Here is a 285,530-nt window from a genome sequence, read left to right as displayed (position 1 = left end):
TCTGTGTAGTACTGCTGTCCTGTACTCAGCTGGCCTTGAACTCACAGAGACCCACCTGCATCTGCCTCCCCAGTGCTGGAATTACAGGTGTCTGCCACCAAGCCTGGAAAACAAAAAAATTTTTAATATTAATTTAATTATTTATTTATTTTGAGACACGATCTTAGCATATGGTCCTGGCTGGCCTGGAAACTCACAATATAGAGCAGGCTGGTCACAGAGATTTGCCTGCCTCTGCCTTCCTGGCGGTGAGATTAAAGGTGTGCGCCATCGTGTGTAGCTAGGTTTATTTTATTTTTAAGTGTGTGTATGTGAATCCAGGTTTCTAGAGTCTGAAGAAGGTTGTTGCTCTCCTAGGGCTGGAGTTACAGGTGACTCTGAGCTGCCAGGTGCTGGTGCTGGGAATTGGACTCAGCTGTACTGTGAGAGCAACACACGATCTTAGCTGCTCCAGCCCCAAAGACCAATTAAATGCACAGTGAAACTTACCGAAACTCTAGCTTGGTGCATTATTTGTGGGTAAGTTTTAATTATTGCTTAACTTTCTTACATCCTAAAGACGCATTATGTACGTATCTGCTTGGGCCTACTTGCTAAATTATTTTTCCTATGATTGCCCTTCTTGTCAACATTTTCAGATTTATTACCATACGCCTTTAACTTCCAGTGTTCTCAATGTTTTAATGTCAGCACCAGACTTTGCCCTGTTGCTCAGTGTTGTTTATGTACGGCGCTTCTTTTCCCGAGGTCAAACTTGCTCATTTTACATCTTTAAATTCTAGGGTTGGGGTGTGACTATTTTCTCTGTCATCTGGTTGTTTTCTGTCTCTGCTGTTACTTTATTATTTCCTTTCTTCCCTTTAACTCAGTAGGAAGCCTGTGATGAAGCTTCTTTCCCAGTGTAAAAAAGAGGGCAAGTGCAACATTTTGGCTTAAGTGCTGTCCTAGCTGGACACAGTTATCTTATTTCATTACGTTCCAAGTTCCACTATTTCTATTGAATTCTCATTGGCCTGAGTTAGTGCCTGGTTCTGAGAGTCAGAGCTGGGGCCCACGCATACCCAACACACCAATTAAACAAACAACAGTGAAATGCAGAGAAAGACTATTCGTTCAAATAGTGAGGACCAGTGACCCCACACCCCTCACTCTGTCTTCCCAAGGTGCTGGCAGGAGGTTTAGATTGAAATGAGGGCAGTAACTAAGCAGCCTGGTAATGGTGTGGTCTTGCCCATCACTGGCCCATCATTGTTTAGGCTCCGTTTCCCTGCGAGGTTCTGACATGTTATCAGGACCCTAAAAGCTCTTCCTGCCTCCTCTGGCTGCTACTCTTAAAATTCATGGAGGTAGCCTGGCATGGTGGCGCCCGCCTTTAATCCCAGCACTCGGAAGGCAGAGGCAGGTGGAGCGCTGTGAGTTCGAGGCTAGCCTGATCTACAAAGCGAGTCCAGGACAGCCAAGGCTACACAGAGAAACCCTGTCTAGAGAGAGAGAGAGAGAGAGAGAGAGAGAGAGAGAGAGAGAGAGAGAGGTGCCGAGGGGTGCAGGACACTGACTCCCACTGTTTGCCATCTTCCCAAGGCAGCTGCAGGTTCTGCGCTGAGAGCCCCTAGTCCACCATGGCTCCAGTTTTCAGAGCAGAGACAAGGGGTGCGCCCCTGGCTCTCCTGGACCTACCTTGCACCATGGCAACACTTTCTACAGGATGCACTTTTACACATAGCATTTCCTGGCCTGTTCCCATGACAGCCACTCCTCTTTCCTATTTAAGTCGTTATTCCAAAGGTTGCTTTGTGATATCATTGTCCTTATTTTGGGACGAGGTCTCACCGTGGTTGGCCTTGAACTCAGAGATTCTTCTGAGTGCTGGAGTTAAAGGCACACGCCACTACACCACACCCAGTTGCTTTGCTATTTATTGATGCACGGATAGTTGGGCATGGCAACGCAGGCCTCTAATCCCAGCACTCCATAGGCAGAGACAGGAAGACCAAGAGTTTGAGGTTAGCCGGGCGTGGTGGCGCACGCCTCTGATTCCAGCACTCGGGGACACAGAAGGAGGCAGATCTCTGTGAGTTAGAGGCTAGCCTGGTCTACAGAGCAAGTCTAGGACAGCCAGGGCTACACAGCGAGACCCAACAACAACCCCCCCAAAAGACATTGAGGTTATCCTGGGCTACATAAGTGAGTTCAAGGACACAACACACAGAATTTGGGAATATGGCTCACATCTACAATCCCAGCACTCGGGAGGCTAACACAGGAGGACTGCTATGAGTCTGATGGCTACTCATGAATTCCAGTCCAGCCTGGGCTACAGAATAGGCTTTATTCTGGCTCACAGTTCATGGGTACACACCATCATAGCAGAGGTGTCACGGTGGCAAGAGCTTGAGGTGACTAGTCACATTGCATCCAGTCAGGTAGCAGAGAGCACCCCAAAATTATTACAACTAGCATGGCGGCACATGCCTTTAATCCCAGCAGTTGGGAGGCAGGGACAGGCAGATCTGAGTTTGAGGCCAGGCTGGTCCACACAGTGTTCCAGGCCATCCAGGGCTATACAGTGAGAGCCTGTCTGAAAGAAAATTGTTTTAATTTTATTCCTGTCTGTGAACGTGAGTGTATGCACGTGTGTGCATGTGCCTGCTGAGGAGGCCATCCACTCCCTCAGAGACGGTGTTGCTGTGCTTGTGGGTGCCCAGCTTCTTACACGGGTGCTTGAATCCGAACTTCTGTTCTCTTGACGTGTCACCTAGGGCTTGGTTTTGTTTTTCTTTTTCTTTTTTGAGACAGGGTTTCTCTGTATAGCCTTGGCTGTCCTGGACTCACTTTGTAGACCAGGCTGGCCTCAAACTCACAGCAATTCACCTGCCTCTGCCTCCCGAGTGCTGGGATTAAAAGCGTGCGCTGCCACGCCCAGCTCTAACCTAGGGCTCTAACCACTGAGCCATCTCTGCAGCTCCCATTTGATAACACTCATGGTTAATCTGCTAATGTTTCCTTTGTTGTTGTTTCTATTCAAAAGGAAGGTTGGTGCACTGCTTTTTAATGCAATACTTAAAGCCTTGAATGACTCGGAGTGGCCGCACAGCTTTAAACAATAGGAACAATTAATTATTTGTGCCTTGATGGTTAGCTTTGCTTTATTAATAACACATGCTTGTTGGTGAACCTTGGTTAATCTCAACTTCCTTTTATGACTTGATCGCAGAAACAGAGGGTTGGCTGCTGTTTGTGTCAGGCCTGTTCTAGTTACTAATCACACAGCAGCAGGGGAGGGACGTGACCACAAACAGAAGCAAGGATTGAGGGGCACGAGGAGAGTGGGGTGAGCTGTCCTCGGAGGTGAGGAGTGGGCTCCGAGGTTCCGTTTGCACAGAAGAAAGATGACCCCAGGATGACGGAACAGGCGTTGCCTAAGGCAAGGGCACCGAGGACAGAGGGTTGCGTGTGGGTGAAGGAGCCTGTTCTGATTAAGTGTCAGCTACAGAAGAACGAAGTGACAATCTGTCAGATCAGCATGGCGTCAAGATACTTTAAAGAGCTCTGACTTTCCAAGAGAGATTATCTAGGTCATTTTTTTTTTTTTTTTTTTTTTTTTTTTGAGGGGTGGAGGGTATTTTTGCTTTTTTTTTTTTGAGATGGCTAGTGTCCCTAGGTAGCCTTGGCTGTCCTGAAACTCACTATGTAGCCCAGGCTGGCCTTAAACTATGGCAATCCTTCTGCCTCTGCCTCCCCAGTCCTGGGATTACAGATATAACATAAATCCCAGCTTCTGCTTGATTCTTCAACAGAGAATCATGTCATACTCTCAAGTCTTAAGGCTCCATTCTGTGATCTCTAAAACAGACAGACAAACAGACAGACAGATAGAAAGATAATGATAAATAGATGATAGATAGATGGATAGATAGATAGATAGATAGATAGATGGAATAATAGATAGGAAGGATAGATACCCATATATATTTGTTTGTTTGTTGTTTTTTTGAGACAGGGTTTCTCTGTGTAGCCCTGGCTGTCCTGGACTCCCTTTGTAGACCAGACTGGCCTCGAACTCACATCGATCGTCCGGCCTCTGCCTCCCGAGTGCTGGGATTAAAGGTGTGCGCCACCAAGCCTGTGCAGTTTTGCATATATTTAATGTCATCAAGGTTAGAGCTGGCTGATGAAAGGAATTCTACGACGCCGAGCTGTAAGATGCTATGGGTTTCGGTTGCTGAAGTGCAGGCATCCCGTGAGCAGACAGCATGGCGGATCTAGCGGTTTCTACACAGGCAGCAAGTCCTAAGGGGCAACAACTTTTACAAGATTCTTCCCAAGCTTTCCCTACACGCTCTGGTTGGTGCTGCACATCAGTTCCTCGCATTGTCATGATCTCTCCCGTGCCTGCACACACCTTTAGGATGATGTTATTTTTCTGTCTTGTTTCTTTTGCTCCTTCCAGCTCTTGAGTTTTGTGTGTGCCAATTCCCTGATCAAATCATTCTTTTTTTTTTTTTTTTTTTTTTTTTGAGACAGGATTTCTCTGTGTAGCCTTGGCTGTTCTGGAACTCGCTTTGTAGACCAGGTAGACCTCGAACTCACATCGATCCGCCTGCCTCTGCCCCCCTAGTGCTGGGATTAAAGGCGTGTGCCAGCACGCCTGGCTAAATCACTCATTCTTCTAATTTCTTTTTTCTTTTTAATTTTATTTATTTTGTGTATGGGTGCCCCATCTACATACACACCTGTATGCTAGAAGAGGGCATCAGACTCCAGTATAGATGGTTGTGAGCCAGCATGTGGTTGCGGGAGATTGAACTCAGGACCTCTGGAACAGCAGACAGTGCTCTTATCTGCTGAGCCACCTTTCCAGCCCTGTAGGTCTCATTTTCATGGCTATATTCCTTTGAACCTACCGTATTAGTAGTTTGGTACAATTCAAAATGGTAGGACGGGAGTTACCCACACACAGCCTAGGCTTGCTGTGTGAATTGGATGTGGTCTGGGCCCACCCTGCTTTGTACTACTGCTTAGTTTTCCTGTCAAGATGTCTGAGGAAGCGAGGCAGTGGTGGTGCACGCCTTTAATCCCAGCACTGGGGAAGCAGAGGCAGGTGGATCTTTGTGAGTTCAAGGCCAGCCTGGTCTACAAAGTGAGTCCAGGACAGTCAAGGCTACACAAAGAAACCCTGTCTGGGGGGGGGGGGAGGACTTCTCACACACAGTCACTTGGCTTATTTTTTAAAAAGTATCTAGTCAGAAGGTTGGTGTTAGTGAAAGCAAGCTGCCAGAACATTCTTAGTACACACAGAATGGCACGCCAGGACTCCTGGAGATAGAGACTCTTAGTACACACAGAATGGCATGCCAGGACTCCAGGAGACAGAGACATGAGTTAATTATGTCCAGTTTATCACTATATCCTCTCACAAAGAATGGCATGCCAAGACTGCTGGAGATAGAGACATGAGTTAATTATGTCCAGTTTATCACTATATCCTCTGAAAGGATCCACTCTTACTGAGAGGCTCTTAAAAAGCATGATTGTGAAGACGAGCCCTGGCTGCTTTTGCAGAGGACCTGGTTTCAGCTTCCAGAACCTACATGGTGGCTCACGGCCATTTGAAACTCCAGTTCTTATCTGATGCCTTTTTCTGCTCTCTGGGGGCACTAGGCACACACATGGTATATAGACATGTGTGAAGGCAAACACATAAAATTCAGCCGGGCCTGGCAGCACACGCCTTTAATCCCAGCACTTGGGAGGCAGAGGCAGGCAGATCGCTGTGAGCTCAAGGCCAGCCTGGTCTACAGAGTGAGTCCAGGACAGCCAAGGCTACACAGAGAAACCCTGTCTTGAAAAACCAAAATAAACAAATAAATAAAAATCATTATAAAAAACTATCATCTTCAAGACCCTAATGACTGTTGTCAGGAATGGCAGTAAAAGATGGTTCACTGTGAAACAGCCTAGATTCAACTGAGTGGTGGGGGAAGCAGAGCAACGGGAGACATGACAAAACTCCACAAACAAGAATGTTCTATTGATGGGTTTTAAGATTTAATAATAAATGACTGTCACAATGTGTTATAACAACAACAAAAAGAAAACCAATGTTTCTATGCTTAACCAGTAAGTTGTTATAACTTTTGTAACTTGGGCTAATTCTGAAGGGAAGGATTGTCAGAAATGCTCTACTTTTCTTGCGGGCTCTTCAGAACCTCAGACTGCACAACAGCACACAGGGAGGTCCAGAAGCGGGATGGGCAGCCCAGCGGCACATGTGATGCGAACAGCAAACTCAAGTAAGCTGGAGAGCACTGTGGAGTGACGGATGTGTGCACTGGCACCCAGCCTGTGTGTGAATGCATACGTATTAATGCATAGTGTTACCGAGTGACAGATGTGTGTACTGGCACACAGCATGTGTGTGCATAGAAACACTGATGCATAGGGCAAGCACACTGCTCGAAATACAACAAAGATTACTTGGTAAGATCAGAAATGGGCTGGAGACGCGGTTCGGAGGCAAGAGTGAAAGCGCTTGCTGCTTCTGCAGAGGTCCAGGCTTAAGGCCCCAGCACCCACACTTTGGTGCACAAACATCGGCAACTCGTTCCTCTTCTGACCTGAGGGCACAGAGCATGTACACGCTGCACACATACAGTGCAAGCAAAACATGACATGAACAAGCCTAATAACAGTTTAAAACATCAGAAGTACTTCAGGTACAGGAAATGTGAAAGAATCAACAAGTCACGAAACAGACCTCACTATGAATGAATGTAAGTTAAGAATATGGGTAAAGTAGGTTAAAGTTATTCCAACATGGCTCAGGGTGAGAAACTCTCACAGCAGGAATTCCCTGGACTGTAAAGATGTCTTTGTCAAAGCAAAAGTAGAAAGAAGCTAATGTTCGACACGCTGGAAGAAGACAGCTTTCCACAGATGGCTGGCGGTCTACTTTTCCTATCTGCTCTACATGTTCCTTAAAACACTCTCAAAACTTCTGCTCAAAGTACAAATGTTATGGTGCCACCTTTGAAGAGGCAGGACACACATCTGAACTGAGAAGGCCCACACCGCTGCCTTCACCTTCTGACCTGTGGAGGGCTACAGTGACAGCACAAGTCAGACTTAAGGGAGGTGTGGCCTGGTGGCAAAGTGCTTACCTAGCAAGCACAAGATTGACCCGGTCTGGGTTCCATTTCCACACTGCACAAAAAAAGAACAAAAGCCACACACACAAAGCAACAGAGAGCTTTATTGTGTATGTGTTTCCTTACATCATGAACATTAGTGCAGTGTGTACCAGGTAAGACACGATGCATCACGATGTTTCCAAAGGATTCAACTGCAATTTACAGATTTTCACTTATCGAGTGAAACAGAAAACAAAGCTAGCTGCAAGGTAACATGGTCACAGCAGACGGCGCTCTGCAGCCGCTGGTGGGCTTCCATGCCTATCTGATGCAGCACCCTCCGTGCCACCCACAGTCTCTTCTCAGTCACATGCCGGCTGCTGATGCTACGAGTCTACAAGAGGATGGCTGTGGGTGACACTCCTGGTCTTGAGCTGTGATTGTGCGATGTCGGCAAGTGCACTTTGGATCTTTTCCAGAAGCATGTCTCCCCGGTAGACAACATCCTCCAGGCACGTGGCAGCTTCGTGGTTCTCCTCTTCCAGCTTATATAAGCTGGCGGCCTGTACAGGACACGGAGGTTAATACATCAGAGGTGACGCGGACAAAAATAAAGTGTTGTGTTTTGTCTTAAGTAGCAGATATTCTAAACAGCAACTTAATTTTTTCTCTGTATGCGTTGTTAGAAGACTAATCAGTATACATACACGTATGAGTGTGCGTATGTCTCTGTGTGTGTGTGTGTGTGCGTGCACACTGCTTGGCTCCACACTCAGAATGCCATTCTTCACGCACTCTTTGCTAGTTAGACAAAAGGGCGTGAGGTAGGAGGCTTCTGCCGAAGATGAAATTGCTCAATGTTGACACCACCTTGAACACACCTAATCTTGTCTTTTAAGTCAAAGCTGGATAACCACCAGCACAATCTCCTCAAGGTGGTGCTAGTTCAGTCAGCAAACCTCCCAGGTAAGGCTGGGTTCAGCTCAGAGGTAGAGTTTGCCTAGGGGCGAAACCCTGGATTTGACATGAAAAAACCAAGCCAAACTATGTAGCTGGGTGTGGTGGCACACGCCTTTAATCCCAGCACTCAGGGAGGCAAAGGCAAGAGAATCTCTGTGAGTTCAAGGCCAGCCTGGTCTTCAAAGTGAGTCCAGGGTAGCCAAGGCTACACAGAGAAGTAGAGAAGTCCTGTTTCAAAAAAACAAAACAAAAAAACAACATAAAAACCCCACCTTAATATTGAATTGAATGCTATAGTCTCCTTTAAGTCAACAGTCTCTACTACTGGTAGTTTTAGCAAAAGAAAAGTCTTTACCTGTAAAGCAGCTGTGGACTCTTCGCTGGGTAAAGAATCTATCAAAACATCAATATCTTTTGCTGTTCGTGCAATCAGTGCTGCAAAAAGCTGGGCGTACTCTGAAGGAAACATTAAGTTAGATTATCAGAGTCTTACATTATCATAAGCAGATTATAAAATTAGTAAAGATAGAAAAGCTCAGCTAACTTTCTATACAATAACTCTAACGCGGAAAGCAGTTTTAGCCTGTCACCAGTACTATTTATATATTTAATATTGATTCAAATTCGGAATTAGTGCAATGTCACTTTATTTACTAGGACAACATTTTGCTAACTTCAGCAAAAGAATCATAAATGAGATACTTTTCTCCCCACCCCCTCCTTTTTTTTTTTTTTTGGTTTTTAGAGTCAGGGTTTCTCTGTGCAGCCTTAGCTATTCTGGAACTCACTATGTGGACCAGCCTGGCCTTAAAAACTCAGAGATTCATCTGCCTCTGCCTCCCAAGTGCTGGGATTGAGGTATGAGGCCCCCCGACCCCTGACGCTTTTCTTTTCTTTTTAATTATTTTTGTATTTATTATTTATACAGTGCTCTGCCTGCATGTAGGCCTGCAGGCCAGAAGAAGGCATTAGATCACATTATAGATGGTTATGAGCCACCATGTGGCTGCCGGAAATTGAACTCATGACCTCTGGAAGAGCAGTCAGTGCTCTTAACCTCTGAGCCACCTCTCTAGGCCCTGCTTTTCTTATTAAGGTCATACAAGCAAAATCCAGCTCAACTCATACAAGTTTTCCTCTAAGAGAGTAACAATCTCTATTGGACAGAACAGAATTATGAGGCATAGGAACTGAGCTGACAAAGTCTTTCCTGGGCCACTGAGATAGCTCCGCAGATAAAGGGCATTTGCCACCAAGTCTAAGGACCTGAATTTGATTCCCCAGAACCCACATGATGGAAGGAGAGAACAGCTCCAGAGCCTTCAACCTCTTGAGTGCGTGCCATGTGGCAGACACACCCAAATATACACCACAGTTATTTACAAAGAAGCTATAAACTGTAGAAGAAATGTCAGTCAAACCAAGCAGGCCTCACCTTCCGTAGGATTGGCTGGCTGGTCTTTACTAACTGCTGTCTGAATGTTACTGAAAGAGGCAGGAGGGCCGCACTGCTGTAACACTCCAATGGCATTGCAAAACTGGTCTGCAAGCTGAAGCAAAAGGAAAACATAGCAACGTTACAAAGAGTTGTCAATTTTAAGGATTTTATGAGAAATGGCAACAACTTCTTGATAATGATGATCTCTAAGCAAACTCCTCAGACAAAGGAATATTTTTAGATAAAGTGAGCCAGTCCTACTGACAATGACCGACTCTGTGCAACTAAACAGTCACCCTTCCAGGCGTCTATTTAGATCTAGTTTGGATTAAATGGTGTAATCATACAAAGAAACTAAGTTTGGTATCAATCTAGATAAAATTAAATTTGGTATCAATCCAGCCTAAAGAATTGATTCAAGGGCTGGGTGTGGTGGCACACACGCGCGCCTTTAATCCCAGCACTGGGGAGCAGACACAGGCAGATCGCTGTGAGTTCGAGGCCAGCCTGGCCTACAAAGCGAGTCCAGGACAGCCAAGGCTACACAGAGAAACCTTGTCTTGAAAAACGAAGATACATGAAAGCCAGGCAGTGGTGGCATTTGCCTTTAATCCCAGTACTCAGGAGGCAGAGGCAGGTGGATCTGAATTAGAGGCCAGCCTGGCCTACAGTGAGATTTCCAGGACAGCCTGAGATACACAGAGAAACCCTGTCTTGAGGAAAGGGGGGGGGGGGGGGGAAGAGGCAAGAAAGGAAAGGAGGAGAGAGAAGAAAGATGAGGAGGAAAAGAAGCAAGAATGAAAAAACAAGAAGAATGGGTCTGGAGAGATGGCTCAGAGGTTAAGAGCACTGTCTGCTCCTCCAAAGGTCCCCGAGTTCAATTCCCAGTAACCACATGGTGGCTCACAACCATCTACAGTGAAATCTGGTGCAGGTACACATGCAGGCACAAATATACGAATAAATCTTAAAAGAAAGAAGATGATGATGATGATTTGACAGAGAAAGCTGAAGACTGAGCTGTAAGTGATTTTTTTTTTCCTCTTTGTGGCTGTGGAGACTGAGCTCCCCAGAGAAGCTGCTCACAAATAATGCCAGATCCCCATCCCACCAGATGCATAGATTGCAATAGGGAAACAGACACTAAGAGGGTAAGAGCACTGGCTGCTTTTGCAGAGGATCTGGGCTTAATTCCTAGGACCCACATGGCAGCTCATAACCTTAACTCTAATTCCAGGGGACCTGATATTCTCTTCTGGCCTCTATGGGCACCAGGTGCCCACATGGTGCACAGGCATACATGAAGCACACACGTATGGAGTTCAGTTGGTCGGGTGTTTCATAGCATACATGAAGCCCTGGGTCTCACCCACAGCACTGCTTAAACAGCACATGGTAGTTAGTACACACCTATAATCCCAGCGCTTGGAGGCAGGAGGATGAGAATTTCAAGGATATCCTCAGAGCTGTGTTTTGAGGACAACGTGGGCTACACAAAACCCAATCTCAATAAAACAAAAAACAAACAAAATAATCTTTCTTTTCTTTTTGTTAAGTATTGAGATATATATGCCAAAACTTACTCCAAGCAAAGTAAGTACTTTTGTTTCTTGGGACAGGGTTTTTGTGTGTAGCCCTGGCTGTCCTGGAATTTGTTCTGTAGACCAGGCTGACCATAACCATTATATATGAACATGACAGAGCTTCTGTACGCATATACTACTCAGCCCTCACCAGCTGAACACCATTCTCTCCAGCCATGCCTGGCTTACATCATCTGTCTCTTGAGTTTATGACATCGTTTTAGGCTCCTTGAGGAGTAGTTCCTTGGTTGCCTATAGACACAGTAGGATCCATATAATCCAAATCATCAGCACTCCTAAGATGAGTCAGGACCATATTGTATCCTCACCATCCTACCTACAGGGCCTTCATGAATATGCATATTGTTCTGAGATAAAGTCCTACACCACACTGTTAACATTTGTAAAACCTCAAAGGAGTATTTTCTTGGAAGAGGTTGGCTGGCGGCCCAGGGAATCTTTACAAAGCAGAATTTACCTCGGTGAATTCATCAACATTTAAGGGATAGCCCCTAACTTAAAAACTGATTTATTCCCACAAGTAGACTCACAATCTCAAAGCAACATATTACCAAGAAGCCAAGTTACAACCTTCCTGTAAGAAAAACCCTGGCCAGGGGACCAGGTCTTTGTTTAGTTTTCCCAGCAGGCACACACTCTGTAGGCCCTTTCCTAGAACATCCAACTACAATCAGCTCGGCACCACCATGGGAAACTGCTGCACTGTTAATGCAAATAGGCATAAGTACTTTTTACTTTTGCTTGAGGCAGGGCCTCTACACAGCCCTGGCTGTCCAGGAATTCACTTTGCAACTGGCCTCAAACTCACAGCGATCCGCCTGCCTCTGCCTCCTGAGAGCTGGGATTAATGGTGTGTGTCACCACCACCGCCATGAGGCAGGGCCTCTTTACACAGCCCTGGCTGTACTAGAATTCACTTTGCGGCTGGCCTCAAACTCGGAGATCTGTCTGCCTCTGCCTCTCGAGTGCTGGAATTAAAGGTGTGTGTCACCACGCCTGCTCACTATTTTCTGGCTCCGGTATATTCCCATCCACGTATATTAAGCAAGAACTAACAGCCAGAAAGGGTAAAGTTGGCAAAGCCAGCAGTCTCCAGGAGCTTTTGTTACTGTAGATATTATGATTCCCATGTTGGTTTTTGTTGTAACTGACAACCTGGTCCCCACAGTGCGTTCCAAGTGAGCCAGGGCTACAGAGTGAGACGAGTCAAAACAAAACAATTCCCCTTGTGTACACTCACTTTTTTTTTTTTTTTAAAAACTTGATCGTCGCCTTTTAGGACGATCCTAAAGCGAACTTAGACAAAAAGAAACCAGGAACCGGGATCAAGGCTCTAGCAGCTGTTACTCTCCAGTGACTGGTGTCAGGGCGGCAGAGATGCAGGGTTATGGTATAGAGAAGCCGAGGCAAGCTCGCATCCCGGCCACTCCTGCACCAACCTACAAACACTCGGACACCGAACACTTTATTGTGGTCGTTCGCGTTTTGTTCTCTGAGATGGGATATCACACTAAAGCTCAGGATAGGCCGGAGCTCGCAGCAATTCTCCTGCCTCAGCCTCCTGAGTGCACAGATCACAGGTGGGATCCTCTTGGCAAGTTAAACTTGAAACCGGAGGACTAAACACAAAAGTGCTTAGGCCTGTCCCGCCCCAGGAAGGAGGTTCCAGAAGGGCCCCTGGGACCTGAGCACACACGTTCCCCGTTACCTGGCCGCGCACCTACAGCCACCCCGCCCAGCAGAGGCCACCCGGTACCCCCTCAGGAAGGGCCTCCGGGTCCCCGCTCGGGAAGGGCCTCCGGGTCTCCCCCTCGGGCCAGGCCTCCGGGTCCCCAGGTCCCCGCCTCCGGGACGGGCCTCCGGGTCACCCCTCGGGACGGGCCAGGCCTCCGGGTCCCCAGGTCCCTCCCTCCGGGCCAGGTCTCCGGGTCCCCGGGTCCCCCCTCGGGACGGGCCAGGCCTCCGGGTCCCCGGTCCCCCCCTCCGAGCCAGGCCTCCGGGTCCCCGGTCCCCTCCTCCGAGCCAGGCCTCCGGGTCCCTCCCTCCGGGCCAGGCCTCCGGTCTCATCAGACCCCGCCCCTCCTTCTCCGTGAGACCCCGGCCTGCCGAGCGCGCCCTCCGCGGTGTCCTCACTCTGCTTCCCGCGGCGGCAGAGCCTCGTCCCCCCTCCCTCTCTTCCCGTCAGGAAAGAAAAGCAGACGACTAGAAGGAAAGCCTCACCGAGTTCACCGCATCCTGCAGCTGCGTGAGCCGATCCGCCATGTTGCTGCGCACGCGAAGTGACGCCAAAGCGCCCCGCTCGGGCGCGATTGGGCCGTTTATGGCAAGCCTGGGCCAATCACAGGGCTCCTTCCCGAGGGGGCGGGGCCAAGGGAGCACGCTGCCCGGGGGCGGGGCTAATCAGCCGCTGAGGTCCGTGGGGCGGGGCCCGGGGCGTGCTGGGGAGACCGAGCGGAGTGCGGAGGAGGGGGGGCGGGGACTCAGGGTTAGCGGGTGGGGAGGAGGGGGGTCTAGGGCGGGTCTGCGTCCACGCTGGACGGATCACCGAGGCGTGGGGCTCCCTCTCGCCGGTCTTGGTTTCAAGCAGCGACACTGTGTAGTCCTGGCTGGCCTGGAAGCTGTTCTGTTTGTAAGGAGTTTTTTTTGGTTTTTGTTTCGTTTTCATTATCTGGAATACGTGCTCTCTTTTACTTTTACTTTCCAGGTTGACCACAAAACATGCACACACAGCAAGCCATTCACAAACACGTGTGGTTCCAACATTAACATCCAAAAAATTAACATTCGCCAGGATGTCAAAATGGTAAAAGAGGGTGTCCTGTTAGTTTACAGCAGGAGGTGCTCGCCCGACTGCAATTCTGCCTAGGGGTTAGGATAAGGGGGGCGAGGAAACCAAGCCTTAAACAGCACTGTGCTGAGGAGCCAATGACCGGTAAAGGTGAAAAGGAAGGAGAAGGACATTTGAGGGTAAGAGGTAGGTTGTCAGCACAGGTAACTAACATATTTTATGTGGCTGTGAGGAAGAGAATTATTCAGAGAAAAGGAAGGACTCTGTGATCAGAAGAGAGGTTCCAGGAAAAATAGGCAAGTTAGGAGGCCCAGCCTTAAGAAAATCGGCATCAAAATTTAGATTTAGAATTGGGACCTCAAGGCGGAAAGGTTATTTCTGTTAGCCTGGGATAGCCTGGTGGGAAATAAGCCAGGAATCTGCAAGTGCCTGTCTTGTGGACCTCTGACAAACGCTATCCTAGTCCGTGATGTTGGGAGTGGGTGGATAAGTTAGCCTGTTTTCTCTTGATGTACCCAATAGCACAGACAGGTAATTCCAAAGAACACTTACTTCAGTGTTCTGGAGGCTGACATCTTGAGGAGCCTTCTCAGAGAATCCTACCAGAGCAGGGCACAGCACGGTGAGGCTCAGTCATGGTTTAAGCCAATAGTGTTTACTAGCCAGCCAGTGACTCTCCTGGATATTCAGGGTCCCACCGTAGCCCTGAGCCTTCCTCGGAGTGCAGTTTCAAGCACAAAACAAAAATGTATCCTGGGTTGAAATACTTCAATTAACAAGAACAGTTAGCCAGATGCCTAACTACAGAAGCCAAAAAACAATGTTGGTGCATTAGAGACTTTTTGAGAACAATGGGTTTTAATGGATTAGGCCTTTGTTTTCATTTTGGCAGGTGGTGCTGTCTGTGTGCGGAGTTCTATGGCCTGGATGGCACTTCCATCTTGGAGTCAGTTGTGCTAAGGTCTGGGGCTTGTTACAAGGCAGAACGAGAGAGCCCAAGAGAGCACACTGTAATAGCTCAGTGATACGTGAATAGGCCTTTAAGGGCTCTGAAGATCCAAGCTACAGAGTCCTTGGGACCCAGTCACCTTCCAGAGATCTCTCCTCTCAAATCTTGTTAACATATGATTTGGAGGGTTTAAAATTCTAACCGTTTGAAGGGTATTTTGAAATCATATCAAGGAAATAGTTTTTGAGGATCCCAGCTTCTGGAATTTTCCCCACCCAAGTCTGGGAAGTTCCACAGGTCTGTTCACTCCCATCAACAGTCTAATATTATGGTCACGCCAGGGACCTCCACAGGTGTTGCACTTCCTCCTATAAATGAAATTAACAGCTAGTTGCGGTAGGGCTTCCCTTTAACCCCAGTACTTGGGTCTCTGAGTTCAAATCCAGTATGGTGTACATACCAGGTTCCAGGCCAGCCAGAGCTACATAGTGAGACCATGTCTAAAAAAACCCAAGAAGCTGGGTGTGGCAGCACACATCTTATCCCAGCACTCAGGAGACAGATCTCCGAGTCTGAGGCCACACAAGCACACAGACAAAACTCTACTACATATAAAATAAATTTTACAAAAATTTAACTACACAGAAACAAACAAACAAACAAAAAAAAGAGTGGACAAAAATGAAACATTTTGAAGTTACTTATTATTGTGTGTGTGTACTGTGTGTGTGTGTGTGTGCTGTGCATGTGTGTATATACCACAACATGCATGTAGAGGTTGAAGAACAGTCGGGAGCAGTTCTCTGTTTTAGGTGAGGCCTAGGAATTAAACTCAGGCTGCCAGACTGGTCCAGCAAACGCCTTTGCATGCTGAGCCATCTATTTTGTTGTTTGTTTTTTGTTTTGTTTTGTGTTTTGTTTTTCAAGACAGGGTCTCTCCCTGTAGCCTTGACTGTCCTGGACTCACTTTGTAGACCAGGCTGGCCTTGAACTCACAACAATCCGCCTGCCTCTGCCTCCCTAGTGCTGGGATAAAAGGTGTGCGCCACCACGCCGGGCTGTGTGGGGCTAATCTCGACAGCTTGGCTAACCATTTCCAGAAGAGCACTTAAACCAGAAGGCAACGGATAGGCTGCAGCTCATCCCAGTCAGTAAAGAGTTGTGAGGTGTTCAGCGGGCAGAAGAGAACCGAGTGCAGCACAGGGGACCGTCTCAAGACCACCGCGTTGCACTGGCCGAGACTCTGTGCCAACGCTTAGCCACACACAGGAGCCCTCTGCTAGGCACCTGCTGCTGGCTTTCCTGCCTTTCTTAGTTTGTCTGTGGACTATTTGGAGAGTCCTGTCAAGGCTATGGGTCAAGGCTATGGGTCAAGGCTATGGGTCAAGGCTATGGGTCAAGGCTATGGGTCAAGGCTATGGGTCAAGGCTATGGGTCAAGGCTATGGGTCGGTGTTGGGTTTTGATGCTGTAATAGATAATCAGTCAACAAGATATCTTACTGGGCGTTTTCCAGGCTGCAGCTGCTGCTGATTGGTTACTCTGGGCAGTGGCAGCAGATCATGGTGGTGGGACCCACTTTATGGCCAGGACACGAAAGGAGAGAGAGAAGAGAACAGACCAGGACCCCATTATCCCCTTCGGGGCCACCCCAGTCACCTAAGGTGGCCCTTCCTAGGACATCCCTCTTTAAAGCTCTTGTCACCTTCCAGTAGTAAATTCTGAGGAACAAGTCTGCAGAATGAGCCAGGTGTGGTGGCGCACGCCTTTGATCCCAGCACTCAGGGAGGCAGAGGCAGACAGATATTTGTGAGTTCAAGGCCATCCTGGTCTACAAAGTGACTACAAGACAGCTAAGGCTACACAGAGAAACCCTGGAGAGAGAGAGAGAGAGAGAGAGAGAGAGAGAGAGAGAGAGAGAGAGAGAGAAATCAAAACTTAAAAACCAGCATGGACTCCTGAGAATCAGCATATAAGATTTGCCTCTGGCATCCATGCACACATGCACCCATACACAGTGTACCCACACACACAGTGCACCCACACACACATGCATACACACAGTGCATCCACACAGTGCACCCACACATGTGCACCCACACACATGCATACACACAGTGCACCCACACACAGTGCACCCACACTCAGTGCACCCATACACACAGTGCACTCACACACAGTGCACCCACACACAGTGCACCCACACTCAGTGCACCCACACACACAGTGCACTCACACACAGTGCACCCACACACACACAGTGCACACACACATAGTGCACACACACATACAGTGCACCCACACACGTGAACCCACACACATATGCACACACACAGTGCACCCACACTCACAGTGCACACACAGTATACCCACACACACAGTGCACCCACACACATGTGCACCCACACTCACAGTGCACCCACACACAGTGCACCCACACACACAGTGCACCCATACACTGCACCCATGCACACACAGATGTGCACCCACACACGTGCACCCACACACAGTGCACCCACACACAGTGCACCCACACTCAGTGCACCCACACACAGTGCACCCACACACAGTGCACTCACACACAGTGCACCCACACACAGTGTACCCACACACAGTGCACCCACACTCAGTGCACCCACACTCAGTGCACCCACACACAGTGCACCCACACACACACAGTGCACACACACATACAGTGCACCCACACACGTGAACCCACACACATATGCACACACACAGTACACCCACACTCACAGTGCACACACAGTGTACCCACACACACAGTGCACCCACACACATGTGCACCCACACACACAGTGCACCCACACACATGTGCACCCACACTCACAGTGCACCCACACACAGTGCACCCACACACACAGTGCACCCATACACTGCACCCATGCACACACAGATGTGCACCCACACACGTGCACCCACACACAGTGCACCCACACACATGTGCACCCACACATGCTCACAGTTGGAAAAGCATCTTTATACAAGGACATGGGCCCAGAAACTGCTGTACCTCAGAATGACACTTCCAACAGCTACCCTCTTTTTATTAACCGTTATGACCAAGAGCTACTGTTTCAAAATTTCTGATGACAGCCTCCTAACGCCACCTCTAACAACTTCCCGTTGCCTCAGCCTTGGTTTTCCGTGGCTCGCTCAGTGTTCTGCTCCCACGGGATGCACCATTCAACAAGCAGAGTAGCCGTCTGTGGAGAATCCCTGATCTTGGTTAGGTTGGCAATGGCTTGTCACAAGAAAGCTTTAAAAGTTGTACATGTCTCTTAAAAATCTCAACAGACATATCCTAAATTTAGCATTTTACTATTTAGCATTTTATTATAGGAATATGGAAGAGGATCATTAATTCAACTACTTGTTAGTATTTTAAGCATGGCTTACGTATGGTAGACGTACATCTATACCTTTCAGTGAACTTAACAATAAATACATATTTTAAAGGAAAAAAAAACACCTCATATGTACATTGCTTCACAAATTGCCTTTCCCTAAACATTTCATGTGAGTCAGTTACTTTCTGAAACATCACTAAGTGTCTCATAGGACTCTGCTGGCCGGCTACGACAGGCCCTCTGGTCAGGACTCTGCTGGCCGGCTACGACAGGCCCTCTGGTCAGGACTCTGCTGGCCGGCTACGACAGGCCCTCTGGTCAGGACTCTGCTGGCCGGCTACGACAGGCCCTCTGGTCAGGACTCTGCTGGCCGGCTACGACAGGCCCTCTGGTCAGGACTCTGCTGGCCGGCTACGACAGGCCCTCTGCTCAGGACTCTGCTGGCCGGCTACGACAGGCCCTCTGCTCAGGACTCTGCTGGCCGGCTGCGACAGGCCCTCTGGTCAGTGCCTGATGCCAAGCATGCGCCCTTTGTTAGAACAACACCTTGAACATTCTTCGTACTGATTTAAACTTTTTTGTTGTTGTTGTTGCTTTTGTTTGGTTTGGTTTGGTTTTTCGAGACAGGGTTTCTCTGTGTAGCCTTGGCTGTCCTGGACTCACTTTGTAGACCAGGCTGGCCTCGAACTCACATTGATCCGCCTGCCTCTGCCTCCCAAGTGCTGGGATTAAAGGCGTGCACCACCGCCCTGCCTGATTTAAATTTTTATTTTTATATTTTATTTATTAATTTGCTGTGTGTGTGTGTGTGTGTGTGTGTGTGTGTGTGTGCATGCACGCATGCATGTGTGCCTGAGTGAGTGCACATACCACAGCAGAAGTCAGAAGGCGACCTGACTCCTGGCTCAGGATCCCAGGATTCAGATGGAAGTCCTCAGTCCTGGCAGCTGGTGCCTTTAACCACCGAGCCATTTCACCCTCCCAGTTTTTGAAGTTAATTTTTTATTATTGTTGTTTTTTTCAAGACAGGGTTTCTCTGTGTAGCCCTGGCTGTCTTGGAACTCACTCTGTAGACCTTGCTGGCCTCAAACTCAGAGATCGGCCTGCTTCTGTCTCCTGAGTGCTGGTAAAGGTGTGCACAACCACCACTGCCGCCACCACTGCCGCCACCACTGCCACTACCACTGCCACCACCACTGCCACCACCACCCAGATTGAGGCTAATTTTTCTATCTACCTAGGTATATACTTAAAAGTGGAATTATTACATTAAACTTCAGTAAATAAGATTTCGTAAGGGTTTTTTGTTTGTTTGTTTGTTTTTGGCTGAGGGGAAAGGAAGTGGTTGGTTAAAAAGATTTTTAAATACAATTTATTTAAAGCACCGTGTAATGTTAGAACACTGTCTTCTATTTAAAAAATACTTACAACTTTGCTCTTTTTTCTCATTTGTTTGTTTGTTTGCCTCTTATTTATTTGAGATATGGGCTAACTACTTAACCCAGACTTTGAGCTCCTGGGAATCCTCTTCTATCAGCCTCCCATGAGCTAGAACTATGGGCAGAAGCCTGGAAGCCTGACTTGTTAATTTGATGGTTTTGTTCATTAATAAGGATTGGTGTAGTTATTATGATTATTGGCCCTTAGTATGTATGACTGTTACTCTTTTTGTAAGATCCCCCTTCTGCGCTTTGAGAGCTCACACTTCTGCATGTGCTCGCCTTTGAGAGCTCACACTTCTGCATGTGCTCGCCTTTGAGAGCTCACACTTCTGCATGTGCTCGCCTTTTCATGTGGTCAGTGGTGGGTTTGGTTTCAATGCTCGTGGGCTCATTTGTGCAGCCAATTCTATCAGCCTTTTCCTTTAGGTTGCCTTCCTTCACTTTTTGCTCAGCAATTCTTTCTATTCTTTCTTTTTTTTAAAAAAACTTATTATTATATTTTAAATTTTAGTAAATGTCTCAGATCTCTTTCATAACTCCTGTTTCCTTTTCTTTCTTTCTTTTTCTTTTTCTTTTTTCTTTTTTTTTTCAGAGCTGAGGACTGAACCCAGGGCCTTTTGCTTACTAGGCAAGTGCTTACCACTGAGCTAAATCCCCACACTCTATTAAAACTTATTTTTATTATTTTAATTATTTGTCTGTGGGGGTGGGGTATGTGCACATTAGTGCAAGTGCCCACAGAGGTCAGAGGCCCACAGAGGTCAGAGGCCCACAGAGGTCAGAGGTCCACCGAGGTCAGAGGCCCACAGAAGTCAGAGGTCCATAGAGGCCAGAGGCCCACGGAGGTCAGAGGTCCACTGAGGTCAGAGGCCCGCAGAGGTCAGAGGTGTGAGATCACTCAGGAGCTAGGGTTACAGGCAGTTGTAAGCACCTGACGTAGGTGCTGGGAATCGAACTTAGGTCCTCAGGAAGAGCACTGTGTGTCTCCACTTAACCACTTAGCCATGTCCCCAGCCTGTTCCTCTTGTCCCTGCCCAGGTGACATCCAGTGTATTCCTCAGTCACAGGGTTTTTTACTGAACTTGGAGCTAGAGATGGGCTCAGCGGTACAGGCCGCCCGCCAGCCCCAAGGCTCCTCCTGTCTGTTTTCAGTGCTGGGCTACCGTGTGCTCCATCACACTGCCCTACAGATGACTTCCGGGAAGCACACTCAGGCCCTCACTGCTTTTGTGGCATCTTGTTAACTGAACCATCTCCGTTCTCCCTCTACTGCACTCACACTGTTAAAAAAAAAATTATGGACTGTAGAGATGACTCAGCTGTTAAGAGCACTGACTGCTCTTGCAGAGGGCCTGGGTTCAATTCCCAGCACCCACGGGGCAGCTCACAGCCATCTGTAACTCTAATTCCAGAGGCTTCTAAGCCATCGTCTGGCCTCCTCAGGCACTGCGTGCACATGGTGAACAAATACACCTTCAGACAAAACACCTTCGCACTTGAAGTCAATAGACACCAGGCAAGGCGGCCGCCCAGACCAGTTCATAAAGGAACGCCTTGTGTGACGTCTATCTGTGGATGCTGTCTCTTCGACAGCACACGGTCGAGGCTGAGTTTTCAAGGATAATTTTGCTTAGAGGAAACAAACACTTATTTATTGAATTTATCTTGCCCTGGTGCTCAGGACTAACTCAGCAAACACTTCAGAAACAGTGAAGGAAGGCAACCTAAAGGAAAAAAAAATTTTTCCAAAAGGCTGTTAAACACAAGCAGGTGTTCTCAGCCCTCAACAGAAAGTTACTTTGCAGCAGGACAATCTGGTGGTTGGGGCCAGCCTGGGCTACATAATGAATTCTAGGCTATCCTGAGCTACCAATGACAGGCCCAAGGTAGAATCTCACAAAACCAAAGGGGGGGAAAAAAAGAAAGGAAAGAAAAAGAGAGACTCACAGGATAAGGAGCACAACTGAGTGTAGCTGCGGCTGGAGAGAAAGACACATTTGGTTCTGTGTGTGTGACGTCACAGTCGTTTGTTTTCCTTTATTCTTCCTGACATGATGGACATCTCAGAGCACACCAAGGACACAAGAATGCTTTAAGTCAGCTCTCCCCAACCTGTGGGTCATAACCCCTCTGAGGGAGTTGAACAATTCTTTCAAAGGGGTCACCTAAATTCATCAGAAAACACAGATATTTACATTATGACACATAACAGTGACAAAATTAGTTATGAAGTAGCAGTGTGATAATTCTGTGGCCGGGGGTCACCACAACATGAGGACCTGCATTAAAGGCTCCCAGCTTCATCTGCTGTGGGTGGCCTTGTGTAGGAATGAATCCATTACTGCCTGTTACATTAATTTGCTTACTGAGGTGGAACACTGTCGTCAGTTCCAGGCCAACACAAGTTTATCTTCCCAGGGTAAATATAACTTTTATTTACCAGATGTAATAACCTTCTCGGAGGCTTACTGCCTCAGCCTGCCAACCTAGGCCTTGTCCTGGAAGCTTCTAGCCTCTGTACAATCTCACCTAAGCTTAGAATGTTTTCTGCCTCTGAGACTTATAGCTGAATAAGCTCGCCCTTTCTAGCTCTTTCTGAGCTCTGGGCTGGCTGGTTCAACTCAGCTGTTCTGGCTCAAGCTCCTCTCCTGAGCTGCTCTGTTTGGCCTCAAACTAACTCCAGCAATCTGTTCTAACCTTCTGGCTCCTTCTCATTCTCTGGCTCGGTCTGTCTTCGCCTGTGTCTACTTGTTCTCCCTGCAACCTGCCTCTGTAAAACACTGCTGGTAAAACTCTGCCTGTCTCGCTCCCCCACCCCTGGGCTGCTCCCTTTTAAGTCTCCTTTTTCATTGAGATTAAAGGCGTGTGCCACCACCACTTTCAAACATGGCTGTTTCCTTCTACCAACTAACTTTGGGATTACAGGTGTGCCCTAGGGGCGTGTCTGTATCCCAGGCAGAGTAGCCTTGCTGCTGGATTAAAATCCCTCTACGACACAGCCCTTGGGAGGAAGAAGCCATGGTCGGAAATTCAAGGTCATCTCAACTGCATAGCTGTTGGAGGCGATTCCCGGGCTATGTGAGACCTGGTCTCAGAGGAGAAAAAGAAGAAAGCTACTTTGCACTGCTAGGATGGCACAAGAGTAGCTAGGCGGCGGTGGCGCAAGAGCATGCTTTTAATCCCAGAAGAGGAAGGCAGATCTCTGAGTCCGAGGCCAGCCTGGTCTACAGAGTGAGCTCCGGCACAGCCAGGGCTACACAGAGAGACCCTGTCTTGAACCTTCCCCCTCTGCCCCTCATAAAAAGGAAAGATAAAAAAAGAAAGGAAGGAGAGACAGAGACACAGACAGAGACAGAAACAGAGACAGACAGAGAGATAGAAACAGACGGAGAGAGAGAGACAGAGACAGAAAGGAGAGAGGGGAAGACACAACAAAAGCTGGACCAGGCCTGGCCCGGGAGCCCCGGCAGCAGGCGCGCGCCCGCAGGGGCCGTCAGGGGGCGCGCGCGGCCGTGCGTCCGGAAGAGCGCGCCTGGCGGGGCTGGGCGGCATGTGCGCGCGCGCGGGACAGGCTAGCAGCGGGCGATGTACGCGGGTGAGGCGGGCTAGCACCGGGCCCACGCCCCCGGTCCGCGGCACAGATGTGGCGGCTGCAGCTGCTGGTGCTGGCGGCCCTGGCGGCGGGTTCCGCCGAGGCCCAGGCGAACTCCAGCGACGGTGAGCTTCCCGAGCTTCCTCTGCTCGGCAGCAAGGCCGCAGGCCGCCCGGGTCCGCGCGCCTCTCTCCGGGCTGCAGGCGCACGCTCGGCTTGGCTCCGCGGGTTCGGGACCGGGTCCCTCCTGTGGGCGCCTCGTTGGGGCTGGGAACCGGGAAGAGATAAGTAGCCCCTGTTCAGACTTTCTTCCCGGGATGGAGCAGCCATGTTTGTAGCTTTGACTGGGAGCATTGAAACGGCCCTTTGAGCTGAGTTTCTCGGGGAGCTCGCCTGTAAGCGCAGCACCCCGCGGAGGCTGCGGCAGGAGGATTATGAGTTCGAGACCAGTCTGGAGAGTGAGAGTCAGGGCCAAACAAACTAAAACCAAACCCGTCGGCTACGGGGCAGCAAACTCTGTCGAGGAACTAAGGCATTCCACGCAGCAGCTGGCGGTGACACTCCCAAATCTAGACGCTCTTCAAATGGGTGAAATTTTGAGGGGAAAACGAGACAGCGATGGGACTTGAGACCCTTAGGTCACGTGTTGAGTGAGAAGGGTTTAGCGGCTGCTGGGAGAGGGGCGGGAGCGTTAATGGGAAATGTGAAAAGCACTAATTGTGCCAAGCTGGTGATCACGTGCTTTTTCTGGTGACGTTAAATGCATTCCTTGTTTTGAGCTTGAGACAAGCAGCAAATGCAACAGTTTTCTGAACGACGGGATCGGTTTCTTATATGCTTGTCTCAGAAAAGTCCCGCGTAGAGCCGCATTTTAGGGTCTTTGCGTACAACTAAGGTCAGCGATGCAAAGTACAAACGTGTGTGTTGAGTGTACACACGCACAACGGTCTATTTTCTTGAAGACAACTCTGGCTCACGGTCGAGGGCCAGCTTTCGCCTCCGGCGCTATGCTCGGTGCTTTTCCTGGCAGCTCTAAGTGTCAAAGCCCCAGGAGATAACGACCGCCCCCTGGAGGCTCAAGATGCTCATTACACAAAGGAACCGCTGGTAGCTTTGTGTAGTGGACCCTGTGTGGCGGTGCGTGCCTGGAAACCCAGCGTTCTGAAGGTGGGACAGGAGGATCAAGAGCCCAAAATCAGATTCGGTGACCTAAGGGTTTTGAGGCCTGCCTGGGCTACATGAGACCCTATCTTTAAAAAAAAAAATCACAGCACGAGGCTTTGGATTTAATTTACCAATCTTTGAAACAGCCTTCTGGCCGGGCGTGGTGGGGACACACCTTTAATCCCAGCACTCTGGAGGCAGAGGCAGGGGTGAGGTGGGAGTGGTAAGAAACAGCCTTCTGAGGAAGGTGGGTAAGTGAAGAGCCTGAGTTTAGGCTTGATATGGAAGAGCGCCTGAGTCTGGAGGGCTAGGAGGCAGGCCTTTCTATGTCCGGCTTGAAGTTTCAGGACTTATTATCTAGAACTTTTCACAAAAGTTGAGAAAGAAAAGTAGTAAGTGGTGAATTGGTACTTTTTTTTTTTTTTTTTAACATTGTCACATCTGCTGCTGCCGGTGCCGTTCTCTGTCTTATGTATCAGCATAGTTTTGTGCCGGAGATGATAGGGCTCGTGTTAAGACGCAGACATTCCCCACGTCTGGATGGTGAAAGCAGCATAGACTTAGCGGAAGGATGAGCCTCCTGTGGAGCGCTGTGTTGTGATACAAGTGGCAGGTGTTGCCCGGACTCAGCAGGACCAGGGCACTGAGGCAGGATACTCAGTGATTCTGGGTGCTTCCTCTGACCAGCTGCGTCCCGGGGCTGCGTCCCGGGGCTGGTCTTGTCCTCCTCGGAGTCCCGGTCTCTGCTGGCCTGGATGCCTTCAGTTTGGCTTTAGGTTCATACCCAGTTTTCCACCTGGAAGCCTGTCCTATAAGAGCCCGCTGGGGGGTGGGGGGTGGGGCATCCACATTTCCCACGTTGGAACGGCTCTGACTAGGGCCATGGGCCCCTGTGTAGACAGATGCCTGTGACTGCTTCATTCCAAACTTGAAAAGTCGTGTGTCCTCTGTGGTGTGCACGTCCTGTTGGCTTTATGCATTTACTTTGTGGAGCTGAGGATCGGCCCCTGGCCCTTGCACATACTGGACAGGCAGCCCACACTGAACTAGAGCCTCAATCCTTGCCATTAGAAGATGAAAAACTCGGTGGCTGAGCATAGTGCACACCTGTCATTCTGAGCACCTCTAAGTCTGTGGCAGGAGGATTGCCTCCAGTTCAGGACCTGTGTTGGCTGCACAGCAATACCTTACCTCAAAATGAACAAACAACCCACAGACAAGTAAAAGTTGTAAGGGACACTTGAGTGGCCACCAGCTCCAGTAGCTGGGCCGTCCTTCTCTGAGTCTGTGGACTAGGGAGACTTAGGAGGGCTACGCTTTGTCAGCTCTCCTGAGGTTGGCGGCTGTGTGTTAGCACAGCGGAGGGAAGTCTGAGGTGCATTTCAGTAATAGCCAAAGGAGGGGTTGGGTCATTTTAAGATAGGGATCTCATTGGGAAAGAGGAAGCGATTAGGAGTAGAAGGTCTTTCTAGAATGGAGTTAGTGGAAGGAAAACATGACTCTGGCTGGGTAAGACTGGAAAATGCCTACGAAAATAGAAACACAGTCCCTTCTGTTCAGATGGCAGTTTGGGTCCTTTCCCCTCCCCCGCCCCCAGACAGGATTTCTCTGTGTAGCCCTGGCTGTCCTGGACTCACTTTGTAGACCAGGCTGGCCTCGAACTCACAGTGATCCACCTGCCTCTGCCTCCCAAGTGCTGGGATTAAAGGCGTGCGCCACCACCGCCTGGCCTTGGGTCCATTTTTTAAAATGTCAGATAAAACAGAGCCATAGCTCTCCCGAGTACCGTGTGAGCAAGCACGCCATCTTGCCTGGGCTGCCCACTCTGCTACCTCCTTTGATGTGCTGTCTTCTTCCCACACCCCAGTCATAAGACCTAATTATGCCTGTCAAATGTTTCTGGTGACTCTTTCTCCAGTCAGCTTGGAGGTGAAGTTAAGCTCCTATTAACTTCTGTAGGATGTATTTGGGTATTTCTCTTGCCAAGTCTCTTCTGTGAGTAGAAATTAAATACAGTTTCTAGCCAGGCGGATGTCTGAGGCTTGTCATGACTTAGCTAGCTGTTTGGGAAGTTGAGGCAGAGGGATTGCAATCTCAAGGCCGTTTTGGGCTAGAGCATAAGTTCAAAGGCAGCGTGGGCAAGTTAGACTATGCCTTGAAATATAAATATTAAGGAAGAACCAGGCATGTGGTTGAGTGGTGGACTGCTTGCTTAGTGCACTACAGGGCCTGGCTTCATGCCTCAGGACAGAAAACAACCAGATAGTAATAACAAAACCAAACGAAGGAAATTAAATCCAGTTTTTATCGTGTATGTGGTAAAAGCTGTTTTGTCTTTCAGCCCTCTCTCTCTCTGTGTGTTCTGCCCAGAGCCCTTTATACCTTAGTACATGCAGTTTTCTCCCAGCCCCACCTCCCTTTTTTTCTCTCTCGTTTCTGGATTCTTTTTGGTGGTGCTGTGGATTAAACCCAGAGTCCTGTGCAAGCATCTACCACTAAGCTCCATAGCCCCTAGGCCCCCGCCTTGAGTGCCTTTCGTTGTGTCTCTGTGGAAGTCCCCTTGTTGCTGCTTATGGTAGGCAGAGCATCTCTCTGAACGAATTCCCACTAGTGTCTTTGTAGGGCCAATCTGAGAATGCCTGGACGTTTTCTGGTTTCTCTTTTAACTCGAGGAGCTGTATCTCCAAGGCACCATGAGCCACAAAGCTCAGGATGCTCGCTGTGCGGCATCTGATGGCTGAAAACTGTCCTCCCGTTTGTTGGGTGCTTTCTGTAGCATGGCTACCTCACTTTTACTGTGAGAGGACAGAGGCCCAGAGGAAATGAATGCTTTGCCTCAAGTCACACGGTTCAGTCACTGTTGAACAGGCATTTACTGCCAGGCTAGGCAGGAGCCAGACCCTGGATCATTGGATATGACAAAGCCTGCGTAGCCGGGAGGGAAACCGCAGGAGCGTGGTTAGGGTGTAATCATCTGTGCAGATTGTGCAATGGCTCTTGGATGGCGGATCATTCCCACACAGGGGCCGGCTCAGGTAAGAGCAGAGGGATGTGAGCCTCCCTCTCTTATTCACAGAACTTGGTGTTTGCGGTGGTTAGTTGCCCAGAGCACTTTGTTTCGTTTTTTTTTTTAGACAGGGTTAGGCAGGTCTTGAACTACCCATGTAGCCAAGGATGATTTCAACATCTGATCCTCCTGCCTCCACCCCTGTCCACAGTGTTGGGATCACAGCACCAAACACCTGCTTATGCATGGCCGGTGCTCAAACCCAGGGCTCTGCACATGAAGACAGCAAGAACCTGTTTACTGTCTTCATAGAAACCACAGAAAGTGCGATCGATAAGGAGCTGTGTTGGAAAAAGAAAAATGTTTTAAGGTACCTGTTCTTAACGTTACTGGTGTTAAAACAGCAGGCCCAGGTTTGACACTGTCTCCTGCTCAATCCCCTTTCACTGTCTTCCGCCTGGTTCCTGCTGCAGGCCTGTGGGGTGGGGCTTCTGTGGAGCACCCCCATGTGGGGTGGGGCTTCTGTGGAGCTCCCCCCATGTGGGGTGGGGCTTCTGTGGAGCTCCCCCCATGTGGGGTGGGGCTTCTGTGGAGCTCCCCCCATGTGGGGTGGGGCTTCTGTGGAGCATCCCCATGTGGGGTTGGGCTTCTGTGGAACACCCCCATGTGGGGTGGGGCTTCTGTGGAGCACCCCCATGTGGGGTGGGGCTTCTGTGGAGCACTCCCAAGCAAGAGTTCTTCCTGAAGTCAGCAGCTCAGGCTTTAATTCACCTTGAACTTCACTCCTGCTCCCCGGGTCGTGTCTCCGCTCTTAGTTCTCAGAGTTTTTAGATAGGAATATGACTTAGGCACTGTTTAACCAAAAGGACAAAGGTCATCTGTCACACCATGGCATCAGAAATCTCATGTAAGTTAATCATCTGACCTTTGTGCTTTCTAGAACACTCTCCTGCAAAACAGAAGTATTTTATTTTAATTTGGGGAATTTTTGAGATAGTCTTATATAGTCCAGGCTGGCTTCACACTCACTATCTAGCTGAGGCTAACCTTGACCGCTGGACTTCCTGTCTCTGCCCCTGTGGGGATCTGAATAGGTATAACCCCCATACACTCCTGTGGTGAATGCTTGGCTCATAGGGAGCGGCAGTATTAGGAGGTGTGGCCTTGCTAGGGTAGGTGTGGCCTTGCTAGGGTAGGTGTGGCCTTGCTAGGGTAGGTGTGGCCTTGCTAGGGTAGGTGTGGCTTTGTAAGAGGAAGTGTGTCACTAGGGGGCAGGCTTTGAGGTCTCAGAAGCTCAAGTCAGTTCTTTTCTGCTGCCTGTGGATCCAGATGTAGAACTCTCAGCTCCTTCTCCAGCACCGTGTCTGCCTGCGTGCTGCCGTGCTTCCTGCCATGATGATAATGGACTAAACCTCTGAACTGTGAGCCAGCCCAAGTTCCATGCTTTCCTGTATAAGAGTTGCGTGGTCACGGTGTCTCTTCATAGCAATAGAAACCGTAAGTAATAAAACTCTGAGTGTTAGCACTCAGGGAGACAGAGGCAGGAGGATCACTGTGAGTTCGAGGCTAGCCTGGTCTACAAATTGAGTCCAGGACAGCTAAGGCTACACAGAGAAACCCTGTCTCAAGAGGGGGGAAAAAAGAGCCAAGCTACCTCCCCCACCCACCACAGTACCGGTAGGGAGCCCAGCCTCACACGTGCTACACAAATGCTCTCTCACTGAGCCACAGCTTCAGCCCTGAGGTATCAGCACTGATACAGACAGATGCCGGAGTCCGAGTGAGTGATCTGCACCAAACGCTATACACCTTTTTTCTTCTTCTCCTCTGCTGGGATTAAAGGCACGTGTCACCACCATGTTCTCTTCACCATTTTCAAACTGCATACATTGTGTGTGTGTGTGTGTGTGTGTGTGTGTGTAGTCTCTCGCTGACCCTGGGGCTACACTTATTAGAAAGCCCCAGTGGTCTTCCTATCTCTGCTCTCCATAGCACAGAAGACACAGGGTATGTGGCTGTGCCTGGCTTTTTATGAGGGTACTGGGATTTGAACTCAGGTCCCCCATGCTCTTACTCACTGAGCCATCTCTTCGTCTCCTCCTATATGTACGGTGTTATATGAGGCATGGGCAGGGGTTGGCAGTCTGAAGAGTTTGGGGCCTGTATCCTATGGATGCTGAGGGATGATGGTGCCTGCACCAGAATGTCAGCTGTGGGGATGTGTGTGCTAGGGGAAGCAATGGGCAGGGGTTGACAGCGTCCCCATATTGTTTAATGTCTTTTTTCCTTCTAAGTGCTGAGAATTGGACATAGCTTTTTTTTTGGTAGGGTGCGTTTTGTTGCCATTTTCACAGATTTAAAATGTAGATTCAAGGCAGAGCTTAAACCTTGAGGCCATCAAAGCTGGAAACTTTTGCTAAATCAAGAAATTTCTGATAAGAACACTAGAAACTTGAAAAAGAGTGTGTGTAAAGCCAAGCCACTTGACATGTACGCCCAGCGGTTCTTGCTCGCTCACTTGTTACTGGTCAGTTGCTGTTTAATCGTTTTGATGACTGTGGCCCTATGTCTCTTTCCTAAAGAGTCATCTTATTTATTTTATGTGTATAGATGTGCATGCATGTTCTGTGTGTGTGCACATCTGTGCACTACATGTGTGCCTGCTGCCTGAGGTGGCCAGAAGAGGGCACTTGATGCCCTGGAACTGGATATGGGCGGTTGTGAGCTGCCATGTCGGTGGTGGGAACCAGCCTGAGTCCTGTGCAAGAGCAGCCGGTGCCCTCAGCTGCTGAGCGTTGGTCTTGTGCTTTCCTGGTGTGTTGGTGCCTTGGAGATTGGCTCTCGCTTCTGGGTTGAAGAGAGGCCGAGGAGGGTTGGCCACGCACATATCTCTAGAGATGGTTTCGGTCTTTCCCAGGCCTTCTGAGCTGGTCTGGCTCTAGAGTCTGTGTCATGGCAAAAAACAGTCACCAGAACACCGTGTAGAGTGCATTGGAGGGAAGGAAGCCCACGAGATGACGGAGGTGGCTCGGATGCATGGGCTGTGCAGATTTTATAAGTACTTGCTGATTGCTTCTGGCGTATACAGTGCTCTATCTGCCTGTACAACCTGCATGTCAGAAGAGGGCATCCGATCAAATTATGTGAGCCACCCTGTGGGTGCTGGGAATTGAACTCAGTACCTCTGGAAGAGCAGCAGGCAGTGCTCTTAACCGCTGAGCCATCTCTCCAGCCCCAGCTTGCTGACTCTTAATAAATGGAGAAAATGAGGTGAAAAGTGTGTGTGTGTCGGGGGGTGGGGGGGACAGAAAAAATGAAACCAGGAGACGAAGGACAGAAACAAGCTGAGAGCCCCTTGCACAGTGAAAAAGTTAGTGGCCCCTCAGTGCCGGGAAAACTGGCCCCACCACGGCTGACAGGCCAGAAGGTGTATTTGTGTTGTTTTTTTAGACAGTGTCATTAGACAAAGTAAATTGTTTGCCACTTTTACACATGGGTTTGGGATTGCCTGTTGGAGACTGGTGGGCTCAATCGGGGGTGCACAACTAAACACAGTGACCCCCATAGAATCTGTGGTAGTCGTCGTTCAGCAGGAGGGGTGGGCCCACAGCCCTGTGCTCAGGATGGATTGTTCACAGGGCTAGCTTTTGCAGGCCTGGCAGGTAACCATAGCTACTGTGAGTTCAGTGTTGCAAGGGCTTCTTCTTAGCACACCCAGCCTCAGCTTTAGAGTTACCCTCGTCTTCACATGCAAACACCAACAGGGTCTTGATCTGTCGCCCAGGCTGGCCTTGAACTCACACAGATCCCGTTCAGTGCGTTAGCCTCCTGAGTGCTGAGATAACAGCTGTGCGCCACCATACCTGGCCCTTGGGGCTTTCGGGCGGGTTAAATTAGCATTGTACACTTGTTTATGAATGAAATCGACACTAGAGGCACCACATTGTAACGAGGAACTTTTCTCATTTGTTGTAGGTCTCCTTGAATTTTCTGTGGGGAAGTTTACATACTTGGTGCTCAGCGGGCCCTTTCCACGGGAGGCCATTCTGCGCCATGTTTCAAGCAACGTGACCTTTCTTCTCTTCCAAATACACTCACAGTATCAGAACGCCACCGTGTCGTTTACTAAGGTGGGTACAGAGGGTGATTTCCATGAGAAGATCATCTCTACAATGTTACCGTCTTGTGTGTTAGACTTTGGTGTCTGTTTCTGTGTGGGCCTGCCCCCCCCCCCCCCCCCCCCCCCGCCCCAGCAAGGTCTCCAGCATCTTTAGTTACAAGATCTCACTCCTGGGCAGTCCTCGGTGCCTCGGTTCCCTTGACCAGACTCCTTAGAGGAACAGAACTATAGAGGGTTCTAGAACTGACCGTGAAGAGCAGTGCTCTTTCTTCCATCCTTGGCTAGCGGCATTCTTGGTGGTCTGGTTTTTTTGGTCGCCACGGCAACGCGTTCTCTGAAGCCACCTGCTCTACTTTGAGGCTTGCGACAGTGAAACTCATCAGCTATGTTTCTCCTTCTCATTCTCTTGGCTTAAGATAACATTCTGATCCTCAAGGCAGGAGCATTAGGAGTCACAGGCCAGCTTCCGCTGCACAGTGAAGCCAAGACCAGCTGGCCGTCCAGCAGAGTGGATCAGTGGCTAAGGCACACTGGCTGCTCTTACAGAAGTCCTGAGTTTGTTTCCCGGCATGGCACTCACACAGCAGCTCACAGCTGTCCCTAACTCCAGTGCCAGAGGCTCTGATGCCCTTCTCTGGCTTCCACAGGTGCCAGGCGTGCATATGGTGTGCCGGCATGCATATGGGCAAAAATATTCATACACATAAAATAAAAATAAGTAACTAATCAAATAAACCTAAAACATATGCTTTCCATGAACTGGACTCTTTGGGGCCAGAGTTCCTGTTTTGTCTTCTCGGTCTCAGAACCTGATAGAATAAATCTCAACCCAGTTAACTGTAGTGAATTGAAAATTTTAATGTGCAACACCTAGCATTTTCTTTCTGCCCTCCCTCCCTCCCTCCCTCTCTCCCTCCCTCCCTTTCCTAATCTCTTTCCCAGTATCAAGATGGAAATTAAATCCAGGCCATCACCCTTGATAACAAGTGTTTTACCACTGTTTTACAGCCTGATCCCCAGTGTCTGGGTATTAAGAAATGGACACTGAGGGCTGAGGAGATGGCTCACAGTCTATAGGACATGAGTCAACCCCTAAAGCCCTCCGAAAAGCCAGCCAGGCCTGCTGTGGGTTTGCTACCCTGCTCGGAAAGTGGAAACAGGGCTCTCCTGGCTGGTCTGTCTAGCCAGTCAGTGAGCTGCAGGTTCAGCAAGAAACTGTGTTTAAAAAAAATAATCTGGAAAGGTTACATGCCTGGTGCATGCTTGTAATCCCAGCACTCAGGAGGCAGAGGCAGGTGGATCTCTGTGAGTTTGAGGCCAGGCTGGTCTACAGAGTGAGTTTGAGGCCAGGCTGGTTTACAGAGTGAGTCCACGACAGCCAGGGCCACACGGAGAGACCCTGTCTGGAAGAATAAAAACAACAAAACAAAATCTGCAGGGGATGGAAAGATGGGTCAGTGGTTAAGAGCACTTGCTGTTCTTGGGGCGGACCTGGGTGCAGTTCCCAGCATCCACATGGCAGCTCACAACCATCTATAACTCCAGTTCCAGAGTCTGACCTTCAAGGGCACCAGGCATGCAAGGGTGTACATGCACACATGCAGGCAAACCACACACACACACACACACACACACACACACACACACACACACACACACAGCCAGTGCTCTTGACTGCCACCTCTCTAGCCCGCAGTGACGGTGTGACTTAGCGTCCCCTGTGTGAAGGTGTGGCTATAGGAACATCGAGAAGGAAACTCTGTAAGGAGGGTTTTCCTTTTGTTCTGAGGGGATTTGGAACATCGAGAAGGAAACTCTGTAAGGAGGGTTTTCCTTTTGTTCTGAGGGGATTTGGAACATCGAGAAGGAAACTCTGTAAGGAGGGTTTTCCTTTTGTTCTGAGGGGATTTGGAACATCGAGAAGGAAACTCTGTAAGGAGGGTTTTCCTTTTGTTCTGAGGGGATTTGGAACATCGAGAAGGAAACTCTGTAAGGAGGTTTTCCTTTTGTTCTGAGGGGATTTGGAACATCGAGAAGGAAACTCTGTAAGGAGGGTTTTCCTTTTGTTCTGAGGGGATTTGGAACATCGAGAAGGAAACTCTGTAAGGAGGTTTTTCCTTTTGTTCTGAGGGGATTTGGAACATCGAGAAGGAAACTCTGTAAGGAGGTTTTTTCTTTTGTTCTGAGGGGATTTGGAACATCGAGAAGGAAACTCTGTAAGGAGGGTTTTCCTTTTGTTCTGAGGGGATTTGGAACATCGAGAAGGAAACTCTGTAAGGAGGGTTTTCCTTTTGTTCTGAGGGGATTTGGAACATCGAGAAGGAAACTCTGTAAGGAGGGTTTTCCTTTTGTTCTGAGGGGATTTGGAACATCGAGAAGGAAACTCTGTAAGGAGGTTTTTCCTTTTGTTCTGAGGGGATTTGGAACATCGAGAAGGAAACTCTGTAAGGAGGTTTTTCCTTTTGTTCTGAGGGGATTTGGAACATCGAGAAGGAAACTCTGTAAGGAGGGTTTTCCTTTTGTTCTGAGGGGATTTGGAACATCGAGAAGGAAACTCTGTAAGGAGGTTTTTCCTTTTGTTCTGAGGGGATTTGGAACATCGAGAAGGAAACTCTGTAAGGAGGTTTTTCCTTTTGTTCTGAGGGGATTTGGAGAGAGCTGTGAACACTGGGTGGCTCTGCGGAGGATGTTATTTCTCAGTTCTGTTTTCATGGTGGCTTTGCTTCCCCAACGCAGACGCTCCTTCCTGGTGCCTCAGGGACAGGCAACGACAGAGGGCTGGTTTCCATCCTCAGGCCCGGGCAGACTACGTGCACTTGGTACTTGGAGACAAAAGATACGAAGCCTGTCCAAAGCGTGGCCATTCCGCTGTCCTACTCAGAAAGAGGTAATTTCCTATCCCAGTTCATGTGTGGATATGAGCTTCCATGTGGAACCCTAAGGGGAAATCTTCCTGGTAGATTGTCTATTAGGGGTGCAGTTTATTTGATCAAGTGTTTGAGTGTAAGAGCAACAGAGAGCTGGTGTGACTGGAAGCTTGGGTCATGGCTGGGAGAGCGTATCCTTTCGTTAAACAAACAAACAAACAAACAAAACCAACCAAACCATCCATCGAGCCCTTGGAAGAGCAACAGGAGACCCCGTCCTTTGCAGCTCCATGTTATCAAGGGCAGAGGAGGCATAGGCTTATCCTAGGGGAGGCGCAGGCAGGGTCTGGAGAGCAACGGCTGTGCCTGGAGTCCGAGAGCAAAGAGCCATGGACAGTGGGCACAGCTTGCTAAGGTGGATTCAGAGGAAGCATAGAGAGTTTGGGCAGAGGCATGAAATAGTCCACTTCATCTTCAGAGAGCTGAGTACAGAGGAGCTGGTGCCATAGCTTGGTTGATCAGTGCTTGCCCAGCATGCACGGCACCCTGGGTGCTGTCTCCAGCACTGTATAAAACTGGCCTTTGTGGCACATGCCTGCGATCCAGCGCGAAGAAGTGGAGGCCAGAGGACCAACAGGCCAGAGTCAGCTCCATGGCAAGTTGAAGGCTAGCCTGAGCTACATGAAGAAGAAAGAACAGAGCTGTGAGCACAGCAAGTGAAATGTGGGGCCGGAAAGCAGGTTCTGAGCCTGGGAGAGGGAACCGGAAAGGCACAGTGGCTACGCGTTATCAGAGGGGAGCCTCGGCCTCCTGCGTGGACTGATTGGAGATTGTGCTACACAGCAGGGTTAGGTGTCGGGTGGGCTGGAGGCAGTCGTGACTTCTGTAAGGGGCACGGTGAGTCTGAGATGCTTGTGGGATGTCTGACTGGGAGCACACAGTTGGCAGCTAGAGTGCTGGCCTGCAGTAAAGGAGTGATTTTGGAAGGCCCCTGCCCCTGCTGTTTGAGGTCGCAGTTAGGTGCAGGACTCCGTCTCCTCCGGCTCTCTGCCTGACTCCATCTGGATGGTGTCTTTAGACATAGATGCTCCTAACCACATTTGATATATGGCCCTTGACACAGCTCCCTGCTAGCTCTGCCCTCCCTGTGCCTGTAGGATAACTAGGTGCTGTGTTCCTGTTCATGTGATAGGATTGTGCTGCCAAATGCGAAACAAGCATCCTTAAAGTGCCTGGTTCAACCAATTACGGACACCTGTCCTGGAAGCCACCACCCACCTCCCAAGGGAGTGTTCTCCCTGGGTAAAGTTAATGAGCTCCTGAAGTGGTTCTGGAGTGTTCGATCTCCAGCATGGTTACAGCCTTCCAGGCCCTAGGTCTCGGCTTCTGTTCCTCTGGCCATCAGCCCCTAGGAAAGAGGAAAACCACAGAATGAGATTAGACAGGCAGTTGGCTTTAAGGCCAAGGCTATACGGGAGAGTGTAGCTGCCTGGGGGAGTTCTCTTATTTCCTCGTGTTGAGCTTGTCGACGGCACCTGATAACCACAGTGCTGAGGAGACATCTGAGGTCAGAGGAGTGCCTGGAATTTGTGCCTGAGCCAGGAGTGGTAAATAGTACATTCCAGAAAAATCCAAAGTCAGCAGTGTCTGACTGAAAGAGCAGGGGCGTCCTTTAATGGGAGCTCTTTAGAGAGCTTACAGTGACGGCTAAGTGAAGGTTGGTGGAGACAGGCAGACCATTGAAGTTTGGGGACAGACCTGGGGAACGGCTCAGGGTGATGTACACAGAGCCCTGGGGTTGAAAGAGACAGTTTGGGGGGACAGGGAGTGAGGGAACTGTAGACATCCTAACTCTGTGATGACACAGCAGATGCTGGCCTTCTGTGCTGATGTACTGCTGCCTGGGATGTTCTCGTGGTGGCTGTGGGTGCCCTGGAGCACAAAGAGGGTTCTTGGGGTACTAATCTCACCGTTTCCCCCCCAGATCCCATTCCTGGAGGCTGTAATTTGGAGTTTGATTTAGATATTGATCCCAACATTTACTTGGACTATAATTTTTTTGAAACAACTATCAAGTTTGCACCAGCAAACCTAGGCTATGCAAGGTATGATGGACGACATCCTCCGCCGAAACTGCTCTCTGGACACTCAGGACTGTAGAGCAGGCCCAGCAGGCCGACTCAGCCCATCACTTCCTATAGTAAACTTGAATTGCTTCGTACTTGGGACTGGCACAGTTTAAACTTCGGTGCTAATATTTGAGCTATTGTTTATGCTGAGTAGTCTCCTGAATCCTTTTGAATTCTTTATCTGAAGAGACAGGTGGGATGTGAGCCTGTTTTGCGCTTGGAAGTGCACCTTAATTTCCTATTTTTAAAGATTTATTTTATTATTCATAAGTGTGTGTATATGGGTGTGCACATGAGCACAGGAGCCTGTAAAGGCTGGAGGAGCTGGAGTTACAGGTGGTTGTGAGCTGCCTGGATTTATTTGCTATTTTTTGGCATTTATTTATTTTCTTACTTGTGTTCCTGGCTGGTTTGGAAGTTTCTGTGTAGACCAGGCTGGCCTTGAACTTGCATTTATCCTCCTCCTGCCTTCCAAGGTCTAGGGCAATTCCCTTCTCTCCTTTTTGGAGGCAGTGAGGCTCTGGCAGGGGCCTCCTGTAGGTTGCAGACTCCTTTTTAGAAGGGGAGAGTGCCTGGGAGCTGGCTGGTGCCACTTATGTAAGGGCGCCAGTCCCACTCAGGAGGGCTCCCCCTCGGGACCTAATTATCTCCCAAAGCCACCTTCCAGTACAATCACGTGGGAGGCAGGGGCTTCCGGTGGGAGGCAGGGGCTTCCGGGTGAAGCTCAGTCCATGACTGTGTGCCGCTTGTATCGCGCACTCCACAGCTGTAGAGTTGGGGTTGCGCCTGAAAACAAACAGCTCTAACCCCCTTTCCCGGACGGGGCTTGAGCCACAAGAGACTGACGCTCAGCTTTGTTTTTAGAGCTGCGGAGCCTCCACCGTGTGACGTGGGCACCGGCCCGGAGTCTCGGTGGAGACTGCGCTATGACGTATATCAGTACTTTCTGCCTGAGGGTGACCTCACCGAGGCCTCACTGCTCCGGCATCTTCAGAGCATGGCCCAGGTGCCCCAGGTGAAGGCCAGCGCGGCCAAGGTGAGTCTGGTTTTTATGGCCCATGTGGAGGGGTTGGGTCGTCTGAACCGACATTGGCCTTTGGGGAGAGGCAAGTCAGCTGTGTTTTGATTGCAGCCATGTCTTTGATGTTACCATCCTGAGGTACGGCGAGAAGTAGGCGAGACTTGTCTGTATACTTCAGCAACGTAGATAAACACTGAGAAACTGCTGAAGGACGTACATGAGACATGGAGCCGGAGAGCTGGCAAAGGTGGAAAGGGCAGAATTTTCTAGAACTTGTAGGCACTCCCCAAAGGAGCTTGGCCAAAACCCGCATATCTTGAAATCAGTCATCAGGGGACTCAGGTTGTATTAATATTTTAACAATTCCTGGAGAATTTCACACATACGTGCTGTGTATTTTCATAATATTCACCCCCAACCCTTTTCTCTAACTCCAACCAGATCTACATCTCCAAGCTCCCTCCCCACTTCCTGTAGAGTGCTGGGATTGCAGGCATGCGCCACTGTGCCCAAATCAGGGCCTAGGCTCTTAAAGAAAGCTGGCCCTTGGGTTGGAGAGATGGCTCAGTGGTTAGGAGTACTATCTGCTCTTCCAGAGGACCCAGGTTCAATTCCCATCACCCACACGGCAGCTCACACCTATCTGTAACTCCAGTTCCAAAGGATCTGATACGTTCACGCTAACGTACATAAAAGTAAATAAATTATTAAAAAAAAAGAAAAAAAGAAAGAAAGAAAGAAAGAAAAAGAAAGCTGTCTCAGGCCTGGGGAGGTGGCTCAGCTGTTGAGAACATTTGCTGCTCTTGCAGAGGACGTCAGTTCCCAGCATCCTCTTCAGGCCACTCACAACTGCCTGATCTGACACCCTCTTCTGGATGCCATGGGTCTCTATACTCACAAGTTCACATCCATACACATAATTGTCAGTAGCTCCTGGGGATTCCATACTGGGCTGATGACTGGCTTGGCTTCATGCAGGTCTTGTGCAGGTATCCACAGCCTTTAAAAAGCCATGTAAACACGACTTGTTATGTTTGGCCTTAGGTGGTTACCCTAACAGCTGATGATAAAACAGCTGTGTCCTTCTCTTCCCTCCCCGGACAAGGAGTCATTTATAATGTCATCGTTTGGGATCCGTCCTTCAACACATCCGCTGCTTACGTTCCTGTGCACACGTATGCCTGCAGCTTTGAGTCACTGGATGGTAACTGTGTCTCTCCTGGTGAGTGTGTGGACTTCAACCTGGACAGAGTCTTCCTTGGCTTTGCAGATCATTTTCCACTAGTGAAGAGTTTAAGATTGTTCAAAAATGCTTTGTCCGGGGCTGGAGAGATGGCTCAGAGGTTAAGGGCACTGGCTGCTCTTCCAGAGGTCCTGACTCAATTTCCAGCAGCCACTTGGTGGCTCATAACCATCTATGATGTGATCTGATGCCCTCTCTAGCATGCAGTTGTATATGCAGGCACAGCACTGTATACTTAATAATAAATAAATAAATCTTAAAAGAGAGGGGGGGGGGAGAACTTGTTGCAAAGGACCCAGGTTCAGTTCAGCACTCACATGGCAGCTCAAACCATCCATGACTCCAGTTCCTGGGATGATGCCCTCTGCTGGCCTGTAAGGACACCAGGCATGCACATGGTACACAGACATACATGCAAGCAAAATACCCATGCACATAAAATAAAATAAATAAATATGAAAAAAAAAAGCCACATTACTGTACTCCATACAAGGCAATAGAGTGCATAGAACCAGGGCATTGGACAAAACCAGACAAAAGTCCAGAGCATTGAACATTTAGTCCCACCATATATAATATAAACACATATATAATAAGGGAAATAAGAAGATATGTTTATAAAATACATAACATTGGGAAACTAATGGACACCAGGAAGAAAAACAGAGCAGGTAGAGGAGTGGCCACATGTGTGTGAGAGGAAACACTGAGGTGGCTGGTGGCAACCTTATAAGCAGGAGCAGTGCAAGTAGCAATGGTAACCAGAGGAGAGGAGCCATGAAGCCAGAGGTGCAGGGTGGTGGCTCAGGCCTGGCCTTGTGGATCAGAGTGGGCTCTAGTTAGAAAGCACTGGGAGGTGCTGGCCAAAGGGCATCCTGACCGTAGACTCTGATGGCATCACTGGTGCCTGTGGAGAAAAGACAGATGGGAGCAGAATCAGCCACGTGGGTCAGGAGACTCCGGAAGTGAGGGGAGCTGTGGTTTAGAATGTCAGCAGAGAGGCGGTAAGTGTGTGTGTGGGGGAGGGGCAGGGATCACCACAGAGGGCTGCTGTGACAGGCAGGGATCACCACAGAGGGCTGCTATGACAGGCAGGGATCACCACAGAGGGCTGGTGTGACAGGCAGGGATCACAGAGGGCTGCTGTGACAGGCAGGGATCACCACAAAGGGCTGCTGTGACAGGCAGGGATCACAGAGGGCTGCTGTGACAGGCATGCATCACCAACAGTGTGCTGGTGTGGCAGGCAAGGATCACCACAGAGGGCTGCTGTGACAGGCAGGGATCACCACAGAGGGCTGCTGGGATCACCACAGAGGGCTTCTGTGACAGGCATGCATCACCACAGAGGGCTTCTGTGACAGCAGGGATCACCACAGAGGGCTACTGTGACAGGCAGGGATCACTACAGAGGGCTGCTGTGACAGGCAGGGATCACCACAGAGGGCTGGTGTGACAGGCAGGGATCACCACAGAGGGCTGGTGTGACAGGCAGGGATCACAGAGGGCTACTGTGACAGGCAGGGATCACTACAGAGGGCTGGTGTGACAGGCAGGGATCACCACAGAGGGCTGGTGTGACAGGCAGAGATCACCACAGAGGGCTGGTGTGACAGGCAGGGATCACAGAGGGCTGCTGTGACAGGCAGGGATTACCACAGAGAGCTGCTGTGACAGGCAGGGATCACCACAGAGGGCTGGTGTGACAGGCAGGGATCACAGAGGGCTGCTGTGACAGGCAGGGATCACCACAGAGGGCTGCTGTGACAGGCAGGGATCACCACAGAGGGCTGGTGTGACAGGCAGGGATCACCACAGAGGGCTGGTGTGACAGGCAGGGATCACAGAGGGCTGCTGTGACAGGCAGGGATCACCAGAGGGCTGCTGTGACAGGCATGCGTCACTACAGAGGGCTGTGACAGGCAGATGAGATCTATGTTTGGTTCAAATGTCTCATGAATTTCCTTTAACCAACTTGGCCCACCTTTTCTCCTTGCAGTTTATTTTGTGAAGAACCAGGCTTGTTTTGGGCACACGTTCTGCCACACCCTTACTAAAGAAACACCGTGGGGGGTGCAGCGGGCCTTTGTCAGGAGCACTCATCTGGTTCTCTGTTATAAAGAGCAGCCATTGGTAGTGACTGCCTGCATAGAGAGCTCGTTAGGGGAACAAGGCTATGTCTATGTGCAGCAAATGAGTCTCAAGCAGTTCACCTCTGTTCTCCCCTGCTTTGCTTGTTAAGTAATACACATGCATTTATCCACTAATCTTTATTTATTCTATTTTTAAGGAAGAGTATCTACCAAAGTGTTCTCCACTCTGTCTGCCATGCTTGGGCTCTTCGTTTGTTTCTTTGGACACAGATTCTGGAAAACAGGTACTGTTTCCCACATAGCCCCTTATTCTGCACCTTATGCTGTGTCCCCTGCTGCTGGTCTGTGAGAGTGTCCCTGCTCTTCACAGATTTCTGTGGCTGAGTTTTCTCCCGATCTCAGCAGCAGAGTGCAGCGTGGGTTGTATGGCGGAGCTCAGATTGTTCCATCTGCTAGCCAACTGGAGATGGCTGATTAGTGACAGCTGGACAGCTGTCTGGGTTTGGAGACAGCAGTAGGCTCGATCTCGTTGAAACCAGGCCGGCCTTGTGGTGAGCAGTGATCTGGAACTTGTTCAGCATGGAGCGCTGTAGCCTGAGAAGGGAATAGGCGCCTGGGGCAGTGAGTGGGTGGGACTTCCGCACTGCCTCTTATGTAATGCTTCCACTTACCCCTCGCTGAAGCCCCAGGTTGTGAGGCTGAGCTCTGCGGCTGCCTGGGAGCCCGCTCTGACGGGGCTGGAAGTTTCAGCTTTCCCCCTTTTCTTTTCACATGATCTTTCTTCTTGCTTAATTGGTAAGAAAGAATTGTGGGAGGAGTCAGTCGTCAGTGATTACAAACTGGGGGTCCAATTGCTATCTTGTGGGAAGTCTTCAAACTGTTTCCATGTTGAGATACAGTGTTCTGTAACAGCTGGGGAGAATTCGAGAAAATGGCAGAGCTGCGTCCACCTCATCAAGGTTAGATTTGCTTTTGGGAAACAAGGTTATCTGTGGGCTCAGGCCACAAAGACTTCAGTGGCTGAAGGGACTATAGGAAAGCCACGTTTCACTTTCTCCTCATCTCCTCACCTCCTCATCTCTCAGCTTTGTTTTTGTTTATCTGACCATTGTTATTTAGTGCCTCCTTTCAGAGTAGACACAAGTTTTTCAAGTAGAAAATAGAGGCCTGGGGACAGCGGAGGGTGGAGTGTTTGGCAGTATATGCAAAGGGAAAACAAAGGGCTGGGGATATGGCTGTGTGTGAGGACCTGAGTTCAAACCCCAGGGCCCGTGTAGTGATAGTGGGTGTGGTAGGGTGTGTCCATGAGACAAGGTAGGATGTGAGAAAGGAGAAGGTCAGCAGCTCTGGGGCCGGCTAAGCAGCCTCACAAGCACACCCCTATTGTCTCTGGCCTCACAAGCACACCCCTATTGTCTCTGGCCTCACAAGCACACCCCTATTGTCTCTGGCCTCACAAGCACACCCCCATTAAACACACAACAACAAAGGTATGTTGTGGCCTCACAAGCTCACCCCCATTAAACAAAACAAAACAAAACAAAAACCAAGGCATGTTGTAGTGGCACAGCCCTGTAATCCCAGACTTTGGAAAGCTGAGGCAGAAGGATCATGAGTCTGAGGCTAGCCTGGACTACGTAAAGAAAGGAGAGCCTTTCTCGAAGGAGGAGGAGGGGGAGGAGGAAGAAGAAGAAGAAGAAGAAGAAGAAGAAGAAGAAGAAGAAGAAGAAGAAGAAGAAGAAGAAGAAGAAGAAGAAGAAGAAGAAGAAGAAGAAGAAGAAGAAGAAGAAGAAAGAAAGCCTAGTATAGGAATTATGAAATTAGCACGTAACCATTACATTATGTAACAGGTACAGCACAGGCAAGTGCAGTCAGTACCTAATGCTGCAGCCAAGTAATTCATTATTTGTTACGCCCGACTCTTGGGGTTTCCCTGCCTTACAGATAACCATTCCTTCTGGGAACAGCCATGCTGTATGAGTTCTAGGCGCTCCAGCACAGACTTGTAAATTAGATGCCTCTGTTGCTTAGTGCAGATGCCTGACATAGGTTTTCATCTGTTTCCTTCTAGAATTATTCTTCATTGGCTTCATCTTCCTGGGGTTCTTCTTCTACATCCTGATCACCAGACTGACGTCGGTTAGGTATGACGGTGAGTGTAGATGATGGTGTAGCTGGGTGTGCAGACAGTGGTATGACAGCACACAGGCTGAGCTTAGGTTGTAACCTGCTGCTGTGTTGTCTCCCTTGTGCAGTTCGCCTGGTCCTCACAGCTGTAGCCGGCAGCGTCGGTGGAGCCCTCCTGGTGGCCTCGTGGTGGCGATTTGGGATCCTCACGCTCTGCATGCTGTGTGTTGGACTCGTTCTGGGGTTCCTCGTCTCTTCTGCAGCTTTCTTCAGCCCTCTGGGTAGGAGACGCTGACTCACGCTGTGTGAGGGCTTTAGTTAGGCTTCTGAGGCTGTGGGATCCAGGTCCCGCAGTGTGCTGCTTATCTCTGCCTTCTGAAGAGCCACGGCACTTGCGGAGATGGCCTGACACTGAAGAGAAGGCCTGGGCAGAGCCCCGCCTAGGGGAATTTGGCATGTCCCCAGGGCCAGCTTTCGGGGCTTCTGTTACAGTGAAGGTAGGTGTCGGGCCATAGGGCACAGCAGTGGCCGCGTGTTGTAAGGAGCCATGTGCACTTCATGATGATAAAGGGCTACATTTCTGCATGTGACCTATAGAGCAACCCAAGAGCAGCATGGCTCTCGGCAAATGTGGTGTCCCCAGTCTGAGCCTCTCTCCAGGATGCACCCGTGCTCAGGTGTGGGAGCCCCGCTCATGAATGCCAGCATTAAATGGGCATATGTTCTTGGCTTGCTCTAAAAATACTGTCAACTACTTAATTTAGTGTGTGTTTAAGAGTATGGCGGTGGAGGTGCTGGAGGTCACAAATAACTTCCTGAGTCAGTTTTCTTCTATGGTGTGGTGTGGACCCCAGTCATCAGGCCGGTGGCTGGATGCTCAGCTTTCTCAACGCCACAGCTCCTTTTAAAATTTTAACTATTTTACTTTTTTTTTTTTGAGACAGAGTCTCACTGTGTAGTTCTGGTAGCTTGGACTCATTGAGTAGACCGAGCTGGCCTCAAATTCAGAGATTCTCTTCCCTCAGCCTCCCAATTATCTAGGAGAACAGGCATCTGTACCTTACAAAGCTAGTTTATAGAGAAGACCTCACTCACATAGCTCCGGGTCACCCACGTGTGTTGTCCGCTGATCTGTAGTCGCCGAGAGTGCACAAGCGAGTAAACTCGCTCTGCTCCATCTTGTATGTCTTCATGGCAGGAATTGGGTTAGGGGTTCAAATCTTCTCAGATTGAGCTTGCTGCTTAACTCTGAGTATCTATCGCCTGTGGGGGTCCCCCACTACAGATCCTGAAGGTTTAGAGCTAGAGGGCTGAGTGGGAGCCGCCACACAGTGGTCCACCCACCCCCTCACCCCCCACCCCGGTCGTCTTCCTGCTTAGAGGGTAAGGGTCAGGCCAGAGCCAGCCTAGGGCAGCCTCTCCACCTTACCCTCTAGGTCCCTCACGCCTTCTGCAAAATGCCCTTAAAAAGGGATCATGTTAGCCGGACGTGGCTGCACACATTTTTTTTCTTTTTTTTTTTTTAATTCTCCAGTGCCTGCCTCTTCACAGTAACTGCAGAAAGCCACATAACCATTCCTTCCTTTCTATTTTAAGGCATTAAAGTCCATGAAAATTTGCCCCTGAATTCATTAGAAGTTCCTGACACTTGTAGCAACTCCCTTAAAGAAAACTGAAACAGTTTTCTGGTTTGGGTCCTGGACTCTCCACACACAAAAGCAGCTCTGATTCTTGTTGATTGCTGGATCTGGATGACAGATGTCCCTGCCATAGGGACACTAGCTGCACACATTTTTAATCCCAGGAGAGGCAGGCAGATCTCTGAGTCTGAGGCCGGCCTGGTCTGCAGAGTGAGTTTCAGGACAGCCAGGGCTACACAGAAAAAACCTGTCTTGGAAAAATAAACAAGCAAAAGCAGATGTGTGAACTATTTTGACCATTAACTGACAACAAGAGCGTGGGTCTAGCTGCCAGCGTATTCCCTGGATGTCGCTTAAAGCCTCGTGAGTGTCTGTGTCCAGACATTGGGACAGTGAAAGTTAGCGTGTGAACATCTTGTTCCTTTGTCATTTCTCTGCTTTCCTAGGAAACCTAAGTGCGTTTCGTGACGATGGAGTGTTCTGGGTGACGTTCTCTTGCATCGACTTGATAGTTCCAGTCATGTTCATGGGATGCCTGAGAATAGTGAGTGTGCTTCCCTGCGGTGGGCTCTCCCGCTCGCACAGCCTCCCAGCCCCCAGGAAGCAGCACCGAGTCCTTTCTGTGGGCTATTCACCAGGGAGGCGCTGTGGCCACCAAGTGACCTTGTTCTCCTTCAGAGCTGTAACCTAGGGGCTCTCAGGTCAGGTCTGCTTCCTCCAACGATGAAAGAAAGCAAGTTTTATTGAGAGTGAAAGTGCGTACAGACCCCACACAAAGACACCGACACCCCAGTGTGGATGGGAAACTGAGCCCATCTGAGTTCCGGAGGGCTGGGGGTCCCCTTCCCTGATCTGAGTTCCGGAGGGCTGGGGTTCCCTTCCCTGATCTCAGTTCCGGAGGGCTGAGGGTCCCCTTCCCTGATCTGAGTTCTGGAGGGCTGGGGTCCCTTCCCTGATCTGAGTTCCGGAGGGCTGGGGGTCCCCTTCCCTGATCTGAGTTCTGGAGGGCTGGGGGTCCCCTTCCCTGATCTGAGTTCCAGAGGGCTGGGGGTCCCCTTCCCTGATCTGAGTTCTGGAGGGCTGGGGGTCCCCTTCCTTGATCTGAGTTCCGGAGGGCTGGGGTCCCCTTTCTTAATTTTGGACTGATCAACTTAAACAAAGAAAGGGGAGCTATAGGCCATAGCTTCAGGTAAGCATGCTCTGACCAGCCTAGACTGGTCAGCCAGAAGGGGGCCACGTTGAGGGAGAAAAAGACTGCAGGCCATCCTCATTTTGTCGGTGGGCCCTTCCCCTATCCCTTGCCTGTCAGGGATCTGTGTAGCCCCCAGGCCCTCAGAGTGTCAGCACCGCCTAGCAGTGGGAGCTGAGCCACACTCTAAGGAGGCTGTGTATCTCCTGCATTCCTGGTACCCTTAGAGGCCAGAAGAGGGTGTCAGACCCCCTAGAGCTATAGGGAAGGACGGCTGTGAATGCCCATGTGGGCGCTGGGTCCCCTGCAAGAGCAGGAAGTGCTCTGAACCACTAGCCACCGTGTTTTGACAGCTTGAACAGTGTGGCAGGAACTGTGGTGTGTGTAGGGGCAGTCAGGAGGCACTGGAGGTCAAGAAGAAATATGATGAAAAGATACCGTGGAATTCTCAAGGGACAGAAAAGAGCTCATTACAGATGTGGAAGGCCATCTCGCCCTAGCTTCTCAGTGGCCCTTGTCGGTGCAGAGGCACAAGGCTGCCCTGAGGGCTGGAGGCTCTGTGGGTGACACCTGCCCGCTCTGCCCTCTCACAGCTGAACATCCTGGCTTGTGGGATCGTGGGCGCCTACTCTGTGGTGCTGGCTATTGACAGTTACCTCGCCACGACCCTCTCCTACATCACTCTGAACGTCCTCAGAAGAGCTCTCAACACAGATTTCCGTGGGGCCTTCATCAGAGCCCCTCTCCAGACCAACGGTAAGACTCGAGTCAAACGGGTAGGCTGCCTACCCACCCTGACAGGGGCACATACGCATCACCCGGGGCTGCCTACCCACCCTGACAGGGGCACATACGCATCACCCGGGGCTGCCTACCCACCCTGACAGGGGCACATACGCATCACCCGGGGCTGCCTACCCACCCTGACAGGGGCACATACGCATCACCCGGGGCTGCCTACCCACCCTGACAGGGGCACATACGCATCACCCGGGGCTGCCTACCCACCCTGACAGGGGCACATATGCATCACTTGGGGGCTGAAAGAGGAACTGGTACCGATGCCATGAGAGTGCTCTGCCAATAAGCAGAGGCCTCAGATGTCTCAGTGCTGGGCATTCATCCTTCTAAGGCTGAGGCTCTGTAGGGCAGCCGCGTCTGTGGGCGCCGCACACGTAAGGCTGCGGCTCCGGGGAACCACACAGGCAACTTTCACCACCCGCTTCAACTTTCCGGATGCCTGGAGTGGGTCTGCGTCAACACCAGGACTGTGGTGTCTCCTCACCGTGGCTTGAGTGAGGGAGTTCACGTTTGGATGTATGTCCAGAATTGGAAAGGAAGACTTGGGGTTAGCCTGTGAAGGGAAGGGCTGCTGTTCACTAAACGGTTCAGCGCCAGCTGTGTTCGTACACCGCTGCACTCCTAGTGTCCGGCGATCTGAAGCCGGAGGATTGCCATGACTTCGAGGCCAGCATGAGCTTATAGTGAGTTCCAGGTCAGGCCGTCTCTAAAGACTGCCATATTTAAAAACATAGGAAAAAGGAATAAAAGGGGGAGGGAGGGAAAAGAGAAAAGGAAAGAGGAGAACTTGGGGCCGGGAAGCGATCCGTGTGTAAAGTGCTTGCTCGGCATCACGAGGACCTGAGCTCAGATCCCTGGAAGCCATGTGAAGGGCAGACATGACAGCACGCATCCGTGACTCCGTGAGTGGGGCCTGCTGGCCGGCTCTCTAGCAAATCAGGTTTAATGGGGAGGCTGTCAGAACAGTAAGGTGGAGACACCTGCCGCCCACTGCAGCCTCCACACACAGCAATCTGCACACACCACATACACAGTTTAAAAATACATAAAAATAAGAGGTGTGGTGACTCATGCCCATAGTCTTGAAACTCAGGAGGGCAAGGCAAGAGGATTGCCGTAAGGTTAGGGCTAGTCTGGGCTATAGCTTGAGGCATTCTCAGAAACAAACAACCCACAACACAAAACCCTGTGAGTACAAAGGGCACTTCTCCCCTTCAGACTTCATCATCCTGGCTGTGTGGGGGATGCTGGCGGTCAGTGGCATCACACTGCAGATTCGGAGAGAGAGGGGACAGCCGCCTTTCCCACCCCATCCCTACAAGCTGTGGAAGCAAGAGAGAGAACGCAGAGTGACCAACATTCTGGACCCCAGCCATCACCTCCCGCCCCTGAGGGAGAGGCTTTATGGCCAGATCGCTGGGATCACAGAGCTCTTCCAGAAGGCACAGCCTGCTGGGGAGCGGACGCCCCTGCTTCTCTAGCGGGCTGAGGGCTTGGTGGGTGTGTCTGGCCTGGAGCTCTGCTGCACCACCCAGCTGTCCAGTCGGGGTCAGCGGGGGTCAGGGATAGGGGGGCGCCCTGATACACAGCAGTGGAGAAGGACGACTCTAAGCGACAGGGTGCGAAAAATCACCAAAAGCTTGGTTGTAGATGTTTCCCCTCATTTTCTACAGTCTGGAGACGTTCCCTTTTGATTTATAAATGGATGTGTTTTATAAAATACACCAAAATTAAAAGTGTTGGTTCTCTTTAAAGCCTTGGTGTTTTTCTCGTGGCTTCTTGAATAGTTCTGACTCTGAACCTGAGGAGGGGAGGCAGGCGGTGGGACTTCCTTGCTTTGCGCAGAGATTAGGGATAGGGCCGGGCCTGACTCAGGGAAAGTTAACGTACTCGTATCTCAGACCAGAACCTTTTCATTTTTTTCAGTATTTAAACAACTTATTTTAAAAACAATGCCAGGGCTGGAGAGATGGCTCAGAGGTTAAGAGTGCTGCTGTCTGCTCTTCCAGAAGTTCTGAGTTCAATCCCCAGCAACCACATGGTGGCTCACAACCATCTAGAATGAGATCTGGTGCCCTCTTCTGGCCTGCAGGCATACACACAGCAAACACTATATATGTAATACATGAAAATAAGTAAGTAAAAACAATGACAAACTATCCTAAAATGTATCAATATGGATTCTGTATTGTTTTGCCCGTTAGTGCTTAAAGCGGTAATTTAAATAATTTCTGCAATTGAAAATAGCTGTTTATTAAAGATACTAAGAACTTTTCTGAGTAAGTTATTTACAGTCCAAATGGTGGCTGTTTTATCTTGGGGCCAGTTAAAGCAGCGTTGACTCATGATGACTGGACTGTATTTTGTCAGAGACAAGTTGATTGCTGCCTCACTCTGTAGTGTCCTTTTCCTTCCTGGCACTCTGTCAAGTTGTTGCTAATAATTTTGAGTAACCAACACGCCTGTGCCCCAGAGCTGCTCCTCCTCGGGCTGCGCAGCTCCCTCTGAGCACCAGGTTGTGCTCCTTTAGTGAGGGGGCCACTTACTGGATGATGCTTTTGGTCTCTTTACAGTGCAATCAGCTATTGAAATTTCAGGTCATGGGTGGTCTCCTCAGTTTTGGCTTTGCAAAATGTTTTGAAGATAAAACATACTGAAAAAAATTATAAAATGAACTACATTTGTTTCAGAAAATTCTTATTGTTGTTAGTTTAACTTTAGAAGTGAATTAAAAAAAAAATCCTTATAGGGACTCTGGCGTCTATCACATGCTTGTATTTCAGTTGTGTGGTGGTATGGTGGAAATACTGCCTTTCAGAGCTGTAAAAGGCAAAATACGCTTTCTTGGAAGAATACACATTATTTTTAAATTTTCATAAATTTTGTAATAAACCCCATACTTTGAAAACAATGCTTATGTCTTCCTTATGATGTGTCCAGAAGTTTATACTGGTTATGTTTGTACTTAAACAATCAAAATTAAAATACAGTTTTAGAAACTCCATTTGAGGATAACAGGAAGTGAAGGAAATACAGGGCGGTATGTTAGAGTTTACATGTATGTATGTTTAAATGCTCATCTTTTGAGACTGGTTTCATGTGGCCCAAGCCAGCCTTGAGTGTGCTATGTTGCTGAGGTTTGAGACTAGCTTGGTATAAGCACCAGAGGTCAGTAGGGGGTCACAGTTTGATTAAAGTGTGGGGGGCTTTGCATTTATTTACTTATCCCTTTTTGGCCTTTTGTCTTGACAGCAGGTGTTAACATTAGTCCCCTCCTAGAGGAAGTGGGTATTTGAGAAACTGAGCCTTGGGCCAGATTCCTGGTGGATTTGAGACTGGGAACTGGTAAGATACCCTCAACTGTAAAGGAGTCAAAACCAGAAATTGCTAATCCCATGGTCATGCCCTTTGTAGGTAGGGAGCCTGGATCGCAAGCAACGTGCTTTCTGTGGCTGTACTCAAAGTTCCCCTGCGCTCTTCCACACATGCTCCCCAGGGAATGGCTGGCTGCCTCGGGGCGAGCAGTTCCAGCGTTGAGTACAGGGTTTACTGCTGGTGCTTGCTGAAGAAGTAGCTAGTGACTTACTCTGTGGCATGGAAAGAGATAGCAAGGGAGAAAAAACTCCAAGCCAAGAACCCCGTGGAGAGCTTATGTGGCCCACGGGTACAGGCGCTCCACACTCAAGCCTGGAGGGAAAGGACCAACGCCACACGCGGGTCACAGCTGTGCTCCACATGCATATACAGTTATATATAGACAACCCCAGTGTACAGGAAAATCTCAGCTGTTTGTAATACACCTTTTAAAATAACCAGATAGGTTTTCTTGACGCTCAGGAAACACATAGTAGGTTTGGGGCTGTGTATGTGGGGTGAGGCTGCGGGACAGACTGACCGGGGGGGGGCGGGGGGGGGGAGTTGAGGCTGTGGGACAGACTGACGTCGTTTGCTGCTGCATGTTTGCCTTTCTCTAAAGATTAAAGGGCAAAGGTGAGCGTGGCCTGTGGTGGAGACTGTGCAAGGCTCTGCTCAGCTCAATCCCAAGTGCCTTCTCCTGATAAGAACACCTAGTCCATGTCTAGTGACTCCCAGTACGTAAGAAGTGTCTATTTAATGCCTACCACAGCTGTTTCTGCTTTTTAAAATCTCTGTGCTTGAGTATCCACAAAGAAGGGAAGCTCAGGAGGCCCAGCTTAAAGCAAGCATCAGGACCCAGGATGGCTAAGCACACGGCTTGCTTTCCTCAACAGAGGAAATGAATGGTGCCTGGTCATGGGCAAGCAGGAGTGTCCCCAAGACCCTGGGAATTTTAAGGCCCTAATCCTGGGCTTTGTCATCACTGCCACATGCTGTCTCTCACATCAGTCCTGCACAGGCCTTTATGCCTGCAGAGCAAGCACTCTATTAACTGAGCCATCACCCTACCTGTAGCTGTAACTTAGTCCTTTATTGTGTGTCTTAAGACAGAGTATATAATAAAGCACACCAAGCATGTCCTGGAAATGACTTCTTACGGTTTCTCTGTGTAACACCCATCTGTCCTAGAACTCATTTTGTAGACCAAGCTACTCTCAAACTCACTGAGATCAGCCTGCTTCTGCCACCAGAGTGCTGGGATCAAAGGTGTGCACCACCACCCACAGCCTGAGGTTGAGTGTTACTCACTCTTCTGTGACTTGGACTGGGGCCAGCAGGTATGTTCCTAAATACACAGCCAGCAGGACTTGCTAACAAATTCAGTGCAAGACAAAAGAAACTATGGTCTAACATGCTACCATCTTTTGCCCTGCATTTGCCCTTGCAAGGATGTAAAGACTACAGAGGGTTGGGGATGCACAGTTTGGCTTTGGGGCAGTTTGGGTCTGAAATTTCTCTATGGCAGCCACAGACAGATTAATGTGGAGGTTGAGAGCTCTGAGAGTCTCAGGGCATTGGGTAAGAACTGAGGGGAGTTACACACTATACAGGAATAAGGCGTGTACGTATACAAATACACACACGTTGTGTGCAAGCACGGATGCACACACCACATTATGCCTAACGGTATACAAAATATATAAACTTCTGAGTCCAAACCCCACCACCACCCACCCCTCCAGCAAAGAGAATGAATAAGCTTCAAAAAAAAAAAACCCAAAAACAGTGTATTTAAGAAATGTTGTAAGCTCTGTTTTCAAATTAAGCCTGAGACCATACCAGTTTTAAACACTCATCTTTATTGACAAAATAGGCTCCTCCTCAGCACACTCTCAGATGTAAGTGTAAAGGTTTTCTGGGGGGGTGAGGTGGGTGGAGAGGATGGAAAACTGTTGCTAAAAACAAAGCAAATGTCTTTCAGTATTCACAACCTTAAAATTATATCCAAGAAGACAAAGGATAAATAATTTTTATAAAAATAATTACTTCTCAAATAACATTTTATAATAGAGCTACTCAATGCATTGCCTCTGACTTATTTCAACTGTGCAGACTTTCTTTTTAAAATTCTGGCCTAGGACAAAACTACATGAAAGAATGAATCATTAAATTAAGGGATGCTCTCCAAAAACCAACAGAAAATCTTAAAAATAAATTCACTTGTATAAAATATTAAGGCCTCTGCATGACAACTGTCTACCATCTGGCCACTAGCCCTTTGCTAACGGCCCTACGACCCCGTTCACCTCAAACTTTTGACTGAATTTCTCAAGTGAAGTCCTTTGAAACTTTTGCCAATACATGAAATTACATGTAACATTACAATCAAAGTAATATTTACTTACAAATGTTTTACTTGATGTTCTATTTGTGCTAATTGCAGTATGTACTTCACATACAAGTATATTTTTAGCCACCCTTTACCCTGCTAGCTACAAAATAACAACTTAGGTTTCAATTGGTGTTAAAGCACACGCCTGTATCCTGCGGCCTTAAAAAGCTTTACATAGCGTAACTATGATTTTTTTTTTTTAATTTGGTTTTTTGAGACAGGGTTTCTCTGTGTAGCCATTGCTGTCCTGGGGACTCGCTTTGTAGACCAGGCTGGCCTCGAAATCACAGTGATCCACCTGCCTCTGCCTCCCAAGGGCTGAGATAAAAGGCGTGCATCACCATGCCCGGCCCAAATATGGTATTTTTTAAGTGCAATGGAAAATGCCTATGGCTCCACATTCGGCTGGCGTTTTCTGAGTCATAGGCTGTAAGAACCAAATGGAGCTTAGTAGACTTGGACCCAGAACATTGTTTTTGGAACTTGCATCTACTTGTTAAGTATTTGAAGAGTAATTTCTTAAACAACAACAAAAGAATCTCAAATTTGCCCGGAGATGAACGTGCCTATCTTGTGACATCACATCAACTCTGTCCACGGTGGAAGGTCTGACCTTAAACACCAAGTGGAGAGGAGGAAAAGCCGGCCTCATTGTTAACCGAGAAAAGCAATCTTTCAAAGTAGTTTAACCTACTAAGTGTGTCTACACACGCCTGTCTTTCTTAGAAAGTAATATTCCTTCCCTTTCCTTCCTGAGATGGTACTGCACACTCAAGCAAGCCATGGTAACTGCTAGCTAAGAGTTGTGGGAACTAGGTGTAAGCATTTTCCTTCTGTTTGTGGTGCAAGTGACATTCCTATTAGAGCCTTTAACCTTGAACTGTCTGACAGACTGAATAAATGGGAAGGCTGACAGGCAAGCACTAAGGCAGAAGCCTCATGGTACATAAACTGTGTTGACTCTGACACTGAGCAGGAAGGATAAGACTTGGAACAATGTCTTCCACTTAGAAAACCACAGCAGAATTTATGTTTGAATCTGGGATACTGTAGGATTTCCAATGCTTATTGGAATATTCAGGGTAACCTATGTGTCATCCAGGAAGCCAACAGCACTTCTGAAACTGTAGTGCTCCGCAGCACTGTGAAGACTGACTGTTCACTCAGTGGTGCGGCGTCTAGTTTATGAGCAGCCATTGTCCACTCTTGTGCTGCCTCTGCCAGTGTACCTGTGCATACTGTAGAGGGGAAAGGCTGACTCAAGCCGGGTTTCATGGTCATTCCTCCACTCACTTCTGGGCTCGTCCTGGTGACCATGTAGAAGGTCCCTCAGCTCTTCCTCAGACTCAGGTCGCTGTTAGTCACTAATGCAGACAGAGATGTACTCTCTGATGCATCATCCTTCCGAAGGTTCAAAAAGGATTCTCGAGTTATCTGAAGGATTTCTCTCAAGCCTTTGTTTTCTTGCTGTAAGGAGACAAGCAAAACCCAAGATGGTTTATACCTTATGCAAACAGGAGAGCACTACATGTGCACAGACAGTTCTTGTTTGGTTATCCATCCCTAAAAGATTCCTACAAGGCGCTTCTAAGAGGGACACATTTTATTTTATTTACTTTTTAAAAAATTTATTATGTATACAATGTTCTGCATGCATGTACACCCACATGATAGATGAGGGCACCAGATCTCACCACAGATGGTTGTGAGCCACCATGTGGTTGCTGGGATTTGAACTCATGACCTCTGGAAGAGCAGCCAGTGCTCTTAACTACTGAGCCATCTCTCCAGCCCGAGGGACACGTTTTAAAAGCCCAGCTAGCTGTATGAAGCTGCAGCATAAAAAGCAGGTTCTGCAGCCACACAAATGGATGGATGTACTATGTGCTGTAAGCAGCTTACAAACCTGAATCTAAGCAGATTTCAGAGCTGGGTGTGGTGACACCCACCTTAAGCCCAGCAGTTGGGAGGCAAGGGCAGGGGGTGTCTATGAGTTTGAGGTCGTCCTAGCCTACACAGGGAGTTCTAGGCCAGCTAGGGTTACAAGTGAGACTTTGTCTCAAAAATAAAAACAAAAGACAAAACCAGATTTCAAATGGTGTTAAAGATGCAGGGTTGGCGCTCAGCCTCCCTCCCCAGCGCTGCATGTCTCATGGTGTGTGCATGAGACAGGCGAGGGGCAGAAATCAGCTCGGTTTACAACAGATTGGAGATTGTGTACATATACGTGTACACACACACACACACACACACACACACACACACACACACACACACACGCTCGTGCTAATTATAAATTTCAATGACTAATACCTTGAGGTAGATTTCATCACTCAGTAGTAGTTAGTATATGTTTCCTTCAGCAAAATTTGAGACCAAGACCCATTGAAACAGAAATATAAATGATTATTTGGCATTGAAACCGATTTTGTCATTCTATAACCCTGTTTCTACAGCTGGCCTTACTTTCCGAGTCTCAATGGTCTGGCCTGGGGGCTGTTTCTGAGCACAGTCCTGACTTTCTCCTTTTATTTGTGGCTGCTTTTGCATCACCACAATGAAGCTGAGCAGATAAAAACTATCCAGTTTGCAAAATGCAAAATATTTCTGGTCCCTTGCTAAGAAAGCTGACCTACCCATTTATTACACAACTGGGAGAATACTATATACTCAGAGACAGAACTGGTTTTATGGCCAATCATTAAGACATTTCCTTATCACGCATCTAAGAAAAATATTTTAAATTAAATTTTTGGGTGTATGCGTTATGTGTGTGTACACGTGAAGGCCAGGAGCTGAGGCCGCTAGTCTCCTCTGTTGCAATCCACTTTACTTTTTGAGGTAGGGTCTTACTGAACTTGGAGCACTGCGGTGGCCACTCACTGTCCTGACCTTTACACGGGCACTGGGGTCAGGGCCTTTGACTCACAGTCAGCGCTTACCCCCTGGAGAGCTGAGGATGGCCTCAAGGTCCCAGGAGCTAGGACTAAGGGAGCACCACACCTGCATCGTTTGCGCATCGCAAGACCTTTTTATAGTGTTAGGTCTCTAGCACAAAGAATGAGCTTTAAAACCATGAATTTCTTCAATTTCATAATTTTAAAACTCAGTACACACACACACACACACACACACACACACACACACACACACACACACGTATATTAAAACAATACAGAATCAAAACCCAACTTCTTCTTTCCTTTTTAAGATAGGGTCTGTGTAGCTCTGTCTGTGTGAGAATTCACTCTGTAGACCAGGCTGGTCTTGAACTCAGAGACCAAGTACAAGTCTCTGGCTCTTGAGTGCTGGGATTGAAGGCGAGTACCACCAAGCCTGGTTTAAAATTCCGCATGAGTCACTGAGGATCCCAGACCCTCAAGTACCCAGCGGCCTACCCCAATATCGCCAGAGTCGGAGCTCACAGCCACCGACTCAAGAGCACCGCGGGTGTTAAGATCAGGTGTTCTTGGTTGGAGTGTTTGCAGGGACACTGTCGACTTGTATTTGAAGTTTAAAACTCACTTCGAGTTGAAATATTCGCTCCTGTTCCTTGCAACCCTGCTGTTCGTCAATTTCAATAGCTTTTCTCATCACTGCTGCCATCTCGGTAATCTGGTCAACATGTGCTTGCAGTTCCTGGAATAAGGGTGGAGGTGGAAGTAAGAGGAAGACTTTACTAGTGACATTTTAATTGTCTTTTGATAGAAACACAGTGTGATATCGCTATGTGGCCTCAACATGAATCGTAAGAAACTGGGTGGAGATCAGGTGTTCAGATTAGAATTAAAGCTACAGATCACAGTCTCACTCAGCCCTACTCAAAATACTTGTTTATTTCACATCTATTGCAATGACCAGAAAAGTTTCCTTTTTCACATCTGCACGTACCATTGTCAAAGTTATGGGAAATATAGAAATTGTTGGCACATGCAATCTCTTTCCTTCTCTGAAGCCTACAGGATCCTGTCTCCTCTGATCCTAATCAACCTAATCCCCTCTAGACCATACTCCTCTCGAGAGCAGGAAGTATAGGCCTGTTATTTACTTAGTGTTTGTTGTCTGAGAGTTATTAAGCAAAATCAACAAATTGCTATGGAGCATTAAAACATGAACTGTCTTTTCTTTGTGCCTGATGAAAATGGGGCTGTGAGTATAACACAGATAGCCGTGTTGATCAGTCTTGGTCCTTACTGCACATTTATAATAAGCCAGGTAAGCAAAGTGCAATTCCTCCTGAGACACCTCGCCACCCTTAGGAGCTTTGCTCAGTGACCAGTCAAGGTGGTGAGGAACGGACAGAAGCCTGAGAACAACTGTTTCTTGATAAACAGTTTCTATTGACAATAGAACTTACTATATTACGGCAAAAGTTAACCATCAACGTCAGTGAAAAAAAAAAATCTCCCAATGAATTTTCTGCAGTTGAACGGCTGTAGAAAGGATTTAGTCAAGACCGTAGAGAACCCACTTAACTCCTGAGCTGGAGGAGATGGCCCAGGACCTTTGGAATAGGCAAGCATTGCATCACTGACCCACACTGCAGCCCCATTTTAATCATCTTAAAGAAAAGGAGCAGGCCTTACACAGTTTTGGTTTAGAAGACTGACTCTCAGGCTACATCCTTAAACCTTTGTCTTAACGGAGAAATCCTTGTAGCCTAAGCACTTAGAAGACACCACAGAGAACTCACCCGCTGCCTAGTGCAACAGTTAGGATTAAAACTGAGTGTTAACAATTAGCCAGTGTCTCTCACTTGTAGGAGTCAGACTTTTAAGAGCTCAGTGGGCTCTGTAGCTACGTGCCTTCCCCATGACGCACAGACACAGAATGCTCAGAAAGGCCGCCTGGTAGCCTTGGGCTAGTTACGCTTGTGCGGCCAAGCACAACCAAAGCACATGGCTGCCATTCTCTGCAGCACGGCAGCCACTAAGATGCCTGTTGTGGCGAAGACAAGTACAGAGAACCGAGAAGCCGACTGTGGTAACAGGAAGCCAATAATCTCGCCTTTAAAATGAAGAAAAAAGGTGTTGACTTTTCAGGCAGTCTGTTTTAACAAGACCATAAGGAAGAAACAAAGCAATATTTAGCCCAGGCAAGGACTCACTCACTGTAAGGGTCACACTGCTTTTAAGGGACACAAAACAGGACTGTGGTTCTAAAGCCTAAGTGTCAGTGCAGCACCCTTGAGCTGCCTTGACATGCTGCCCACCTGAGTGTGAGCTTTTTTCTACTCTGCAGCAGCGGCCCAGCATGTCAACACTTAAGACACAAGCATCACTATGTACTGCTTTGTCATCTGTGCAAAAGGCATTCCTATTTGTGAACCCAAACAAAGGGGTTACAGATAAAGATCTAAATAAAAAATTGTAAGTTTGATGGAGGACCAGCTCTTTTATACTAACAGGCTGAAGTTAATATCAAGAAAACAGTTTTCTTTTTTCAGACAGGATCTCACTGCCTAACTCTGGGTAGCCTGGAACCTGCTATGTAGACCAATCTCACCTCACACTCTCAGAGATCTCTCTGCCTCTGCCTCCTGAGAAAGAAAATATTTAATGTCTAGAAATACACTGTTTCATAACAGCAAAAACTGCAGTACCATCTAGCAAGAGCAAACAAAAGATAGTGGGTAAACATCTCTAAAGTTTCTGTCACATTATTTATATATATAATATAGACATATATATTTACGTTTACTTATATCCTGTGCATGACACACAGAGAACTAGGACAAACTTAAGGAGCTTTAGACTCAGCAGCATGGCCATGAAAAGCACACCGTTCGATTGATTTCATTTATTTGCTGATCTATTCTGGGAGAGCAATTCAAAGTAAAACAACTTTTTAAAGGGACCCCACTTGCATCCACCCCGAAGTTGACTGTTTGGTTTAGTGTACATTCTGATTTGCTTCCAAGTGCCTCCTCTCCAGGCCATGCTGAGGTGCTTCAAGGACGAGCCGAGGTGCATCAAGGAAGAGTCCTTCGCAGGGGTTACGAGGCACCATGTCAATCTGTAGCACAGAGTCATTATAATGTTAATACGGACCTCATCCGTAATTTAAAAACTGAATGAGTGTTAGTTCATGCGTGTTAGCCAACTGTTGGAATGTTTGTTTTTTTAAGATTTCCAAAAAGGCATCTGTTAGAAAATAATGTAAAAATAAGTGTTTAGATGAAACTGAGTTTGCTATTGATTTCAATTATGGACTCAGAGAACTGTTGGTGAGTGAGAAATTCTGCATTACTACAACCTCAAGTGGGAATTAGGGTCCCAGTGCAGCTACCCTTGCGGTGACCCGCTAAGTGTGTCACATAATTACTTGTAGGTTTAGGCATATTAGAGCACTGGTGCCTAAGGAGTTCTAGAATCCTCCACTTCGGTGCCTTCATCTATGCATACCCCGCTCCTATCGTTAACTCGAGGATAGGTTACAGGATCTGCCTTCTTTCAGACTTTGCTGATGGACGCCAAGCCTGCTCCTCCTATTACACCAGCGCTCACGGTCACCGCGGTCGGCCCCTCGGTCGCAGAATGTGTTCCTTCATTTACCCTGCTCTGGCCGACGACAACTAATTCAATGCAGGGTGTTAATAAATGTGTTACTTACTAGGCCAAAGTGTCTCCTTTTTGGGAAAAGTCAAAACCACAAACATTAATACGTATTAGTTAGAATTAATAGCAAATAACTCAACAGTCACTTTATGGATGGCAAGATCAGCACTTAGATGAACTCAATCTATACAATAAAAACGGAAAGCTTGGGGCTAGTTAGGAAGTGTTTAAATTAACAGGACACATCGCTGAATGGTACACCAATGGGTTTTGTTTATTTTTGGTGAACACAGGGCGTCAGGCACTGAGCACATGCTCTACCACAGAGCTCTGCTCCTACCTCCTCACGTGTTTCAGAAAACATCGCTGCCCCAGTGCTCCTGCCCCAGTGCTCCTGCCCCAGCGCTCCTGCCCGGGCTCACAGGCTGCAGATCTTACTCCCCGCCTGCCTCCTTTCAAAACTTCAAAATTCTGTTTTTCAAATTGTAAAACCTGAGGGCCTTTTGGAATTTTAAAACTATCCATCAAATCTTCTTTATTCTTAAAGAAACCCTCTTAGTCACACATTTACTTATTTTTTGAGAAAGTAGAATTAAAACAGGATCTCATGTAGTCCAGGCTGGCCTCGAATCTGACCTTTCTGCCTCTATCTCACACGTAGGGGACTAAAGGCTGTGTCGCCATACTTGGCTTAGGTTTGCACTGAAATGCTCCAGCCAAATACCAAGAACTTCCATTTCATCAGGGCATGACTATTACATTAGATAACATTAAATCTTTATTCTCCTACTAATTGACACAAGAGATAGCTATTACATTTCCTAATATGTAAATGTGTCACCCAAAGAATACTATTAGTTAATTCTGATAGAATAATTAAAAAATACAACAGACACCAATATGTTAGAAATATTTTAAAGAATCCAAAATATGTGTCAGCAATTGAGGACTGTATGTATCCCATAAGCACTGCTACTTCTTAAGCAGTATTCGTTGTGAGCAGGCTACGTCACCATTATCCCACACAGCGAAGAGCCAGCCATCCCATCTGGTCTAACATCTTTACTTCACACTGGCAGTTAAAACACAGTTTAATGTGAATAGCAGCAGTCTCATTCTGTTTGTTGTGAGAGCAGCTGCCCCCACGTGACCCCAAGTAGACGATGTTCATGTCAGCTACATGCTGCCCTGGTCCCTTCCTTCCCCAGCCCCAAGGTCCCTCACTCAGACTAGACTCTACAGGAAAACAATCCACACTCAGCTGCTGGCAGGCTTGAAAAGCATTTTTGCTTTAAACTGAATGCACCTTTATTTTTAAAAATAGTTTATTTTTGAACTAGTACACACACTCCCCCCCCCCAAGTCACTAAGGACAGCAATCCCGAGGCAGAGGCAGGAGGTCTCTGAAGGCTAGCCTGGTCTACCAAGTGAGCTCCTGGACAACCAGAGGCTGCATAGTGAGACCTGTTACTGAGGGGTAAAGGGAGTTAGAAACAGAAGCCAAGTAGAAAACAATATAGAACAAGAAATGGAGGGATGGTGACAGACGACGTCAACTACAGTGTGAGGTGCTGTATGTACCACAGCAGCAGTGATGCGCACTGTCCCGTGGGCTCCCCAGCAGCCCCAGCTCTGCCTTCAAGGCAGTTTTGTAGGGCGGGTTACCTTTGAGTGCTGCTCCTTTAACTTCAGGATGACACCTGGGTCGTCTTTTTTGCTAGCCATCAGCAGTCTGAACATTTGCTCTCGGTACTTGCTCATTATCAGCTCCAAGGCAGACTGGTGCTCTTCCAAAGATGTTCGCAGTTCTGTCAAAAACAATGTGCTTTATTCAAACGAGTTAAGATTGCGTAAATTCCGCTCTTCCATATAGTATTTATCAAAACGCTGAGATATAGGATATTTTAAAAAAGAAAACATGCAACAAATAAGTACTCCCTGCTTTTTTTTTTTTTGGCTTTTCAAAATAGGGTTTCTCTGTCTAACCTTGGCTGTCCTGGACTCCACCACCACACCCAGCAAGTCCCTCATTTTTTTTTCTCCTCACTTTTTATTGAATAAAGTTTTGTGTGTGCACACATGCCACAGCACAGGCACAGAGGTCAGAGGACAACCTACCATTGACTTTCACTTATACCATGTGGATTCCAGGGATAGAACTCAGGCTGTCAGGCTTGGTGGCAAGTGTCCCTGATCCTCCGTCAAGCCATCTCTCAGTTTTTAAAAAGTGTTTATTTAAAACTCATTTCTTTCCTTTTTTTGTTTTTTTGAGACAGGGTTTCTCTGTGTAGCCTTGGCTGTCGAAGACTGGCCTCTGCCTCCCTGAGTGCTGGGATTAAAGGTGTGCGCCACCACACCTGGCTTAAAAGTCATTTGAGTTGTGAGGCCGGACTGAACAATGCACAGAAGCACAGTGCTGTGGTGGACTGCAGCTCTCATGTGCAACACGGAAGGAACAAGGATAAAAATACTAGTCAAAAAATTAAACAAAAGCAAATGGCCATATTATTCTGGGAAGTTCAGTCTAATGCTTGTGTTGAAGGATGGCGGGACAGCACGGCAGGGATTATGAACACCCAGGATGTTGAGGAGAAGCATCTAAGCTGGTGCTGAGCTGGGCAGAAGCTCGCAGAGGTCTGGGCAGAGCAGCACTGAGTGTCACTCGGGGCAGATTAGATACTCAAGAGTGACTTCAGTGGACTATCTCCCTGCTAAGAAAGAGCACTCTGTTTATTTCACGTGTGTATGTGAGTGCCTGGTGCCCCATGGGAGGATATCCGGTCCTCTGGAGAGGGAGCTACAGAGGCTGCGCCATCTCTCTGGCCCCTCCCCAACTTGTGAATACACTAACTAGTCTCAACCAACACCACAATGGAAGATTAGAGTTCACTTTAGTGACGGTGCCTCTTGCCTTTGTTCTCTTGTTGTAGTTCTCTGATCTGTCTGTTCTCTTGCTGGATTCCCATAACTAGCGTGGACCGTGGCCGGTGTCTTGCAACTTCATTAAGTTCTTGGATTTCTTCCTGATACTAAGGAAAAGATTAAAGAACAACATATGCAAAGGCAGAACTCCACTATCCTATCTGACACGTGAACATAAGCGAGCAGACCCTGCAGCAGCTGAGCAGAGGGCCACACGACCCGACACTCCATTCCCGAAGACGAGAAAAGGGAACGCTCACAGTGCTATTCCTCACAGTAAGGAAAACAGAGACCAGTCCAGCCACCTGTTCAGTGAGGAGAGGACAGACAGGATGCCCTGTGTCCCCGTGCGGTGCAGCTCCACTGGGCAATGAACAGAAGAAAAGAGCCTGCCACCTACTACACCCTGATGAATTCTAAAATGCAGTAAAAGGCCAATCACAAAAGCAGGTGCCTCCACCTGACTCACTGCAGTGTCTAGAGCAGTGTCTCTCTCTGTGAGAGAATTTGCGGTTTCCAAGGTTGAGAGGGTAGGAAGCCAGAAGACACTGGTGTGTGTATAATTTGTTTAGTACGAGCAAGGCCCCAGGTTCCATCCCCAGCACCACAAAAAAGGGGGCGGACAAACTCTGTCTATTATATAGCTTTGGCTGTCCTGGAACTCACTCTGTAAAACCAGGCAGGCCTCAAACTCAGAGATCCACCTGCTTCTGCCTCCCAAGTGGTGGGATTAAAGCTATGCACCACCATGCCTGGTTGGATTTTGTATTTTTCTAAAAATGAGAATCCAATTTTAGAATTTCACCCATTCTTCTTGAGGCATTCTTACTGGGTAACTATCAATGAATTCATAATAACTTTGGTGGTTTGAAAGAAAATGGCCCCCGTAGGCCCATAGGGAGTGGCACTGCTAGGAGGTGTGGCCTTGGTGGGGTGGGTGTGGCTTCACTGGAGGAGGTGCACTCTTGACTCAAGGGTGGGCCTTGATGTCTCACAAACACAAGCCAGTTCTCTCTCTGAGGCCAGTGGATCAAGATATAGGACTCTCAGCTTCTCCGCCATGCTCCCTGCCAGGCTGATAACGGACTAAACCTCTGTGTCTGTAAGTCAGCCCCAATGAAATGTTTTCCTTTGTAAGAGTTGTGTGGTCAGTGTCTCTTCACAGCCATGAAGCTCTACCCAGCAGCATTCCTGGTTCTTAAGTCCAGGACTCAACTCCTTTTTCAGGCACATTCATGACAGAGGTCTATGCTTGCTGGAGCACCTGGGTCAGGCTGACATCAAGGAGTGGGTGGCTTTAGGGTGACACAGATGCAAATCAGAGTGAGGGAACTTGCTACACTATTTCTGGTGGCAGAGAAAAGCAGACTGTTTTTCTCTGTGTAGCCCTGGCTGTCTTGGAACTTGACCAGAGATCCACCTGCCTCCCAAGTGCTGGGACTAAAGGCATGTGTCACCACTGTCTGATAAGGGTGGCTTTAAAACAAATTTATTTACGTATGTATATGAGCACTCTGCCTTCATGTACACCACAAGAAGACATGGGATTCCATTACAGATGGCTGTAAGACGCCATGTGGGTGCTGAGAACTGAACTCAGGACCTCTGGAAGAGCAGCCAGCCCTCCAGCCCCAAGGGCTGCTTTTTTAAAAGCTGCAAGTCTTTATGGGTGGATGGCTTACACAGTAGCTGAATTTGATCGTCTACTCAAAGAGTCTTGCTATTAGCAAGAAGCAAAACCTACTTAATTTCTACTGTAAATGACAGATTTAAAACATGCTAGAAAAAAATGAATTTGAAAAATGAATTTCCAAAAATGACTTGGTTATTAAATAAATGCAAGCACTTTTATAAGTAAAAGTATAAACATCCTGACATTAGGGAACTATGTTATCAAATGTATGGACGTAACAATTTCACTTATTATTTGACTCAAATGTACATTCCTGTCAGAAAAGGCATGAAATTTATAGGTTTTAAATAAACCTACTGTCTTAGTCAGGGTTTCCACTGCTGCAACAAAACACCATGACCAAAAGGCAAGCAGGGGAGGAAAGGGTTCATTTGGCTTATACGTCCACGTCACTGTTCACACTGAGGGAAGTAAGGGAGGGAACTCAAGCAGGGCAGGAGCCTGGAGGCAGGAGCGGATGCGGAGGACATGGAGGAGGGCTGCTTACTGGCTTGCTCAGCATGGTACCTTAGAGAACCCAGGAGCACCAGGATGGCTGTACGCACCATGGGCTGGCCTTCTCCCATTGATCCTAACTGAGAAAATGCCTTACAGCTGGATCTCATGGAGGCGTTTTCTCAACGGAGGCTCCTTCCTCTCTGATGACTAGCTTGTGTCAACCTAGCTATATAAATGCCACTACAACATAATATCCCCTATTCCAAAGTAAAATAAACGTACAAGGGAGGCTACCTGAAAACTTCAATTAGAAATTATTTGATTAGGTAGTAGTTTATTGTGGTTTGAATGAAAATGGCTCCCACTGCCTCATAGATTTGAAGCTGTGGCCACCAAGGAGTGGCACCACTTGACACCTACTGGAGAAAGCGTGTCACTGGGGGTGGCCTTTGAGGTTTCAAAAAACCCATTCCATGCCGAGTCTCTCTCCCTGCTGTGTGCAGATCCAGATGCGGAGCTCTCAGCTCCAGCACCATGCTGCCTGCTGCCAACACGCTTCTCCCCGTGACATCGGACTGGACTTTAACACTGGAACAAGCCCCAAATACATGTTTTCCTTTATAAGAGTTGCTGTGGTCAAGGCATCTTTTCACAGCAACAGAACACAGACATTTTTTCTTTAATATTACTTAATCAAGTATTAGTGAACTTGGTTAAATGGAGTCAGCAAGGGGCAGTCAGACCTGCTTCATTGCTTCCACTCGCTTGCTGAGGGCCGTGGTCTGCTCGATCAGAGACTCTGCTGCATCATCATGGTCTCTCAGCCTTTCCACAAGGGCTTTAGCGTCAGCAAGTGCCTTCTCAATTGTGCAGCTCATTTCTGAAAGAATACCAACAGACACATTTAAGGTCAGGACTTAGTCGATGCACCACCTCACCCTCAGTTGCTGGTTAAGCTTCAGCTTCTAAGGCTTCACTCGTTAGAGAGGAAAGCTGTTAGGAATATCACGCACCTCGACTGGGGTAGTATCGTAAATGCACATCTGACTGTAAGAACTCTCCTTAACCCCCCCTCCCACACTCACACTCACAACTGAACAGCCAAGCTGGCCTCTGTGTGCTTTTCTATGTCACAGTCTCAACTTCGCTTTGAAAGAGCTTCTGCTTCTTATGTAAAGTGACATTAAAGTCCCAATTCCTGCATTTTCTTAGCGGCACCGTTAGCTAATACAGGCAACTCTCACTGTTTCAGGAGAAGCTGAGGGGATTTTGAGATGGCAACAGAGGCCAGCACTCTCCTCTCTCCAGCACAGGGAACAGGCAGCAGGTGTGCAGCTGCCTTCTGAAGGCGATGTCAGGGAACACTCAACAACAGCAGGACATCTGCTGCAAGGGTGCCATGGCCGGAGGGGGCAAGCCTCCCCTCGGCAAAGTGGGAGTGAACAAGAGATAGATACCACGAGAGATATAATAACTAAGTCAAGAGCAAATGAAGAGCCGCAGGTGGAAGCCACAACTGCAATCCCAGTGCCGAGAGTCTGCAGCAGGGGATCAAGACAAGGAGTCCAACTGGGTCCCACGTCTGTCTCAACCCAGTCCCTGAGAGAACAGAGAGGTCCTTGCAGAGGCAGATTTCACTGTAGACACAGTGAGCTGAACCACACATGTCATACACACAAACCAGCAATTCAGAGCAGACCAACGGGCCCCGCCAGCCCACAAAGGACAAGCAATAGTCCTGTATCTACTACAGCCACTGGAGACCGTTACATAACCACACTCCCACAGATATTCTCTAACAAGCCTAACTAGTAGAGAATTTGGAGTTAAAAATAACTTGCAAAAGAAGCTCCACACCCAGGGAGCTTCAGTAGCAAGTTCTAGAACTTATGAGCTCCATGGGCTCTAAGCACACACTAGGAGCACGCGCGCGCGCGCGCGCGCACACACACACACACACACACACACACACACACACACACAGGCAAAAGGTATGTGACGGAGTTAAAGACTCAATATAACTGTTTTCAGTTGACAGTCTGACACAGCCAGAAACTGACAAGCTGATTTTCTAACGCTACAGAAAGCTAGGGAAGCAGAACCACGGAAGCCATCTTGTGAAGATCTGAGACTCTACACAGAGCTGTGACAACAAGGCTGCTCTGATGCGCTGAGACACAGGCCCGCAAAAGTGTGGCCAGCTTATTTCTGAAAGTGTGCAAAGGGAGCTGGGCATGCTGCTCACACTCCTGCAGTTCAAGCATAGAGAAGGCTGAGGCAGGAGGGTCACTGCAAGTGTGGGGTTAGCTACTACGTAGTGAATTCAAGGCCATCTTTGGCTATACAAAGTAAAAAAAGGGTGTGTGAGTGCAAAGGCAAGTCAAAGAGTACGAGAGGCTGGAAGGATGGTTCAGTGGTTAACAGTGCTGGTGCTCAGCTATGAGGACGAGAGTTCAGACCCCAAGACCCACGTCAGTGAGCTCACAAACGCCACCAGCTCCACCTTCAATCCAAAGTGCTGCACTGGCCTTCAAGGGCATGCACCCATACCACAAATACACACACACACACACACACACACACACACACACACACACACACACTCCCCCTCCCTCACACAGGGTCTCTCTGTGTAGCCTTGGCTGTCCTGCACTCACTTTGTAGACCACGATGGCCTCAAACTCACAGTGATCCACCTGCCTCTGTCTCCCAAGTGCTGAGATTAAAGGCGTGCACCACCACACCTGGCACACTTTTCTTAAAGAGAAAGATCAGTGTTTTTTCGACAAGTAGCACTGGAAGAACTCAACACCTATATACCTGAAAGTAATCTCAATAAAATTTTTATTTGGTTTTTATAAAGCTCTGTAGTTTAAAGCTTTTCTCAAAATGGAGCACAAACTTTAAAATGGTAATACTATAAGGGGGAAAAAGGCAAAGAAAATCTCTGTAATCTGGAGATAGTCAGACTTTTAAGTTATGATACCAAAGGCATAAAAAACAAAAACTGTAAAAACCACTGATAAACCCAGTGTCACTGGATGATAAACTGGACAGTTACACAAACCTGAAGAACACCACCTTATTTTGCCCTTTAGACAAAGGACAAGTGCGACTCCTTTATTCCATCGAGAAAACAGACTCAAGAATTCCAAATACAGGAGCTGAGTGGCAGTCCAGCTAGTGCCGGCCTGGAATTCTGCAACAGAGCTGGACCGAGGGCCCTGTCTCCTTTTTCCTATGTAACAACTACCCAACCTCCTAAGATAGAAAGAACAAAATTCTCTGACTCTACAAAGTGGAACCCCTAAAAGATTTAATTTTTTTTATTTTGAGTCAACCAATAGAAATATTAATGAACAACTTTAAATGACAAAATCTTAAATAATGTTTTTATATAACTATAAAAATTTAGCAACTGTTTTAAGTATACATAAAAATTAAGCAGTGAATATGGTGGCCTTTAAAAAAAACAGCTACTTTAAAAAATGATCTCTAGGCTGCACAGAGACTAACAAAATGAACTATATTTTATATTTTAAAGTATAAAAGCTTATCTAACAGAAGGAATTATAAACAGATTAACAAATACTAATTTTATTAACATTTCAGAAAAACAGTGACACAGCTTCTGAAAAATCTGTGTACTCATTTCCTGTTTGCAAAACCTCAAAATAGCTTAAAGTAATTTATAACGAGAATCTGCCTTGCCACCTTTTTGAGGATGCTTTCTTCCCCATTTGGCTCCTAAAAGACACTGTTTTCCCCATTCTGTTACCAAAAACAAAAACAAATCGAAAACCAAACCTCCAATTTAAGAAAGGAAAACTTCAATTTATCAACCTATTTTTTTCAGTGCTTGTCTTAATAAGTCATGATATACTTAAATTGTTTTAAACAGGGAGGCTTAAATCACAGGAGAACATTTTTAAGAAACAGGTTTTCTTTCTTCTTTTGCTTCCAGCTTTAGCCACATTTTCACCCACTCTACCATGAAGATACTTGCAGTCAGATTCTTACAGATGGTCAAGAACATTCTGTTGCTGATTAAAGAGAAACCACCACCTGCCCATGGCAGCAACGGCCAGCTGTTTACTTTTAGCTTTTAGTTAAGAAAAATCTAAAGAAATTCAAGTAACTCTTCTTTCTCTTATAAACAAATCTACTAATTATCCAAATTTCTGGAGATCCACAAACATGGTGTGATATGTCAGATGTGTTTTTAAAATGTCAAAAGTTTAGTTTAAAATTTGTTATTGCTCAGGTGGGCATCTTTAATGTTACTACTTAATTAGATAGCATTATATTAACAGGCACATGGAAATAGCAAGATAAAATATGTTTCGTTTCAAGTCTTTCAGAGAAATATTTGAATAGGTCAAGAATGTTTATAGCTAGAAATGGTGACACAGAACTTTAATGCCAGCACTAGGGAGGCAAGAGGAGAGGTTATCTCTGCACTCAAGGACAGCCTGGTCTACATGGTGAGTTAGTTCTAGGATAGCCAGGGCTATGTAGAAAGACTCAATCTTTGAAAAAAAAAAGTATATAGAAAACACATAAAGTGAACATTTAACTAGGTGGTGGTGGCCCCGAGGCAGAAGCAGGAGGACCTCTGAGTTCCAGTATAGTCAGGGCTACACAGAGAAACCCTGAGAGAAGGGGGGTGGGGAGGCATCTGGTGCAGACATAAATTATTTCAAAGTACAGACAATTTCTACTCTTTTTGAAAAATGAATGACTTGGAGCTTTATGAAGAAAAGCAACTCTTAAGAGTTGAAAGGAACACAATTTGAGAGGAAATGCTCTGGTAATCAAAACCAACGTACACACTCCCTACAACTGTGGCCATGTTGTGTGTGTGCTTAGATGAACAACCCAGAGGAGAGCTAAGCTAACCTCAGCCAGCTACTCCTAACCTGGGCCAAGGAGTCAGGCGATGTTTGCATGAGAGCACGTATGCTGAGCATTAGCAACAACACTTGCATCACATTTGAAATGCTAGTATCCGATGGCATCTGAGTGCATAGGGTGAGCGCATGCACATGTGCTTGCTAACACTGACAATTTCTATTAACTAAGACAAAGTACAATTACGTGTGCGTTAGGAAGACAAGACTGCTCATATTCAGAACAGCTAAGGGCATTTACCCTAAAATTAAAAAGTTCCTTTGGATTCTAATATTCTGATTTTTAAGGGACTAAGAATTTTTATAGCAAATCCTTTAGAACAGTTACATTATAGATATGTATGTATGAATAATGCTTGCTATGTGCCAACACTAAATTAGCTTTTTTTCCCTCTTTCTCTTATTTTATTTTTTTACATTTATTTATTTACTCTTTAAATTTTATGTGCATTGTATGTCTATGGGTGTCAGATTTTGGAGTTACAGACAGTTGTGAGCTGCCATGTGGGTGCTGGGAATCGAACCCGGGTCCTCTGGAAGAACAGTCAGTGCTCCCAACCGCTGAGCCATCTCTCCAGCCCGAATTAGCTTTTATTTCAAACATGAATGAGACATGACTCTGGACTCAAGTTCAAGCTGGCAGGAGAGACAAGTAATCGAACAAATAATTCACCGCAATACATGCTGCAGAGCTGTGTCAAGGGCTCTGGAAGCTCACTGTATTGTCAACGTCACCCAAGTGAGTCTAACAAGAATGATCTATGAACTGGGTTTTGATAGATGGTGAAACAGAGGGAAAAGCAAGCATCCCAGCGGACTGCACAAAGGCACGTGAGGCACATCTGGGGAAACAGCCAACAACCTGGAACGGGAGGATGGTAGAGAACTAGGGGCAGCAACGAGATGACATTAAAAAGGCAAAATAAGATTTGAGATAGGACGGGAAAAGCCCTGACAAATCGATATGCTTAAATTAGAACTTGAAAAAGTTTCAGGAAAGATGATGCATTTCCCAGTAACTATGGAAGGCTGCCGCGGGGACACGAGCTTGGGGCGGAGGAAGGCAACTGTAATGCTCACGGCGAGAGAAGAAATAACCTGGCGCGGTGTGAGTGAACACAGACCCGTAGACAATTCTGAGGTCCGTGGTCTGCAAAGGAGGATGGTCATCAGGGACGGGAAGCAGAGTCGTGCGGAGCAGACTTACACGACGGTAGCTGACCATGGAGGCAGCGAAATAAAAAATGCGTCTTTCAAAAAAAAAAAACCTCAGGATGGGATAAAGACGACTGCGTGCGGGTCACACATGTAAACAAGCACCCCGTCCACACCCACACCCCGCCTGAGAGCAAGAGATCTGCGCTGCTCTCGAAAAGGGTGACACGCACACACTTATGAAACAGCTTTCTGAAGAAACACCAGCTTTTGAACTTGGAACAGAATTTGGAAAGGCGCCGCCGCCGCAGCAGGACTAAAACAATTCCAGCTTCTGCCTCAGGACTGTGGCTAAGTCCAAGCCGCAAACACCGTGTCCAGTGCGCGGAGGGAGGAAAGTCAGGTGGGACGAGTCCCTCCAGCCACCGCCCACGGAGCTCCCGAGTAGCTGGGGCCCGGCGGAAACAAACCCGGAAGGGGTGTCCTGCGGGGCGCAGGCTCGGGGTCTCCGTGGAACTTTCCGTACCTCGGGTCCCGGCAGGGGCTCGGCGAGAGCACGGGGAGAGGGAGCCCGGCTCTGGGGCTCGCCCACGCGTGTGTTAGTCCACTCACTCGGCTTCCGACACGGCGGCGCCCCGCGAGATCGAGGCGCTCGGGGGCAGTCTCCGCGCCAGCTCAGCGAGCGTGGGACGCGCAGCCCCGCACGGACAGCGGCGGGACGCACCGGCAGGCTGCGCGCCTCCGCCCCATCCCCGGCTGCACCAGACCCTCCGCCACCGGCAGCCGCGGAGCGACAAGTCTCGCGAGACTTCCCTCCGCGCGGTACCGAGCCCTCCCGGCCCCCGCCCCCCGCGGGCGGCTCGCCGCTGATTGGAAGAAAGGGTAGTGGCGGCCCCGCCCTCCTCGCCTGGTCTCGCGTGTTTTCCGACGGGCTACCGGCCTGGCTTGAAGGCGGAGGAGCGGAGGCTGAGCGGGTGCAGAGCCGAGGCTGGTTCAGCCCGGGCCGCGGCCGGTGCTCCGCGTGGGGGCTTCACTCAGGTCGCCCTGACCATTCTCCTCCCAACGGTTGACTGGGAACAACCGTTGAGGGCGTTGTTTCCTCCCCCTCCTCCTCACTTGCTCCGCCCTCTTCCGGTTCGGCCTCTGGTGGGTTGCCCTCTAAGGGGAAAAGGGAAGATGGCGGGGCTGTGCGGGAGCGCCGTGCGCACGCGCGAGCCCGAGCGTGCGCTTGTGCGGGCACGCGCATGCGCGCGCTCCTGCGTTTAGGAAGCCGGTGTGTTGGGAGATGAGCCGGGTAGCCCCTGTCCTTAGCGTGTGGTCCCAGACTCTGGCTGCGCGCCGGCTCCCCACCCACCCTCGGCTGCCGTCTGCCTCAGCCTCCGTCCGTTCATCACTGCAGGACCGGGCACGAAAGTAAGCGAACCCCGATGCCCAGGGCTTCCCTGTCCGCTCACCTTGTCCGCCCCCCCCCCACCTTGCAGCCAGGTGTGTGCAGAAGGTTGCTGAGAGCGAGTTTTGCGGGGAGGGGCGGCGCGCTCGAGAGCCGCGGAAGATAATAGCGGGACCGTAGCTCGCTTCCTTACCTTACCGCGAGCACTCCCGCTCTCCTTCCCATGTGCATGTAGAATATAGGGTGGTTTTTTTTTTTTCCTGTGTAAGATTTTATGAGCGAAGCAGGGGAGCGCACCACCTGTTCTCTCTGTTTATAAGTTAAAGTTTTAGAAGTATTTCCTCCTCACCGGTATGGGAAGGCATCTGTTCTGGACTACGTGGTGAATTACGGTAGTGTATTGCAGGTTGACGGGGAGGATTAGAGGTAAGGCTCCTTGGGCAGACCCAGTATGCAGTTACCTCAGGAGATGTGTATCTTTTGGTTGTATTTTTTGCTGTCAGTCTTTTCATGTGGTTTTCCCCCCTCAGCCCCCAGCAAGGATCATCATAAAGAAGAATAGAGCTGTGGTTCATAGGTGTAGGAATCAAATGCAAATGATGTGTACAGGTTCCCCCCCCCCCATTTTCCGTGTTTTGTAAAAGAAAAAAAAAGAGGCGTGGCCTCATTCTGTACGATAATTGACCGCGAAGCGTGAAGTAGCTCATGCCCTGCACTGGCACCACTGCCTTGCCCTTCGTTGCACAAAATTCTCAGAACTTAGGCTCCCCACCGGATCTTGTAGAAAACACCTAGAAGTTAGAACTCACTTGAGGCAAGTGTTATGAGTCAACATTTGGTTGGTATGTTTGTCCTTTTATAGGTAAAAACAAAATGAAGGTTTTTTCTGAATCTCACAAAACAGTCTTTGTTGTGGATCACTGCCCGTACATGGCGGAGTCGTGCCGGCAGCACGTGGAGTTTGACATGCTGGTAAAGAACAGGGCCCAAGGGGTCATCCCTTTGGCTCCCATCTCCAAGTCCCTGTGGACTTGCTCCGTCGAATCTTCCATGGAATATTGTAGAATAATGTATGACATCTTCCCTTTCAGAAAGCTGGTGAGTGTTGTGAACAAAGTTATGGCTTGGAATGCACTCGACGGTGTGAATAGCTGTTAGGTGAATTTGCTGTACATTTGTAACTGTGGAGTTAAAGATGCGCGCAGAGCTGCCCTTTATGACTAATTCAGCACTTGTATTTAATTATGGCCAGCAGTAATAGGTTGATGGACCCTGAGCACTTACAAGTTCCAGGGCGTTCCAAAGTGCTCTATCCTTACTGCTTCTCTAGGAGCCTGTGAGGTGAGCACTGTGCACGTTAGGCACGCACAAAGCCTGTCACAGGTGTGGGGTGAGGCGAGCACTGCACGTTAGGCACGCACAAAGCCTGTCACAGATGTGGGGTGAGGTGAGCACTGTGCACGTTAGGCACGCACAAAGCCTGTCACAGGTGTGGGGTGAGGCGAGCACTGTGCACGTTAGGCACGCACAAAGCCTGTCACAGGTGTGGGGTGAGGCGAGCACTGTGCACGTTAGGCACGCACAAAGCCTGTCACAGGTGTGGGGTGAGGCGAGCACTGTGCACGTTAGGCACGCACAAAGCCTGTCACAGGTGTGGGGTGAGGCGAGCACTGTGCACGTTAGGCACGCACAAAGCCTGTCACAGGTGTGGGGCAGCAGCTGAGCTTGCAGAACAACTGGTGTCCCAAGTGGAATGAATGTCGAGAGGTTTTGCTTTGTAGCCCTGGCTGTCCTGCAACTCACTATGTGACCCAGCTGGCCTCAGATTCACAGAGATACACCTTCTGTCTCAAATGCTGGGTTAAAGACATGAGCCACCTTCCCAGCACCTAACAGCAAAGTTTTTGTTGTTGGTGGTGATAGTGGTAGTGTTTTGTTGTAGCTCCCATCAGTAAGAGGAGACAGTAAGAGGAATTGGATAGCAATTCCAATGTGAAGCTCCCTTAGGTCTCAGGGTAGCTGTGTCAGGACTAACTGCAAGTAGTGGCATCTGCAGCAGCCTAAGCTAGGCCTAGCAGGTCAGAGCCTTATCACCTCACCTGCTGGGGTTTAGGGTTGTGGTGCTAAGAGCAAACCCAGCACTGCATGCTAGGCAGGCACTATACCACTTTCATCCCTTATAGTATTTTAATGTGTTTTACTGAGAAAAAAAAGAGTGTATGTAATTGATGCCCGTTATTTGGCTGTCAGCGCCTTGTATGGCTTTCATGTCTTGAAAGCCTGTTTCTTCAGGCTTAGGTCCAATCCCTCTGCTTGTTCTGGACTTTGCCTTTGGAGAGTACTTTTAAATTAAAGGCCTTTGCATCTGCTGTCTGCTGTGCTGGGAGTTACCTACTCCGGCTCGGTTGGTGGCTGGTTCAGCAGTCAGTTTGGAGTCCTCTCAGTTGCTACATCTCGAGAGCCTGTGTGTCCTCACCTGGGCTTATGTGGCTAACCGAGGTGTTTGTCGTAGTGTTCATCATCAACTGAAATTGCCCTGCTCTTTTCTCCACTTGTGTTCACCATAAACTGCTAAAGTACATCTTCACCATAGACGCTGCCCACATAGTGACCCTGCACTCCGGTGTACTTGGCGCTGGAGGGCAGCTGCATGCACTGGGCATTTACGCTTATAGACGGATGAGTCAGGTGGCTGCCAGGGTTAGGAATTGGGTGTTATTTTACAGTGTTGTGAGGAGTGAGTGAAATTAGAGTTGAATATTAATTGTTTCTTTGGCATCTATTAGGTGAATTTCATTGTGAGTGACTCAGGAGCACATGTTTTAAATTCTTGGACTCAAGAAGACCAAAACTTACAGGAGGTATGCTTAGCATATGAAAATTATCTGAACGTGGTAAAAACTTTCTAAGAATTATTAATTTTAAAAATATTCCTGTATCTTTGCAGAGTTTTAATTTTTTTGCAGACTTAAAATCCTGTTATATTAAGAGAAAACCCAAGCCAATCTCAGCTATAGAGTCTTTTTTCTTACTTGCTACATAACACATTTTATTTATTGGGTTCTTAATTTAAACTTTATCGTGATTGTTAGTGGGGAGATTGTTAGTGGGGGGTACTGTGTGTGTGTTCACAGGTAGAAGGAACTGGTTTTTCCTCCGTCTTGCTGGCTCGGCTCTCGGTTTTTATCGGGTGCTCACAAGCTAACCTTACAGCTTCATGAATGCAAGCACCCACACGCCTGGCTGCTGCCCTTGTTCCAGTCCTACCCACACTGTTTTAATAACTGCTGCACTGTATGATTTTTAAATTAGTTACTATTTGTTTTCTTACTTTGTTCTTTAACATGATTTAGCTGTTGTGGATTCCTTGCAGAATCAGCTTGGTGTCAGCTGAGACTGACAGGAGCTACACTGAAACTGTAGGTCCATTTGGGGACTGTTGCATCTTAGCGGTATAGAGATTTCCAGTCCATCAGCACAGGACATTATTTAGATCTTTAATTTCTTTAGTTAATAATTTGTAGTTTTCATTTATTTTGTTAAATTTATTCCTCAGTATTTCTTCTTTTTAAGAGTTATTGTACGCTGATTTTCCCCCTTAATTTTCTTTTTGGATCATTCATTCTAAGTGTGTAGAAATATAATTAACTTTGTGTATTGATCATACTGCAACCTTGATGAATTAATAAATCAATTGATAGTACTTGGGATTGAACCTATGACTTCATGCATGCTAGGTGAGGGTTCTACCACTAAGCTACAGCTGCAGTCTTGTGCTTACTAATTCTAGTAGCTTTTGAGTGGATTCCTTAAGGTTTTCTACAGATAAGATGATGGCACTTCCAGCATAGGGAAAGTTCTGCTTCTTGTCTTCCTGTCTGGATCACCACATTCCTTTTCTTTCTTAATTGTACTGACTAGAACCTCTGTACAGTGTTGTATAAAATGGTGAGAGGGATATTCTGGTTTGTGTCTGCCACTGGGTAAATGCATGTAGTCCCTTCAGTGTGATGCCCTCACAGGGTTTTCAGGGGTTCCCTTACCTACACGAGGAAACTCCTCTCTGTCCCAGTTCATTGATTTTTTTTTTTGTATTTTGTAAAAAAAAAACAAAAACTAATAATATTTCTGGGTTTATGTAGAGTGTTGGTGTGGTTTGGGTTTTGTTTGTTTGTTTGTTTTGTGGTTATGTCTTGCATTAACTTTTGATGCTAAGTTAACTTTATTTTCTTTTTTTATTAAAAGTTTTTAAATTTTAAGTAGATGCTGACTATATTCAACCCCTTCCTCAAGTCCTCTTCTCTACCCACCCAACTTCTAATTCTTTCTCAAAAATCCAAAGCCAGACCCAACAAACTTCCTCAAAACCAGGAAGATAAAGTAAAACACCACCCAAAATCAATAACAACAGCAAAAACCCACCAAACTGTAACCAGATAAAAGTGTGAAGTCATTATATGTTGGTCAGCTGGTTACTCCTCATCATGTGGCCTGTCCTAAGCGACAGTTCAGTTGTTGCCCTTTACCCTAGTGAGTAGGCTTCCCTTCATTCATTCATTCATTGGAAAATAGAACAGAATAAAATACAGTAAGATAAAACAAGAGCCATCACTCCAAAGTTGGACAAGACAAACTAACAGAAGGAAAAGAGCTCAAGAGAAAGCACAAGCATCAGACCTGCTCATTTACACACTCAGCTGGAAGCCATAGTGTAAGCACAGAGGACCTGGGACAGACGCCTGCAGGCCCTGTGCGTGCTGCCTGTCTCTGAGCTCAGTGAGCTTGGCTGACTTGGAGGGCCTTGCTTTCTTGTGTTATCCAGCCCTTGCGGCTCTTTAACTTTTCACTTCTTCCAAGGGGTTCCTTGGCCTTTGAGGGGAAAGATTTTATGGAAACATCCCCTTTATGGCTCAATGTTTGTCTTAGTTAGAGTTTTATTGCTGTAAGAGACACCACGACCATGGCAACTCTCACAAAGGAGAGCGTTGAACTGAGGCTGGCTCACAGTGCAGAGGTTTAGTCCATCATGGCAGGAAGCATGGTGGCATGCAGACAGATGTGGTGCTGGAGGGGGAGCTGAGAGTTCCACATCTGCATCAGCAGGCAGCAGGGAGAGACAAGGAACCACTAGGCCTGGCTTGAGCTTCTGAGACCTCAGGCCACTGAGCTGTCTCACTCTCTGCATACTGTCTGGCTGTGGGTCTCTGTATTTGTTCCCTTCTTCCAGAGTGTGCTGCTTTGATGATGATGGCTGAACAAGGCCATCATCTGATCCATGAGGATAACAGAGTATCGTAATGAGTCATTTCATCACATTTTCTAGACCCTAGGTATTTGGTTTTACCCTAGGTCCCTGGGATTTCTAATCTCAGGTTCTTGGCCACACAAGCAGTGTGGGGTATGGGCTCCATTTCATGGAGTAGGCCTTAAGTCGAATCAGTTATTGATAGGTTACTCCTGCAAGCTTTGTGTCACTGTTACCTCTCATAGATACGCCAATGTACACCATTGTAGATAAAGGGTCTTGGTGTTTTGAGAGCACGCATAGTACCTTCCTGTACCAAAGACGTTCAGATGTAGGGATGAAGCTCTGTAGGCACCAGCTCGACATGTCCGTGCTCAGTGAGCTGTGTAGGTGTTGTCTGCAGCAGTGGGGCCTGACTGTCATTTATGGATAGCTACCTACAGTATTGGCAACAGCCTGGGCTGTTTGGGGATTCCAATTGGGCCCATTAGGTTAACAACTCAATTCTGGTACTGGAAACTTGATTTGGTGACAAGAGGTGGCTATTGGGGACTCTGTCGCCCCCGTTATTTTGCAATTCCACTTAGATTACCTTCATATTTGTATATTTTACAGAGTTTCTACTGTATTAGGTTTCCATATTACCCTTCAAATATGCCTTAATTTTAGCTGTCTCTCCCAATATTCTTTCCCATAATCCTCTTTCTCTCCACTTGATACTGAGTTAACTTTTATTCTTGACAGAAATCCTCCATGGTCATGGTGTATAATTTTTTTTGTGTTGCTAGATTTGGCTTGCTAATATTTCATTAAGGGATAATATGTATGTGTGTATCACAAACTACAAATGGATACAAACTCCCTATACAAAATACTAGCAAACCATATGGTTAATTTATTTTTATTTTATGTGTATTGGTGGTTTTGCTTGCATGTATGTCTGTGTGAAGGTGTCAGATCCCCTGAAACTAGAGTGACAGACAGTTGGGAGCTGCCACATGGGTGCTGGGGATTGAGCCTGTGTCCTTTGGGAGAGCAGTCGTGCTCTTAATTGCTGAGCTATCTGTCTAGCCCCTTGTTAGCTTTTGTTTTTGTTTTGTTTTGTGTTGTGTTGGTTTTTGAGATAGAATTTCTCTGTGTTGCTCTGCCTGTCTTTGAACTCACTCTGTAGACCAGGCTAGCCTCAAACTCACAGAGAGATCCACCTCACTCTGCCTCCCAGAGTACTGGGATTAAAAGTGTAGGCCACCACCACTCCATGTCCAAATTTTTAAAAAAAATATTTCTTAATTTTTTAACGTATACATTTATATTATTTATACATATATAAAATAAACTATACACAACAAGAAGAACCACGAAACAATCACGAATTATATCAATGTTACATTCATAGTGTTTTGACTATTTGTATTTGGCAACCTTGAAGAAAACATCTTTCCTATCTTGGTTAGTATAAAATTCTGAATGTAAATCAATATATTTCATCTCTATCAACTTAAAACATCTATCTAGACCCAAAATCATCTTAACCCCTAAACAACTAAGCTTAATTGTAAAACTAAACTATCTGGTCTTCAACTCCATCAGCGACTTGAGAAGGAATAAAATTAATTACTTGAATAAACAGGAAATAAGGTTAGCAGATTCCAACGTGGGGAAAAAAAAAATGACAGAGACAGTTTGTTGCCTGAACAGTTACCCAAAACTCTATAACATTGGAGCATCAACTCCAGCTTTTTGGCCCAGTACATCTGACAGACATATTTGTGAGGCAGGAACTATTGAGGACTTGCTTACCCTCTCTTGGCAGAGTTTGGCCATTGACTCTGCCTGCATCCAAGCTTGCCCATTTGTAGGCAGAATTCTGTCAGTGGCCGAAATGACATTTTGCCCAGTAGCTGGTTTGCCACATTTGAAACCTTGTCCAAATTTTTCTGAAGCATCGGTCTGTAGTTTTCTTAGGGTGTCTTTGTTAACATAGCTGTTTCTCCTCTTAGCTGATGGCAGCACTAGCCACTGTGGGGCCTCCTAACCCTCGGGCAGATCCCGAGTGCTGCAGCATTCTGCATGGACTTGTTGCTGCAGTGGAGACCCTTTGCAAAATTACCGAATATCAACACGAGGCTCGCACTTTACTCATGGAGAATGCAGAAAGAGTTGGGAATAGAGGACGGATAATCTGCATTACAAATGCAAAAAGGTAGGCTGTTAGTCACAGTGGTTCTTTCCTGAGAGAATTGTAATTACCATTAGGTTTTTATCTTACAAAGTGTGGATAGCCTGTAAATACACCAGGATGTGCACGTGGATTCTCTGGTTTATTTACTTGCCTTTAATGTTGAGACTGAACTCATTCGGTTCTAAATAAAGATCTATCTTGATAAGACGTACGTGCCCTTGCGCCTGCTATCCTAGTGCTTGGGAAGGCAGGGCCAGGACATTGCCCTGAGTTTGAAGCCGTTCTGGACTACAGAGCAAAACTGTCTCAACAGCAGCATCTTGGTGAAAACTGTTTAGATTATCATGTAAGTTGATAAGGCTGTTTTCTTCACTGATTTTATTTTTTTTTTTAGCTAGTGATTTTATATTATGAATGAATATGCTTGATAGTCTTTGTTGAAGTAATTTTTGAAAACCTATTATTTTTATTTTTTATGTGTGTGGGTTTGTGCACATGAGTATAGGTGCTGCAGAGGCTAGAAGGCAACTCCCATCCCTGCAGCTGGAGTTACAGGCAGTTGTGAGCTGCCAGACTGGGGTGCTGGGAACCAAGCTGAGGTCCTCTGCAAGAGCAGCACTTGCTCTAACCCTTGAGCACTCCCTCCAGCCCCTCCCTGCTGAGGGAATTGTAGATGCAGTGTGGGCATCTACAGTGCAAAGTGGCTTTGACTGTTTTCTTACTGTTTGTGCATTTAAGTTGTCTCTCTCTCTTTTTTTTTTAATACCATAGTGATAGTCACGTGCGGATGCTTGAAGACTGTGTCCAGGAAACAATTCATGAGCACAACAAGCTCGCTGCAAACTCAGATCAGTGAGTACAACAGCTCAGAGACGAGGGAACTGTTTCTAGCTCCCAGGATGTGTGCTTCGTACTCATTTGCTATAGTTTTTAGTATGTTTGGTAGCATTTCCTTCATTTTTTTTTTTCCTACTTAGTGAATTAGCCTAAAGCTATAAGTTTCATCACAGTGTTTTTCATTTCCCTTACATTTAGAATATTACTTTCTTCTCACAGAAAAGGCGTTCAGAATGATAAACTAATACATAAATCTATAATGAGCTGGTAGCTCATTATCATCCCTGCTAGAAATTTATAAATTATGCAAATGTGGTTGTCATTATTCATTATCTACTAGTTCAGAATATAACAACTCATTGCTTTGTGTGAATTTATTTTTAAGTAGTAGCAATTGAAAAAAATAATCATTGCGATATTTAGGGATGATCAAAAAGTGTCGTTTTGTTTGTTTGTTTTAATAGACCAAACAATTGTGCCGCTGTATGAACACCCTCTGGGTGCCCTGTAATTCATTACGACACTAACTCTTTGCACCTAGTGCAGCCCCCACAGACGAAGAGCTCAGCTTCTCAGACATCGGTGTCAGTCTGACTTGCTGGCACCGTCATGTTTGGCTCTTTGTTGTGAACACTAGTGTGCTAACGTGATACAAAGGGCACAGGTGAAGCAGGTGAAGCAGCACAGAGCAAGTGTGGGAGGGTTTACCCCTTGAGGAGAACGTGTGGATGTGTCCCTGTCAGGATCTCTGAGCCCTTTGTCTCCGGGATTTTTATGGAGATGTCACACAGGCCTAACTAATTATTTCTTCTCTGTCCTCTTTCCTTCCTAAAGGAAGGCAGAGTAGGGCTCAAAGCTTCTAAGCATTGTCTTTCTGTAATATTTTTCCATCTAGAAGGTGTGGAGAATCCCAAGAGTTAGGTAATTAGCACAGTTGGACAAGCACTCAGGACATTCCCAGAGATTTAGGAACCAAGTGTCAATCTAGATGCAAGGTGAAATAGTAGAGAGCGGAAGTCCTGTCGGTACCCACAGTACTGAGGACCATAGACCAAATGTAGACCTGTTACATCACAGCTAATAAGGGCGTGTTCATGGCACTTGTACTGGGCTGCAGCTCAGAGTGAGCACTTACTAATCATCTTACATGGAATAGGCGCACTAGAAGTGGAACTATCCTTAGTAGATGGGTCCTCAAGTGTTCAGGAATGTCCTTTACAGTTTACTTGAGAATGGCTCAGTAAGAATCAGTCGCACCTCTATTCAGAGTCAGAAAGAACACAAATGCACTAACGGTGAGTGTGTGTAATGTACAGCTAGAATATATGGATTTTCGTTGAATACACTATTGACAGCTTTTCTTCAGAATACAAGGTTAGGTAGGGAAGGGCTGGTGAGATGTTCCCAGTCAGACAACGTGAATTCAGAACCTGTTTGGTGGAAAGAGAGACTCCCACATCACCCTGTGACCCCCATACATGTGCTGGGCACTCCCTGCATAAATAAGTAAAACTGTAATAATGCTTGTATTCTTAGAAGTGATCATTTGCAGGTAGTTATTGCCTGATTTTTTTTGTCCTTAAAAGAAAAAAAAAGTCAATATACAGATAACTTATTTTCTTTGTGATAATTATAGAAAATTATAAGACCTTTCTCACTTTTTAACTTTAAACAGATTTTTATTTTCCAGAGATTGTCACATAATTGGATATGCTCTGCTTCGTACTGTCTCTTATTCTCCACAGAATGGCATCTTGTAAACATCCCATCTGCTAGTGGCAGCTGGAGTGGGCTGCCTCAGTGGTCAGTTGAGACCAGGGAGCTGTGCATGGCTCTGCTCTGGCACCCACTGCCAGTGTTTTTATAATTTAAATACACAGAGGTTTTGCATTTCATTTAGATGTATGTAATTATTTATTAGATATTTATACAAACATAGCACTGATATACTGTGTCACTGTTTAGAGCATCTGGTTATAGTCATACACTATTTATTGTGATAAAGTTGAAGTTGTTTGTTTGCTTTCCTTAATTCTTTACAGTAGCTATTCTAATATTTTAAGTGAAAGTTTTTTTTTTTTTTAAAGTCTCATGCAGATTCAAAAATGTGAGTTGGTATTGATCCATACCTACCCCGTTGGTGAAGACAGTCTTGTTTCTGATCGTCCTAAAAAAGAGGTGAGTGCAGAAGTGCCACAGGAAGCCGTGGTTGTGCGTCGGAGCTCAGCATTGCTGAGAACAGTAGCATTAAACTGATGACGTTGCTGTTCTTTTCTACCAAGAAAGTGTTTGAAAGACTGAAAACAGCACCTGTATGTCAAGCACCTAAGTGGTCAGGATAGGCTGTGATTGTAAACTTACATGGTGCCCATTTTGCTTCATTATTAGCATTTAGTTTAGTAAAATGTGTTATAAATCCATACCACATTTATGAATTTTAGTTACTTCAGTAACTTTATATTTTTCCCCATTTTGTGAAAAGCAGTACATTCTAATAAAATACCCCTCTGATGACGAAGAAATCAACTTAAATGTTCAGGAAAACCTACTTCTCAACTTTTATTTAAAAAAGAAAGAAAAGAAAAGAAAAATGTATATGAAAAGATGGTTTTGCCGGTTAGTAGGTATCTTCACATCACATCTTTACTGGTAGTCTATGTTTAGAAATAGAAATCTATCCATTTATGTAGTTATAGTAAATGCACTATAGCATAATAATTTTAAATTTTATTTTAATTTATTCACTTATTACTTTAGTGTATGAATTTTTGTATTTAGGTGGTACTTTCAAGTTGTTGTCCTTGTCATATTTTTAGGTGGCTTCTTGATTATCTTATGCCTCTTTTAATGATACAACGTGTTGGTTTTACTTTTTGGTAACTAAAAAAATTAATTATGCTATTATTGTCTTGGAATGAGTAAAATTTTGTTAGTTTACTATGTTTTCTGCTACCTTACCTCAAGTCAAATGTATGTAGTGATTTCCATGTTCCTCCTTAATTTTTATCTGCAGTTTTGTTCTTTATAAAATGAATTATTTTTCCTCAATATTTTTATATGACTTGTAGTCTATTTTCATACTGATAAGCAAAGTTAAAAACTATAACGTCTTTAGTGAATGGTTCCAGCCTAGGTTTTAAGAGGAGAGTGACTGTCTGTTCTGTGGCCGTACCTTATGGCTCACATAGTTCCTGGCCTGTAGATAATATATGGATTGCACATGTAACTGATAAAACTTCACTGATGAAATAATTATCCTGGCCAGCTTTTACATTCCCCTCCCCAAAGTAAAGAGCCCCTGGATACTTAATGGTCTGCAGTAAAACACTAAGAAATAACAGTCTGTGGATTCTCTTTCTTGGGTCCTTTCCTGCAGCTGTCCCCGGTTTTGACCAGTGAAGTCCACAGTGTCCGAGCTGGGCGGCATCTTGCTACCAAGTTGAATGTTCTAGTGCAGCAACATTTTGACTTGGCGTCCACGACCATCACTAACATTCCTATGAAGGTACGCCCTGCTGAGAGCGCTTCCTGTGCGTTTTGATTGTTTGCTTGACATGCCTTATTCACTTTAATTGAACCTTTACTTTTTCTCCCCATATCATATTTTGTTTTGCTAGCCTACATTCAGTGTCTTTGAACAGGTCAGTAAATACTGAAAATCAGAAAGAAAGGATCACAGAACAAAATGTATTGTTACTGTTTCTAATAAGAACATGCCATACGAGATTTTTAAGAACTATGTTCTTATCTTGTTTATCAAAATCTATATTTTAAATTACTTCTCTGTGATTCTTTTCCTGAGAACTGTGTAATTAGATTTTACTTTGTATATTTTGAGTGGATCTTTTATTTCCTGTGCTTTCATTCTTATGCACCCAAGTGTAAAGATATTGATAAGTAATAGGTCTGATGAACGAAAAACAACCCATGGCTTCCAGTTGATTTGGCTCTTGAGGTAGACAGCCGTGGGAGGAGTCGGTGGTCTCACCAGTGGGCTTTTCTCAGAAGTCTGTCCCTCTCTCTTCGTAGTGTCATTAAGTTGTCAGGACCAGCAAAGGGCTTGGTCCACAGTAAGCGTTAAGTGAGTCGTTCCTAACACCGAGTCCACACAGTGACTGTTCTTACCTAAAAATTCAGGGGGACTGTGTCGGAATCCAGTTCTAATTTTTTTCGTTTTTGTTTCTTACTGTAGAGACAACATTTCACTTTATAGTTTATGCTGACTTGAAACATAAACCTCCTGCCTCAGCCTCCCTAGTGCTGGGATCACAAATGTGAATCATAGTACCCAGCCTTGTTTTTAGGTTTTGGGTTTTGTTTTGGTTTGGCTTTGCCATTATCCCATAGATAGTAAGTTGCATGAGAAGTCTTAGATTTTCTTTTTTATGTCCTCCCAATTTTATTGGGTGGTTCTTTACTGTTCTAGGAGACCCTGTGGAATGGATCTGATAAGAGGCAGTGGAAGTAAAACATTGTAGCAAACCCCAACTCATCTCTGAGAGAAGTGCTGGGAAGGCAGCAGGCAGCTTGCTTGTTGGACCTGACACTGTGTGCATCTGTCGTCTGTGTTCGTTCTGTTAATAGATAATACCAAAAACAAGTTACTAAAGCTTGTTTATTAGTATTTACTATGTTAAATAACTGGTGTTCATTAATTCACTGCAGGTATTTAAAGATGCTATTGTCTATTTTTAACAATTTAAGTTCAACTTACATATATTATTTCAATGATAGTATAGTTGAGTTTAGAAACTATTGGCAAGAAAATACATTTGTAGTAAAACAAATTCAAAATTTCTGGAAGAGTCATTTTTGTTAATCCTGACACGTTTGAAGTTCTTACCTTAGTGCTTGTGTTCAGCTAACGGTTCTACAGTAGAGTTCAATACACTCTGAAAAGGGTTGCATCTTTAAATAAATGACTGAGCAAACCATTCTCTTACTTAGCTAACTGTGGCAGAATGCCACTTCAAGCAAAAGGCGAACTGAGTGATTTACTTCATTTTGAAAGCAGACCCAAGTTATTTAAGCTGTCTTACCCTTTGCTTAAGGAGGAGCAGCACGCCAACACCTCCGCCAACTACGATGTGGAGCTGCTTCACCACAAGGGTGCGCACGTGGATTTCCTGAGAAGTGGTAAGAGGGCTGCCAAGGGCTCACGAGCACACAGACTGAGCTCGTCTGCATCTAGTGTCGCCATCATAGTGTTTGCCACCTTGACACAAATCAGATCCGTCTGGGAAGAGGGAATCTTAACTGGAAAATTGCTCTCATCAGATTGGCTTGTGGCTGTGTTTGTGGGGCCTTTTCCTAGCTGCCAGGTGCTGGAGGAGGGTCCAGCCCACCGTAGGCAGTGTCACCCCTCCGCAGGTGGTCTGGGGTGTATTCTAGAAAGGTAGCTGAGCAAACCTGGGGAAACGAGCTGGTTCCTCCGTGGCCTCAGGGTTGTTCCTGACTGGAGCTGCTGCTGTGGTCTCCCATGGTGGCAGACTACGTGAAAAGCTGAGGTAACCCTTTCCTCCCCCAATTGCTTTTGTTTATGGTGTTTATCACAGCAACAGAAAACAACTAGGACAGGTTCCATGGAACTGATATTCCGTAGAGTTTACCTTCATCTCCAAGCTGTGGCTTCCATCCCTCGTGCCGTAGGGTAGCAAGGTTTTGTCACCACAGCAGCTCTGGGTTTCAGATGCTGTAGCAGGGTAAATCATACCAGGTTGTTCACTCCTGAAATTGAGGGCGCTGTAAGGTTTGAAGACCACTTCTATTCCTGAGGCTTTCCTCTGCAGTTGCTGCTGACCGAATGACAGGACTGGTGTTGAGCATGCTCTGTGCATTATTTTGAAGCATAGTTGTGAGCTAGTTAGGGAGATGGTTACGTGCCTAAGGGGTCTTGGGATTCACTGACTGAATTACTAGCAGGAGAAAGCTACTGTGAAAATGTATCTACTGGTGTTTAGTGAAGGAACATAGAAGACTTGATTTTGAAAATGTAACTCGTGGACATTGCTAAGAACCCATTAAGATGATGTCAGTTTTTAAGAGGATTTATTTATTTATTTATTTATTTATTTATTTATTTATTTATTTATTTATTTTAACTTAAAAGATTGTATAAAATTACCTTGGCTATGAAAGTATTTCTTGTCTGTGGAGATGGCAAGGACCCGAGTTCGAGTCTCTAGTACCTATGTAAAAGCCTGTAAAGCTCCATGCCTATACATGACACACATGTATACATGAGTAAATAAAGCCTGAATGCCGTTGTAAAGTGCTCCTATAGGTAAGCTTACCGAGGAGGGACATCAGGGGGGGGTCTCAGGTAGTAGTAGGCCTGTACTTTAGCCCAAGCACCTCCTCATGTCAGGCCTCCGTTGAAAACCCAGCACTCCCAGAACAACTGGTGAGCTTTGTGACCAAGACTTAGCACTAGACAGAGACCTCAAAATCATCTTTGAAATGCCTCTCTGATACTTTTTATATCACTGTTATCATTACATTTTCTTGATTTCACCTTCTGTCCCTCAAACACAACCATGTCTGCATCTCTGCTACCTCTAACTGTTTTCTCAGTGGAGCCCATTTATTTCCTCACCTAGCATTCCAATGAGACTCCTAATGTAGCCACTGTCGGTCCTTTAGCCAGGCAAACTAGGACGCAGCCACTGTGCTCTATGGCTGTGCTGCCTCAGGGCCACATTGCCTGGCTGTCCTCCCTGTTGCCTCCCTGCTCACTGCTACCAACATCTTGACACGTGCTCTTCTTGCTCCCGAATACATTTCCTCCATTTCTTTCATTTCTACAGCATTTCTACAGCATTCTCTAAGAACTTAAGCCAGTCTTGTCAGGAAAAGAAGCTTTTCCAGGGTCTTAGAATGAGACAGAGCTCCCCATCGGAGGCTCTCACGGCATCTTCTTTAACACTTCATCAACTTTGTAATGTCACATTGTTCCACTATAGGATGGACACGTGTGCTCTGTGCCTCTGCAGGTCCCATGAGGGCAAAGGTGCTGCTCTGCCTCTGCACATACTTACTCCAGAACCTTCGTGCTGCTTCTAGAGAAACACTAAGCTTCAGTTGTGCATTTTAGCCTCTTAGTTCCTTTATCATTTATTGGACTGGGCAGGGAGCGACCAGTATGATAATCTGAGGTCTGTAAAAGTTTCATTTTTGGCTATGAAGGCAGCGACCCAAATTCATTAAATTAGTGAATGAAAAAATAAGAAATGTGAAGGGAAATTGCTTACTGCATAGTTGATATCCATCTGCTATTGGCCTGCCTGCCCCCCCCCCCCCCCCCCCCCCCCCCGCTCCCTGCCCCGAGACTGTAAAAAGAGTGTTCTCACAGCGCCCTTCTCTCTTCCAGAGCTTACGTAGCGATCCATCTTTGAAGCTGGTGACCTTTTTAGTAAAGTTAGTGTTTCTGACCTTTCTAAAGGTGACGGCCACTCAGGCAGCAGCAGTAGAGAAGGCCCATTTAAAGAGACAGTGACCCTGAAGTGGTGCACACCCAGGACCAACAGCATTGGTGAGTAGGCCTGCGAGAGCAAGGGCACGCCAAAGGTCTTCGTCAGTGTGATATTGGACCTTGAGGTTGGTTTTGACCTTTGTTTGTCATTGCCTAGGCAAATTGTATTTACGTGTAGGGTGTTTCCTTGTGTTCCCTTACATCAGTGTCTCTTTATTTCAGAATTACACTACTGCACCGGAGCTTACCGCATCTCCCCTGTAGATGTGAACAGCAGACCTTCTTCCTGCCTCACTAATTTTCTCCTCAATGGTAACGTTGATCACGTAATGGCTTGGCTTCAGTTATTGCTAAGAGGAGTCAGTAGTATCACTATAGCATATTTGCCAAAATCATTTTTAAACTTAACATAGTGGTAAGTAGCCTTTAACGGTTTTGCTGAGGGTCAGAAAATTACTTTCTTTCTGACTTGTAAGTATGTCTAAGTAAGTTTTAGCTAACATAGTTTTAAGAATTTTTATTAAATTTTTGGTCTTTAGAATCTGATTTGACACTTTATTTTGTTTTGTTTTTCCGAGACAGGGTTTCTCTGTGTAGCCTTGCCTGTCCTTGACTCTGTAGACCAAGATGTCTTCAATCTTAGAGAGATCTACTTACCTCTGCCTCCTGAGTGCTGGGATTACAGGCGGGTGCCACCACCGCTGGCTGATTTAACATATTTTTGGAAGCTGGAATAATAGCCCTTGACCTTGGCCCACTGTGTTAAATGTTATCTGTGGACTGAGTTTTCTTTGCATACTTAACCATATATAGATATTATTATTTTCAGTGTCTCACCATATGATTCTTACCTGTGAGCTGAAATTTGTAGTTGTCTTTACTTACTTATTTTATGTCTCAATTACTGACTTCCATCTTCTAAATTTAAATTTTAAAAGCTCTTCTGGTAACTTAGGATAATCTTAAGTTGTAGAACTATTGATTTTAAAAGTCTTTGTTTTTTTTTTAAGGTTATTTTCATTATTAAGTACAGAGTAATAAAATCTAAATTCGATGGCGTTTGGCATGTGAAATAAAAACAATTATTCCAGAAAGATGGCATTGTGGGTGGGGATTAAGACTGTGCCTTTTCCTCAGATGCTTTGTAGCATCAGTGACTTGAGAAGTTCTCAGTTTAATATTCACTTTGAATGTCTAGGAGTAAATTTTTATGTGAACTTGAAATTGAATATAAAGTATACAAACCTGCCATTATAATTGCTTTTGGAAAACTGGCCATATAGCTGTAAACTTTAAAGAGACTGAGAGAAGCTGAACATTAAGAGCAGAAGTGTAGATATATAGCTTAGCAGCTAAGACATGAGCTGTGTGAGCTTCGTCACTGATAGCTTGGTCTTGCTTCTCACAGGTCGGTCTGTATTGTTGGAACAGCCACGAAAGTCAGGTTCTAAAGTCGTCAGCCACATGCTTAGCAGCCACGGAGGAGAGATCTTTTTGCATGTCCTTAGCAGTTCTCGGTCCATTCTAGAAGATCCGCCTTCAATTAGTGAAGGCTGTGGAGGAAGAGTCACAGACTACCGGATTACAGTGAGACTTTTTATAAACTGTTTATGCGTATAAGTGTGTTGCCTGTGTGTGTGTCTGTGCAGCATGTGCGTGTGAATGCCTGGTGCCCTTGGCGGCCAGCAGGGGGTGCTGGAGCCTCCAGACCTGAGTTATAGTTGTTAGCCACTGTGTGGTGCTGAGAGTCTAACCTGCGTCCTCTGCAAGAGCAGCCAGTGCGTCTGACCACTGAGCCGTCTCTCCAGCCCTGCCATAAAATGTATTATCTGTAGAATTTAATCAATTAGCAAGAGTTCTTGTTTATGTTAACGTTATGGGGAAGTGAGTTGTTCCAGTAACCATCATCATTGCACACTCTGCCACGTGTCTGGAGCTGTGGAGAAGATAGGGTTAACTAGAGCTTTCCTTGGCATATGTGGTTATTTCAGGGCCACTTTTTTGCGACGGTTGTGGGACTTAAATGTGGATTTATGTGTATGTCTACTCTTCATAAACTACCAAGTATTATGTAATTTACTTTTATTAGGCTTTCTTTGGTAATTATTTTAATAAGGGGTTGAAAGCCAATCAGTATACATTATGGAAAACTGAGCCCAACAAACATCAGAAAACCAACCAACAGACACCCTAACTTACCTACAATTCCATTATTCAAAGAGTAACAGTCATCATTTTGATGTTCTGTCAAAGCAGCTGTTCATAAGAGAGCACTTGAACTGCAGGGGGAAGTGGGGCACCCTTCGTTTCCACTGTATAAATGTTGATCCGTTCAGCTTCGAAAGGGGGGGCAAGCAGTGAGGTGGGTCGCTGTTGGAGAAAGGGCTTTGCTGACAGTCACAGGACAGGACATGAGAGAAATGGACTGTCAGATGTAGCCCATGCTGGAACTTCAGACTAGTTTCTAATTGTGTCTTATCTGGTTACCATTAGGATTTTGGTGAATTTATGAGGGAAAACAGGTTAACTCCTTTTCTAGACCCCAGATATAAAATCGATGCAAGTCTAGAGATCCCGTTGGAACGTGCAAAGGATCAGTTAGAAAAGCACACCCGCTACTGGCCCATGATTATCTCGCAAACCACCATTTTCAACATGCAAGCGGTGAGTGAGTCTCCTCCTATTTTGGGGGGGATTAGTGTGTATTTGTAATTATATTTGTAGGGACAAATTTTTAAATTTGTAATTGTGTCATTTCTCAAGCAAGAAAGGAAATGTGAGTTTGTTGTGGCTGAAGACTTAGTGACTGAGGACAGAGGCAGCAGCTACAGGTTCCCTCCCTGTGGCCATCGTTAAAGTCAGCTTTAAACCATGTTCTTCCTTAATTCTTTGATGCTTGTTTTTGAAGATGGATTTTCTTTTTCTTTTTTTTCTTTCATTTTTTAACCTAACAGGTAGTTCCATTAGCCAGTGTTATTGTGAAAGAGTCTTTGACAGAAGAGGATGTGTTAAACTGTCAAAAAACTATATACAACTTAGTTGACATGGAACGGAAAAATGATCCTCTTCCTATTTCTACAGTTGGTACCCGAGGAAAGGGCCCTAAAAGGTAGTGCTGTTTTCTTTACTTGTTCACACATCAGGGTTACTTACTGGACATGACTTTGTGAGATAACGTTGTCATCTGTAAATTCTCTGAGGGACGAATGTGTGCATGACGCAGGCAAGATGGTGGGCGTTGCTGCAGGGCGACTTGGGGGGGAAGAGAACACACACGTTTCTGTCTGTGTTTGCTTTACCACAGCAAGTGGGTTCAGTAGTTCTCAGTGCCTAGATGTCTTAACAAGGAGCATTTCTGAGGATGCGTGATCTCTACCCCAGAGATGAACAGTACCGTATCATGTGGAATGAGCTAGAGACTCTGGTCAGAGCCCATATCAACAACTCTGAGAAGCACCAGAAAGTCCTGGAGTGTCTGACGGCGTGTCGCAGCAAACCCCCAGAAGAGGAGGAGCGGAAGAAGCGAGGGAGGAAGAGGGAGGACAGAGAGGACAAGTCAGAGCAAGCAGTGAAGGAGCACGGGCCAGACAGGCCCCGGGCAGACCCTGACAGGTGACCTGGTCTCTCTTGGTGCACGTGCGGCCTGTGCCTTATGCTTGTGCTTGTCTGCTCCGTAACTGCACCTTTAGTCACACCATCTTTATTTGCTGTAAAAAGGAATGAGTTTTTACTATTAGGGCAAAAATGTTTAATTTTTCCTAACCAGCCTTTGGTTATCATGATGTTTGATGGCTGTATGCACTTTGAATATTATAAAATTCAAAAAACATGTTTATGTTGAGTGAGTGATTTGCCAGGCTTTTGTCTCAAGATCCTGAAAGAGCACTCTGCCTTATGTTGGAGATAGGCCAACGGTCAGTGATGACAGCAGGGTGTGGACAGCGCTGTCTTGCTTGAGTTAGCCGTTTGGAGCAGACAGCATGCCATAAGTCTGACATCATCCCCGAGCAGCGCGCTGCTTCCCCCTAGTGGTATCAAGGTTGAATTTGTAAAACCACATAAATACAAGTTAACAGTGTGGGCCAGCAAGATGGCTCACAGAGTAAAAGCTTGAGGCCACACTTACTACTGAGCTGGAGCCCTGGGACCACCACGGTGAGGGAGAGAACTGACCCCAGCATAGTTCCTCGCACACACGCCATAGTGCCTGGCTTGTCATCCCCTCCTCTCCCATTTAACTAGTTTTAAAAGCCAGTGGAAATCTCAGTGTCTCACCAAGGAGTTGCCACAAATCAGGCAAAACAGCTGGGTTTGCCTTAGTGGTATTGGGATACGTCCCTAAAAGCAGCAGGACTTTTCATTATGGAAAATTGCAATCACTCACAACTGAGTAACAAATAGCCTCTGCCCTCACAGTCGCCAGTTCATGTCTGCTCCCTTCAGCCGTGGTCTGTAGGACTGTCGGCAGTGATTCTGGAAGGGCCTGTCCATTTCTAGATAGGTAGGACACTCTGCTTCTCGGTAGTTTAAGCCATGCACTCTTTGCTGCTGACTGTAGAACACAGAGAGAAAGCTGCTTCAGCTCCAGCCCTCTGCGTGTAGAAGTGTTCCTCTTACGGAGGGAGTCTGCTAAAAGGCTGGACTAGGGCCTGGAGGCCTAGGAAGAGGCACTGGCTCTCTGAGCTTGAGGTCAGCCGAGACTCCAGTGAGACACCGTCTCAAGGAAAACTTTAGAGTGAGGCTCCCAACTGATGAAACTCAACACATTCCTTATTACGTAGACCGCACCGCACATGACAATAAAGCTATAATCTTGATTGTAATTTGGAATAGATTTATTTTTCTTTATTTCTAAAATGTGAAATGTCTGATGGGTATTACATTGTCTATAACCTTTTAACTATAATCTTGTTTCCCTCTGGTTTGGTTTTTCCCTCTACATCTGACTAATCCCTGAACTGTTATTACTATAATATAAAGGGAGGTAAAGTTGTGTTGAATTGACGAGATTCTTTTATATGACTTTTAGAACCTTTTGTAAGATCAACTATGTAATATGAAAACTGATAATAATATACAGATAGTGTAGCTACTGGGCCATCTTTTAGACTTGTAAATTAAACTCGGCTTTATTATTTGTTCCTCTACAAGACTGAAAGGGATTTTAGAACGAGGGAAAGAAGAGCTGTCTGAAGCAGAGGTCATAAAGGACTCACCTGACTCCCCAGAACCTCCAAACAAAAAGCCCCTTGTTGAAACGGACGAGACGCCACACATGGAAAAGTCTAAAGGTGAGGACAACCCTGGGTGTGGCCACGGGGGCTCAGCTGCTGCACATGCATCTGTGACAAGGAGCTCCTCACAGCTGGGTGTCAGACAGGAGACACTGGTCACAGCCTTGGAAATGAAGATGCTTTCAACATTTAAAAAAAAAGTAGCAGTGTACCTCTATTAGTGAAGGCTTTGAAAAATATAAAGTCTATAAGAAATTGTCAATTAGAAGCTGAAATCTAATTATGCTCCTGGAACTACTAACTGCAGGCTTACAGAAGACAGGCTCTTCCCTAAGCCCCTTTATCATTGCTCATTTTTTTTTTCAATTAACAAGCAAAGTAATTGGTTTATTGTGACATTTTCATTGAGTACATCATGGAGTGTTAACTGTAGTCCCCTCGTATGAGATGCTTTCCTGTCCCTGATCTCTCTCAGCAGCCCCCTCTTCTCCTAAGTACCCACCCCCCCTCACTTTGTTATGTACGTGTGCAAAGTGTAGTAAAATCTACACTCCGCATGTGAGGTAGAGACAAGTGTAGAGACCCCTTCCCCCCAACTCTTGGATGATACTTACTGAGTAGGAAAGTATGGTGTGACCATGTTTTCACCATGAGACCTTTATTCTTATTTATAGGCTGAGAAGCTTAGTTTCTTCTTAAAGTAATTCTAGGTCTAAGAGATGGGATTTGGACTCAAGTTCCTGATGTCATTCTGGGCCTTACTATTCTTGGAGGTCACTGGGTTCAATCCCCTTGGATACGGGGGACATCATCAGACTAGCTGGTACCTTACACTTGTGTCTTGTAGACCTTGAGAGCAGGGCGGGGCAGCTTGCTGCTGTCAGCGGGTCATCCTCTGAGCAGGCAGGCTAGCCTGCTCCTTAGAGCTCTGGGACACACTCATTCTTCAGGTCACTAATCTTGCGGTTGAGGAAGCAGGGGTCACTTTGAGATGGTCTTCTGGTATCTGCCTCTCAGGCCGTTGCGGAGCTAGAGGTGATAGGATATAAATCTGTCTACTGAAAAGTATATACCTCACATGCTGGGTATACCACTGTGGGTTACAGTAAGAGTTTAGGCCTACCTTAAAGATTTTTTATTCTTTGCAAATTCATACACGTACATGTGTATTCGAAGCATCCGCACTCTGGTTCCTGCTTCCCTCTTCCCTAGGTGTCCCCTCCCACAGTCCTGTCTCTCACTGTTTTACCAGCTATATCGTTGTGTGTCTTCTGGTCAGCAGCATCCCTTATTCCTGTTCCATCTGCTTTGGAAAAGACTTCCCACCCTCAAAGCCAGTTGTATGGCTGATGTCTGCATGGCCCTAAAGGCTGGTTCTTCTAAGTGTGCCTTGCGGATTTGCTGAAAATCTATTCCGCTTTCTTGGCCTGGTGCAGGGCCTGAATAGTCCAGAGTGAACAACAGAAGTGAGGGTTAAGTTTGTTGCATTTCTAAGACTTGAAGTAATATTTTTTCTGCTTTTCCTCTTTCTGCTCCGACACCAGGGCCAGTGTCCTTACTGTCCTTGTGGAGTAACAGGATCAACACTGCCAACTCCAGGAAGCACCAGGAGTTTGCCGGGCGTTTGAACTCTGTCAATAACAGAGCTGAGCTATACCAACACCTTAAGGAGGAGAATGGGTTTGTGTAACTTCCTGTGGAAACTGCTTTGTTGATTGTGTAGTCCTGTCATGAAGCTGCTGGCTTGTGGTCAGCAGTTTTGTACTGGTATTCTGAGCTGAATACACGGCCTCTGAGGAGGAAGATATTAACCTTTTAGACACTTGAAGCTCATAAAAAGCCCAGTTTACTGATTGTACTGTGAAACTGTCTGCTACCTGCAGCTTTGTGTTTTCAGGGAGTAAAATCACACACTGAGTCCATGGAACGTTAAAGCATTAGAATAGAATAGAACACATCTCAGACACGATGATTTTAATCAGTTGTTTTAAGAAATCCTTCTGCAGGCCGGGCATGGTGGCGCACGCCTTCAATCCCAGCACTCGGGAGGCAGAGGCAGGCGGATCACTGTGAGTTCGAGGCCAGCCTGGTCTACAAAGAGAGTTCCAGGACAGCCAAGGCTACAGAGAGAAACCCTGTCTGGAAAAACAAAAACAAAACAACAAAAAAAAATTCCCTCCTACAGTACATTGTCAAAGGGATTCCTTTTGTAGAAATCTTCGGCTAAGTGGAGGAGACTTCCCTTCTGTGCTTGGAGAAGGGGGAGTGGGACAGGGAGGGGCCTAGGGACGTGCCCTGATCTTCACAGGCTCACTTTTCTCTCATGTGCACAGTGAGGAGGTTGGACTGGCTGGAGGACCCCGAACTTCAATCCCTTTCTTAAAGTGCTCACATTCTCCTGTTGTGAATAGGTTAGATTTTAGTTCCAATGGGTAAAAGTAGATACAAATATGGATTGCTGGTAAGTGCTCTAATTTACCATCTCATTTGCCCCTTCTGATCTTTTCAGGATGGAGACAACAGAAAATGGAAAAGCCAGCCGCCAGTGAAGAATGACTGGGGAAACTAAGCTTAGTTATTGCAAAAAAAATATTTTGGGCAGAATTTGATATAAGTACTTTTACAGCAAGATTGTATAGCTATGTTGCCTGGACTGGTTTTTACATTTTTAAAGAATTTCAACAAATTATCTTTTTGTACTAATTCTAAGATTGGCAGAGTCAAAATATATACATTTGAGATTTGTCCTCCCAAATCACACAGTTTATTTTACGGTAAAAGGTGTTCCCTCTGGAAATGTTTTTTATAAAAAAAAAAAAAGAAATCTTAGGCTTCTCTTTGCCAAATAAAACTACTAAATGTATGAAATGCAAAGTATTGGACTGTTACTTTTTAAAAAGATATTTGGGGCTGGAGAGATGGCTCAGAGGTTAAGAGCACTGCCTGCTCTTCCAGAGGTCCTGAGTTCAATTCCCAGCAACCACATGGTGGCTCACAACCATCTGTAATGTGATCTGGTGCTCTCTCCTGGCCTGCAGGTGTACATGCAGGCAGAGCACTGTGTACATGCAGGCAGAGCACTGTGTACATAATAAATAAGTAAATCTTTTAAAAAGAAAAGAAATGGAAAAAGATATTTATAAAGCTTGGTCAGAACTTAAGTAATATTTGTAGTAGTTAATACAAGACTATATCTGTCTGCATGGTGTATAGTGAGCGCCTTTCCAAGGAAGACTGCTGGCTTGGTTTTATTTTTAAGGCTTTGCCTTTGTGAGGACATGTGTTTGTCTGCTACCCATTTAAGCCAGAATTTTGAAGTAGTTAGTGTGACCTTACCTTTGTTAGTTTGATATACTACTGCCTTCTTTTTACTCTTAAAATGTTTACTGTCCACTAACTTTTTGTGTTGATGGAGAAGTATACAGGAAACAACCTCACAAAAGAGGAAGAGGCGCTGAGGTGGCTTTCACCCCTCGTAGGGTTCTGGTTCCTTTGTCTTTGGAAGCACCATGGCTTGTTGCATGCTCTGTTAGCGTCCTTTCCGTGCTGTTTGCTTGGAATCTCATAGGGTGGTGTAAGAGACATGTTATCTCAGGGTTAAACAGTTTCTAGGGTTGGCCTACATTTTCTTGAGCTTACTGGGGAGGAGTCATTTGTATCACTCATCTTTCTGGGGTTTTGAGTCCAGGAGACACTGACTGTAAGGCTCTAAGTGGGCAGCATGAGGGACAGCTACACTCCAGTCACCAAGTCACCCACTAGATGCTAATTTGTCTTTGACATTACAGCTTAAGCGAAAGCCAAGCAGTCCTATGTCACAGGGTGCAATTTAGAGTAGTGTACACAATGTATAAAAACTGTAAGGTTTGTGTTTGATTGTCCAAAATTGTCATATGACCATGGCCAATCATTACAGTATTAAGACACAGATTTATTGGCATGGAGGCTTCATGTAAATACTAAGAATTGACCTGAACAATACATGGCTGGCTTTGGAGGACTGCCCCCAGGTGTCTCAGTGTTGCTTGGGTGCCCTTGGTTCAGATCAAAACCGTCTGGATGAGGTATGAGTTGCTTGCTTTCTCATTTCTGCCACAAGACTGCTAAACCATTAGTGTAATTGTATACAGATCTAAAAGTGCACAAATCTAGAAATTTCCATAGAATCATAAAGACTTAAAGTGCTAGACTTAATTCAGAAGGTTGTATCATCTAGACTGACACTTACGATTTTTTACTCTCTTGGTGACTTGAAGCAACACATTAGATTGAGCTGTATGAAATTATCACTTTGAAGCTGGGCAGCACTCGGGAGGCAGAGACAGGCGGAACTCTTGAGTTCGAGGCCAGCCTGGTCTTGAACAGAGTGGGTTCCAGGACAGCCAGAGCTACACAGAGAAACCCTGACCTGGGGTGAGGAGGACAATGACAAATTTTACTACTTTATATACAATATATATATTTGCCTTGCTATACTGTCTCAATACACAGTTGGAACTACATATTAGCTTGGATATTTTGAGATAAGTTCATCATATAGAAAGGTGCTAATTTTGTGTCTGAGAAGTTTTCTTTTATCTAGCACAGTGGCACAGCCTGTAATCCCACCACTTGGAGGCAGAGGCAGGTGGGTCTCTATGAGATGGAGACCAGCCTGGTCTACAGAGTGAGTCCAGGACAGCCAAGGCTACCCAGAGAAACCCTATCTTAAAAAAAACAAAAAAAAAACAAACACTTTCTGTTTTTGTTTTTTGTTTTAAGATTTTTTTATTTTATGTGCATTTCCTGTTTTGCCTGTATGTAGGCCTGAGCACCACATGTGTGCCTGGCGCCCACGGAGACCAAAAGAGACCATTGGATCTTGTGGAACTGGAGTTAAAACAGTCAGGAGCCACCATGTGAGTGCAGGTGTAGGCTCAATTTTCTTAACCAATATATTTTATTACAACTTATTAACCGAGCATACGTCACTTGTAACCCAGCTAGCCAAAACAATAGGAAAAGAATTTAAGAACACACTAACAAAACCGTAAGGATATCAGTTCCGAGGAACAATTCTCCTGGCGTAAACTGCAGGATTTCTTCTGCTGGGACCTGGAGTAACCAGAACCTGGAACCTCAGCAGGAGCCGGAGCCCCAAAGCCTTCTCTCCAGCGGTTGGGTGTCTTGAAGTGCAGCAATGAACAGCCAAAACTATCCCATCTCCAAAAACCCTGCCTCCAGTCCTGGGCTCATTTACATATCTCCTCCCAGAGTCTGTTCACAGGATCTTTTCAACTGGCAACAATCAAGCTCCCACACACACGGGGTGGTTGGTCTTCAAGTGGATTAACCTCACCTGTTCTCTCACAAGACCGTTCCAATCCCACACTTGGGAAATAGGTTCATCTCTCCTTCATGCAGGGAGTTGAAACCAGGTCCTTTGTAAGAGTAGACTGTGCACTTACTGAGCCATTTTTCCAGTGCTGAGTGTTTTTTATTTTTGTTTTTTTGTAACATTTTTAAAGCATTCTGCAACTGTTATGGATCAGAAGATAAAAGACCCATGGAGAGAAGGTGATGGCTGCTTTCTTGGTAAGAATAAGGCAATACATAGTAAACTATTTGGACTAGAACTTAATGACATTCTGTTCCTTTTCTCCTTTTCCTTAGTGCAGGCCCATGGCGTAGTGCCATACCCTTCTTTTGGCATCCAGTGAGCTGTTGGGGAAGTAAGGAAAACAGATTTGGCTTGATTTTGTGCCTGTTTTGTTTGGCCCAGCTGAAGCTCCATTAGCCCTGCGCTCACTCCCTTGGGGTGCCTTTGGGAATTTTGAAATGGTCTCCGGCTTTCCATCTCACACCCTACAGTTCAGGTGTTATGTACAGCAGGAACTTGCTGCGGCAAGTCATGCTGTGGGCCACACAGGGTAACCTGGTGACGTGGTAACAAGCCTGCCATCTCTGCCCACCCTGGAATGGGCTCCCCCTCACTAAAGAAGGGTCCAGGAGGAAGTGGTCTGCCAGCCTTTGTATCGCTCCTCGGCTGGGTTGTTGAGGAGAGGCAACTAGAATGAAAGCTCTCAGGTCCTCGGCTACTGTGGAGATGAGCTCTAATGCCAAGCTAGGCATGGTGATGCACATTGCACATTTGTAATTCCAACACTGGAGAATCTGAGGCAGGAGAATGACTAGTTTGAATCCAGCCTGGGCAACGTTGTAAAAACCTGACATTAAACCAGCTTTTGCCAACACCTTCCTAAATAGTGTTAAAACCGTGAATTCGGCTTCCAGAGCTTGTTCGCGCCCACTAACATGAGTCATTGCACTGTTGCTCCTTGTATTTTGTATCTTTGTATAATTTGCTGGTGTATTAGCTGTGGGCTCTTCTCAGTGGCTACTTCATATTAACTCCTAGACCAGAACCTGCTAAGTAGACGACACATTCTTATCAAAGAGACACTAAATGGAGACATGCGGAAAGAAAAAAGATGCTTGCAGTGATATGTGGGGGGAAATTGGCTGGCTTTGTCTTTTTATAACCACATTGAGATTGTTTCAGGAGCCAAAGGCCATTTCTAGGGCATGTCTCCAGAGTTTTAGATTGAGCTAGAAAAAACAGCAAACGACAGTTATCTCTACTTACAAGTTACCCGAAGAAGGGCTGGGAGCCTGGCTGCAGTGCCATAAGAACCTGCGGCTGAGCCCAGCACCCACGTAACAGCTGGGCGTGGCAGTGAGCAGTCCCCACACTGGAGGCAGAGGCGGGACCTCAAGGACTCACTGGCCAGCCCATCTAGATAAAATGGCAATAAACTGGCTCAGTAAGAAATGTCTCAAAAACCAACCAACCAACCAAACCAACAAACAAACAAAAAAAATGAGTTAACCCTGCATGGTGGCACATGTCCTCAATCCCAGTGCTAAGGCAGGCAGTTCAAGGGCAGCCAAGGCTACATAGAAAGGCCAGTGTCAAAAAATAAAAATAATGTGGGCATGATAAAGGATGACACCCAAAGTTCAACTTTTGGTACCCACACATAGACATGCAGCTGAGTACACCTGCACACATGAAAGTAGGGGGAACACCTGCACACACACACATAAGGAAGTAGTGGGAACACCTGCACACACACACACATACGAAAGTAGGGGGAACACTTGCACATAAATATGAATGTAACAAGGGGGACTTGTTGAAAACGGTCAGTGGGAGGAAAGGTTGGATGCATGAAATAGTGGACAAATAACATTTTAAAACAAGGCTATAAAAATAATAGAAGAAAAATCTATATGACCTTGGGTTATGCAAACTATTCTTAGGATGTAAGAATCGAAAGATGACTACAATGGTTCATGCTGGCAGGAAAACCAGGACATTCATGCACAGTTAATAAGGTGTCATAAAAAATAAAAAAAAATTAAAAAAAAAATAAATAAGGTGTCATAAGAAGCAATTGGTCATTAATGGAATGAAACACTGGATTTCCTCTGAATATTCTGGTTTAAGAATTGGCAAAGACAGGCAGATTGATACGAGTTCATGGCCAGCCTGGTCTACAAAGTGAGTCCAGGACAGCCAAGGCTACACAGAGAAACCCTGTCTTGAAAAACAAAAAACAAACAAAAAAATTGGCAAAGAAATATACATTTATATTATTACACATGAATAAAAGAAACTACATACAGCAGGAAGAACCACGGGACAATCAGGAATTATACAAATGTTACGTTCATAGTGATTGAGCTATTTATAGTTGGCAAACTTGAAGTAAACATCTTTCCTATCTTGTTGGGTCTAAATTTCTGAATGAAAATCAATACCTATCATATCTCATCTCTATTAAAACATCTATCTGGATTTAAAAACATCTTAACCAAAAACAAACAAACATCTTAACCCCTAACCAACTAAGCTTAATTGTAAGACTAAACTATCTGGTTTTCAAACCCATCAGAGAGTTGAGAAGGAATGAAACTTAAATGTCTGAGTGAACGGAAGTGTAGGTTAGCAGCTTCCAAAATGGAAAAATGACTGAGACAGTTTACTGCTTGAACAGTCACCTAGCACAATAACATTGTTGCATCATCATAGTTTATTTTATTCATGTGTAATAATATAAATATATGTTTAAAAAAACATAATAAAAAATCAGGAAAAAAGAAAAAAAAAAGAATTGGCAAAGAAAAGGTGGTCCCTCCGTCACTGTCAACAGTCTTTAGGAGCCCTTTGTATGCACTGTAACAAGTTGCTAAAGCACAGGAGCCATCCTGTTTCTCTACAGCCAGGCCTGACAGAGAAGCCAAGACAGTGCAGGTTAAGAGGCACAGGCACAACCTAGCATTTGGGAAGCTGACGCAGGAAGACAGTGAATTGGAAGCTAGCCTGGCCTAGCACAAGACTTTTTCTTCTTCTGTTTTTCTTACTTTGAGAACAGCTTAAAATAGCTGAATTAAAAAACCAAAAACTGTTAACATTTGCTGTTGATTTGCATTGAGGTGCTGGAGTGAAGACCGAGGACGGTGCATTTGTATCAAGCCCTCAGTGTTGGGTCCCTCCTTCCTGCTTCATTTGCTTCTGCTGCTGTGGCTTGTCTTGTTTTGCTTTTGAGATAGAGTTTTAAGGTCTGGCTGACTTTGAACTTCTGACCTTTGATGCCAGCTCACAAGTGCTGGAATTGCAGAGCTGTGCTACCATGCCTGGCTTCTTGCTTTCTAACGGGAAAATTCCTCCTTTTAAGGTGCTTATCCCGCTCCCCCCCCCCCCACCACCACCCCAGATATTTTGTTCTAGCGTAGAAAGAAACATGACTAATACCACTAATACCAGCTGTTATCTTAATAGGTACCATTTCCTCCTTATTCCTTTACGTCATTGCCTGGACCTTACTGTTTTGTGCTTGTTTGCATGAGCCATGCCTCACATGTGGAGGTCAGGGGTCAGTGTGTAGGAGTCAGTTCTCCCCTCCCACAGTGTGGGTTCCAGAATGAGCTCGGTCATCAGGCCTGGTGCTGAGCCGTCGTGCTGGCTCTAGACCTCAGTCTTTCAACTTTTGTTCTGTATTTTCATCTCTATTTGGGATATGCTCAGAATCCCTTCGTGTCTGTCTTCCCATTTGCAAATTCTTTCTTCAGCTGTAGACATTTCTTCTGTGATCACTCCTGTCTGCTCATTCTTTTGTCTGACTTCTAAACATACTGCTTCGTTACTTTAAAAAAAAAGTTTTAATGTTTGGGATGCCTTGTATTATTTTACTTTAGGTTGCCTTACATCATGTGAGGAACAATCCCAATATACTTATTTTGAGTCTTTTCCTATTTGTTCTGCCAGAGCGTCCAGGGCACATTGTTTCTCTGTGGATTTGGTGATATTCAATTTAATCTCCATTTGGGATTATTATCGACTGGTCTCAAACTTACCACCACACCAGGCTTGGGAAGCCTTGTTCCTGTTTTCAGGTTTGTTTTTACTTGTGTATGTCTGTGTAAATATGTGCATGTGAGTCCTGGAACTCACTAAGGCCGGAAGACCAGGTGGGCGTGTGTGTGAGTGGGCCCTCTGCAGCTGGAGTCCCACGCAGTCGTAAAGTCCGTCCACGCTTGGGTTGCCTGCAGAAGCTGCTTTTAAGAGCTGGCCCTCTCCAGCCAGAGTTGGGACTCCTGGGTTCCTCATTGTGACCTACCTGCCACCAAGCATTTGTAGAGCAATATTACTACTTTAAACAAAGTTATTTTATAGGCTAATAAAGTTGTTTTAAAATTTGATATTGCCATGCCTAAGAACTGTGCAACTAGGTTATAAAAAATAATTGCCAAAAGAAAAATATTTCATAATTCTTTATAGTTTAAAGTTTTTTTTAATTTTATGTGCATTGGTGTTTTGCCTACACCAATGAGGTATATAAGGGTGTTGGAATTAGAGACAGTTGAGAACTGCCATGTGGTTACTCAGAATTTATCACTGCTGGGCAAGAGAAGAAGGGTTTACAAGCCAAATGGGACTGTGGCTCTAAAGAGTTCCCTTAGAATTTTATGGTGCATATTGCCAGTGGAACATGACCCCTCATGGGGCTACATAGCAAGGTCCAGGCTAGCCAGGGCTACAGCGTGAGACCTTACCTCAAAAACCAAAACAGCCGCAGCAGCAACAAACCAACCCCAGAGAAGCCTCCCTGTCTTCAGCTTCCTGTCTGTCACACAGCCATGCTGTTTCTTCAGGATTGAAGTAGTATCACCCTGGTGTGTGGGAGGCTCGGCACCTCATGGACAGAACTCACTGCAGACTGCTGATGGACAGCCCTGCTCTGTGTGGGGAGCAGCGAGCTGCTTGTGGATGCTCTGGAGAGCGGTGCATGGCCAGCGAGGGGCCTTCCCCTGCCCCACAGGTCCTGCTCCGTCAGGCCCTCTGGAATGTTGGCCAGAAAGAGATGGGTAAGAGCTCACACACAGCCCCTGGCCCAGTCCTGTGAAAGTCTGTGCTAAGGGTGCTGTAGCATTTTCCTAACTGATGGAGACATAAGGAAACAGGGTAGTCTCTCACCCACATGGTCCTGGAGGAGAAGGGCTGCTTAGGGTTAGAATGTAGTGGGTGCCAGTTACATCCACAAATACTGGGGTTCAGTTAGTCACTCCAAGGGGGTTTTAAGTTTTCATGCCCCTCAAACGGAATTGGACAGAATGACCAGCAAATAAAATAAGTAAGTAAATTAATAAGTGAAATGAAAAATTAATTAAAGCATCAGAAAGTTAATGAATTTAAGAAAAGAAAAATATGTCAAAGCATTTATCTACAATTCACTAATTTGGGTGTAGAGAAACTTGCTTGGCAAAGTTAGGGGGCTGGCCAGGAAGTGTTCTGTGAGTATTCAAATAAGCTTGGAAACTATGACTGAGGGTTATCTAGGCAAAATTGCTGCGCACCTTCTCCGAAGCCTAAATGACCATGCAACATTAGGTTTGCAAATAAGAATAGGACCTTGAGCCCCTACTTTTTCACATGTGCACACGCACAGACCCCATTCTCCATGCCTGCTGTTTCAAGCCAACTGGAAGTGGGTGGGGCCTGGCCACTTAGCTGTGATTCTTCTTGCAGTTGACATTGCTTACTTTCCTTTCCCAGCCCTGTCTGTTTTCCTCCTGTCTGTCTGTCTGTCTCCACCACCCCCCTTCCTTCTTCTGCCTTCCTTGGCCACAGTTAGCTTTTTTCGGGGGAAGGAGCTTTGAACAGAAGCAGGGCCTTTCATGACAGAACCGTTAATCACGTGCATGATAAAAGTGTCCACTTCACTTCTGAGGGGATGTCTCCCATGATGCTCTCCAGGCCTCAGCAGAGAGTAGAGTATTATTTTAAGATGAGAGCTCCCAATGTTCTTAGGAAAGCTCTAGTTTTACTCAGTATGGAAACTCACATCAGTGAGTCACCTCAATTCATTGAGCTTACATCATGGACAGAGGGGATACCTTGTTTTGTCCTCTGACCTCCACAAGTAAGCTGTGACACATACATGCCCACTCTGCCCCAATAAACAGATGAATGCAAGTAAATATTAAGATTTGTTTTTATTTTATGTGTATGGGTGTTTTATGTTGTCTATATGTATGTCTATGTAATGTTTGTTCAGAGCCCACAGAGGCCTGAAGAGGACATCAGATCTCCTGCAACCAGAGTTAAAGAGCCACCAAGTGGATGCTGGGAATTGAACCCTCGTCCTCTGCAAGAGCAACCAGTGCTCTTGACCCCTGAGCCATCTCAGTGGACTCCTAAGGAGAGTTGGCACCGCTGACAGATTTGCAGGCATGATTTCACGTAACACGTGTAGCTGCTGTGCAGCAGGGGCTGCTAGTGCATTTCCTTTACAGTTGAGAACAAAGGAGCTTAATGAAATAACACTGCCCGTGCTTAAAGAGCTCTGTACCAGCAACACTGCAGTCTGAGCCCCTACTGGTCTCACCTGATTGAGACAGGGTCTGGTATAGCCCAGGCTGGCCTAGAACTCACTATGTAGCTGAGGATGACCTTGACCTTCCGATCCTCTTGCCTCAACCTCTTCTAGTCTTCATCCAAGCCTTGTTGCTATCTCCATGGAGGGAGGTAGATGAGGCCTGCAGATGCCCAAGACTTTCTAGAAACCAGGCCATCACTATCCTTGGCAACCTCAGTCCTGTCTTTCAGGATGGGTGGGGAAGGCACCTAGGGCAGCTGTAATTATAATCAGCTTGCACCCTCTGCTGCTCTGAGGCCTGCTGAGGTTTCCACTTATTTAATCCTCACTGGAGCCCCATGACATGCGCCAGAGTGGAGAAATGTAGGACGGTTTGCAGTGTAGGAGCCTTGAGCAGGTCTGTCATGGACGAGGAAGTTTCCAGAAAACCATCAGTGGTGAGCAGCTCATCTGGCCACATGCAGAAGGGCACGCTGAGATGGGATAACAGAGCCCCATAAGCAAGCATGATGGGAGTGTTCAAAGTGAGTGTTCAAAGTGTTTAAAGTGAGGCAGAGGAGGCAGGCTGCAAATGAGGTATGGGGAGATGCTCCTGTTGGCCTGTGGTCAAGGAAATCAGTCTGGTTGGTAAAAGCTTGACGTATTTCCCCACAGGGCTAGGCATAGGGAACAAACACAGAGACTAATCACCACACTGAGTCAGGCCGTGGCGGCCAAGCATGGAGCCCCACATCACCAGGAAGTGTCAGGGATGGAGCAGAGGGCGATTGTCTAGAACACAGAGCACAGTCTGGAGAAATAAAATATTTGAATAAGCTGTTTTCATGTCAAAGATGTGAAGTTCTAAATGGCTGACATTCAAGGCTTAAGACTTGACTTGTAATCAGTGTGGCTTGATGTAATTAGTATTATTAACCATCACCCTTACTGAGCACACTTTAAATGTTACCCTGACAACAGTTGCACAAAGAGCAGGTGTGAGGCTGGGCAGGAGGGAAGAGCCCCAACAAGATAAATTATTAGGTACAAAGGAAGGAAAAACAACAACAAAGTTTGTGTAGTTTAGTGGTAAAACTGTGTCAGATGTACCAACTGATGAAGGGGGCCCAGCAGCCCAGGATGCAGGGCACTGCCCAGACTCAGTGAAATGTTCTCTGTGCAATCAAGCAGTGGGCTGGGGTGGGAGGTGGGGGTAGGTAGGTGTGTGGGTGTGTGTGCGCGCGCGTGTGCGCACAGACACTTCTTCCTGCCACAGCTTTCTTTTCTCTCCCAAGATTTGTTAATGGCAATAATTTTTACTTGTCACAAATATGGAACACAACATTTTAATTGGGCTTTAAAAAAAAGAAATTAGCAATTTTTAGGCTTTTATTAATAATATTTATTGCAGTCTAGAGTGGTCCATAATAACAGCACTGAGATAGTGGAGGCAGTAGGTTTAGGAGGTCAGGGTCATCCTCTGGTACATAATTAATTTCAGGCTAGCCTGGAATATATGAGGCCTTGACTCAAAGACATCATCAACAAAAAAAACAAACAAAAGCCTTATTATGTAGTAGGGCTTCAGAGTACATATATTTTTGTTTTGTTTTTTTGAGACATAGTTTCTCTGTGTAGCCTTAGCTGTCCTGGACTCACTTTGTAGACCAGGCTGGCCTTGAACTCACAGAGATCCACCTGCCTCTGCCTCCCTGAGTGCTGGGATTACAGGTGTGTGCCAATGTGCCTGTCTCAGAGTAAGTATTTTATATCTCAAGCCACAAATACTGGAAAACTACTATATATAAAAATAGCCATATGGATCTGGGGAGATGGCTCAGCTGCTAAAGTGCTTGTCTTATAAACTTGAGGACCCAAGTTCAATCCTTAGAATGCACATAAGAATGTGAGGCATTGGAGGTGCAGGGTTATAATTCGAGAGCTGAGAAACAGAGACAGGTGGGTCTCAGTGGCCCTGCAGCAGCTGGCCTGGCTTCATCAGGCTCCCAGTTGCTGAGAGACTCTACCTCAAAAATAAAAAGTAGAGTGACACAAGAGATTGACTCTGGCCTATGCCCTCTCACCCTCACACACATATGCACACTTGCCCATATGCATATATGCACCCCAGCATGCAAATAGATGAAAATATAGATATATGGAAGATGTGTTCTCCCACTCCCTATACTCACCAGCTGATCTGAAGCCCTCCTCCAGCTGCGCCTGTGCCCGCGGTCTGTCTACCCCTCTTCATCCTTGACACCCTTCCAGGCAGCGATAACTGCCCTCTTATTCTCCACTTCCCTGACATCAGCCTTCAGCATCCATTTGTGAGCATGCTGTTTTCAGCCCTGGCTTAGCTCACTTGGTGTTAATGTCCTCCAGTTCTGTCTGTGTCACTCTGAATGACAGAAACTTAACAATGACCTTCCTTGAACATGTTTTCAACCTACTATTTTGAAAGTTCCCTATGTATTTTACATATTTTTATATACACTTTAACATTTCTCTAACTGTGGTAGTATGCAGCCTAGTTCAAGGCTGCCTGGACTGGGGCTGAGTCATCAGTGTCACCAGAGAGCGAGCACGCACTGCAGAGAAGCTTCCAGCTTAAGCATGGTTACCAGATGCAGGTTAGACAGAGCACTAACATGTAAGAGCAAAGGCTTTGTCAGTTAGCTTCACGGAAACTCAGCATTTGGCCTGGGAAGATGGCTGGGGGTACAGTACTCACTACTAAGCCTAATGACATAAGTGTGATCTCCAGGGTCCACATGGTGGCAGAAGGGGAGAAGAGACTCTTAAATGTTGTCCTCAGAATTCTGCGTGGTTGCTGTGACCTGCCTTCCCAGCGCCCAGTAAGTGACCCGCCTCCCCAGTGTCCAGTAAGTGACCTGTCTCCCCAGCACCCAGTGAGTGACACGCCTCCCCAGCACCCAGTGAGTGACCAGCCTCCCCAGCACCCAGTGAGTGACCAGCCTCCCCAGCACCCAGTGAGTGACCAGCCTCCCCAGCACCCAGTGACTTTTATGATTAGTAATTAAGGCAGTAAGATATAAGATACCAGATGCCAGATATTATGTTGTATTAAATAAGCCTGGGAAGAGAAGGAAAGTGAGGAGGGGTATCCCAGAGAGAGAGACAGAGACAGGAAGAGGAAGAAGAAGAGGAAGAAGAAGAAGAAGAAGAAGAAGAAGAAGAAGAAGAAGAAGAAGAAGAAGAAGAAGAAGAAAAGAGGTAGAGGGAGAGAGGAAGAGGAAGAGAGAGGGGTGAGGTAGGATGGTCCTTTTACATAGCCCTGGGCAGGGCCACGCCCCTGTGGCAGTTAGCTAATGACATCCCAGATAGGCGGACAGAGGCAGAACCCTAACACAGACTATCTCATGGGGCTCAGCTGTGATTTACACGAGGAAGGTGTTTACCTAACTAATAGGAGAAACATGCTCCCGGTTTTTGTTCTAACACAGGCATGTGATTGTGTGGCCTGAAGGGACATAGTTCTCTGGTTCTGGTAGCTGCTCCCAGTCCCTGCCGTGACCTCCCAGCTCGGCTCCTGCTGTCACAGCTGACAGTGACAGGCTGCCTTCTTAGAGACCTCTCATGATTACTGTGGGCCCTCTCAGCCAATCCAGGCCCACGTTCCCTTCTCAGGACCCTTGCCTTGTGTCTGCAGAGTCTTGTCTGACACTCAGAGGAACATCGCTCCAGGGCTTAGCATTTCTTTGAAGAACCACGGTTCAGTCTGTACAAAGAGCTGGCACCAGGAGGTCACTGCTAACAGACAAGGGCTCACTGGGTACATTAACATCGTAAAGAAAGATTGCTTGATAGTGCCCACTAAATAAATTAGAAAAAAAAAAAAAAAAAAAAGGTTTATTATGTACATAGTGCTCTGTCTGCATGTACACATACATGCCAGAAGAGGGCACCAGATCTCATTATAGATGGTTGTGAGCCACCATGTGGTAACTGGGGATTGAATTTAGGACCTCTGGAAGAGCAGGTGGCACTCTTAACCACTAAGCCATCTCTCCAGCCCGATAAATCAAATTTTAATCAGCAATAAGTATAACATTACCAAAGTGTAGTAGTCCAAATGATGATTCTCTGGGTGTCCCCCTAAGCTCCCCAAATAACTGTGCCCCATCCTCGGAGTCACATTTTCCAATATAACCAGACGTGGACGCAGTCAAATACTTTGGAAGGAGGGAATGCAATATGGAACTGGGGATGTTTGCCGCAGGAAAAAGTCAGGAGGCGGGTGCTAGCTGTCTTCCCTCTTTGAAGGGACAACAGAAAGGAGAACGGAGAGCTAGAAAGAACAGGGAGCGGAGGGAGGTAGTGTTGTCTGCTGCGTGGGTGCCCTTCAGAGCTACGGGTTCTCTCTCTGTCACCAGACACTTGGCACATGAAGCGCTGTGCTTCACACGCACTCTGAGCAGCTGGAAGCCACGCCCACCTCTCCTCACACTCCCCAGCGGAGGAGAGGACCGGCCACTGCACCCAGCCAGCAGCAGATAAGGCCTTTGTAAGTACAGGAGCTGGCTCTCTCCCCCGCTGACAGATTTATGGAGGGCCATTTCCTCTGTTTGTCTCCTGGCCAGCTTGTGTACTTTGGGTCTGCAAAGGCCTCTTGGGCCTAAGCTCAGATCCAGACAGATTTCAAAGAAAGGAAATGGTGTCACTGAAGTGACAATTAGCAGAATTCCTGCTGATTAATTTTTCCTTATTGTTTCCACCAAAGACAGCAAGTACCTATTTATTTGGGGGCAATAAATCTCATCTTATCGTTTCAAGATAAAGGTTCACGGTCATTTTATATGTACATAGTATATGATTTCCGCAACACCCTACAATATGCAGAGCCTTTTATTTTGAGTGAAAATGAGAATGGAATTTGATGCTTGCTACCCAGCTAATACCCAGCCCCACCCCCCCCCCCCCTCCCCACCCCAGCACGGGCTGCTTTCTGAAGAAAGTGCTTAACCCGTTACTTTTCTGTTTAAAAAAAAAGGGGGGGGGCTTTTCTCCTGCCACTCAGCTCTCTCTCCATAGTCACTTTGCATATTTTCTTTCCTGTAGACTTCCTCTTCTTCCTTTTTGTGGCACTGGGGGTTACACTCCAGGCTTAGTGCGTGCCCGCTGACCTGGAGCCCCACCCCTTTCTGTGTTTTCACTGTGAAGCTGGATCTCACTGGGCTGCCTAGGAGGCCCAAACTCACCCTGTAGCCCATTGGAGTCTTGAATTTGGGAACTTCCTGTCTCAGCCCCCTGTCTCTCATCTCTCTCTCTCTCTCTCTCTCTCTCTCTCTCTCTCTCTCTCATCACCTCTCTCTCTCCTCGTCTCTCTCTCTCTCTCTCTCTCTCTCTCTCTCTCTCTCTCTCTCTCACGCGCGCGCGCGCACACACACACACACACCTTGGTTTATTGAGTTAAACAAGGCAACAGCCCTACCCCCTCTCCTCTCCACAGAGCCCATGGACACGCCCCTACCTACTGTCAGTGAAACAGTTAACCTACTGCAACAGTCGACTTTAATGTTGGCTTGACTAGATTTCAAATCGCCCAGGAGACATGTCCACTGGTGTTTCCAGGGTGGTGTCCCCAGCCTGCTGACTCTGTGATAGGAGCAGCTGCCACATGTATCTCCTCCAGCTGTGAGCACAAATACAGCAAATAACTTCTCCATAGGTTTGCTCTTTTCAGGCATCTAGTCAGCAACAAGAGGAGGGACTGATATATCTGCCTTGCTGGCCGCCCCCCCCTCTCTTCCCCCTTCCCCCCCCCCCCCCCCCCGACCTTGGTCTCAGCAAAGCTGTCCTTGCCAAACACACTAATGACATTCAAATGGTTTCACTTTAAGTCACATTTCAAAGCTGAGATGCAGGGCACTGGGGATGCACACAGTCCTAAGGCTGATCTGCAGCAAAAGGGGGTGGGGCACACACTCCCACACCATCCCACCCCACTTTATTACTCTGTGACACTTGATTAGTTTTGTATTTTAAAAAGATCTATTCTTTAAATTTCATCCATGTATTTTGCCTGTGTATATAAGTGTATACCATATGCGCGCAGTGCCCATAGAGGCCAGAAGAGGGTCTCAGATCCTCTGGAACTGGAATTAACAGGCGATTTCAAACTTTCATGTAGGTGCTGGGAACCAGACCAAACCTGGGTACTCTGCAAGAGTAACTGCTAAGCCAACTTCCCCAGCCCACTCCCCAGTTTCATATTTTACATCAGGTCCTGTGTTGTAAATTTCAGTTTCTTACATCTAAATTAATTTGCTTCACCAACTAGATACATCAAGCACCTGGAACTTAGATAGAGCAAAATGAACGTTACCTCCGCAGATCTCTGAAACACCCAGGCTAGCCTCCCTCCTGCCCCACAGCACGTCGGGCAGCCTTACCTCGTCCCCTGTTGTCCATCCTGCAGGACTCACTTTGCTCACTTTTCTTTTTCTCTCCTCCCAGCCAACGATCACAAGTCTGTTGCATCTACTTTATCTCTACACCAACCTCCCGAGTTTCTGACACTGCTGTTTTTTACCTACACTGCACTAGTTCCACCTGTCCACTTTTCTTTTCTTTCTTTCTTTCTTTCTTTCTTTCTTTCTTTCTTTCTTTCTTTCTTTCTTTCTTTTTTTTTTGAGACAGGGTTTCTCTGTGTAGCCTTGGCTGTCCTGGACTCGCTTTGTAGACCAGACTGGCCTCAAACTCACAGTGATCCACCTGCCTCTGCCTCCCGAGTGCTGGGATTAAAGGCGTGCGCCACCACTGGCCAGCCCACTTTTCTTTAAGCAGCCAAACATGCATTTGTTCAAGGCTGTCATCTTGTGAAGATGTATTGTGATGCCTTTGTTGCTGCCACCATCACTGAGGTGTGCTTGTTCTGAGATCTGCCTGGGGTGGCCTGTGAGTGGTGCCGTACCGTCTTCATGTCACTTTTGAAATCAGGTATGCCTTAGACTGGAGATGCTATTCCGTTTATTCTCCTACTGTTTTAGAGAGATAGGAAGAAGGGCTCCTAATTGTAAACCAAGAGAATAAATTAAGCTGGCTCCCGACTTTGTACAATGCATATTCCGAAGGAGCAGTCTGTGTACGTTCTGTCCCTTACCTCCTCTTTTTCTCAGCATCGACAAAGGGAAACAAGGCGCCCACCTCCCTTGCTTCCCTTGGGAATGGTCATCCACTGCTAGGCTGTGTCCATCTTAGCCCTCCTTCCTCTAACCCTATAGCCATCAGTGTTGCCAATCACCCAGCACACGCCATCCAGCCCCCAGCTTCTGCTACTTTAAAGTTCTGTTCCAGAGATGTACACATTAAATAAATAATTAAAATGCAGTAACTGCCACACGTGGGGTAATACTAGATGTCAACAGAATACAAAATCCATATATACATGTATACATACATACATACACATAAACAGATATGTATACTATCCATATGCACATATTTTTCTAAGTGCTCCCCAAACAGACAGGATGAAGTAAAGCAAAGCTGAATACTTTGTTATCCAATGAAGATTTATTTCTCCAAATATAGTCAGATTCAACCGAACCTCGTAAAGCCCTTCTTGTTAAATTGGAGATGACTACATGTCCTACAGCTTGACAGGTCAGAGGCTCCCTATTTCTGCCCATGGTCAGACTCCAAGTCTAGTTAAATCATGGTGAACAGTCTGTCACATCATGTTCCCTCTCCTGCTCCTCCCTCCAACCCCTCTCATACACCTCTCCTCGCTCTCTGCCAAATTCATGGCCTCTTTTTTCAAGAATTGTTTTACATGCACACACACACACACACACACACACACACACACACACACACACACTACTAAATACATAAATATAACCTGATCAATCAGTATAATGTTACTTGTATGTACATGTTTTCGAGTCTGATCATTTGATATTTGTAGGCATACTTTTTAACTCTATTTTATTTTGGTTTCTTATGCCTCTATTTTCCTTCCACCAACCTTCCAACATTATGTAGGAAAGAAAGAAAGTTAGAAGGGAAAGGGGGCTGTTAAAGTTATTTATTTTTATTTATTTAGATTTTTCAAGACAGGGTTTTCTCTGTGTCGCCTTGGCTGTCCTGGACTCACTCTGTAAACCAAGCTGGCCTCGAACTCACAGAGATCTGCCTGCTTCATAAAACTGTTTGCTTCTCTGTTTCTCTTAACCTAGCTATCACACAAATAACTTAGACTCTATTATATTATTTAAACAAGCTTCACAGAACAAGAACTCAGCAGTTATTACTCTATTCTTAACCTTCTAAGTTAATTTGGCTTCCTCCCAGCTGATATTCCAGAGATACTTGTGCTTTGAGGCTCTCCCTGCTCTGGCTCCTGAAGTCTCCTGGACCTCTGCCCCTGGCTGAATCCCCTACTCCCTCTCCCTGCTCTGGCTCCCCTCCTGAAGTCTCCTGGACATCTGCCCCGGTTAATCCCCTACTCCCTCTCCCTGCTCTGGCTCCCCTCCTGAAGTCTCCTGGACCTCTGCCCCCGGCTGAATCCCCTACTCCCTCTCCCTGCTCTGGCTCCCCTCCTGAAGGCTCCTGGACCTCTGCCTCCGGCTGAATCCCCTACTCCCTCTCCCTGCTCTGGCTCCCCTCCTGAAGGCTCCTGGACCTCTGCCCCCGGCTGAATCCCCTACTCCCTCTCCCTGCTCTGGCTCCCCTCCTGAAGTCTCCTGGACCTCTGCCCCCGGCTGAATCCCCTACTCCCTCTCCCTGCTCTGGCTCCCCTCCTGAAGGCTCCTGGACCTCTGCCCCCGGCTGAATCCCCTACTCCCTCTCCCTGCTCTGGCTCCTGAAGGCTCCTGGACCTCTGCCCCTGGCTGAATCCCCTACTCCCTCTCCTGCTCTGGCTCCCCTGAAGGCTCCTGGACCTCTGCCCCTGGCTGAATCCCCTACTCCCTCTCCCTGCTCTGGCTCCCCTCCTGAAGGCTCCTGGACCTCTGCCCCCGGCTGAATCCCCTACCCTCCCCTGCCCTGGCTCCTGAAGGCTCCTGGACCTCTGCCCCTGGCTGCAATCCCCTACTCCCTCTCCCTGCTCTGGCTCCTGAAGGCTCCTGGACCTCTGCCCCTGGGACTGAATCCCCTACTCCCTCTCCCTGCTCTGGCTTCCCCTCCTGAAGGCTCCTGGACCTCTGCCCCTGGCTGAATCCCCTACTCCCTCTCCCTGCTCTGGCTCCCCTCCTGAAGGCTCCTGGACCTCTGCCCCCGGCTGAATCCCCTACTCCCTCTCCCTGCTCTGGCTCCTGAAGGCTCCTGGACCTCTGCCCCTGGCTGAATCCCCTACTCCCTCTCCCTGCTCTGGCTCCTGAAGGCTCCTGGACCTCTGCCCCTGGCTGAATCCCCTACTCCCTCTCCCTGCTCTGGCTCCCCTCCTGAAGGCTCCTGGACCTCTGCCCCCGGCTGAATCCCCTACTCCCTCTCCCTGCTCTGGCTCCCCTCCTGAAGGCTCCTGGACCTCTGCCCCTGGCTGAATCCCCTACTCCCTCTCCCAGCTCCTTCTCCCTTGGCTGGCAGGAAGTCCAGCCCTATTCTCTCACCTGCTCAGTGACTGGCTGAAAGCTGTTTTATTGGCATACAAGGGGACAATTGGGGAGCAGTGTTTACACAACACTGAGACAGGAGATTCTCAAAACAAGGATTGCAACCAGATACAGAGGTGTGGGAGGGTACAGAAGTCAGCATCTGAATTACGTAGTAACCTCATGACTACAGGAGGCAGAGTGTTCTTTAGCTACTTCCAGCTGTTTAGGGTCATGAGGTTCCTTGGAGAAGCACCAATCTCAGCTCTCAGGAGACCCAGCAGCCCATCAAACAGCAGGCCCAGCAGCAGCCTTCTTCCTCCTCAGGGCATCTCTCTCTCTGGGCTCTGATATTCATACCCTCGCCGAGTCCTCAGAATTTCACTAACTGAAGCTGGCCAAGACCACACTCCTTTATGAGCAGCACAAGGCAACTATCAGCTGAGGGACAAACTGAAAGTAGCTCCAATCCCACACTTGGGATTATAACAAAAATTTGTTTATATAACATAACTGAGTTTTTAAGAAACCAAAACTTCTACTACATGTCCCCTGTTTTGTTTTGTTTTGAAATGGCTTTTTCTCTAATATTAATAAACTACATACAATAAGATTAACTATTATAATTATCAGGTAAGAATTACATTTACAATGTCCAGTCCATTTGTATTTGGTACCCTTGGAAAAAATATTCCACTATTGTATCTTGGTGAGTCCAAAGTTCTCTATCTAAACTGCTTTCTTGTAACTTGCATTTATCAACCTAGAAACATCTTTTTAGACCTAAAACATTGACTTAGTTCCTAAACAACTAAACTTAATTGTGGTAAGACTATGACTATCTGTTCTTCAACATTGTCAGAGACTTGAGAAGGAAATAATATTACCTAAGTATGTAGAAAGTATAGAGCAAGCATCTCCCAGAACTATAGAAGTGATAGAGACAGTTGACTGCCTGGACAGTCACCAGAGGTTTCTTTGGGTCATTGGGACATCCAGTCTTCAGACTTCTGTCCCATAATATCTAATAGACTTTTCTGTGAAGAACTGGGCTACTAAGTCTCTGCAAAGTTGGACAGGCAATTTCCCAGTGTCTTGCTTGTCAAAAATTTGGACAGCTTGCAGTCAACAGTTGAAGAAAGGATTTATTTTGTCCAGTGGCTGTCTTGCTACATTTGTTTCTTTGATGCCCATCATCTTCTTTGAAGTAGATTAGGGGTGCTTCCAGGAGCAGATATGTCTCTCTGTCAGAAAAACATTTTATTATTAAAACACTTTTAAATGTCATATTCTGTAGTTCTCTGAACTGTTTGAAGACCACCTATCTATCTCTGTATATCTAAATACACAAACACTTGTTTCTATCTATTTACTATCTGTTTAACCTTGAAAATATATACAAGAGACTAAAATAAAGCTTATTTCTATAATTAACTAAACTAATACCTAACAAGATTACAAGTAAGATTATTTCTAGGTGACTAACTACTAATTTGCATCTCCAATCATCCTGGATAGTTTGCAATAGTTAGTTTTCATAAGACTAGAAATTTACATCATATTTTCTTTTTTTTTAAAAGTTTATTTTATTAATTTTTTTTTTGATTTTTCGGGACAGGGTTTCTCTGTGTAGCCTTGGCCATCCTGGACTCACTTTGTAGACCAGGCTGGCCTCGAACTCACAGCGATCCACCTGCCTCTGCCTCCCGAATGCTGGGATTAAAGGCGTGCGCCACTACGCCTGGCTTTTTTTTTTTTTTTTAAGATTTATTTATTTATTATGTATACAGTATTCTACCTGCAAGCCAGAAGAGGGCATCAGGTCACATTATAGATGGCTGTGAGCCACCATGTGGTTGCTGGGAATTGAACTCCTGACCTTTGGAAGAGCAGTCAGTGCTCTTAACCTCTGAGCCATCTCTTCAGCCCTAATTTATTCTTATTACATCTCAATGGTTATCCCATCCCTTGTATCCTCCCATTCCTCCCTCCTTCCCCTTTTCCCCTTGCTCCCCTCCCCTATGACTGTGACAGGGTATCAAGTCTCTTCTTGGTAGCCAGTTATCCTTCCTCTGAGTACCACCAGGCCTCCCCATCCAGGGGATGTGGTCAAATATGAGGCACCAGAGTACGTATGAAAGTCTACATCATATTTTCAAATGAGGTGCATATGTACAATACATTAAGTAAAAGTTGAACAAAATAACCTTATATTCCTATCAATATACAATGAGTTGCATATGTGCAATATATTAATCAAGAGTTGAACAAAGTAATCTTAAATTTCTATCAATATACAATAACCTATGTCAATGTAAAGCATTTGACACTAATAGATTTAGTAATCCCACCTTTTATCCTGTATCTCACCATTTTTCTGTCATCATTCCTCCTTTCCCTACTTTCCCCTAACACTAGATTGGAGAGAAAAATGAGAGGAAAAGAAGGATAGAGCAGAGAAAGAAACAGACCCCTGATTCTAACCTTTATTTTGTTTCCTCCCTGACCATGACCAATAAAAACTTATAACCAACCCCCTTGACAACAACAAACATCCATAAGCCAACAAAAACCACCCACCCCACCTCTTGGGAATGGGGATGTCATGTTCTTAACATTGCTTCTTGCTCTCTGGGGGCAAAGACATATTTTGGGTACCTTAAGAAAATATGGGATATTGGCAAAGTTCTGGAAGAGCTAGCATTTTTTTTCTGTCCAGTCTCTGTGAGATGACCTGGGCTAGCCCTTTTGAAGTTGACTTGGATGCAAATTCTTGAGGAAGCAGTAACTAAGGCTTCTGTGAGGCTGAACCACCTGGGCTACTTGCTTTGTCTTCATTGTTATCTGGCCTTTTACTCTGAAAAGAAACAAACTTTTATAGGTGCATGGAACATGCAAGGTGCACAAATTAGCTAAAGATAATTCCCTGCTCTGTGTTTGAGCAGGTAAAAGGCACCTATCAACCTTATAAGTCTGTTTGGACTGAAGTATAAATCTCCATTTACGCTAGATGAAAGGATGGTATGTCATGAGGACCAGGTAGCCAATAAGATTCATTTGCCATGCCAAGACATTCATGTTTCAGCCAATAGGATGCCATCTCTGGTCCTTTATATAATCTTTATAAGTTTTGTTGTTAACCATATTTTTTCATTCCTTGTGGGTACATAAGCAAAACCACATCCCTATCTCAAAACTATTGCAGATTTCCATTGCGTTGTCAATGGATCCTTATAGTAAATTGGTTGTCCTAGTTTTTCCAGGTTTTTCTATAACCCAGTGTTTTTCGGCTGCTGTTGTTCTTTTTTCACTAACATTAAGAAAATTTAAAGTCAACAAAGCATTATTTAATCTGTCCCTGGGGAACTTTATCCTTCCCTCTTGTTTAATAAGCATCTCTTTTAAGGTGTGATTAGTTCTTTCTACAACTGCTTGTCCTGTAGGATTGTGTGGTATACCAGTAATGTGCTTTATATTATAATGTGTGAAGAATTGTTTATAACTTACTTGATACATATGTGGTAGCATTATCAGTCTTATTTTGAACAGATATTCCCATTATTTCCACTGTTTCCAATAAATGTGCAATTACACAATCAGCCTTCTCAGAACTTAAAGCAGCTGCCCATTGACACACTGAATATGTATCAATGGTATGGTGTACATATCTTTGTTTTCCAAATTTTGCAGAATGAGACACATCCATCTGCCAGATTTTTATTTCTTTTGGTATGCCTAGGGATACTTCCAGCAGGTAATGGGGTTTGGTTATATAGAGAACAAGTAGGATATTTTAAAAATTATTTCTTTGGCTTGTTGACAAGTGATAGAATTTTTTTTACTGTTAACATGATGGTTTTTATTGTTTTTGTTTTGTGAAAATTTGAGGCTTCTAACACATTTTCTATTAGTAATTGGTCAATTTCCTCATGTTCTTGTGCCAATAGACCTGGCAGACCTGTATGGGCCTGAATATGGTGATAATATAGTGGGTAGTTTCTACTTCTGGTGGCTTGTTGCAACTGTATAAATAACAAAGCCAATGCTGAGTTATCAGGAGCAAATTCAGCAGTTTCTACATGCAGAACAATTCTTTCTGCATATGAAGAGTCAGGAGTCACATTAAGAGATTTGGGGAAATCTAATGATATCATAGGATTGCATACACAATTCTGGTGTTTGAACTGAAGAATACGGGCTTTGAATAATATTGCTTATTTTGTCTGATTTATAACCTACCATTCCTGTCTTGTTTGCGTCAGTATAGAATGTATGTGCCTCTGGAATTGGTGTTCCCTTTACAATACATGGAAGAATCCAATTTGTTCTTTTTATAAAGTGTAACCACTTGCTTTTAGGATATTCATTATTAATTTCTCCCAAGTGGTTACTACAAGCTCTTTGCCAATCTTCATTGATTATACACAATGATGTAGTCTCAGCATTAATAAGAGGCACTACAATTTTAGGCAGATGTTTTTCTGATGATTGATGTAGTCTAAACCTTTTCTATGTTTGTCTTCAAATTTTTACTTTGTTTATGCACTAACAAAATCCATTTCATAATACAGTCTTTGCTTTGTGTAATGAGACCAGTAGGAGAATGAGTTGAAGGCAAAATAACCAAAATTCAATCAGGTTTAAGATCAATTTGATCCACATACGCATTTTTGCCATCTTTGTCCTATCAGAGTTAACTCCCTTTCTGCTTCAGCTGTTAAATATCATGGCCTGTTCAAATCTGAATCTCCTTGTAATCTTTGAAACAAATTACTTAACATTTAAGTAGTTAATACAATTGTAGGCCTCAACCAGTTAATATCTCCAATCAATTTTTGAAAGTCATTGAGAGTTTGCAACTGACCTCTACGTTTTGTGGTTGAATTTTTTGTTGACTTATTTCATAACTCAAATAGCTAATTGAATCTCCTCTTTGTATTTTTTTCTGGAGTAATATGTCACCCCCAGCTGGGTAGAATTCTTTGTGTTTCCTTAAACATGTTCTCTTAAGTATCTTTGTCAGAATCAGTCAACAAAATATCATCCATGAAATGATAAATAATAGATTGAAATAAAAATTGCCTACAAATTATTTCTAGTGCTTTTTGCACAAAATATTGACATAAAGTTGGACTATTTAATATTTCCTGTGGAAGCCAGGTGGTGGTGGTGCACACTTTTAATCCCAGCACTTGGGAGGCAGAGGCAGGTGAATCTCTGTGAGTTTGAGGCCAGCCTGGTCTACAAAGCGAGTCCAGGACAGCAAAGGCTACATAGAGAAACCCTGTCTCAGAAAAAAAAAAAAATCTCGGTGGAAGCACTTTTTAATGGTATGTCTTTTTTGGACCACTGTTGTTCTAAGTAGGTATTGAGAAAGCAGACCTTTCCCTACCCTGCTCATGCAAGGGAATTGTGAAAAGCAGTCTTTTACATCAATTACTATTATAGGGCGTGGCTTTGTTTTCTTTCTTTCTTTTTTTACGCGCTGGTAGACTTTTCTGTATGTTGAGTCTCCAACTGCTCTTTACCATTTGTCCATGTGCCGCAGTTTTCCCTTTGTTATTGGTCACTGTTCCTTCCACACAGATCTGTTTGATATGCATTTTAGGGGCAAGGCTGTTGGTATGTCAGCAGTGGCTCCTCTTACACTTTGGAAACTCAATCCCTATTGTGTCTGGACAATGGGAACAGCTTGTGGTTGTTTGTGATGACACATACCAATGCCTTCTCCAGGAGCATCTACCATTTCACCCCTAATCTCATCATTTGTGGTCTCTGGGATTGCAGGACTATTAATCTGAGTACCCCATTGTTATAAAAGATCCCTTCCCATAAATTTATGGGTATGTCAGCCACATGAGGTCTCAACTTCCCTGTTTGCCCTTATGGTCCCACACAATTAATCCATCTGACACTTTGGTTATTTGAGATAATTTACCAACTCCTATAAACTGTGTATAAACCTTCTGAAGTTTATACGCTTCCAAGACTTTTGGGAAAGGATAGTGACATCAGCTCTTGTATCCACCAAACCTTCTGTTACAACACCATTCATTTGTAATATTAATTTGGGTCTCTGATCTTTAACCACTGTTTGCCAGAACACACATTTTCCAGTACTCCTAAATGTCCTCATTCTTTTTTTTTTTTTTTTTTTTAAGATTTATTACTTATTTATTATCATGTATACAGTGCTCTGCCTGCATGTACACCTGCAGGCCAGAAGAGGGCATCAGATCACATTATATAGATGGTTGTGAGCCACCATGTGGTTGCTGGGAATTGAACTCAGGACCTCTGGAGGAGTAGTCGGTGCCCTTAACCTCTGAGCCGTCTCTCCAGCCCAAAGCCCTCATTCTTTCTATCAGAACAGCTTTGCCCTTGGTATAGGGAAACCATAACAGCTGAACAATTCTATCCCCTGCATTAATTTGCATCTCCTGTTTTAATTTTTCCTTGCAATCCCTATCTACAATACCTGGATGCACAGTAAATACTTGAGAAGTTAACCCACTTCTTCCCAAGATTATTCCTACTGTCCCTGAAGGCAAAGGACCATAAACACCATTGGTTATTTTGTAACACTCAACTCTTGGGGCTTGAGTAAGAGGTTTATCTGTGGCCAGATCCTAAGCTGCTCTCCCTTCTGTGGCCTGCATTAGATCAGCGATACTTAGTTTCAGTTTCCCTGTCTGCTCATTACCTCCCGGCTGACCAAAGGAAAATGGCCCCCCTTTTTTTTTTTTTTTTTTTTTTTTTGCTGCAGGACCTCGTGATGACAGGCCCCTCAGTTCATTTCCTGATGGCAAAGGTTGCCTTGTGTGCCTCTCCTGGATCTGTACTCATTACTCCAATGCTTTCCTTTTTATCCCGCCTACAAACCCTGTGAAACCTGGGCATTCCCTTGCTGTCAGAAACTGCTTGTTAGTGTCTACAAATGAAAGTTTGATACTCCCTGGAGTTAACACAGTTTCCATTTTGAGCTCTGAAGCTATTAACCTTACAACTTCTTTCTAGATGGCCAAATTCACTGCAATTAAAGCACTGGGTGCTTTGATATCTATTCTCTCTAGCTACGGCTTGTCTTATGATATTGACGTGATGCTCGTGAGAGCCAATATTGTGTCTCTTATCCCTTCATATGGGTGCTGCTCATGCCTTTAATGGTCTAATTACTCTCTTACATTCAGTATTTGCATTTTCAAATGCCAGGGTGTCTATCTACACCTGTCTGGCATCAGGGTCTTACATGGCTCTATTTGCAGCTGAAGCCAAACTCTGTAAGATGTCAGTGAAGGCTTCGACAGAGCCACACGTCATCTTAGAAACGAGGTGGATCTTTCCCCAGGCTCATCAAAGTTCTCAAAGTTGCTACATGACACTGTTGTGTAATGACGTCATCGGATTGAATTTGTTCCTGTAGGTCAGCATAACACCCTTCACCAAGCAATTGATCTTCAACAGCATTTATTCCCCTTACTATATTTCATTGTTCTATTTTTGTAGCTTTGTCCCTTCACCATGACAACCACTGTAACCTCTGACCAATGTAAGCATTTTTTAAAAATTATTATTTTAATATTTATTTGTTTGTTTTACATATGCAAGTGCTCTGTTTTCATGCATTCCAGAAGAAGAAATCAGATCTCGTTACAGATGGTTGTGAGCCACCATGTGGTTGCAGGGAATTGAACTCAGGACCTCTGAAAGAACAGCCAGTGCTGTTAACCATGAAGCCATCTCTCCAGCTCAATCTTTTTTTTTTTTTTTAGACCACATCTATGTGTGGGGTGTGTGCATGAGTGAGTGTGAGCACGCGGAAGTCAGAGGACATCCCATGGGAGTTGGTTCCTCATCCCCCCATGTAGATCCCAGGACTCAGGCCATCAGGCCTGCTGGTGTAGACCTTTGCCTGCTGAACCTCTCACAGGCCTGATGGCTGTCTTCTTGTTCTGCCTCACTAGTGCTGGGATTACAGATGTGTCACAGCAGTCAGTTAGAAAACGTCTTGAGAGCTAATGTACCGAGAGGATGGGACTGCTTCCCAGAGAAAGTCAGGGAAACCAGCGGAGATTAAGATACTGGCAGCACATACTGACTGAGCAGAAAAGAAGCCAGGCTCCCTTATTGGGTCATGTATGCCTATCCTCACTGTCTCAGTTTCTTTTCCTGTTGCTGTGATAAAACATTCTGACTAAAACAGCTTAAGGGAGAGGCTGTATTTGTGCTCACAGTTACAGTCTGTCGTGTTGGGAACTTATAGCCCCAGAAGCGTAAAGGAGCTGGTCACATACCACATCTCAGTCCGAAGCAGAGAGCAGCGAGTGCGTGCAAGCTGGTTAGCTCGGCTAGGCTTCTCTGCTCGCACACATCCCAGGACCCCGGCTCAGGCTGAGAACCAGTGGGGTCTAAAACAACTGCTCTGACTCTCAGGAGGCTCCACCTCCCAAGTGGCCCATTTGAGCTCTTCCCAGGGGAAAACTTGATGCAGTTAGCAAACCTTAAGCAAACTCTTCAGGTAAGCACTGAGACCTTTGGGGCAAGAGTCTCTTGACAGGATGTGGCTTGTACCTTGTGGCTTTGAGAGAACAGGGTCCTCAGCTCTCTGTGGGGTTGTTCTGCGCCCTGTGTTGGGTTTCTGTGGCAGTGTCCCTTCCATGCCAGGTGGCTGCTGGCTCCACCCACCCTTTTGGCTGACATGTGACTTGACTCCTAGTGAGCTGAGCCTGCTGCTGTCCCTGACTAACCTGACAGAGCCTCACTGCTCCAGTCCCCTCAGAGTTCCTCCTCCCCTGTTGTCTACCTGGCCTCTGGCCTAGCAGGTGATGAGGACATTTTGTCCTTCATTGCGGTTGGAGAAGATCTGCTCACAGTGGGTCTCAGTCCTTGGCTTTCACAGTCTTACCCTTGTCGCCAACACTCTGTTCCCACCACAACAGGAGAGGATGCTTCAGGCACCGGTCTATGCCGTCTTCCTCTATCTAGGCCATCCCATTTCCTTTCCACCATCTCTCAAGCATGGAGATTGCTTGAGAGGTCACCTCCTTTTACAACCTCTACATCTTAACTGGAAGCAGGGCCTCTACTTCCCCCAAATCAGCTTCAGCTCGCAACATCCAGCCCATGTTGAAATCTCTCAAGCCGAATCTTACAATCCATGTCACAGGGGATGTAAAGATGGCTCAGAAAGTTAGAGTAAATACTGCTCTTCCAAAGGGCCCAAGTTCAGTTCCTGCACCCACATCATGCAGTTCACGACCACCTGCTACTTCAGTTCCAGAGGGTTCGTGTGACACTGTTTCTGAGGAGTCATGAACAAGTATCTACTCACCCGAAATAGGAAACCAGCAGCAGACAGTTCAAAGTAAGGATACCATTAAGTCCAACATGGATAACCAATGAGTTTCACTGGGGTTCCTTTCAGAGGTATGGGTGAGGAGTTACAGGAGCAGAAATAGTTAGCATACTACCCAGTCTGCCTAGAAACATATGGCATTATTACCTACTTGCTACTGGGCGTGCCCCTACCCAGTATATAAAGGGACAAATCCACCCTTCCTGCCCCTTCTCACACCTTTCTCCTTTCCAGCTGTCTATGGGAGACACAAGGACAAGTCGTTGAAGCATTGCTTGACAACGTTCCAAAGACCTCTGACTTTACAGCATCAGCATGATCTCTAGACATCCAGAACATCTGTTGAGGCTTTGCTTGACAAAGTTGCAAAGATTTCCCGCTGATTACCACTGCCCACCAATATTATGTATGGTCCAGGTGTAACTGTCTGAAAATTACTTTGAAATCTACCTTTTCTCCTAAAACCGTCTTTTTCTCTTTATTTTTCAGCTCTAATGAAATCTACACTGGAAAACTTTTTTTCCACAGAGAATGGTGAAAGAGGGATCTGGCCAAAGGCTTGAGAAAATGAGAGAGTTTTTGTCTCTGACTGTGAGCATGCAAGCAGAAACTGTTTGAAAGAAAGTTAGGACCTTGACATAGCAGTGCCTGACTAGATACTGTGAGCTATAGCAAAGTTTCTTTAGAATCTGCTTTGAGAGCAATAGAAGGTGGGTTTGGAATGTCATACTTTACAGATATTTTATAATAGAGGAACCCTTGGCAGTTAGCTTAGGCTTAGATGGCACACGTGTTGGTTTGAGACTGGGAATAAGTCATTTTGTCTTTGTTAGAGAACATTTAGCTCAAGTTATGTTGCTATGACAATCATGTAAACACAATGGCTTTAGCCTGGGGAAATTTATGATTAAACTTTCCCAAGTATTCTTTAAAAAATAATAATCAGGTTATGCAGATCATTGCTTGGAAGTTAATTGATTCTTTTTTTTTTTTTTTTTTTTTTTTTTTTTTTTTTGGTTTTTCGAGACAGGGTTTCTCTGTGTAGCCTTGGCCATCCTGGACTCACTTTGTAGACCAGGCTGGCCTTGAACTCACAACGATCTGCCTGCCTCTACCTCCCGAGTGCTGAGATTAAAGGCGTGCACCACCACACCCGGCTTAGTTAATTGATTCTTTTGCTGTAAACTTTATTATAGGTTATACAGAGTTGTTTGTATTTCCTTGTTAGACTGTTCTGGTTTTTGTTTGTTTGTTTGTTTGTTTGTTTTTGAGACAGGGTTTTTCTGTGTAGCCTTGGTTGACCTGAACTTGCTTTGTAGACCAGACTGGCCTTGAACTCAAGCAATCCACCTGCCTCTGCCTTCTGAGTGCTGGGATTAAAGGCCTGCGCCACCACCACCCGGCCTTAGACTGTTGCTCCATAGATTTTAAAATATTCTGTTGATTGTAAAAGATGAGAAAAATAATGATATACTCTGTAATGAGAAAAATTGAAGCCAAGGAGTAACAGAGAGCAAAACAGAGAGACAAAAAAATAAAGTGCTCCTGGGCCATAAGATCTTTCAGTTTGCATTGCAACTTATGTCTGGGCTAGTATTTATTTTTTCCTCCGTTCCTCAACCTCTCCTCAATAACTAGTTCCTCTAGCTAGTTGTTCACCAACAGTTGGTTTTCCTTAACTAGCTGTTCATCACCTGCTCAATTCTTCCTACCTGGGATCCACCAAGACTTTCTCTTCTCTCCTCTTCACTGGTTCCTGGAGCTGATCTGCAGGAGCTGTCTCTTTCTCTCACATGCTCTTATAATAAATGCTTCCTGCCAACCTACATCCGAACCCTTCGTCTAGGACCTTCTCCCTTGGGTAAGATCTCCCTCTGCTAGCACGGTCCCATCTTCTTCTCTTCTTGTTCATGACTGAAACCCTAGTGCTGGGTAACCGTGTCTGTTCTTGGCCTATGCCCTTGGTCTCTGACGAGCTGCTGGAACAGATTGTACCAATCTCATTGAGTTAAACCTCGCTCAGGGGACGCCCTGACAGGCCACTGACTCCTACTCTCCCCATGGGAACAATCCATTCACTGTCCCTTCAGGCTTCCCTCTGGGATGCCTTCTAGAGAATTTCAAATCCCTGTGCCCACATTAAGGGCTGCTAATCTTATACACCTCTGCAACCAAACTTGGACCTTTTTCATGACTGCCAGCAATCATGTCAGATGGAAGGAGGCTCCCCTGTTCAAACCTTTTCTCTTCTTTGCCTTCCCAGGAATTTCAAATATGCAAGTAAGGTAAAATGAGGCTCCCTATATTTAAATCTTTCCTCTTCTTTGCCTTCCCCAAAATTTCAAATATTCATCTAAAGTAAAATAAAAGGAAGCCCCTTACATTTAAGCTTTTCTTTTCTTTACTCCAAAACTTCTGTCTCTGCTTACTCTCCCAAGAGTTTCAAATGTATACCTAAAGGGAATTTTCTCCCTAACCTACTAACCTTGTCTTACACACACACACACACACACACACACACACACACACACACACACATGTTCCAGTGTCCTGCCAGATTTCCTACATCCAGGACAGCACTAAAGCATCTATCCACAGGCATTCCAGTCCAACTGCATGGATCTGTGTCAGCTGGATGCAGATTGCCTCTCCTGGCCTCTGTTCTTCTCAGACCCTGGACAGTGAATGCAACAGCCTGCTCTTCCTGGACTTGGCCAACATTTCAGCCTTTTAACCCCTGAAATTGCCCCATTGTCAGCAGGAAGCAGTCAAGGACATTGATTTCTTCACCCTTTATCCATTTCCAAAGGGCTGAAATGCTGTGCTTTAGTCCTGGGACAAACAGTTCCAGGTTCTCCCAACACTCCTCGGTCCCTATCTGCTGCAGGACATGGCTGGCATACCCTGCTCCCTACCCGAACTCTCCAGGGCAGAGCGTTTCCTTCCCCTTCACCATATAAGCTGGACATTTTGTTACTCTTGCTTCTTTTTCTTCTTCTCCTCCTCCCCCCACCCTCCTCCTCCTCCTCCTCCTTCTTCTTCTCTCTCTCTCTCTCTCCCTCTCTCTCTCTCCCTCTCTCTCTCTCTCCCTCTCTCTCTCCCCCCTCTCTCTCTGTCTCTCTCTCTCCCTCTCTCTCTCTCTCCCTCTCTCTCCTCTCTCTCTCTCTCCCTCTCTCTCCTCCCCTCTCTCTCTCTCCCTTCTGTCCTCTCTCTCCTCCCCTCTCTCTCTCCCCTCTCTCTCTCTCTCCCTCTCTCTCCCTCTCTCTCTCTCTCTCTCTCTCTCTCTCTCTCTCTCCCTCTCTCTCCCTCTCTCTCCCTCTCTCTCTCTCCCTCTCTCTCTCTCTCTCTCTCTCTCTCTCTCTCTCTCTCTCTCTCTCTCCATGGCACCCAAGAGCTACTTCCAATGAGCCTACATGTATCTACTTTAACCTGCCTTACATAAAAGACAATCCAGCCAGGTGTGGCAGCGCACGCCTTTAATCCCAGCACTCGGGAGGCAGAGGCAGGAGGATCGCAGTGAGTTTGAGACCAGCCTGGTCTACAAAGGGAGTCTAGGACAGCAAGGGCTACACAGAGAAACTTTGTTTCAAAAAACCAAAGAGAAGAAGAAGAAGAAGAAGAAGAAGAAGAAGAAGAAGAAGAAGAAGAAGAAGAAGAAGAAGAAGGACAATCCAATGTCCTCATTTTTTTATTTATAGGAAAAGGGAGGAATGTTAGCACACTGCCTCAGTCTGCCTAGCAACCTATGACATCATTATCTATCTGCCACTGGGCTGCTTCCACCAAGTATATACAAGGACACCCCCCCCCCGCCCCGTCCTTCTCTCTTTCCTTTCTCCTTTCTTGCTGTCTCTGTTTCTCCGTCTCTTTCCTTCAGGGGTGCCCCTCCCACGTCCCTGCTCTCCATTCTCTTATGATAAATTTCTCCAGCTCGTATCAGTTGCCTGGCATTCTATGTTTTAATCATTACAGAAATGAATCAAAGGCAGCTACACTACCATAAGCTCACCCCAGTGTGGGTGACGTCATAAAAGCTGGACGCCTGGAGTGTACTGCACAGCCCACAGGCAGATGAGTAGCTGCAGAGTTTTTGCCAGGCAGCTCAGTTGGTCTGGGCCTCCTCTCAAGGGTCCTTAACGCTCATAAACACTTGGGGGAAGGAGGCGCCTAGTGAGTCTTGTCGGGTTTAGGAACTTCTTGAAGCTCCTGAGTTGTTTACTTTCTAAGCTTTTTGAACGTCCCTTCAGGATGCAATGTTTCACTTTCCTTTAGAACAATGGTTCTCAACCTGTGGGACCTGACCCTTCTGGCAAATTCCTACATCCCTAAAATATTTACATTACAATTCATAACAGCAGCCAAGTTACAGATATGAAGTAGCAACAGGAATAATCTTGTGGGTTAAGGTCACCACAACATAAGGAACTATATTAAAGGCTCACAACATTAGGGAAGCTAAGAACGATTGCTTTAGAACCTCTGGTGCCTTAGCAAGTTTCCCTCTAAGAAGGAAGGGTTTATTTGGGAGCAAACTGTAACAAAACCAGGGGATCCGATACCCTCTTCTGCTGACAAGAAAGTCCATGTTACATTAATAAGTAGATTTCCTTTCTCTCTTACTGGTCATCTTAGTCCATTTCTAATGTGACAATAGAAGAATAGAGTAGAATAGAATAGAATATACTTGGTATTCATAAAGAAAAAGAGGTCTGTTAAGGTCACAGTTTTGGAGATACAGACCCCAGTGGCTGCTGGTGAGAGTCACTGCTGCTCCAGGCGCAGTAACAAATGGGAGCATAAGCAGGCATACAGCAAAATTAGGGAAGGAAAGAGATGCCCTTGAGAAGAGCAATCCACTCCTATGAGGGACAAATGTCCAGGAGCCAAGTGCCCTCCAGAGACTCCTCACCTTGGAGCACCGCTATACTGGCAAACAAACTACAAAATAAGTTCACTAGGGACAAACCACGTGCTGGTGTGAAGATGAATTAATTCACAGATAAGAATAGCTGAAACTCCAATAAACATGGAATGTCCAGGCTGGTAACCGTGATTAAGCCTACAGACCTGAGTTCAGTCCCTGAATCCCACGGAGTGTGCACTGGTTACTTGTTTTTATGAACTTGACACACTAGAGTCACCTGAGAACCCGAAGTGTCGATGGAGGGCTTGCCTCCCTTAGACTGGCCTCTGGGCGTATCTATAAGAACTTGTTTTGATTGCTGGTTGATGTGGGAGGGCCCAGCCCACTGTGGGTGGTACCATTCCTGACAGCCCCGCCCACTGTGGACGGCACCATTCCTGGTGGCCACGCCCACTGTGGGAGACACCATTCCTGGCAGTCCCGCCCACTGTGGGTGGCACCATTCCTGGCGGCCCCGCCCACAGTGGATGGTACCATTCCTAGCAGGTGGTCTGGTCCCTTTGAGGAAGCTAGCTGAGCACAGGCTGGAGTGAGAGGGAGCGTGACAGTAGTGTGTATTCCTCCTCAGTTTCTGTTTCAGTTCCTTTGTGAGCTCTGATCTGACTTCCCTTCAGGATGGACTGTGATCTGGAAGTATAAGCCAAATAACCCCTTTCCTCCCAAGGTGCTTTTGCTTATGGTATTTTTCACAGCCACAAAGCAAACTAGGACACGATGGAAGGTAAGAACAGACGACCCTGAGTTGTCTGCTAACCTCCACATGTGTGTCATGGCATGTGCCTACCCCACATGTACATGCCGACACTACATAAGTAAGTGAATGGCAGCATTTCTGCACGTCTACTGTACCTCAATGTTATACCCTTCACTCCAGCACTCGGGAGGCAGAGGCAGGCGGATGGATCATTGTGAGTTTGAGGCCAGCCTGGTCTACAAAGCAAGTCTAGGACAGGCCAAGGCTAAACAGAGAAACTCTGTCTCGAAAAATTTTTTTAAAAAAGTTTCTGTTTAGTTCTGAAAAAATTAAAATTTTCTTTGACAAATATATTCTGCACGAATAGTGAGCACTACAGAGACCCATGAGGGTGGTGACAGCACCCGCTCCCTAAGGCCATGGTGTTTTCCTATTGTCAGTCATTATTTTCTATTGCAATATGACTTATTTGTATGCTACCAGAAGTTAGGCATAATTATCACAAGCAGGACTATGTAGGCCCTCTTAATTGGTGGGGCATGTGATCCAAAGACCCTGTAACTGAGGGCACTGCAGAACCCAATGTCAGCTTGTGTGTGTGTGTGAGTTTTTTTTTTTTTTTTTACATACATACCCAGACAGAGCTTAATCCATAAACTAGGCAGAGTAAGAGATTAACATTATGACCAAATAAGAATGTTGTAGCAGTGTCCTGGAATAGATGTTTCTGCTTATTGTTTTCAGAGACTGATGCACCTTTGGTAACTGGTCTTGCCGCAGACCTCCGGTAAAGGGAAATGTCTGTGCTCAGAAGTAGGCTGACATCTGACGCAACAGGGAGAAGAGTGGGTGAGGAGGCTAGGGTTCATGGGTGAGCCATCTCATTACACGGTCTCTGTTTTCTCTATTTGTCAAAAATGGAAAAGAGTGATATCCATCTAGGCGTGGAGATGCCACCCAGCTGGGGAGTGTTCTGTTTGCAAAATCACTAAGAAAATGGAGTTCAAAACAAAACAGCAAAACAGAAATATAAAAACAGACCACAAAGTTTAAACCTGAGAGTGCGGCTATTTCCGGGTGTCACAAATCACCCAGAAAGTGTTTCCCATTTTCCAGCTCATTTGGTAAACATGAAGAGAAACATCCGAATGGTTGTAGATTTTACTTTCTTCATATATGAAATTATTTAAAATATTAAAATACATTAAAATATTAAAAATTAGGTACAGAAATACGTATCATATCATTGCGATGGTGTGGACATTTTATTGAGTGAGTCCTTTTTTTGCCCCCAAGACAGGGTTTCTCTGTGTAGCTTTGGCTGTCCTGGACTCACTTTGTAGACCAGGCTGGCCTCGAACTCACAGAGATCCGGCCACCTCTGCCTCCCGGGTGCTGGGACTAGGGGCATGGAGCACCACGCCAGGCTGAAGGAGATGCTTCTTAAGCAGAGTTGAGGTAGATGAAGTTCTTGATCATCTCTTCCTTCGTTAGCTCAAAGACACGACTCTCAAATGTGAGCACGCTAGGTCTGCAACTGCAGTGTGTTAGGGGGCTTTACCGCTAACATGGAGAGATGGGTAATAAGTGAGGGAGTGCAGTTTATTTTTACGTTTTGAGAACTGTCCCTGTAGACATAAATTCTAGATGCAATAACACACATCATATACTGTTTTTAGCTGATTTAGTCAGAACTCCCCTCGCCACGGTAGCTACTCGAATGCAGTTCTGCTGAATGTAAAAATAATCCTGAAAACTCTAAAACACACATGTGACGAGTGACAGAGCTGTTCTATGTGTCCCTGTTACGGCCTATACTTAATATTAACTTAATCGGAGAGTTAGGGTTTTCTCTGAAGACTTTGTCAGGTGCAGGAACAAGTTAGCTGAAAATTGCCAATGAGGGCTGGAGAGGGAGGCTCAGTGGTGAAGAGCGCTGGCTGCTCCTGCAGAGGACCTGGGTTCGATTCCCAGGGCCCACAGGGCAGCTCATAACCACCTGCAACTCCAGCTCAGGGGACACAACCCTCCTCTTCTGGCCTCTGTACACACACACACACACACACACACACACACACACACACACAAACGTGCACACACATGCATGTACATAAATAAAAATAAATCTGAGCTAGGTGTGGTGGTGCACACCTTTAATCCCAGCACTCTGAGAAGGAGAGGCAGGTGGATCTTTGTGAGTTCAAGCCTGGTTTACGAAGTGAGTCCACAACAGCCAAGGCTACACAGAAAAACCCGGTCTCAAAATACAGCAGCAACTACAACGTCTACAAACTGTTATGAGCAGTCCATAGCTGACAATGGGTGAAGCTTGTCAATTTGATAATTACTGTCATTTCCTGTTTTGTAAGGGCCTCATAAACACAGTCTTGTCCAAATTAACAGCTGCTGTCCTTAAAAAGCAGGAAAGTCCAGTGAACTGTGTGCTTTCAGTGGCAAGTATTGAAAATGTGTGACTAAAACCAAAATACAAAGTGAAAAATTTAAACATTCTTTTTCTTTCTTTTGTTTTGCCTTTTCATTTGAGACAGGGTCTCATGTAGTGGGACTTTTCTCAAAGTGTGAAGCCCAAGCCTTGAACTCACATCCTTCCGTCTTCACTCCCCACCCGAGTCCTGGGATGACCGCTTCTATGGCTTTAAATGTTTCATAATGTTGTCTTTTTAGAAGTCGTAAAATATATTTCTTAAGGATGCCTAACGAAAATAATATATTGATTATAAAAATTTACACATACATGAATAAAACAGTAAGCACTCATTTGACTTTGGGATAAACAGTGGAAACAAATAAGTAGGTTATATTTTTGTAAGTAAAATGCTATTTGTGGAAATGCTGAACCTTTTGTGTTTCACTAGTATTTCATATTTTTAGTGTGAAAATATTTGACAGCCTTGGATTATAACGAAAACAGTAAAGACGCCTTCCTATGTTTGACCATCTATGTAGTTGGCACATACTTCTCCCCCCAAACTATGTTCACTAATTACGTTTTTTTTTAATCAAAAAATTCAAAATAGAGAAAACTACAAAGTACAAAGTGGTTCCTGATGCTTTTCATGATCGTGGACCATGGCACCTGTGATGCGTGGAGCGCAATGACGTCAGAAGGGAGAAGAGTGACGCTGGGGAAGCCTGGCAGCCGGTTCACTTCTCTCCTCCTGTCCTTCTCATTTGGAGCAGGATCAGCATGAGCTGAGCTTCCGGAAGAGCGGGACAAAATCTAAGAAGGGGTCAGTGCCACGCCAGGCGCAATCCTTGCCTCCATCTTCAGCCTTTCTAACAATGAGCTGAGTACCAAAAAGGACAAAGCCGCCCGTGACCAGCAGCCCCACACACGGGTTCCTGGAACAGCCAAATGGATGAAAAGAAAAGGTTCCCCAGTGAGGACGAGAGCATGAGGTTCGTGGCTGACATCGTAATGCCTCCCCAGAAGAGCTAGCTCCGGCACCTGGGGTAGAGGGAGCTCAAGGCGGTGCCAGTGAAGGCCGTGGGGAGGATGCTGGGATTGATAGCAAAGCACAGCTCCAAACCAGGGCCCAGGCCTACTCCTGTCAGGAAAGCAAAGCCAGCGAGAAGTCACAATCTCTTTTGCTCAGTCTCATGGCTGTGAGGTGTTGCCAGCAGGCATATAACCAAGCCCAGGGCACCCGAGGCAGAGAGGAAGCCAGCCTGAGTGAAGTGTGTGACCACATGGACATAGGCCCCTGCCGCCACCACAAACATACAGAGTGCAAAACTGGCACAGACCTTCTTTCGGTACTGCTGTGTCGTGGGAATTATGTGGGAAACGTCTAAGAGGGCATCAAAGCGCCATCAAATAGTTCATGGCTCCAAAGTCTGTCCAGCACAGCCTCCACTTCTCAGGCCGCTTTCCCGAGCTTCTCAGCTCGGCTGAGACAGGATGTGCTCTGGCTCTGTCACTCGACCATGCCTGCAGAAGGGAGCAATACTGGCCTCCTGTGTTGTTTGGAACAGGGCTTATCTCGTGCACTTGGCCTTTTCTGTGTCAGTCCTGCTTTTCTTTCCAGTTCTCTGTCATGCTGCGATGCAGACAAACCTGCCCTTTCGAGAGGCCAGACAGACGGAGCCATCGGATCTTGAATCTTTCACTTCAAGAGTGTTAGCTAGCTAGATCTCTCTTTGTCATGAAGTACTCAGCATCACGCACTTTGTCATAGCCGCGCACAGTGGAGTAAACAGTAAGTCTGTTCAGTAAGTCCTGTCCTTTGGCGGACAGGACTCACACTTACAGCAATGATAGGAATATGGGAAGTCCAGGGGCTCAATAGTTCTTGTGAAACCAGAAGAGTCAAACTTAGAGTTTAACATTTTGTTTAAATAATAAAGAGGAGACTACTAATGTTAGCACGGGGGAAGCTAGTGTAGCTCCTGCTTTAGGGGCACTACACCTTTAAGAGTATATCGTATGCTTCTTCGTGCAAGTCTACTGAGTATGGCACACAATGGTAATGTTCCTTTCCTACAATTTCCAACTGTGTATAGCTCCCCAAAATGCCTTTTCCCTAGGAGTTACTTAGGCCAAGCTCCTCGTAAGCACGAATGTCCCTTAGGGTGCTTGGCACATGCCAGATGCTCAGACAATATTTGCTAAGTGAGTACGCTGACCACGGTTCATCCGTTTTTTAAATAACCAGCGACAGCTTAAAGCATTCAAACAGCTCTTATTTGCTTGCTTTACAAGAGTGCGTTGGATAGATGACAGCATCTTTAGTTTTGTTTCTAGGTCAAGCACTCACTGGCTACCAACCAATTCAGTCATAGATGAAAAGGAGAAACAAACAACTAACGCTAAGAGTGATATCAGGAAGGCTCTGTGGCTATCTTCTTGTCATTGAGACAGAATAACCAGCAAAGACAGCTTGGGGGGAAGAGTCCGCTGGACTCATGGTTTTCAGGTGTTAGAATCCATCAGAGCAGAGGCCTTGCCAGGGAACACAGCTATGTCTTGATGGACCAGAAGTTAGAGAGGAGATTGGAAGCCCACAAGGCTATAAATGGCAAGGCTGGCCCAAGACACCCACTTCTACTCCTGGACCCCACTTTCTCCCTGAAGAGTACTGCTGGAGACTAAATGTTCAAACACATGGGGTGGTAGGGATGGTTTGCATTCACACTGTGACATTTAGTTAGGGGCTCAGGAGAGAGAACGGGGGGAGGGGGGGAAAACGAGAAGGTATTCAGAAGTGGAGGATGTGACTGGACCGGGTGCGACCGGGTGAGTGAGGTAGGCACTGGCTGGTGCAGTTCGGTGGATGTGTGGCCGGCAGGGGTGAGGGGTGGAGAGCCACATCACAGAGATGCCTTTTCCTGTCTTCTCATCTTTTGCCTGGGAATAGGCTGACAAGAGTATTGCAAGGGAAGAAACTCAGCTCAGTGTTGCTAGAAGGAAATGCTAACAACGGAAGACCGAACGATCATAAACTGCTAGGATACCACGCAACTCTGCGCAGGTCAGGAAGATGGCTGCGAGAAACCAACATGGTAGGTCTCTACACAAATATGTGTGTACGCCTATATGTGGAGAGGATGGAAAATAGAAACACTTTTTCTTTTTATAACCATCACAGCGATGTCATTTTGTTAATTGAAATTTTTACTGCACTTGTTTGTCTGTGTGTGCACGCCATGGTGTGCATTTGGAGGCCAGAGGACAGCTTGTCAGTTCTCTCTTTCCATACCATGGGTCCTGGGGCGAACTTGGTCATCAGGCTTGATGCCAAGTGCCTACCGAGCCACCTCACAGGCCCCTCAACAGTTCCTTGTGTCAGAAATAAGAGGAAATGGTAGAATGACTTAGGACGTTGAGGAGGTTAATACGGATTGTCAACTTGACAGGGCCTAGAATTGCCGAAGTTCTGGACGTTTCTACATTAGGTTGTCTGAGAGGGGAAGACTGCCTTAAACATGAGCACCACCATGCACCGACTGAGGAGGGCGGTTCCCTAGCGGAGAAGAGAGGAAGCTGAGGATGAGAGTTCTCTCTGCTGTGTTTCAGCGCCACCAGTGCTTTGCCTCTGGCCACTGTGTCTTCTCCACCACTGCGCCCTCCGACCAGGAACCCAGTTAGACCCTTCTACCCTCAAACTGCATTTGTCAGCTGTTTTGTCAAGCAACAAGACAACGATAAAGAGGCGACTTTTCGAGTGACATGATTTTCTGGAGAATGCTCTCCACTCTCCCTCGCCCACCTATGTCTTTACTCCTCACAAGGCTGTTTCTGCTGTGCCTCAGCAGTTCTGCCACACAAAGGCAGGCTCCTCAGTGGACCAGGAGGAAGTGTGTGTGTGTGTGTATTAAAAACCCGGTGTCCTGTTGTCTCGGTACAGACAACTCGGTGGAAGTGACATCTGAGGCAGGTGTTTTCCCCTTTGGAGAAATGAAAGTCTGTGTGAATTGGTTGTGAAAACGTAACTTCCTAAGGGAGATTTTGTTTTCTCCCTGTGGACCTCTTTTAACAGGAAAAACATCAGGCAAGATTCGCACACGTCTTGAGACACTCATTGTTGGTAGTAGATGGGTGGGTTTGGGAGCATTTGGGAAGCTGAGATGGGCCCGCCATCTGTAGACAATTCCCATTTAAAAGGTCAGCATATATCTCTCTGTCATTTATCACTAGGATTGTTCAATACAATATCTGCTCTACTCTGATAAGTTGACATTATAATATGAAGGAAGCTGAGTCTCTGCTTAGTCTCACGCCCATAAACTAAGGCCAAAACCTTAGTTCAGCAGCAGCACTCTCCTGGAACGTGGTACCTAGAAATAAGCAGACCGCAAACACTGATAAGGTTGTCATGGAGAGCTGCATTCCAACCTTAACTCAGCTTCTGCGAAGATGGATGGATTCCAATTCTAACAGGCGTCATGAATTTCTATGTACACTTTTTCCATTGAGACGCCCTGAAAGATGAGCTTCTGGCTCAGCAGGGTGAGTGAGCCAGAAGCTGTGTGTGTACAGTATTGCTTTTAAAAATTATCTGTATTACCAGTAGGCCCGGCTATCAATCAACCAAGACACAGACACTTGTTATATTTTAAAATAGCCTTAGTTAACCTGGGGCAGGGCAGATATCAATCCTCTAAACTACTTCCCATAGTGGGGCAGACATGGGATCCCTGCCCCAATCCCATGCCATCTGCTTCCAATAACTTCTATCAAGCTACCTCCCATCCATAATCCCAAATGCTTGCTCATGTTCTTCATCTGGGCCGGATTCTCCATCCACGCCAGCCACGTGTTTCTCCTCCATCTAACCCATGGCAGTCTTCCTCTCTTCCCTACAGTTCTCTCTCCTTTCTCCTCCTGGTGGTCTTTTCTTCTTCCCAGAATTCCTCTCTCTCCTAGCCCCACCTATCTCCTTTTCCCTGAGCAGGTGGGATGGCTTTTTATTAAGCAAAAGGTGGGTCACACAGAGAGCAAGCAGTAATTAGCATCAAAATACATCAGACCATCCCCAACAGTACAGGCTGTGCTGTGTTTCACTGTGGAGAACAGGAGAGGTTTTCATCTCCTCTCCTGCTCGTTCTTTGTTGAGACAGGTTCTCACAGAGCTAAGGCTGCCTTCGAACCTGCTCTGTAGCAGAGGGTCACCTGGAACCTCTGCCCCTGCTGCCCCTGCTTCCTGAGTGCTGGGATTACAGGTGTGCACCACTGCACCCAGTCTCATGTAGCACTGGGGGCTGCAGTGAGGTTTCTTCGTGTGTTCATCTGCCCCTTCTGAGAAGGGTGAGAAGTCTTGGCTGTGGACATCGGTGTTCTCGCGTGGCATCTGTTGGTGGTTCTGCCGCCATATGCTGGAAATTTAGCAACCGTGTGTGTGTGTGTGTGTGTGTGTGTGTGTGTGTGTATGTGTGTGTGTGTGTGTGTGTGTGTGTGTGTTGGGGTGGCAATTCTCCTTTGTTATGTCTGCCATTTCCTTGTTTAAGAAATTGATCTTTTTGAATTTATTGAAAGAGTTCAGACGTCCATGAGAGAACCGAAACGCCAACAGTCAGCAGTGCTTGCTAGTGTTCACAGACGGGTCTGCTGACCGTGCGGAAGAGCTGGTGACAAAGTGACTGGAGAAGCTTCTGTCAGGACCTTGGGCACCAGTCACCTTTTACTCTGGTTGTGACATCCAGTTTTGTGTTTTCTGTGACGCCCAGTGTTGCTTGTCTCATAATCACGATGCTGGGCATTTATTTGAGCACCAGCATTGTGCCAGGCTCTGCCACGCCAAGGCCATTACACGTATTTTCTAATGGAGACCATGTGAGATAGATGTCATTGTGCCCACCTTACAGATAAGGAAAAAGAGGTTCCAGGGTTCATTATTTTTATAAATATTGGCAAAGAGTTAACTTGTGAACTGTTGCTCCCTTCTTTAGTATATATTTTTAACTCTTTATTGATTCCTTGTGAATTTGTGAAGTGTGAGTCATGCGTCCCAATCCCATTTATCCCGCTGTCCCCCCATATCCACCCTCCACACTTGCAACCTTCAAAAAACTGAAAGAAAATAAAGCAAAACAAATAAACCAAACCAAAACCCTAAAACATCTCACGACGGATGTTGCAGTGTGTCGCACAGGACACCTGTTTGTCCAAACACCTTTCCTTGCAAATGTTCACTGCAGTGAGGCAGTGGTCTGGCTCGAGGCCTCTGGCTTCTGCTTCCCTATCAGTACTGGATCCTCACTGGGACGCCTCTGTCGTTGTCCTGTGTAATGCAGATCCTGTAACTTTGGTTCTGCAGAAGCAGCCATTTCATGCACTCAAGCCGTTCATAGCTGGGGTAGAGGTTGGGGTGGGCCAATGCAAAGCCCTGGATCTGGGCCTGGGTGCTAGCTGATTGGTCAGCCAGCCAGCTTTCTTGCATTGGTACCACCAGGGCCAGCTGTCCCACTTTGCCCAGGTGAGGGGCGGGGGCGGGGGGCAGTTCTTCTGTCTGCAGCAGCTGGCTAGGGGCGGGAAGGACTCTCCCTCGCTCTTTCCACTGGAGCCAGCTCTCCTGAGTGCCACGGCTGGTGAGGCACAGCTCTGGGTGGGAGGGCAGGTGGCAGCCCACACCAACGATGTCTGCACAGCCTTTGGTGGTAACATGGGCCGTGGACAATGACACAGACCCCTTCTGCTGCAGGGCCAGACCCAGACACGGTCCTAGGGAGCAGCACAGGCCAGGACACCACCATGACCTCAGGCGGCAGTGCAGGCTGCTCACAGTAGGGCTGTTCACAGTAGGTTGCTCACAGTAGGGCTGTTCACAGTAGGCTGCTCACAGTAGGGCTGCACACAGTAGGGCTGCACACAGTAGGCTGCTCACAGTAGGTTGCTCACAGTAGGCTGCTCACAGTGCAGGCTGCTCACAGTAGGGCTGCTCCTCTCCACCCTCCAGTTCTGCCTCTCTTCACAGGGCACTAACCACTCTGCTGCTCCTTTGCATCCATCTCTCCACCACATACTTGTTCATCCTAGTGGCGCCGCCGGCCTGGCCCAGCTGCACACCTGAAATGTGTGGCAGCAGGCAGGGGCCTCCCTTTCTTTAATATTTTGGTGAATCTCAATTCTGATTGGCTCTTTTCCTCCTCTTCCCCCTCCTCCTCCTCCCCTTTCTCCCCCTCTTCCTCTCTTCCTTCTTCTGGTGTGGAGATCAAAACCAAGGCTAAGCAAATGCTGCACCACTGAGCTCTACATACCTCAAGCCCTGATCATGATTCTTTAAAATACTTTTAAAATTGATGATGTGTTAACATAGCACTTCTGGTGGCAACACCCCATCTCACTTGCATTTGCTAGGCCTTGTGGGCTGGGGTGCCAGGGTCTGACGAAAGCACAGCTGGTGTTAGCATGTCTAGAACGGTGAGCCTACAAAATAGGTGAGAGCATATTTCTCACCATTAAAAGTTAATGCTTTAGGGTGTTGTATAAAGCAATGGTTTCATCATGGTGATGGCATACGTTTACGTCATTACATTCTGTTCTCATTCAGAGCCCCGCCCCCTCCCATGCCTGGTTCCTCTGCTGCAGACTGTCTCCTCCTTTCACAGAGGTCAGAGGTCATTCCATTGCCATTTCTATTTCCTGTCTCCTTTGCGATCTCTTCCTTCTCTCCCATGAGCCCCTCCTAATGTCATCACTCACACACACACACACACACACACACACACCAAACACAGACACACACACCACACGCGCACACCACACATGCGCGTGCACACACACACCACACATTCCACACACTACACACATACACACACACACACACACACACACCACACATATACATGTATAATTTTCTGTGTTCTGGGGGATGGACCAGTGGTTAAGAACACTTTGTGTACCGTCTTGAGGATACAGTTTGTATCCCAGCACCCACACAACAAGACAGGCTTCCTGCACACACCTATAATAGCAGCTCTGGGTGGAGACAGGAACATTGCTGAGTCTTGCTGCATTCTAGCCTAGCCAAGAACATGGGCGCTCCAGGCTCGAAGAGAGTTCACCTAAGAGAAACAGATAACGGGCAGTCAAGGAGGAAACCTGCCACAGCCTTCTGAGTATCATGTGTAGGCACAGACACTGGCGTACACACACAGACACATACACAATAAACAAGTGTCTTACATCTAGGTTATGCATGTGAGGGAAACATGTAGTGTTCATCTGAGTCTGGTTTATTTCACTTAACATGGTGCTGCCCAGTCCCACCCACTCCCTGTGTGTGCCCTGATTCCATGCTTCTTTACAGCTGAATTTAGCTCTAGTGCGTGCACATGCCATACTTTCTTTTTTCATCTACTCATTGGTGGACAGGCAGGCAGATTGGATTTTGTAGCTTTTGGTAAAATGATTATTAATAATAGTGTATGCAGGAAATTATTACAGTAGCAGTTTTCTTTAACCAGATAGCTTCCCAATGATTGACAGAGAGACTATGATTTATTATTAAGCGGTAAGCACTATGCTGGGCAGGCTCTGAGCTATTCTAATCCTGCTACCCCTAAAACCCATGTAAACCCTTGTCACTTGCTAATGTGATGGCTCCCCTGTGGCTTCTGCTTCACCAGTGTGTCCTCATGGGGCACTTCCCACGTGCTTCTAGGCCAACCCGTCCAATTGCAGAGCTCCTTCCTTCGCCCTCTTCTCTCTCCTCCTTCAGGCTCATGGTCCCTCTGAGACCCCCAACCCTGGGACCTAGGCCCCACCTACCTCTTTTGAGAACAGGCTTCAGCGACATTATTACCAAATTATCTTTTTATTAGGTAGAGCAAAGTTGACACAACCAAGACCAGTGTGTGTGAGGATGTACTCCATACTGAAACCAGACCTGGGGGCCAGTGATCAGCATTAGAGCACACAGCACCAGACTAACCCCACAGCTTTAGTGGGCAGCTGTATCAGTGACCAGACACGCACCATGCTCTGTAGTAGGTTGGCTTTTGCATTCTTTAAGTGTACACCTAATTGTGCAGCTGGGTCGTATGTTGCATCTATTTTAATTTTTAAAAAGTAATTATTGGGGGCTGGAGAGATGGCTCAGAGGTTAAGAGCACTGTCTGATCTTCCTGAGGTCCTGAGTTCAATTCCCAGCACCCACATGGTGACTTACAACCACCATCTGTAATGTGATCTGATGCCCTCTTCTGGCCTGCAGGTGTACATGCAGGCAGAGCACTGTGTACATAAAAATGAATATTAGAAAAAGTAATTATTTAATTATTTTTATCAGTGTGGGGCGGGTCACCTGGTGCACATGTGGCGGTCAGAAGACAACTTTTGGGAGTGTGGTCCAGGGATCAAGCTCAGGTTGTCCCTCAGGCACGTGTAGCAAGCAAGTGGCCCTCTGAGCTGTCCCACTCCTCCCTGCTTTCAGCCTTGTGAGGAAACTCCATAGTGGCCCCATCATTTTACACTCTCACCAGCAGGAGGCAACGGTCCCTTTTCTCTATGGCCAGCCGCCAACCTGCACTTCCTTGCTGGCTGAGCTTTTTGACCGCCTTTAAAAATGTTTGCTGTATTTCTTTTGCCAAGCGCTGCCCATTCTGTCCCTCAGCCACTTGCTGAGAGGATTGTTTGGCCCTGATCTTTACTCTTCGCATTCTTTATCTATTCTAGATGTATATGTATCTGTTGTGTAGTCGGCAAAGATGTTTTAATACCGACATGTGTATCCCAGAGATAAGTAACAGCTGGATCAAGGTTCTTAACCCAGTCATTTAGTTGTGTCTTCACAGTGAGCTGAGGCCGTCTGAACTTAAAGTTCATGCTGACAGGTGTCCACTGACTGCTGCAGTGCTGGTTGCTTTCTGATCTGCTGTTTGTTGTTTCCATCTGCTGTTCCTCTGTTTCCATCTAGGCTTTGCTGGCTTGTGTCCTGCTGTGTTGGGCACAGGGTGCTCTGTTCGGACGCTCCATCCTCTGGCTCTTCCTTTTGTTTTGATAGGATATTAAATGGGGGAGCTTACTCGGAGGCAGCTATGAACAGCAAATAAATACACAATGTCTCTATTCTTCGAGCCATTTGTTTTGAGGTAGATTTTTCACACTGTATCCCAAGAGACTTTGAACGCTTGTAATTCTTCTGCCGGGGCTATAGACTACCTTGTCAGGTAACATGCAGATCCTCAAAGGATGTATTCAAACATCAAGGATATGATGGTCAAGGGGTTGGACAGACGGCTCTGTAGTTAAGGACACTGGCTGCTCTTCCAGAGGGCTTGGGTTTAGTTCCCAGCACCCACATGGTGGCTCACAACTGTCTTTAACTCCAGTTGCAGGGTACCCAATGCCCTCCTCTGGCCTCTGTGGGCACCAGGTCTGCATGTAGTGCACAGTCATACAACAGGCAAAGCATTCATTCACATAAAATGAAACATGTTTTTAAAAAATATATACTCAGGAGGCAGAGGCAGGTGGATTGCTGTGAGTTCGAGGCCAGTCTGGTCTACAAAGTGAGTCCAGGACAGCCTAGGCTACACAGAGAAAGCCTGTCTTGAAAAAAAAAAGTTTTAAATCTTTTTTCTGGGTAGAGAGTGTGTGCATTTGCACATGTGTGCATGCATGTGCGTAGCAGTGTTCAACTTTCACTCTGAGTCTTATGCAAAGCACTGCAGATGCTCCACTGGGAAAGCCCGCTATTGGGCATTCTAGACAGGAGATCAGACTGATGCCGAGTGCTGGCTATGGAAACAGAGGTTATAAGTCAGGAGATAGTGTAGATAGCATTTTTGGCAGGAAAAAAAAATCAGAATTTCTGCTCTCTTGTGATTGGCCTTTATTTCTGGAGTTCTCCCCAGGTAAATAGATTGCTTCTTATAGGCCGCTTTACGAGAGTTCTAGCTTTGGACTGTGTACCAGACAACACTCCAACAAAGAGCAAAGCTGACGTCATTCACATGTGTGTCCCTGAGGTTACTTGTATAGCATTCTGGTTACATTTTTTTTTAAAACCTGATCCAATTGGGGAAAATACCAGGTAAAAAGATTGACGGGTAGCCTAAGGAATAAATGACATGTATTCTTCAAGTATGAAAATGTTACAGAGGACACCATAGAGCTGAGGATTGAGGATTGCCATGGGTTAAAAGAGCCTAAGGACACATGAATGCCACATGTGCTCCTGGACAGGAATCTCCCCCGCACTGGAGATGCCTCAGAATCAAGTGTTGGACAACTGGTCACACTGGAATGCAGACAGGTGAGGCAGAAATTTAGACTGGTACCCAATTACTCAAAAATACTTGGATTTTGTTCCTTCTTACTGCATGTAAGACAGCACTGAAAGGTAAGTGGTCCCGGTATATGTTATCCGTATAAAAAGATCCCGAAGACGTGTGTGTATGTGTGTGTGTGTGTGTGTGTGTGTGTGTAGACAGCCATAAAACTGAGGTAACAAATTATACAAATTGGTGAACTTGATGTATTATTAAAACAACAACAACCAGATGAACCATGAACAAGGAATTTCTTCAGTGAAGCCTTTGCTGAGGTTTGCTTGTGCCCCGTGTGTGTCCCAGGTGCTGCCTACATATACCATGTGCTGAATTTTCATTGTCAAGTTGACTGCATCTGGAGTTGCCTAGGAGACACAGCCCTGGGCATGTGTGAGGTGTTACCAGATTAGATTAACTGTGCAGGGAAGACCCACTATGAAGGTGGCTGTTCTGTGGGATGGGTCTCACAATGAATAAAAAGGGGGAAAATGAGACAGATGCTTTAACACTGGAAGTCAGAAGGAGACAACTGTCATCGGTATCCACAGAAGTGGGTGTAGACCCAAGAGAAAAGGACAGAGAGGAAAGGAAGGGAGACAGAGGTCCCTAGATAAAGCCAGGGGCTAGAAAGGAGGTGACGGTACCATTAGACTACGTCCCACTGACCAGGGCCACTGAGCTCCTTGGACAAGTTTCATCTTTGCTGTCAGAACAGCTAATTTCTTCTTTGCATATAATTCCTAACAAACCACAAACAACAGCAACCAACAACTAGCCAATCACCCACCTGAATGACCAATGCACACTCACCTCACCCACGGGGCCCTAGCATTTATATACCCTGTGAAAAGCCCCCAGAATTTCAGATATCGCACAACCACAGAAACTATCCGTAGCTGGCAAAACCCCACCATAGTCAGCTGCTGAGAAGCAGCCCCACAGCTGGGGTTAAAGTGAAAATCTATTCCTACAATATTTCTGTGTTTATAAAGAAACCCAATTCCAGAATTCTCACTACACACGAGTGTGCAGGTGTGAGAGTGTGCATCCTTCCTTTCTTTCTGAGAGTGGTGGCAAGTCCTCACGATGCAGCACAGGCTGGCTTGGAACTTCAGATCCCCCTGCCTCATCCTCCAAAGTCCTGGGATTGCAGGTGTGTGTCGGGATGCCTGTGCCTGCATGTGTGTGATGTGCATCCCTGTATTTCATCATAAGAGTGCAAGTGTACAGTGTGTACATATAAATGTGTGTTTATGCATATGTAAGCCAGAGGCCAATGTAAACCATCTTTGATTGCTCTTCTCTCTCTCTCTCCCCCTCCCCCCGCCCTCTCTGAGACAGGTCTCTTACTGCACACTAGACATGTGCCACTAGCTGGCCAACTGGTCTGAGATCTTCCCCTCTTTGTCTCTTCCCCAATGTAGGTGTGTGTTGCCACACCTGGGTTTATGTGGGTGCTGGGGATCCAGTGTTGGCACACCTGGGTTATGTGGGCGCTGGGGATCCAGTGTTGGCACACCTGGGTTATGTGGGCGCTGGGGATCCAGTGTTGGCACACCTGGGTTATGTGGGATCCAGACCCTCTTCCTTATGCTTGTCTGGTAGTCTGTTCACCAGCTGAGCCACCTCCTCCACTCCTAGTGTGCGTCTTAGTAAGAAGAAGCTGAGAAGGCCAAGGGCGGCACAGCATTGTTGAAAGAGAATGATTTTTTTTAATCTTAGACTTTATCTCATAAGTCAGACTACGCAATAAGCCAACTGTGTTTTTCAAATTATATTCATTGCAAGAGAATGAAGAGAGGAAAGCAAATCAGGATACATTCACTGACAGAGAAGAGCTTGCAAACTCTTTGTTTTGGGTAGCCATTGGTAGCTCTGTCCAACTGACCACTGGATCTAGACCCTTTACTGGAAGTTCGTTTTTTGTTTTTTTAAAGATTCATTTATTATGTATACAATGTTCTGTCTGCATGTACACCTGCACGCCAGAAGAGGGCATCAGATCTCATTATAGATGGTTGTGAGCCACCATGTGGTTGCTGAGAATTGAACTCAGGACCTCTGGAAGAGCAGGCAGTGCTCTTAACCTCTGAGCCATCTCTCCAGCCCCTGGAAGTTCGTTTTTAATACATTCGATCTTTCAGAATACATGGTCCTGATGTTAGACTCTGCATGAGTTACTGTCTCTCTATATGTTTAGGGTGATGGCTGCCACTTCTGTGATATGCTTCAGGCTCAGTGGCTCAGGAGATGCTGATTATTATTTGGTTAACCTGGTATTCACAACATCTAGTCCTCACTCGAGATAATAAACATAAAAATGTTTATAACGCTATTATTCTGTTATTTAAATCATTTTGTAGTACTGGAGATAGAAGCCAGGCCTTGTGCATGCTTGGTCAGTGTTCTGTCACTCAGCAATCCCCCTCCCCAACCCCAAGCCCTCAGGACCCATGAAAGGTGAGACACGTCAGACTGTGATCACACACTCAGGATGTTACTAGTGAGCGTCAGCCCGCAGTGTTCTGGATGGTTCTGTGGGTGAAGGACTTGCTGTGGAAGCAGGAGGAACTGAGGCCCAGGGCCAGGACTCACACAGAAGCTGGGCACTATGGCGGACACAGCTCTGACCCCAGTGCTGGGGCTTGGATACGTGAGGGCCCTCAACACTCACTGGCCAATTAGTTACCTGACCGTAAGCTTCAGGTTCAGTGAGAGACCCTGCCTCAGGCAACAAACACACACAAACACGCCCAAACTTTCCCACAGCAACAAAACAGCAAAGTGGCAAAGCAACCCAGGAAGACATCCTGATGCTGAACTCTGATTACTACCATAGTATGAACAGGTCAGTACATCTGCACACATCTGTACAGCCGTGTACACACAACACACACACAGAGATACACACACACACAGACACAGACAGATACACACACAGGCACACACACAGATATAGATACACACACAGACACAGAAAGATACACACAGACACACACACAGATATAGATACACACACAGACACACACACAGAGACACAGACACACACACACAGACATACACAGGCAGACACATGGGCACACACAGACACACAGAGATAAACGTACACAGACAGACACACAGACACAGAGACAGACACACACAGAGATACTCACAGACAGACACAGAGACACATACACACACAGACAAATACACAGAGACATAGAGACACAGACACAGACACATACAGACAGACACACAGACACATACACACAGAGGCACACTCACAGACATAGACATACACACACAGAGTGCAGAAATAACAAAAGACAGGGTGGAAGGTGTTGAGAGGTGCCTCTGGATGGTGGGGTCTTACCCTAGGTAACTGGGCTTCTGTCCTGGGGCTCTTGGTGTTACGAGACCCTGCTCCAGGGTGAGTCTGGTCTCATGAGGACCCAGAAGTTGGGAACCCAGCTTGACGGTTCATCTGTTTGTCAGCAGAAATTCTTACACGCTCGTTTTATTTGGGTTGCCCCGATATAGGCCAGAGACTGGTGAGCGGAGCATCCGCTGGATGTTAGCAAGGAGCATTGCAGAACACATTTACATCCCCTGGATAGCAGACACCTCCACCCCAGGGTGCTCATCCTGGTTCAGCTAAGTCTTCATAACCCAGGGCCTGTGAACAGGTCGGCTCCCGTCAGCCAACAGGCACTCCTATCGTACTAAACTACTGTTTTCTGTGAGCAACACAGAAACCCAATCTGTGGGCAGGGATATGCCTCAGTTGGTAGCGGGAAGAGGGAGACTGGAAGGAGGAGAGGCCCTGGGAGTGAGAATACACTGTACTCTACAAGACGTGGAGTTTGCTCCACACCAACGCTGCACTGGCATTTCCTGTCTGGTCTTTGCTATCTAAGCATCTTCTCACCCCAACCATCTTTTTAACTGTAAGGCAAAATGACACTGCTAAACTCCGCACTTTGGTCAGCTGCAGTTTGGCCTATGTCCCTGCCCAGCCTCTCTCTGCTCTCCCACAGACCTTGCTCTGTGCCCATTGCCCGGCCAGTATTTTTAATTTTTTAGTGAGTGACTAGCATGACAGTAACCACTGTGTTTGCCTTTCTGTGTCTTCCACAGGGTAGGACCAAACACAGCTAAAGGAGACACACACGGGGGAGGGGGGGCCGGGGAAGGGGCACGACTCGAGTCCTGCCTCCAGTTTTATATATTATAATCCCGGGGCTGCAAAGGCTGTCACTTGCTCCCGGAGATAGAACCCACAGTTACCTTCCCTTGTAATTAAAGAGCTCAGCCCTGCCCTTTTACCCAGCCAGGATCTTGAGCAAAACAGGCCCCAAGAACACACTCCACAGGAGCCCTCCCTCCCTTCCTCTTCCCTTCGTGTGTGTCTTCCTCAACCCTCTCCTTCCCCTCAGTCGACAACTTTCCTATCCAAAGGTGCATCCACCTGGACTGGAGCTTTTCACCGTCAAGGGTCTCCAGGCCGCTGCATCGCACACTGGCCACTATCTCCATCCCCACCGCACCCCCACCGCAGCGCCTGCGGGCTCCTGCTCCCAGCGGGACTGTCTTGGGCGCTCAGGTCCCACCCCAAGCAGAATGGCAGCTCCGCACCCTCTTCCCAGTCTGCGTCCTCAACGCCGGTTCCACCTGAGCCCTCCTGTGGACAGTTCTCGAAGTCCCTGGAAGTCCCTTTCCTTTTGCAAACAGGGATTGTCGCTGTGCCTCCGGGTCCTTCCTTCTATCCAGGTTGCATCGTACCCCTTCCCGGCCAGCGTCTCGAAAGACCTGGGTCTTTCTTGTGCCCTTTGGATCGTCTTCCTTCTCCTCCCCTCTAGACTGTTGCAGCTCACCCCGGGGCCGCCCCCCACCCCCACCCCAAGATCTTCCGGAGACCAGAGTTTGTGTTCCTGGCCGTGTCCAAGTCGCCCCAGCAGCGCCGCCCAGCGTGGCTCCCACGCCTCCGCCGGGACGGCTTCAGAGTGGCCCGTCCCCCGGGAGCTGGCCCCGCCCCGGTCCCGCTCCGCCCCCGGGTGCTTGTGCTTGATTGGCCGCGCGCCCCCCTCCCCGGGGCTCCTCCCCGCCTCCTCGGTCCCTGGGCACCGCCACCTGGTCCAGGGAGTCCCGCGAGGGGACCCGGAGGCTCCGCTCGGGCCGGGCGCACACTGTGGGGACGCGGAGGGAGCACGAGGCAAGGAGGAGGAGCGAAGGTGTTGGACAGAACTTCGCCAGGAACAGGAAACCTACGGCGGGGCAGGGGCGGCGACAGCGGAGCGGGGCCATCGCGGTGTCTCCAGCGGTGGCCTCGCTGCCGCGTGCCAAGACTGAGCCTCTGGGACCCCTAGGACCCCGCTGGCCTGAGCTCACCCTTGCGCCCAGCGGAGGCAGCGGTACAGCCACAGGAGCGTGAAGCAGTATGTCTGACAAAATGTCCAGCTTCCTCTACATTGGGGACATCGTGTCCCTGTACGCGGAGGGCTCGGTCAACGGCTTCATCAGCACCCTGGGGTAAGCAGGACACGCACTGGGTAGCGCCAGTCAGTTAGGGTCCCTGTCCCTCCCGCGCAGCGTGCCGGGGATCTGCGCCTGGGACAACCCCGGGTCCCCTAGGTCCCCAAGTAGGAAGCCACGAGCGCTTCTCAGCAACTTCGTAATCTCCAGCCGAGACACATCCGAGAAGAGGAAGTGGTTCGCATGCCCCAGACAGGCCCTGCGAGACTGCCTTTCCCGGCGTCTCCCGCCTTGTTTTGATTAAAATGTGTCTCTTCTTCTAGACTTCCCCAGGGTCCTTCTTACATGCTCAGCTGGAAAGGGCGGTGGGTTGAGGTCCCTGGCTTTGGCCATGAAAGTAGACGATATGTACAGCGCAAATGTAGCTTTGTCCTGCTTGAGGAGATCACCAGCCTCTCTTCGCTGAAGTAATTTCCTTTTGGCCTTGCCAAAGGAGGACTCGCTCCTCAGGCTTTGCCAAAACTGGCCTTGTGGGCAGCCAGGGTTCTAGAATTCGGATCTTCTCTTTTCCTGTCAGTCCCCTTGGCCCAGCGAACTGAGCCCAGCCTATAGCAAAGCCCTTGTGATTCAGTGTATGAACTGTGGGAAATGCAGATATATATCCCACAGAAAAGCAGCGTGCTAGTTAGGTGGCACCTTTTCTAATTTCTAGAAATTTCCTTTATGGCACGTATGCCAATGCACAGGCGTTTTTTGGTTACTTCGTGGGCCCTGGCTCAGACTGTGTAATCTGGGAGAGCTGAGGCTGGTGACTACTCTCAGCTGTTAGTTTTGGGAGTCCTATACCCCCAGCTGTGAGGGAGAGCTTTTCCGTGACAGTGTTGCCTGCCTGCCTGCCCAGTGCCACCTCTGGAAGTCATGGCTGGCTCCACAGTTCCCGTTCTTTCTGCATTTTCCCACAGCCTGTGGGGAGCATGGTCCATTTGATTGCGTATCTTTCCCATCAGTGTGGAAGAAGTACTTAGTCCAAGTGTTTCCGATGTGTCCAGTTGTTCCTGAGGGAATTCAGCCCAAGTCCAGTCTGGGTTCAGGGTGGTGCTTTGCTGATGAATTCTGTCAAGCTTGCACTGAGCCTTGGTAGACATTGGAGGTGTCAATGTTTAGCAGTGTTTAGCAGTGTGTGTGGGGGTGTGGGGTGTGGTGTGGGGTGTGGTGGGGGTGGGGGAAGGCTAGACACAGGAGCTTTGGGCTGGTATCCCCACCCTTTGACTTGCAAACGTCGTGACCCTGGCCAGGTTACTCAATCTATCTGGGCTCCCATCTCCTGACTTTAAAACTGGGACTCCGTGGTTTCTTCCTAGGGGGTGTGGGGGAGGAAAGAGGTAAGAGAGGTAAAGTGCTTCACATGGCAAAGCCACAACCACTGCGTCCACAAGCTGCTTAGTGGAGACAGTAATTATCACCACCTAGACTAGGCAAGAGTTCAAGGGCTAAGAGGACCCTGTTTCTGTGGGGTCACTCTTCAAGGTCGAATGTGCGTACTGAATGAAGCAAATACTGGAAGGGCTGAGGTGGCCAGCTTCCATGCTTGTGGACTTGTCACTAAGCACTGTTGAGACCAGGAGATGGAGACCAAGAGAAGAGACCGGACTCAAGAAACAGCAGGCTTTTGTGTCCAAAGCCAGAACTCTACTCCTACCTGTGACTCCCAGCCATGTGTGCGTAACCCTGCTTTCAATGACTGCTGTAGACACAGAAGCCGGCACGCACGGCTGTGGCTGTGGCTGTGGCTGTGGGCTGTGGCTGTGGCTGTGGCTTGCTCAGTGACATCAATGTGCTTTCTCCTTCAGTGTTTCTTGCCGGAGACTTGAGAGTAGAGTTTCCTTAGGACGTGACTACAGACTATACCATTCTCTGTCCATGAAATAATAGAGATGACTGGCCAGGCAGAGTCCAAGTTGAAGAGAATCTTGACCGCTCTGCCCTGGGTGGAGCTTGGCGCTTTGATTGGATGCTGCCATATCAACAAGTTTTCAAAGGGCAGCTACAGAAGTTACTGCTGACATCCCCTAGAGAGTTTTCTGGCCTGTGGTGAATGATGTTCAGAGGGCCCTGCAGGGCAGCCCAGTGACATGGACGTCAGTGTGTTCTACAAGAGTTTACATTTTATGAAGTAAGACAGACTGTAAAGGTCCTGTGACAAATGCTGAGTCCTTATGTCTGTGACGTAGTACTGTCTTTCTGCTTGGAAATTCATGCCATTGACTTCACATTTGGGAAATGTAAGTGTTCAACATGAAATAACTAACTATCGATGGCTTTTCCAAACAACGCTGCATGTGAGGTTGTCGAGCAGTGCCGCAGAAACTTTGAAGATGCTTCTGAAATACGCCTGGCACTTCCGACGAGGCTTCACTTATAAAGCAAAGCGTCTTGTTGATTTTTATTAATATGTAGTTTCAGAACTAGGGATTCTGTCTTATAATTTCTTTTTCAAAATTCAGGAGTGAAAAGTTTCAGCTATTTGAGAAATAATTACATTTACTTTTGTAATAACGTTTTAATTAAGGCCTGTTTTTCAGTATTATAACAAAATATCTGAGACACCCAGTTTACAAGGAGAAAGGCTTTTGGGGGCATACTTTACAGTCTAATTCTGTTGCTTTGGGACAATAGTGGCAAGGTGTAGATGGCAGGTGCTTATTGGGGTGGGGGGTGGGGGAAGGGCTAGGGCATGCTCCTGGTGACTCGATTCCACTCTTTCTGTGGAATGAGTGTGTGTGAGAATGTGTGTATCCGTGTGTCTGTGTGTGTCTGCATGTGCAAATGTGTATGTCTGTGTGTGTCTGCCTCTGTTAGTGTCTGTAGTGTGTGTGTATCTATGTGTGAGTGTATCTGTGTGGGTAATTGTGTGCTTGTGTATATGCATGTGTGTATCTGTGTGTGAGTGTGTGTCTCTGTATGAGTGTGTGTGTGCATGTGTGTGAGAGTGTGTCTGTCTCTGTGTGTTTGTATGTGCGCATGTATGTATCTGTGTGTGTGTCTCTGTATGTCTGTGTCTATGTGTCTGTGTGTCTGTGTGTGTGTCTATGTATCTGTGTGTGTGTATGAGTGTGTGTGTCTGTGTGTGTGTCTGTATGTCTGTCTATGTGTCTGTGTGTGTGTCTCTGTGTGTCTTTCTGTGTGTCTGTGTGTGCTGCTCATGTGGAGATCAGAGACTGTGTTGTTAGCATTTGTCAACAAGTCAAACTATAGTCACCTAGCAAAAGGCACTCTCCACTGAGGAATCGCTTCCATCAGATTGGTCTGTGGACACGTCTGTGGGGCATTTGCTTGGTTAACGATTTAAGTGGGAAGGCCCAGCACACTGTGGGTGGTGCCATGCCCAGGCAGGTGGTCCTGGGTGGGTTAGAAGGCAGGCTGAGCAAGCCATGGAGAACACGCCAGTGTGCAGCATTTCTCAGGCTCCGCTTCAGTTCCTGCCCCCAGGCTTCTGCCCTGAGCTCTTGCCCTGACTCCCACGGACAACACACTGTAACCTGTAAGCCAAATAAATGCAAGTAGCTTTTTGGTTAGTGTTTTATCAGTACTAGAAAAGCCAGCCAGGACAGAGGCCTTGCACCGAGGCCTTTCCTCGGTGGTTTTGTTGTGTCCATCCTGCCCAATAGTGACTGAGGACTGCCCCTGTAACAGCCGGGCCTTTGAGAACACTTATGTTGACTTTTATCCTGAGGAGTCGGGACAATTATTATTTTGCAGGTTCCTTTTAGTGTTTGTTTGTGGCTATGCATGGTTCATTTTTTAAAAGAGAGTTTTTTCTCATTTTTAGCTTTTAAAAAATTAGGCCTCATTAGGGCATTTCCCAAACTTCGTTTTCCTTCCCTGCTCTTTCGTTTCCCCTCCCTTCCCTGTGCCCTTCCAAACCCTTTCATGCTACACATGATCTTTTCATGCATAGCTTCAAAGTGTAGGGTTTTATTTAGCTGGAGAAACCAGAAGGGTTTTTTTTTTTTAAAGTATTTTATTTTATTGTTTTATGTGTGTGGGTGTTTGCCTGTATTTTTGTCAGTGTAGCACATGTGTGCAGTGTCTGCAGAGGTCAGAGGAGGCTGTTGGACCCCCTAGAACTGGAGTTTTAGATGGCTGTGAGCCACCATATAGGTGCTGGGACTCAAATCCCTCGCTTCTGCAAGAGCAGGCGTTTAACCAGACCCTGGAAACGCGTGAGTTTGGCTTGGTAGAGTGTCCCCTCCAGCTACAGTGTCATTGTTAGGGCTGTGATCCCTCCTGTTACAGTGTCATTGTTAGGGCTGTGATCCCTCCTGCTACAGTGTCATTGTTAGGGCTGTGATCCCTCCTGCTACAGTGTCATTGTTAGGGCTGTGATCCCTCCTGCTACAGTGTCATTGTTAGGGCTGTGATCCCTCCTGTTACAGTGTCATTGTTAGGGTTGTGATCCCTCCTGCTACAGTGTCATTGTTAGGGCTGTGATCCCTCCTGTTACAGTGTCATTGTTAGGGCTGTGATCCCTCCTGCTACAGTGTCATTGTTAGAGCTGTGATCCCTCCTGCTACAGTGTCATTGTTAGGGCTGTGATCCCTCCTGTTACAGTGTCATTGTTAGGGCTGTGATCCCTCCTGTTACAGTGTCATTGTTAGGGCTGTGATCCCTCCTGCTACAGTGTCATTGTTAGGGCTGTGATTCCTCCTGCTACAGTGTCATTGTTAGAGCTGTGATCCCTCCTGCTACAGTGTCATTGTTAGGGCTGTGATCCCTCCAGCTACAGTGTCATTGTTAGGGCTGTGATCCCTCCTGCTACAGTGTCATTGTTAGGGCTGTGATCCCTCCTGTTACAGTGTCATTGTTAGGGCTGTGATTTCTCCTGTTACAGTGTCATTGTTAGGGCTGTGATCCCTCCTGCTACAGTGTCATTGTTAGGGCTGTGATCCCTCCAGCTACAGTGTCATTGTTAGGGCTGTGATTTCTCCTGTTACAGTGTCATTGTTAGGGTTGTGATCCCTCCTGTTACAGTGTCATTGTTAGGGCTGTGATCCCTCCAGCTACAGTGTCATTGTTAGGGCTGTGATCCCTCCTGCTACAGTGTCATTGTTAGGGCTGTGATCCCTCCTGTTACAGTGTCATTGTTAGGGCTGTGATCCCTCCTGCTACAGTGTCATTGTTAGGGCTGTGATCCCTCCTGCTACAGTGTCATTGTTAGGGCTGTGATCCCTCCTGTTACAGTGTCATTGTTAGGGCTGTGATCCCTCCTGTTACAGTGTCATTGTTAGGGCTGTGATCCCTCCTGCTACAGTGTCATTGTTAGGGCTGTGATCCCTCCTGCTACAGTGTCATTGTTAGGGCTGTGATCCCTCCAGCTACAGTGTCATTGTTAGCGCTGTGATTTCTCCTGTTACAGTGTCATTGTTAGGGCTGTGATCCCTCCAGCTACAGTGTCATTGTTAGGGCTGTGATCCCTCCAGCTACAGTGTCATTGTTAGGGCTGTGATCCCTCCTGTTACAGTGTCATTGTTAGGGCTGTGATCCCTCCTGTTACAGTGTCATTGTTAGGGCTGTGATCCCTCCAGCTACAGTTGTCATTTGTTAGGGCTGTGATCCCTCCTGTTACAGTGTCATTGTTAGGGCTGTGATCCCTCCTGTTACAGTGTCATTGTTAGGGCTGTGACCCCTCCTGTTACAGTGTCATTGTTAGGGCTGTGATCCCTCCTGCTACAGTGTCATTGTTAGGGCTGTGATCCCTCCTGCTACAGTGTCATTGTTAGGGCTGTGATCCCTCCAGCTACAGTGTCATTGTTAGGGCTGTGATCCCTCCTGCTACAGTGTCATTGTTAGGGCTGTGATCCCTCCAGCTACAGTGTCATTGTTAGGGCTGTGATCCCTCCAGCTACAGTGTCATTGTTAGGGCTGTGATCCCTCCTGCTACAGTGTCATTGTTAGGGCTGTGATCCCTCCAGCTACAGTGTCATTGTTAGGGCTGTGATCCTCCAGCTACAGTGTCATTGTTAGGGCTGTGATCCCTCCTGCTACAGTGTCATTGTTAGGGCTGTGATCCCTCCAGCTACAGTGTCATTGTTAGGGCTGTGATCCCTCCTGCTACAGTGTCATTGTTAGGGCTGTGATCCCTCCTGTTACAGTGTCATTGTTAGGGCTGTGATCCCTCCTGCTACAGTGTCATTGTTAGGGCTGTGATCCCTCCTGTTACAGTGTCATTGTTAGGGCTGTGATCCCTCCAGCTACAGTGTCATTGTTAGGGCTGTGATCCCTCCTGCTACAGTGTCATTGTTAGGGCTGTGATCCCTCCTGCTACAGTGTCATTGTTAGGGCTTGTGATCCCTCCTGCTACAGTGTCATTGTTAGGGCTGTGATCCCTCCAGCTACAGTGTCATTGTTAGGGCTGTGATCCCTCCTGTTACAGTGTCATTGTTAGGGCTGTGATCCCTCCTGTTACAGTGTCATTGTTAGGGCTGTGATCCCTCCTGCTACAGTGTCATTGTTAGGGCTGTGATCCCTCCAGCTACAGTGTCATTGTTAGGGCTGTGATTTCTCCTGTTACAGTGTCATTGTTAGGGCTGTGATCCCTCCAGCTACAGTGTCATTGTTAGGGCTGTGATCCCTCCTGTTACAGTGTCATTGTTAGGGCTGTGATCCCTCCAGCTACAGTGTCATTGTTAGGGCTGTGATCCCTCCTGCTACAGTGTCATTGTTAGGGCTGTGATCCCTCCTGTTACAGTGTCATTGTTAGGGCTGTGATCCCTCCTGTTACAGTGTCATTGTTAGGGCTGTGATCCCTCCAGCTACAGTGTCATTGTTAGGGCTGTGATTTCTCCTGTTACAGTGTCATTGTTAGGGCTGTGATCCTCCAGCTACAGTGTCATTGTTAGGGCTGTGATCCCTCCAGCTACAGTGTCATTGTTAGGGCTGTGATCCCTCCAGCTACAGTGTCATTGTTAGGGCTGTGATCCCTCCTGTTACAGTGTCATTGTTAGGGCTGTGATCCCTCCTGTTACAGTGTCATTGTTAGGGCTGTGATCCCTCCTGCTACAGTGTCATTGTTAGGGCTGTGATCCCTCCAGCTACAGTGTCATTGTTAGGGCTGTGATCTCTCCTGTTACAGTGTCATTGTTAGGGCTGTGATCCTCCAGCTACAGTGTCATTGTTAGGGCTGTGATCCCTCCAGCTACAGTGTCATTGTTAGGGCTGTGATCCCTCCTGTTACAGTGTCATTGTTAGGGCTGTGATCCCTCCAGCTACAGTGTCATTGTTAGGGCTGTGATTTCTCCTGTTACAGTGTCATTGTTAGGGCTGTGATCCCTCCAGCTACAGTGTCATTGTTAGGGCTGTGATCCCTCCAGCTACAGTGTCATTGTTAGGGCTGTGATCCCTCCTGTTACAGTGTCATTGTTAGGGCTGTGATCCCTCCTGTTACAGTGTCATTGTTAGAGCTGTGATCCCTCCTGTTACAGTGTCATTGTTAGGGCTGTGATCCCTCCTGTTACAGTGTCATTGTTAGGGCTGTGATCCCTCCTGCTACAGTGTCATTGTTAGGGCTGTGATCCCTCCTGTTACAGTGTCATTGTTAGGGCTGTGATCCCTCCTGTTACAGTGTCATTGTTAGGGCTGTGATCCCTCCTGCTACAGTGTCATTGTTAGGGCTGTGATCCCTCCTGTTACAGTGTCATTGTTAGGGCTGTGATCCCTCCTGTTACAGTGTCATTGTTAGGGCTGTGATCCCTCCTGTTACAGTGTCATTGTTAGGGCTGTGATCCCTCCTGTTACAGTGTCATTGTTAGGGCTGTGATCCCTCCTGTTACAGTGTCATTGTTAGGGCTGTGATCCCTCCTGTTACAGTGTCATTGTTAGGGGCTGTGATCCCTCCTGTTACAGTGTCATTGTTAGGGCTGTGATCCCTCCTGTTACAGTGTCATTGTTAGAGCTGTGATCCCTCCTGTTACAGTGTCACTGTTAGGGCTGTGAGGTCAGAGCAGAGCAACAACTACGGCTCCCTTCACTTCTTCATGAAGTTCCTTGCTCTTCTGCCCCTTGTATCTGTTGTCTTGTGTCTGATGCTAATTGGTACATGATCTGCTCATATGATGTATCTCTTTGCATGTCAGCCTCAGTGTTCTTGTCTTGGAGACTAAAGATAGTGGATCTTGTCCTCCTTCTCCTAGGACAAAATTGATAAAATTATGCACAAGAGACAAATGAAAATTTGGTAAAATAAATCTATGGGGAAAGTCGGTTATATTTCCATATATACAATTACACAATTTCTCCAGAGGCTAAAAAAAAACCTGCTGTGGTGAACTGGACAAGAGTTCTAGTTCAATAGTCACAGTGTTGAACATGTTTAGTTAAACACGTTTGTTCTGCTGTAATATTACAAATGCCAGGGAGCAGCTGAAAATTCGACAGGAGAGTCTCTGGCTTCTGTTTCAGCTCTTCTCCCTCTGTCACTTTCAGAAGCATGGTGGCATTACCGATTGAAACCAGGAGGGCAGTTGATGACAGCCGAAACTGCACAGCACAGATCTTTGTTTGCAAATAAAATTTGCTTATTTTTAATATTTTATGGTGTAAAGAAGTTGTAAGGGTGTTGTTTTGCAGGTGTTTGCAGTGGGGTTTCACTGTTTGTTTAGTTTACCAGGCTCCTCACAGCAGCAGATGACAAAATGAGTCTCAGCAGTTTTATAGTGTGATAAACTCTCTCTCTCTCTCTCTCTCTCTCTCTCTGTTTGTGTGTGTGTGTGTATACGCACATGCTGGCATGAGTGCCACGGCACATGTGTGGGGGTTGAAGGTCAACTTTTGGGATTTAGTTTACATTTTTCTTCCGGTATTGGACCCAGGGATGGACGCTGGTCTCAGTGCTATGAGTGTTTTTAGCCATCGCACTGGGATTAAAGGCAAGTACCACCACACACAGCTGATGCTTCTTAATATGTTTTATTTTTTATTTTATGTACGTTGGTGCTTTGCCTGCATCTATATCTGTATGAGGGGGGTCGTATCCCTTGGAACTGGGCTTACAGAAAGTTGTGGGCTGCCACGTGGGTGCTGGGATTTGAACCCGGGACCTCTAGACGAGCACTCAGTGCTCTTAACCTCTGAGCCATCTCTCCAGCCCCTCTTAATATGTTTTAATCTAAAGATCTGTATAGGACACCCTTGTGTTGACATGTGGAAGAATCAACACACCCTACCTTACACCCTAAAAGATGTGCATATTTTGAATGAGCTGTTTCTTTTCTAGTGATCTGTCTTAGAGTTAGCACTGTCTCTTTGTTTCTTGTCTTTTCTTTCCAGGAAGGAGGGATTGAGGATGCACTGTGTAGTTTCCAATGCGGATTAATTGGTCCTCTGCTCTTTCCTTTTTTTTTTCCTAGTTTAAGCTCCCTTCCCCCCATGTTGATGCCACGGCTCTTAGCAGATGTTCATGTTTCTGGGTGGATTCACAGTGAGGTGCTTCAAAGGTGGGGGCTGATAGGAAAGGGTGGTGGGGTGGTGGGGTGCTTGGGTGGTGGGGTGCTGGGGTGGTGGGTACTGGGGTGGTGGAGTGCTTGGGTGGTGGGGTGGTGGGGTGCTTGGGTGGTGAGGTGCTTGGGTGGTGGGGTGCTGGGGTGGTGGGGTGCTTGGGTGGTGGAGTGCTTGGGTGGTGGGGTGCTGGGTGGTGGGGTATTGGGGTGGTGGAGTGCTTGGGTGGTGGAGTGCTTGGGTGGTGGGGGTGCTTGGGTGGTGGGGTGCTGGGGGGTGGTGGGGTATGGGGTGGTGGAGTGCTTGGGTGGTGGAGTGCTTGGGTGGTGGGGTGCTTGGGTGGTGGGGTGCTGGGGTGGTGGAGTGCTTGGGTGGTGGGGTGCTTGGGTGGTGGGGTGCTTGGGTGGTGGGGTGCTTGGGTGGTGGGGTGCTGGGGTGGTGGGGTATTGGGGTGGTGGAGTGCTTGGGTGGTGGAGTGCTTGGGTGGTGGGGTGCTTGGGTGGTGGGGTGCTGGGGTGGTGGAGTGCTTGGGTGGTGGAGTGCTTGGGTGGTGGGGTGCTTGGGTGCTTGGGTGGTGGGGTACTGGGGTGGTGGAGTGCTTGGGTGGTGGGGTGCTGGGGTGCTTGGGTGCTGGGGTGGTGGGGTGGTGGAGTGCTTGGGTGGTGGGGTGCTGGGGTGCTTGGGTGCTGGGGTGCTTGGGTGGTGGAGTGCTTGGGTGGTGGGGTGCTTGGGTGCTTGGGTGCTGGGGTGGTGGGGTGGTGGAGTGCTTGGGTGGTGGGGTGCTGGGGTGCTTGGGTGCTGGGGTGCTGGGGTGGTGGGGTGCTGGGGTGGTGGGGTGCTTGGGTGCTGGGGTGGTGGGGTGGTGGGGTGGTGGAGTGCTTGGGTGGTGGGGTACTGGGGTGGTGGAGTGCTTGGGTGGTGGGGTGCTGGGGTGCTTGGGTGCTGGGGTGGTGGGGTGGTGGAGTGCTTGGGTGGTGGGGTGCTGGGGTGCTTGGGTGCTGGGGTGCTGGGGTGCTGGGGTGCTTGGGTGGTGGAGTGCTTGGGTGGTGGGGTGCTTGGGTGGTGGGGTGCTTGGGTGGTGGGGTGCTGGGGTGGTGGGGTGCTGGGGTGGTGGGGTGCTTGGGTGGTAGGGTACTGGGGTGGTGGAGTGCTTGGGTGCTGGGGTGCTTGGGTGCTTGGGTGCTGGGGTGGTGGGGTGGTGGGGTGCTGGGGTGCTTGGGTGCTGGGGTGCTGGGGTGCTGGGGTGGTGGGGTGCTGGGGTGCTGGGGTGCTTGGGTGCTTGGGTGCTGGGGTGCTGGGGTGCTGGGGTGGTGGGGTGCTGGGGTGCTGGGGTGCTGGGGTGGTGGGGTGGTGGGGTGCTGGGGTGGTGGGGTGCTGGGGTGGTAGAACCTGTAGCAGGTGGTCCTGCTCATTCATGTGGTTTCTGATCAGTAAGTGAAAAGTGTGTGTGTGTGTGCGCGCGCGACCACGCTTGTGCTCTCACACGTGCGTGTTTGTATGTGTGTGTTTCAGCCATTGCTATCCTACTGAATTTAGAATACATGATTGGTCACGGGAACAGTTGATAACCACACGCTCAGGTCTTAGCAAGCTGCCGAGTGGCCATCGGTTGGCTGTCTGATCTCAGGCCATCCTAGTGTCTCTCAGAGTGACAAAAAACAAGGATCCTTATTTTTACCTCCTACTTGGTTTTGGCCAAGTCAGCTAACACTTCTGTTGACCCATTTCCTGTTGAGTGGTGGTCATGAGATGGTCATAGTGGTTCTAACTCTGACTCCTCCAAGAATGGGCTTGAAAACGTGGGTTATGGTGCTCCAACCATGGCTGCTTCAACATCTGTTTTTCAGTTTAATATTTTGGATTGCTGTTTTGTTTTTCATGCTGTAGAGAAGGCTCTTTCACTCTGCTGTCTCAGGCTGGCCTCTCACTTGACAGACATTCTCCAATCTCTGTCTCCCAAGAGCCAGGGCAGAAGCAAGATATAGCTTATCCCACCTGATTCCTGACTTTTTTCCCTTCCTCTGAAACATTTTTTTCTATTTAAATATGTGTAATTTGATTTTTTAAAAGGAATTTATTTAACCATTATTCTCATAATGGTAAAAATCTCTGCTACAGATGCATAGATAAATACACCTTTAAAGATTAAAATAATTTTATATTTATTTATTTTATATATATGCTATGCGTGTGTGCCTGTATGTGTGTCTGTGCACCACGCGCATGTCTGGTGCCAGTGGAGACCAAAAGAGGGCGTCAGATCTCCAGGAACTGGAGTTAGAAGTGTCTGTAAACCACCATGTGGGTGCTGGAACTGAACCAGGATCCTCTGGAAGAGCAGCCAGTGCTCTTAATCACTGAGCCATCTCTTCAGCCCTGGGTGCTGTCTTACCCAGAGGTCTCGTCTTCCAGACTCTCACTTGCAGCAGGCGCTCAGTCAGTGAGTGGCCATCCCTTCCCGTGTGCCCGGCACTGTAAGAGAGCCTGGGAGCTGTGTAGTTCTTTGTGTGTTCTCTCCCTTTGCACTGTGCTTGTACAACTGGTAAGGAAATAACAGAGCTAACATAAACAGAAGACTGCGGACCTAAACTCACACACCACATCCCAGGTACAGGGCATGTCATCATAGACAGACACGGAGGGAACAGCCATGACGGCTTTACAGGGCAATAACTGTAAATTTTACTTAGTCAATTATTAATTTGAGACAAGCCCTGTACAGTCTTTAAGGATTGTTTATTTTCTTATTACTCTTGATAATCAGTCCTTATTCTGAGAAGTATAAATAAAGCATTTTCCCAGTCACTGTCAGTGGAGGGAACACAGCCTCTGTTGCTGTTCAAGGCTTGGATCCTAGCTGCTGTTAGTGTTTTGAAGTGTAGTGTGGAAAATGTGTGTCTGGCCAGCAGCGCTGAGCAGGTATGAGATCTGACTTACTGTGTTAAGGTGAACGTGCAGTCTGCCTTGTTTTTAAAGCCTGTTCCAGCAGGAGAGACCTATACACTTGGACATGGCCCGGGCTTTGTTAGCAACCTTCATGCTGAGGGCCAGCCTGCTGATCACTGCCTACAGCCTCAGTTTGTGGGGGATGTTTTGTTGAAATAAACCAGGAGTGTTTTAGTTGGCTGTTTTTGAAATGGAGGAATGAGCTTTCTTCAAATTATAATCAATAATTGGTTAAGAATTGTTACATAGATAGTGCATTAGCAAGCTGTTCAGAATAAAAAATCTTTAATAGTGAAATTGAAAATGTAGGTGGGCTGGGCATGGTGGTGCACACCTTTAATCCCAGCACTTGGGAGGCAGAGGTGGGTGGATCACTGTGAGTTTGAGGCTAGCCTGGTCTACAAAGTGAGTTCAGGACAGCCAAGGCTGTCGAGAAATCATCTCAAAAAACAAAAACAAAAAACAAAAAACAAACAAAAACAAAAAACAAGAAAGAAAGAAAGAAAACATAGCCAGGCATAGTAGTATGCACTTGTAATCCCAGCACTCAGCAGGCAGATCTCTATAAGTTCGAGGCCAGCCTGGTCTACAAAGAGAGTCCAGGACAGTTAAGGCTGCTACACAGAGAAACCCTGTCTTGAAAAAAGGAAGGAAGGAATTGAAAAAGTGCTGTCAAGAATCGAGTCCTTGTGACGTGATAAGGTGCTTTGTTGCTGGAGGCCTCTGTGGATTGGTCGGCACCACTCGCCTGTTCTTTCATTGCCCTTGAGCCTTTATGGTGAGCCAGGCTTCCATACTGAAGAGATGGTGTAAATCCTCATTTCAAAAGCTGACTCGCCTTTGAGAGCTTGTAGTTTGACATTTGATGGCATCTGTGTTGACACAAACACACCCAACACATTTTGCTCTCAGGACTGGAAACCACCAGGTAGTTTTTGTGCCTTTTGAGTTCTTTTGTGCCCAACACCAAACAGTTTCTGAGACAGAGATGAAACTCCATGAAGCCCAGTAGGTGTTTCATGAGTAGCTGTGGAATGGGTTTAGTAATTCACAACGGAGATGAGGTGTGAGCGAGAGCGGTGCCTTTGGAATGCCTCAAGGAGCTTGGGGACTACGCCGCAGGGAAGAGCCGCGTGTCTGCTGCTGCTGCTCTGACCTGGCTGAAGGTGGCTTCAGGGAGGAGGCAGAGAGTGAGCTCAACTTTGTGGGCTCATTGGCGTGGGTTGACATTTGCTTCACCCACAGTCAATGGCACATTCTTGACCTTGTTTTGTTTCTTTTTTCCAAAATCACTGAAAATTTGCTATCCGTTTTAACAGCTCTGAAACTCCCAGGGCGGAGAGTCTGCTGCTGTTGAGAGCAGCAGAGAGAAAAGGAGACTCTGAGAACTGTTTTTAGGCTTCAGCCAATAGAGAGGGTTGGGCTTGGGTGCGAGCGGCTGGGACTGCCTCGGGGCTTCCAGACGTTGATGTGTACGCTGGGTTTACAGAGATCTGAGGTGATGATGTGGGGTCCTGAAAGGCTCCTCAGGAAGGAAGGTGCTGCAATCTGGGGGGGGCATGGGGGGGCATTCAGTCAGCACCAGCCTTTGTACTTGGTCCCCTCGGCTTTCCATCTCCAAGGTTGTGTGGTTCTTGTTTTCTGTATAAATTGTCTCCAGCTTCTGTAGAAGCTTTGGAAATAAGGAAAAATTTCATCTAAGTTTTTTTTTTTTTAGGTAGAATCTCACTCACTTTGTAGGTTGGCCCCAAATTTGTAGTCTTCCTCCTGGATGCTGGAATTACAGGTGTGTACTAGCACACCTGACTTAAAGTCATCTGTAATTATTTTTAACTCACAGTTTCCCCCACCCCTCTCCTTCCTACTTGGTTTTACTGTCTCAAAGAGTGACAAAGGTCATACATGATCCGCATGAATGCGGGAGAGGGCGAGGGAAGTCGACACGGTGTAATCTAAGCCCCTATCTAAATTCTTAGAATTCAGACACACGTTACTGAGGTTCTATCTGAGGTAAGATGTTCACCACTGTTAAAATATCACCGGAAACTCTCTCCCTGTGCTGACGATCAAGGGCAGCACGTTTGTTTCATACAGTTGTCACCTAATTCAGCGAATCCACAGTGGAGCTGCAGAGAAGTCTGTACCTGAGACCTTCTGGCTCCTACAAAGCCATCGCCAAGAGCTTCCCCTGCACAGCAGCTCCTGCTGAAAAGAGGACCAGATGCTGTGTGCTGAGAGCATATGGATCCTCAGGAGGCCAAAGGACCAATCAAATAAACGAATCTAAGAAAAGACCACACCGGAATCCCTTGGCCTGGATAGACCATCACACGGAAGCGTCTCATTGCCAGGGTGGCTGTGAGGTGACCTCCAATTACTGCTCAATTACTTTTAGTTACGTCGTTGGCAAACCTTGCAGTGATACCTGGTGAAGCAGTTGGCAGGGATCCCGTTCACCTGGGTTCCGGTTGTCTGATCGTCAAAGAGCCGAAGGAGCCTGTCTGTCACGCGGCTTTGTTGTCCACCTGGGTGAGGTCAGAGCTCGGAATGGCTGGCTTGCTTTAATAAGGCTCTCTGTAATAAACAAAAGACGCCATCCAGGCCAGCTCAAGAGCAGGAAGTGCCTTCAGGGACATTTAAGAAACTCAAGACAACTGGGCGTGGTGGCGTATGCCTTTAATCCCAGTACTCAGCAGACAGAGGCAGGCGGATGGCTGTGAGTTCGAGGCCAGCCTGGTCTACAAAGCGAGTCCAGGAGAGCCAAGGCTACACAGAGAAACTCTGTCACGAAAAACCAAAAACAGCAAAACAAAACAAAAAAGACTCACATGGCGCCTTAGGACCTTCTCGTTGGCCAGCGTTGTGAACATGGACACCATCCAGCAGTGCCTGTACTCTGCCTGTCTGTCTTGTTAATTTTTTTTACAGCACGGACTGGAAGAATTCACTCCTCCTTGGATTACGAGTCGTTACTTCGGTGGCTAATCTTGGTTGTCAGTTTGACACACCTGAGAAGATTGGCTTGTGGGCGTGAAAACCGGGCAGGGGGGTGGGGGGGTTCTGTTTTGATTGATGATTGACGTAGGAATGCCCAGCCCACTGTGGGCGGTGCCATCTCGGGCTCTGCTCCAAGCGCCTGCCTCTGCGCTCCTGCCCAGAGCTCCGTTGCCCACAGACAGTAAACCCTTTCCTCCTCCAGTCGCTTATCACAACAGAAAAAGCTAGCTAAAACATTATCCATGCCCAGGAAGGCAAGTAACGAGGCCCAGATCTGCCTGGCAGGGATCACTGAGTTAAGCTGAGCTTTCTGCTCTTTCTGGACAGGGTGGTGTGGCCCATGGCAGGCAAGGAGCTTCGCCCCAGTGAAACGCCACAGCTTGTGGCAAGGGAAGCCATGGTAACGGTTGGTGCCTTTAGAAGTAAACTGTGGTATAGCACACACACTGCACCGTTCACTAGCTTGCCTGCATTAAGTGTGTAAACTCAAGGGCAGCAAATACATGGTGGTGCGAGCAACCAGGGCTTCTTCACGGCAGGAACTTAGTACCATTCAAACGCAAGTTTGCACCCTCGTCAGGGTTTGTGGTAACTTGTGGACTCCTTCCTGGAGCTGTGAATTTGCCTGTTCTGGGTACCTCATGGGGTGAATCACGCAGCAGCCCTTTAGTGCCTGGCTTATTTCATGTCATAATGTCACTTACTGAACACGTATGTTACTTTGGGACAGGTGTGCTGTAAGAGAGCTAAGTGGCAGCCGGGCGTGGTGGCGCTCGCCTGTAATCCCAGCACCCAGGGAGGCAGAGGCAGGTGGATCACTGTGAGTTCGAGGCCAGCCTGGTTTACAAAGAGAGTCCAGGACACCCAAAGCTACACAGAGAAACCCTGTCTCGAAACGAAGGGGGGAAAAAAATAGCTAAGTGGCTATCAGCAGCAACTTCTTCCTGGGAAGGACATCGGTGTGACTGTCTGAAGTCTTTGAGGCCCTCAGGGGAGTTCTCACACGATCTGGGGCCATTCAATCTTACTGTTAGAGGCTCTTTAAAAAGCCAACACATGACAAAACTCACATCAGAAAAAGCAATGCACATGACCTTTCTTCAGTGGTTTCTATGCTGTAGCCACTGGAAAGAAAAGTTGGCATTTTGTATGTTTAGTTTTGTGTTTTACAAACTCAGAGGGTGAATTTATAAGCACCTCCAGGACTATTTCTTAGCTGAGACTAGCCTTTTGTCTCGGTGGACAGTGCACAAGTCGCCCAGGGATGGACTTTGTGCCTGAGCTTGACTTCCTGCTGTCACACCGAGAGAACAGCTCAACTGTTAAGGTGCCGTTTACTTTAGGGAAACACAGTAGGATGTGTTTCACTTTGTAAACTTTATTTTTAATATTCAAGAGTAAATGGTGAGAGAGATGCTTAAATAATCACTAAAGAGAACAAAAAGTATTTTAATTTAATTTGCTTTTTTAACTTTTGATGTATCTATTGATGTGTTTGACCAATGTCTAAGAATTTGAAATTCACTAGCAGTACACTGATTCATGTTCTAGAAGCTTCTTGAGCTCAACACACAGATGAGTTACTACATACATGTAAAACAGAACAGAAGGAGATGTGGATATACACAAACTTCAAAGTGGTTTGAAAACCAAAGCAATATAATTTCCTAGTTCTAGCATGCTCTAATCCTCCATGGTAGACATTTTTTAAATGTCTTAATGTCAGAAATGTAGGTTTCACTTGCCAGGTGTGGTGATGTCTTTAATCCTAACAGTTGGGAGGCAGAGACAGGAGAATCTCTGTGAGTTTGAGGACAGCCTGGTCCACTACATAATGAGTTTCAGGACAGCCAAGGCTACATAGAGAAACCCCATCTCAAACAAACAAAGAAACAAACTAAGTTAGAAATGAAAGACATTAATATTATAGAGTTTGTTACATTTCTGGGACAGTCGAGCGTGGTTTATGAGTATTGTACCTTGTAAAGGCAGCAACTTAAAAAAAAAAAAAAGATCAGCTACCCAGATCTCCAAGTGCAGAGCAGCAATCCAAAGTAAGTTAATGATTTAGAGATTGGTCTCTTGTGTTTGGAGAGCCTTCAAGGTCATTGCTAATATCAGGGACATGACCACTTAAACATTTACACTGCAGGCAGACTTTTGGCTTTGGCTGTGTTTCCTACGAGGGCGATCTCGGGTCTGGTTCTTTGCGGTAGGTAGAGAAGCAGTGTTAAGGATTTCATCATTCGTAAGTCACAGAGACATTCATTTAAAATCAAACCAAGAGTCACAACACTCAATGAAAGTGTCAGTGAGTGTGTCCAGGGTTAACAAGAAAGGGCGTTGTCTCTCTTCTGCTCCCTGCCACTTGTGACTGTCCGCCTCATCCCTGTGTGAGTCCTTGTTATCTGTGGGGGGAAAGCAAAGAGCTTGCCTCTCGGTCTCAGCCCCGGAGGCCTCTCAGGCCTTTAAAGCATCGCCACATTGTTGGAGAAGAGAGTACTCTGCTGGCTATTGAGGCTCAGAGTTGGCAGCTGTTTAGGTCAAGTGTCATGGAGGAATTTTGACAGGCGGTAGGTAATTAAATTCTTGGGCAGTGGACACCCATGAGGTTAGTGCATAAACACTTTCTGAAGGATGTGCCATACCCTAGGTTTGATTGTCAGCACTGGAAAAAGAAAAAGACAAAGAGGAGAATAATTTAGCAACTCTCAGATATGTCTTCTCCAAAGTAGGAGCTATAACACTTGTCCTCATTTTCAGTTGTTAAACCACCACCCGTGTGTGTGTGTGTGTGTGTGTGTGTGTGTGTGTGTGTGTGTGTGTGTGTGTATACACGTTTGGGAGTGTGCGCCTGTGCACATGCACGAGCATGTTGGTGTGGAGGCCAGAGGTCAACCTCAAATGTGTTGTCAACCTTGTCTCTGGAGCCTGGGGCTTGCTGACTAGGCTTTGACTGGCTGTCTTGCTTTGAACTCAGGTCCTGACACCTGTGTGACAAGAACTTGCTCACTGAGCTATTTATCCAGCCTTATTCTAAGAGATTCTCAAGAAGTTTCAACAGCATCATATAATTTGAAGCCTATGTTACAAAATGCATGTTAATATCAGACACATCTGGGTATTGCTACAATTTCTTTTTTCCCCTTCTTTCTTACTAGCAGAGGACTTGGATTTGTAGGTGTACAGGATAAAGACCACATTTCCTGCTCCTCCTCCTCCCCCCCTTGCTCTCCTCCTTTCAGCCCACTGTGGTCACACATTACACTTTGGAGGAAGAGGAAGACCCATAAGGAAGGTTTAGCGCCTAGCTCTGAACAGGTATTTGGAACAAGGGTGTGGGAAGAAGGCATCTTGGGCCACATAGATGAGGCCACAGGGCTAGAAATGCTAACAAGGCACCAGGAAGTGAACGTGTTCTCTAGACAAGACACCAAGTCCTGTCTGTCCCCTGTTCACCCAAGAAAAGGTGGTAGTCAAGGGCCAGAGTGCGCTTTCTCTATCAGCTATAGACAGTTTTTAAGCAGGAGAGTGAGAGTTTGGCTTAGAACAGTTGGGTCTGCTCTAGAACAGTTGGGTTTGCCCTACAACAGTCGGGTCTGCTCTAGAACAGCCGAGCCCTCTCTAGAACAGCCAGGATTACTCTAGAACAGTTGGTTGCTCTATAACAGTCAGGATTTGCTCTGTAACAGTTGGGTTTGCTCTAGTGGCAAAGAGGGCTGGGATCGCAGGAGAGTAGGACACGGGTATGTAACATTGCAACTTTAAATTACTTAATATATATATATTTTTTTTACCAATAAGAAGCCTGGAGGCATAAAGTAAGGAAAAACCTGGTAGCTCAACAAAGTAACTTTCTTTTCTGATCTATATACAAACTATGTGTTTACAAGCCTGATTCTACAGCTAAACTGCTAGCTCTTTAGAAATCTCTTTCCATCTGTGTCATTCCGCCAAGTTGGTCGGCCTTTCTCTTGAGCTCCTCAAACCCAAGAGGGCTCCTTGGCTCTCTTTCCTAGGATTCTGTTTTACCTGTGTCCTGCCTGCTGTTTCTCTGTTGTTCCTATGAGTCCAAAGAAAGGATCTCTGTATCCTACCCAGAGCTCCTTCCATAAAGGCTCTTCCAAGCTGAGAGAGAGAGAGAGAGAGAGAGAGAGAGAGAGAGAGAGAGAGAGAGAGAGAGAGAGAGAGAGAGAGAGAGAGAGAGAGAGTGTGTGTGTGTGTGTGTGTGTGTGTGTCTGGCTGCTCCTCCCCCATACCCTTAGCAGGCTGGGCCACTGTCACCATCCTGGTGTGTGTGTGTGTGTGTGTGTGTGTGTGTGTGTGTGTGTTTCTCCAAGCCAAGTCAGTAGGGGCCAAACCATTTTACCTTTACTGTGGGGCAGCTCAAGGCCACCCAGCTGACTTTGCCTCAGGTCACAGAGCAAAGACCACAAGGCCTCTCCCAAGCAACTCTCCTTAAAAACTTTCAGGAACTTTCCGTTCTTTAGCATTCTTGTCTATGGAGGCTTTCAGAGGCACGCCCAAGCTGCACGTCTTCAGGACACACCTAGCTGCCTCTGACAAATGCAATATCTATTTAGACTTTTACATTCTGCCGCCCATTAGGTTCTCTGTGCACAATAGGGAAATATCCTGAAACAGAACGTGACTGTAGCTGTAGTGGGGACAGAAGCCGCTTGCCACAGGGGCATTGATGGGACCCTGCCTCTGTTCTGTGTTTCACTTTGGATCTAGAAAAAATGTAGGAATTCGAACACCCACCTCTGTTTCCAAGGCTTTAGTACTCCGAAAACTAAACATACAGATTTGAATGAAATTTAAATATCTAGATTAAATGCCCCCGGTTCTCAGTTTGACTCTGGCTTCCCATGTTCCGTGCTCTAGCGCTCACTCAGGCACAGCACCTGCTTTTTTTTCCCCCCCCCCCACAGGATGTTTTCCCCCATAGCCCCTCCCCCACTGTCTGTTCAGTTTCTTTTCTTACCTGCATGGCCTGTCTTCTGTTCCACATTCAGATGTCAGATGTGACTTGTTTCTCATCTCTAGACTGTATGAGGACCGTTTATGAGTTATCGACTTTCATGGCAGGCTCTAAATGTACCACCGTTGTAGTTTTAATTTTGATTCTTTTTCTTCCTTTTTGAGGTATGGTGTATGCACGTGTACATGTGTGTGCACCTGTGTGCAAGAGGTGTGAGGGCGTGTATTTGTGTGGAGGCCAGAGGTGGATGTCAGGGCCTCTCCATCTTGCTTTCGGAGATGCACACAGTCTTTCACGGCAGATGGAGGTTGGTGATTGACTAGACCAGCTGCCCAGTGAATTCCAGGCTTCGTCCTGCCTCTGCCTCCCTAGTGCTGGGATCACAGGTGCTTGCTGTTCTCCCTGGCTTTTTGTGTCGGTTCCAGGGCCCCTGAGTGTGCAGGGCAGGTGCTTTACCTGCAGGGCCATCTTCTCAGCCCTGGTTCTCTATCTGTGAGTCCTGGTTTGTCCTTATTCCTCCTTTTAGACCTAATCAAAAGGGCCGAGGCTAAGTGTGTTTTGTCCATAGCTATGCTGCCAGGGCCTGGTACAGCATCCCTCAGAGCATATCCAAGAAATGCATTAAACCAATGCCCTAGGGCTGTAGCATATGGCCGAGACTTTAGCCTTCGACACATCTGCTTTCAAACAGTGTGATCCCCAGAAGTTATTTAACCCTGCCACCTAGATTTCCTTAACTATAAAACAGAGGCTTGTCCTGCCAGGAGGTCAGCGTCTAGTCCTGCTATGAGGTGGGTGATGACCAACACACATAACAAGTGGTTGGGACCAGGCCGCTGAGCGTGAGGTAAGAGCCAGCTATCACCCTTCAGTCTCTGTAATGTCACTCATTATCAGGTCCTCAGGAACCCCTCCGCAGCAGCTGAGCTGAGCTCCCACTCCAGGGGTGCAGGCCAAACTGCCACAGCCTGAGCTGCTGTTTGCTTACCAGGCTGTTCAGAGTCAAACCGCCTTATCAACCGTTTTGGTTTGGATCTTTCTTTCTTCCTTGTGCTGCTGGTGTACATTTCTGAGTTGCGAATGCTCAGGTTTATCTTTGAGTTCTGGTGCAAACACCTGGATGCATGAGTGTGAAAATAAGTTTGTTTGCTGTGTGCACACAGCCACCACCACTACCACATGCCCACCCCGCCCCCCATATTTCCTCTGATTGGAATTTTCAAGTTTTCTTATATTTTAATGCCAATGTTGTCTACTTGTTTCCCCTTACTAGAATGTAGTAACTAAATGAAACATTTTAAATTTATCTTCTTATCCTTTTATTTGTAATTATTGTGTGTCTGTGAGTGTGTGACATGGCACATGTGCAGAGGGCAGAGGGCAGCTGTGTGGAGTCATTTGTCTTTTTCTACCTTTGTGGGCTTTGGGCCTTGAACTCTGGTTGCCAGGCTTTCCCAAGTGCTTTTACTCAATGACCCGTCTGTCTGTCTGTCTGGCCCCTGTTTTGTTTATTTATTGAGACAAAACAATTCACTCATTTGCAGCCATTAGAATAAAAACTTGCCCCAACCCTCCCTCTCCCTGCCCTGGCAGGTGCAGGCAGGATATCAGAAGTTCAAGGTCATGCTTTTGCCGGGTCTCAAATAGCCCAGGCTATGTAGGGAGTTTGAGGCCAGCCTGGGCTACTTGAGACCCAGTGAGAGCATTTTGTGAAGTCTTGTTGGAAAGCTTTTCTGTGAGCAGCTCCTTCCATCGGCTTACTTTAGTTCCTCAGGGAGCTCTGAAGCAGGGAGGGCTGCTTCTAGGCGAGTCCCAGATTAACTGGATGGACTTGGCTTTCAAGCGACACTTGTAGGCTTTACAAGGGATGACTGTATCCGAAGACACTAATTTTATTAGTCCGATGTGGTTTGAGGGGCAGAAGAATGAGAAAATCCAAGTCAAATCTCCAACCAAAAGGTTTGGCATGAAAGCAAGGGAAAGTCTGTGCGTCAGAGCCCTTGGTGCCTGCAAGCATGCGTGTTAGCCCCATCCCAGGCAGACGCTCTGGGCATCGTCGCCGTGGGGCTGCGGGCTGCTTTCTCCCTTTTCCTTGTCTTTCTTCCCGAATTGTTAGAGGGCCCAAAGCCGTAGGAACAGTATGTTCAGTCACACAGTGAACTGACTCCACTGCAGTGGCTTAGACAGACACTGAGGCAGGGGCAAGAGCGACTTGGGCTACAAATAGGATGACCTCGCCAAGAGTGGGGCTCGAGCCAGTCCCCGCGCTTCAGTCAGGGCTCCTGGCTGGCAGGTGGGAGGGACTTGGGTGCAGAACCAGCAGAGCTCACCCCACACACCCACTGCAGGCGGCAGGTTAGCTCCCGGCCCTCAGAAAGCTGCATTGTAGGTCCTTAGCACCGTCCGGCAGCCACTGACTTCTCAGGCTTGGGTCTAGGCCTGCTTCAGGGGCCGTCTCCTGATGGATCGGGGAGTGGCCCCGACCTGACTTCTAAGCCAGTGGGAAGCCTCAGTGGCCAAGTCTCTGCTTTCTTGTGAAAAAAAAGGGGCCTCAAGGACTCAGCTGGTGAGGGGAGCAGAGGGAACCTAGTGGTTTGCTGTAGGCCAGTGATATACTGATGCCTTCTATTGAAGTGTAAGGAGTTCGTGAGACAGTTTTCCAAAAAGAGCATATTGTTGATTAAGCACTTAATTCTTCCTGTGTGTGTGTGTGTGTATGTGTGTGTGTGTGTTGTGCGTGTGGGGTGTGTGTGTGTGTGTGTGTGTGTGTGTGTGTGTGTGTAGTTGCATGTATGGACTGGCCACTGAGCCTATGTCTTCCCTGTCTCCCCAGCTCAGCATGGTACTCCAAGGACATCCAGTCTCTTTACACACCAACCAAACAGCTCCTTCCTGCCTGTCTAAAATCTAAATTCCAGGAGCGTGGCAGTGGGCTGCTCTGTGGCCAGCTGCCCAGCAGAAGCCCAAGTGTTGACAGAAACCTTGCTAAGTAGCATCAGTTTCCATTAACAGACTTAGAACTTAAAAAAATCTTTTTTGGAGGGAGAATTTTGTACACAAGTGCTATATTTACATAATTTCTGCCCTTCCCTTTTGCTCCTTCCATGTCTCTCTCAAATTCGTGACCTCTTCTTCTTCTTCTTTTTTTTTTAATTAGTCTTGGAACTTTGAGACAGTGACCGGAAGCTTCTACAGGAAACACTCCATGTCCTCTCACTTGGAGTTGCATTCTCTGGATTTCTGGGTATCTAGATTTAGTCACAGTCGCAGTGTGCTTTTCTTTTTGGTCTTCCCTGCCTCCTGGGCTTTGAAGATACAGCTGGGCCAGTTTCTGTTTTGGTTTAGTATTTATTTATTTATTTATTTATTTATTTATTTATTTATTTAATTTTATTTTTATCAGTCGGTGAAGTTCAAAGCTGTGCTTCATTTCCTCTCTCTATTCTTGCTTTAAAAGGGAAAACAAAGGACACTTGAACGGTGCCTCAGATGCCCTGATTGCCGTGTGTGCTTTGAAGTTCGCTTCCGAAAACAAGCGAGTTCCTTTTGTTGCTAGAGGGTGGGAGGTGGCTCGGAGGTTAAGAGCTCAGGCTGCTCTTGCAGGGGACCTGGATTCGGTTCTCAGCACCTACATGTCAGCTCACCACCACCTGTAACTCTGTTCCAGGGATCCAGTGCCCCCTTCTGGCATCCTGATACACACATGCTACGAATGTATGTATACATGTAAGCCCCCATACACTTGACAAAATAAGTGACATTTTAATTTGTAGATAGCCAATTATTTCTGCTTTCTAAAAATGTTCCTGCATCAATAAACACAATGTGAAACCAAGGACTTAAGGGCCGGAGGATGATGGCTCGCAGGGCACCGAGGAGCGCTGGCTGCTCTTGTAGAGGAGCCAGTTTGGTTCTTACTCACTGCAGGCCCCTTACAACTGCCTTTACCTCCAGTTCCAAGGCATCGGAGGCTCCCTCTGGCCTCGCAGCACTACAGGCTCAGGGTGCGTACACAAGGCAGACGCAGACATCTGCATAAAAGCCTCTTAAACAGTAAAATGAGAAAACACTGGGTGGCTAGGTCTAGTGGCTCATACTTGAAATAAAACAGGAAACTGAGGACGTGCCACGTCGCTAACTGACCTCTGAAGGGAGGAACACTGGGAGGGAAACAAGGCCTGGTTCTCCTGACGGCTGCTGCTGGCCTGGCCCAGATGGAAACTAACATAGAACAGGGTTCTGTGGGTGACGCTGTCTGAGTCCAGAGTGAGCTTTGGGGCCATGCTCCCCTCACAGACAGACCTTCCTCAGACAGAAGCACAGTGAAGCAGTGATGCCTTCTCGCTCTTCACACTAATCCCTGTGCCTCCCGGCAGGAGATGCCACCGGCTTTCACGACTGTGACCTTGGAGGACAAAGTCCTTAGTGTGCACTTTACAGACACACAGTTGTCCTGCCTGTCTCCTACCGCGTGTGTTCTCATCTAGTTTATAATTATGGTAGCACTATTAACTTAATGCCCAAAGCTAGAACGGCCTAAATGAGGGAGGCTGGAGGCCATACTGGCTTAGTATTCAGGTTGATTGTATTATGAAGTCTGTATCTCCCCACGTGAGTGCCTAGGAGGTGAGGTGACTGAGGAGGGCTGGCCCTTTTTTAATTAGAATTTTGGTGGGAAATCTTCACAATGGTAAGTCTAGGGAACCTAAAAGCAATTGCTCAAAGAAGATAGCTTAAAAAAAAAAAAAAAAAAAAAAAAAAAAAAATATATATATATATATATATATATATATATATATATATATATATATATGGTATATTTAGTTCAAAATCCACTTAACCATGGGCAGCAGAGAGTCAGCCTTTCCCCAGGGTTGTCGAGCTCAGAGAGGTCAGCCCTGGACCCATAAACACAGAACAAAACAGTGTTGGACGGTGGTGTTAATATGTTGGTGCACAGATATACACACGTACATAGGTAATCGTAATAACTGGAGAAGAAGAGATGTCAGTTTGAGAGTGGGGTGTTATAGGAGTTGGAAGGAGGGGACTTGGGAGGGTCTGGAGGCAAGAAAAGAAGGAAGAAAGGCCCGTGATTGTATCTGAATTAAAAATTAAAAAAAAATCCACTGAAAGGAGGGAATGTGACAGTCTGGGTAAAGTGCATACTGGGGAAGCAAGAAGACCCTTGTTAAAGCTGGATGGGGCTGGTTTGTGCTGGTCTGAGTGGGTGTGTCACATGGAGACCAGGAGGAGCCTGGGCCTTGACAGCCAGCTCAGCTAAACAATGAAGTTCAGGTCCAGAGAGATCCTGCCTTAAAACACATGGCAGAGGGGCTGGAGAGATGGCTCAGTGGTTAAGAGCGCCGCCTGCTCTTCCAAAGGTCCTGAGTTCAATTCCCAGCAACCACATGGTGGCTCACAACCATCTTTAATGTGATCTGGCGCCCTCTTCTGCAAGTACATGCAAGCAGAGTACTGTATACATAATAAGAAATAAATAAATCTTTAAAAAAAAAACACATGGCAGAGACATCGGAGAAAGACACTGGCTTCCACGTTTTCAGGTACAGGCCAGGGTGAAACACATATGCTTGGGGGACCCCCACCTCCACCCCCAGGAAATGTGAAGGCCAGGTACAGATAAAATGATAAGCCCGTACATTATAAGGTTTAGTTACGGAGCACAAACCGTCTCCGGGGATGGTGTTTTTCTGCTCATTTCTCCGGGGGGGTAGATGATTTTACCATCTTCGTGTGAATAAGGAAAATCCTACTGGGCTGGCTAGTGTTAGACCAACTTGACACAAGCTATGGTCATCTGGGAGGAGGAACCTCAGTTGAGAAAATGCCTCTAGAAGACCAGACTGTTGGCAAGCCTGTAGGGCATTTTCTTACTTAGTGATTGATGGGCCCAGCCCCCAGCCCATTGTGGGTGGTGCCGTCCCTGGCCTGGCAGTCCTGAGTTCTGTAAGAAAACAGACTGAACAAGCCATAGGGAGCAAGCCAGTAAGCGGCGCCCTCCGTGGCCTCTGCATCAGCTCCTGCCTCCATGTTCCTGCTCTGCTTGAGTTCCTGCCCTGACTTCCTCAGTGATGGACAGTGCTGTGCAATGTAGGCAGATAAACCCTTTCCTCCCCAGATTGCTTTGATTGTGGAGTTTCACCTCAGCAATGGTGGCCCTGACTAAGATACACTAACCCTAACCAAATTCAGACTCCTTATAAAGAAGAGTGGAGGTCTGGTGCTGCTAAGGATTAGAAGGAACTGGAAAGGTTGGCAATGGCAGCTGTGTCCCTTAGATGCCTGGGTCTCCAGTTTCAGGAGGTTGCGGTTTCAGTTAGTACTGAAAGTGGATTTGCCTTTAGCTGCTTAGAAGTAGGAAGGGCAACAGGAAGAAGCTTGGAGCCCTGTTTCCTAGGAAGCTGTCCTGAGGCTAATAGCAGCACTTCCCAAGTCTCCGTGAAGGCTGCTTTGAAAGAAGCAAAACAGGGCTTGTTGTTTTCTTTCTTACCAGAGTGATCTGTTTGGTACCAGCTTAGAAGAAAAGCAGTTTACAGATGAAAAGAGCAAGTGTGGAGCAGAGCCACTTTCCCTCGGTAGGGAGGAGTTAAAAGAGGGACAAGACGCCACAGTCGCTCAGAGCAGAGACACCAGCACTTTCCTTCATCTTGTCTTGCTAAAGCTATCATTCCCAGACATGGAATTTTAAAAACCAAGGCCTACATCTTCAAAGAGGCCTTTACCACTTTCCTCTGTGACATGCGCCCCGCCTCCTGCCCCCGCATCCTGCCCTTCCATGCTGCAGCTTAGTTCTTTAGTTGTATTAAGTTATAACGTGGAGCTGGGCTTCGCAGTGCACGCATGTAATCCCGGCCCTTGGGAGGTGGAGGCAGAAGGATTAGGGGTTCAAGGCCAGCCTAGCCTGAGCTGCATAAGAACTGTCTTGACTCTCCTCCTCACTTAAGTAACAATTAAGAAATCCATATGTTCATATTTTTATGTAGGGTGTGGAGACTTTCAAGTTAAGAGGGAAAAAACATATACAGACGGTAGCAATGACTCTGCACATTGTCTTTTAGGACTAATGTTGGTCACACACAAGCCTGTGTGTGCCTGAGAGAGACACTGCTTTCTTTTCTCCATAACCTCCACTAAAGGGCTCACATTTGAGGCATCCTTCCACTCACACAGCGCTGAGGCAGCCTGTTCTGAGCTGTTAGTTTTACTCTCAGAGGAAAGCTGGAGTGAATTGTGGCAGACAGTGGTGACCCTGTGCTGCCCTGTTGATTAGAGGAGGCCTCTCTTGGCTCTTCACTGAGATAAGAAGGATTAAATTTGTGTTAAGAATTCCAAGACCTGAAAAGAAAAGAAAAATCGAGACCTCTAGACCTCAAGGTGTGCTTGCTTCATGACTGTGGCCTCAGAGCCCGCGTCCACACCTGTCTTAGACGCAACACTTGAGATAAATCTGAGCTAGCACAGAAATGGCTTAGTTTTTAATTTTAGGGTTTGTTTGTTCGTTTGTTTTGGAGACAGCATGTAAGGTAAGCTCATGTGGCTTGGGGCTCATTATGTAGGTTGGCCTTGAATTCCTGATTTTCCTGTCTCTCTGTCCTACCGGGATCATAGTGCCATCCTACCAAGCATGGTTTAGTCATGGCTTAATGCCTCTTGATTTCTTCCATGGCAATCAGGTGCGTTTTTGGAACGACAGTTTTTTGTTTGTTTGTTTGATCACACGCGTTTGGTTTTAGTAGTTGGAAAATGCTGGAAGCCTCATGTCTGCACCATGGGACACACCTTGCTTCTCAGCTCATCCCTTTCTGGCAGTTCTTAGAAGCACTCTGGTCTAGGGTTGACTCAGAAACAGTCATCTGCTTTAGCTTTCACGAGGTTGGTCCCTCCCAGCCAGCTTTCGCGCGCTAATGACTGTGGGAATGGCTCTGCAGCTGCTGGAGGTTTTTCTGGCCCAGGAACTTCTCTTGCCAACTATTTCCTCTAAGAATCTCTCTCTTTTATGTCTGCTCAGCCAGGAAATGCTAGCTGCCTCTCATGTTCTTTACTGCTTTGAGGAAGGCAGTATGGTTGAGGGGACAGGAGGGATGGGTGCTTAGCCCCAGACCTAGCCACCGATCGCAGTGCCCTGAAGATTGCATAGCACAGAAAGTTTCTGGCGACTTTGGAGATGTCTTTTTGCCGTCCCTGACTAGAATATATAATTTCAAATATATGGTTTTCCCAGGGAGGAGTCGGTGTGAATTTTTATGTTGTCCTCTTGTGATGTGATGCTTGTCCTGTGGCCTCGCTAATTCCACTGTGTCCTCTAGACTTTGCTTTCTTTGACTTTATGATCCACTGAACTATCAGTTCCTAAGTTCAGACTTCCACTGTCCTGAGGCATTCACTGCTGACTGGAGACATGCAGCTAGAGGCACGGCATGAGAAGGTAGCAGAGCTTGAAGTGCAGCACAGCCGGGCTAAGTGTGCTACAGCCGGGCAGCAGTGCAGCACAGCCAGGCAGCAGTGCAGCACAGCCAGGCAGCAGTGTGTCACAGCCAGGCAATAGTACAGCACAGCTGGGCAGCAGTGCAGCACAGCACAGCCGACAACAGTGCAGCACAGCCAGGCAGCAGTGCAGCACAGCCAGGCAGCAGTGTGTCAGGTGTGGTAGGGTCGTGGGGACCCTAGGGCTGAGGATGGTGAGTGTGGGTTTTTCTTTTCTTGTTTCTTTTTTTCAGTTGAGCACAAGTTCAATGTAACTAAAGCGAATTAAAGAAACGAAACCAAACCAAACAGAAAAGACTTTAAACATGTACATTTACACTATACTTGAGCCCTGAAGTTAGGATGTGCAAGCCATACTCTGAATTGAGTTTACATTTCTTCCAAAGGGAAATATTTTATCAGCTGTTATGTTTTATGTACTTATAGAGACTCAAATTGCTGTGTTTTATAAGCTAAGTCATTCAAGTACATATTACATGTATGAATTGGTGTTCACCTGCTTAATAATATGCATAAAATAATTTCAGTAAACAGTATTACATACCTCGGCTGACAACAGTGAGGTTTTCAGCACCCACACACTTCTTATTTTCTTTCGATGGGGCAAGGTTTCTCTGTGCCATGGCTGACCTGGAGTTTTGTAGACCAGGCTGGCCTCGAACTCACAGAGATCCACCTGCCTCTGCCTCCCAAGTGCTGAGATTAAAGGTGTACGCCACCACACTGGGCCATCCATACACTCTTTTTAAATTAAGTTTTTAGGTTAGCATATGTGCTGGCTAGTTTTATGTCACCACGACACAAGCTAGTGTCATTTGGAAAGGAGGGGACCTCAGCTGAGAACATGTCTCCCTAAGATTGGGCTGTAGGCAGGCCTATAGAGCATTTTCGTCATTAGTGATTGATGGGGCAGGGCCCAGCCCATTGTGGGCCGTACCAGCCCTGGGCAGGTGGTCCTGGGTTCTACAAGAAAGCAGGCTGAGCAAGCCAGAGGCGGCAGCACCGCTCCTTGGCCCCTGCCATCAGCTCCTGCCTCCAGGTTCCTGGCCTGTTTGAGATCCCGCCCTCACTTCCTTCAGTGATGGACTGTGATGTGGCAAGCAAGCCACCTCCCCGTCCCCCCCGCCTCCCCCCAGTTGCTTTTGGTCACGGTGTTTCATCACAGCAACAGGAACCTGACCACAACAGCGTACAGAGTGCTGGGCCCCGTGGCGCCTCCACAGATGCCCGTTCTTCACCTCCTCCTCGCTGCTCTCCCTTCCCGCCTACCTTCAGGTCACTCTCTCCTGCTCTTCCACCATCCCTCTGTGTTATGTTGAATCCTTTGTCCTCTCTAGTTTTCACCTTGCTGGTGTTAATGCACACAGCAGGGTGCACACATGGGCGTGAATACAGACATGGGAACAGACATGCACACAGCAGGATGTAGGCGTGCTTTGGTGTTTTAAAGTTTTATTTAGTTATTTATGTTGTGTGCATGAGTGTTTGCATGCATATGTCTGTGTGCCACGTATGTGCCTGGTGCCCTTGGATGCCCTGGGCTGGTTCCAGATGGTGGTGAGCTGCAATGCGCGTGCTGGCTATTGAACCTTGGTCTTCTGTTGAGAGCCAGAGCTCTTAATCCTGGAGCCAGTGCCAGGGTACTGGGCGCTTAGGATTGCGGTTGAATATGTCTTATAACAGAGACCGTCACGGCTCCTTCCCGCCTCTCCACCTTCCTTCCTGTCTTTCCAAACTCACTTCTTTAGGATGAGATGACTAGCTTCCACAGGGGCTGTATCAGGAGCTCTCTAGATCATTCTGGCTTTCTCTGGGTAGTGGAGACCAGGTCCCTTTATAGAGGCTTGCTGTGAGCTGATGGACTGCCTGCCTTCCCGCTTCGCTCTAACCCTGCTGCACCCTGAGGCGAGAGAGATGGAGTGCAGAGATCGTCGGAGTATCACTTGTGTAAATGCGACTGATGCTTTTTGTCATTACATTTTGAATTCCTCATATGTCTTGGCTTGTTAGAAAACCTCGCCTTTCTTTCACAGCGTTTTGTCTAAGTCAGAGCTGCTTGAAGCTTTTCCAGTTCAGTGTCAGGAACTCAAGTTGGGTTGAGGGTAGGCCTTAGGTTTTGCTCTCTCAACTTCCTGTTTCTAAGAAAACGCTATCCAACGACCCAGAGAGGCATTTTCTGCATGCCTGCAGCCACACTTAGTGACTAGCACGAATAACATGCATAGGCATACATATAATCAATATGCAGGGACTCTATTTCTCTATAAGCATGGCACTGCTGGACCAGCAATCCCTCATGGAAATCTGATCTCATAGAAAAAAAAATCTGATGGCCAAAGAAGTGGATCCTTAGCCGGGCAGAGGTGGCACACACGTGTAATCCCAGCACTCAGGAGGCAGGGGCAAGGGGAGAGCTGCAGCTACACAAAGAAACCCTGTATCCAGGCTGGGAGAGCTGCGGCTACACAGAGAAACCCTGTATCCAAAAAACCAAAAGGAAAAAAAAAAAAAAAAAAAAAGTGGGATCCTTTTGGTAACTAACTAACTAAACCAGGAATCAAAGTTTCCTGTTGGTTGACGTTGGTTGGCATTTTATCCAAAGCGAATGGAATCAATGCACTTGGAAGATTCTGGTAATTACCAGAGTGAAAAAGGATGGAGCGGCCCGCTGCAGCTGGGCTGCCTCCCTTTGGAAGAATCGTTGTATGCACGTCAACCCACACATCCTCACAGAGTGCGGCAGCACTGCCAGTCAGGCCCATCGCTGCGTCCGTGACAAGTCAGGCCCCAGGTCTCAGTCAGGCCTCTGTGAGCAGGAGAGGGTGTGTAGTCTTCTCTTGGAATTGTCCTGGGGACATGCGTAAAACTTTCAACAGGTTCAAGATGTGTTTTTGCAGCGTAGAAAGGGCGGTCTTTTTTTTTTTTTTGGTTTTTTGAGACAGGGTTTCTCTGTGTAGCCTTGGCCATCCTGGACTCACTTTGTAGACCAGGCTGGCCTTGAACTCAGAGCTATTCGCCTGCCTCTGCCTCCTGAGTGCTGGGATTAAAGGCGTGCGCCACCACGCCCGGCTCACAAAGGGCGGTCTTAGCTCAGGCAGCCCTGGCCAAGCACCTGCCGTGACAGGCTCTCTGTGAGAAGCAGGGTGTGTGTGTGTGGTGGAGTGTAAAACAGGCTCTAGCACTTCTATAGGAGCTCTAGCACTTCTATAGGGGCTTGTGCCAGAAACGGTGACTGAGGATGGCTAATCCTCCTGACAATGCCAGCAGGCAGGCACCCTTGCTCCTGTTTTACAAGATGGTGGTGACCAACGTTAAAATGAAAGCTGAGTGTTCGCAGCCACCTGCTCCACGCTCATATACTTGACTACATACTTGTGTCATTGTGCCATGCACACACAGTCAACACCTAAAAACAGAAGTGAGAAAATTGTAAAAGCTGGGGCTAATCCCACCAACACTTTTTTTTTTTTTTTTTTTTTTTTTGAGATTGAATCTCATTATGTAGCTCTTGTTATCCTGGAACTCACTCTGTAGACCAGGCCATTCTCAAACTCACAGAAATCCACCTGCCTCTGCCTCTGCCTCTGCCTCCCAAGTTCTGTAATTAAAAGCATGCACCACTACACTCAGCCCCTGACCATTCTTAATATTTTGCTGTGTTCCATTAAAAATTGTTCCTTTTTTGGGTATGTGTGTGTGTGTGTGTGTGTGTGTGTGTGTGTGTGTAGAGCCTTTGTGTGTACAGCACACTTATGCAGGAGCCCGGGTATGCAAGAGAGGGCATCAGATTAGCCACGACCGCAGCTGGAGTCTCAAATGGTTGCGAGCTACCCTGCTGGTGTCGGCAACCAAATCCAGGTCCTCTACAAGAGCAGTGAGCTCTCTTAACCACTGGCGCATCCATCTCTCCAGCCTCTATGTTTTTGTACGTACGTACATACGTAGAGATATGTATAGATGCACTTTTAAATTATTTATTCTTTAGCAATTTCATACATGTAGGCAATATATATCCAGCCCTTAGCTGCTCCCATCTCCGTTTCTTCTGCCCAGAGTCCTTCCTCGTCCTTGCCCTCTTATTGCCCACTGAGCCACTAGTGTTGCCCACTACTTGGGCAGGAGCGTAGGACCATCCACTCCAGCCCAGGCAACCTCTGAAGGACAGTCACTCTTTCTTAGCAGGCAGCACCTGCTGGAAGCGCTTGAGCTAAGGGTGGGGCCTTGGGGGCCCAGCCCCTCTCTGTATGTGGGGGAGTCCTGCCGGTTTGATCCTGGGCCTGTTATTTTTAATATAGACATGCAACCTTGCTGATTGGTTTGTGTTTGTTTTGACACCATCTCAGAGGCCAAGGCATTTCCCTGAACAGGGGTTTAGATAGCTCAGCTGTGCTTGGTGCTTGCCAAGGTCATGGCTGATCCAACAAGTTTCCTAACTTAATATATCCTATTCTTTCACAACCGAATCTTTCTATATGGATCTAGGACTCTCAAGAAGTTTCTGAGTGTTCACACTGTAAATATTTACCCAGTGTCCTTGCGCAGTGTGTGGTTTGTGAGTGTGATGATAGTAACAGTGTAAATACTCTTTCTGTCCAGGTTGGTGGATGACCGGTGCGTGGTACACCCGGAGGCAGGGGACCTTGCCAACCCCCCCAAGAAGTTCAGAGGTAAGAAGAAAAAAATTAAGATTGCGTGTCTTAAGAGGGCAGATTACTCAATGTTGAAATTTTACTGAGTGTGCCACTGAAAATCATTTCCAGTTCCTCACAGGTTTTGTTCTTTTTGTTGTTGTTACCCATGAAAGATCAATTTTTCAAGCCAGAACATAACTAAATAACATTCACTTGTAGATTTCTGTGGCAGTCATACTATAAATGTTACAGTGTTTTGCTGTTGGCTTGTTACTTGTCTTTATGAAAGTCCATGTCGCATGGCTGTGGCTTTTAGAATCACACCCAGATGACATGAGGTAACTGACTGCTGTGTTGGAGCTTCGTTCCTCCTTGGCTGAGCAACCAGTCGCAGCAGCAGTTGCTTACATCTCAGCTAGTGCAAAAGCATTAATGGGACAGGCAGAACATTCTACAGAACAGAAAGTAGCAACTGAAACAACATCAGGACAGTATACAAACATTAAAAGCTAGGATCTGCGCAGGGGAGAGAACGTGTGGCTGTGACCTTTCTGAGCTGGGGCACCCCTCACTAATATCAGTCTTAGGTTTCTGTTGCTGTGATAAACACCACGGCCAAAAGCAACCTGGGGAGGAAAGGGTTAATTTCATCTTATAGCTTTCAGGTCACACTCCATCACTGAGGGAAGTCAGGGGAGGAACTCAAAGCAGGAACCTGGAGGCAGGAGCTGAGGCAGAAGCCATGGAAGGTCACTGGCTTGCTCCCCATGGCATGCTCAGCCTGCTTTCTTATAGACCCCAGGACCACCAGCCAAAGTGCGGCACCACCCACAATGGGCTGGGCCCTCCCCCATCAATCACTAATTAAGAAAATGCCCTCTTAATTTTTTTTTTCAGACAGGGTTTCCCTTTGTAGCCCTGGCTGTCCTGAAATTCACTCTGTAGAGCAGGCTGTCCTTGAACTCAGAGATCCACCTGCCTCAGTTTCCCAAGTGCTGGGATTAAAGGCGTGTGCCACCACCTGGCAAATATTCTAAATTTTAACTTCCTTGTCTGAGGTATGGCTGGCTAAGGTTCTCCTCCATTCTGTTTGTTCTGATAGTGGTTTTCTTTGCTGTGTGAAAACCTTCTAACCCTTTGTAACCCCATTTCTTTATTATTACGCTATCCTCCATGCTGTTGGAGTAATGTTTAGAAAGTTCAAAGAGAACAGTCTAAAAGTCAAACTGAGACACCAGAGTGTTTGTATGGGGGCGGGGCGTGAACTTCAGGGTTTGGACTCTGCTGTCTGAGGACTGCGTCATCTAAGATGGGTCAGCTGTCAGCAGGCTGCCTGGCCATCAGCCACTGTCCCATGAAAGTTGAGCTGGATGACAAAAACGATGCCCACTGTGAGTGTTTGTTAGAGGCGCAGTCTTCGGAGGCACAGCCGCTCAGAGGCATTTTGTGTCGTTATACATATGTAGTGGAGTGATGGTGAAAAGCGGTACTGTGTCACCGCTAAGCATGTTTGATTTTACCCCTTACGCTACCCTCTTCTGGGGCAGAATTTTCTTTCCTTTTCTTTTTGTTTCCCGTCATCGAGTGTCTTTATCCACAGAGCACTCCTTCTCCTCCCCTGAACACCGCCATTGGATACTGTGAGCTGAGATGGCCAAGCTCCCTCTGGGATCACATGACCCCTTGGTTCCCAAGGGTGTCCCAGGTCTTTGTGTCCTGAGTTTCTATTGTCATTGGGGTTTGTCCTTTGCACACAGCAGGTTGGCTGAAAGAGCAGGTTACTCTGGAGACAACGAAGGGTCTTGGAGCTCACAGTGCTGTGCCCAGGAGGCAGATAGAGTCAGATGCCTGGCTCCTTGTTATCCAGCGGGCAGAGGTCGCTTTGGAGCTGGAGCCTGGCTTTGCTGTAATCTGACTCTCAGCTCACCTCTCAGCTGGTTGGCTTCCAGTTCCTAATTACACTTTAAAACTAAGCCTTCTGTCCCATTCAATCCCCCCATTTGTCACCAGAGAAGGGTGTCCTTCCCAGTTGTTGACCCTGACACCCCTTGTCTGAAAGCCCAACTCTTCTCTGATTTGCGGGTCCTCATCCTGGTGGCGCCCATCGCAGAGACCTTGAGCTCAGCTGGCTTTTGTCCTGGTTGTCCCAACAGCCGAGGGCAAACTGTCCCAAGAGCTTCAGCTTGTTGTGCAGCTCTGTCCGCACGTCTGTCCTCCGCCTCTGTCTGTCTCTCCTGCCTTTCTCCCCAGCTGTGAAAACCATCGTACACCCCGAGCTGAGATGCCTCTGCCAAGTTTCCAGAACTCACTGTTTCTTAGATGCTGTGAAGGAGCAGCAGCCCATCTTCACCTCGGTCCTCTCCTTGAGCTGGGCGCTGCTAGTCTCAAATTAATCCCAACAGTTTCTGTTGCTCAGCAACGAAAGTGTGACTCTAGCTCAATTCCTCCAAGTTGTCAAGGAAAATTAACTTTTTTGGAATCAAAGTTTCAAACTGGGTAAAGTAATGACCTGCTCAACTACACACGGTTTTGGAGTTTCCTGTGGGTGTGTCATGAGAACTTTTCCCTTGGGGGCCAAGGTCTAGGCAACGCCCACCCCCTTCCTTCTAAAGTCCCAATGGCAAAGCAGAGTTCTCCCTGTGGAACCAATGAGCTTAGTGGAGTTGTGTACAGGGCACGGGGGAGGGGTTACAAGTAGGAGTGTGGGTGACTTTAAAGCAACTACCTTAGAAGGTCTGCACCACACATGGATGATGACCCCTCTGTGTCTGGGCAGAAGGGGTCCCCTGCCTTTAGTCTTCCCCCTGTATACGCACCCACCTCCCCGAGACTCCACGACTATGTGCAGTTAGGAAACGGATGCCACTGGCTCAGGCAAGGGTCAGTGGCTGACCCTGGCTCTCCCAGCCACCCTTCCTCTCAGCGAGTGTCAGTAGTCCCCAGCCCCGCTGTGGTGATCTGCACAGCTGACCGGGTGAGGAAGTTGACAGTTTGGCTGGGAGGACAATGCCGTCTCGGCTTTCTCATCAGCAGAGAAAGTAACTAAACAAGCCTCTGGCATTCCTCAAAGCTTGGTGGACAGTTAGTTACTGCAGTAGAAACCACATGCCGAGAACGATAGGGAGGGGGAACAGAGCCTGAGGTGAGTTAGAGTTCTTTATGAACTACAATATTTGCTTTATTTATCCTACCTATTTGATTTTTCTTTTTGATTTATGGTTTTGTATAGGACAGAGTGACTTCAATTTTGATGCGTAGCTGACGACGGCCTGACTTTGATAGTCCTGTCTCTACCTCCTAAGGATTGGGATTATAGCATGTGACACCATGCTTGGCTTTCTTTGCTGTTAAGAAATAACCTTGAGACTCTGGGATAAAGGCGCCTGCCTGTAGAGGCAGGTTGTAAAGCTGGTACAGGGAATTCTACCCTGTTCCATTTCCTTAAATACTGTGGTCTGGCGATTTGTCTCATTGTTGAGACCAAAAACCTGAGGAGACAGGATACAAGGAGGAAGGGTTTACTGCGGCTCAGTTCGAGGCTTCAGGCTACTGAGTCAGGGAAGGCATGGTGGCAGGAACATCTTGGGACCATGTAGGAGCAAGAGGGTGCTCAGTCACGTCTTGGTGGGGAAGGTCAGTAAGCACGGAAAAGGGAATTGTGGGCGCTCTGCTGAACATCGCTTTTTCTCATTTTTATTATTCTGGGGGGAGCCACCTTCAGGTTGAGTCCTCCCCTCAGTTAACCTCTCTGGAAAGGCCTCCACAGACATGCCCAGATGTGTGTGTGTGTGTGTGTGTGTGTGTGTGTGTGATGCCTAGGTGGTTCCACACCCAGGGAGGCTGACAGTGACGGGCAAGCCCCACAGGGTGCCTCTCACTCTGAGAACCTGGGTGTGCTGCAGGTTACTAAGCTGCAGGCCTCACTTACGTTGTGCTGGCTTTATACTCTTCCGTTTTTCCGCCCCCCAAGATCCGCTACATTTGGTCACCTTGTCTCTTGTTTTCTAAGGGTTGTAGCTTTTGCCCTTGATACTTTGGAAGAGTACGGCCAGGCATTTTATTGAGTTTGGTTTGGGTTGGTTCCTTTTGCTGTTTTTGTTACAAATTCACCTAGTTGGTGGCTAGAGTCTAGAGACACATGCCACAGAGGGGATACATGTCTCTGTATCGCACAGGCCACAATGTCAGCGTGCTGTATTACTAGCCTTTTTTTCTTTTCTTTTCTTTTTTTTTTTTTTTTTTTTTGGTTTTTCGAGACAGGGTTTCCTCTGTGTAGCCTTGGCCATCCTGGACTCACTTTGTAGACCAGTCTGGCCTGGAACTCACAGCGATCCGCCTGCCTCTGCCTCCCGAGTGCTGGGATTAAAGGCGTGCGCCACCACGCCCGGCTCTAACCTTGTTTTTTGATGTATAATTTCACATTCTTTGTGTTGCGTGAAAAGCTGCTTTCATTTCTTTATGGTGGCATTAACGTTGCTTTCTTTCCTATTTGCCTTTCGTATTTCTCCCTTTTCTGGAAAACTCTCTTCTAAGAGTGGAGTTGTACAAAAGTCTGCATGTGCCAGGAGGAGAAGCTGACACACATAAAAGGAAAAGTGGTTTGCATGCCCTTCTGTGACCCTAGGTGAGGAAACAAGGACGTGATGGTGAAACCAAGGAGCCTGTCCCCAGGGGCCCAAGCAGGGAGGAGATGGCCCCGGCCCAGGGCTGGCCTTTGAGACTAGCACGGTTCACCTCTTGAGATTCTGCAGTTGTTGATCCTTGCCTATTTCGTCACCTGGCACGTCTCTGGCAGGGCCACTCTTGGCAAGTGACAGGTGTTCAGAGGTCATAAGTCATGATGCCTCAGGAGCTGCAGTTTAAAGGGAGACTTTCTGTTCTGTGCGGTGTAAAAAGCAGTGGTGAAAAATTGGGGGCTTAGTGTAACTGATGGGAAAATTCAACCTGATTTCTTTTCTGGTGACAACAGAGGGCATCTTGAAGGTACAGCCTCACCCTGTGCCTCCAGTCATGGAGGTTACACACCCAGATACACAAATAAAGACTTCTTGTTAGCGTGTGTGTGTGTTTGTGTTTGTGTGTGTTTGTGTGTGTGTGTCGGGGGGGGGGGGGAGTGAACTGGCCAGAAGTCAACCTTAGGTGTCTTCCTGTGTTTCTCTCCACCATGTTTTTTGAGGCAGGTTCTCTTTCTGAACTTGAGCCTCTCATTCCGGGCAGCAGTTAATCTCTGTGCCCGAGGCCAACGGTCCATACTTACAGATAGATGTACATACACTGCCACCCTAGCTCCTTACTTGGGAGCTGAGGATTCGAACTCTAGTCCTCATGCTTGCGTGGTTGGCACTCTGTCCACAGAGCCATCTTCTCAGGCCCTGGGCAGTGGACTTTTATGTAGCTGAACATGCCAGTCTTCCTAACACTGTTGTGCTACACTCACTGCCTCCAGCACTTGCTCTGTGGAATTTCCTCAGATGTGGGTTTGTATCAGCTTTACTGTTATTTTGAGACAGGGTCTCAGGTTCCCCAGGCTTCTCTCAGACTTGCCATGTAGCAGAGACTGAGCTTGAATCCACACCCTAAGGGAGAGATTATCATCGTGTCTGTCACACCCCAAGCCTGGGGGGGGGGGATTACCAGCCTGTCCTCCAGGCTCCATACCCCAAGTGTCCACCACACTAAGCCTTAGTGCCATATTTTGTTTTCTTTTTCCCTTTTGTGCGCAATGACAAACTATTTTATGTTTGAAATCAGCTAACTTAATTTATTGGGCATTGGATACGTCCATGCAGTATCATGCTTCAGGCTCCCATGATGCTTCAGGCTCCCATGATGCTTCAGGCATCCCATGATGCTCCAGGCTCCCATGGTGCTCCAGGCTCCCAGGCTTTATTATTTTGTCACCAGAGACTGTTGCTCTTCAGGTTTGGAGTTTAGAAATCTGAGGGTAACGAGATCATGCAACTGACAAGGAGAGTGCTGTTTTGGAAGTCCCATGAATTATTGAAAGCCATACTCACAGTGAGTTGTGTGTCTGCAAAACGAATGGACTTTGGTTAACTTGTCGATGTAATCGTGAAGTTTAACTGCCCCCTCCCCCCTTATGAGTAAGAAGAAAGGAGCTAACAAGATGGCTCCTTAAGTCAAAGTGCCTGGAAGCTTCAAGGCCACTTAGCCTGGAGTACACTGTTGCAGCGACAAGAGAGACCGCCCTAGCAAGGCTGAAGGCAAGAACAAATGCCTGGAAGTTGACCTCTGATTTCCATATATATGTTGTGGTATGTCCACCTGCACATACAAACCCATATCATACATGTATCTACAAACACACATCTGCACATATATGCACACAGACACACACAGGCAAACAGCAATGAATAAAAAGTAAACACTCGTGTTGTAAGTTCATGTGTCACAGTCTTCCCTTTCAAACCATGTGTGAAGTTATTGGTTAAATTCCTACCAAGTAATGAATAAATATTATTATCTGAGCATTTTAATGGCTAACATTGCAAATGAGAGACAGTAGAGAATTTTGGGAGCTGGCTCGGCTGTTAAGCACACTTGTAGAAGACCTGAGTTAGGGTCCCAGCACCCACGTGGAGGCTCACAATCACTTGTAACTCCAGCTCCAGAGGATGTGACACACTCTATGGTCTCCGTGGACCACATAGATGTGCATAATTAAAAATAAACATTCTTCTCTTCCTTTTTAAAATATTTATTTTCTGTATTTGAGTATTTGCCTGTGTGTATGTGTACCGTGTGTGTGCAGTGCCTTCAGAGGCCAGAAGAGAGGGTTGCATCTCTTGGTACGAGAGTCACAGATGGTTATGGGCCACTCGAGGTGGGAGCTGGGAACTAATTCTGGCTTCTCTGCAGAGGAGCCGGTGCTCTGAGATGCTGCTGAGCCAGCTCTCAAACTCCAAAGCAAGTTGTTTTTTAAAAATGTGTTAAATATGGAAACTCTCAGTTTTGAGTGCTTAAAGTGGTTTTCGCATGATCTCACGTGATCTAGTATCATCCCGTTTACCAAGGTGCACTCCATACTGTGGGGTGGGGACTGCATGCACACGGTCCTGCAGTGGGTAGCTAAGGTGCGGGCCTGAGGTCTTCCCTGTTAGACTGTCTTGGAGTCACCAGCAGAGACTATGGAAGGTCCCGCCTGCCTAGTGCACATGTGCACTCCAGACAGATCGGAGATGGATGTAGTTCTCAAGACATTTATAATCTAATGAGGGAGATAAGAAGCATATACAAATAATTACAGCCCAAGGTAGGAAGAGATAAGAGCTAAGTAAAAAGCTATGGCAGAGAACAGTGGGTGGATGGAGATTTAGCCTCCGCCGTAAGTGCAGCCAGTGCTCCTTTGAGAGGTTGTCTGGAAGGACTGGGCCTGAGGGGGATGGGCCCTGGGTTTCAGGCCTGCGATGTACATTTTCATCAAAGTGACTGAGAATTATTACTACCTAGCTCAGAGGATGACTTTATGAGTGTGTTCTACACTCTCACGATTGTCCTATCTGGTGACAATGGCTGGGGTGCACTCACTACTGTGGCAATGACCCTGGTGCCCCGCAGCACCCTGACACCCCGTGAGCCATGCTGGGTTCAGCAGCCTCTGCTAGGGCACCAGAAATGAGAGCAGGGAGCTGCTGCCGCCGGACTTCTGGTCTGGAGAGGGTGATTGTGAGGTGGATCAGCAACTGATTATGATAAAAGATCTATAAACAACTTTTACGAGTCCTTACTTTATGCCAAGTGATTTTCTAATTGATTTATATCATTAAAGTATTTAATCCTATCTAACCTAATGAACCATATCTTAATAAAATTTTATTAGTGGCTGTAACAGAAATCCAACAGCCACACCTTCAAAACAAACCCGAAGCTGCTCCGGTTGTTTGGTGACAGACTCTTTCGGGGAGACACAGCACACTTGTCTCCTCAACCCAGAACAGAAGCCCACAACCGACCACAGTAACAGCTGCACCAGGGTCCAATTTGATGAACCCATGAGTTTTGGGGGGGGGCTTCTAGCAGGAGTATGGGTAAATGGTTACTTATAAGGTGTAGGATGAACCAAGAGCAGGTGTGAAAGCCTGCCCCAGAGTGGGTGACCATGGCAGCATCCTCCTTTCTGCTGTTTGGCCGCTCAGGGGCTCTACCGTCAGCAACATAATCCCTTTTATAACGTTGGGGGAGGGGCTAATGGGTCTTCCTGGCTCTTATTCTCTCAGGCAGCTGGACCTTAGTTTATTTCGTGTTTACTACCTGAAGCTGCTCCTCCTGGGGCGAATGTTTCAATTAGGAGACACTGTTGCAGGTCAGCGGAACAGGCCATACGCGAATGTTTCAATTAGGAGAGACTGTTGCAGGTCAGCGGAACAGGCCATACACCGTCAGTGAGTATAGGTCAAGGGTTATTCATCTTTCCTTCCTAGTGGTGGTGGAGTAGAGACAAGTTAAATCAAACACTCTAGAGCCCCCTTGGAACTTACCACGCTACAGACGTGCTTACCACGATCTGTTTGGGGGCTGGAGAGATGGCTCAGTGGTTAAGGATGCTGGCTGTGCTTAGGAGAACCTGGGTTGGATTCCCAGCACCCACAGGTGGCTCTGTTTCAGGGATCCAGCACTTTCTCCTGGCCTCTGAGGGTGCCAGATGCTCATGTGGTCGCAGACATGATGCCAGGTGTGTGTGTGTGTGTGTGTGTGTGTGTGTGTGTGTGTGTGTGTGTGTGTGTGTGTATGCAGGGGTCTGTGGAGGCCGCAGAAGGGTGTTGGATCCTCTGGAGCTGGAGATGGTTGTGAGCCAATCAGGTGCTGGGCACTGAACTTGGGGTTTCTGCAAGAATAGCAAGTGCTCCTAACAGCTGAGCCATCTCTCCTGCCCCACCATAGCTACATTGTGAAATGTCAGTTTGGCTCAGCTCTTTTTATGTATGCATAGCACAGTATGCCCACACATTAAGTATGCCCAGAGGGAGGGAGAATGCTGCACACCTATTTATTATTATTTTAAATTTAATTAGTTTTTGAGCATTCCACACAGGAGTGACGTATTTACATCGTTTTCAGCCCCCTGTCTTCTCAATTCAACTTCTTTTGCGTCCCCCACTCACAAATCCATGACCTCCTGCTCCTTAATATCGCTGTGCCCCTCCACCACATCTTTACCTCCTCAGTGTCACTTGGGACCGAAGAACCTATGAGGGACGCATCCTGGAGAGAAAATGGTTTTCTCTCTCCGCCGCTGTTAGCTGCTTGTGGCTCTTTTTCTAGGAGTGAGGTTTTGTAGACAGCTCCTCCTTCCATTTGGCATGCCACCTGGAGTTATATCACTTAAGCTGGTCTTGTTTTGCTGCCCATATCGTTGAGAGTTCACAGTGCAAGCGGCCGGCTGTGTCTAGACCACCGAGCAGCAGCTGTCCTGGCTCGCTGAGTCTGGCAATCTTTCTGCTCTTTCGCTGTTTACCCCAGACCTGTGTGTATTAGCTGTTTTGTGGATGTATTAGTTGGGATTGGTTTGTTGTTTATTCTCTATGGTTTGAACAGTTGTGCATGTCCATGGTGTGGCCTTGTCTGTTGCAAAAGGCAGCTTCTTTGACGAGGGGTGAGAACTCTGTTTAAGGATAAGCATTCAGCATTCAGTTAGGAGTTGGTTTAAGAAAATGCCAGCAGCAGGTCTTCCGCCAGCTCCTATGACCTCTCCGGCCAGTGGTAGCTGGCTAGGTTTAGAGTTCCAGGCACGAGTTTAAGGACGGAAGTCAATTAGACAGCTGTTGGTTACCCCAAGGTCATAGTGCCACTATTGCACCACTGGGGAGACCTCGCCAGGACGGTCAGTCGTCTCTGTGGTCCGTTGGCCCTTCAGCTAGGGAGGTGTGGGTTGCTTCTCTGCCCTGGCAACTTGCACAGCACCTTTGATACCACGAGAACAAAGAAGAGGCGCCCAGGTCAGTTTAATGGGTTCCCCCAAGTTAAGCGTGTGTGGTCTCTTCAGCAATGGGGTCTTCCTGGAGATTCTGGGAGGCTACCCAGGGCCGCAGCAGTGGCCTGTGCTGACTGGGGAGGCTCTTGGGCACTCCCACCCCCACAAAGGACTGTTTTAAGTGCCGATACTGGACTAGGCTGGTGCTCCTAAGTCGTAAGGGAGATGCGCCTCTGGTCTCCCCCTCCTGAGTATTAAGAAGAGGAGTCCCGCTTTGTGTGTGAAGGTCCCACGGGTAATCTTTGAAGCTGCAAAAATCTTTAACATTCTTCCAGTTAGTAAGAAAATTTTAGATGAAAGATTGATTTACAAATTGTGTATTCTAGACCCAGGTCAATTGCCTTCCTCCCCAGGTGTTGACTCGGTGACCCAGTGGTTTCAAGGTCTCCTCTGATCAGGCGCTTTTGTTTATAGTCTGTGGTTTTCACGGTAAATACAGGCATTTCAGAAGAAAGCAAACACTGCTGGTGGAAGGTGGTGTTTGTTTTACAAATGCTTCGAAGTGGTTTGGAAGCTGTCTTCCAAAGAATAAGGTGCTTAGTAACCTCACTAATCTGCCCCCAGCCGCTGGGATCCAGTCTGGGCTGGCTGTGTACCATGGAGATGGTTAAACTTCTGTTTGCAGAGGCCCAAGACTGGTAGAACCCTGGCTGAAGACAAGCTGGCCTGTCCTGGGTTCACAGATGGGCTGGAGATGGCTTCTTAGGGCAGCATTTCATCTGGGAAGGAGGTGTGGCTGGTGACATGGCTGTGGACAGCTGAGCTGGTTTTTGTAGGTTGTCCTTCGTGGGGCCCGGGCGGCTTTCCGCTCACAACAAGCCTGGTTGCGCATCCTGAACTTGGATTGTACCTACGTCACCCGTTGCCCAGATGTGGGACGTTTTTGGAAGAGAAGTAGTTAAAGGGAGCTGGTTGTGTGGTTAGCTTCTGAAATGTGGTTATAGAGAGAGGAAATCCAGTCCCGTAAAAAAAAAAAAAAAAATCACATTAAAAAAACAAACAAACAAACAAAACCAGCCTCATGACTGCCCAGTGCGGAAGTAACAGGACTAACATGGCAGTGAGCTGAGGCTGGCGTTTCAGGGCAAAGCATAGCAAGAAGGCCTTTCATGCCTACATGATTTTATTTTTGTGTATGTGATTGTGTAAGTGTGTGCACGTGTCTGTATTCCTAGGAATGTTGTGTGAGTTCAACTGTATGGCTGTGTTTACAATGGGCTTTAGGGCCAGAGGCCAACACCGAGTGTCTTCGTCCATCACTCTCCACCTTACATTTAAATTTAATTTTACCGTGTGTGTGTGTGTGTGTGTGTGTGTGCGCGCGCGCGCGCGTGCGCGCGCGCTCACGCACGTGTGAGTTCACTGTGGTATGTGTGTGGAGGTCAGCGGACAGCTTTGGGAAGTTGTTTTTCTCCTTCATCTCTATGTGGCTCCAAGGACCTAACTCAGGTCCCCGCAGGCTTGTGTCTTAGAGCAGCAAGCACTTTATCTGCACCTGAGCTCGCCCTCCAGCCGCACTAAGGTAATTTACTGAGCCACAGGAACCCGTCTGTCTCTGCTTACCCTGGGCCTGTGTGCCACAGTGCCTAGCTTTCTGCTCTTTTTTTTTTTTTTTTTTTTTTTTAATTAGGAGCGCGGAGAGTCTGACTCAGGCAAGTGTTTTAGTAGCCGAACCATCCTTCAAATTGAACTTCTGCTCCCTGTCACAGTTTTGTCTCTGTGTATTTGTCCAGCGTTATAAAAATTTAAGGCAAATCACTACTCACTCTTTCTATGCACAGAGAGGCTGCCATGACGTTCCCTTGGGTGACTGAAGAGGGTACCCACCAGGGGGGCTATAGCTGTCTGCCTTCAGCCCTCTGCCTGAAATTTCATGACCCAAGAAAAACCAAACTGTATCAGAGAGGATGAAGACTAAACACTCCCCTGTGCCCCCGCCATGCCCCCCCAGAGTCCAGGGGAACACTGTGTGGTCTTCAGCATTGATCATACCTCTGAAAATCACTTATGCTCCCCAAAGCTGCCCACACCCCTCACCTTCCTGTCCTGTTTGCAGAGGGCCAATAGCACAAGGTGGTGGCTGCCTGCTTTTGCCCTAAGGTGGAGGACGGGCTGCAGCGTGTCCCGACATCCCGCGTGTCTCTTCTTTGTCCTTCTCAGTAAGTTTATGAAACAGCCCAGGATCCAGGCAGCCTAGAAATGCCGGCTTCCCTGATGGAGCCTTCAGTCCCTGGAAGTAGTCACGTCTGTGGAGAAAACACTGCACACGCCCTGTGTGCGTGCTGGCGCCGTGGGCAGCAGCTAAGCGGCAGGCCGTGATTGGTGACGGGAGGAGTTATGGGCTGCCAAGGCCTAGAGAACCTAGCCTGGCCACTCTGCAGCCTCTCTGGGTCTTTTGAAAAGAGGCTATGCAAGCTCCAACAATATTTGTAGCAATTGTAAGGTGTTATTGACTTCCATGGCTCTCATTTTCTTGCTTACGCAGTCCCTTCAGACTACACGGCATCTCTGTCTGGTGCTCGGAACTTCAATACCCTCCCCAAACAGGACAGGAAGGTGAGGGGTGTGGGCAGCTTTGGGGAGCATAAGTGATTCTCAGAGGGATGATCAATGCTGAAGACCACACAGCGTTCCCCTGGACTCTGGGGGGGCATGGCGGGGGCGCAGGGGGGTGTTTAGTCTTCATCCTCTCTGATATGGTTTGGTTTTTCTTGGGTAATGAAATTTCAGGCAGAGGGCTGAAGGCAGACAGCTATAGCCCCCCTGGTGGGTACCCTCTTCAGTCACCCAAGGGAACGTCATGGCAGCCTCTCTGTGCTTAGAAAGAGAAGGAACCAAGCAGGATTGGCAGACCAAGCCAAGGGGAAGGCTGGAGATGGCAGTTCCCGTATGGCCACTCCCGCTCAGCTTAGCCTGTCACAGCACCACACTTGGTTTCTTTATCTGAGCCCTGAGACACTTCCTCAAGTGCTGAGCGCGGCTTTATCTGTCTCACTGTGTGACGTTATGTTATAGGCTCTCTTGATCTCCACACTGTTTGCTTTCTTGGCTTGGACTTACTGACCAGTGTTGGCAGTGGAGAGTACACACCTTGCCCTGCCCTTCGCTGCCCTGTCCGTGTGTACTCCCCCCCTCCCCCACAGCCTCCTGTTTGTGGGCTACAGCTCACAGGACCAGGCTTTCTGCGTTTCATTTGTCTAGATTTGCCTGTTGTTTGCGAAGCCAGTTTTAATTTTCTTAGGTAAGATACAATTTTACAATAGAACCCTGCCTCAGAATTTAAATAGCAGCCGTGGAGTGGAGGTGGGCAGTTACAAAACGGTTCTTTGCCTTCCTTTGAAAGGGAGCCTTTCTGTGAGGAAACGCCCCGCCTTGCCGCCCTGGCTCATTTACATGGGAAGAAGGAAACACAGGACTCGTTTGAATTTGGTTTCAAGTGCAGAAATTAGATCCTTACCAGAGAAATGTGAAAGCACATTGACATGTCTCGGACAGGACATGTTAGCATGTTAGTTCTGTGGCGGGCATGGCCAGAAGTGGGTTTCCCCGCAGGATCCATCGAACACTTACATGTGATGACACTTGTGTCGCTAGACACTTGGGTTAGCTGGAGGCAGGTGGGCGACTGTCTCTGTCGTCCTCCTGCCATAAATCACCAGGAAGCCAGAAGGGGCAACATTAACGGCTGTTTGAAAGACCATTTAAGCCACGCGACTATATTTCTATTGGCACCGAATAGAAACACAAGCAAATGCATCATTTTTGTGCTCCGGTCGCTCCCATAAGGAGTGCTGTTTTCTTATTTCCAGGCTCTCTTCTGCACAGCCACCTCTCCTGGCTTCTCCTCCCTGTGGCAGGGGACGGGGTGGGGACGCTGGCCAACTCTACCTTTACACCTCCGTGACAGCACACACTGCTTCTTTACAGTCATGTCTTTCAGACACTTGTAGACGTGTCAGAAATGTTTGCCTGAGGTGGCCTGGCCAGTTTCATAGGTTCTTAAAAGAGAGCATTTGACTATTGATTTGCATGGTTTCATAGGGTCTTTTGGGTCAAGAGAACAGTGAACCATTTTTACATGTTGCCTCAGGCCTCTTACAGGACAGGACAGACTAATTCTCCCTAACTAAAGAGAACACAGAAAACCTTTGCTAGTCCAGGTGCCCACTAGACTGTGAGCCAGGGACCACTAAGGGGCAGGTGTGCAGGTTGCTGTGGGTGAAGGGACCTCAGAGGGGCTGCTGGGCCAGCTGTCCTGCCCGGAGCGCCTCCTTCCAGGGTCCGTCTGTGACTCTTTGAGCCTCCCTCCCTCCCTCCCTCCCTCCCTCTCTCCCTCCCTCCCTCTTTCCTACCTTGCCTCTCTCCTTTCTTCTTTCTTCCTCCTTCTCTTTAACTGTTGTAGACCATGCTGGTCTTGAACTCACAGAGATCCGTCTGCCTCAGCTCATGAGAGCCTATGACATCAATTCATATTAAATATTTAAAATGCACTTGTGTATACAGTGTGTGGAGGCAGAAGGAAGATTAGAAAGGGGAGATGGGGGTGAGAAAGGTGGGAACAGAGCTGGGGAGGAGGCCAGCTACAGGTGACAGGTAACAGGAGACAAGGAATGACACTGGCAGGAGGGAGCCAGCCCTCAGTGCAAGGGGGCTGGAGAGAGGAATGCGCTCTGGGTTTTTTAATTCAGGTGCTTTTCCTTTAAATCGTATTTTAGTGACTTATTGCTATCCTTGGGATTACAACGCGTGGAAGCAGTTATTCCTAATCCACTCAGAGCAGCCGCCTTGGCTGGGAGAGTCTTAGCAGCCATCCGCTCCCGTTCTCATGTCTTCTTCCACATTCCACAGAGGTTGTTTTTGTAAAGCCTCTGCCTGAAATGTTATCACAACACCAGGTGCTTCCGATGACTTTATCAGATAGGCAGGGAGAGAGCAGGGTGGGTGGACTGAGCACACATGTCCCTGGATGCAAAGATGTAGATGAAAGTAAGAGAACCCGCTAAGCGTTCCCGGGCTGAGAGGACACAGGGGCCCAAGCTTTGTGGGGCTTTATTAACCAAGAGGGCTGTTAAAATCAAGATGAGCTTTCAATCTTTATTTCAGGGGCCAGGGTCTCCTATGTTATTCTGGCTGGCTGGGAGCTTGCTATGTACACCGAGCTGTACTTGAACTCACAGAGACCTGCCTGCCTCTGCCTCCCCAGTGCTGGGATTAAAGTGTGTGCCATCACACCCAGGCTATGAGTTTTAGATGCCTGCTAAGAGATTTTTAAAATGCTAAATACTTTAAAAAAATTACATATATACATGCCTTCGCACACAAATGTGGAGGCCAGGGGGCAAGTTAAGAGAGTCGGCTCTCTCCTTTCACTATGTGGGGGTCCATGAATGATCTCAGGCTCTCAGGGTTGGCAGCAAATGTCTTTGCCCCCGAGCCATCTCCACAGCTCCTGATTGTTTTCTCAAATGGAGTCTGGGGCAACCCACCGGGGTCTCCTTTGGATTGCCACGGCTGTTGCTCTACTCCTTAGGAAAATCTTGTTTGCCCCCCTCAGAAAAGGAGCTGTTTACCCGTGGGAGCGAATTAGTGCCACTACACACGCACAGGAGCCTCAACTAGACTCCCCAGCTCTGTGATTGTGAAGGATTCTCCGTGTGCCTCTGATAGGCTCATGTCTGCGTCTGGACGTTTGAAACTTCTAGTATGAGCGGATGTGCTTGGCATTTCAAGCTCGGTTGACCTGAGTTGATAGGAGTTTGTTGCGAAAACACCAAGAAAGGAAGGGAGATAGAAGCCAGTTTTGGTCACGCTCCCTGGGCCTCGCGCTTGAGGAGTTTGGGACTGGTCCTGTGGATACCACGGCAACTATTAAACCGCTTCCTGCAGAGATGGCTAGCCACTGCTTTGAACTCTGGGGTACAGCCATCTCCTTATTGAGTTGACGTCCTGTCACAAACAAGTGTTAACTTTTCGTGGGGGAGACGGGAACACACACGTATTCACACCAGACGCAACATCAAATATAGACACGGAAAGGGTCCCACCAGGGCCAGCGTGGTTGGCCAGAGTTCAGTAGCTTACTTACAGGAGTGCAGGGGAGGAGTGTGGGCGGCTCCCCAGACAGCCACACCGCCACAAAGTCCTGCTCTAGCGTGGGTCGTGGCTTCTCATGGCTGCATCTACATGGACGCAGTCCACCCTGTGGTTGGCCTTCTACCCTCTAGCACAGCGGTTCTCAACTTGTGGGTCGTGACCCCGTTTGGGGTGGGGTGAGTCGAATGACCCTTTCACAGGGGTCACCGAAGGCCATCTCAGTATTAGATACTTACATTATGATGCATAACAGTAGCAAAATTACAGTTATGAAGTAGCAACGGACACAGCTTCATGGCTGGGGGCGGGTCACCACCACGTGAGGAACTGTGTTAAAGGGCCGCAGCGGCAGGAGGGTTGACAACCGTGGCACCAGCTCCACCCAACACCACATCAGCAGCCGCGGAGTTACAGACAGTGATGGGTGGGGGCCCAGCAGGGCGTGGCTGAATCTTAGGTGAGGGTCTTCTTGTGGGATTCTTGCACGTCATCACAGTGGCTGTGACTAAGATGGCAAAGGCGGTCATTTTCAGACAATGGCGTGTCACAGACAGGAGCACAGTAGGTACACAGTTATGTTCTGCACATGTACCCACAATGCCAAGCTGTGTACATTGACAGTATACACAGAAGAATTAAGAATGGAGAAGTAAACACAGTATACATTTTCTTTCTAGAATTTTCTTTCACACTCCCTCATGTACACACCTTTTTTGGGGGCCCTCTGCCATACGTTTGCTGTCATTATGACTCAGCTGTTTTTTTCCTGCTTGGGTAACGTTAGCTGGCTGCATGCCTGTGGGCAGATAACCTCATCGCTCACGTCTAAAGCGAGGGTAATTATGTGTGTTGCATGGAATTGCTTTGGAGATTAAATGCAAGGAGACATTTAAAATTCTTAGTGTAATGTCTGGCTGGTCCCTGCTTCCATTTGTGAGATGCAACCCTTTAATACAGTTCCTCATGTTGGGGTGACCCCCACCCCTCAACCATAACATCACCACCACCACCACCACCATCATCATTTTTTGTTTTTTTTGAGACAAGGTTTCTCTGTGTAGCCCTGGCTGTCCTGGAACTCGCTCTGTAGACCAGGCTAGCCTTGAACTCACAGAGATCTGCCTGCCTCTGCCTCCTGAGTGCTGGGATTAAAAGCGTGCACCACCACCGCCCAGCTCCATAGCATTATTTTCGTTGTTACTTCATAACTGTAATTTTGCCACTGCTATGAATCATAATATAAACATCTGATGTGCAGGATATTGAACATGCGACCGCTATAGAAATGTTTTTGGAGCCCCAGTGGGGTCATGGCCCACAGGTTGAGAACCGCTAGTTTGCCATGTCTGCCTTCTGTTCTTCTGCCTCGGGACTTTGCTTACCGCCCCGTTTCTGCTGGCTTTCCTTGGGGCTCTCCGGTGTAGGCAGAGTGTCTACTCAGTTTCATTGGTTGTGACAGTTTTTTCCCTTTTCCCTGGAATAATCCTGACGTTGGCCTGTGGTCACAGTGCAGTTGGCATGGCTCTCTTACGGTGCCAAGGATCCAGTTCTGGAATTAAAGGACTTGGTTGCCCCTCATGAAAGCCTCAGATAGGAAGGGGGCTCCTTGTGTGATGACGGCTCCCTTCTTGCTGCTGCGTGCCCTAGGGCTGACCCTCTATAGATGATGTACTAATCAGAGTGTGTACTAATCAGACATACTGACTGTAAGGAAACAGTAGGAAGGTAGGGCTGGTGAGTAGGGCTCAGAGAGATGCCAGTTTAGGAGGCAGCCATACTGTAAGGAAGGCCTGGGCTCAGGTGAGCTGTCTGTCCAGAGTAGAAGAGTGGAGGTCAGGAATGAATCGAACTCTAAGTCTCTGACTTGAGGTTCGGTCTCATGGTGAATGCTTTCCTGAGCTGAGAGAACCTTCTCTTGGTTTGGGTGGTGCTGCTGCACGCAAAGTTAAACCAGGGCATGCAGCAGTCGTTAGAAATGGGTCTCATTCGATGTGAGCCTCTAGAATAGCGGTTCTCAGCCCTCTGGACGCTGCGGCCCTTTAATGCAGGTCCTCGTGCTGTGGTGACCCCAGCCATACGTTATCTTCATCTACATGTCATAAGTGTCGCTCTGCTACTGTTATGAACTGCAATGTAAATATAGCTGGAGATAGAGGTTTGCCAAGGGTCTGAAGCCTCGGGTTGAGAACCTCTGCTTGGGGGGGGGGAGGGAAGGAAGGGGGGAGGAGGGAGAGGAGGGGGGAGGGAGGGGAAGGGAGGGAGGGGGAGAGAGAGAGAGAGAGGTCGTTTCTTCTTCTCTTGATGCCTTACTTAAGACTATTGTTCCTTGTTTTCTTAATTTTTCTCCATTTTCATCCTATTGTACAAGTCAATACTGGATGGAAGACGTGAAGATCCTTGTGACAACCCTGGGGAAACACTGTGCGGTTTGTGAACTGTGACATCAGCCTGAGGCAGATCATTTAAAATTATTGAAAATATAGGCTGTAATTAAAAGTAGAGTGTGGATGCTTTTGACCCACCACGTGGGTTCTAGGGGTTAAACTCTGTGAGCACCTTTCCCCACTGCACTGTCTCGCTGGCCCCCGGCTTTGTTTTCTTTTCCTTTTAAATTAAATTTTAATTAGCACACAACATTGTGCAGTTTTATGGATGATTATCGTACTTTGCTTATATTCAGTCCCTCCAATGTTATTTTTGTTTTTTTTGAGATGTCTCGCAGTGTAGCAGGCTGATCTCAAACTCCAGTCCCTCCTGAGTGCTAGGAGTGTAGGCACATGTCACTATGCCTGGCAGGTTTTTGGTTTTAAGCCAACTTCTATGATATTAGCCAGAATTGTTAACATTGGGGGAAAAATCCACACAAAGTAGCAGGTGTTTGTTCCAGCATCCTTTTGAGATAGCAAGACTTTGATTTCTAAAGTGAATGTGACATTTGATGGTGTCACCCACTTCTGCAGGGGTCTAGCCTGGGGAAAGCAAGTGCCTCTTTCTCTCTCTAGGTTCAGGAGCACACCCGAGGCTGCACTGGAGCTGGTGGGGGAGCACCTGCCCATCCCTCACAGGTCCCGGGTTCAGTTCCTGCCACTGAGGGAACAGAGATGAGGCGAGGGGCCAGGTGTGCTGACGTAGCTCAGGATTCTGTTGCTTGCCCAGGAGCAGTGACCGAAACTTGCTGGTGGAATTTGATGGCCTCCACTGAGAGCCACCGGCCAGTGTTGTTCTGCATCGCTGGGCATCTTATGCCACGAGATGAGCATGTTTCCCTAGGAGCTCCTGGGGTGACACGCCTGAGCGACTGTGGCTTTGGATTACAGTCCACTCTCACGTGGACGTGGTGAAGTCAGTCAGTGCAGATGACTCATACACTCGCTCACCTGTTGAGACTCTTTCTGGACTGCGCTGCCACCGCGCAGAGTGAATTGTAACCCATGGACACTTGATAGCGAGGCTGGGGACCTGGGGGAGGGGCGTAAAGTGCTGGCTGCATGGGTGAGGAAGATGTGGAGGAAGAGAAGGATGGAAAGGTTCGGGAGAGGAGCAGCAGAGTGAGAACTGTGAGGAAGCAAGCCAGGACAGGTAATGAGTTACTTCTCAACCTTAATGCCTGCTGTGTGTAGCCTCAGATGAAGTAATGCGTCCTTGTGTGGGGCTACCTGGCCCAGAGACCGGCCACTGCTTAGGGAGTTTGGCCCTAACTGCCAGCTGCTGCTTTGTCTCCCTGGACACTTAGCGAGGCGTGATTCTGTGATGCTGCAGGGAGGCGTCTGAGGCGTCTGCAGCTTACTGGGCTGATTATTTTATGTAACCACTCAGGATTAGAGCTGAATTGACTAGGAAGCTAAACAAAATAACACTTTCCAGCATATACACTCACTCACACACATACATGTAGACACTCACATATACACATACACTCTCGCACACATGCAGACACTCGCACATACACTCACATGCAGACACATACATACACACATGAGCACACACATTCACACACTTATATACACACATGCAGACACTCAGACATGTCATACTTACACACGCTCACACATACACTCACTCACATGCAGACACACACATACGCACACGAGCACAGACATACACACACTTACACATACTCACACACATATACTCCCCCCCACTCGCACATACACAAGCTTGAGCCCTTTCAAGACAAGGCAGATTTATGCAACAATGCATGCTTTTGCAGCATCCAGTTTGGGGTACTCACATGGACACCCCCTTTCTCTCATTCATGTGCGTTTGACTGGAGAACATAAATTGGCTGTGAACGAACCCCCATGTGCTTTGTAACAAAGTGTGAGTGTCTGCCAAGCCAAGTCTGTGATGCTCTTGGCAAGCAAGGGGTAACACAACCGGCTGGGTGGAGCTTCCTGCGGCGGACAAGGCCCCTCAGGAGTCACCAGCACTGTTTCCACAGCGGCGTCCACCATGCCAGGACCCAGAGCAGCCCAGGAAGCAGGTTCCAGCTTCCAGGAGGCCGAGGTTCCCTGCTCGTTTCCGGGGACAGGCACAGGGGCTTCCTGCACCCCACAGAGAACACTGCTGCTCCCTGAAAGTGGGGCTCAGGGAGAGAATGTGTCCATTCTGCAGACGGCCCATTTGCATGCACAGCACAGGCAGCCTTCAGAGACGCAGCTCTTGGAGTCATGGCAGCGCGTCCCGTGCACGGGTGTACTGTGTGCGTGTGTGTGCACGTGTGCATGTGTGTACAATGTGTTTGTGTGTATGTGGACAGGGTGTGTGTACAGTGTATGTTCACAGCATGTGTGTGCGCAGAGTGTGTGCGCGTGTGCATGTGTGCGCAATGTGTTTGTGTGTATGTGGACAGGATGTGTGTACAGTGTATGTTCACAGCATGCGTGTGCGCAGAGTGTGTGCAGTGTGCATGCGTGCAGTGTGTGTGCATGTAGTGTGCCTGTGCGTGCTGTGAGAACATTGCTTTTGAGCTTTTTACCTACTTGGTGTCCCCTGCTTAGGTTCTGTGCGGTTATTCAGAAGATTTATATGCAGTGTATGAATTGGGGTGTGCATGATCTAGTTGGGGGGTTAAAAACCGATACAGAAAATAAAGACCAAGAGAACAGTTCATATTTGTACAGCAGCGGGCTGAGGAGGGAACTGCCGTGTGGTCATGGAGTCAGGAAGCCTGTCAGAAGAGCAGAAAATGGCAGTTACTGAACATTTGCACTGAGGGACTCTGTAGGGCTGTGTGGATGCTTTCTGTTAATTGTTTCTGGGGAACAAAGTCTTGGCTCCACCTCGCCCTTCCTTTGTCTCTCTAAAATGACATATCCCTGTGTGGTCATTCTCAGTCTCTCTGTCTCTCCCCCAACTTTTTGTTTGTTTGTTTGTTTGTTTTTTGAGACAGGGGTTCTCTGTAGCCTTGGCTGTCCTGGACTCACTTTGTAGACCAGGTTGGCCTTGAAGTCGCCAAAATCCACTTTCCTCCTCCTTAATTGCTGGGGTCACAGACTTGCGCCACCACACCCAGCTTCTCCTGACTTTTTCTGAGTCAACATCTCACCGTATCTCAGGCTGATTTTGAACTCACTCTGTAGTGTATGCTGGACTCAAACTCATGATGATCCTCCTGCCTCAGCCTCCCAAGTGCTGGGTCACAGGTGTATGCCATCATGTGGGCCTGGGAGTTGAACCCAGGTCTTCACACTTGCATAATAAGTGTTGTCACTCACTGAGCCACCTTCCCAGGTCCCCCAAAGGAAACATTTTTCTTTGTTCCAGTTTGGTTCCCCAAACGATTTCTGGTTGTTTTGTTTTGTTTGTTTGTTTTTTGAGACAGGGTTTCTCTGTGTAGCCTTGGCTCGCTTTGCAGACCAGGCTGGTCTCGAACTTACAGAGATCTGCCTGCCTCTGCCTCCTGAGTGCTGGGATTAAAGGCGTGCGCCACCACGCCGGGCTCCCCAACTATTTCTGTGATTGAGGGATTCATGCCTCTGGGTGGGCGCAGAGGAGCCCTTCAAACAATGGAAGTCGGCTCCCTGGCTAGCAGTTCTAACAAGCAAGCTGACTGCCGGCTTCGCGGTTTAGATGTTAGAAAACGAATCCTGTAGCTTCCACAATGTCATCTGGCTCGGGTAAACTTTCCTGCCTGAGGTGGGGTGGCTTTCCTCCTCTGACTGGACTCAGGCAAACAGAAGGAGAGTGTGCCAAGAAGCCATCAGGAGCACCGACTGTCTGCCTCTGAGCAGGAGGCCACACCTGCTTTCTGTCTGTTTGTTCAGGGATAAAAGAGAAGCTCTGGGCTCCCGTGTTTTTATCCAGCAGCTGGGCACTGCAGCCTGCAGTTTCTCATTCTCGCGATATGATGGCTGCTGCAGACAAAGGTGCTGCTAACCTGTGTGTGTGTGTGTGTGTGCGCGCGCGCGCGTGTGCGTGCGTGTGTGTGTGTGTGTGTGTGTGTGGTGTGTGATGCATGCTACAGCACTTGGGAGAGAGTCAGAGGACCATTTTCAGGAGAGTTCTCCTTCCGCCCTGTGGATCAGGTTGCCAGGCACAGTGACAAGCTCCATAACCCACTGAGCCATCTCACTGTCCCAGTCGGCCTGACTTTTCACTATATGCTTGTGATGATCTATAGATGCGTAGTTGCCCATAGGATCAGTTTCCTCTGCATTTCCCATTTTTTGTCTATTGTATTTTTACCATACCTGGGCTACATGAGAACCTCTCTCCAAAAACTGGACACACTGGGCACCATACACACAGCCTTTGTCGCGGGTGTTCCCAAGGCTCGCTCACACTGTAGTAGAACGAGCACTTCATCTTTTCACACTAGTGTGGACAAAGCACACTGTCCGCCTGTTGGCTGCTGGGCATCCAGCCTTGTGGCCGGTGTGAAGAACACCGCTGGGGACATTCGTGTGCAGGGACGCACTCCTCGTCGCTCAGAGCTGAGGGAAGAGTGAAAGTGTGCGTCTCACGTAGGCTGTCGCCTGTAGCAGCAGCTCATCCTTAGAACTTACATTTTTGGGGTGAGGGAGTGCGGATTGAGTGCACGCTGGGCAATCACCCTTTCATCACCCCGCATCCCAGGCGCTTTTTTATTCACGTCCATTTTTGATTTTGCAGCCGCCATGCTACGCTCGCTGCTCACATTGGCCTTGAATTCATTCTGAATTAAGCTTTTGAAACAGGGTCTCACTTTGTAGTTCAGTTTAGCCTTGAACTCTTGACGATCCTTCCTCAGTTTCTGGGGTGACAGTGTACCCTGACACCCCAAGAACTTACACTTTCCATTAAATGAACATTCCTGGGAATGGGACACACATGGGGAAAACAACGTAGAAAGTTAAAGAAAACCCTTCTAAATAGGGTGTGTACTTTCCCTGGTGCATGCTCACTGTCTGTAGTGTTGAGTTTCACAACGATAATGTCTTGAGATTCCATTTTGTTCCTTGAGCATGTTCCCTGTAATCTCCCCCTTCTCTTTCTTCTGCTTATGTCGTGTGTACATACCTGATGTTATGCTTCTTTGTAAAATCCAGGACCCACAAATAAGAGAAAACATATGATATTTGTCTTTCTGAACTTGTTTAATATTCAAAATAATTTGAGGCTGGCAAGATGGCTCAGTGGTTAAGGCAGTGGCCATGGAAGCCCACTGACCTGAGTTCCATCCCTGGAACCCTGTAAAGGTGGCGGGACAGAACTGGCTCCATAAAGTTGTCCTCTGACCTCCACGTGGACACCATGGCACTCCTGCCCTTGCCCCAACATGGCTCCACAAAGTTGTCCTCTGACCTCCACGTGGGCACCATGGCGCTCGTGCCCTTGCCCCAACAGTAATGAATTGATGATTCATTAATTAACAGTTTTTTATTATTACTAAAATTAAAAACAAAGCAATGACAGTAGAGCCAGTTTTAACTGTCAATTCAATGTAGCCTAGAGTTACTTGGAAAGGAATCTCAGTTTTGAAGGGTTGTCCAGATCAGCTTGGCCTGTGGGCGTATCTGTAGGGGGCTGTTCTGCTTGTTAGTAGATGTAAGAGGACCCAGTCCACTGTGGGCGGCGCCATCCCCTGGGCACGTGGTCCTGGGCTGTATAAGGAAGCCAGCTGAGCACCATTCCTTCATCGTTTCTGCTTCAAGACCCTGCCTGAATTCCTTCCCTGACGTCCCTAACGATGGGCTTAACATGCGAGCTATAGTAAACCCTTTCCTTCCATTGTCACAGCAAAGGAACCTAGAATAAAAGTTGTTCCTGGCTGTTCTTCCCTCCAGATAAAGCCAAATGGTAGATCCAGCTTCAAGTTCATTTCACGCTGTGCTTAGGAAAATTTGCCTCAGGAGGTTTAGCCAGAATTACCTGCTGCACGTCAGGGAGTGTCTTATCAGCCAATCATCGCATGCTTTGGAAAGCTACCCTGCACTGCAATGTCTAGGTCCTGTGATGCATCAGGCAGCTGCCCCAGTGTTCCCTGCCTGCTTACCAGGCAACCACAAAACAACCAGAGGCAAGCCTACGGCTTTAAAGCATGGCTTCTGTCTCATGAGCGGTTATGAGAGGCCATTGATCTGTAGAGAGCAGGCGCCTGAGGGCCAGCACAGATACGCCTTTTCATTTATTTTAATAGCAATTTACTTGTGTGAGAACGATTCTGTTGTGTAGGTATACCACTCTATTTGATAGTTGACATTTGGGTGTTTCGTTTTTCTTCAGCTATCATGACTAAGCTGGTTAGCGTTTGCATACAGGGCCCATATGATGTGCTCTTCGGGTGTCAGCACCTGGGGTGGGATTACTGTATCCTGTAAGTGGAAGTTACCTTGGAAAGAAACTACCAATGTGCTTTCTGGCTCTGTGCTGCCCACGTCACAGTGTACCAGGTCTAACTGTGTCACAGCGTTACCAGCACATGGCTTTGTCATTCATTTTAATTTTGGCCATTCTGTTGTGGTTTCAGTAACATGTCTCTAATGACCAGCGGCATCAAATATCACATTTATTTATTTATTTATTTATTTCTGTGTGTATGTGTTGAAAGGGTATGTACATGCCACAGCATGCGTGTGAAAGCCAGAAGACAACTCGTGGGAGTTGGGTCCCCTTTCTACTAAGTGGCTTGAGGATCTAACCTAGGTCATCAGCTCAGAGGTAAGAGACTTTACCTGACAAGCTATCTTGCCACGATGAGCTTCTTTTTCTTGACATTTGCTTTTGTGGGGGTGTGAGTGTGAGTTTTGTGTGTGTGCCTTCCTGTGGGGGTGTGAGTGTGAGTTTTGTGTGTGTGCCTTCCTGTGGGGGTGTGAGTGTGAGTTCTGTGTGTGTGCCTTCCTGTGGGGGTGTGAGTGTGAGTTTTATGTGTGTGCACCTGCATGTGGGGGTGTGAGTGTGAGTTTTGTGTATGTGCCTGCATGTGGGGGTGTGAGTGTGAGTTTTGTGTATGTGCCTGCATGTGGGGGTGTGAGTGTGAGTTTTGTGTATGTGCCTGCATGTGGGGGTGTGTGAGTTTTGTGTGTGCCTGCATGTGGGGGTGTGAGTGTGAGTTTTGTGTGTGCACCTGCATGTGGGGGTGTGTGAGTTTTGTGTGTGTGCCTGCATGTGGGGGTATGAGTGTGAGTTTTGAGTGTGTGCCTGCATGTGGGGGTGTGAGTGTGAATTTTGTGTGTGCCTGCATGTGGGGGTGTGAGTGTGGTGTGGGCATCCTTGCCGGCCACAGGTGTCGGATGCCGTGGAGCTGTAGTTACAGGTGCTTGAGAGTCACCTGGTGAAGCTGGCGGGAACTGAACTTGGGTCCTCTGGAAGAGCAGCCAATGCTTTTAACCACTGAGCCACCTCTCTGTCTCTTCTGAGTATCTTTTTTAATGCTTTTGACTCTCTCTGATTTGTGTGTGAGGAAGGAATGTTCAAACCTTAATGGATTTTGTCTTTTATTGAATTAGAATAGTACTGTGTATATTGTTCATAGGTACAAAACACCTATGAAATATGTGCCTTAATTTTTTTTTGTTGAGTTTTGAGAAGAAAATGCCCAACTCCTCTATATTTTTTACTTTGAAATATGAAGAACATATTCTTGTCCAAATAAAATGACAATACATGCTTCAGGAACAGTTTATGATCATGGGAGGGAGAGAAGAGACAAAAAGAGAAAATTCAGAGAACAAAAAAGAGAAATTCATGGCATGAGTGATGTGAGATTGCAGAAGGAAGAACCTGGCTAGGAAACATGGAAACTGAGCAGTACGGACAGAAGGAGAGAGCGAGAAGTGAGGCCACAGAGGCGCAGCTGGTGATGTTACTTCTTGGATTTGAATCTTAGCTGTGCTGCTTCCTCGCTCTGTGTCCTGGGCAGACTAATGTTTAAACAAACCAGGTCTCGCGACCGGTGAAATGGCAGCAGCCACGCTATCCGTGGATTAAGGAATCTATGCGGAGGTTTTCATCGGGTTTAGCATACGGTGCTTAGTCACGAGCTATCATAGATGCTGTTGGGTGTTGGGGAGGGGCAGTGTGGACCATGCCTTCCATCTTTGCCTCTCTGCTCCTCTGGTCTGGAATCTCTTACCAAACTTAATATGCAAATGGCGCAGTCTCACAACCCCCCTGCCTTAGAAACCCCACAACACAAACACAACTGTGCTTGCTCATCTGCAGGGCTTGCTGACACAGGGTCCCTTCTGCCCGTTCCTTGTCTGACCTTGCCTCGGGGCGGTAGGGAAAAGTCATTCACAGTGCTTGCTTCTTTTCAGCTGTGGCAGCTTTCCCATACACTCCACTAAGCTCTGCTTTGATCCTGGATCAACATAGGAAATAAGGTGTGTGTGTGTGTGTCTGTATGTGTCTCTCTGTGTGTCTGTGTGTGTGTGTGTCTCTCTGTGTGTGTGTGTGTGTGTTTGTGTGTGTGTGTGTCTGTGTGTCTGTGTATGTGTGTCTCTGAGTGTGTGTGTATGTGTCTCTGTGTGTGTGTATCTCTGTGTGTGTGTGTGTCTGTGTCTTTAAGGTACCAGCAGCTCTTCATTTCTGTGGAGCGTGTTCATATCCTTATCCATGTTCTGTCTGTAAGGTAACATTTTCTAGTTTTTCCTGAAGTTCATCAGATACGGTGGCTATTGTGCTTGTGTCTGATAGCCTGGGCCCTAGCTGCAGGCTCCTTTGTTAGGAAGCCTCTTAAAATGCGGCTCCTACAGTGGTGTCTCTTTTCCCTTCTGTGAGGTCCGATTCATTTGTCAACCAGCCCCAACCGGTGGCCTCAGCTTTTTCAACAACCTCAGGACTGTGTCTATGAATTGTATTTGGGATGATCAGGTGCATATAATTCAAACCAGGCCACCTGAGAAGGAGCAGGGAGCAGTTTGCCATCAGGCCATCAGGCGTGGGTGGCCAAAATAAATAGTAACGTCTCAGGCGTAAGTCGGTGAGGGCTTGGGTCTGCAGATCTATATGCTCACTATTTTAGCTTTCTATTGTTGTGACAAAACACCCCAGGCTGCAGACTTATAAAGAGGAGAGGTTTATTTGGCTTTCACTGCTGAGGTCTAAGAGCATGCTACCAGCATATGCTTGGTTGTGTTGAGGACTCACTCCTGCTGCATTGTGTTGTGGCGATGAGAGATTATAGTGGGGCGAAGTCAGAGGCTAGGGAGGCACACCTTGCTCTTCTGTAATAATCACCCCTAGAACTGAGCAAGGTTGGGTGGGAACTGCCTTAGCTTCCTTCTGAGGAAGCAACCAGTGACCTAATTGCCTCCTATTAAACTCCGCCCCTTGTAGGTCTCACCCACTGTGGGCCTGGCCGAGCTCCCCACATGAGTGCTAGGACCCTAACTAAGCCACATCCGACCAGTCACTCTACTTACCGTAGGTTTGCGCTTTAAAAGCTAACAATTTGTATTCATCCTTCTGTGCCCTCTGTGTTGCACTTGAATGGTTGGATTTTTTTCCCCAGCAGTGGTTGCTGTTTGTGAGAGTACTAAAGGTCTAGATTTTCGTGTGTCGGGAAATGTAATAAGCAACCGTCTTGCATGTTTTTCTCACTGTGGGTGGTCCAAAGGGTGGCCCGTCGTTTTAATCACTTCAGCTCCTGAGTTAAAATGAGGGCAGAGAGTCTCGGCTTTCCATTGTCGGGCTCTAAAACGCCTCAGAAGGGCACGGATGGTCATCTGATGATGTGCCTTAGGAAGCGACCTCAGGAAGCGACATGCGAGCCTTTGCGAAAGGGCTCTGACAGGCTTCACCGTGCAGACAGGTGCTGAATGCAGGCGCGCACGCCGACATGCTGGTTGACGGCGGTAGCAACGGGCAGGCTCTGCTGTGGGAGGTCACGTGGAACGGGGAGGAGACGTTTGAAAGGTTTGCTGACCTCTCTCTTTTTATGTGTATGGGTGTCTGCGTGTGTGCATGCGCACCACGTGTGTACAGTGCCCACAGACGTCAGAAGAGGGCATCAGACTCTCTACAAGTGGCTTATGGACAGCTGTGAGCTGGCAGCAGCCATTGCTCATAACCACCGAGGCCTCTCTCTAGTCTCCTGAACGCTTCATTGCGACTTTCAGAAGTAAATTTTGTGTTTTGTACCGTAACCTGGCTCACGCACACGTGTGCACATGTTAGAGCATGTGAACGCGTTTCCCAAGACAGGAAGCGCTAGCTGCCTCCCTCTCCTCTTTTCTCTTCCTGCTCCTGTCAGGCCTTTTCTATTCCATCCAAAGGGAGCTGCTCACGGTTTCTGATGCTGCTGTGAGGCGGTTGTCCATGGGCCTGGCCTGGTTGCACACGCTCCAAGATGGTATTCACCAAGGGAAAGCCAAGATTCTGCAGTGGTGGCCATGGGTGGGATCCACGCTCCTCCCCTTTCATCTTTGTGTGTGTGTGAGTGTATGTGTGTGTGTGTTTTCATAGGTGCGTGCGTGCACGTGCGCACATGTGCGTAAGCCTGTGGTTTTTCAAAACAGGGTTTCTCTGAGTAGCCCTGGCTGTCCTGGAACTCACTCTGTAGACCAGGTTGGCCTTGAACTTACAGAGACCCACCTGCCTCTGCCTCCCAAGTGCTGGGTTTAAAGGCGTGCGCCACCACCACTCGGTGGTCTTCCCATTCTTATGTGCAGGCTTTGAGAGCACCAGCATAGCACACTGACCTTGGGGAGGACTCCTATAGGAGAAGAACGGTGAATTGAGCACCTGGTGATGAACATAGCTCTGCGATCTCCATTTCTCTGTCACACAGCTATTACCTGGCATGAAATATTCTGAGATGGGTTTTAAATTAAAGACTTAGACCAGGAGCTATTACTACCATGCTAAGAATTTGTGGATTTATGTATGCCAGTTGTTGCTGACCTAAAAACCATCCTTCCTGAGCAGAGAGTACAGGCTACATACTCACTTCCCCCGGTCTCACCGCTTACAGACTCCTGGGCTGGAGCTGGGCAGCCAGGCACTTGCCTGGTATGTGCAAGGCCTGGGGTCCAATCTTCATACAGCCAGAAGGCAATAAGCCACGCCTGCATATATACATGCGTGCATACACACATACACACATACATACATAAATAACCCTGGGGTTTGTGGGTTGGTATCATAGAGATAAATGCTTCTGTTTGGTTTTAGTTATAGAGATTCATTTTTATACCTTTTTATATGTATCTACTTTATATTATATATGGATGCATATACATTCAGTTTCCTTTCTTCTCATTGCCTCTTATTTGTTGAATGAAATTTAGAAACGTGCATTTGATTCCTGAAATCAGTTCATCCATTGCACTTTAGTCGTCAGTGTGAACACAACACAACTAGAATGGGTGTGTGATTGTGTGTGCGTGTGTGTGTCTTCTGATAGCAAATGCCGCTTACCCACTGAAATGGTCTGTTGAACGCTGGAACCCAAACCTTAACCAGAATGTAAATTACCCATAACATGCTTAAATTCTGTTTCTCTTTAAGATCCAAACGACTCTTTCTCTCTGAGTATTTGCTCATTTGGAAATGAATATCAAGGAGAATTAAGATTTTCTAACATTCTCATTGACATAGTTGCACTTATTTTATTACACATAACTAACAGAATTCCCCTGAAAACCCATCATCAGTTTCTTTTGATGTGTCACAAGTGTTGTGCATATGTGTGTAGGTCATGTAGATCCATATAGCACATTGCCACATGGTGTTTATCTGTAAGTTGTTTGTGCTGCACGGCTTTAGTAGGAAGGATGAGAAGCCATTTCTTACTGTCTGGCCAGTGTTTTTCCACCGTCTGTACTTGCTGGCCACATGAAGGAGCTGCTGTTTAATTGAACAGTCACCTCTGTTGTGGTGACAATAGACCTGGCTCTTGCTGTGATGATGAAGTAAAAATTGCAGCACAGAGCTCAGAAGGAGTCTGTTTGGGGACACAGAGCTTGTGGTCTAAGCTAGCTTCAAGTGGTTCTGACTGACCTCAGCAAGCACAGGTAGAACTGAGAAGGACATTCAAGTCAACAGGAAAATTGTGATGGCCGTGACCCATCAGCAGCTTGTTAAGTTGGGACCTCAGGCTCCTGGTTCAAATTCCAGACCAGCTCCGTAGCCCCTCTGTGGGTGTAAGGACTCTGTCTTCATCTCTGTGACCCCAACTAGCATCCAAGAGTGAAGAAGAAATGTCTTGTCAGAATGTGATACTTGTTACTGAGTTTGCTGATAGTCAGGTATGTTGAGGGACTGAGTGTGACGGTAATGTCATTATCATCAAGGTCAGTGGCATAGTTTGGATCCTGAGTGGCCCCTGAGACCCATGTGTAGAAGGCTTGGTCCCCAGCCTGTGGCTCTGTTATAGAATAGAGAGGCCTTGTGGGGCCATGGAAGGAAGGGCAGTTGCGGCTTCATTCCTTCCTGTCTCTCTATTTGCTTGCCTTCTACGATGAGGTACGTGGTTCCCCTCATCACACATGCCCACTGTGATTTACTGTGGCACTACACATCCAAACGCAGCAGAACTTGGACTTATACTAACTGGATTGTCTCAGGCGCCTTGTCACAGTAGCCCGAGGATGCCTAGCACACACAGCCGTTTGCCAGGGCACTCAGAACTCCTGTGTGTGGCTGGCTTGTGCAATGCGTTCTAATCTAGAGTCTTGTTGGGAAAGGCCTTGACAACTCACACTCTGGCGTTTTGCTCCTTTATCTCAGAGAACAGAAGCATGGATTTTATCTGTGTCCCCTCTGAGGTCTAACAATGTTACACAGCCCAGAGCTAAGTTCTCTTCCTTTCAGAGCTAAGTGGCTGGCTAGCCGGAGGGAGGAGACTGCTCTGTGCTGGCCCGCGCTGTGCTCTGATGAACACAGGCCATGTGTGCGTTCCTTCCGGCCTTTGTGACCTCTCTAGGCATGGCCAAGGGTAGCGGTTTGGCCTGATACTTCCATGCTCCAACATGCTGTCCCTGGTAACTTCTCAGCATCAGAGTTTGATGCAGAGGGTACATTTCAAAATGAGTTTCTTAGACTGAAACGTAACAGCAGGGGCTCAGCTCTATGCACACCGTCCTCACAATCAAGCCTGAGGTGAATTGCTCCTGTGCACGGCCCCTTACCTTCCTGTGTCCTACCTAAAGGTGTTCTGACAGCTTCGTTTGTCGCTGGGAGAGGCCGCTGGAGTCAGTCGCATCTCCTTCTAGCGAGAACACTCTCAGAGCCTCGCCTGCCCCACCCGCCGGTCACCTCCCTCCTTGTACAGGGTGTGAACTCCAGGAGAGCGACATTCCCTAGGCAGCATGAGGCCATTCTACAAGGCAGACTGGGAGAGCATTGGGCAGATGTGTTACTTGCTGAAAGACTGGCTTGCTGCTCTGCATCTCTTAAGTTTTATGACATCTTTAAGAAGGAAGAGACTTGTCTTCTTCTGTCTCCTCACTCTTGGCCAACACAAACTGAGATTTACATGCCGGCCTTGTTTAGATTGCTGAGGTAGTTTCTGGGGGGAGGGGGGACAGAAATGACCACGGGGGTGAATATTTTAGGGATGCAAAGAAAAACACTTGAAACTTGAGTAGGCAGGTGTGGGTTGCAGGGTCCCAAGTTGGGGTACAGGGAGGTCAGTTGTGGGCTTGGCGTCAGGCACTGTGGAGTTTCTGCTGTGCACCAGGAGGTTCCGAGGGTCTCCCCTGTCCACAGGTTTGAAGCGAGGCTGAAGCGAGCGCCTTCACGTCCTTTCAAGGCGATTAGGAAAGAGGCCCTCCTGTTGAGCTGTGGTTCCTCTGACTCTGCTGGGTGAGTGACTTGCTGGACGACTGATGCTCCCTGAGAGGCTATGTTCCTGCAGATGGTTGGCCTCCTGGATGAAGGTTAAATTTGTAAAAGAATTAAATTTAAATCCCTTCCTTTTATTTCTGTTTTTCATGATTATCCTGTGAGACAAATTTTTCCTTTTCCTTTCTCCCCCTTAAATTCATTGGGCCTTGAGATGAGGAGGAAGAGGCTGCTGTCTAGTTTAAAAGTAGCACTGAGCTAGTTTATGGCTGCGGAGATCCTTTCAAGTTGACGAACAGACCCAGGAGTGAACGAAGGTAGCTTTAGATTTGGTTTTTGAGACAGGGTCTCTCACTGTAGCCTAGGCTACACTCAAAGACCTGGCATCCTTCTGCCTCAGCCTCTTGAGGGCCTGGATTATGGATGTGAATTGCCACTAGCTTTCTGGACTGCTAGCTTCAACACCGGGGCTGGAAAGGCCTGGGTGAGTCTGTGGGCAGGAAAAGCGGGCCTCTCTGAGGTGCCACCCTCAGTGGCACTGTGACGGAGCCTGCGTGTCCTCCCTCAGCAGCACTGTGATGGAGCCTGCATGTCCTCCTTCAGCGCCACTGTGATGGAGCATGCATATCCTCCCTCGGCGGCACTGTGATGGAGCCCGCATGTCCTATTAACAAGGCAGCAGAGAGTGTTTCCTCTACTTGACGCTGTTTCTTCCCAGAGATGTCAAGAGTTTATACAAGAACACACTGGAGTGTCGCCTATCGAAAGGGTGGACACATTGTGAGTTGAACACTCTTGGGGTGTGTTCAGGTTGAACCCAAGCTCTCTGCTCTTTGCTGCTTAGTCACCTCGAAGGCAGCATTAGTCATTCAGCCTTGCGTTTATGACAGGCTTCAAAGTTCACAGAGAGATTTCACACAGATTATCTTTCTGTTTATCTCAGCAGCCCGGGAGTTAGGCGTGGCGGCCATGATTAACACTTTCATTAGGCAGCGGATTTAGAGTCGGACAAAGCGTCTGACCAGCCAATGATTACTATGTATTTTCTAACATGCTCTAAAGGAGGCAGAGAGAGAAAACTGGTCACACATAAGTGCCGTTCCCCCAATAGCAGCTTTTCCACAGAACGTCCTCGACTGGTGTTCTGTTGTCTGAACTGTCTCTCAGTCCTAATTCTCACGTGCTATTTGCTGGCTTATAAAACAAAATGTCACCCGTGGGAGGCTCCCAAGAGAAGTGAACTAAGGCCCCTGCCGTGAAAGGGCTTTTGTAATGGGAGGCTTTGCCCGTCAGGAAGGATGCATGAGAGCTTGCTCACCTGGCCCACTTCACTCTGGCCTTCGTCTGGCTGCAGCCCCACAGCCACAGGCCCTGTCCATTCCAGCTCAAACCCTTAACAAGCCTCATTGCCGTGGCCCAAGGCCTTTGTGATTGATTATCTTGGAGCCTCTTGCTCCTGTCATCTTTTGAGGAGAGTGTAGCATCCCTTGAGCCTGGAGCCTCTCCCCTCAGGTCCTGACCTCAGCCTGACACTTGCACGCCTCAGCCAAGGCGCTGGCCTTCTTGTATGGCTGTTGGCTCTGCTGCAGCGCCCTTGCACCCGTCTTCCTGTGACTCTTCTTTGGGAAGCCACATGCACTTCTGTCACCACCCTCCCCCCCCCCCCCCCACGAAGCCCAACATGGGAAACTTCACAATGAGTTCCCTTAGGGTGGAACCTGAGTCTTAACACCCAGGCAGACTCCGGTGGGGGGTTACGGTGAGCAAGACTGGGTGGTTCATGTTTTCTCACAGCCACATACTCAGGACTCAACGATGTCTGCACAGACATTTTCCTAGCTTCCCAAAGATGCCATTTCAAAGGAGTGGCATTGGAGTATTCTGAAATTTACAAAAAAATGTATTTTCTCTGTCAAAAGTCCCCTTCCTGATGAACTACGACAGGAATCTGTAGCAACAGCGAGAACTTTTTCTTCTCTTCTCACAAGTGCATGAGTTGATGAGGACGGGCCGTGGGTCACGGCACCCTGTTCCGTGGGACATCGACTGGTGTTTTCCTGAGCCGGGACAATGTGGTTTTGTCACTGGCCTCATATTTGTCAATAGAACTTATATCATTTAACCCGCAGATGTTCCTTCAGGGTTTCTTAGTTGCTTAGTCTTTGTGCTTTAAAAGCTTTGGGTGTCCCTCTTTGTAGCCGCTAACTGTAGGAAATACTTTCTGATCCTTGTAGGATGCACTGCCAAAGACAACGTGTCTCAACTGTAGCCTTTGGTCTTCACACGCATGTGTGCCAGGCACTTCTGAGTCACACTGCAGCTGCGATGGTCTTTCAGCCTGGGCTAGGAGGTGTCTATTTTCTGCTCCGTGTCAACTATTCATTCTTGGCCTGGGATTGTATCTTAGTGGATCTATAAGTTTGTGCTTGCTCAGCATGTTCAAAGCCCTGGGTCGAATCTTCAGCACCACCAAACCATATTGGTATTTTTAATTTTTTAAAAACTTTTTATTGGTTCTTTTGTGAGTTTCACCTCATGCATGCCAGTCCCACTCACCTTCCTATCCCCTCATGTCTGCCCTTTTGCCCTTGCAACCTCCCTCTGCAAAAATAGAAGACACACATACAAACAAACAAAACCACAGCATAGCAAACATCTCGTCTTGAAGCTGTATGTCACAGTGTGCCCCACAGTATAGCCCTCTGCCCACACATCTTCACTTGCAGGCAAATGTTCATGGCAATGAGTCATCGGTCTGTTTCAAGATCTCTGGCTTCTGTGATTTCCCAGTTACTCTGTTGTTGTCCTGTGTCATAGAGATCCTGAAGCTTTGGATCACCAGGACTGTCCCTTTCACATGTCCCAACCATTTGTGGATGATATAGATTTGGGATGGGCCAACTCAAAGCCCTGGATCTAGGCCTGGGTGGTAGCTGAGCTGGTCAGTGCACTGACTCTATCTTATCCACACCACCAGGGTGAGCTCTCCAGCACTGCTCTGGCTAGGCTACTCAGTGCCACCATCACCAAAAGGCAGGGCCAGCTTTCTGGCTTTCATCCCCTTGGGGCCAGATCTCTGGTACTTGGAACTCCACTGTGCTCCCCTGTCAAGGTGCATGGCCCACTCTGCCAGGTCTTACAGCCTGCCAGGGGCTGGGACAGCTCTCCTGCTCTCACACCCTCGGGGCTGGCTCATCTGTGCCTTTGCCATGAGTGTCAGCTCTCCTGTGCTGTCCATGAGAGGGGCAGGGCCTGCTCTCCAAGTGCTGCAGCTGGTGAGGGGCAGGATTAGCTCTCCTGCACAGAGGAGCCTGTAGGCAGCTTTCCTGACTGCCAGAAGTGGCAAGGTGGGGGGTGGACATCACCTCTGCACCCATAGCACCCCAGGGCAGACAAGTGTCAGGGTCCCCTCTCTCCTACTCATGCCCTCGGGGCCAGCTCACCCACATTCCTGCCATCAGGGCCAGCTTCAGTGTGCTGTCGCCCGTGAGAGGTGGGGTCAGCTCTCCAGAACACCATAGCCAGTGAGGGCCAGGGCCAGTTGTGCACAACCCCTGGACATACACATGGCCCCCAGTGGCTGACCTAGCCTGGGATGTACCCGTGTTTTCTAGTGGCAATGTAAGCCATGGATATCGGCATCCACCCCTGCTGCTGCGTAGCCATGGACATGGCCCTCAGCGGCAGCTCAGGCGGGGATGTCACCATGGACCCAGGTGGCAGGGCCGGCCACTCACAGCAGGCTACTGCTCTCCACCCTCGAGTCTCCATCTCCATCTCTCTTCACAATGCTCAAGCTGCTCCACTTCTTTCTCTCCCATCTGCTCATCGCATACTTGCACACTTTGGTGGCTCCCACTGCAGGCTGGCCACATGCCGGTGGCCCCAGCTGTCTGGCAAGTTGGTATCTATGGCCCACCTGTGCCGTGCACCAGCGTGTCATGTGGGTGTCATGGCAATGTTTAGGTGTCTGTCTGTCTTTTACCTCCCAGGCTGTGCTGCCTGAATTCGATTTGATTTTTCTGTGTCCTATGTATAAAACAGCTTTGGCCATCAAGCTAGGATGAACAAAGTACTGCCATCTACTCTTTCTCTGACTGATGTAAGAAAAACACCACCACCAAGGTGTCTCTTCGCTCCTTGCCAGGGGACCATATTAGTATTTTTAAAAATCGTGTGTGTGTGTGTGTGTGTGTGTGTGTGTGTGTGTGTGTGTGTGTGCGTGCGTGCGCGCGCGCGCGCAGTATCTGTGGAAGCCAGGAGAGGGCATCAGATCACTTGGAACTGGAGTTAAAGGTGATTGGCTGTGATTCATCCAATGTGGATGCTGAGAACCAAACTCTGGTCCTCTGGAAGAACAGGAGGTGCTCTTAACCATCGAGGGCAAGATGACTTTACTGTGTAAGGCTCTCTGTGCAGCCTGATGACATGAGTGTGATTCCTGGAACCAACTCTCACAAGTTATCCTCTAGCCATCACAGAGTCCAAACAAACAGACAGACAAATAAATACATGTATAGATAATTTATTGTGTAATTTAATGTCTTTTTTTTTTTCCTTAAAAATTTTAGTCATACTCTCTGTCTTAGTCAGTGTTCTACTGCTGTGAAAAGACACCAGGACCAGGTTATCTCTTACAAAAGAAAACAATTAATTGAGGGCTTGCTTACACTTTCAGAGATTTAGTCCATTATCCTCATAGTGGGAAAATGGCAGCACACAGGCAGATGTGGTAGCGGAGAGTTCTACATCCAGACCCACAGGCAGCAGGCTGAGGGGTGTGGGGGGCTGGGCCCGGCTTGAGCATTCAAAACCTGAAAGCCCAACCCCTAGTGACACACTTTCTACAACAAGGCCACACCTCCTAACCTCTGTCAAGTACTGCTGCTCTCTAATGGTCCCATGGGTGCCATTCCTAATCAGACAACACCTTCCACGATCATTTTATACCATTAGAACAGTCGGGAGTGTGGCTATTTGGGATATTTGAATCTACAGAGTTTTGTTTTCTTGATACACATTTGAAAAGTGAGTAATTCTAAGTAGTAACACATTAAATAAAGCAAGGCACATTTTCAAAAGGAATTTTAAGAAGTATTTATTTATTTATTTAGGTAGTTAGTTATTGGTTTTTTAAGACAGAGTTTCTCTGTGCAGCCCCGACTGTCCTGGAACTCACTCTATTTACCAGGCTGGCTTTGAACTCACAGATCTGACTGCTTCTCCTTTCCAAGTGCTGGGATAAAGGTGTGTACCACTTTGCCTGGTTTGTTTTGTTTTTCTGAAACAGAGTCTTTTCACATAGACCTGGCTGATCTGGAACTTATTATGTAGAATCGGCTGGCCTCGCACTCACAGAGATCTACCTGTGTCTGCCTCCTGATTGCTGGAATTAAAGGCATATGCTACTATGTCTGATAGAATTTTTTATTTTATATAAGTGTTTGACCTGTATGTATACATGCCTGGTGCCCAAGAAGGTCAGAAGAGTGTGTTAGATTCCCAAAATTGGGGATACAGTTGGTCATGACCCACTATGTGGGTGCTGGGAGTGGAACCTGCCTCCTCTGCAATAGCAACAAGTGCTTTTAACCACTGAGCCAGCTCTCAAGTAACGTTAAAAAAAAGTGTGTGTGTGTGTGTGTGTGTGTGTGTGTGTGTCTGTGTCTGTGTGTAAGAAAAGTAGAGATGCTGTTTGGGTCCTGGTTTCATTTACTGCTTTATCTTCTGTGATGGAAGTGTTAAATAGGATGACCTGGGAGATGGCCTGGGAGATGACCTGGGAGATGACCTGGGAGGTGACCTGAGAGGTGACCTGGGAGATGACCTGGGAGATGACCTGGGAGATGACCTGGGAGATGGCCTGGGAGATGACCTGGGAGATGGCCTGGGAGATGGCCTGGGAGATGACCTGGGAGATGACCTGGGAGATGGCCTGGGAGATGACCTGGGAGGTGACCTGGGAGATGGCCTGGGAGATGGCCTGGGAGATGACCTGGGAGATGACCTGGGAGATGGCCTGGGAGATGACCTGGGAGATGGCCTGGGAGATGGCCTGGGAGGTGGTCTGGGAGGTGGCCTGGGAGATGACCTGGGAGATGACCTGGGAGATGACCTGGGAGATGACCTGGGAGATGGCCTGGGAGATGACCTGGGAGGTGGCCTGGGAGATGACCTGGGAGATGGCCTGGGAGATGACCTGGGAGATGACCTGGGAGATGACCTGGGAGATGACCTGGGAGATGGCCTGGGAGATGGCCTGGGAGGTGGTCTGGGAGGTGGCCTGGGAGATGACCTGGGAGATGGCCTGGGAGATGGCCTGGGAGGTGACCTGGGAGATGGCCTGGGAGATAACCTGGGAGATGGCCTGGGAGATGACCTGGGAGATGGCCTGGGAGATGATCTGGGAGATAACCTGGGAGATGGCCTGGGAGATGACCTGGGAGATGGCCTGGGAGATAACCTGGGAGATGGCCTGGGAGATGACCCGGGAGGTGGCCTGGGAGGTGACCCGGGAGGTGACCCGGGAGGTGACCCGGGAGATGGCCTGGGAGATGGCCTGGGAGGTGACCTGGGAGATGGTCTGGGAGATAACCTGGGAGATGGCCCGGGAGATGACCTGGGAGGTGGCCTGGGAGGTGACCTGGGAGGTGACCCGGGAGGTGACCCGGGAGATGGCCTGGGAGATGGCCTGGGAGGTGACCTGGGAGATGGCCTGGGAGATGACCTGGAAGATGACCTGGGAGGTGGCCTGGGAGATTTGTCTCCACACTTGTCTGTGGGGGACTATCTTGACTGGTGAGGTGGGAAGCCAAGCCTTCTGAGGACTGGGATCCTGGGCTGTATGCAGAGGAAGGGCCTGAGGGGCATGCAGCTGGCCCTGTCGTCTCCCTAACAAGAGTGTTCTGCCACTGTAGCTGGAAGGGCGTTTAGCGAATTGTAGCCTTGGGAGCTGGTCTCTATTTTATATTAACATCACCTCGTGATCCTTTGATCCCACTGGCCTTGGCAACGTGCTCGGCCACACTATTCCCATTAGCAGAGAATTACCACCTTGCTCGTCTGCTTGTGCCATGTCTCTACTGTGGTCACCTGTGAATGCCATCTCCACATATTTAGGTGTTTGTCCCAAGACTGCAGTTTTGGCCTTTGTTTTGTTTGATTTTTTCCCCCCTCTTATTACACTGCCTCTCAGATTTCCACTCCGTGTTGACCCTGGGTATTTGGAGCCTGGGGGGCTGGATGGCTGCAATGGTCCAGTGCTTGTTATTTCTTGTGACCAATATACTGGCCATGGATAAGAAGAGACAGAAGCCCAGTGTGGCCTTGAACTCACAGCCTGCCTGCCTCGTCCTCAGAGTGTGGACTCAGGGTGTGGATGACTGTACCCAGCTTTGTTCTGTTCAGTTTCCCACATCAGAACCCAGCAAGCTGGGCATGGTGGCCAGGCCTCAGTCCTAGTGCTGCCAAGACAAAGCAGAGAAGGAGCAGGAAGTCAGGGGTCAGCCTGAGCTACACGGGACCCTGTCTCTAACATTCAAAGCTAACTAAAATAAGAATTGCCATGTGCTGCCACCGCATTGCTTTCATCTGGCATGAATTTATCTAGCTAGAATGCTAATGAAGAAGGCTCTATTTTAATGAAATCCAAATAGATATTTGAAAAGGAAGCTATAAAGTGAATTAAGAATTGTTCAGAGGGGCTGGAGAGATGGCTCAGTGGTTAAGAGCACTGTCTGCTCTTCCAAAGGTCCTGAGTTCAATTCCCAGCAACCACATGGTGGCTCATAACTATCTATAATGAGATCTGGTGCCCTCTTCAGGCGAGCAGGTGTACATGCAGGCAAAACATTGTATACATAATAAATAAATAAATATTAAAAAAAGAATTGTTCAGAGGATGACTGACATGGCTTCTTCATGGCCTCTTCATGGCCTCCCAAAGGCTAAGCGATACCAATAATCCAAACTGGGCTTACGAAGGGTCTGCAGGTGGTGCTGGGAATCGGTAGTCACCGCCTCTCTCTATTGTTTTCCCAGACTGCCTTTTCAAGGTGTGCCCTATGAGTCGGTACTCCGCCCAGAAGCAGTACTGGAAAGCCAAGCAGGCAAAGCAAGGCAACCACACGGAGGCTGCGCTGCTGAAGAAGCTGCAGGTGAGGCTGCCGCCTTCTTTCCCAGGCCAGGAGCGACCTGAGGGCAGAGATCGCAGATGGAGGAAAGGCACAGTGCAGTTCTGGGGAGTGCCAACTCATTTCCTGGCTTGTGGGTAGCACACCCCACTGTTATTTTAAGGTGTGCTGGTCTAATTCTAAGCTTTTCATGAAACTGAAAACAAATTAAAAATCACCTATTAAGGCTAATTGTATTTTATTCCATATAGTACCCCCCCCCCAACAATGGTGGAAACAAAGGACAATTTTTGTTTGTTTGTTTGTTTGTTTTGGCTGAGTATGAATTTGATGGTATTATATCACCTCTTTTGTTGGCTTTTTTTTTTTTTTTTTTTTTTTTAAGGTAGGGTTTCTCTGTGTAGCCTTGGCTGGCCTGGACTCATCACTTTGTAGTCCAGGATGGCCTCGAACTCACAGAGACCTGCCTGCCTCTGCCTCCTGAGTGCTGAGATTAAAGGTATGCACCACCACTCCCAGCTCAGTTCTGCATCACTTAAATGCCAGGTACTCTTGGAATTCAAAGCTATACTTTGAGGCCTCAATTCAGCCACTTTTCTGATAGCGTCATGTTACATAGTAGAATAGTTCCTAATTCCACAGAGCCTTTTGTTTAACTGAAACTTTCAGATAGAAAGAGACCACCCAAGATAGATTTGGCTGTATTCGGCATAGATGGCAAAGTTGCCAAATTTTGGGTATAGGGATCCAGGTGCCCTCGGTAACAGGAAACTTCCTTGCTGGGCGTTGTGGCTGATGTGTTTAATCCCAGCACTAGGGAGGCAGAGGCAGGTGGATCTCTGAGTTCAAGGACAGCTTGGTCTACAAAGCGAGTTTTAGGACAGCCAGGGCTACACAGAGAAACCCTGTCTCCACACCCCCTCTCATCGCAACGTTGGCACCTTGGATTATAGTCATTTCACCCTCGTCCCCTCACCACCTCCCGCTCCCCAGCAAGGCAGCCAGTCTGATTTGCCCTTGTTACTGAGAGCAGCTTGTAAGCCATGTCTCCTGGCTGCTGTGGCCCCAAACTGAGGCACCGGCCCCACGCTGAGCCCCTGGCTACAGGCTGAGCCCCTGGCCCCATACTGAGCCCTGGGCCCCACACTGAGCCCCCCACACTGAGCCCCCGGCCCCACACTGAGCCCCCGGCCCCACACTGAGATCCCGACCCCACTCTGAGCCCCTGGCCCCACTCTGAGCCCCCGGCCCTACACTGAGCCCCCGGCCCCACGCTGACCCCCCCCATGCTGAGCCCCCGGCCCCACGCTGAGCCCCCCACGCTGAGCCCCCGGCCCCACGCTGAGCCCCCGGCCCCACGCTGAGCCCCCAGCCCCACGCTGAGCCCCTGGCCATCCTCTTGCAGCACGCCGCCGACCTGGAGCAGCGGCAGAATGAATCGGAGAACAGGAAGCTTCTAGGGGAAATCGTGAAGTACAGCAACGTCATACAGGTAAGCCGCTCCATTTTGTCCCCGGAGAGGGAAGCGTTGGATGGACGTGTGCCAACACTTGGGGTACTGTGTCTGCTCTCTGGGGGCTTTTTCAGGGAGCACCCACCTCACCATGTACGTATCGAAACACCTCGCTCCGGGCCTGCAAGCCCAGATTGTGGGAGACCCACTCAGGAACACAGAGAAGTGGGTGCTGGCTGGGTGCCTACGTTACCACACGGTGCACAAGGATTTCTAAGGTCCATAGGAAACAGCTGCTCAGATGACCGGGCTGGTGCTGGATGTTGGGGACGTATCTTTTCCCTTGGTAGAGGGGAAAGTTTTCCAATTGTACCTTCAGCAGGAAGTCTTACCTTGGCTCTCACTCTTCATGGTTAATGTGCAAAACCCTGATTGATCTTGGCTGCGTTCCTTTCCCTTGCTTCGGAATTTTTAATTATTTTTTGGCGTGTGCCTGTGTGTGTGTGTGTGTGTGTGTGTGTTAATAAGTTCCCCTCATTCTTCCAAGAAGAAGGTGAGTCCTTTTCCAAGAAACACAGCACCCTGGGAGATAAAGCCCTGGTCACTGAGGAGGCAGATGGGTGGTTGGTGAGGTCAAAGGTGAGGCTTGTTTGGAAAGCTTTGTTAAACCCCCAGCCCGGAGCATTTCTGCTGCTGCTAGGCCACCAGGAACCACCCTACCCACTCCCCGACAGCGGAGGTGTACAGGAAACACAGCCATTCCCTGAATGATACCAGGAACGCGTTTCTCTTGAGTGCATAAAGAGGGCACCGTTTACAGTGAGTGGTAAACAGGGCCTGGCAGCTTCCTCACACTGAGCACCACAGTGGGGGCCTTTATAGGGCTGCCTAGAGAATAACATCTCCTGATATTTTGTCACTGACCAATGACAGTGTGCCAGAGGGCCTGGCAACGCTGGCCCCACCGGGCAGGATGTGCCTCAGGCTCTCCAATGTGTGGCCTCATCTAGTGATGGAAGGAGTGACTTCTGGCACGGTGCAACTGCACACCTCCACGTAGCCTTCCAGAGAGTGTCTCCTCACAGAGTTTTGGAGACTCACTTAAGCTCCTCAAGTATTTCAACTGCCCACGCCTGTCTTCTCAGCTAAAGGTGAACTCTGAGCTTTGTGGTGGACCGGAAATCCATATGCAGTCTCTCAAGGCTGTGTGAGTGAGTGTAAGCCTGGTGTCAACCTCATCCCGGGTGCTGTTCCTTAGGAGCCTGTACCCTCTTGTTTTGGGGGACAAGGCATCTCACGGGCCCGGAGCTTGTGGCTTCAGGTAGGCTGGCTGTCGGGGAGCTAGAAGTTGGCCTCTGCAGTGCTGGGATGGCATGTGTGTCGTATTGTCGGATTTCAATTTTGACTTTCTAAATAGGGGCACTGAACTCAGGGCCTCATGCTTGGAAAGGCAGCACTTGATGGTGGCGCCGTCTCTCAGACCTAAGGCTTTCCAAGCCTCTACTGGTGCAAGGGAAGCCGGGCGCGGTGGCGCACATCTGTAATCCCAGCACTCGGGGGGCAGAGGCCGACGGATCTCTGTGAGTTCGAGGCCAGCCTGGTCTACAAAGGGAGTCCAGGACAGCCAGGGCTACACAGAGAAACCCTGTCTCGAAAAACCAGAAGCAAACAAACAAAAAAAGAACCAAGGGTAGGGCTTTGAGTTTTGCAATTATTTTCCCCCTCAGTTAAAGATTTGCCGTTTCACTCTGAAATGACTTCTGCCTCATCTTGTGGGTACTAAAATGACAGCTCTTTTTTTGAATGATTTTGAAAATAGATGGCAGGTGCATTTTATCTTTGTGCTTCTACTCAGTAAGGTTCTATCGGGGAAGATTCTGTCCGCAGCATCCATGGAGAAAGGGGCGCTGAGGGCTGGTCCTTCTGTACACATCTGAGAGGTGGGAGGGAGTCAGTGCTGTCTGCGGCCGAGGTGGAGGTGCTTAGGCACGCAGAGCAGCAGCAGCAGACATTCTCCCCGGTTTTCTTTAGCAGATTTTGCCTCTGTGGCTGTACATGTGTTGTCAATGGTCAGGATCGTTGGGATCCCTCCAAGTCATTTTGGGAAGCTGGGTTTCCATCTGTTATTTGTCAGTGGCTGAAGATGTCTCCAGTGCCCTGGGTCATCTTTCTCACACAGTTGACATCATCACAGTGGGAGCAGACTCGGGGTGCGGGGTAGGAGTGGGGATGTGTGGGGGGGTAAGGAGCAGCTCGGAAAGTGGGTGGCTGCTGAGTCTTAAAACAAGTCTCGAGTTTATTCCCCCCTTCAGCTGCGGTGTGTGGATTTGTGGAGGCACCTAAGCGAGGAGACCAAGGATCCAGGCACTAATTTGCGTCTTTCTTCTGCAGCTACTGCATATAAAAAGCAACAAGTATCTGACTGTCAACAAGAGGCTGCCTGCCCTCCTGGAGAAGAACGCCATGCGCGTGTCGCTGGATGCCGCCGGAAACGAGGGCTCCTGGTTCTACATCCATCCCTTCTGGAAGCTGAGAAGCGAGGGTGATAATGTGCGTGTGTGCGGGTGCGTGCGTGCATGCGTGCGTGCGGAGGCCAGAGGGAAGCAACAGCGAGCGATGCTCCTGGAGCACGCGAAGTCCCTACAGAGGGGGAATACAGTCTTCAGCCATAACGGGTTACATTGTGGCATTTTTTTTTTTTTTTTACATACGTGCCATTGTACTTTCTCACACATCTTGGGTTCAAGGTTTTTGCTAGGCTGAATGCATTCATTTACAATGTACACCAAAACAAACAAACACAGGCCGGTTCAGCTGAAGTGAGAGTCATCTCCAGCCAGGGTGTGTGAAGCCTTTCCAGAGAGGCTAGGCAGGACTGCCTAGTCAGGACTGAGTTTGTCTGTAAGGAAGAGGCTGCGATGGCGCCTGGCCTTTTGAACAAACAGAGGACCACTGAGAGTTGTGACAGTGCTCCATTCAGTGTCTTCAGGGCCTGCTTCTTAGCTGTGCTGCCTCGGGTGTGCAGCATTGGAGGGCTCCATGGGTGCGCAGCGTTGGAGGGCTCACGGGTGTGCAGCATTGGAGGGCTCACGGGTGTGCCGCATTGGAGGGCTGTGGCAGGCATCCTTTCACTGTTGATGACTACAAAGTGGGTTGTGCAAGAGGCTGTGATGTGATTGCCTACATCAGTAGTTCTCAGCCTTCCTAACGCAGCCATCCTTTAATACAGTTCCTCATGCTGTGGTGGCCCCAACTATAAAATTATTTTCATTGTTACTTCATACTGTAATTTTGCTACTGTTACGAATCGTAAGCATAAGTTTACCTGTGACTTCCAGTGCTTTCAAAGGGGTCATGGCAGGTTGAGAATCATTGCTTTAGATCTTTTCTGCTATTTTGTAGAAGAGAGGAAAAGGGAAATAATTCCATAGGAACAATAGTTTCATCTTATTTATTTACTGATGGGATCTCACTGTATACGTGACATAGCACTTGTTATGTAGCTTAGTTAGGCTGGTCTCTGCCTTGCATTGGTCCTCCTGCCTCAGCTCTAGCTTACATACTGCTGGGGTCACAGGTGTGTGCCACCACAGCTGGCTAACAGAGTCCCCAGCACTTGGAAGATGCCCTTTAAACAGAACTCCTTACACATGCCAGGGATCAACACCTCCCACGTGAGACCATGAGCATGAATTCTGACTGAGGTGAAAATGCACTTCTCCCGTCAGAGTTTTCGAGATCAACACTTCAGTTTCATCTTGAGTGTGTTTGAAACGTCTTCTTTCTCTAGAGAATCTCCTCTTTTAAAGTGCAAATTCAATTCCACAGGACATGAGCGCCATGATTTAATTGGGTTAGAACGTTTTCTGGTGGTGTCCTCCTTAGGTAAGCCTTGATATGCATGGCATGCAGGGGTGTATTGGATTCCTTGGGAAACCGGTGCTCCCCTCCCCCCAAGCACCGCTGACCTTAAGTGACGTGTACAGAGAGCATGGCTCATCTTTAAGCTGGACGTGTAGTTAATTACAATCAACTCTCTCTTACTCAGGGGCTAACTCGGTTTGTGAGCTACCCTCCTCTCGCAGCTCTTAACGTATAAACGCTGTCCCAACCCTGCAGCCCCCACGTTGCCATGCATAGGCGGCCCGTGACAACTACACAGCAAACCAAATGAATCCTAAACTGAAGCTATGAGAGGCTGTGATGGCGTGATGGAGTGAGCCTCTGACTTTAGGTTAGCCCCTCGGCCTGCTCCTCCTCCCTCTCCTCTCCCTTCCACAGGTCGCTTCATAGTATCAGCAGAGAGTTGAATGTAACCAACTACTTTAAACAATTAGTTGCAGTAGAAAATTGTAACAAAACAAAAGCCTTTCACTCAAGCCCCTGTCTTTGTGGCCACCCACAATGCATTGTGTTCTCATCTGGATGCAGTCCGTGTAGCCCACCTTGTTTCCTGCTGACGCAGTCACTGTTTGTCCACTTGTGTGTAGCTTTGTGCGTGATGAAGGTTGCTGAGGAAGGCTGGCATGCCCACAGCCTTGTACCCACCACAGACGGGCTTATATGGCAACTCTTGGGTTCTTTGCTAGGAATAGGCAGCGTCTTGAAACATCAAGCTACCGTAGTTTGGCGAAGGCAGTTGCAAATACTGTCTGTGAGTGTTTTAATCATGACTGAGTTTCTGCAGAAGTGTATTAAATGAGAAGAAATTCCAATGTTTGGAGGACTTTTAGACTTACAGTTTGCTACTTGGCAGTGAGTGAAGTGGTGACATAGGCCGTCTGTATCAGCAAGCAACCCTTCAGGCTCAAGTGGAGAAGGGTGCCCGGAGTGCGAGCTGTTTCCTGCACTAAGTGCACGAGGGCACCCTGGGTAGGATACATGGTTTGGGGAAAACGGACTCAGGCCCGGCACTGTCTACAAAGTCCTTGGTTGCTTCTGAGTCACTAGAAGCATCACTGAGGACACCCGTGAGCAGAGAACATCAGTATCACATTGCTACATGTCCTCTGTAGAGTTAGGGCTTTCATATGCCAGGTCTAGCTCCCACATGATGACACGGAAACCTGTTATATATATTAATAAGCTTCAAGCTGGGCAGATACTCATCTGTTCTTACCTGGCTATGCTGGCCTGGCCTGCTTCCCAGTCGCTGCTCCCATTCCATCTGTGTCCTCATGGGGATTCCCTTGGGGCGACCTCGTCCTGGGACCGCCTCCTGGGGCCCCCTCCTGGGACCCCCTCCTGGGACCCCCCTCCTGGGAGCCCCCTCCTGGGACCCCCCTCCTGGGAGCCCCCCTCCTGGGACCCCCTCCTGGGATCAGAAGTCCCACCTTAGCTCTCCTGCCCAGCTATATATAGGCTGTTCAGCCCTTTATGAACCAAGCAGCAGTGATGGAGAACAATTCTCCCACAACACTTAGTCAGGAGATGCTGACGTGATGACGCCAGTGCCAATGTCTGGCCTAAACCAGATCTCTGCGTACAGAAATCAGGATCTGAACACACGGTGCGCAAAACCATCCCCCAACAAGCCTGTTTGTGTTTGAGTAGTTACTTTTTTGTTTGTAAACTTGACCTAAGTAGGCAAGTGTCCTTTACACTGGCAGTAGATTGTAAAGTACAAAGGACTAGGACTGTTTTTTCGTTTGTTTGTTTGTTTGTTTGTTTGTTTTTTAAAGTCAGCAGAACGTTCTAGTGCACAGGAAGGGACTCAATCTGGCAAGAAGACTTTGCTATTTTTACAAAGTGATATGCCTGGCATTTCTAGCAGAGGCGGAGCTAGTGTTCTGATTGCCACTGTGATGTCCTTTTCATTGTCCCAGGTGCCACTTCAAAGCAGGCACAGCCAGCTGAGGTGGCATTATCTTTCGTGAAATCTGAAATCCCAGCTTGAATGTGGCATGGCCATTGTATAGACCCAACAGAAGCGCTTTGGGAATTTCAATTTATTTTTTTTAATGTACACTATAGAGTGGTGAGGTGGCTGACTGTAAGATGTAAAATAAAGCTCCCTCACCCTCCAGTTATGCATCAAGTGGATGGTTTCATAGTGCCTAGCACATCAGCAGTTCAGACCTGAGCCTCATTCTTCTGAGGATAAGTGCAATATATCCATTAATGTGAATTCCCTGAGATTATGGACTATTTCTTATACACGTTTGTTTTCTCCTGAGCCCCTCTTAACTGTCCTGTATAACAGAGATTTACGAGTCTCTATTTTCTGTGTATGAATGTTGGCCTGCATTCATGTTGGGAAGGTCTGACAAGGACTAGAGGTTAGTCCTGCAAACAGCAGGTAGTCATCAGTCCTGCAAACAGCAGGCGCTCACCCCCCAACCCAAGGGCAGCCTTCCTGTGCTTCCAGTGAACTTGAGGCTTCTCTGACATCCTTAGAACTCCAGATATACCACCCTCCCCAACATGATCCGCTAGGCTCACATGACATTGAAAATGTGAACGTGTGTTTTGGTTTAAGACCCATGGAGACTTCCCAAGTCGCAATGGTCCTCTGTACCAGGCTAATCTGTGATTGTTCTGACATTCAATTGCTGTGAAACACACAAAGGGAAGGGTGAAAGGGTGTTGATTTTTGCTTCAGGGCAGGAAAGCCCCACAGTGGGGACTGTAGATGCCACAGTAACCATCTTCTAAAGAAATTAAATAGCCTCTGTCTAGTCACTAAAATCACAGTGATTGCCACGAAGAAAAGTAACTTTATTTTCCTCAAACTGAGTTAGATGTAACGATGTTTCCAGGTAAAGTAGGCACTGCCATTATTGCACGGATGAATGTCCACATAGACTTAGATTTTTTAGTATGTTTCTCTGGAACTCTGGTAATTCTTATTTTAAAAGAAATACCGTCTCCCACAGTTCTGGTTTTAGACACTTCAAATAAGGGAGGAACAAACGCTCCAGGCCAGACAAAGCATAAATATTTATTTATTTATTTATTGGTTTTTCAAGACAGGATTTCTCTGTGTTTATCCCTGCCTGTCCTGCACTCACTTTGTAGACCAGGCTGGCTTCAAACTCAAAGGGATCCGCCTGCCTTTGTTTCCCAAGTGCTGGGATCACAGGTGTGTACCACCACATCTGGCTACAAAGCATAAGTTTTTATAAGTCATCCCCTGCCCTGCATTTTCTGAATCCAGAAGCTGTCAGGATACCTCATAATTCTGAGCTTATGAATGACTTGCCAGACTTGCAGTGGGGAGGGAGTGCAGGGGCTGTGTGCTCTGCTGAGCTGCTGAGGTTCTGATGCGGAGGTGCAAGAGCATCCTGCAGCTGCCTTCACTGTGTCTGCAGCAAGGCCCTAGGGGAAGAAAACAGCCAATTATGGCCTTCGAGGAGCTCCAGCTGATCTGGAGGCCAGTGAGGAAAGGGGGGACCACCTTCAGGGACAGGATTTGGCGGGGCAGCAGAGGGAGAAGTCAAGCTGCAGCTTGTGCAGAGAATGACAGGACCAGGAGGCAGGTCACTAGTGAGGCTTGCTGTGAAGATTTTAGCCTCACAGAGCATCAGAGTGTGTTTCTGCTTCCTAGATCGTCGTAGGGGATAAAGTTGTTCTGATGCCTGTAAATGCTGGGCAGCCCCTGCATGCCAGCAACGTGGAGCTCCTGGACAACCCGGGCTGCAAAGAGGTGAATCCAGCAGGGAAAAGAGGATGGGAAAGGAGGGCGGTTGCTGATTTTCTCTCGAGGGAAGAAGGGAGGGAGGGAGGAGGAGAGAGGGAAGAAAACAGAAAGGAGAGGGAGAGAAGAACAGAGAGACAGATGGTACAAGGAGGGAGGGAGGGAGGGAGGGGAGGGGGCGATCATGCAGTTTCTTGATTCTTTCACATACCGCTGGTGGTCATCCCTAGGGCATCTGTAGGTACTAGCTGGTTTTTGAATGGTTCTTTAAAGATTGTTTTAAAGATTTATTTATATACTTATTTATTATGTATACACTGCTTTGTCTGCACGCACACCTGCATGTCACAAGAGGGTGTCAAATCTCACTCTAGATGGTTGTGAGCCACCATGTGGTTGCTGGGAATTGAACTCAGGACCTCTGGAAGAGCAGACAGTGCTCTTAACCTCTGAGCCATCTCTCCAGCCCCCTAAAGATGTTTTTTATGGAGACACATACTTTATTGTCCACTGTTGCTTTCCCCCCTTCTTTTCCTGTGTGAAGTGGTGGTCTGAGGTACAGATAGAGTCAACTATCTTATGTCTTTTAACATTTTCTTCCCATTAATAGGTGAATGCTGTTAATTGTAACACTAGCTGGAAAATCACTTTATTCATGAAATTCAGTTCCTATCGAGAGGATGTGTTAAAAGGGGTAAGTGAGCCCTCCACACAGCTCTCCACCTATCCCGTGCTCCCCCGAGCACCGGCCCCCAGTGCTCGGAGCCGTGCGCACAGTCAGTCAAGGATGGTCGCTAGCCCTGCGGCCCAGAGTGCCTGAGCCAGAAAAGGTCGGCTGGATCTCGTCTACAGGTCCTGGCGGCTGCTGGATGGTCAGTGTTTCTTCTCCTTTCTCAGGGCGATGTTGTGAGACTGTTTCATGCAGAGCAGGAGAAGTTTCTGACCTGTGATGACTACGAGAAAAAACAGCACATCTTCCTTCGGACGACCTTGCGTCAGTCAGCAACTTCAGCTACTAGTTCTAAAGCACTCTGGGAAATCGAGGTGTGTGCTTTTGGGTGGGTTGTGCTTTTACTAAATATTTAGATAAAAAGACAAGACACATTGCACTGTTGTGCTGTTATGGGCAACACTGATGGCATGTGCGTGACACAGAACGTGGCTTCTGTGAGTTAACACTTATCTCTTTGTGGCTGTGACCAATTAGAAAGAAATATATCACAATGGAACCCTTTATAAAGCAAAACAAATAAGTCAAGGGGTTGAAAAGAGAAAAAATTCCATTGCGAATTCATCAGTGCTGAGCAGACTGGAAGCCACGCGTCTCTCTGCCTGAGCCGTGGCAGGTGGAGGCAGAGGCACACCTCAGAGCCACAGAGATTAGTGCATGTTTTTTTCTCTGAATGCCATTGAAATTAAGAGACTCATAGTTAAGAGAGTTATTTACCAGCCTGAGGCAGGAGGATAGCCGTAAGTTTGAAACCAGCTAGGTCTCTAAAACAAGTTCCAGGTTAGCCAGAGATGTGTGTCAAGACCCCATGGCAAAGGAAGAGAATATTTATGTTTCTGAAAGCTTTCATTAATGGAACAAGGGAGTATGGTACATGGTACAGCTTTTTACTTAAGGAACCATTCTATGATGGAAATAAGACATACACAGCCCCCGTGAGCAAGCCAATCCCCAGATCTACTGGACAGCATGGTCACTGTTTCAAACACACCACCGCTTCTCCCTCCCCTCCCTCCCCCTCCCTCCCCCTCCCTCCCCCTCCTCCCTCCCTCTCTCCCTCTCTCCTCCTCTCCCTCCCTCCCACTCACTCCCTCCTTCCTCCTCCTTTCCCCTCCCTCCTTCCCCCTCCCTCCCTTTCTCTCTCCCTCTTTCACATAGCTCTCACTCTGTATCCTAGACTGGCCTTGAACTTGGGGATGATCCTCCAGCCTCAGCCTCATGTTGAGACTAATCACACTTGGCTTTCACTCCTTGCATTGAAGGCAAATATTATGCAGTAGTTTCCAAAGTGACCTAAAGTGAAATTTACAGGTTCTTGGGGTTAAAAAAAAAAATGAACGAAATACTTAAACTCTAGCAGAGGAACTAAAATAAATATCACATTCCACATTTAATGAGTAATGTTTGTATCTGTTCTACTCTACTTCCTGTTGCTGTGACAAACAGCAGGACCAGAAGCAGCTTGGGGGTAGGGTAGGGTAGGGGAGGGTAGGGGATGGGGGAGGGGCAGGGAGGGTTTGCTTGGTTACACTTCCAGGTCACAGTCAGTCACTGAGGGAAGCCAGGGCAGGAACTTGAAGCAACAGCTGTGGAGGAGCGCTGCTTGCTGGCTCACTGGAGCCCACGCTCAGCCTGCTTCTTTGTACAGACTAGTGCACCTGCCTAGGGAATGGTGCTGCCCACAGTTGGCTGGGCTCTCTCATCTCAATCAACCATCCAGACCCCCCACCCCCACCCCAAGGTATGCCCATGGGCCAACCTGACCTGGGCAGTTCTTCCTCAGTTGAGAGTCCCTCTTCCCAGGTGACTGTAGGCCCTGTCAGGTGGACACTAAAAGCTAGGCAGCATCAAATCCATTTTCAGCTAATTTATTCCCACCCTGGCTTAGAGAGGAGCATTAGAGGGTACTCAGAAGCTGTGCAGCTCAGCACAAGCCTTGGTGAGTGCCAAGGTAGTCGTGAGACCCAGGAAAGCAAGGAGCAGGAGAGGCAGTAGCAGAGCAAACTAATCTGCACTTGACAAAGATACAAGAAAATAACTGTAACTAGAGTGTAGCAGCGGAACCGGGGAGCAGGAAGCGTGGTGCTTGGGCAGCTCCTGGGAAGGGCTCTGTGGTCCCCGTGGGCGCCTGGCTTTGGTGCTGGTGTTCTGCCCAGACGGCTCCCATTCTGTGGCCTGATGATGGTATATTAGACAGAGCCTCACTTTGTAGTCCAGGCTGGCCTGGAACTCACTGTGCAGCACAAAATGACCTTGAGCTATTTGGCAACCCTGTGTCCTCATCTCAGGCTCTGGGAATTTACTTGTGAGCCACCTTTCCCTGCCAGGAACATGTGCCTTTTTCAGTAAGACAGTGTTTACAGGCATGAGGCATGGGCACCCACAGCGAGGTGTGATGTGTCTCCTGCTCAGTGATGGAAAGTTTTGCACCTGCCCCCCCTCCCCAACAAACACATTGTTAGATGTGATGGCTTGGCATGCGCCGCAGGCTACTCTGTGGCTGTTGGGACTTGCTGGCTGCCATGTAGATGATACCATTTGGTTATGGAGACTCTCCTTCTCTCTAGGTGGTTCACCACGACCCATGCCGTGGCGGCGCAGGACAGTGGAACAGCCTGTTCAGGTTTAAACATCTTGCAACTGGGAACTACTTGGCTGCAGAGGTGAGGGCACCATGCTGTTAGGTCTCTGTCTCTGAAACAATGAACAAGGCAACCCCTCTCTGAAAAGTTCATTGTGTTGTCAGGGCTAGCTCATGTAATCTGATTATTGCCTATAACATTCTGGGCTGGCGTTTTGTCATTTTTTCCTGTTGTTATGACAAAATACCGTGACAAAAACCTCAGGTGAGAAAAGATTTATTTCGGCTTGGTGAAGTCTGGGCAGCAGGAACTTTAGGTGGCCAGTCTGTGGTAGGCGGCACAGACCGTTGGATGCTGGTGCTCAGCTTGATTTCTTCTTTTTATACGGTTTAGGATCCCAGCTCAGGGAAGGGTGCCGACCGCAGCGGGCAGCTCTCCTAGGATGCCCAGAAGCCTTCTCTCAGCTCATTACAGATTGCATCAAGTTGGCCACTGCAATTAACCATCACTGTTAGACTATGGATTACTGTTTTGTGTGTGTGTATGCAACGTGTGTGTATGTTTGTGTGTGTTCGTGTGTAGGATGAACGTACCTGTGTGTGCTTGTGTATGGATGGAGACCACCGGTCAGTCTTATGGCCCTTTGCTCAGGATTCCATCCACCTTGGATTTTGAGACAGGGGCTCTCATGTTTACCACGCTAGGTGATTAGGCTAGGCTGGATGGCCAGGGACTCCTGCCTTTACCTTTCTAGACCTGGGGCTATAAATGTGTACAACCACCCAACCCTTCCCCACCCTCCACCTCCACCCCGTGTGGGTTCTGAGGATCAAAGCCTTATATTTGGAGGGCGAGCACTTTATTGGCAGACCTATCTCTCCGGCCCTGGCATAGAGGCGAGCTATTTTTAAGATGAAAGCCAAAGACTTCAGTATCCAGACAACCACAGGGCCTGAGAATGTCTCTCGGTGGCAGAGCACCCGATCAGCGCACGCGCAACGAGCCCTGACTACATCCCCAGCGCCGACAGCAAGCTGGCAAACGAGGCTCACCTGAGTGGGGCAGCTGGCTCGCTTATGTATGTGGTTTGGTTTAGAACGTTCTGTGTGGTGTCACGTCTCCCACATCTGTGCGTGGCTCCATTTTGGTGGCGTCAGGCTCATATTCTTTATCCATCCCACCATGAGCAGCTGGCTTCTGTGGCTCACACCATGGAGAGAGAAGGGCCCCTTCCTCATGTGGTGAATTCAGCGTTGCCTTGGAGCAGGCGCGTGCATGGGGGCCCACGGCTGGCCAGTAGCATGGACGGGAAGCTTGAAGGGGAATTGATAGGGGCAGAGATCTAGCTCAGGGCACGTGTGTGAACTACAGGATGGTGGCCATTACCTCTGAAGCCAAGGAATGCTGTAGTATTTGCATTTAAATAAGAGTATTTTGGAGTTGGACTGTCCAGTACTATGAGCCATCTGCTGGTTACTAAAAGTGAATGTTGTTGAAATGAATAGCATGTAAAAGTTAGTTTCCTGGCCATGCTAGCCTCATTAAGCATCCCACATGGGTGCCACAGACAGGGACACTTCTGTCATCGGCAGAAAGTGCCAGTGGGCAGGGGTGACTGTAGCTGCTCTGGAGCCCCTGGAAGAGATGGAGCCAGAGTCATGGAGACAAGTGGGAAATGGAGAACACAGGACTAGACCAAGGGGGTGGCCTTGGTAGTGGCAAGGAGAGAGGGCCTGAAGATGCTTTCAGAAGGCGGAAGTCAACAGGAGCACACTGACTAGTTCAGGCAGTGAGGACACTGGCCTGCCTGGGGAAACTGATAACAGAGCTGCATTGATGAATACGGTAATTGAGTTAATTAATTAACTAATTAGCATAGGTGTTCTGCAGAAGCAGTATGTTTCCCTAGTTGCCAAGCCATCTATCTCTTGAGCTCCCCTCCCCTGCCACTTAGTTTATTATGGCTAATTTGAGGTGCTCGTAACATATCTGTGTTGACAGCCACAGGTTTTTCAGCATTTAGATGTCTGAGGGTTGAGCAGGGCTGACAGATTAGATTTGATCATCAGGACAAATAATCTCACCAGAGGTGTGAGAGGATGGCGTGTTTAGACACGAACCTTCCAGAAGCCTGGGAACCGGAGAAGCTAGGGCAACTGGAAAACCCAGCGGGCTGAATCACAAATGCCAAGAATCAAGGCAGAGTTTCATGGGGTTGGGGGTGGGTGAGGTGGTGGGGGTCGGGGTGTGTGGGGAGGCACACAGCACCACTGCATGGGCCAGGGTGCAGCTATGAGTGGCTTCATACAGAGTTCTTCAGGGGAGGCCAGCTGCAGGGAGTGTGGGCCGAGTTCTCCCAGCTTGCCCTTCACAGGGAGAAGCTAAACTCCAGTCAACGCTTTGTATAGCATTTGTCTAAAAATCAGGCCGGGGTTGTCCTTGTATCTCATGGAGGGGAGTACCCAGCAGGGGACTTGAACACGTCAGGGTTGTGCTCTCGTTTTCATTACTGTGTTTTAGACAGTCCTGGTCAAAATAGGTTACGCAATTCTTGAGCTGATTTTGAGTTTATAGTTATTTGCAGCTGCTCGTTGGGCAAAGAGAGCCTAGAATAGTACAGAGAAAAGACTTGCTCTGTCTCTGGGCATCCTGGGCATCTGTCTGCCAGACGTCAAGCAGACATCTATCCTCTCTCTGGACCTGTGTTTCCTTGTGTGGGCCAAGGCGATCATCTGTGTTATAAGGGGTTGTGCTGGAAATAAAGAAGACAGGAACATAGAGAGTGGAAAGGTCTAGGAAGTGAGGACACCTTTTCCTCTTGCGGAGAGGGAGGGGAGAGGGTGGAAAGCAGCACCCCATCCCCACGAGCACCGATGTTCTTGTAACTGGCTATCGGCTCTGATGCAGTGTACATGTTTACATGTGTGTTCATCCATCTGTACACTGTGTGCTTGTTTGTCAGTGACTGTGTTGTCCTTCACCAGGCAGGACTCCTACCCAGCTCTCCACGGCGTGGAACGTGTCTCACACTGAACCAACACTTGGTGTTCCCTTGTCAAATAATAGTGCATGTATGTTACCCAGAGCCCTGGCTGTGCCCGGCAGACGTGCTGCCAAATGAGCTAGGCGTCCATGTGTGTTTTATATATTTTTTTGTTTTCTTTTGATTTGTTTGAGACAGGGTTTCTCTGTGTAGCCCTGGCTGTCCTGGACTAACTTTGTAGACCAGGCTTGCCTCGAACTCACAGTGATCTGCCTGCCTCTGCCTCCCGAGTACTGGGATTAAAGGCGTGTGCCACCACTGCCCGGCCATGTTTTATAATTTTTGAGGTGGAGTTTCACTAGATTTCCCAGACTGCCTTTGACTCACTGGGAAGCCCAGGCCAGGCTTGAACTCATCATCACCCTTGCCTCGGTCTCCCGAGCAGCTGGGACTACAGGCTTGCACCAGCAGGCTCAGCTTCTTATAACTCAGGGGGAGAAAGTGGAGTGGGCCGGCTCCACCTGCCTGTTTGGGCAGGAAAATCTGCAATTCTTCAACATAGGAAGTGCTTTCTCCAGGAGACGTCACAAATTCTTCCAGTCAGCTTCTGTACACACAGTCACACACAGGCATGCACAGGCACACAGGCACACCGGCACACACAGGCACACTAGCACGCACAGACACACACAGGCACACACAGGCACACACAGCACACAGAGGCACGCACAGGCACGCAGAGGCACACACAGGCATACACAGTCACACACAGGCACACACAGTCACACACAGGCATGCACAGGCACACACAGTCACACCCAGGCACGCTGGCACACACAGGCACACATAGGCACACACAGGCACACACAGGCATACACAGTCACACACAGGCACACAGGCACACACAGTCACACACAGGCACGCTGGCACACACAGTCACACAGGCACGTATAGCTGCACACAGGCTGGATGGCACACTGGCACACACAGGCACACAGGCACACAAGCTGGCTGGCTGGCACATCGGCACACAGGCCAAACGTTGTATGGGAGAGTCAGCTGGGTGAAGGATGATCGCCAGTGTCTGTGAGGAGCTGGAAGCTTGGCCATGCCTTAGAGCGTTGGTTGATCCATTTTAGCTTACACCAGCTTTGTCTCTGTCATGGTGTATAATTAATTGTACGTGTCTGCTCATCTGTCCGTGCATTGTGTACATGTCTGTCAGGAACTGTTTTGTTCTTCACGAGGCAGAGGCCCTCCCCAGCTCTCACAGGGCGGATAGTGTCTGACAGGGAATTTGCATTCCCTGGGTCCAGGTGACTGAATGGACAGGAACCGTGACAACCACAGATACAGTAGCTTCCTCTCATAGAAAAGGAAACCCAGCCTCAGAGAGGTTACATTTTTCTTAAAGTTAAAACAAAAAAATAAAAACAAAAAACACCCCACCTTAAACAAATAAAAAATTTAACAACTAAGGCTTGCTGCTGGTCTTGGCAGCTGTATTGATATAGTTTGTCAGTGGTTTTGACAGAATCTGGAAACGTTTGGTTGACATAATTGGGAAAACTACTGGCGTCTGTGGCTAGGCATCACAGGTCACTAACACAGAGGGCCGTCCTCTCTTCACTGACAGAGATTTATCTGGTCCAAAACCTTGATCTTACGTTAACCTGAAATCTGGCAGTCGCTGACTGAAAGCCTCTCCCGTGCTGTTCTGACTTAGTGCTGGAGGCACAGGTGGTAGCCTGTGGTCTTCCAGGTGCCTGCAGTGCGTAGGGGAGCTATGCAATGCATCACTAGCCACAGGCTCTTGTTGTTTTGATTGCTGACACCTGTGCCTTTAGGGACTGTTTAAATTCTCAGCATCTATAGGTGCACAGGCTGAAGCCAGTAAGCTTAAAGATGGCGACTTTAAACTAAGGACAGAGAGGAGAAGGAAGCGCCACAGTTTTATTTATGAAAACAGTGCCCAAACACAACTCTTTTTAACCAGCACTCAGCTAGAAATTAGGTTATTTGGAAGTGTGAGGAGCTCACGGTTAGTGTAGAATCCAAGGGGCCACCATCAGAGGCAAGCCGAGCATCTCCTAAGCCGGGCGCAGGGTGCATTTACATCGCGCAGGCAGAAGCAAAGAGCTAGGAAGGCATCCACTTATAGTAACACTGGCAGATTTGAAAATGTCTGTACAGCCAATGGTTTTCCTTGGGGGCTTTGAAATCCCACCTCCTGTGGTCTCAGTGCTGAAGTGTGGCTCAGGGCTGTGCACATCAGTGGACAGCACCTGGCAGCCGTAGAGGAAGATGCTCAGGGCTGTGCACATCAGTGGACAGCACCTAGCAGCCGTAGAGGAAGATGCTCAGGGCTGTGCACATCAGTGGACAGCACCTGGCAGCCGTAGAGGAAGATGCTCAGGGCTGTGCACATCAGTGGACAGCACCTGGCAGCCGTAGAGGAAGATGCAGAGTCAAAAGATGAAGATGAGGGTAAGGATGACTTTGATGACAAGGAAACTGAAGAAAAAGTTCCAGTGAAGAAATCTCTATGAGAAACTCCAGCAAAAAAACCCCACAAAAATCAAACCAAAATGGAAAAGACTTAAAACCATCTACACCAAGATGAAAGGGTCAAGAGTCCTTCAAAAAGAAAACAGCAAAAAACCTCCTAAAAGACCAAAAGGACCCAGCCCTGTGGAAGACATTAAGGCAAAAATGCAAACACGTGTAGGAAAAGGTGGTTCTCTTCCCAAAGTCGGAGCCAAGCTCATGAGTTATGTGAACAGTTGTTTCCGATGACCGCCCAGGAGGCGCTCTGAGAGTGGAGGAAGTCTCCTTAAGAAAATGGTTTAAACAGTTTGAAATATTCCGTCTTCCTCCTCTTCTGTAACAGCTGATTTCTGTGAGGCCTCTCCCCCACTGTGTGATAAACGCTGTCCAACCTCAGTTGCCGGGAATGTGCTGTCTAAAATGCCTGCTTGGTTTTCAGGGCAGGACCTCCACCCCTCGCTTGGGTTTAAGTATGTATGGAATGCTATGATAGGACGAGGTAGGGGTGGTGCTCAGATGTGGAAATGGCAGGCAGACATACACATGTGAAATAAACTTAGTGTTTTAATAAAGTAGCACAGTTTCTATTTGCTTAAAAAAAATCCAGGCGTGGTGGCTTGTGCTCCTATCCCAGCACTGGTAGATGAAGACAGGCCCCTGGGGCTCTCTGGTCAGCCAGCCTAGACCTTTAGCAGGGCTTTAAGCCAGTGAATTTTAAAAAAAAAAAAAAAGGTGGATGGTGCCTTAAGAACCATTCATGCATGTGTGCATGTGTGCACGTGCGCCTGTGCACACACACACAGATACACACACAGACACAGACACACAGACACAGATGGACACAGACACATGAACACAGACACAGACACACACACAGACACAGATGCACATAGACACACACACAGACAGACAGACACACACACACAGACACAGATGCACACAGACACATGCACACAGACACACACAGATGCGCGCACGAACACACACACACACACACACACACACAGAAAGTGAAAAAAAATGGACTAGTTAATTTGCGTGTAGACAGGCCAAGCTTCCACCAGATGGCACTAAACCCTTGTTTCTTGAGTCCAAGACTCCTGGGCACAGTTAATTACAAACTTACCACCAAAGAGCCCCAAGAGGGCAGGCTTGGCCTCTCACACCTGTGTCTCAGCACAGCAAGCCTGGGAGGCAGCAGGTCAGGCAGCAGCTGTATAGTGAGTGAGTCTCAGGTGGCAGGAGCTGCTGGAGACACTTTCTCAAAAACCTGAACACCAGCCAAAATAAAAAACCCAAACCAAAGCCATAGGGAGAAGAAAAGGAGAAACAGCCAGGGGGCTGGCTCAGCAGGGAGGTGGCTCAGCAGGTGAAGGCACGGGTGTCCCTGGAACCTCAGCGCCTTATAGCTGCTGCAGTGTGTTTGGTGCTCAGTGCTCATGTCGCCCCCGCAAAGGATCTGGTGCCCTCTTCTGGTCTCCACAAGAACTGCACTTACATGCACAAACCCGTGTGTGCCCTCACCCCTCAAAGAAAGCAGGAATATGTGCGTGTGTTACGATTTCAGTCTGTTTCTTTCTGTGTTGAGCATGGAAGGCTGCCCGCATCGGACAGCTAACGTTGCTATTGTCGCCGTCATGCGATCACCCGACTCTCTCCTCCCACTGTGCGTGGTGTTTAACTGTCTTGGGCAGTGGGCGAGCCAGGAATCTCTATGCACTCCTTTTGCCCTCTCCCATGGCCCTGTGGACTATGAACTTGAACTTGGCTGTCTCACTGCCTTATAAATGTAGTTGATAAAAACAGTCATTTTTTTCCCTCTAGTGTAGGAGTTAAAACTTGAGAATCAAGAAAAGCATATGCTTAGGCGCAGCTGAATGGAAACACATAAGATTGATTTAATGTCATTCACACAGAAGCCTCCCTTTAGCTTAAGAGTCTCTTTGGTCTAAGGCCATCTTCCCTTCAACATAAGAGCCTCATTGGTGTGGCATCTTTCCGTCTTGTTTCACTACTCTGCTTCCTGCGGAAGAACAGGACACAGCAGTCACTCAGGGTGCAGCCCCACCCTCAGACTTGCGCTCTCTCACCGACACCCCATGACGGTGTGAGGGGCCCAGAGCTCATCTCTGAAGAGTGTTTGTTTCTCAGAAGCAGAATTGTAGAGTTAAGTGAGCAAACTCTTGAAAACATTTTTTAAAAGTACTACGCAAGAGACTCGGCAGACAGGTCCAACTTTTCTCACCTGTGTGGCGTCCCTTCTCTCTTATCAGCCAGTTAAGACCCCCCTTCAAGGGTTGCCTGGAACACGGAACAGTGCTCCACTATGGCAGCCCATCACAGACCCCACCCCTGCACTGTGTACAAATTATTCATTTCTGCCTCCTAGCTCTGGCTCTTTGTAGCACAGCTGACTGCAGTTATGTCTTATTTTTTGTCCTAGGCCACAGGGTCGCGGGGTCAGTGGTAGGAGTCTTGGCTAAAACACCCCAGGCCACAAGCTTTGCCTCTTAAAGATGCTTCCTTAGTGTTTGTTACAAGGGGTCTCTCTCTCTCTCCACCATGCCAGATTTATAATTCAGTTTTTTAACATAATGAATTACTTTCCTTTAAAGTCCTAAAATATGCAGGAACTACCCTAGGACATCGCTTTCTTGCTCTTTTATTATTATTTTTTTCTGTACATCCTTTGATAACTACAGCTGTTACTATATTTGGAGGAGGACAAAACGGTGGAATTTGAGGTGTGCGTATTTGATCATAAAGAGCTAGCGTCTGTGAATGCATGTGGCTGGGGTTTTTTTGATATTGTTTTCTGTAGTAACTTTCCTCGAAGTCATGGCACAACACTAACAAAGGCAGCTAAAGAGAAAGTTGTTTATTTTGCTGCAGGACGTGGGCTGCCCTGGTGTGGAAGGCGTGGTAGCAAGTGCAGACCCAGGAGGTGCTGGCGCCTTTCTTGACCTCAGTCCACGGCTGTTAGCCAGTTAGCCCTCCACAGACACGCCCAGAGGTGTGTCTCCTAGGTGACTTCGAACCCCTTTAGGCTGACGGTGTAGGTCGGAGCCATCTTTGTCTTCCTCTTTAACATGACTAGTTTGCACTGTGCTGGTTGAAGAAACTGCTTCATATGCAGTATTCAGAGACTCAGGACAAGAGGTGCAGATGACTGACATCACCTCCAGCAAGCAGCCAAAGTCAGGGGTGTGCGAGCTTCCACCCACACAGACCTAGGGCCACAGGTTTCTATAGACTTGAGGCTCAGCATATGCTTCACGGGGTTGTGGTCCTTCTGCCGATAGGGACTCCCAGTGCTGTGGGACGGAATGGCTCTTCCCAAGGCCCCAGATATTAAGAGGCCTTACAGCCAAGTCTAGAGTCTAGCTTGAACTGGGTGATCACGAAATCCCGCAGTCTGGAAACTGAATTTTGGAGTGTGGTGTGGTCTGTGGTAGAATGTGGGCTGCATCTGAAAGGGCACAGATTGTTCTGTGTTTGGCTTAGTTGTGTCAATTCCTGTTTCTGCGCAGGTCCTGCTTATAGACGGGCCATGGTTTTGAGATTGGATTTATTTTCTATTATCCAGAACTAAGTATTCTACTTTGTACTGAATGAAGACGTGACCTTAGATGCAGCTTTGGCTCTAGTTTTGCTGGCATTTGTATTGGTTACTAGATCAGATACTCCAATGAAAGCCACTGAAGTCCACAGCTGATGTCACAGACGAAAGCCCTGCCCTCCCTCCCTCCCTTCTCCCTCCCCTCCCCTGCTGTCTTTCTTCCATCGTCTCCAGGGGAGTGAGCTCTGAGCAGAGCCACGCTCTGGTGGCTGTATTATGTTTTTGTTCTATATTCTTATTTCTGCAGTACAGTAGTCCAGTCATTTTTTTTCTTTGTTTCTTTCTTTCTTTTTTGTTTTGGTTTTTTCCAAGACAGGGTTGCTCTGTGTAGCTTTGGCTGTCCTGGACTTGCTTTGTAGACCAGGCTGGTCTTGAACTCACATGGATGTGCATGCCTCTGCCTCCCAAGTGCTGGGATTAAAGGCATGCACCACCACACCCGGCAGTCCAGCCATCTTTCTAAATCCTCAGCCATAGGGCATGCCTGTCATGAAATCCCATTGACTGTTCTTTGCCCCAGAGGTGCCACACCGCCTGTGGCTCCTCCCCCTCCCCCTGTTTGTCTCACAGCATTACTCAGAAAGCCCGCTGTCTCCATCCGGCCCTCCACCCTGTCACATTCTGAGCATAGCCTCACCTCTGGTCATGGTCTCATCAGGAACAGGTCTCTGCTTGGACTAAGCACACTTTGTCCCAGACAGAGGGACCATTCCTGCAGGCTTTAGTTTGGCAGAGTGTCTGGGTTTCCGAGGTAGTTACAGGTCAGTAGTGGGGCCGCTGCAGGAATCTTCTTTGTGCATGTGGTATGTAAACATGCTCGTGTGTGTGTGTGTGTGTGTGTGTGTGTGTGTGACGAGAGTGCATGTGTGCGTGCCTGTGAGTGCACTTGAGTAAGCAGGCGCATGCAGGGATTGATCGCAGGCCATCAGGCTTGCAGCAAGCACTTTATACCGAGCCGTCTTACTGTCCCAGGCTTGCTCGGCGCATTCTCACTCACTGGCACTTTTTATTTAAACCCAATTTTGCTTTGTTTTTCAGCTTAATCCTGACTACCGAGATGCTCAAAATGAAGGAAAACCCGTGGTGAGTAGATGATCCTTTCACTATGTCCCAGGTGTCTCACATCCTATTTTGTGTAGATACATCAGAGACATTTTACTAAATGTCTTTAGGGGTCTTTAGGACCCCAAGATAGAGTCTTTCAATGGCAGGGACGGCCCAACAGATGAGCGCTCAGATGCTATCCCCTTCTCCACCAGCAGGGGGTGCTAAGGGGTGCAGGCCTGCCTCTTGACTGGTTAAGGCAGGGCATCAGGGCTTCTGGGAAGTGGGCTCTGGTGGGTGCAGGCTCAACCTCCAGAAGTACAGAAGTGGAATTATGGCAGGACGTTAAGGTAGGTCAGGAAGAGTCTTGGATTAAATGACCTGGTTCTATTTGAAGGGAGAAATTAAAACTGCAATCCATGTGACATGTGCAGTCCATGTGACATGGGTGATGTTTCTGATAGTTTGACTTGTCCTGCCAGGGTCACATGCTTAGCATCAACGCTCACAGAAGTATTTCATGTTACTTACATTGCTCATCCCCTCATAGTTCCTGGCAGGGCTGTGGTGACAGTGGGGTTAATTTTATTCAACCCAAAGCTAAAAAACTCAGGGACTATAGATTGGTGTGTGTTTGGTTAGCAAGTCAGACGTGTGGGGAAGGAAACAGTGTCCCTTCCGACGACATTTGTGGCTGTCACAGCACCATTTAAAACTCTGCTCTTTGGTGCAAGTTGTGGTTAGGCCGGAAGAGGACGAGCTGACACAGACCCCGGGATCTGTTGCTGTGCCGGCTCGGTCGGTCCACAGTGGGTAGTGAGCCCGCTTTGCACCTGCCATCATGTGACACAAACAAAAACAAACACAAAAGCAAACGTTTCGGAAAACAACAAACAATTCCACCCTTCCCATATGTTTACTGTCTGTCTGCTTTTGAGAATGTTAGCTCATTCTTTAATTCTGTTGTTTACTCATTTACTGTGGATTTGAACTAAACAGAATTATTTCTGGGCATTCACCCCCTCATTTAGTGTACACACCTTCCCCTCCTCGGAGGCCACTCTGCCCTCAGTTCCTCACTCCCTTTGTGTTATGTAACCCTGCGTGACTGTGCTTTTTGTCTCCGATACTGTCTTAAAAATCCTCATCTGGACAGTATCATGTTGCATTTTTTAATATCTAAATAATTTGTTCAGATTGCAGTGTTGCTTTTTTTTTTTTTTTTTTTTTTTTTACCATCAGGGAAATGAAAACTGAAACCACATTGCAACATCTTCTCACTCTAGCTAGAATGGCCATTGTCAAAAAGGCAACAGAACAGACGCTAGCGATACTGTGGAGAAAAGGGCCTCACACATGGGACAGGCATCCCGAATACAGCGTGGTAATTCCTTAAAAAAAAAAAAAAAAAAAAAAAATAAGTGTAAGCCAGGGTGTGGTGGCGCATACCTGTAATCCCAGCACTCGGGAGGCAGAGGCAGGCAAATCTCTGTGAGTTCAAGGCCAGCCTGGTCTACAAAGCTCGTCCAGGACAGTCAAGGCTACACAGAGAAACCCTGTTTCAAAAAACAAAAAACAAAAAACAAAACAAAAGAAACCAAGCCAACAAACCCAAAACCCACCCACTAACACCTCTTATTCAGACTTTCTGTGCTCACACGTATGTAGCTGGGCCTGGTGGTGTGGGCCTGCCATCAAGGCTATTCCCGTGGCTGAGAAAGGAGGATAGCAAGTTCAAGGCCAGCCTTGGCAACTTAGTGAAACCTTGTCTAAAAGGGTGTGGGAGTATGGGGGTACAGCGGAGTGTTCTGTGGGTGCTTCCTACTTGGCCGGAGGGTGTGAACCGGGCTCTCAGGACTCATAGGTAGAAGGAGAAAACCAGCTCACAAAAGCTCTGACTTTTACATGTGTGTTGCGGCGTCTGCCCTCCTACACACATGGACATGTATTGCAGTACGAAGTTATAAAGAGGGCTGAAGGTTTAGCTCGCGATACAGAGTTTACATGTGAGGCCCGAGGTGTAGTCCCCAGTACTGGGGGGGAAGCTGCTTCTCCTAGGAGGACACCCAGCAAACCTTCCCACTGTGGCTTAATTAGTGCCCTGTTCTGCTTCCTGTGTGGATGATGGCTGTGTGGGCAGAGCAGAATGGGTGAACACAGACCGTGTAGCTTTAGGAGTTGACCGGAAATAGGACTCTGTAGTAGGCAGTGACATTTGTCCATGTGAGTGCCCTGTCCCTCCTCACCACTAACACTTCCTGCATTTCAGCTTGTCCCCAGCCTCACGTTAGCCACACACAGGGCCGCGGCTCTGCACTCACTGCAGACTGTAGACACTTGGGACTGGGCTATGCCCGTCACCTCTGACAGAGAGACAGCCAGCGGCAGAGGCTTGATTCACTAAGCCTCTCTTCAGAGCCCCCAGCTTGGGTGTAAACAAAACCAAGCAGGCAAGGTGAAGGCGTAGTGCACACGCACGATGTGGCTCCACGGTCTGTTTGCCCTGGTGCAGTAATTACCCTTCTGTCTGGAGAGGAAGGGAGAAAGGGCTGCGAGAGACCATCTGCAGCCTGTGACATAGGAGCTGAATTTCCCAAAACAAATGCCAGCTTCTCTCAGTTCCAGTAACACTGCTGGTGATGATGCTTGCTTCCCCTTCCCCCACTTAGTTTTCCCTGTGCTGATGACTTAATGACCTGCTAATACTTTTTCCTGTAATTCAGAAACCTTTACCAAAACACTGCCTTCCATTTTTGAAGTTTCAGAGGTTAATGCATTGTGTTGCAGAAATGAGGTGGTGTGAGCCCGGGATCCCGTCGAGACCAAATTGCCGTGTTCATTTTACAAAGGGCCCCTTATTTCCAGCCTTACAGATGCACAGCTTCCCTGTGCGCCTGCTAAACACTGGTGCTGTGTCAAGCCCAGCTGGGAACCTGGCGCTCTTTGTTTCTTCCTGATGGTCCACGTCTTTTTGATGGCTTTGCAGAGGGGATATATTTAAAAATTCTCTGTAATGCTATTCATATCAGCCGACACTGCCGTACTTACACGGCATGGGATCAGATTATTTTGAAGGAGGTTCTGTTTCTGAGGCCGAGGTTTCTCAGACTTTGCTGTATTAACACAGTGGACCAGACACTTTTTTGTGGCAGTGGTGTCCTCCGTATGAGTACCCTCTGCATGGGTTGTGGTGGGTGTTCCCTGCATGGTAGTGGGTTACCCTCTGGGTGGTAGGGTGATGGATGCCAACAGGCTCACCCCCACACCCCATCTCTCAGTTGTAATAACCAAAAATGTCTCCAGAAATTGCCATATGTCCCCCAAGTGTCAAAACCCTCCTGTGTGGCCATCCGAAGACTTGAGTGTATTTATATACATGGAAATGTTCTAGAAACAGAGGACGACTGAAAAAGCACTTTCAAAATCTGTTCTGTAGAATTTGGAGATTGGGGTTTGGTTCTGTCAGACCTCCAGGCTCACTGGCAGGAAGGTGTGCAGGCCTAGAAAGGATGGGGGAAACCCTGGGGAGGAGGCTTACAGAGCCAGAGAAAGTGCTTGGCAGCTTCCCTAGGCAGCCTGGGGTGCGTGGCTTCCCTGAGGCAGAGCTGGAGCTTGGAGGTGGGGAGGGAGGAAGCAAAGAGCCTCCTGCAGCCTGCCTCAACTCCAAAAGTCAGGCAAGGCTTCTGCCAGTGTGTGCCAGGCTCCAACAGCACAGGCAATATCACATTTGACCTAAAATCAGTGGCTCACTGTGAATCAACACAAAAGTATTTTGGGGTGCCTCGATGTACACCTCCCCAGGAGTGGGGGATGCAGCAGGAGCTGAGCCATCAGCTTCCTTGGATCTTTGCGTCAGGCAGGCATCTCCCTGAGCAGCCTGGGGACCTGGGCCTTTTCTTTCTAAGACAGCGTAATCAGTAAGGTGCTTGCTTTGCAAGGGTAAGGACCTGGGCCCAACCCCAGCACCACTTGAAGATAGCTGGCTATGGCGATGCCTGCCTGTACCCTCACAACTGGGGGGGCACAGGCAGGTCCTTGGGGATTGCTCGCCAGCCAGCCTACTTGTCAAGATCCAAGTCCCAGTGGGAGGCCTTGTCTCAAAAAATGAGGTCCAAGATTGACTTCTCTCTCTCTCTCTCTCTCTCTCTCTCTCTCTCTCTCTCTCTCTCACACACACACACACACACACACACACACCACACTCATACACCTACACTCTCTCACACACTCACACATGCATACTCACACCCACCCCTGCACCCACACGTGAGAATATGCACACACACTCTCATGTGTACATGCACACCCACCCATACACAAACTTATCTGAAACAAGCCTATTTGATAAGCGACCAGCCGACAGGTGACGTTCTGAGACCCTTCTAAGCTGGGCGTGTGCCAGAGAGAGCCTGCTGGCATTGAACTAGGGATGCGTTTATGGTCCCTTGGTTCTTAATGCATTTTTATGAAAGGCAAACTATGACACTTCCAAAATTCTCTGTGAGGAGATACAGTTTCTCTGTCTTTTTTTTTTCCTTAGAAATTGAGCGTTTATAAACAGAAGCCGCAAAGTCCATGAGTTTGAACAAAATTGTCTTCGCGCTGCAAAGATGCAGGGTTGCCTTTCTTGTTTATTGAAGCTATGTATAGCTAGGTTCTCCTGGCGACTGGTGGGTGGAGCTTGACGTCCTGATAGGCCAGTTAGAGAAAGGCCTGAGAGTGAAGAGCAGGGAGAGGGGACATTTCCAATGTGGCCTCAGTGGGAAAAGCAGCACACGAAGGAGCCGGTGAATCTGTCTTCTGTGTCCTGGCGTGAGCGTTAGCTCTAACTAGGGGAAGCCTGGTAGGGAGCTATGTGGCCCTAGTCAGGACTCAGGCTGGTTAGTACCTTCAGTCCAGGCTCCACAGGCGTCTGAAGCCACTGTTGCCACTGTCACTTGAGTAGACTAATCGAGTCCTGCAAGGTGACCGTGTCTGCTCAGGGTGCAGCCCATCCCACTCACTGGTAACCACCTGACTGGAGGGCCGTGTGTCCTTTATGAGTTTCTCTTGGAATCCAAGGTGACTGCAGTTCAGGACACTGTGTCTTTGTGCCTTTAGTCTCTCAGGGCGCCGGGAGGCGAGGAACAGAGACTCTTTGTGTGTCTTGTGCCTACGTGCAGCGTCAGGCCGGCTTCGGAGCTGATGAAGGAGACAGGCGTGGAAGGCCAGGCCTCCGCCTTGCCTTTTGCTAGCCCGTGGGCTCACGTGTGGAGTCTGCTTAGAGAAACAGCGTCTAGGTGCCTGGTTCACTCACAACTTATTATTCATATTTAATTACTTGAAAATTCCAAGGGCCAGCTTCATGTTTACTTTCACACTATTTATAAAAACAGAATTTGCTAAATAAATTAGCCAGAGCGTGGGAGGGTCGAAGCAGGAAGCTTCCAATAAGGCTCTGGTAGAAGACACATTGGCATGTCGGCTCCTCCTCCATGCACACACTTGTGAAATTATTTACGTGCTAGAATTTTATAAGCATTGAAAGTGTCTTTCAAGGACCGGCGGGGAAGGATAGCACAGTCTGTGTGTTCTGTGTAGTCACAGTAAAGCCCCAAGTCTTGAATACTATGAATAAGTTGCAGTAGCTAGTTTTAACTAACCCTAATTAGTGAGTTCTTTTAAATACGTATTTTGAAAAGAGTCATGGCAGTGTAAGTGTCAAAAATCCAGAGAGGCTCCTGGCCACTTTGGCTGGGCCCCAGAGGCAGCCACTGCCAAGGAGAGCGGTATAGGGGGCCGTCTCTATGAATCCTGTAAGTCTAGAAACCCATCTGATTGGCATGTGGAAAGTGGGGTGAAGAGAGGGTTGTGTACACATAGAGGCCTGACGCACAGGACACGCTGCCGACTTCCTGGCTAACTAGATCTAGATAGCTGCATCAGGTAGCACAGTTCACCCAAAGTGTAGGTGCATCAAAAGCTCGGCCGTAGTAAAGGAAGGGCAGCTCTGTCAGGAGAGCACATGGTGGCGGCGTGCTTCTCGGCTGCAGCATTTCCCCAAGAATCTTTGCATCTTCCTTTGCCGCCTCTGCTAGTCACCGTTGGAACCTTCTTCTCCGTCTGCGGAGGTTACAAAATAATCTTGCTCTAACGTGGTTCGGTATAGCTGCACAGACCTTCTGTCCCTGAGCGCAGCTGTATTTTGATTATAGCTTCTCTTGTCTCCAATAAGCCACTTATGTCCTGCTGTCCTTTGAGCGTGTCGCCTGCGTTCTGTGTGCTGGAGACCTGATCCTTTGTTTTTGAGAAGGAACTCCAGCTGGGAGTGGCTGCTCATGCTCACCCCGCCCCCCGAGACAGGGTTTCTCTGTGTAGCCTTGGCTGTCCTGGACTCACTTTGTAGACCAGGCTGGCCTCGAACTCACAGCGACCCAGCAGCCTCTGCCTCCCGAGTGCTGGGATTGAAGGCGTGCGCTACCACGCCTGGCTGCGGCTCATGTTCTTGACTCCCGCATTCCGCATGCTGAAGCTGGAGGCCTGCTGTGAGTCTGAGGCTAGCCTGGGCTAGCCTGGGCTAGCCTGGGCTACTGGAAGCTCACATCTTGGAGCCTCCAGAGAAGGCTCACATCTTGGAGCCTCTAGAGAAGGCTGCCACTCTGCCTCTCAGTGTAGTAACTTACCCTGGAAGTTCGTCTTGTGGGCCAATGAAATACAGCCTTTAACTCCCTTCCTCCTTCCTTCCTTCCTTCCTTCCTTCCTTCCTTCCTTCCTTCCTTCGTGTTGCTGTCTGTCTGTCTGTCTACATGGACAGCTTTTTGACTTCAGCCAGCCCAGGGAGCAGGTCTCTTCGTGAAGTGAGGGCTGCATTTGTGCACTCAAACGTGACCCTGCATCGTTCACACACCATCATGCCCACAGGAAAAATCCCTGGGCCACGTCTTTTCATGATAATTTGCATTCCACCCACAGGGCACAGGGGTTCCGTCTCTCTGCTCTGCCCCTTTGGCCACTTTTCTCTGGTCTTTAGTCATGTTGTCCCCAGCAGGCGGGAGGCTGTCTTCTGTGGTTTTGATTTACGCCGCCCCCCGCCCCCCCTAACTAGTGGAGTTGAGCATCTTTGCATTTGTGTGTCCTCTTGAGCCTATGGAATTCAGAGGATTTGGATCACTGTTTGACTTAAATGTGGAAGGTCAAGTCACTATGTTGTAAGTAGGTATAAAGCCACCAGAGAAGGGGCCATAACTGTTGCGCCTTAAGGACACGCTCAGACTAGACCGCCCCTCCCGGGAACATGGGATGTGTGACCGCCTCTAATCACTACGAAGGCTGTGAGCCCTGGTCTCCTCTGTGATGCACAGTGGAGGAACGGTGCACAAGCTCACACCTTGTGTCCTGACCAGCTGGGACAGTCACTGCTAAACTGAAGACGCTGAATAACCTTGGACTCTCTTCAACAGAGAGACGGGGAACTTCCGGCGTCCAGGAAGAAGCGCCAGGCAGGGGAGAGGATCATGTATACCCTGGTCTCAGTTCCGCACGGAAATGACATCGCATCCCTTTTTGAACTTGATGCCACAACTCTGCAGAGAGCTGACTGCCTGGTTCCAAGGTAAAATGAATAAGAAATAAATAAATGGAATAAAAAGAAATAAATAATTAAAAAGAGTTAGGATGAACAGATGTTTCTTTGAGTAGTTTTTGCAATAGGTAGGGAATAAAAAGTGTGATGGTAATATGATTTTTACAGTAGAGGAGAGCGTGCGTGAAGAAAACGCATGCAAAGCACTGCGCTTCCTCAGGTGAACACATTAATATAGTTTATCTTATTCATATAGAGAATTAAAGTGTACAGGACCAAAGAAGCTTTGAAATTTTTATTAGAATAATTTATTCTTGGTACTTGTGTGGTCTTTGCTTACAACAATGAAGATAATCTAATAGCACTTTTAGTCTAAATTTTAATTTTTACTTCTGTGTCAGATTCCCGCCTAGCTCATCCACTTGTTCATTTTGTTAGTGATTTGGCTAAGAAGCATCTGTTGCCTGTCGGTTACCAGGCAGGCTTTCCCTGGGCATCAAGACAGGAATGGGGTCAGCAGACAAATACATGCGTGAGCTGAGGTTGCTCCGAGCTTGTGGGTCACAGCCGCAGGCCTGGCTACCTGTGGTTTTTAAGGCAGTTCAAAGAGCCAAATTAACAGAGGGAAGGAGAAGATGTGCTCAGTGTAGTCACACTGGGCGCAGACATGAAGAGATCCGAGAGCTCCCCTCTCCCCCGCCCCCGCAAGTCTGTCTTTGGGGTCCTGAAGTGAGACTAAATTTTATTTAGAGACCAAGGCTATGCTCAGCTGAGCTGTCCTGGCTGAGGCGTGGCCACGCCCACCTGCCCAGCAGCCTTGTCTGGGCCTCGTTCAGTGGCAAGAAGGGTGTGACTCCCTTTGCAGAAGAAGAGCCCCCTCTGCTGGTGTCTTTCCTCCTCCAAGCAGGGCTTCTGGGAAAATTCCCATTTCCCTGGCGTCCTTGCTTCACACTGAAGTGGCTCTTTAGTCTCTTCGGGCCTCCCACCAGGCCTGAGAAGAGGTAACAAAGCCCTTTAAAGAAAAATCTCTGGAGGTGTGCTTAGGCCAGAGGGTGCAGAAATGGGCTCTCTGAGGAAGGACTGACGGAACCTGGTAGTGTCCGTCTGGGAGGGGCTTTCTAGGTAGCAGAAACAGGAGGCAGAACCACCTTGAAATAACCGAGGTGGCTTATGTCTCGTAAGGATGCCAGTGTAGTGGGACCTAGGTGCGAGGGACGGGATAGAACACCAGTCAGTAGGATTCCCTGAAGCGAGGTTACTGGGTCCCTTAGATCGACTGTGAATATTTTAGTTAAACTTTATTTTTTTTCATTTTCTAGGCACATTGAGACTTGCCCACATTGTTAGGCCAAGTGGAGTGGTTCTAATTTGGATGTGATGGGACAGGTTGGGCTCGGCAGAGGGTGGTGGTTGGCTGGGAGGACTAACACAAAAGTGCAGACACACCCCTCCAGTGTCGCTCAGGTTCCATGGTTGTCTTATTTATGAGGGGAGCTGCTGACCGGTGACCTGGTGTGAGACCATGGCTTCCTCCTTGCTCACCAGGCGCAGCCTGCAAAGGGAGGCCCCTGCTGCTTTGGCCAAGTGTCTGCCTTCTTGTATGGGAATCTTGATCGTTAGCGTGACTTAAGTCATCTTAGATCCAAGTCAGCAAAAATGGGGTCTACCTTGAATTCAGTGTAGGAGAATTTGTTTAGGGATACGGTGAGGAGAGCTCACGGGCAGGGCACAGGAATGCGTGGTTACTAAGTCTCGCTCTGCACCGAGGTGTTAGCTCCTGCTGGGCAGAGTGGTTGGAGTTCTTTTCTGTGTTGAGGAGGATTTTGTTCACACGGATTCAGTTGTCACTGGAAGCGCGGTGGCTAACAACAAACTCAAACACTAACCACACGCACATCCTCATCTGAAATGCTAGCGTACTTTCTATGTGTCTGCCACACCTCATGTCAAGTTCTTCATAACTTTTATCGGCCTTCATCCTGGGTAAGTCTCACAGGTCAGAGGTCAGAGGTCAGAGGTCAGAGGTCAGAGCAGGCCTTCTCAGTCTGGCCGAGAAAGACGTGAGCAGCCAGTCCTGGCCCTTCAGAGAACAACGAGGTGAGATGTGTGCCACGTCTTTGAAAAGCGTTCCCCGGGGACTTTCAATGTGGCATGTAGTGAACAGATGCGTCCAGTCACAGGGCGTGGACAGCAGACCGAAAGAACGATTCCACTCCAACCCAGTGAGTGAAGCAGTGAGCTAGAGGCACGCTGAGGGGTTTCTTACCGGACTCCCCAGTTGGATGACTCCGAAACAGCCGTGTCACTAAGAAATCTGACTCCAGGATGGATGACAACCTCCCCGTTGCTGTGCAGATAGCAACCTTTTGCCTACTGTTCCAGAACTTCCTGAGACTGTAGGTAGTTGGGAAATGCAGGAAGAAGTGGCGGACTGTCAGCTGAGGTGTAACTCCCCTTCTATGCCCCATGAGGGAACATCAACAGGCCCAGTCACACCTGATCTGACTGAGGTGGTAAAGGCCCTTATGCTCGGAGGACAGAGTTCCACAGCGATGCTATAGCCTAGTGAGATGCTGGCCCAGGTTATGCTGACTCAGCCATGGGCACCTGGTGTGGATACAGTTTGTGGTCTGTTGGTCTGCAGTGGCGCTGAGAGAATGCCTTTCAAGCAAACCCCACACTAGGCTTTCTGCACCAGGGCCTTAGAGCAGGGCTCCCACTCATGTCCAACAGGGCTCGTGGCTATCCGTCCCTACCGCCCACTCTGGCCACTGGCCTAACTGTGTGTGTTGCAACCTGGGCTTTGGGATTGTGGGGGCTCCCCAGATAACAGACAGCAGGGAGTGGGAGCCAGTGACTTAGGATAAGCTAATGCTGTCTTGTGCTCATGAGGTGCATGGATCCTGAAGTCTGCTCTGAACTGTCATTGCGCAGCAGGGCCCTTGAACTGTACACAGCCAGACCCCGTCACAGCCTGACTGCCAGCACATCTCTGTGACATGGCCCCGGAGCCGTTTGGTTTTTACAGACCGTGCTACCTTCTGGGTGATCATTTCTTCAGTTCGCAGCCCAGCAGTGATGCACCAGGTCTGCCTGCATCCGGGCTGAGAGCCTCCCTCCTCTGAAGTTCTAGTCTGAAATGGCCCAAGAAGTGGCAGTTTTGAGAACCAATGTGATGCCACACGTGGAAAAATCCTGCACCTGGCTTTGTGTGATGAATTGCAGTTAAAAATATATATGTACTTCAGATATGGTATAAAAATTCCTTTTGGCCTAGATGGCTAAGGCACGTGAATGTCATGTCTAGACTTGGGTCTCATACCCAGATAGCTCAGTAAACACTCACTTCTTTCTTCAAAATGCTTGTGGGGTTCTTTAAATGATACGTGGCTGCCATGAGCTCACATGTTTGAATGCTCGGTCCCCAGTCAGTAGGACTGTTGGGTGAGATTAGGAGTTGTGGCCTTGTTGCAGATGGTATGTCACTCGGGGTTGGCTTTGAGGTTGCAAATCACCATTACCGTCCCCCTACGCAGAGGACTCTGGGTGCTAGGGAAGAGGCATTTTTGGTTATTTGGACATTTTAGCTATCTGAAACACAGTGTGTTTTACCTGCTTTTATGACTGAGCAAGAGCCCCGATGATGACTGACTTTCCCTGAGGCATTTGGTGTCATGCCCTGTGTTTGGTCCTAAATGCTATATTTCAATGTCTTAGCTTCAGGTTGAACACTAAGCACTAGGCCCTTTCTTCACTGTGCACTCTGGTTGACGAAATACTGGGAATAAAAGAAGAGGCAGAGAGAACACTGGGTAGTGAGGTGAAGGTCTAGGTGCCCTGTTTAGGCTCCTTTGCCATGGCGTCCACACGGGTAATCGTTACTCTGGACTCAAGAAATGGCCAAATGTGGAACTGTTGCTCTACAGGGTGTGAGCTCTGTATGAGCCCTGGTTGAAATGCACCTGCAGTCAGCACGCAGGTGTGTGTGTGCGTGTGTGTGTGTGTGTGTGTGTGCTTGGAGGCACACACTTATGTAGTACACACTGTTGATTCCTCACACGCAGTTAGTGGTAAACAGACTGTAATTCATACTCAAAGACACTCATCTACCATAGTATTTTCTTTAATCTTTTGGGGGAGGGCTAGAGAAGACCAGTGGTTATTTTATATGACTCGACGCATAGCGCTTTTCTAGAGGATCTGAGTTGGCTTCCGGCAATCACACAGGGTGGCTCACAAGCCCCTTTAATTTCAGCTCTGGGGATCTGATGCCCCCTTCTGGCCTCCATAAGAACTGCACTCATGGGTGTACACACACTGGTGCCTTCAGGATGGTGTCTCTTTGTTCTTACTCATTTCCCTCCGCCACCCTCTTCCCTGTGGCCCTGACAGCGCTTTCTTCTCTAGTCATGTCTCAGTTTCCTAACTTAGGAACTGGGTCAGTGTTTCTGCATTAGATGCTGAGACTACCAACAAAACCCAAGACACGGGGATGCGTCACTAAGCAGGGCACAAAAGGATGCAGAGGTAGAGGTCCAAGCAGCTCCCTGCTCAGCGTCGTCTTGGGACTGTGCCTGTCGGGTACTCAGAATGGTTTGGCTACTTAGCTGCTCTGGGTACACCCTCAGTGGCCGCAGCAGCTCTGTGACTTAGGGCCACAAGCACATTTTAGTCAGCAGCTGTCTGGGGTCAGGATAAACTAATCTGTGCTGACCGCACCCCACAGTGTCTAAGTGTGATCCTGTGAGGTCTTACAATTTGCGTTTTTTGACAAGGCTCCTGGTGACGCTGATGGCCCAGGAACCACTGGCATGGGAGGTGAAGCTGTGTGCTCCAAAGCAGCCTGAGCCAAGGAACTATTTCCTATTTCAGATGGATCCTGAGCCACTTAGTAGTCTAAGACACTTCACGTCCGTATCACCTGTGGATGGATCTGTTGAATATGTCAATATGTGAAGGGTGCTAATTAACAATTATTATTGGTGTGTGTGTGTGTGTGTGTGTGTGTGTGTGTGTGTGTGTGTGTGTGTGTGTAGGTCAGAGAAAAATCCTGTAGAGTTGATCTTTGCCTTTTGTCTTCATGTGAATTCCAGAAATTGAACCTGGGGCCTTATCACGGGGTAGCAAGCACCTTCGCCCCCTCAGCCACCTCGCCAGGCTGCCATGTTTTTATGTCACTTGCCTTTAGGAACTCGTACGTGCGGTTGAGGCATTTATGCACCAACACTTGGGTAACGAGTACCAGCATCCCCATAGACACGGAGGAGGAGAGGCCCGTCATGTTGAAAGTAAGTGTGTCTGCGCGTTCATAGGACAAGTTCATCTTTTCAGGTATTACAACTGTTCGCTGTCGATTTCGTGTGAGTGCACGCCTGCCGGCCAGTTCCTTGGGTCTCTGACCTGGGTGGCTGCAGCAGGGCAGCTGGGTCAGGAGAGGGATGCAGGTATCAAAAAGACACCATGAGTCGATGCCTGGGGCGTCTTCTCTACTTGGAAGTATTTGAGGCAGAGGGAGGGTGTGTGGAGAGGTACTCTTCCAGTGCAGGACACGCCATGGAAGGCCAGCTTGTTCCCTGAAGGTGTTCCTTGTGGATACTGCAGTCAGGAATTAGCATTTCTCCGTCCCGTCCATCCCTGCCCTGTGTGTCTTAGTTCTGAGGGGTGTGGTCTGCAGAGGCCGTGCAGTCTAATGGAAACACACATTGCAGATTGGGACCTGCCAGACGAAGGAAGACAAGGAAGCCTTTGCCATCGTGTGCGTCCCGCTGTCTGAGGTCCGAGACTTAGACTTCGCCAACGACGCCAACAAAGTGCTGGCGACCACGGTCAAGAAGCTGGAGAACGGCAGCATCACTCAGAACGAGAGGAGGTGAGTGGCTGTCAGATGCGACTCAGCCAGGAAGACTCAGCTATTGACCTGGGTTTGGGGGCACATACACACACACACACACACGCTCTCACAGAAATACGCTTACACACATACACAGTCTATTAGTTCTTAACAGTAGGCCAGATGACTAACAGAACATTTAGAACACTCTCCATAGCGGCAACCACACATCTGCATTTGGCTCAGCAGTGTAGAATGCTTGCCAGCACCGACACCCGCTGGCTCACAACCTCCTGAATCTCTAGGTCCAGGAGACCTGACGCCCCCCTCTGGCCTGCATAGGTACTGCACTCATGTGCATATGCACATGCACATATACAGATACACACATGTACACATAAATAAAAATAAAAACCCTTAAAATGTCTGACGGGATACTTACCTTTTCCATTTTATCTTGGCTTGAAAACAGATGGTTTCAATTCTTTGCGGATCTCGGTTTGAGCGTGTAGCGCTTTCACACGACCATGCTTGGCATTGGATTTGGATGTTGAGTTTTGTGTTTTCTGGTCATTTTTATTCATATCACATTTCTAATCTCTGGTACCTCAGACTGATCAAACATGCGATATCAGAAACAAAGTGTGCTCTCTGCCTGTGTCACTCACTCAGAGAAACTGGGCTCTTGGTTCTTAAGTAATTTATTTGTTTTTGAATATGTGAGAAAAAGAAGGCTGTGGGTAGCTAGGAGTCATTATGTCTCCACTTTGTGTCAGCTACAGCAACTCTAAAAATCGCATTCTTCACACACATAGCCCTTCAGTAGCTCTTCCCACATTGCCTAGAGGAAATTGAGGTTAAACTCCACCTGAGTAAAATTGCATAAATAGCGGGTGGGGAATCCAGCCACGTGACTGGCAGTGGGTGCCGCCCAGGCCCTCAGGGCACAGGCACCTTCTTCCCCTCTCTGTGTTCTGCTGCAGACTTAGCGTCTGAGCAGTAAGGAGCTGTTTTCTGAGTCTCTGGCCGTGCACACTAGAGCTCACACTAGAGCTCACACTAGAGCTCACACCCACAGCTGCTGAGATGGTGAGCCTCTTGCCAAGCAGCCCAGCCAGGACGGCCGAGTCAGAGAAACAGACCCTGTGCCTCACTGGAGTCCTTGCTAAGTTGGACATTCTTGTCCGTCTGTCCAAAAGAAGCCCAGAACACAAGGACAAAAATGTCTAGCCTGGTTTAACACAACCCCAACTGAAGGCCATCCATGTTTGTCATAGTGGAAGAGTGATAAAATGCTCACACAGTGGAGTACCATACAGCCAGGAACATGAGTGAGCTATCCATGTGTGATGGTGTGGGTGAACCTGACAAGCTTTGGATTGTGCGGGGAGGAAACAGGATGGGTGTACGTACCACAGCACTCTGTGAAGGTGTTGTCACTATAGAGGCCTTGGACTTTAGGCGTACACCACACAGTGCACCTCTCAGGCAGTATTGTCAGTATGCCGGCAGTCCAATGGGACTGCTTTTCCTGGTGGGAACCTGCGTTTGACAACTGTCCTTATACCTACCCTGTGGTGGCCAATGAACAGAGGCCAGACACAGAAACTGGCCGCTGTTACGGCGACGGATGATTGAAGGCCAGAGCCATCTCACAGCAGAAATGGACCTCACTGTGCAGATGGGGATTGTTGCTCTTGTGTGACTCCTCTGCGTGAAGCCATGTCTGTCTTCTGTCTGTCTCACACATCACAGGAAGTTACCACACTGCTCAGAGACGTGCCCTCGGTAAGGGGAAGTGTCAGTTGCGTGAATTATCCCGTCCAGAGTGTCAGCCTCTCTGGGTTCCTCCCTCCACAGGCCATTTCTCCCCAGTTCCCAGTGGAGGGAACCCAGCCCCTCCAGATCAGCCTCAGGAGCACTGTGGCCCAGAGGACAGCGAGGCTATCACGCATGAGGACGGGGAGGTTGCGTTGGCTGATGCCACCCCTCATCGTGATGCAGGCCACACTGCGTGTCAGCAGCGAATGGGCTCTGAGACCCTCACCTTTAGAATTCTGAGAATAACTGACAACCAGGACTTTGACCCTGTGGAGATGGAAGTTCTTATTAGATATTTCTTTTTATTCAAAACCAAAGTCAAGGGGAGGGCATGGACGCTGCAGGCCTGCCTCCGAACGCCTGTGCTGTTGGATCGCTTTCCTCTCTCTGTCCTGTGCTCTCCTTTAGTCACCCCAGGAAGGGACTCTGTGGACGTAGCTCCTGTGTCAGGCTTGATCATCCTCGGCCTTAGATGTTTTCCTTTGAATTTTCTGGTTGCCTGCTACAGGACTGCACCAAGAAAACAGAGGATTGGGAGTGTGTCCTGGGGAGCGAGGAGGCGTGAGGTACTAACTGCTCTCTGCAGCCCGAGCAAGGACCACGCTTCTTACGGCCCCTGAGGGACTTGCTTTTGTCCACAGAGGGACCTCTGGTACAAGTGTTCACAGATGCAGCTGATTCTGTAAGACTGAGCTCTTGATGTGTGCCAGGTGCTGGCCATGCAGCGGTACTCCATGTTGCTGCCAAGGCAGAGGCCACTGTGACCCCCTTTTCATGCAGCTGGGGACTAGGCTCAGTCGGGAGTGCTTGTGCAGGCAGCCGAGGCCATGCTAGACTCGCTTCCAAACTCAGCGCCTTAAGGGGATGCCTAGCTGGGTGCATTGGCGCACACCTTTAATCCCAGCACTCGGGAGGCAGAGGCAGGCAAATCACTGTGAATTAGAGGCCAGCCTGGTCTACATAGTGAGTCCAGGACAGCAAGGACCATCACACAGAGAAACCCTATCTCAACAAAACCAACCAGCTAACCAAACAAACAAAAAACAAAACAAAACAAAACCCAAAACAAAGCAAGCAAACAAACAAAAAGCCCAACAACAAGAAAAAAGAAGACCACTGTGTCTTTATGCAATGAGCAGAGCTGAGTGGTGGGTCTTATAAACATGTCATATAAATTGCAATGCATCTCTCCTCCCTCCCTCCCTTCCTCTTTCCTCCCTCCCTCCCACCCTCTCTCCTCCCTCCCTCCCGCCCTCTCTCCTCCCTCCCTCCCTCCCTCTCTCCTCCCTCCCGCCCTCTCTCCTTCCTCCTTCCCTTCCTCTCTCCTCCCTCTCTTCCACCCTCTCTCCTCCCTCCCTCCCACCCTCTCTCCTTCCCTCCCACCCTCTCTCCTCCCTCCCTCCCGCCCTCTCTCCTCCCTCCCTCCCTCCCTCTCTCCTCCCTCCCTCCCTTCCTTTCCTTTTTTTGGCGACCAGGTCTCACATAGCCCAGGGAGTCCTCGAACTCCTTAACTTCTCATTCTCTTTTATAGTCTGCTTTAAAAATCTCTGTATGCTATTGTCTGTATACTTTTGATACTACTCGGGTGATCTTATACGTACTTTCGACTTCTCAAATTTCTGCGTGTTCTCTGCTCCCCCGTCTACGCTTCATTCACGTCTACCATTTTAAATTATGTTCGTGTGTGTGTGTGTGTGTGTGTGTGTGTGTGTATGTGTGTGTGGTAATTGTGTCCTCCATCTTGTGAGGAGTGACAACACACACTCATTTAGATGTCACTTAGGGGATGGCTTTGTTACTGGGTTTTATTAGCAATGAATCAGCCTTCTGACTTTTAGCATGATGGCTGTCTTTCGCAATGTCACTTTTCCGTGTGTTTTGGAATTTAATTATGCAGCCTTTTCTTAGGTGGAACGCTGCTGCTTTCCCCCTCTGCTCTCATTCAGTTTCTATCCGCTGTGGCGTGGCCTCTCCCCACCAGTCCACCGCGAGGTGTGATGCTGAGGGTGGGCACTCAGACCCTCTGGTGAGGTGAGCCATGTGATCGCTGTGACCACAGGCGGGGAGGGTCCGTCTCTGTGCTACCTGTCCCTTCAGCACCTGCCTGGCTGCAGCCCACACAGGGCCCTGAACCTCTGCAGGGGAGGGGGGCCCTTTTGGTGTCCTCACAGCCTGGGTTGGCCCCTCCCACATCCTTTCAGCATTGCTACATTATATGTACTCTTTGTGGCATTATTCCCACTTTGGCTTTTTGTTTTGTTTGTTTGTTTGTTTTTTTAAGATTTATTTATTTATTTTTGGTTTTCCGAGACAGGGTTTCTCTGTTCTAGCTCTGGCTTTTCTGGAACTCGCTCTGTAGACCAGGCTGGCCTCGAACTCACAGCGATCCTCCTGCCTCTGCCTCCCAAGTGCTGGGATTAAAGGTGTGCGCCACCACTCTCAGCTCTTTGTTCTTGACCCTTGTGGCCTTTTTAACTTTCAGGTGTGTGTCTTTTAAAATACATAATAAATGTTTGGCCTAACTTTGCCATATCTGACAGGAAGTCTGATGCAAAGCTTTTCTTAGGGGTGTATGAACAAACAGCTCCTCTCCTCTGACAGGGACGATCTCCAACCAGAACAATGGTTCCAGGCAACTCTCACTTGGAGAACTAATAACAGGACTATGGGTCAGGGGTGACCTAAGGCAGCTGCTTCCCTGAGGCCCCAGCAGGGTGATGACTCCTGCCTCTGCATTGGCTCCCCATGGCTCACTGCCTCCTCTCCCCAGCAACCCCCACAGCTCCTGCAGCATTGTGACACGTGAAGTTTTTTTTACTTGTGCAATCTCCTGTCCCTTCCTCACTCCAGGATGAAATGTTTCAATCTGGAGGAATTGCTTTAAATTAAGTCACACAGAAAATCCTTTAATAGAAGAAAATCAGTAAGATGGCAGGAGCTGGGGGCGTTAACAAGCCACTGTAGAGTTGAACTGAGTTTGAGTTCAGCTGACAACAACCAGCAGGTGTTTTTGTTGTTGTTTGTTTTGTTTTCTCTTGGCATATGAGTGGACACATGAGCAAGAAGCTGCGTGTCTTTGGCTCCCCGCCTCATCATCACCAGAGGCTCCACTGTGCATTAGGGCTCAGAGGTTAAGAGCATTGGCTGTTCTTTGAGAAGATTCAAGTTCAGTTCCCAGCACCCTCGTGGCAGCTCACAACCATGTGTAACTCCAACTCTAGAGGCTTGGATGCCCTCTTCTGGCCTCCTGGGGCTAAACACCCACATTGTGTGTGTGTGTGTGTGTGTAGTGTGAAAACCAACCCTGATAGGGAACTGATACCACACCAAAATAATGATTCCAGCCATATAGGCATATGTATTCACATATATGCATATATAATATATATTAAAAATAATGTTCTAGCCATCATGCCATTAACTGTTACCCATTTTATTTTATCTCTTAAAAAATTTATTTATTTATTATGCATACACTACTCTGCCTGCTTGTACCCCTGAAGGCTAGAAGAGGGTGTCAGATCTCATTATAGATAGTTGTGAGCCACCATGTGGTTGCTGGGAATTGAACTCAGGACCTATGGAAGAACAGTCAGTGCTCTTAACCTCTGAGCCATCTCTTCAGCCCCCTCGTTACCCATTTAAAGAATAGCCTAGAGTCATGACAAACTGAGCCATTTGTTTCTCATGTCCAAACACCTAGTTCCAGTTATGGAGTCAGCAGGAGGAAATATGTACGCTCAAGCCGATGTACGTGAGCAGAGAACCACTTAGCTTCAGCCCTGCTGACGTCACCTGGTATCAGGAGGATGGTTCGAACAGCAGTGTGTGGAGGACATGGAGTCACAGTCGTGTTGTCTTCCCAGCCCCCTGGCTTCTGACACTCACAGGATTGTATTTAATAACTGTTTGCAAATGTTTGATAGAGTTAGAACTGGAACGCAGGGAGGGGGGAACCGGACAGGAAATATTTTCACAGTTCAGGTATCAACTGCATTAGATGTTATACCTTGTTGATTAAATACGTTTTTTTCTTTTAAAGTTTAACTGTATTAGTGTTTTAGTTCTTAGAGTTAATTTTTAATAGTCCATAATTGTCACAATCTTTTTGTGTGTGTGTGTGTGTATGTGTGATAGATTTGTGACAAAGCTGTTGGAAGACCTCATCTTCTTTGTGGCTGACGTGACTAACAGTGGGCAGGACGTGCTGGATGTGGTCATTACCCGGCCAAACCGAGAGCGGCAGAAACTAATGAGAGAACAGAACATTCTGGCACAGGTGAGGTTCTTAACCAACTGAATTTGCACATCTTCTGTTTTGAGTTACAGAATCAGGGAAATCCTTGTATCAGTTACACCTTGCTGGGTAACAAAAGACACCTGGACGCTTGGTTCAGCTTCTGTGAGTTTTAAATGTGACAGTTGCTTCTGTGGGTGGTTCTTGCTCAGGGGGATTCTCAGAGGGATGGTTAAGGTGTTAGGTGGGGCTACTGTCATCTTGAGAGTGGACTGAGACTCCCTATGCTGGCTGCTGTGTTAGCTGTAGCTTGACTGCTCTGGAGTGATGGGATTATCTTGCTTAGGGTACTTGACATCTGTCCCCCAGGTGCAGATCCCAGACTGTAAAATAGAGAAAGATCTGAGTACTGCATCATTATCACAGATGCCACATCACTGGCTAAAAGCAATTTCATAGTCACTGTCGGAGAGAATTCCATAGGACATGCATGGCGAGAGTTAGGAACCATTTAAGGCCAGCTCAGAGGCACCCACCACAGATCCTGGTATGGTCAGAGCATCTCCAGAAACTGCCTTGGGAAAACTTCTGACTAGCCTTTCCAGGTGACCTTAGGACCACCCCACCTGCTTCTGTCTGCTCTAGGAAGGCAGTCTATCTAGTCCAGAACTCTCAAATGCACAGCATATCAGAAAGTTAATTTCTTCCTAGTAACCTGCATACAGACTTCCTGCAGTTACACGCTCTTTTAATTGTTTTATTTGCTACTTAAAATAATTAGCTTTTGTATGAACCACATAGGGACTCAAGGAAGAGCCCTAAAAACATAAAAAAAAAAAAAAAATGGGCTGGAGAGATGGGTCAGTGGTTAAGAGCACTGTCTGCTCTTCTAGAGGTCCTGAGTTCAATTCCTAGCAACCACATGGTGGCTTACAGCTGTCTATAATGGGGTTTGATGCCCTCTTCTGGTATGCAAGGGTACACACAGATAGAGCACTTATATACATTAAATAAATATAAAAATAAAGAAATCTTTAAAAAAGCATGACACTAATATAATATTAATTAACCTAAAGGCAGAGTTGGGAAAGGAAAACTGAAGATATCATACCAACTGTTGGCTGTAGAATATGCCCGAGAAGACTATGTTTCAGAAATAAACTAAAGGTTACAGGTCTAAGGGACAAAGTCTTTCTGCCACCAGTAAGTTCCTTTTAGAAAGCATTTGATCTCGGGCTTTTAGGGCCTTGAGTAAATTATGAGACATCCAGCCTTTTATTTCATAATATAGATACAAAATGATTCAAGCTCTAGTGATCATAAGATTCTTGTTTTCAAAAATAATTTCATTTTTTCAGAACTCCATGCATAAATATTGGCTGCATTTATCTTACTTCTGCCCCCCGTCTCCCTTCCAACATCTCTCGCCTCCACATTCGCAATTTACCCCTAATTATTTTATATGTATATACAACCTATAGGTCCATTTAGCACTGCTCACTGGAGTCCAGTGCTGACCGCTTGGCGTTGGGCAGGCTGTGTGGGACGTAGTCCCTGGAGTGGGCACGGGCCCCTCTAGCTCTTCATCTAAGGCTGGGGTCACGTGGAATTTCCCTCATCCAAGCTTGCGTGTCGACTGGCCCTGCCTTACACGGGTCTCGTTCAGGTCACCATGTTGTTCAGAGTTCACACGTACAGGTTCCCTGTCACGCATACAAGACGCCATCACAGGGCACATGGTCTTCTGGCTCTTACAGTCTCCCCCCTCCTCTTCCGTGACTCTGAGCCTTAGATGTCGGAGCTGTCTCCCCCCTCCTCTTCCGTGACTCTGAGCCTTAGATGTCGGAGCTGTCGAGCTGTATGTGTGCAGATATATTAGTTAGACTTGGGCACCCCAGGGCCACTTAGTCTCTGTATTTTGACCGATTCTTGATTCTGTGTAGGCCCCCACAGCGGCAGAAAGAAACTTAAAAACATTAAGCTCTCAAAGAAACATACTGTCATATTTCATGAACTCCAGGGGACACTTCCTTTCCATTTTGAATTCTTGTTTTGAGGCCCATGGCTGTGATCTTGCGTTCCTTCACAGAGGACTTTCTCAGCCTCCTTTCCTGAAGGCCTCCTGCAGTCTCACTTCAAGGAAGAGCTGCCTGCAGTACTGCTCTTTCAATGCTCCCTGACCTAGCGAGAATGTGGCTCCCTGGGAGTGGAGATGGGGGGGTCCCCCTGGGAGTGGAGATGAGGGGTCCCTCTGGGAGTGGAGGTGGTGGGGGTCCCCTGGGAGTGGAGGTGGTGGGGGCGCCCCCTGGGAGTGGAGATGGGGGTCCCCCTGGGAGTGGAGGTGGTGGGGGTCCCCTGGGAGTGGAGGTGGTGGGGGTGCCCCCTGGGAGTGGAGATGGGGGTCCCCCAGGAGTGGAGGTGGTGGGGGTCCCCTGGGAGTGGAGGTGGTGGGGGTCCCTCTGAGAGTGGAGGTGATGGGGTCCCCCTGGGAGTGGAGGTGGTGGGGGTCCCCCTGGGAGTGGAGGTGGTGGGGGTGCCCCCTGGGAGTGGAGGTGGTGGGGGTGCCCTGGGAGTGGAGGTGGTGGGGGTCCCCCTGGGAGTGGAGGTAGTGGGGGTCCCTCTGAGAGTAGAGGTGCTAGAGGTCCCCCGGGAGTGGAGGTGGTGGGGGTCCCCCTGGGAGTGGAGGTGGTGGTGGTGCCCTGGGAGTGGAGGTGGCGGGGGTCCCTTGGGAGTGGAGGTGGGGGGTGCCCCTGGGAGTGGAGGTTCGGGGTCCCCCTGATCACTCCTGTGGCTCCTTGTTGAAGCCTTCATTCCTGTGGCCATTTATCTGCACAGTGTGAACAGTGAAGGGTCTCTCTGAGAAAGAGTTTCATGTACTTAGAATCACTGTGATTGGTGAATATGTATTTTTCCTAGAACAAGGTAATTAAAGCCATAACCTGAGGTAAATTTCAGGTAAAAAGTATACATGTCCTTTATATTATTGTAATTTGAGAAAGTTACAGAAAATTAACAGACTAATAAAAGCATTTAGTAAATATATTTTAATTCATCTGAATATGTCCATGTAACTTGATACAAACAGATATTTACCGTCTAAATAAAATATAATTTCTAAATAAAATACATGCTGTTGATGTAGCGGATTTGTTGTTGACTTTGGGCACTCTTGTAAGCCGTGGGTTTTTCGTTCATCGGTGTTTATCATCCAGGACTCACAACCACTAAGTACCTCCCCCCTTTGCATAATTCCACTCTCACGTTTCTACAGTGTTTTAAAGTCCCTGTTGTTAAAAATGAAATAGGGTGCAAAGCATGCACATGTGTCCATCTAATCAGGAGGATCCTTTGATTCCTCCAGGTGTTTGGGATCCTTAAAGCCCCTTTCAAGGAGAAGGCGGGAGAAGGCTCCATGCTGAGGCTGGAGGACCTGGGCGACCAGCGCTACGCCCCCTACAAGTACGTGCTGCGACTCTGCTACCGCGTGCTGCGACATTCGCAGCAGGACTACAGGAAGAACCAGGTGAGTCCGTGGGTCCGGAGCCTCTGGCTTCGCTTGCTGTTTAAAGTGTAGACCGGAGGAGGTGGAAAATGGACTAGCTTTATGTGGGCAGCTCGGAGCATCTGTAAGGACTGTGGCGCTAAACAGGTGTTGATTCTTAGGGGGTAAGCGTGAAGGTGGGCATGCTGAGCACCTGTGCTTGGTCCCAGCGCCTGCTGAGCAGGGTACCCTGACCTGTTCTTAGCATGAGGAGCTTGGGAGGTGCAGGCCTGCTGTGTGTGCTCCTAAGATGTCATCTACTGGTAAAGACCCAATGGAGGCACCTGAAACAGGAGGAAGGGACTGAGGGGAGGGAGAGTGGGGGCAGAGGACCGCGATGCTCAGGGGCTAGGGAGCTCTGGCCAGTGGCATCAGCTGCATGGCGGTGGGTGCAGGATTAGGTGGTTCAGGAAGGCAGAGTAATCGGATTGGCTACTTTTCTTGTATTGTGACCAAATTCCTGACAAGAAGAAACTCCAGGGAGGGAGGGCTGATTTGGACTCACAGTTTGAAGGCGTACAGTCTTTCATGGACTCAAAGGCACAGGGCCACTCCTCATCTCTTGGCAGAACAGGAAGCAGAGAGCAAACAGGAAGTTGGGTTTTAAAACCGCAGGCCTGTCTGTCCCTAGTGACCCGTTTCCTCCAGGGAGGTTCTACAGCTTTCCATCGCTCTGCCCCCTGCTGGGGACCAAGTGTTCTATCCCATTTGCCAATGGGGGATATTCCACATTCAAACTGCAACAGGGTAGGACGGAAGAGTGGTGATGGCGTTGGCAAGGCCGCCATGGTCCTAGGGCAGGCTGAGCTGTGGAGGACGGGGTGACTTGTGTGGATCTAGGGATCAAAAGCTGTGCTCTCCTTGTGAAACTCAGTGCAAGTCTCATTCTGTCTTAAACATATAGAGTCTGGAGGCAGAGGCAGGCGGATCGCTGTGAGTTCGAGGCCAGCCTGGTCTACAAAGTGAGTCCAGGATGGCCAAGGCTATACAGAGAAACCCTGTCTCGAAAAACCAAAAAAAAAAAAAAAAAAAAAAAAAAGAGTCTGGAGAGAAGGCTCAGTGGTTAAGAGCACTGCTTTTCTTCCAGAGGACCTGGACTCTTTTCTCAGCACTAACATGGCAGCTCATGGCCTACTGTAACTCCTGTCCCAGGGGAACCAGTGTCCCCTCTTGTCTTCTGTTGGCAGGGCAGGCACATGGTGCACCTACAAACATGCAGGCAAAGCACTCATACGCACAAAATGCAAACACTCTTTAAACACCTGTAATATTTTGCACCGGGTTCGATAAGGCAAATGTCTGACATGAAGCTCTTTACGTTGTTGATCACCTGGCAGTTTTTTCTCCGTGTGTTTTTTACCTAGTAGAGGGGTCAGGGTATCGCTGCTCTTTTACTGAGTTTAGTTCATGAGAGAGTGTGGACTCAGAGAGGGTTGGGAGGCAGGGCCTGAGAGCAGAGCTCAGGGTGACAAAATCGGGGTGCGTGTGTGTGTGGAGGAGAGTGTGTGTGGTGTGTGTGTGTGTGGTGTGGGAGTGTGGGGTGTGTATGTGTGTTGTAGGAGTGTGGGGTGTGGGTGTGGGGTGTAGGGGTGTGGGGTGTGTGTGGGGGGATGTAGAGATCAGCTCGCAGCTTCCACTCACTTTGATCCAGGCTTAGTTTTAAGTAGTTTAAAGAGTTGCGGTAAAACATGGAGGCAGGAAGCTGAGCAATACGCTCAGGGTTGGAGTGCTTTCGTTTGCTCTCTTTTTCCATTTTTTTTTTTTTTTTTATTGTGTCATTGGAAATCAAACTTGGCCCCGGGCAGGCACCACGACTCGCCCACATCCCCAGCTGCCAGGCTACAGTTTTTAAAGATTTATTTTATTTATTGCATATGAGTGCTTTATCTGCAGAAGAGGGCATCAGATTACATTATGGATGGTTGTGAGCCACCATGTGGTTGCTGGGAATTGAACTCAGGACCTCTGGAAGATCAGGCAGCGCTCTTAACCACTGAGCCATCTCTCCAGCCCCCAGGCTACAGTTTTAAGAAGGGATCTAGAGTGTAATTCCAGGCTCCGAGGCATCTCCTAGAGCTTGAAAGTATTTATTTTTTCCTTTAGATAGAATGTTTTAAATTATGTTGGCTTTGGAATTCAGCTTCAAGATTAAGAAATGACCAAAAAGAATGTGTAAAACAGATTAGCTAGACGGTACATAATACATCAAGACCCAGGAACACCCTGACAGTATAACAGGCCCTAAGCATATCATGGATGTAGGCACATGACATGCGATACATAATGTAACAGGCATCTCTGAGACCATCCTGGCAGTGCTGCCTGCTTCTTTCAGGTGAAGCGTTGCCCCTGGGGTTGTACAGCAGTGTCATGACGTTCCTGTGTCGGGAGTGGCATTCACGTCTCCCTGGGAAAGGGAATAGATCCAGAATCCTAAGACAGACAGACAGACAGACAGTCAGTCAGTCAGTCAGTCAGTCAGGGATGTGGTACTAGAGCATCCAGTGCAGCTCCTGAGTGGGTGAGCGCAGGGGTGCGTGTGCGGCTCCTGAGTGGGTGAGCGCAGGGGTGCGTGTGCAGCTCCTGAGTGGATGAGCGCAGGGGTGAGTGTACAGCTCCTGAGTGGGTGAGCGCAGGTGTGTGTGTGTGCGGCTCCTGAGTGGGTGAGCGCAGGGGTGCGTGTGCGGGTCCTGAGTGGGTGAGCGCAGGGGTGTGTGTGCAGCTCCTCAGTGGGTGAGCGCAGGGGTGCGTGTGCAGCTCCTGACTGGGTGAGCGCAGGGGTGCGTGTGCAGCTCCTGAGTGGGTGAGCGCAGGGGTGCGTGTACAGCTCCTGGCTAGGTGAGCACAGGGGTGCGTGTGCAGCTCCTAGTTAGGTGAGCGCAGGGGTGCGTGTGCAGAGGCAGCACTGCGTGCCTCACTACCCCCCACTTCTCTTCTTGGGTCCCTGGAACTAGTCACTTTGTTTTAGCTGTGATCAACACCTGTCAGGGAGAAACTGACAGAAGTTGTTTCTCAGGCTCAGTTTGAGGGCCCAGTTCACCATGGCAAGGAAGGCCCAGCCGCAGGCAGTTTGCTTCCATCTGGCACCTGGTGTTCAGAGGCATGCTGGGAGTCTGTCCTGAACACACCCATCTCCTTACAAGCAAATACATATGAGCATGTGCACATACATGTGCACACACACCAATCACCTGCCCAGGTCGATGTTCACATGCTCTCAAGATATCCTTGCGTGTGTAGCTGTGAGTGACTCATTCCTTCCTCTCCTGTCCCCGAGAGGTAAGTGTGGCCGAGGATCAGAGGCTCCTGCGTGGCCATCAAGGCTCAGGCCCTGTACCTGCAGAGGCTCATTAGGAACTCTTTCTTCCATCCTGTTGTGTGCGTTTGCATTTGCTCAGACGCAGATGGGGTGTCTGTATCACCCCAAGGACCCAGGGAAAATTTTAGAAGAGGTGGTAGGAAGAGCTGGAAGTTGTTGGGAGGGCGCCCTGTGGAACGCTGTCTTCGGGCGTGACGTGATGTATGTTGCATTCCTGAACAAGCAGCAGCTGTGGCTGCCTGGCCAACACCTGCACACACAGGAAGACAGGGTAAGGGGAGGCTGTTAGGGTCATGTTTATCTGACTGTGTTTCTCTTAGTTTCTCTCTTAACCCGGCTATCACACAAATAGTTGAGACGCTTTTATATTTGTTTATAAGGCTTCACAACACAATCTTGAGCAGTTTAAGTCTGTTTTTAACCCTCTATGTTGACCTAACTCCATCTTGACAAAATCCCCACATTATTTGCTTTTTAGTTCGTTCTTTGCTCCAGGTGAATCTTCTCCCTCTCTCCTGCACCCGCGCTTGTGGCTGAGTCCCCAACTTGCTCTTCTAACTCTTACCCTCCTGCCTGGCAGGAAGTCCAGCCCTATTCTCTCCCCTGCTCAGTGATTGGCTGTAAACTGCTTTATTGGCATACAAGGGAGAAGTGTTTACACAGCACCGAGACAGGAGATTCTCAGAACAAGGCTTACAGCCAGATGGGGGCGCAGAAATCAGCATTTGAATTACACAGTAACCTTATGCCTGCATCTTCCCCTTTTAGTCTAATAAAAGGCTTTCTCTTACAATAACAAACTATATGTAATAATAACAATTATGAAAATTGTCAGGTAAGAATTACTTTTGTATATTTGGAACCCTTGGATAAAGCTTTGTACTATCTATCAATTTCTGTCATCCTAAACAGTTTAATGGTGAGACTGTAAATCTCTAGCCTTTAACCACACCAGAGACTTAAGAAGTAGCAAGTATTATGTAAGTATGTAGGCAGTGCAGGCAAACAGCTGATATGTGGCTGCCTAGACAGTCCCTCAAAATTTCTCCATGATGTTGGAGCAGCAGCAGCAGCCTTCTGGCCCAGAATGTTCGACAGCCTCTCTCTGGGAGCTGAGTAGGTATGGTCACAATATACTGTACACGTGCAGAACCGTCAACAGTAAACCAGGACTGCTTTGCATAAGCAAGGAGCCATGTGAGGCTGTCTCTCCTCTCTCAGCTTGACCAGAGCAGTATCACCGAGGAGACTCGCCTCACATCTGGGAGGGTGCTTCTAGCCCTGAGTACAGGCAGCGCCAGCCCAACCCCGCTTCCTGACTGAGTGCAGTGTGACCAGCTTACCTTCTTCTGCCCCCTGAGCTGTGAGCCCCTCCCCTAAGTTGACCTGTCTAGGGCAGTGGTCCCAACCTTAGATACAGTTTCTCATGTTGTGGTGGCCCTGACCATAACATTATTTTTGTTTCTACTTCATAACTGTAATTTCACTAGTCATGAATCTTACTGTAAATACATGTGTTTTCTGATGGTCTTGGGTGACACTTTGAAAGGGGTCGTTGACCCACAAAGGGGCTGGGGCCTGTAGGTTGAGAACCGCTGATCTAGGGTAACTGCCATAAATATCTCTCTGATGTTACAGAGCAAGGTTTTAAAATGTAGGCAGAAAAGCTTTACTTTTTCTTTTATTTATTTATTTATTTTTTGCTTTAATTACCTAAATTTTCCTTTGTCTCCACCTGCATCTAGCACACTAACAAAGAGTTCACGTGTGATTCAGTGCCCACCCAGCTCTTCAATGTTATGTTTGGGTTTATTATTATTTGGAAAACTCAATAGCACCTCTGATTCCATTTAATTTATCAACATCGTAGAAGTTGTTTTCTCAGAGTATCACTCTGACGGCCGAGTCAATATACAGCTTTAACTGCAAGAGAGTTTTACTTTAATTAATTGGCTGTCCAATAGCAAGCCATCATTCTGAAAGACCATAAAACACTGCCTAGATTAGAATTAGATTTGTGTAACCAGTATCCTTTTCAAGGACTAGATATGTTCCGGTAAGTTTCACCCAAGGCGTAGAGCGCTTTCTAATCAATAAGTTATCTCCTCATAGAAGCAGAGGAGCGTTCCCAAGGAGAAACCCCCAGAAATGGGAGCATTTGGTCACGGAAGGCGTCATGCTCCTTACCTCTAAGGTTATGTGGATGTGTGGCTGATACACAGAACGTGGAAACAAGGGACTGAGGCTTGGGACTAGCGCTGTGAGTGTGAAGGACAAGGAACAGGCTGGAGAGATGGCTCAGTAGTGGAGGGCAGTGGCCTCTTCAGTTTCCAGCACTCACGTGGGGCTCACAACCATCCTAACTCCAGTCCCATGGTATCTGACACCCTCTCCTGGCATCTGTGGGTACTGCATGCTGTGGTGCACAGACCTACATACACACACACACACACACACACACACACACACACACACACACTATTAAAAGAAAGAGTAAGGAGCAGACTTAAATAATACACGATTGAAACTCTCAATAGCACACATTCTCTGTTGGAATAACGTTTTGGCCTTTGCCACACTCACAGGATTTTTGTTGTTGTTTTTTAAACCAAGAAATTGTTATCTAAGTAAACTGACTCTCTTTTATACAATTAAAAATATATTTATCTTATGTATATGGGCGCTTTGCCTGCCTGTATGTGTATGTGCACCATGTGTGTGCCTGGTGTGTGCCCACAGAGTCTCCCTTTCCGAAGGACCTTTGCAGGTGACACTCTGCTGCTTGGTGTCTTTCTCCCGGTGCTCACATGGATGCTGTCCTTACACCCGCTCTGTCCTTGCTCGCACGTCGTTTTCTTCAGCCTCTCCTGTCCATGGTTGCCTCTTGTCTCTGTCCTCTGTTTCATTTCACTCATCCCCGTGTAAATGTGTCTTTGTTTGCTCATCTGCTGTCTTTTGTCACTATTGTGTGATCTCCAGAGAGAAGCTCTCTCTCAGGTGCAGCCGCCTTCACAGCCTCTCCTGTGACGCCCAGAACTTTGGAGGCTGTTATGAAGTAGTTATTGTGTGGCTGGATTTATTTAATAACTTGATCTATTCTATTTATGATCCTGTTTGATTGCTGTTTCCTGCAAGTATCTGCACAGATCTCAAGCCCTAGGAGTGGAGCACCAGGCAGCCATGCGAGTTTTAGAAGTTACTACATTACCCAAAATGATAGTTACGACTTCTGGTGAGAGTCAGAGGGCCTCTTGCAGGCTGGTAAAATTCTAAGATACCATGGCATAAAACTCAATTTAGATTGTTATCAATCACTTACCAGAGGGCCAGTACCCATTTTGAAAATAATGAGTAGTGACACAGCTCTTAATTAGTCATCCGTGTGTGGTCCTGAGGCTGGAACTGTGAGCTTTGCCTGCGCCAGGCAAGCGATCTCCCACCAGGCTCCATCCTCAGCCCTCTGCTCCAGCTTAGATTATGTGACCGCAGATACCTTTTATTTCCTCAAATACTTCTCTTTATTGTAGAATTATTTACTTGTTTGTCTTCTGACAAACGTTCACTGGGTTTTCCTTGTGGCTCAGCTGATCCGAGCTGCCGAAGCCAGGGAGCCTGCCACTTCCAGGCAGTGTGCAGCACGCGCTGACGGCTCTCCCCCTCTACAGGAATACATCGCCAAGAACTTCTGCATTATGCAGTCCCAGATCGGCTACGATATTTTGGCAGAGGATACGATCACAGCCTTGCTGCACAACAACCGCAAACTCCTGGAGAAACACATCACTGCGAAAGAAATCGAGACCTTCGTCAGCCTGCTCAGGAGGAACCGCGAGCCGAGGTCTGAGCTAGTGGGGGGGGATGGGGGGATGGTGGAGGGGGATGGGGGGATGTTGGTGGCCACACCAAGCTCTGCTCTAGTGGTGATGGAAGATTTATTTTTGGAAGTTCAGAAAGCTAAACATCTTTTGTAGCGCTGGCTGTTGATGGGCAGACTGTGTGTTTATTTCTGTGATAACAGTTAGTGCTTCACAGATGCTGAGAACCGTTTAGACATACTGTTGCCTTGTCTTTTGGTGGGAGAGGTGCGAGTAGGGGGATTAAGGGGATGGGGAAGGTGGGGGGGGATGGTGGGGAGAGGGGGGAGGATCTAACTGACGGGTCACACATACTAGGAAAGTGTTTGGCTGCTTCGCCGCCCCGGGCCTCAGACCAACAGTTACATATACTCATTTCTAGACACTTTTCAAAACGTACCTGTGTGTTTTCACACCTGCGATCCCAGCTGCTTAGGAGGCTGAGACAGGAGGATTACAAGGGTTGGGCTGCAACAGTGAGTTTAAGGGCAGCTTGGGTAGCTTCATAGGACCCTTGGTAAAATAAACTTAAAAGCAGCCGAGGAGGTAGCCCAGCAGGAGAGTGTGAGGCTCAAGGTCCAGTCCCCAATACTGTAAAAAGAAGCCATAAAAACCCCAAAATGAGTTCATGTAGACTCACACAGGAGCCCTGCTTGCAGCCTGTGGGCTGCATGTGTCCTAGGACAGCTGTGAATGCTGACCAACCAGCACAGCTATGGGCTGCGTTGGCACCCCTTGAGGTGCCTTATTTAAATATTATACAGTGCATTCTCATGAAGGAAGCCTTCTGTGGTACTTAGATTTTAAGTGAAATGATTTTTTTATTTACTTCTTTTTTTGGTGTCTGGAATTGAAACTAGGGCTTTTTTTTCTTTTTTCTTTTTCTTTTCTTTTTTTTTTTTTTTTTAAAGACAGAGTTTCTCTGTATAATCAGAGCCCTGTTTGTACTGGACTCCCTTTGTAGACTAGGATGGCTTTGAACTCACAGAGATCTACCTGCCTCTCTGCCTGAGTGCTGGGATTACAGGCGTGTGCCACCACACCGTGTTGAACCTAGGGCCTTCTGTTCTGTTTTCTTTATTTTTCCTCTCAGAGCTGTAGGCCGGGCTGACCTTCTGCTTGAGGCAATCCTCTTGCCTCAGCCTCCGAAGTGCTGCCACCACGTGATGATAAATGATTTTCTAACCATGAGTGATTGTGCTAATGGATGAACGGCAGCTGGTGAAATAGAAGCAAGCATGCCCATTCTAAAAAGGCTTATATGTAATGAAAAGAGTTGTTAATTTGCTTTTAATGATGCAGCAGACAAACAGCATACAGAAAAATTCTGCATTGAAAACCACATCCAATAAGCTTCCCTTATTAAATTCCAAGTTATGTTCTTGCTGTGATGACTTTATTAAAGTGCTTTGTCTTGGGCCGGTGAGACGGTGCGGTGGGCAAAAGCATTTGCCAGTGGAGTCGGCCTGAGTTCCGTCCCCTGGTCCCTGGGAGAAGAGCAATGTGCAGTGACAGTCGGCTCACATCTGTGGTTCCAGCAACTCCCCGGGTGACATGGGAGGTGGAGGCAGGACAGTCAGCCAGCGTCTGTGGGCCAGACTGACACAGTGCTGCAGGTGGAAGAGGAGAGCCGACTCCTGAACGCTGATCTGTCACCTCCATGCGCACCATGGCTTACTCATGTCCATGTCCAGTCATGCACACACTTTAACACTTAAAAAAATTTTTTTTTCGAGACTGGGTTTCTCTGTGTAGCCTTAGCTGTCCTGGACTGGCTTTGTAGATCAGGCTGGCCTCAAACTCACAGAGATCCACATGCCTTTGCCTCCCGAGTGCTGGGATTACAAGTATGTACCACCATACCTGGCATGTAAATTTTTAAAATTAAAAATGATTGGGTACACTCAGGGCAGTCTGTTTACAATAATGAAATTATTGAGGAATCAGTAAAAGATACCCTATTAAAATATAAAAATAAAAATGCTTTTTCTTAATGTCTGCTTTCCCCTTCCTAGGTTCCTGGACTACCTGTCTGATCTCTGCGTGTCCAACAGCACTGCCATCCCCGTCACTCAGGAGCTCATCTGCAAATTCATGCTGAGCCCTGGCAATGCGGACATTCTCATTCAGACAAAGTAAGCTGCCCCGTGGAGGCGTTGGTCAGAGCAGCCCAAGCTGTGAGCGTGCCTCCTAATAGATTGTGCGTGTCCTTGGTTTCAAGGCTGGTGTCCATGCAAGTGGAAAACCCCATGGAGAGCTCCATCCTGCCCGAAGACATTGATGACGAGGAGGTTTGGCTGTACTGGATTGACAGTAACAAGGAGCCTCATGGCAAAGCCATCAGGCACCTCGCCCAGGAAGCCAGGGAAGGCACCAAAGCTGACCTAGAAGTTCTGACCTATTACAGGTACTGGGGATCGCTCTACTCCAGCCGTGTGTTCACAGTGAGCCAACTCCCCCAAACCTCTAAGAATCAGAGCAACAGTTAAGAGGGCATTAAAAGACCCTGGGTCAGAGGAGCTGAAATAGGACCTCCTAAAAACTCCAAAATGAACGTGCATGCCTGTACTTTCTACTTCACACTTTCTGATTGAGTCTGGGGCTCTTGTGCAGCAGGGCTTCTCTTCCTGTTAGTGATGGGATGTCGGGGCAGGTGAGAAGCAATGGGACTTTGGCTGTGGACTGAGAGAGAAGAAAGACTAAGGAGAGACAGATCTGGTTTCAGGAAGTACCAGGGGGTCAGGATGGATCTTGTGAGCATGTGCTCTTCTGAAAGGTCACCCGCCTTTAGTGGTGCTAGAGGTGGTTCCCGGGGTCAATGTGTTGGGATCAGTAACCTATCTCAGGGGCTGGCAAGATGGCTCAGTGGGAGCCCGCCAACCTGGGTTCAATCCCTGGAACTCATGGTAGAAGGAGGGAACCAACACCCAAAGTTGTCCTCTGGCCTTCTCATGAGTGCTGTGGCATGTGGGTGCTGCCCCTCACCTTCAAGGAGGAAAGGAACAACAGTTAAAGACCTAAGCGGCTCTTTTAATTGAAGGGATAAAACCCAAGGTGGAAGTTGGTGGGAACCTCATGAAGGACGCAGAACCTCTGCAGCCTCCCAGGGTCTGAATCTCTCAAGACCAAACCCAGTGGGGCAGCCTTGATCCTCCAGGCTGGAGAACCCGGTGGTGGCAGTGTGGGGACTGATCCTGTGTGCTTCACAAACCAAGGGGGGACCCCTGCCCAAATCCCAACAGAGGCTGGGGAAGATGCCTTTGTGTGACTTCATGTCCATTACAGGCTTGGTGTATTGGATCTTAGGACAGAAAGCCCGGTCACAGGAGGCTGTAGTGACAGGGACAGAGTTAGAGCTGTGCTGCCCTTTGTCCATAGAGTTTGACTCAGTGTTGTTGTAAGTACTTACAAATGGCTGCCATTCCCAGCAGCTGGCTGTGCTTTGCCTGCCGGGGCCTTAAAGGTGGTGAGGGATACCATAACATCTCTCATGTGTTTAGATACCAGCTAAACCTCTTTGCAAGAATGTGCCTGGACCGCCAGTATCTGGCCATCAACCAGATCTCAACACAGCTGTCTGTAGACCTGATCCTGCGGTGTGTGTCTGACGAGAGCCTGCCCTTTGACCTCCGAGCATCTTTCTGTCGACTCATGCTCCACATGCATGTTGACCGGGACCCCCAGGAGTCTGTGGTGCCTGTTCGCTATGCCCGGCTCTGGACTGAAATCCCTACGAAGATCACGATTCACGAGTATGTCTGGGAACCTTATGTTTTTGTGAGGGCTACCGTTTCTGTGAGGAAACACCACTGTAACCAAAGTAACCAGGGGAGGAGAGGGCTTGCTTGCCTCACACTTCCATAGCACTGTCCATCACTGAAGGAAGTCAGGGCAGGAACTCAAGCAGGGCAGGAACCTGGAGGCGGGAGCTGACGCAGAGGCCATGGAGGGGTGCTGCTAACCGGCTTACTCCCCATGGCTTGCTCAGCTTGCTTTCATATCGAACCTGGGACCACTAGGCCAGGGATGGCACCGTAAGGGGCTGGGCCTCCCCCATCAGTCACTAATTAAGAGCATACCCTACAGTCGTGCCTACGGCCTGATCTTACGAAGGCATCTCTCAACTGAGGCTCCCTCACTTCAGCTGACAGGAAACTGCATTGTGTTCATTACTTTTCTCCACTGTTCTGACAATTTAAGTAGTTGGTGAGAAACAGCTTAAGCAAGGAAAGGTTTGTTGTGGTCCACAGTTGGCGGGAGCATCCCTTCCTGAGGGAAAGCTCGGCCCCAGGAGCATCCCTTCCTGAGGGAAGGCTCGGCCCCAGGAGCATCCCTTCCTGAGGGAAGGCTCGGCCCCAGGAGCATCCCTTCCTGAGGAAAGGCTCAGCCCCAGGATCCGAGCCAGTGTCACCCTGACTCTACACTCAGGAGGCAGAGGGAGCTAACACCTCACTTTTGCTCTTTATTCACTAAGGACTGGTGCCTTCCGCACTCAGTGGGGCCTTTCCTCTTCAGTTAACTGGTCCTGGAAGGCCCCTCACAGATGTGCCCAGAGGTGTTTGCCTGAGGATTCTAGATCTTGCCAGACTGACAGTGGAGATGAGCTGTCACAGAGATGTCTCTCAGGGTGTCTAAGTCCAGCAGATGAGTGCAAAGTGAGGCGTCTTCGGCTTTGAACTGGAGAGCACAAGGAGGCGTTTGCACACTTTGTTCACACTGTTCACCTGGGAAGAGCCAGTAGGATGCTCTCTGCTGAGGGCACAAAGGCAGCTCTCCAGGAGGAAGCATGTTTCTGGGAGCTGGTAAACAAACCATCCCAACAGCCATGGTTTGCTGAGCCTGTGAGGTGCTGGCAGACACGACCTGCCTTGTTCCATCCCAGTGTGCAATAGCCCCATCAACCCCCCTCCACCCTCGCCACCTCCATCACAGGTAGATCGGAGGCAGACATACCCCCAAAGAGGTTGATTGATGTGTCCAAGGCCGTGCACTCTGGGAGTCAGGATCTGTGGCATACCCACATTTTAGTGTTGCTCTTATGTCTCTCTCTGCCCAGGTATGACTCCATCACAGACTCTTCCAGAAACGACATGAAGAGGAAGTTTGCCCTGACAATGGAATTCGTTGAAGAATATTTGAAAGAAGTTGTAAATCAGCCGTTTCCTTTTGGAGACAAAGAGAAAAACAAACTGACATTTGAGGTATTTAAATTTATTAAATTTATTTTCTATGTGCCTGGTGCTCACAGTGGTCAGAAGAAGGTATCAAATCCCCTGGAACCAGATGATTATGAACCTCCATGTTGGTGCTGAGGACCAAGCCCACGTCCTCTGGAGGAGCAGCAAGTGTTGTTAATGGCAGAGCAGTCTTTCCAGCCCCACTTGAGGCATTTAAACAGTTACTTGTGGCACAACTGCGTGTTCTTGTCAGAAATCAGATGCACCGAGCATCAGGGATTTTCCTTTGCTTTAACATTTAGAGCATGTGATATAATCCCATCTGCTGATGATAAAAGTATAGACTTGGTATTTTAGTCTATTTACTTAGTTTGGGAGCCATATGCATAGAAACGAATTACAGCACAATCAAGTGACTTCACTCGGCTTGAAACAGAAGAGAAAAACAAAACAAAACAAAACAAAACACCAAAGGAAAAACTTCAGGCTAAAGATCCCCTCCCTAGGACAAATTTTAAAATTACAAAATTGCCTTTTCTAAGTTGGTCTTTGTGACAAAAGTACTCAGTAACTAGTGATGTCGAATTCCTATTATACTAATAGGGGGATAGAGTTACAAATGCAAGCCCACTTTATTTTATTTTTTACTATGCCTTGATAATTAAAATGCTCTATCTCAACTATCAGTGAATTAGAGCATTTCTTGTTTTACTTTTGTTTGTATTTAATTGTTATGCTTGGTAAGTAAGAACAGTTTTGGATGCCTTTCCCCACCTTCATGCAGACGGTGGGTCAGCCTCATTGACCGGAATTGACATGTGAGGGTAGCATAGTGACAGAAGTAGAGCGAGGTCACTGTCGCGCCACCCCTGCTGTACTAGCTAGCCTCTGTCAGGAGACATGCCACCCCAGTGTAGCAGCATTCTGTGAGTCAGCAGCCTGGGTGTGGGGCAGTGTGTCTGTTCAGGTACTCCCGTTTCTGCCTCACTCAGGTGGTCGTTGGGGGCCTGCTTCTCTCCTCGCTTGTCACCACACGCTTCTCAACCCTTTGCCACACGGTGTCTCTGTGGGCTGAGTGTCCTTGTGACATGATGCCTGGCTTCCCATAGAGTGAAAAAAAGAGAAGGACGGGGTGATAGAGTAAGGAGGAAAGAGGAAAGAGAGTGAGAGGTGGACACACACACATACAGGCGCACACACGCACATACGCACACATACATGCACACACACGCACACACATGCATACACACAAGCACATACGCACACACATACGCATGCACACGCACACACATGCATACATGCACACACACGCACACGTGCACACACACACACATATACACGCACACACATACACAGCACACTTACAAGCAGTGTTCTGTAATCTAGCCTTTGGAATGACACAGCTTTTCTGACACATTGTAGGGCAGCCTACTTTGGAGCTGTGTCTTGGAGGCTGCATCTCACCCTTGTTACTTCCTGTAGTACCCAGAAGGCCAGAGGCTAGTGTAGGGGACATACAATTCTGGGCCAATTTATGCCTTGTATTTATTTAGTAGTAATTTAGCCACTGATTAGTAGTGCCCTCCTGACTTACATCAAATTGAGCAGTAAATATTGTAATACAAACTCCTCACCTCACCTTAAAGCCTTTATGAGTTAATCCTGATTCGAATCAGTCACAATCTTAACAGTAGTAGCCTTTGTGGGAATTTTAACTCCAGGGCATTAACGAATTAGGGCGTAGAAATATGTGAACCCCTGAGATGTGAGAACTGCACATGTCTGTTCCGTGTTCCCGATGCACGTCTCCTCTCCTCTCTTCCCGAGAAGGTGGTTCACCTGGCCAGGAACCTCATCTACTTTGGATTCTACAGCTTCAGCGAGCTGCTGCGACTGACGAGGACCTTGCTGGCGATCCTGGACATCGTGCAGGTCCCCGTGTCATCGTATCTTGAAAGATTAAGCAAGTTTCAAGATGGAAGTAAGAACTTTTGAGGGGCTGGGATGATGTTTTTGTTATTAAGAGGGAGTGAGGTAAACTCAGGACACATAGGGAAGCAGAGTTTTAACATGTGCAGGCTGTACAAACACCGGCTCATAATGGGGCGTTCAAGCAATTTGCTCTCGTGATAATGAGTTTCTGTGTGCATGCGTGCGTGCGTGCATGTGTGTGCACGTGCAGGCTTGACATCAGGTATCTGTTTTGACTGCTGTTCACTTTATTAATCATGGCAGCATTTCCCAATAAACTCAGAGTATTCACTTGCCCTAGGGAGCCCTTGTTCCAGAAGGCTGGGGGCACAGACAGCTACCGTGATGGCTTTGACTCGGGTTCTAGAGATCTGAACCACCAGACTTTCAGTAGTTCTGACATCATAGCTGTGTGTGTGTGTGTGTGTGTGTGTGTGTCACACATGTAATGGTGATTGTATTTGGTGATCCAAGATAGGCAGTTGTTTCTAGGAGTTATAGGCAAGAGTGCGTGCTGGGCATGTCCGTGAGAGGATGCGAGGCAGAGGAGAGGATTTGCGGTATAGTCAGAGCTGAGACCTCGGCTCGACACACGAGGGTCTGAGCTGCGGTGGCCTTTTGGGAGTTGTCACACACTGAGGCAACAAGGTCAAATACATCTTTGTGGCAGTCAGCCTCTGGCTTCTGGCTTCAGTGAGGAAAAAGGTGTGTGGATCTGGGAAGGCGGGATGCTCTGCCCGGGAGAGAGAGCAATAAAATGACAGGAGTTGTGTGACAGTCACCCTGAAAGAGTTGAAGTGCTGAGAATGGAGCAGGTGAGAACATGTGGAGGAGGGGCCTGAAAGATCCCAGGTGGGGGCCCAGGGGCTTCTAGAGATGAGCCACGCGACCAGTGGGGACAAAGGAGGAGCGCTCTTGAGTCTTATGTACAAAGGGAGAGAGATGATATTAGCCTGAGCAGCACCACAAGGTAAAACCAAGGAAGTGAAGGACATGTGTCTGTCCCCCACCAGAGCCACCTGTGCTGTGAAGCTGCTGGCCGAGGTAAGCTCCCTGGCCCCGGTGGCAGATGAGCAGGCACAAGACCTGTGAAGCTCAAACCAGCATGCAGAGGGGGTGGGGTGGGCGCCGAGTCCCACTGCAAGCGAAGGAGCCGCTGGTCACAGAGCTGCTGCTAGAGGTGCAGCCAGTTTTCCTTGAGCATGTGGCCCCTGCTAAGTCGTCAGAGCTGGGGTGGATGGCCTGTCACAGGTGCTACTTAGTGGGTCGATGGGAGGAATTGTGGGATGGTGACAAATAGGATATTTAAAAATTACACAAAATTCTCAAAGAACTAAAAAAGAAAAATACCAAGCCAGTAAAGAAAACTTCCTAGAGATGGAGCTGGCCACGGCGCCCCATCTTCATGGGAGCTGGCCACATCACCCCACCTTCACTGTAATGGGGGCATTCAGGCTTCTCAGTGATCAGGCTAGCACTGTTTGGTGCTGTGTTATCACGTAGGGAAAGAAATTCGATTTCACACAAGGACATTGGTTCTTAGTTCACTTAGCCTCACACTGTCATTTGGTCTCTGTGATTTAAAAACTCTGACCATGTAATTGATCTTTTGGGTTTAAGAATTGTGTCGAGGCACCTCTCTTTGGTCACACACGGGAGTGACAAAAAAGCATGTGAACAGCTGACAAGTGGGATGCCTCGTGTGTTACTTGCAAGTAGTACATTTATTAGATTATAACATTGTTTTCTTTTTCTGCCAAAGATTTTGCCTTTTCTCTTTTCATGTGTGTGTGTGTGTGCGTGTGTGCATGTATATGTGCGTGTGTGTGTGCATGTATGTGCATGCCCGTGTGTATGTTTCCATGTGTGTGGCACACATGTATAGGTGTGCAGCATGTAGAGGGCTCAGGCTGGCATCAGGATTCAGCCTACTGATTCCCAGTTATATTCCATCTACTATTCTTCCATTATGTTCCCTGAGGCAGGGCCTCTCGATCAAACCCAGAGCTAATCAGTATGGAAATGGGTGGGCTCACTAGCCAGCTTGGCCTGGGCATGGCACTGGAGATAGCGTGCGCACACACACATACACACACACAGAGTCCCTGGAGAACTTCATTCTGTATTGTCTCCTTTCTGAGATTTCATTTCTGTTGCTGTGATAAAATATCCGAGAAACAAACCACTCGGGGGAGAACCTAGTTCACAGTTCCAGGTGCCAGCCTCTCACTGTGGAGAAGTCACACACAACTGGTCACGTGACATGCACAGCCAAGGGTGAGAGAGAGACGGGCAGGCACACTTGCTCAGCTTGCTTTTTAACACTGGCCCAGCCAGTGAAATGGCACCGCCTACATTCAGGGTGGCTCTTCCCAGCTCAGTTTACCAGTCAAGGAACAGCTCTGCCAGGCGTGCCACAGGCCAACCAGAGGTAGAGACACTCCTCCAAAGTGCACCTAGGTTGACGCAGGGAGTCATGCTCAACCACTTGTCTGCCTTAGCCACTGAGGCACGGTCTCTCAATCAAACCCAGAGGTCACTGATGTGACTGGTCTCACTTGCCAGCTTGCTAACTACCCATCATAGAGATGAACTGCCTCGGGGCCAAGAGAGTAAGATATGGGTAACAATAGTACCTGAAACGCCTGGGCTGATAGGTAGCCCGGTGGCCCAGTACAGGGCAGGGCAGAGGTCGGGAGCAAGAGTGGCGAGAGGCACTTTGGATATGTGGGGGCCCAGGAGGCCCTGGTGGCCAAGAGCTGGGCACTCCAGTCCTGCTTTCTCCCTCCTTCCCTCCCCGCTTCTTCCATTGGTTTTGCTTTTTTACTGGGACACATTCTGTCTGCGCAGTCCAGGCTGGCTCCAAACTCGGGCCCTTTTGGTGCAGTGTCTCATGTTCCAGGACCCGTGTATCACCATAACCTGCTGTGGAACTCCCGCCGTTTCCTACTTCTCTCAAGTTCTCCAAGGAATTCGGTACAGGACAGTTTGCATTTACTAAGAATTTTGGTTTAGTTTGCTATGGTTTCATTAGACCAAAAAGATTAAAACACACAGACAAACAAACAAGGCATCAATCCTTCATCTTGGAAACAGGCTTTGAATCAGTGTCAAGTCGCCATCTAAGTGCTTTGCAGTGGATGCTCCTCTCCTCTTCCTGTGGTCTGCTTCAACTCAGAATGGTACCCTGTCTCCGTCAACTCCATCACAGACGGCTCCCTAAACTTCATTCTCTGCCCCTTGTACAACTCTTGTCACTCCCAGAGAATGATAGTCCCACTACTGACAGTGGTGCGCAGACGCCTTCCTCACGTGAGTGAGGCACCACGGGTTCTCCTCTTGCGTTTCTGCAGTATTTTAACACGGTCCTCAGCTCTCGCCCGTGAGCTGCATCTCTGCCTCTCGTGACACAGTCATGCATAGCGTGGTATGTTTGGCCCGCACATATTTGATCACACATATGACTGTGTGTGCTACTTAGCCCGGGCACGCGTCAGGCTGTGACACGCAGGTCTGTGTGAGTGCCCTTACATGACTTTTGCCCCACGGCACAGTTGCTAAGGATCAGGT

The 285,530-nt window shown here is 47.9% G+C and overlaps 5 protein-coding genes and 2 pseudogenes across 10 annotated transcripts; 3 read left to right on the top strand and 4 right to left on the bottom strand.

Moving 5' to 3' along the window:
* Window positions 1-7,485: 7,485 nt before the first annotated feature.
* Window positions 7,486-9,655, bottom strand: Med21 (mediator complex subunit 21; the record flags this gene model as incomplete). Its single annotated transcript, XM_051155694.1, has 3 exons — window positions 7,486-7,693; window positions 8,446-8,546; window positions 9,526-9,655. Coding segments are annotated over 3 exons (408 nt in total), but the record flags the coding sequence as incomplete, so codon positions are not given.
* A 13,607-nt stretch (window positions 9,656-23,262) lies between these two features.
* On the top strand, window positions 23,263-48,209 carry Tm7sf3 (transmembrane 7 superfamily member 3). Its single transcript, XM_051155605.1, has 12 exons — window positions 23,263-23,395; window positions 31,417-31,571; window positions 34,298-34,448; window positions 36,413-36,533; window positions 37,422-37,593; window positions 38,623-38,800; window positions 41,112-41,198; window positions 42,986-43,066; window positions 43,170-43,322; window positions 45,128-45,225; window positions 46,464-46,626; window positions 47,890-48,209. The coding sequence occupies exons 1-12, from the start codon at window positions 23,320-23,322 to the stop codon at window positions 48,150-48,152; spliced, it is 1,698 nt and encodes a 565-aa protein (XP_051011562.1). The 5' UTR covers window positions 23,263-23,319; the 3' UTR covers window positions 48,153-48,209.
* Window positions 48,210-52,846: 4,637 nt separating this feature from the next.
* Fgfr1op2 (FGFR1 oncogene partner 2) lies at window positions 52,847-70,728 on the bottom strand. Of its 3 annotated transcripts, none has more exons than XM_051155602.1 (7): window positions 70,622-70,728; window positions 64,774-64,910; window positions 61,889-62,006; window positions 60,643-60,785; window positions 58,322-58,435; window positions 55,946-56,059; window positions 52,847-53,887 (listed from the first exon to the last, which is right to left on the bottom strand). In XM_051155602.1, the coding sequence occupies exons 2-7, from the start codon at window positions 64,906-64,908 to the stop codon at window positions 53,750-53,752; spliced, it is 762 nt and encodes a 253-aa protein (XP_051011559.1). In that variant the 5' UTR covers window positions 64,909-64,910; window positions 70,622-70,728; the 3' UTR covers window positions 52,847-53,749. The 3 variants fall into 3 exon arrangements, with proteins under 3 accessions (XP_051011559.1, XP_051011560.1, XP_051011561.1); XM_051155603.1 differs by having other exon boundaries at window positions 70,566-70,708; XM_051155604.1 differs by lacking the exons at window positions 52,847-53,887; window positions 55,946-56,059 and having other exon boundaries at window positions 58,155-58,435.
* Window positions 70,729-71,085: 357 nt separating this feature from the next.
* On the top strand, window positions 71,086-95,435 carry Ints13 (integrator complex subunit 13). Of its 4 annotated transcripts, none has more exons than XM_051155599.1 (18): window positions 71,086-71,241; window positions 72,348-72,583; window positions 74,272-74,346; window positions 78,731-78,933; window positions 79,684-79,764; window positions 81,837-81,927; window positions 83,126-83,254; window positions 84,801-84,885; window positions 87,191-87,280; window positions 87,443-87,532; window positions 88,629-88,807; window positions 89,714-89,884; window positions 90,175-90,329; window positions 90,602-90,832; window positions 92,372-92,511; window positions 93,999-94,134; window positions 94,788-94,865; window positions 94,964-95,434. In XM_051155599.1, exons 2-18 carry the CDS (start codon window positions 72,359-72,361, stop codon window positions 95,001-95,003), a joined length of 2,199 nt encoding a protein of 732 aa, XP_051011556.1. In that variant the 5' UTR covers window positions 71,086-71,241; window positions 72,348-72,358; the 3' UTR covers window positions 95,004-95,434. The 4 variants fall into 4 exon arrangements, with proteins under 4 accessions (XP_051011556.1, XP_051011554.1, XP_051011555.1 ...); XM_051155597.1 differs by lacking the exon at window positions 71,086-71,241 and adding an exon at window positions 71,252-71,580 and having other exon boundaries at window positions 94,964-95,435; XM_051155598.1 differs by lacking the exon at window positions 71,086-71,241 and adding an exon at window positions 71,252-71,508.
* Window positions 95,436-132,087: 36,652 nt separating this feature from the next.
* LOC127197748 (bax inhibitor 1-like) lies at window positions 132,088-140,142 on the bottom strand (annotated as a pseudogene).
* A 7,547-nt stretch (window positions 140,143-147,689) lies between these two features.
* LOC127197747 (inositol 1,4,5-trisphosphate receptor type 2) lies at window positions 147,690-281,984 on the top strand. The gene is made up of 21 exons (XM_051155693.1): window positions 147,690-148,129; window positions 181,596-181,666; window positions 221,964-222,151; window positions 223,461-223,547; window positions 225,873-226,058; window positions 231,055-231,153; window positions 231,755-231,838; window positions 232,042-232,188; window positions 234,442-234,537; window positions 244,644-244,688; window positions 252,089-252,240; window positions 257,399-257,498; window positions 257,919-258,079; window positions 263,999-264,140; window positions 267,460-267,621; window positions 274,624-274,796; window positions 276,828-276,947; window positions 277,034-277,219; window positions 278,313-278,564; window positions 279,869-280,013; window positions 281,820-281,984. The coding sequence occupies exons 1-21, from the start codon at window positions 148,038-148,040 to the stop codon at window positions 281,982-281,984; spliced, it is 2,853 nt and encodes a 950-aa protein (XP_051011650.1). The 5' UTR covers window positions 147,690-148,037.
* Window positions 217,944-218,075, bottom strand: LOC127197849 (uncharacterized; annotated as a pseudogene).
* Window positions 281,985-285,530: the final 3,546 nt, after the last annotated feature.

This window comes from Acomys russatus, chromosome 13, assembly GCF_903995435.1.
Source record: "Acomys russatus chromosome 13, mAcoRus1.1, whole genome shotgun sequence".
Taxonomy (NCBI): Eukaryota; Metazoa; Chordata; class Mammalia; order Rodentia; family Muridae; genus Acomys; species Acomys russatus.
This window is presented reverse-complemented; position numbering and strand designations above follow the sequence as displayed.

What these genes read in the sequence shown, in the direction of transcription:
- Tm7sf3 (XM_051155605.1), top strand. Translation starts at nt 23,320, where the DNA reads ATGTGGCGGCTGCAGCTGCTGGTGCTGGCGGCCCTGGCGGCGGGTTCC. An exon ending in GCTGTCCTACTCAGAAAGAG is followed by an intron (nt 34,449 to 36,412) that starts GTAATTTCCTAT and finishes TTTCCCCCCCAG; the next exon opens with ATCCCATTCCTGGAGGCTGT. An exon ending in AGCCCCTCTCCAGACCAACG is followed by an intron (nt 46,627 to 47,889) that starts GTAAGACTCGAG and finishes TCTCCCCTTCAG; the next exon opens with ACTTCATCATCCTGGCTGTG.
- Fgfr1op2 (XM_051155602.1), bottom strand. Translation starts at nt 64,908, where the DNA reads ATGAGCTGCACAATTGAGAAGGCACTTGCTGACGCTAAAGCCCTTGTG. An exon ending in ACTACAACAAGAGAACAAAG is followed by an intron (nt 60,786 to 61,888) that starts GCAAGAGGCACC and finishes TGTTTTTGACAG; the next exon opens with AACTGCGAACATCTTTGGAA. An exon ending in ACTTGGAAGCAAATCAGAAT is followed by an intron (nt 56,060 to 58,321) that starts GTACACTAAACC and finishes CCCTTATTCCAG; the next exon opens with GAACTGCAAGCACATGTTGA.
- Ints13 (XM_051155597.1), top strand. Translation starts at nt 71,523, where the DNA reads ATGCCCAGGGCTTCCCTGTCCGCTCACCTTGTCCGCCCCCCCCCCACC. An exon ending in TCACAGACTACCGGATTACA is followed by an intron (nt 88,808 to 89,713) that starts GTGAGACTTTTT and finishes GGTTACCATTAG; the next exon opens with GATTTTGGTGAATTTATGAG. An exon ending in CACCTTAAGGAGGAGAATGG is followed by an intron (nt 94,135 to 94,787) that starts GTTTGTGTAACT and finishes TCATGTGCACAG; the next exon opens with TGAGGAGGTTGGACTGGCTG.
- LOC127197747 (XM_051155693.1), top strand. Translation starts at nt 148,038, where the DNA reads ATGTCTGACAAAATGTCCAGCTTCCTCTACATTGGGGACATCGTGTCC. An exon ending in TGAGAAGCGAGGGTGATAAT is followed by an intron (nt 226,059 to 231,054) that starts GTGCGTGTGTGC and finishes TCTGCTTCCTAG; the next exon opens with ATCGTCGTAGGGGATAAAGT. An exon ending in AGGACTACAGGAAGAACCAG is followed by an intron (nt 267,622 to 274,623) that starts GTGAGTCCGTGG and finishes CCCCCTCTACAG; the next exon opens with GAATACATCGCCAAGAACTT.